This window comes from Clarias gariepinus, chromosome 25 (genome assembly GCF_024256425.1).
Source record: "Clarias gariepinus isolate MV-2021 ecotype Netherlands chromosome 25, CGAR_prim_01v2, whole genome shotgun sequence".
Taxonomy (NCBI): domain Eukaryota; kingdom Metazoa; phylum Chordata; class Actinopteri; order Siluriformes; family Clariidae; genus Clarias; species Clarias gariepinus.
The window spans coordinates 7,738,126-7,983,740 of NC_071124.1; the positions used below are offsets into that span (position 1 = coordinate 7,738,126).

General features: G+C 38.4%; 3 protein-coding genes across 4 annotated transcripts; 2 read left to right on the forward strand and 1 right to left on the reverse strand.

Annotated features, from left to right (window-relative positions):
• Positions 1-2,162: 2,162 nt before the first annotated feature.
• rsrc1 (arginine/serine-rich coiled-coil 1) lies at positions 2,163-146,291 on the reverse strand. The gene is made up of 10 exons (XM_053486607.1): positions 146,209-146,291; positions 144,017-144,211; positions 141,476-141,619; positions 123,327-123,518; positions 90,938-90,974; positions 70,990-71,041; positions 31,657-31,725; positions 7,392-7,498; positions 6,331-6,453; positions 2,163-3,075 (listed from the first exon to the last, which is right to left on the reverse strand). The coding sequence occupies exons 2-10, from the start codon at positions 144,196-144,198 to the stop codon at positions 2,983-2,985; spliced, it is 999 nt and encodes a 332-aa protein (XP_053342582.1). The 5' UTR covers positions 144,199-144,211; positions 146,209-146,291; the 3' UTR covers positions 2,163-2,982.
• LOC128513017 (gamma-crystallin M2-like) lies at positions 26,397-27,934 on the forward strand. The gene is made up of 3 exons (XM_053486608.1): positions 26,397-26,405; positions 26,506-26,751; positions 27,659-27,934. The coding sequence occupies exons 1-3, from the start codon at positions 26,397-26,399 to the stop codon at positions 27,932-27,934; spliced, it is 531 nt and encodes a 176-aa protein (XP_053342583.1).
• Positions 146,292-148,979: 2,688 nt separating the features above from the next.
• shox2 (short stature homeobox 2) lies at positions 148,980-155,574 on the forward strand. 2 transcript variants are annotated; one of them, XM_053486903.1, is made up of 5 exons: positions 148,980-149,310; positions 150,757-150,965; positions 153,019-153,076; positions 153,454-153,542; positions 154,172-155,574. In XM_053486903.1, the coding sequence occupies exons 1-5, from the start codon at positions 149,058-149,060 to the stop codon at positions 154,463-154,465; spliced, it is 903 nt and encodes a 300-aa protein (XP_053342878.1). In that variant the 5' UTR covers positions 148,980-149,057; the 3' UTR covers positions 154,466-155,574. The 2 variants fall into 2 exon arrangements, with proteins under 2 accessions (XP_053342878.1, XP_053342879.1); XM_053486904.1 differs by having other exon boundaries at positions 154,208-155,574.
• Positions 155,575-245,615: the final 90,041 nt, after the last annotated feature.

The window sequence follows — 245,615 nt, forward strand, 5'->3', positions numbered from 1 at the left end:
TTTAGTGCTGCGTTGGCTTTTCTGTGGAATCAGACCAGATGAGCTGGCTTTGTTTTCCAGGTGAGCTTTGGATGCCCATGTCCCTGTTACCAGTTTACTGGTGTATAATTGATAATGTCAATCTGTTAATGTTATGTGGCATTAAACAGCCCTGACAGAAATTGGACTACTATAATCTAATTACAAGTTCAAACATACCATAATAAATACTGACTGAACTTTGGTAGGCACGGTGATACATACAATAGAACTACCACAGTACCCACTTAAGTGCCACAGTACATACCATAAAGGTAGGTAAGGGTTGTAGCTAAAAGTAATGCAAAAGTGGGTATAACTTTTTATTAACTGGCACATATGGTTCAAAATGCACAAGTAGGTAGAGTAACTCTTACTCTATATAAAGGTACTGATTAATGCTGTACAATACCTTGCCAACAACTGAGACATGTTCAACCATGTGCTCCTAATGACAACTGCATACAGAGTACATATCTCATCGGCCAAGCTTGTCCAAGTGAACAGTGGATTAGGTTGTGTCATCGTGTCTACTTAAGGAAGTGTGAAGCATTCATGTAAGAAAATCCAGCAGGCAAGAGTGGCAAAAATGAAGGCAAGATACACCACCTGCTGGAGGAAAGACACACACGCGCATTACACTACCACGCACATGATGAAAATTATGTTGTCTGGTTTTGTTTGATTTGGAATTTTTTTAATCAGTTATGAAAATGAGAATATTGTAAGCGATTTAGTTTGAATGTTAAGCGACATTTGGAAGCAAGAGTGATCAGCCAGAACATTTACACCACCTGTCTAATATTATGTTGGTCCCCCGTGTGCCACCAAAACAGCTCTAAACTTTGGAGGCATGTACAACGGATGCTTCAAGTCCTGTAAGTTGTGAGGTGGGGCTCTCCATAAATTGCCCTTGTGTAACCAGTACTTTCCATAGATGCTCAATTGGATTGAGATCTGGGGAGTTTGAAGACTAAATCCAACCCTTTGGCAGTGTGACAGGGAGCTACTTGCTGAAGATGCCACTTCTATCAGAGAATACCATTTTCATGTTTTTGCAACACAGTTAAGGTACAGTATGTGGTACGTGTTAAAGTAACATCCACATGAATGACAGAACCCAAGGTTGCCCAAAACATTGCCCAGAGCATCATACTCTGGCAAATTCTAGGGCAATCTGCTGGTATGCCTCCTTCCCACAGTGCATCATGGTGCCATCTCTTCTCATGTAAATCACACTCACGCACACAGCCATCCACAAGATGGTCGATACTTAGACCAGGCCAGCTTCTATTGTTCCATGGTCCAGTTCTGAAGCTCAGATTTCCACTGTGGGCACTTTCAGCAGTGCACGGGATTCCACATTCATCATGACTCTGTCCCAAGGTAACTAATTGACCGTTTTTTTGCACCACTTTTGGTGGGTAAACGTAGTTTAGTCTTACAAACGAGTTCCGTTCCAGGAGCATGTTCGTAAGTCGGATTTGTTCTCAAGTCCGACAAAGTGAGTCTTATACGCTTTCAATTTAAATATACAATGAAAAGCATAATAATTCACTTGACTAAATCTCTATCCCCCTGGCATCATGTGGCAAAAAACTGTAATATCGCCTAAGGGAAATGAATCTCACTCGTCAAATGCAAGTGTTGTCTCTGTGCCTTTAAATCGTGAGCGGAATCATCGACGCCATTTTGTTTCAGATTTGTTTTTCACTGTATTGGACTGTGAACAGTTTTATATGTATTATTTAAAGAACAACATTAATTTTAAGCAAATTCTATCTATCCATCACTAGACTGGGTTTATCATAGCCAATCCATCTACTGTGACAGGTGAGAGGAAACAGGATAACCCAGGATAACAGGAAGACCAGTGTTGATATGTGGACAAGAAGAGAGTGTTTGTGTCACTGACACAAACACAAGATCAGGATCAAATATATGACCCTGATTTCCTGCACCACCATGACACTTTGTGCAGCTAATCAAAACTTTGTATTAAGAATTATCAGGGCATCAGACAGAAAAACACACATGTGCTATAAGCAAAGAATCTTTACAGACTGCAGTGGGACACAAAGATGTCCTGAAGACAGTGGCTTTTTACCAGACTGATTTGATTAACTACATGACAGAAGAGAAACCAAGAATTTGTGGCATTTTATTTCTAAAATCATCAATAAGAACAACAATCTACCATATGATGTAAAACACAATACAATACTAGAAACACAGTACAATTTTAGAAAAAGAAGAAAAACTGAATTTTATCTACTAAGTGGGTGTATTTTTTTTTCTTTAGACCCTCAGAATAAATAACAATGTGGTTTGCAGTGACATTATGTGGTGAAATGCAAAAAGTTTCTCATACCATTTAGAAAAACATGTTCACTTTGTGCTCGGCAATTTAAAAAAAGTAATTTGGACAGGTTCATAAATATTCTTCCTCTTTTTTTTTAAACTAACATTTAATCAGCCTTTTCGGTTGGTTGAGAGAGTTTATGAGATGACAACATATTGTGTTTCAGCAAAGTAACAACATTACTTCTAAACTTTGTTTAGCCATTTCAACTTCGTGGGAAAAGTAAAATGCATCATACTTCTGGCATTGCATGAAAATGGCAAATGGAGTTTGATGTTTGTTGTATGATAATGTGATTTTACTCCATATTTCTCAGACTCTTTACAGAAAACAAATATTCCTCAAGTATTCCTTAAACGGCTAACCGTGCTAATGCTGAACTCTGAGGATTTAACTCGATGAAAAAATCGTTAATAGTATTAACACAGGCTAAATATATGCATCTAACAAAATCCCTGATGACATAACAAATCACTTATCATGTTTATCAGCTTTCTAAAGGAAATCAATCAAGCTGCCTCTTTTAATAAACTGTAATGTTATTAAAAAGAAAAAATATATATTTGAGAAGTTGATCTTCAAATCTTTATGCAGAACTGAGTTCAGGCCACAGGACTTCCCATGAGCCTCTCCTGGCGCAGTGACAAGAGTCGATTCAGCCACAACTTCTCCGCCTCTTCTCTGTCTATGAATAACTGAAAAAGGAGGAGAGGGGGTAGAGGGAGTTAGCGTTATTAGAACACAGTTTGTGAGGAAATCCTAACCACTGGATTGTACCAAATCTCACCAGCAAGTGTCACTGTAACTTAAGGTACCTCATAGGTTTTGGCTTTAAATCTGGGTTTAAAACAGGCGACCTTAGTTCTTGTGCTGGGATGTGACACCTTGCACAGCTTAAAAATTTCCTAATGATCAACAGGGCAGGGTTTATCAACTAATGCAGAGAGTATATAAAACTGCAGAAGTCCTGATTAACTTCTGGAAGAAAACAGATATGGTTCACTGACTAGATTTTTTAAAACGTGAACTAGTTCAGCTTAAAAGATACTTTTCACGGCTTAGCTGATGTTTATTGGACCAGAGATCAGCTACATACAGATTTCTTTTGGTTTTCACTGACTGACGTGGATGAAACATTTTATTTGGACGGATGCTTTTAAATAGTCAATAATAAAAACAATATTAGAAGATGGAATTGGAAATATACACACACACTGAATAATTTTAAATACACACTTTAAAACCATTAGCTGCTTTATTGAAGCCTTTTGTTTCCCCCATGACACTATCAAGGGACTTTTGTCACCGGACTGTTAGCCCTACCAGTACAGGCATTAGGTGTGTGTGTATATATATTATAAATGATTCAAAAGTAAGCGATCAACAACAGTAAACACTAAGAGTATAGCGGTATGGGTTTGGTTAGGAGTGCTTCGCTATCTAGGTAAATACAACAGTGGAGGTTTAATTAGTGATGGATGATTTATCTCATTAAATTCAGTTACTCCAAATTAAAGGAATAGGCAGCACAGTGCTGAGCACTTGTACAATAGCTAAAAATTCAAACAACGCTTAAAAAATATGGAATTTTAGATGGATAATTTTATTCTAAATATAATTAAGCATTCCATACTAAGCAGTAACCTGCAAGTCGGAGTTACATAATTTCAGACTTTAATGGTTTCAACAGACAAAGTGGGGAAACTGGACTACAGTAAAGAAGGACTAAATCTGGTGTGATGTTTAACAAGAACATACGAGTATGATCGCCAGGTGTGCACAAACTTCTGGTAGTATAGTGTGGATTAATTTTAGATCATTGTGATTCATTTACATTTGTCCACAATTCAACTTTATCATAATTCCTAAAATCCTTAAGCAAAAAATCCAATCCATGATAAAACTTGGTTCATTCAATCATTCATGTTCAGAAAGTGTTTTAAGCGGAAGGCTTGGCTGTGATATGAGGCCACCAGAGGGCACCACTGACACACTAATCACACCGAGGCAAATTATACTCACCAAACCACCTATAGGTATGTACATCTGCAGAGATAAAAAAAAAAAAAAAACCCAATCCTAAGGATCAATCCTGAACCGTGAGGAGGCAAGGTTTCCTGTTTCGCCATCACGCTGCTTTATTGTTATTACACAATAAAAAAAATCACTTTGTAGAATTATTAGCTGATGTAATCCTATGAAAGTAAACAGTTCCAAAGTTACAGCCGATGAAGGGAAACATTCTGTACGTTCACATCCCGATGGAAGGTTAAATTGGAGGGTCGCTGTTGGAATCCTAAAACGGCCAGCGGGTCACTGTCGGGTCATTAAACGTGATCGTGACCCTTGTATTCTTGAAATTGTATCCGTTCTTAATTATAAGCCAATAACTTTGGAGCAAGACGGAAGGAAAGAAAGCAGTAGTAAAAATACAAAGAGAACATAACGGATGAGTTCTCAGGATGGAATTAGAACAAATGAGATAGATATCAGGATTTAACTGATAAACTTGGCTGGCTTATTATGTTTCACGAGCCTACAGTACTATCTGTAGCATTGCTGTTTAAATTGATATATATGCATACTCTGTTCATTAATCCTGTTCACCGAGCTTGGCTTGTGTTCAGATGTCTTTTCATATTCGAAGAACGGCAGTGGAATGTAATTTTAAATTCCCTACAAGTACTCTCCCTAACACTGGCGTCACTTCGTAATCTATTTACAGACTTAATCCACTTTACGCATTTGGCCGAGATCTACTAATGGCAGACATCACAGATCAGAAGTCTATGTAACCCATTATAACGACTCTTTTATATTGTTTACGCATGCCAGCCTCGCTCTTTAATTGCCTGAGTTTGCTTCGTATAAGACGCGCGCTGCCTTGATTCGATTTGGAAAGAGGGGAGGGAGAGCGACAGTAAACGCTATCGTATCCTAAGCGCATATGACAGCGTAATGCATAACAGTGATTTGGGTGTCAGCGTGAAAGCAGGATTTGAGTGATTCCCGCATTAGTTGGGCTTATGAGTTCCTTAAGTTTGGAAGTTGGAGACTCTTCCCCGGCGCTCATCAGTCTTTACTTTCATCCAAACAACACGAAAGGCGTGAAATCAAATCTGCGGATAGGAAAGAATGATCGCTTCCATCCCACACTCTGTGTGTGTGTGTGTGTGTGTGTGTGTGTGTTGTATCTGTGTGTGTGTGAGAGAGAGAGTGTTAGTGTGTAGTGGCTCCGGGAGTGGAGATAAGTGTATCATTTATGTCGAGTTAAGGTTTTGCCTGTAGCATTTGCTGTAGGGCCTGTACTTTGTCACAGGAGCCACACACACACAACCACACACCACTCACACAAACACACACACAAAAACACATACTTCTGCTGCTAATGCTCTCTAGATGCATGTTGCATGGTTACCCGTGTGTTATCTGTGTGTAGGACACACACACCGTCACGGCCTCTGCGCTCTGTTAAAATTACTTGAAATTACAGTAGATACAGTAAGCCGCAGCGGCTAAATGATTGAATCATTACTGCCGATGGGGGGCTCGCGCGCCTCAGGCATATTGCTAGCATAGATCAGGCTGCGTGAGGCTCATCTGCATCCGTCACGCGTAACCGAGTTTGCGGCGCCGCCGCAGAGAGCTTTCGCGGGACATTCCGTCTGCCGATATTACAGGCGGAATAAAACCTGTCAGAAAGTAGAGCCTTAAATAGGACAGACTATTGCATGAATAATAATAAAAAAAAAAGTTCAATGTGTCAATTTTGAATACATAAAATAAATCAACGTTTAAATTTTTTTTTTTAAAGAGACAAAAAAAAAAAAAAACACAAAGAGATCTGAATATCACTGACAAATACATAAAAGACAGGAGGATGATAATGAAAATAATAATAATAATAAAAAAAAAACAGATGAGCATTGGACCTAAAGCTCAACACTTACACTGGGGTGAGCGAGCGTGTCGCTGTTACTGTACTTGATGACAGTGGGCAGAGAGATGACGTCTTCTTTTACAGTGGGTGTGGCACCAGACCCCGCCTCCTGGGCTTCCACAGATTCAGTTACCTGTGTGAAAAGTTATTATTATTTCAGGAAAAGAGAAAAAATCCATATTTTGATCTTTAAAGAGAAATGTATGACTACACAATGACTATACACTGAATACTATTTTTGAAATAATACTAATAAAATATAGATAGATAAATGGTTTTTATATTTAATACTATTTAACTGAATGATTAGAAAAATTTAGAGAAAAAAAGGACTCATGTTGATTTATGTTTGTTAATTTCCTGGATAATTTAACAATTTAAAAGAAAAGTGTTTTGTTTTTGTTTGTGCTAGGGTGTGTTTTAATGTTTGGCCACATGATGGCACCGTCTGCACAGTAAGGACACGACTGGCGTCTTCATTTCACCTGTTCATGTTCGGTCACCTTGGGCACGTTTGGTACGAGACTACTAAACCCTGTCCACACACACACTTTAAAATCAGCTCATGTAACTGCTAAGATTAATATGATATGGTGCGCTGTATGCTCACTCCACAGCTACTACTATTACTACTGTACCTGTGTGTGTATTTCCCTGATGCAAACGTCTTCCCACATATCCTTCTGCTAAAAAATCCAGATCAGCTCTCTATCCCGCTGTAATCTATCACTCCGGCCCATTCGGTCTGTCCAGTTATTATTTATTTTTTTTTGTCTTGGACAGTGGAGATCGGCCAGCATTGGTCTTTAATCTAATTTGGAAATGTGACCGTGAGGGCTTTGGTTGGGCATGAGGTTCTACGGCTCGGACACTTCGAGGAGACGCTTTTCAGACCCTGGCTATTGTGCGCAGGACGGAGCTCAAACGGCACTGAATGGGAATGATTCCGTTTGTCTGCAGTCGCAATGTGGGCCGGCGGGCCGCAAATCGAATCACGGCGATGAGGAAGGAGATGTGAGGCAAATAAAAAGCGAGAGAGGGAGGAGATAGACGGTGGGAGAAAGAGCGCACCTTGGTGGCGTCCCGGGATGATTTGAAAGCCTGAGGAACAAAAGAGTCGCTCTCGATGGCCTCGATTTCCTTTATCCTCCTCACCTGCTCGGCGAGAGAGATCTCCTCTGCAAAAGGGAAGAGGGGAAAAAACAAAACAAAAGAGAAAGACAAGAGGTCAAAGGGGAGGTCAAACTAAAAAGGACAGAGGATAAAAGCCATAGGGACAATTTGATAAATGTCAACCAGTTGCACCTCCTCCTGCACCGGCAACATGTTAGACACAAGAATGCTGAGTGCAATCCAGAGCAAGTCATTTAACTTTAAATATATCTGTGGGACAACCGTGTCTCTGTTTACGTTTGCTGCATGCTTTTAATAAATTTACCTACTTCAATCCTATCGATGAGTGAAAGTGGCTCAGATGTAAAAAAAGCATAAATACACTCAGCGTGATCTGAATCACTATACACGCCTACTGTTTCTTTCACATACATACATACATACATACTTACTGGCGTGTTAATGAGATGAATTAATTCCACACATTAACCACCAATGTCACAACACATTTTCCTGCTCTGCTTGTTTAATGAATAAATGAATATTTGCTCCGGCTTTTATGCGGTTAGGAGCAGAAGCAGCAGCGATGATGGTGGTGGTGGAGAAACCTAGCAGCCATAAACATCCCACTTATACAACACACTTCTAATCTCACAAGCAAAATGCACTCATTTATTTCTTTTCCGACTGTCGAAGAAAAAAATATGCATACACACACATACACTGAACACTGATAGGATAGGTCATAGGATTAAAACCACGGATCTAATGTAGGTTTTTCCAAACACTGCATTTCTTTAGGATCGAACTGGATGGCTGGCGTTTGGTTCCCTCAGGCATGGGTGAGACTCAGGGCCCATGTCATCTTTTTGCTGGTAGATAGTTGGTGATCAGTTTTGTTCAGTTCATTGGCAAGAAAACTTGCAAATGTAAAGTCCTGATAGACTCTAAAGGGCCAAAATTGTAATGGACAGAAAACTACTTCTCAAAACGTCTCCAAAGACATCACGCCTTGTGGGATGTTCTCTGTATACAGTGCGTGGTATCTACCAAAAAGTGGTCCAACCAAAGAAGGACAAAATGGTGCTAAATGTACCACTAACTGCTGCACAACCTAATGCATCACAGCTTGCCCCTATCCATCACTAAAAGCACCCAAGAATGGGCATGTAGGCTTCAGAACTAGATCATCTGATGAATCTCATTTTCTTCTACTACATGTTAATGGCCGAGTGCGTGTGCATCTCTGGGAAGAAAGCAAGCTGACTAAGCAGAATAACAGAACACATTTACGAGAGTAAAAACTATTTATTTCTCTATACAATCCCCTGCTACACTAATGCACTTATCCCACGGTTTCACTACTGCTCGGATACCATTGAGCTAGAAAGTTTTGTGAGTACACTGGATCGGACTCTCAGTAGGTCATGATTATACTGCCTGCTTCGAGCCTGAACTCTGGCCTCCCAGGAACTCCTTTAACATCCCAAACATGTGGAGATGGCTTGGAGCGAGGTCAGAACTGTACGGGGGACGTGGCAATAACACCCAGCCGGATCGTCTGTAATGTGCAAGGTGTTGGTGAATGCTTGTGTGTACAGTTCCCACAGATAAATGCGTCCCCTCAGCAAGTTGGATAAGTTTCCTATTGAGGTGTTCCACTCGCTGAATGTTCCCAGGACGACTGCAGTGGGCTAAGAGCTTAAAGCCACCTCGGCCAAGATCAGCATTCAGGGACATCTGGGCTTCTTTAAAACGTTTGCATCTTTCAAATGTTTTACTGCTGCTAAAAGTCTTATCACCGTACTTTGTTTGAGTCTTTTAAAATCAATTGGTTTTGACGCTTTCATTCACTGACTTGAGTGTCGCTCGTACATTCGAATATCAATCAGGATAAGCTTTTATATTTTTAGACCTATATTTTAGATCAGTAGCTTTCTATGAAATGGGTCGTCATAAACCACACAAGGTGAAACTTGCATTTGTTAGAATAAAAATCCCACAAAGGCAATATTATTTATTTACGTATCAAACAGATTGAACCTGAAATGGCCTAAACCTAAATTAATTATACGTGCTCATTTTTATAGGCAATTATATAACAATGAAGAGGACAGCATAAGCATTTCACTGGATGTCATACAGTATGTAGTTCTGTTCTTGAAAAATAAAGAAAAACAAATATAATTAAATAATTAAAATAAAATAATTTAATTATTTAGATTTTTTGTCCTCACTCTGGGGTGAAAAGAGAAAATGCATGAAATTTGTTTTAGTATTTTTAATTAACAACTTTTTTTTTTCTGGGTAGGTTTTTGGGGTAGGTTTGTAGACCGCCTTGTTACAGCCTTAACAATCAGCCACTAATACAGGAGCAACAAGCGGCAAATACAGACTCTCCCTGCATACAGACCTAGACTTGAAACTAACACATCATTTATATGTTCTGTACGTGACTACACCAATGGTTTGTTAAAGTGAATTCTGCTCAAGTTATATTGTATATGTTTAATTTCTTTCTTTGTGTGCTTGGTTTATTTGATTTATCTTCCTTATCTTAATGATTATGATCATTTAAAGATCCCAGGGAAACAGAAGAAGCTTTGTTAGGTGTTTTCACATACAGTACAGTACATAGGGGTATAACTTCATCTTTAAATATATACATATTTTACATATTTTTCCCCAAAGATTTAGTACTTTAGTTTAAACTGGATACCTATTTAAAGATACAATGTGCATTTATTATTATTAAGTGACAGGGCCATTTGTGCAAAATGAGTGCATTTTAATCCATGTACTGTACATGAGGTCAGTAAGTAGAATAATAAAATACGCAAAAACAAACTCAAATAATATTCAAAGAGAGAAACTCTCTGAAAGAAAAAAAGAGAGAAAAGAAAGGTTTACATGTTAAAGCTACTAAATTCTAGTTGACTTCGGCACTGAAATATTCTGCTTCCAAAATCATTCATCTGCATTTATTTGCCTTGAACGATCCTCCTTGAAATTGTAAGCAGTTTATTTCAGGGTTCAGAGACAAAACAAGTCTATATTTAAATAGTTTTTTTTTTTTTTTTAAATTCACATCTTTTTCCATAAAATTTGTTCTGGCAGCCAAAAATCTATGCAAATTTACACACAGGAAAAAAGAAACACACAAACACACACAGACACACACACCTGTGCTGATGAAGTCCCACTCTAAGACTACTCTCATGTACTTGTGAAGTGACAGGCAATGTTTAGTCCTGAAGCTGTGAGAATGTTCGTGTTTGTGTTAAAGAGAGAGAGAGAGAGAGAGAATAGGGAAAGAAAACAGGTTCCCAAAATAGTGCTTATTACTTCAAGAGTATAGTAGGACAGGAAAAAAAAAAATGCCACAATATCCTCCAGCAGTCTGTCCTTCACCTGACAGCAGTCCGGTGCCCAATGCCCCTCAATCACCCCTGATATTAATCCCAACTGTATATGTGTGTCTGTGTCTGTGTGTGTGTGTGTGTGTGTGTGTGTGTGTGTGTGCACGTAGTGTCTTAATAACTGATCCACCAACACAAAGAAACGCACACCAAGCCTGCGCACATCTGTGACAACCTATCCTCGGCCCGGGATTCTATAAAAGCCTCATGCTTTTTGACAAACACATTATTGGTAGATAAAATGACTTCCATATGCTGTTTGTCAGATGTCAGTAGGGAAAGATATGTATTTCATAGGAAAATCAGAAATAATGGACTCTGAGAGAGGGGGGGACCCGGGCGAGACATAGACAGCTGGAAATCGATAGCGCTGCCGGAGAAAGGCCACCGCCGGCCGCGCAAAGCCGGGTCAAAGTTGATACTTAATATTGACACATTATCCAAGACGTTCATTTAGAGCGCCGAGTCCATCGTCACCGCATTACCCTTGTCACAAAAATATGAGCGGCGAAAGAGAACGAGACGACTGACGGGTCCAGGAAAAAGATTTAGAAAGAAAAGAACAAAAACAAAACAATTAAATTGAAAACTTTGAGGCGTTTGAGATGGACGAGTTGTGTACACAGTATTTTCCTATCCTTATGCAACCTTTCTTCTTTGCTTCACATCCTGATGTTCTGTGAATTCCATCTCCAGTGTGTAACACCACTCTGGGTTTTGGACATGCTTCTAGGCATGTATAAATGTTAAAACAAGCGTGAATAATTAAAGCGGCTAAAGGCAAACTGGCCCAAATAGTCCAACAAGACATCAAAATCAATGTATTATTGAAGGCTGTAAGAAGCTCTTTGTTTCTCCCATGGACAGAAAGAGAAAGATAAAGCTGTAGGCAAACTCGGCCGACCTTTCCAATAAGGAATCTGCAATTAGGAAATTATGGCGCGGTTCCTCTCTCTCTCTCTTGTACGAGCTTGACAACAGTTATCCAGCAGAGGGAGGTGTTGAACAGCCAAATGCCTCATCAACTATGCTCTGCACTCTCACAAGTTCCTACATTGATTTAGACATATATAAAAAATAAAAAAAAATAGTGTTGCACTGTTTTCGGGCCAGACTTTACTATGGAGTTAAGGATAATCAAGCACATAATACATGAAATTCCATCAATTCCATTTCACATAATTAGAGTGAGTCCACAATTAGGGGGTCATTTGCATTCCAGTAACATCATTTTAAATAAATATTCATCCTTCACAATAACATAGGGGTAAATGTCTCAGATAAATCATTAAATAAAACACTACTAAACTCGCAGTATTTTGCCTGTTTCCCCTCAGTAAAACTACAGGTAAAATATGAACACCCTGTTTCATTATATATATTACCAACATATTTTAGGACATTTTCAAAAGGAAGCTGCAACAACTCCAGATTTCCTGAAGATCACAGAAAGAAGAAAATCAATCTATCGTTTTCTTCATTTTACATTTCCAGTCATATTAAGTGATGAGGCATGACCTCATTACCCAAAGGATATTATTATAAAATTTTATAATATTATAAAAGCTAATTACTAGTAACAGAATATCTTTAGAGACAATGCTAATTATATATATATATATATATATATATATATATATATATATATATATGTTCTATAACTATAACCTTGCAAGCAAAATACTATATATACATACTGTATATACATACTGTAAATACAGTACTATGCAGAAGTCCTGAGGCACCCCTGATTTCTTCAAATCGAATTAAATTAAACGCTGTACATTAAGTTAAAGAAATGGGAATAAATGTTTTATAGTGACAGGCTGCAAAGTGCCTAAAGATACAATAATGTATTTTTTCTTTTGTACGTGACAACCTCAGCAGCGACCTCATTTCTCCTCTCGTCTGTTCCAACCACTCGGCATTCAGCATCACCAGTATACTAATGACCGGCCTGATCATCTGTCATCATCTGCACCTGTTTCTTACTGGTTCATGCTTTAAGTTAGACTGGATTTAGTAAGTTGGGTAAAAAAATTAATTAAAAAAAAGTAGCCGCATCATCGTTGATACTGTCATCTGACCGCGGTATTTTTGCGAATACATTTTTCATGGTAAAGTTTGTATACACTTCTATACAGTATATTATTTGTATTTTATTACATCATGTCTCGTACCCTTAACTCATGAAGCGCTGAATAGTATAACAAGCAGCATCAAGAGTGTTGGAATTTAAGAAAGCGGAAGTTCAATAAGCCTGGAGTCTGAAGTAGGAAAAAAATAAAATAAAATACTTTTTTTTTAGTGGAACTGAATCGATTACGGTCCAGATATCTGTGTTTGTTAACTTCTCTCGCTTTCATTTCTGAGACGCTGCTCTGTAAACCCACACGTTTAGGTTGCAACTCTAAATCCTTTGATTCCACTTACATCCTTGAGGGGTTTCATCCTCCAATATGATAAAATTCAATATGATAAAATATTAAAATTTAAATGGAGGTTGGGGGGGTATATACTGTATATTCCTACCATATGCTTAAAGCGTACATTCTTTTGACACACTTCCACACCTGTAGGTAGTAATGATTTATCATCCTGCACTCCGTCGTCACGCGGAAGAGGACGTGGTCCGATCTGGGTCTCGAGATTTCTTCCCAATGTCGCCGTATCGACAAATACGTGCACGATTCTGTAGCCGTGCGGCACGTGAGCGAGCGTCAAGAGGCTTAAAAGTGAGAAAGAAATAAGCCTATTTCTTTGCGCCTGATTAATTCTCGTAATTGAACGCATTATCTCCACAAATTGGATTATGGAGGAGCTCGTCGCGGCTGAGAAATAAATAAGAAAGTAAGTAAATAGACAAATAAATAAACTGACAAACAAGGGCCCATCATCAGGCAGTTGGTTGCAAATGGCTGTAAATTCAAAAGGGCTTTAGAATGTCATGAACTTCAATTAGGTGGCGAGAAAGGCTTAATGATGGCGTTGCTCCTGAGGATAAAAGCAACCAAAAAGCACTCTAAATAAACACACACACACAGAAATAAGACAGTGGATGTGGAAGGAGAAGCAGCACTCAACCTTAGGACCTGTGTGCTGCTTTTTCAACCTGGATTTTTAAACAGAGTCATATACCAACACACACAACCACAAACACACACACACACACACACACACACACACACACACACAGATAAGTGGCTGGTTTCCTGCCCTCTCTTCTACCTTCTCCTCACCAGGCCGAGATATGTAATTCAACGCTCAATTGAGCCCCTCCTGTCTCTGTGGAGAATCTTTTTGCCTGCTAATTGATAGAAATTAAGCCATTAATCAAGCCACCGGCCCATCATTCAAGCCGGAGAAGATGAATACAAACTTTCATAACAACCACCTTCCCCATTTTGGGCCTCATTAGCATTAATTTTTAATGCAATTATGCTATTCTTTTACGCTGAGCTCATAAATTACGGCTCTTTGTTGCCGGCTGGCCTTGTAAAAGCCCGAGCGAGGCTTTGTAGTCTGAGCTTTAAGGCAATTACTGGCTTCTTCGCTCTTTTATCCCGCTGCATTTCCAATAACCTTCCATCTAATGATTTATCCCGGCGAGCCCCCGACACCCACCCAGAGCTCGACTTCTCCCATTAGCACCCGTCTTATTTATCTGTTCCAATCTGGAGTCTAAATAAAAACTGTGTCCACTCCTGATGGAGAGTATGTGGTGGAGGCTTTGGGGAATTGGAGTAAAGAGAGGAAGAAAGCAGCAGCCTTGATTTTTTAGCTGCAGGCCTGCAGGCGTAACTCAGAAGTGAAATGAAGTTTGGATGTGATCTTTGCATTATGTACTGCGTGTAGCGATAGAGATAGAATAACACTAAACTTTAAAAAAAAATATATATATATTGTTATTAGATTACATCTTGTCAGCTTCAGCAAATTATGCTAGCTACTAAACTCTCAATATATTAAAATTAATATTCGAAAAACATTCACTAAAGCTTATATAACATACAGGTTAGAATTTAGTCTCCATGAATGTTTTATTTTGGGGGAAGCTTTTGGATTTGTCAGAGGATGAGGTGGCTTTAAACCTTGCACAGCGGATGAAAAAGGTGTCTGACTGGGAGCAAGGTAATAGTTTTTGACTGGATTGATTAGGCGAGCTGGCAGTTTCCGATGCTATCCCTGAAAATGCATCAAGTGCGTAATGAGCAGCTATTAGGCCCATCGATTTGCTGATTTCAATTGATAGCTACCAGGCCAAAGCGGCACGTCAATATTTGCATAACTAATACCCTGCTGCTGGCGGCCTTGACAAATGAGATCTCAATGGAGAGGGAGAGAGAGTCGTAGGAAGAGACAGGGGGAGAAAGGAAAGCGTGTGACATAGTGAGGCCGTGTCTGAACGAGGACCATGCGCGGTCCTGCACACGGCTGACATAACTCATCAGCCGTTCTGATTTGGTGTGTTCTGTGATGTAGAAACCGCACCCAACCACCCCCCGAACCTCACCTTACCCCGCTATGCTGTTTAGCGTAGGGTCACGCACGATGACGCGGTGGCAGCTCGTGCCAGATGTCACTCGTGTCCCCGGAGGGTTGAAGCTGAGCACAGTGATATGAGCGTGTCACGTTTGTTTACGCGTGCTGCTGTCCGTGGAGGTGAATGTCTGCGTGCAACACGTGCAAGCGTTCCATTGTAAGGTTGCTTTAATCTATTTCTTTATTGTTCAAAGCAAAAGCTGTGGTTCGGCAGGTTCATGACCCAAAGCAAGGCCTCAGAAATGAACACACTGACGTGTTCGTGCTTCACCCTCAATCAGAAATCCATAAAAAGCTTCTTCTTCTTGTTATTATTATAAGTTATAAGAGAGTTTTGAGGAAATGAAGAGATATGTTTCAAAATACACGTTTATGGAAGTCACAAATATCATGCTGGAAATTCTATAGAAGAAATACAGTATAAAAAAAATTTAAATAAATAAAAAATGGCCAGGTTCATACAAGATCTGATGATTATTAGGGAAATAAATTCCACAGATCAGAATTTCCTTCAAAACAATATTTAAATCTGTAACACATATTATTAGAGTAGTACAGCTTTCTATTCACACACACAAAACAAGATAAAATGATCGAATAAAATTATTATTTACAGCATAGAGAAATTTCTAAGCATAGAGAAATAATTTTTTGCACACACAGCTGGGGTTAGAACATAGGGTCAGCCAGGATACAGTGCCCCTGGAGCAGAGAGGGTTAAAAGCCTTGCTCAAGGGCTCAACAGTGGCACTTTGGCGGAGCTGGGGCTTGAACCCCCAACCTTCTGATCACTAACACAAAGCCTTAACCTTAACGTTTGAGCCACCACTGCCTCTAAAACATTATGTCCATTATTTATATACTATGAGCTATGGATTCGACTCGATAGCGAATACGATGCCTGTGAGTTGTTCACTCCACTTGTTTAACAGAGCTTAAGGATTTCTATTCTGGTTATCGAAAACAAAATAGAGCATTAAAAAGGTGGGTGAACTTCATAAAAGCACATAAAAGCCTTCAACTCGTTTTTTTTTTTTGCACTGGTTAACGGAATTTAGCAACTGTCCTTCATGTGACTCTGCAGTCTGTAACACAAGTGCATCAGTTCAACATCACCTAATACACAGGGAGGGTTTATAACAGACTCTCTGGAAGCGCTCTGGGTAACGTGTTCCTGAGTAGGTCGAATTTCATGGCGTGACACGATCTTTAGTCACATGGAAGTGGGGTATGAGTGGGGAAAGTTAACTGGAGATAAAACTGAAATTTTGAAATTAAAAGATGTGGCGCTGAGACAAACTGAGGACAGCTGAATAGAAATTGCATATTATTGTTTACATCCAAAAGTCTTTTCCCTGCAAAGTGTCTATTCTATTTAGATTTTTTTTTTGGTTTAAATGCTGCTTTATCTGAGAAAAGCAGAAAAGTGTTGTAAACGCAGCTAATGCATAAATGTTGGCACCTTTGTGTTTGACATGTCATTTGATATAAATGCACTTGATCCAAATTTCAAACATGCAGAACGTTAACAGACAAGTCATAAATGATCAAACATGTTGTGAGTCAAACGTACAGTAACGAGAAACTCTCTCTCTCAAAAAAATATTATTGAGTGTATTTAAAAAATGTGGCAAATATTCTGTGAGTGAGATCCCATTTGACCAGAGTGTGCCAGTTAAACTGAATGCTTCGTGACAGACGTGGCTAATAAGTTCCAGCTGTGTAAGTGCATGTTGAGTGTCCATAGATGGCCTCATGTACCTGCAGTGCATCACGGGAGCGCTTTCCTGATTCGGACTGTCGTTCCCGTGTGTGCGCGTGTGTGTGTGTAAATCCTCCTAAGATCCCCTAATAGCCCTGCAACTTGCTTCTTGTTGTTTAAGTGGGCGTACGTCCAGAAAAGGCCTTTTTACTTTTCTCGTGCTCTTGTAATGCAATACATTAACAATATTAACTGATATTCAGTAACAAACCAACTGCAATAACGCTGGATTGAGCGGACGTCCAGACTCGCGCATGTACATTCAGACCCATATATTTGTTAGTTAAACTAATATAGTGCTTCTGTTGAAGTGGACTGAATGCTACTGACCTGCCGTGGTGCTCGGCTCAGGCAGATGTCATATAAAAGATGCATTAAAGCTCCTTTCAAAATAACAAGGGGAAGACTGAGGGGAAAGAAACGCGAGATTAGATGAACGAGGAGGAAAAGTGCACAGCTCTCTGTTTTCTGCTAAGAAGCTGTTTCATAAATAACTCTGCAATTAGAGAAACACCGCAGCAACTAATTACTTAATTGGAAAGAGCCTTTAAAATAAAAATGAGGTCATCCGGCTTCGGGGAAATGCTAAGTTACACACCATCGGTTCTCCTCTTTGCTTTTTTTTTTTTGTACACAAATGTTGTACAAAGACAAAACCTACAGAAATACATTATTGGATTATAATAATATTGATATAATAATAACAATAATAATAAAAGACAATCTTCAATTTTCGCTTTTTTTATGTTCTTATGATTCAAGCCTTTAAACCTATATCTGAGTATATACAGTATGACTGACAGGTGGTGAATCACACAGCCTTGAAGGTTTAAATAATATAAAGAGGCTGCCCTGGGAACTACGGTCTGCCCACTTTTAAACACGTTAGAGTTGTGCAAAATTGAGTGATACGTTTGTATGATACAGTTCAGAGCAGTAAAGTTTCATGGCCAAAAGCACTACACTGCCAAAAATGTACTTTTATACAGAAATTTGTATTGATACGCAATAAGTTACTTAATAAACATGCATTTAGTGGATTTATGAAAAGACTATTGCTGCTGCGGAACTCCTATATTTTTATGCCACTGACAGAATTGCTTTGATATATATATATATGTTTGTGTGTGTGTGTGTGTGTGTGTGTATTAAATTTTGAAAAATTGTGAACTGTGAAGCAAACTTTTCAAACTCATTTCAAACTTTTTATATTGTAAAAAAAAAAAAAAAATCCAAACAGGAACCATCCTGTTTTTAGTAGGTTTATATTTGACTTAAAAATATAAAAATAAAACCTACGACATGTCCTGCAATATATATTTCTCTATATTTTTCTTTTTGTCAAAACAAGCCTTACAAAATTGGCATTAAAAAAAGTATCGCTGTAGGAGCTAGGTATGAAAATCACCAGGAATCATTAGATTCATTATTATGATGATATCTTGCTGCCAATTAGATCTGCATTGAGATTCTATAGGTATCATGATTTTTGTAAATTTCACCATTTTGTATTGCTAAGAATTTTTTTTTAATAAAATTCTTTATAAACTTCACTCCTCCTCCTTCACACACAACGCTGGACTGCTGACCTATGTGTGAATAGTTTAGAGCACACCACCTGTAGGATTTTAGAGGAATAGTAATATTTTAACCACCTCAAAAGCAAATAAATCTAAATCAGAATTATTATTTTTTAAGATCTATTTTGTCAGTGTGGCGATACATAATTTGCCACACAAAAGAATGACGGTACATCACTGAATGGGTTTTTCCCCCCGATCTCTAAAGGTATCAGTATTGCAAATTCTTCAACGGTACTCAGCCTTTTAAAAGACTACAGAAGATCAATTAAACACATTATAAACTATGGGTTAAATATTTGCTAAAAAAAAAAAAATCTGAAATGAAAGCATTGAGCTTAGTCCGACCTGACACTGTTGTTACTCCATAAAGGTGAAAAGTGCAATAAGGGCAGTCGCTATAGCCACTTGCTGAGTGACATTTAACATGTGCGCACCACGGTTACCCGCTGAGTGACCCTTCACCCCAGTGTGTCCTAAACGTGATACCCAATCATAGAGACTGCTCACCTTCCCAAGTGTGTGTGTGCTTGTGCTGCAGGACCACCGGCCGCTTTTTGATGAGGTGAGAATGAGCCCACCGCCCACACGCGGCTCATAACAGCGAGCCCTGTGGAACTCCTCTCGTTCCCAGACCATAAATACAAAAAAGTCCCTTTAGATGCCCTTACACACATTCTCATATAGCCGTTTATGCTATCGAGGCAGCCCCGCCCACCAGAGGCACAGTTGTACTGACTGTAGGTTTTTGTAAGTTTTAGGTAGTAACCCAAGACATGTGTGACAGAAGAGTGACGTTTGTCCTGCACTAGTGGGGGTTTGCACTAGTTCTTGTTTTGCACTAGTTCTTGTTTGTACTGTATACAGCTAAACCTTTTCACGTTACCCAACCAGCCTACGCTGCGACCCCAAATAATCGCTCCACCTTCTACAGTATCCATGTGGGTTACCAAGTCTCACTGAGAAAAGCAAAAGAAAAAAGCCTTAAAGGGTTAACCTTAAATTTGATTTGTGGCCCTACAGAAGTAGGTGGATGTACACCTCATACTGTATATGAGTCAAAAAAGCTTAAATGCACATTCGTTATTTTCCTATTTAGCAGAATAAATACAGTTTAAACAGGTTTTAAAAACAGGGAAGGACAAATTATGAGTTCATTAGTAGCTTGGGACAAGTGGGTTCATCAAGCTGAAACAAAAAAGAAACAAAAACCTACTCATTGTGTGCTTATATAAGGATAATATATTAATAATTACGTTATTAATGTGTATCGTCATAAGGTATTATATCACGTAGGCAACCCATGAAAAAATAAACAACAACTTGAAATCAACGACGACTCGTTGTCCATCACATGATCAGGTTGACTAAAACACGCTCTTCCCCTTCACAGATACCTTATCCACACAACCCTCTTTGGCCCCTCCCAATCAACTACGACATTCACACGGAGTCACGTGAGGTTAAAAGATTGTGCCACGTGTTGCTCTTTTTCACTGAAATCAAACAGCAGGAGAATGCGTGTGTGTGTGTGTGTGTGTGTGTGCGGTTTACTTAATCCTTAATCACCCACCATGTCTTTTTTAAAGAAGGTAGGCCAGAGGTTTAACTTTAAATGAACAGTGATGAAAAATCAATAAAAAGGTAATTGCTTGGCTTATCACTGTGCTGGGGAACAAATTGGGAGGAGAGGACGAGCGCAGTGTGAATTTGGTCGCAGCACAAGGTGCGTCCCCCTCACCCCCCTACCTCCCTCCCTCCCTTCTCTTTTCCTTCCTGGGTTCAGCAAGCCAAGAGCGGGAAAAGGTCCCCGCGTGATAATTAAATCTTCCCGCACTGATTTTCCGCCAAATTTATTTCCCCAGGGTCCCCAACTCTGATTCAGTGCTTACAGGCCAGGCATAAGTAATCGCCTCGGCGTGGGGGACTGCGGACAGGCACGGGGGGACGCAGTAATTCCGGCTGCAAGGACAAAACTAGCCTAGTAAATGATAAAATATGAATTTTAACACTAATTAGTTAAAAAGAACGGTTTAGGGAGAAAAGAATAAGCAGCTTTTTTTCATCGTCCTCCAAGTGAAGACGTTAATCAAGCCGTGTCAGAATGTTGCTTTAATAATAGAGACTTATGATCATACGAAAAACTAGCCACAGACGAAAAGCTTTAATGATATTTGTGAATTTTTTTAACTTCCAAACTGACCTGGGAATCTCACCTTCACTTGGCTGTGTAGATCACATGGTGATGATGATGATGCAACGTCTTTTTATTTCACATACAAAATTATTTTTGTTTATTGTACATAAAAAAATATTTGAGAAATATTTATTAAACATAAAAACTACAAAAAAAGATTGCCTACTTATGGGATGTCACATTTGGGTGAATAAGTCATTATAAGATATGACCTGCTGAAATGTTTAAACCGGAACGATACACGATAAAAAAATACGAGTCTGGGAATGAAGCCGCGGTTGGGCGCTGTCACTGAACGACAGGCTAATGGCTAAGGACGGCGTCTCTTGAGCAAAATGGAAAATCAATATAAGCACATTTCCTTTAAATAAAACATCACCAGGGATGCTTTCTTTTTCCATTTCAACATATCAGTGACGAAATAAGCCGACACAAATGACTGGTAGAGCGCGAGGGCATCGACTATTATTGACTTACAGATGTGCAGATGTCATTTAAACACACTCTACAATCATCAAGGCTGAACAGGTATCAGTGCAGAATCATCTCTAAACAAATCCAACCTCCTGTTTAATCAAGACAACTGTTTTTCGTTTTGCATCATGACTTCTGCTAAGTGACTGGGAAAAGTGACGTTTACCAGGTGCTGCATTTCGCCGCTTGTCCTTCACGTGGCGGCGGGAGTCGGGGTAATTAAAACGCCGAAAGCAAAGCGAGGCCCTTTGCACCCCAGGCTTTAGTGCCGGGGTCACCAGCCTGTAGATTCCAATTTGCGCCCCATTTGTATTCATGACAGGAGTGTGCTAAATATTAAACAGCACTCCACTCGGTGTTGGCTTTTGCGTCGTCAGGCTTGGGGGTCAAATAATTTGATTTTCGTGCAGATTAACGCGAGCATCGATGTCCGCTGCCTTTTGCTCGCCCACATACGAAGCCTGGCATTCATCTGCACAATTAAATTATGCTGACCCAAAACAAGCTGGATTTATTTACTTCTTTTTTTTTTTTTTTGCCATGAGGGCAATTTTATAGTTAGAAAAAGATAAAAACAGGATGCGAAGTTAAATTGAGTACAGCGGCATTAATTTAACAAAACACTCCGAATTAATCATTAGTTTCTACACTACAAAAGAATTTTTAAAAAAGCTGACAAAGCAAAACACTAAAGTCTCTAAATATACTGATTTGATTACATTTATGTCTTTGGTGCTCTGAATATCTCTTTCTCCGAGACCTTTTCCTCAGCAGGATAAGCCTCATGATGGACAACAGAGCTTGTTAGGGAAAGATGAGGTGTTAATAGGTACAGGGGGCGGGGAGAGGAAGCTGTGTGCCTCTGCTTGTGTGCGTGCGTGTGTGTGTGTGTGTGTTGAAGGTTGAGGGGCAAATCCCTTGTGAATATTTTAATGACCAGATAATTCTGGAACACAGGCACACGGAGACAGTTACACACCGGTGCCGGTGACCCGGCCGACACACAGCGTAATTAAGAAACAGTTTTCCCCTTTTGCAAGGCGAAAGAGCAGGCCACAGTGTAAAAAGCTATTATACGCCTCATTAAAATATATGATCTCGCGATTAGGCCGTGATGGGGGACAGGCCCGTGTCTTATTCCAACTCTTGACAACATTCAGCACTGGGGCGCAAACAAGGCTATGTGTAGTAGAAAGAAGGACGACTGAAACAACACAAAGGCAAGCATCTTCCAGCCACGCATGCACACACACACACACTACTATATATATTCACACAGAGTCAATATGTAAAACTTGTCTCATAACTTTTTGAGCATGAGAGTCAGGGCCGTTAAAGGTTTGACACTTATTTCCATACTGACTCCATGATAAAGAGACAGATTTAAATCCTTGTAACGTGAAATATGATATATTTAACAATCTAAAAAAGAATAAAGCGCATAACTAGAGCTTGTAAACAGAAACGCTAATGAAATTTTAATTATATACCCCCCCCCCCCCCCTCCAATCTACATCTGGATTTCTGTAAAGCTGCACCTCGACAATGTCTGTTATTCAAACTGTTATATACAAGTGAAGAAAAAAACAAGAAAAATAGTACATAGCATGGAGTTTACCTTCAAGAATACCTTCAAATTTACCCCCTACTCCTGCACAGGCTCCCTCACCACACCGAAACCATCAGCTTAAAAAGTAAATTTGCCAAAAAGTTATTGATGAAAACCTAGAGAGAAGAACAAACAAGCGCTCAGCACGGCTTTTATGTTTGTGGGTTTTTTTTGCTTCTTCTTCTTCTTTTTTTTAAGCACGGCACAGCCTTTGACACCGAGGCTAAAATCCCTTTCAAGCTCCAATAGAAAGTAGTTATGTTTAAACGACGAGCAGAAGGTGAAGTATTGATCTTCGCTGGGAGAAGTGGCCTCCTTGTTGAGGGAAGGTCAAAGCACGAAGCGCTGTTCTAATAGCGCAAACATTTCCACACTTGCACGAATCAAACGCGTCTTTTTTCGATCCGTGGCTGTCCGACAGAAACGTTCTCAGAGGAGTGGGAGGCGCGCTTTCCTCTCATTTTGTTCATTTCCACAGCTTGGCTGCAACTTTCTTGTTGTGTTGAACTCTCCCGGCCCCTGAGGGATGAGTGGGTAGACCCTGTTGGACCGGAAGAACGCGATGGCCGGACGGTTTTGCAACTTCCAGGTCGTTGGAAGTGGAGGCTGCGTGTCGCTTTGATGAGGCTCTATTTCTGTCCTTGATAAAGGTGAGAGAATGGGTGAGCCTCGAAGCACTGAGCAGGATGAATCTGTTGTTCTTAAAAAAGGAAACGAGAAAAAAAAATGAAAGAGCACTGAGCAGAGGAGTAGGGAGGAAGTCGATTCATTCCAAAAGACGATTACAGCGTGAACTTTGCTTAAGAAACCTGGGAACCTTGTGCTATAGCCTGCGGCTAAACACTTATTTAACAGTTCGGTAACGTTTCGACTAATAAAGGGGAGCGGAGATGTACAGAGCGCTGCACGTTCGTTTTATCAAATAGAAACATCATTCCATTATTCCGATTTGATAAACACTCATTACAAATAAAATTAACAAGCCATAATATCACAAACCACTCTGATTATGCTAATAAATTCTGATGTTATTCAGGGAGTGAGAACGACGTGCAGGGTGTCCTCTATTATCATATTCAGCAGGGATGCTGATGAACAGATTCATCACAGTAGACTGAGCTTTCAATACTACACTGAGACAGCTGGGATGGACATAGTGTCCAAGCGACGTTTTAGAAATTGGTTAGTTATATATTACGCTGTCAGACTTTCCTTAAGCCCTGGGAGCTCATCCCTGTACTAAACATGTACAGTAAGAGAACATGAACGCGGTATTTGGACTGAACGATTAATGTTGTTATAATCAGATTCAGCATTTGTCTTTTTTTTTTTTTTTTTTTTTTTACAGAATGAACACCACTGCCCACGCCTCAAAAGTCCCAAAAGCTAACAAAATATGCAACAAATAACGTTTCTCCTAAATCAAGATTGATGCTGTGTGTCAATCAAGGCAGGCAGGTGCAGTCACCAGGAGTTACTCAATCTTTTTCCCATTGAGGAGAAAGGATGGTACAGCAGTTGTTGACAGAGCAACACCGCTCACCTAGGGGAATATGGAAGGTCACGTAAGCGATATTGAACAATTCATCATTCCAACAGAGACATTCCTTTAATAATAATGATTTTAGGATTACATGAAACCTGATGTTATAAACTGCAGAAGTAGAAACGACCTTCGGATTCCATAACTATTGACTTAGATGGGTTACGTGCTTATGAATCTCCATGTAGACAAATACGGATTTACAGATCAACTTTGTGTCTATTAAAGCCAAATCATCAAAGCCTGTGAATCATGTGAATTCTTGATTACGATTCAATTTTTGCAGATTGTTTATTGTCTAATAAGATATATTTCTTACAGGTTTTAAAGTATTAGAAACAAATAATTTTTTTAAATAAAAAACGAAATGCTGCCTAACTTGTTTTTTTTTTTTTTCATTATTTGAATTAATGTAATTTTATTATATATTCCATCCATAGCGACAATCTCCACCCTCCCCGGCGCCAATCTTCTGCTATACGCTTCAGTCCAGTTAGTGCACTAACTGCCCATAAGCTCAAAAGAAGACAATAATGTTATACAGTACTCTTACAAGAGTATTATTTGCGGAAGATTAAAATGGGTTGCATTTGCTGTAGATTTTCAAACAGTAATTTTTTTTGCAATATGATTAACTAAAGAAATTAAAACATAAATCGATTTCAAGTCGAATCGAAATTTTGGACTGAAAACTGACCCATCGATTCAACGGATCGACTTGAATATTAAAAGAACTATAATCGATTTAATCACACACCTCCACAAATCAACGTTAGCGATGTCTATCGCTGTGCTTACTAAACATCAATACTAGCATACGTAATTAGAATATTTCCCTGCCATTCGCACCGAATTCATGATTTTGCATAATGCTCAGGATTGTTATGTGTATCATTGCATATCACATTAAGTCCACTCCTGAACGACAGGCTTGCAAGGTGACAGATTTGCACTCTTGACCTTTATCTGCTGTAATGTGTCCAAAAGGTTGACCTTTTTTTTTTTTGTAGTGTTTGTTTTACAGGAATGAAAAACACTGAACCTACATGTGTACATCTGTAATGGTTGTGGGTGTATAATGATGCAGGAAAGAATAGCATAAAATATAAAGATGCTCAAAACCCTGGGTGACCCACGCCTGCCCTCAACAACATTTACAGGTTTATTTTTTTATTTTTATCAGTCAGACGTCTGTGCATGCTGCATCACAGGGCAACGCAACACACTAACAGGAAACCAAAATATCTCTAGTCTTTCATATCTAGGAGCTCACAAACGAAGAAGAGTCAGGGAAGAGAGACTGGTTAAAAAGCATATCAGTCTCCTCTGCTGCAGAATTCTACTTGTCATTAGGAATCACATTTAGATTTGTGTAAAGCTGCTTGTTTGCTAATGTCTATTGTTAAGTCCCCTAAACAAATAAAAGAACAGAATAGAAAACTCCATAATTTCTGAAGGTCATTTATTATCAAACCATCCTGCAAGCTTGCATAAAATACAAAACATATTGAAGGGATCATTCACTGTAAAAAAAAAAATACATGTACAGTATATTATATAGATATACTGTATAAAAAACAGACACGCTGCAAACTGCATTGTCTTGCCTGCAGCAGCGATTCGAAATCCTTCTCTAGACCGGGTCACATGGAAATTTGATGAAAAGCTTTCAGCTGTTTTTGGGCCTCTGTGCGATGTTGCTTGATCAGGAGTTTTATCACAATAGGCACCACATGGTTACTTGGTTTTGGGTTGGATATAAAAGAGAGGGGTTACAGTATTAAATCATCAGTTGAATATCACATACACCAACAACGCTACCAAACTAATCACCACAATGGCCAGGGTAAGCAACGTGTCTTAATATTTAAAAATATATGCGTTTTTTATTTTAAAGCAGACATCTTTTCTTGCACATGACGAAATGAAGCCTTTTGCCCAAACAGGTCATCTTTTACGAGGACAAGAACTTCATGGGCCGCTCTTATGAATGCAGCAGTGACTGCTCCGACATGTCCTCCTACCTGAGCCGCTGTCACTCGTGCAGGGTGGAGAGTGGCTGCTGGATGGTGTACGATCGCCCCAACTTCATGGGAAACCAGTTTTTCATCAGGAGGGGCGAGTACCCCGACTACATGAGCACGTGGGACTGGGGCAACAACTGCATCAGGTCCTGCCGCATGATCCCCATGGTATGATAATAACATTATACTATGCATATAAAATAGTAGCTATATATCTGACCAGTCACATCTATTTTTGGATTCCTGGTGCAATAGGAGCCATTTTGATACCATGTTTATTACAGTATCATATACGGTTTCTGAGATATAGCTAGTGGGAGTTTGTTTACAAGGAATGCATAAAAAAATTGTCAAATGTGTCAAAATCCTGGGCCTCTAAGTGCCGCAGTGGTAAAGTGCTCGCCCTTTCATCCGGGGATTGCAAGTTTGATTCCTGGGTGATGCTGTAACCTCTCGCAGCCGGAGGTCTAGAGAGAGCTGATTGGCCGAGCTCTCTCAGAGGGGCGGTATGAGGGGTGCTTAGTGCTCCCAAATTAATTAACGCTCTACAGCCAATCAGGGGCGTCTGTTCTCCGAGTGTGTTACGCCACTCCCAACTGTGCGTGAGCATTTCGAAAAGATATGGTCGGCTGGCGTCATGTGAAGGAAACACATGATAGTCTTCGGTCCTCCCGACTGAGTGGTAGTAGTAGCTTAATGTGGGAGCCCCCTAGTGACGAGGAGGAAATGGACAACTAAAATAGGGAAAAAATCTGAAGAAAAAAAGTGTCAAAATATTTAGAATATTTAAATGAGGATTCCATGACATAATAAGAAAGCTCCCTATCGCTTTAATGAAGTGCTTTACAACAATGTTTAGAATTAAAACGTTCCCAATTCCATTAAATAATCAGGAAGATACAGTATTTACCAACTGATCTTTGCTGAAATGGAAAATTTGACACATTCCACCTGCAATCTATTGTCCATAGTGCAAAACTAACCTGTGCGATGTAATACCTGACTTTTGATGCACAAAAAACAGTCCCCCCCCCCCCACTCCAATGGCTCCCAACTCCAATCTTTCTTACAACAGTACAGGGGCTCCTACAGAATGAGGATCTATGAGAAGGAGAACTACATGGGCCAGATGTTGGACATAAGTGACGACTGCGACTCCATCAAGGATCGCTACCGCTGGTCCGGCGGATGCCACTCATGCCACGTGACGGACGGCCACTGGCTCATGTACGAGCAGCCCCACTACAGAGGCAGGATGTGGTACTTTAGACCCGGAGAGTACCGCAGCTTCAGGGACTTCGGCAACATGAACTTCAAGAGTGTGAGGCGCATCATTGACTGCTGGTATTAAATAAAAAAATATATAATAATATATACTTGCTGTATTGTTTCCACCATGTGAAATGAAAGCAATTTTGAATAAAAATGTCAGACAAATAATTAAACATTTTGTCCTTAGTTTTGTTTTTTGTATAATACTTGTACAACACAGTTTAAAGACCTGAAGTGCCCTTTTTTTTTTTAACAATAGTGTAAAAAAGAAATTGTTAAACTCTTTAATTCTGCTATTTAAACAACTATGGTTAGTTTTGGCAACTGTATTAATCCATCATGAGTTCGGTGGCGCTGCCTCTCAAAAATATGAAGCCAAACTTTTTAACTTGATGGTTACGATTGACTCTTGTCTCATGATTGAGAAAATAATATATCATGGCATATTTTCTCATGTGGCATCCCACAACAGATGGCTGTAGCCTCATCTGAATTCTGACTCATGATCTCCAAAAAGTAAGACACGTGCTTTTCTTTCGTGCCACTCGAGTGCTTTAAAGCAGGGTTGAGGTTGTCGTATTTGTGAAATGTTCATAATGTTCCCTCATATTTGTTAACACCCAGAAATAAACCCAATTTTTAGCTTAAAAAAAAAAAAAAGCATTTACAAAAACCATACCCTTGTAACACTAGCATTACGGAATGCAACGATTACATTGTTATAGAGAATTTAAGCGTTCCACTGTTGCGAATTATGTTTGCGAGTTATTAGTTTCTGAGCCTCCATAAACTCGTGTTTGTGTAGGCTGTGTTGTGCTATTTTACTCAATGTCCTACAGCAAATAAGCAGCCAGTAATATAATGGATGAAGAGAAAAGCCGGCGCTCAATACATCCCATGGTAATACACAACAACACACACACAAAAGCATGGTAAAGAAAAAATGATTAATTCATTTCTTGGCAAAAGGTCAAACTACAAGTCTTTTTCCCCCCCCTCCCATATACAGATAAACACTATATAGGGGGCTTACCAGACATGAATTTATTTAATCACAGAATAAACAAGGCTGTGAAGATCAATATCTGACAACTAAGCACACACTTAGACCCCTGTTAGATCCAATCAGAGATCTTATTACACCTTATAGATGTGAGTTAGATTTTTAATCCTAGACATACATAAGCCACGCACTTTGACTTCTAGATTATCATGAAGCCTTACACACACACACACACACACACACACACACACACACACACACACACACACACACACACACACACACACACACACACACAGGAGCATGCACAAATATACACACAAACATCTCCATACATATTCAGAAACATGCACGCACCAGAGGCGGATGATAATCAGGCCATCACAGATTTCATTTTCTCATTCAGCGATGCCCTGCACCACATCCGGACTTAATTTCATTATGGAATCTGAAGGCTTTTATTGCACCTATCACGTTTTGGTGCTCTCCTGCAAATTGCTCCTGACTTCATTTGAATGTGTGTGTTGAGATGATGAGGAGGGGAGACATGGAATATCTAGTATCTGCACAACCCAGCACTTTTCTTCTAATAAAATCTGTTTTTACGTGTGTATTTCGAATGCATCTGTGACAGATTGCTTCCATACTGCTTGGAAATATTTATCCTTACACTATAAACTACTACTATATCTTTACCCTCATTGGACCAACCCGTGTTCCCCTGGCAGGTCCTACATACCAAAAAATACAACATATTCCATAGTGCATATACAAATACAGTACATACACATTTTACTGCATGGTTCATTACTTACAGCAAATCCTTAATTTGGAGAAAATATCTGGTGCAGCATAAATGCACCATTTTAATCTGTTTGAACTGAACTGTGGAACCACTAAACCATTTTTTACTCAGTGTGGTCTGTTTAAGCTGAAAACACTGTGATTAACCTTGGGTGTAGAATAAAGCGACCGGTCCGAGAGTATCTTGTTTCTTCCCTAAATCATCCGAAACGCATGAACTAATTCAGAAGAAATTTTGCATCCTAAATTGGGCCACAAGATGCAAATAAGCTAAAGTGTTTAGTACAGTTGTAGAAATGCAAAAATTTCATGTGTGTATACTAGATATTTGGTCTGAGAAACAGAGAAAATAAATCCTGCATATGATGTACAAGGGTGTTATTTATAGTAGATTTAGTACTGAAGCATTTACTAAGTCTACTTATCCCATATTTACACGTTAACTACAAGTTAACTATTTCAATTATTACCATTTAACTGTTTCTATTCAACATACAAATTTAATTCGAGTCGAGTTCTTTGAGCGAAAAATTTGTATTGTAATACAAATTTTCCCATAAGAAATAATGAAAATGCAGATAATCTGTTCCAGCTTTAAAAATACTACCAATACTTCAAACAAACATTTGAAAAATCACATCACTTTTAAATGCATGCTGAAGGCAACGTTGGTATCGTGGGTTGACTCTTTCGGAGAAAAAAAAAGGGAGAATTCCTTGGCCAAGGTACTACCAAGCTACTTTACTTAAATACAGTACTTTACTTACTATATTAAATTTTTTACTTCTACTCTACATTTCTTTTTTATGAGAAACCTGTACTTTTACTTACTGCATTTTAAACAGAGATTCAGTACTTTTAAGACGACCATCACAATTTTTTACATGGTCACTGACACTATAGCATGACTGGAAAGGACAGGAACTAAACAATTCCACCAATCTTAGTTTACAGAAATAACTGACAGGTCATTTTGAAAGCGCAAGATATCCTATCCATAACGTCCATTACCTAAAAACTCCTCTCCGCCCAGCTACTGTATGTATAAACCAACCAGTTAAATCGTTTAAATTTAACTTCTTTTTTTTTTAAATGACATACATCTTTTATCTCTTGTAAAGCATACTGTACAAGGTGTCAGGAACTAATAAAGCATCTAATAAACTGTTTATTTATTTATCAAACTTATTCATTATGAATTTTTACTTTCACCCTTTTTAGATTTCTTCAGAAAAGTAATCTCTACTAAGCTTGCACATTTGTGTTATCAACAGCATCAACTTCAATTGTGTTTAAAATACTGTTTATCAGTGATTCAAGCAGTTAAATATCCAGAAAAATCTGTACCTATAGTACATTTTAGAGCACATATGTAGCTCAGTGGTTAAGGCATTGTACGACGGTTCCCAAATGCCTAAATGTAAACATATATTTTTTGAACACGAGAAATCATGGACATGGACACTTTATCAGACATAGGGACATAATCATAACTGCTGCTGCCACTCACCCATATGCATTATTATGGTTCATTATAACATCACTACACATCTCTACATATTTCCACTTCATATTTTCCCTTGCACATTGTTTGACTTTTTGTATATTTTATTCTTTCATTTTCATTTGTATTATTCAATTTTATTTTCATTCTTATTTTCTATCTACTGTATTTTATTCTTATTTTTATATTTGCAAACTTCCAATTCATTTTAGTGTGTATCAGATTTAACCACCTTATACTTCATTTTTATTTTTCAAATAAAATACGAATATGATTTTGAAGTGCTTGCTCACTGTTCATGTGGTTGGTTGATGTTTATGATTTCTACACATACCCTGCAAAGGTGTTACTACCTTTCTGACCTGTGAATGTAAGAATTTCTTAAGTGAGCTTCCAACCAAAATGCGAGTGAACCGGAAATATCGATTTGAATTTTAATTCCTGTTCGGCAAACAGGTGTGTGTGTGTGTGAAAGCACTGTTTGGCTCACCTTCCTCTTTGATCTTCTTCGCTTCCTCCTCTTTCTTTTCCTTTGCTTTCAGTGCCTCGTCTGTTTTAGCTAAAAATGGGAATAAGAAAAGAAGAAGAAGAAGAAGAAAAGTACGGTCAAGTTTGGACAAGCATTTACGACATTGACATTCACTACATAATTCATTTCTGTATTGAACCGACTGATTATTTTTTTAATGGCATAATAACCACAGATTTAGTGCGAATAGACACATTTACTGTGAGTTGTCAAATATTTGCCTACTAAAGTGCTCTTCAGTGTCATTTGAAGTGGTGTACATATTTCCTTCCAAGCACCTCTTCATTTTTTTTCTCCCCGCCGCTCACATCAAAAGCTTTTTTTGTCGGTGCCCTAATTAAAAGCTTAAGAGCAATCCCAACGCTGAGGAGCTGCTTTTGTGTACGAATCTTTTAGCAATTCATTTAGGCTGTTGACTCTGCTTTCCTCCGAATAATAAAGATGTTAGAGGAGATTAAGAAATATAGCGGGGAGTGTGGCAGGACTATCAATACAGCCTGTAAATTAATTACGCCTCTGTTCCTGCACATCATTTATTCCTCGACGCTCGTGTCTCCCAAGTGCAATTCGGTTTTATTGCTATTTTACTCGCTGATGAGTGCGGCTACGCAAAATCGAGTCCCTTATATCATTACCTTCAATGAGTTTCAACTTTTTAAATAAAGAGGGAGTGAAAGGAGGAAAACAAGCGCGCTGCACGGTTATTACGGAATCCTGATAGAAGTTAACCGCGCTTGTGTACGCTTAGTAGAAATTTAACTGGATAACAAGATCGAGGGTGATTGGATTAGGAAAAGGCGCATTTGTGGGTGTGTTAGAGTGTGTCAATGTCAAAGGGAGATTAAGCTCTAAGGTCGTCCTCGTGACGAGCTCGTACATACATGAAGCGAGAATAAGCGAGTTGATAAGTGAGGCTACGCTGTCAAAGAACAACGATGTGATGCTTTTAACCCTCTAACACGTGAACAAGCTCGCACACAAGTCAAAACTGATAAATACATATATAGACTGAGCTCGACTTTTTTTTTTTTTTTAAACAGCATTCTCTCTATTTTTTTTCCCTCTCTGCACTGTGCTTGGGGCAGTGGTGCAATATCAAACTGTTTGTCCGTCTCTCGTCTCTGCTGGGCCTCGCGGGACATCTGCCCCCACAAACAAAGAGGGAAAAAAAAAAAGCATCAGTGCCTATCTTCATTGTGCTGAATACACCAGTACAAATCTCTGTTTTACCCCTATGGATCATCTCATACTCACACACACACAGCATCCAAACAATCTGACATTAACACAATGAACAACAATGCAGTGTGTGGATGTGAACGTATGCTCACTCACTCACACACTTGTGCACACCAGGGGCCCGTGTGCACAGGATAAATTTAAGTCTATATTTATGCATTTTGATACTAATATTAATTAATAAAATCCAATTTAAAAAGTAAAACACAATAAATAATAATGTTATTATAGATGACTTCACAAACTATAACTATAAAACGTCTCATGTTGTATTTTATTAGTAAATCCTGAAGTTCAAAGGCTTTTAACATATTATTCATGCAAATGTCTCGGCTAGGTCTGAAATCTGATCCACTTTCTGACCCCGCTGCGTCTGCGTCCTGTGTACATCATGTTTGCTCTTATGCATTTTTATGCAAAACACAAATTTGGTCTCATTCCAGTATCAGTATCCTACATAACGTGATGGTATTAAACCTCATGCTACTGCGCACATATGACTCTGTATACACAAGAGATCGCCTTCTTCGCTGATTAGAAGTGTAAACTGAGGAGATCCTTTAGAGGAAGTCCTTTATCAGATTATCCGATTAGGTAGATTGTGTCGCACGGCTAAAGACTTTGACTTCATCCTGCACTTCATTCCATTTCGGCCATGGAGACGACTAAATGCGTTCTCCGTCGAAATCCAATTGTGAGCGTCTGAGCGTGTAATTGCAGCCTCGGTTCCCTGGAGCCATGTAGCCACGCAGAGCTGTGCTTCATTTAAACTGTCCTTGTTACTGCTTGATGCGTGCTCGTGCCAGAACCGGTATCGATGTACTTGGGCGAACGTGTACTGTTCAAACATGCCGGTCCAATTAGCCACATCGGCTCGTTACAACCCGACACAATAAGGCGAAAAAATCAGGTGGAATCAGGCCAGGCTCCATTATCAGGCGAGTGATTGATGGTTACTTGTTTGAGGGACCCGCAATTTAGATTCAATAAAATCTAAAATGCAATCTGATTTATCCGATGCAGGGGGGCTAACAGGCCACTCCCCGCTCTCCCCTCCCTTTTTTTTTTCACCCGCTTCTTATTACTCTTTTGAAAAGAAACAATTCATTGGGATAATCGGGGCGGACTGAAGGAGGTCGCCGGCCCCCCGGAGATGATATTAAGCAGACACGTGAGATAGGTTATTAAATTCGAGTGTGCGGCCGCCACACAAAAGCCCGCCCTGAAGCGCGTAAGGCATGCTATGCAAATCAACGCTTGTACTGTAGGGGTGGAGATGGAGACAGATCGGATTGCGCCTAAGTGCCTGTGAGGCAGCGTTCGCTGTTTATTGAAAGTTTATATTTACAGAGAATGGTAAATTAAAAAGTTACAGGCAGGGTAGAAAACAACGTGATACACTGTGTGCAAAAAAAAAATAAATCTTTTTTTTAAATTTTAAAATCGAGATGCAATACTGAGATCGTGATTTTTATTGGTATCAGTGTGTCTGCTGCATGTTAAATGATAACAGCAGTGTGATTCTTTATTCATCTAGTTAGAAGACACTGTTTAGTTTTCTCAATTTTTTTTTTTTTTTTTTTTAAGTTAATCAAAATATGGAACAGAAATATGATTATCAGGTAAAGTACGTTTCCTGCCAGCTAGACGGCACGAAGCGGCGTATCGGTGCTTCTTGGGTCCTTGCGTTGAAAAAGTGTGGAGATATTGGGCTAACTAGAAAAGTCTTGAGGCATTTATTCATCAAAATTGTGGCATTTTATTCATGCAAAGGATCACAGTGGTGGTGGTGGTGGTGGTGACCACCAAAACATGAAAAAACTTTCATTAAGGCAAAAAAGAACCAAATAATGCATTGAATAAAGTTGAGTTCACACATCAATCAAAACCTGTTAAACATTTTTGATTATGAAACTGAAGTGTGTTGACTGATCTTGACAAGCAAAATGTCCAATCCTTAATATTAATTTCCTGTATAAAATATGCAATTAAATTGTAATATGAAATTAAGTTTTGAGTGATGTTCAGTCCAAGTCCTAACGAGAATGAACTTAGCTCTCTGACACTCCTCACGATTACGGTTAAAAATATTCTGATGAGTACGATATCTCGTCCCCGGAATTGTTTATGTTTGCGAACCACTAAAGTCATGTTTTATTTCTAAACTATAGTGCACACGAGTGTAGATACCAGAAAGGGTTATACATACATTTACAAACATATATATTTTTATTTGTCATTGCTACAGTATGATACACAGAGTGTCGACAGTTACATTATACACCAACATGTTCATACACATTGAGCAGCTGATGGTAGAGTTAGAAGATGTTAATGTGTACACAACGTACTGTACAAGACGCACACACTATGATAAAGGGATGATGAGCCAAAGAGAAGCGTGTTTTTAAAATGGCTGGAGCAAATATTTACACATTTCCCCAGGATGCAATATTGACCAGGAAAACCTTTCTCCTAGCTTTAGGGCATTTCCACAGACTCCCACATGGAGAGAACGAAAGCAAGCAGGTTGTTTTTATTTTTTCCCTCAGCTACATGCAACAGCAGGATGATTAAACAAAAAGAAAGAAAGAAAACCAAGGTGACATTATGAAACCACAAAAAGAAGGCAAGAGAGAAGAGAGAGAGAGAGAGAGAGAGAGAGAGAGAGAGAGATCATGTGAAGTCCTGCTTCAGATTTCAGAAGCCCGAGAAAATAGTTTACAGTCAAGCAATTACTGCGTGTCTGAGAGACGGGAATCCTCTCAGGACGCCAAGATCTTAACTGCCTGTATCTTCATCTCGGGGTGTTCTCCCTCCCCAAAATAGAGCCCTAAACCATTATATACACACACACACATACACACACACTCTCTCTCCCTAGCCGGAGTTGTCCAGTCCAGCCTGGGGCCTCTCAATCAAACCAGACATCAGCCATCCTGGTCCTTTGTGATTAATTACTCTGGTCTGACTACCAAAAAGTGTGTTTGTGTGTGTGCATGTTTGTGTGCAGGACTAGCTCCTTGTAGCGGGGAAGCCCCTGCAGCAGGTGCACACCCCTAGTGAGGCGTAAAATATACTGTATACCGCTTGCTTACCTCCTCTAGTTTATCTTTACGCTTCTAGTTCTCTTAATCTTTGACATCTCACTACACTACTCACTATGGAGGTAGTGAGGAAAATGAGGAGGAGGAAGAACAGAAGGCCTAACTGGGACAGCATGGACTGCCTAAGATTTAGATTAGAAACAATGAAAGTATCACTTATTTGAAAGTTAACAAAACACTACTGATGGCACAGTAATGCATTGATCAGAAGGTGTTGAGTAATGCTCTACTTTATTGTTCCTACAGTAACTGACACATGGACTGTATACGTCGGAAGCGCCACATAAACCGATTAACAAATTAAAATGCAAATTAATCGATTCTGTTGACTTAGATTCAACATCACTTCAAGTTACTTGTGCGATTTATTTCAAGCCACCATATTCCTTACAGATTTTAAAGTATTAAAAGCAACTAAAAGATTTTCGAAAAGCAATTAATATGCTTCTGTATGCTTATTGGCTTCTGGTTAATTGTTTAAATGTCAGGTCTCGTACAAAGTGGTAATCTTTTGCACCAAGCTCCAATCCAGTAGGTGGCGGTAATGCACCAACCGTCCATAAACTCAAAAGAAGAAGCAGCAACAGTCTTAAAAAAAATGGAAGATGCAAGCGATTTAGGTTTATGTGGTATATTTTTAAGAACTATTCTAACGGTCAATTTTAGACCCTTTAATGTTTAGAAGTTTACCTAAGAAAATATTGAATTGAGAGATGAAAGATCAATTTAACTACATAATCGCAGGAAAAAAAAATGATAATGCTTAATGACAAAAAAAAAGTAATTCTTGGCGAATCGCAAGAAAAGTGTGAGGAATAAAACACATTCAGAAACTGGAAGATAATCAAGTTTGGTGATCATTTTAATGATTTGGTGACCATTACATTTAAAAGGAAATTTAAACCATACTATACATTTTTTAAGTTATCGAGCGATAAATATTCTACAGATGCATTGACTCTAGAAAAAAAGATACTCTGTAGGATCCGAGGTAAAGAATTATATTAAGTCGCAAAGAGGTAAAGAAATGAAGCACAAATGGGAAGGGCTTGCGAGTGTGTGAGTGTGTGTGGGAGGTGAAAGGAAAGCAGGAATATCTTGAGGGATGGAGAGACTGGTGGTGAGAACGAAACAGAGAGTGGTGGTTTACAGGCCATCTCTTATTCCCTCTGAAGTCCAAACAGCCTGATTAAAACTACACAACCGCAGGAAAGTGAGAGAGATGGAGGGCAGGATGGAGCGGACGAGCGAAGGAGGACGAGCGCCTAGAGGCCAGCAGATGTTTAGTGGCTACGGATTTTGTTTGCTCTACCGAAAAGACTGAAGGAAAGAAACAACAACAACAACAACAACAACAAAAAAAGACAATTACAACACTTTTAACACAACAGACAACAGAAAAAGATATGTATAATGAAAATTAAATAAAAACGCCTGCACTTTTTATGCTCATTAATCAGATTGAATTAATATGCAAATTAGAACCCACCCAATGTCTAAACAGACCACACCCTTTTCTGGGTTTTCCTAAATCATAATTTGTTTTATCTGTTTTTATTTACTGTGGAAGGTAATAGGAAAAGTGCAGACTTGCATATTCCTAAAAAGTTTCCAGCTAAAACTGGAGACTCCTTCCAGATCATGAACTAGCCACAATTCCGCACCTCCTTAAAAAACAAATCCTTTCATAGGACACAACCAACCTGTGTAAAGTACAGTACAGTATGAGCATAAGCTGTTACTATAGAAACGCTATTATCACATATAAGGCATGTATGAACTAGTGTGTTATTATTCTGCATGCTTGCATGCAAAAAAAAAACAAAAAAAAAAACAACTTACACACACAGAAAGAGTGCTTGTGTTTGGTGTGTTTTACTGTTTAATTGTGTACTGGAATTATCTATGAGTGTGTGTGTGTGTGTGTGTGTGTGTGTGTGTGTGTAGGGTTTTACATTCAAATGCCACTCAAATGGAATCCGAATGTCAGGCTTGGAGGAATCGTGATAAATCAGAGCCGCACCGGATGACAAACATAATATTCACTACCGCGTTACACGATTGGAAAAACGTCCCTTTGAATGAGGAACTCAACAACACATGTACACACACACACACACACAAGTAGCATAAGGCCAAGTTTACTTGCATAGAATCAGAAATAGAACGTTAAACACCTGTTTATTAACACATAAAGAACGAGACGATGCAGAGAACGAAGAACAATTCGATTAAAGGAAATTTAGCACTGGGGCTGATTGGAATAACGAGGGGAAAAGTTTAAAGGCATGCCAAGCAAAAACTCGGCATCAAATGTTGCCACTAGGTGGCACGGTGCGCTTCAGAGGCCTTTTATAAAGACAGGAAAGGGAAAACACACACACACACAAAACAGAAGGAGTGTTTGCTATTTCTGAGCGGCCTTGGTGCACGCAGCTCCATTAAACCCACTTCATGTACATCATGTACGGCATAATTTGCTTCAGGGAAATGAATGAATTTCATTTGCACAATGACAGAAATGAGCGGAAGTCAGACGCTGCGCTGAAAGCAATTAGCACGGCCTTAAATGTGGATTCGCAAATGAAAATAAACATTAAAAAGATGGGCCTTTTTGTGTGTGTTTGTGTGTGCGCGCGCATTTGTGTAACAGTTGACTTGATCTGTACTGAAAAAACTGGACAAAGTACCAAATAAAAAAAAAGAGAAATAATCTACAATATGTACTTAAAAACTACTTAAAACAATTAAGAAATCTCCCTCTCTCACACACACAAACACACACTTTCCTTAAATGTTAATTTACCAAACACTGTCACATTCGAGCCCAAAGTAAATGATCTTCGTCAAATATTAATGGACCAAACAATCGCAAAGAGATATCATATCAATATGATGAATAATTCATAAAAGCCTGTCTTGCTTGATTGCTCTCTCTCTCTCTCTCTCTCTCTCTCATATATGTGCTGCGCTGCGCTCTCATAAGAGGCTTCGCAGATGAGATCAGTGCTTCGGCGCGCACACTTTTTCATCATGCAGCTTAATACAGTCAATTACACGGTAATTAAGTCATCCTTGGCTGAACTGTTTACGACGAAAAAGGGGGGAAAAACCACACTTAAACTAATTACTCATATGACCAAAAATCTTCATTTTTTTTATTATTTCGTTTTTATAATTTATAACACAGACTAGCAAACCGGATACCAGACGCGTTTTTTTTTTTTTTACTCATTAAGTTTTTAAAATGTCTGGGTAAAAAGAAAAAAAAAATCCTTTAATAAGATATAAAATGTGTGAGCAATATGTTGTGGAGTAAGGAATTTTACACAACGCGGTGTACAGTTCGGCATGAGAAAATAATCAACACAATGATGTGATAGCATTACTGCCCGGAAATGTGATCAACAGGATGTCCCAGAAAGTTTTATTCATCTTATATTAGAGAAACTGTAAGCCTGAAGATGTACTTTTTATTCATTTATAGTTACATCCACAAAACAGTTTTTGAGAATTATTATTGACTTTTTTTTTATCAAAAGCAATAAACAAGCATTCTACTTATCAGCCTTTGTCTCCGTGCTTAAATTATTTACAGTTACGGAGAAAGAACACAAACTTTCTGAAATCCTCTAGCTTTTCCTTTACCTCTGAAAACACTTTCAAAATAAGCACAGCTAAATAAATGACTCCTTCCTATAAGCTCAACAATTATTTTTTCCTTTTTTCTCAAAAAGTTCTTACTATACAAGCGATAACATACTTCAACAAGCGGTGTTGATCTAAACCTGCGATTTGCCTCGTAGCTGGAACCAATGTCAGAGGCGCTGTTCACAGAAACCCTGAAACTGAATCGACCCTTTTTGGGCCAATCAGAATCGCGCAGTTGACGCCGTCGCGTTGTCGTAACGGTATCAAATTCTACCTGGCATATCCTTAACGCAGTCTAACAGCCTGCACGCATTCTTTATAATGATGAAATATTCACATGATGAAACTTTTGCCTCACTCTCCCTACACCCCCCACTTCTCTTCGCCCACATCACGGTAACGTCCTTATTTTATTTCGAGCTGCGGAGCTGACAGCGGCCTTGTGACGATAATCAGAGGCGATTTCTTTAATTATCTAAGTGAATATTGGTTATCCGGTTAGGAAAACGAGACACAACTGGGAATTTTTGTTTTCATCCCGTCAGACATAAAGCTTTGGCAGATCTATACTGTTTTATTAATGAGAGTTTGATATAAAGCTAGAAAACAAACGCACACACACACACACACACACAAAAAATAACACAAACGCATATATTTGCATTCATTCTCTCTCTCTACTGAAGATATACGGAGCCTCAGCTGGACAACAGAGCTGAAGACTCAACTCCACCTCTGATCTCCGCATCTCCCTGACCTGAACTTTGTTGTGTTGTTGTGGAGTGCCTCCTAAAAGCTCACGACGGAGCTGCATGTTTGCTCGGGTTTAGGTCCGGAGATCTGCTTGTATAGAGACACGACTAGGAACGTGTGGGTGATCAGGTTGTGTCGGAAAGGTCAGCGCTACAGAAGCTTTCTGGAAACTTCTCCGGCTCCTAGAACTTCACCCAGTTTCCAGGGCAGGCAGTTCGTAACGCACAGTCACTGGACCTCACCTCAGACGGGCACGTGAGGTCGTCAAAGGCTCCTGCGAGGCCAGAAGGAGTAGGCAACGGACTTAGGATGAAAGCTGGAGAGTGAAATGAGAGCAAAAGATCCTCGTGGCCATGGAGCCACATGGATCAAGCGAAGCTTTGATATGTAGAGTTTTGGTGACCTTCTTATGTAGAAATACGTCCAGGAAGAAATGGACCAGAGGCTCAAGGACTACATAACACATACAAAAAAAAAAAAGAAAAAAAAGAAACACTTCTCAGCTCAAACTGACCCTTCCCTCTTGATCTTTTCCTCTGGGCCCGTCCTTTCTCGCACCCTATTCTTTCCATTCAGAGTGCCCGATGCCCCCCCACATCACTGGACTCTCATCTTCTCGACTCTCATCTTCTGCTCTGTTGGTCTTATGCTCCCCTACTGCTCTCACACTGGACTAAAGGTCTGGGTGCCTTTTCAGATATCACAACATTTGAGGAAGCATGCATGTGGTGTTTGGACATCTGTCAAGTGTGTGTGTGGGCTCGGGGGTCAAAGTATAGCATGAATATATGATAATTTGGAATCTAGAGATGTAGCGAAAAGATGTCACTATCTACACATACATAGAGAAGAGCTTATTGTAAGGGGGTAGTTACTTAGGGTGGACAATAACTTGATACCCCTAGATACCCTGATCATTCATATGGCTATCAAGTCATCCAATCATGTATCAGCAGGACAACGCATGAAACTAGATAGAACAAATCAAAAAAAAAAAAAAAAAGCCTTTGAAGAGGAGAAATTTTACTCATGTTGATGAGAGAGGTCCAAGAAAAACGGTCAGGGTGGTTTGAATGGACAGAAATATAATAGCAAGACAAATAATCACTCACTACAACCATGGTGAGCCAAAAAGCACCGCGACATGATGCACAAAACAGACAAGCAGACAGCATCCAATCACAGAAGAGCATGTTAAGTTGCACTTTACTCCTGTCATTCAAAAGGTATAAGCTAAACAAACTGGACAACTCAAGAGGAGGGGGGATTGACTGGTTGTTGGATTTTTTTATCATACAACCCTCCCTTTTGTTTTTTTTTTGTTTTTTACATTAAAACTTTGTCTCGTTTCATTGTAGAAAATTATACCCTTGAATGTGACATTCAACTCAAATGTGTAAAGCTCCGGCTAAAATACAAATGTCTCCACCACTAAATTGGACAAGTTGATTAAATAAAAGAAATGTTTTTCAATCTTTAGTTATCCAGTTTAGGTTAGTGGCCACTGCAGCATCAGATTCCTGTTCTTGGCTGACAAGAGTGAAATTCAATTCTGCTGCTGGACGGATGGAGAGATGAAGACGTTTTCTAGATAGATAGAGGATAGATAATTATGTTTTTAGTTAAGATATATCCATCCATTTATCCATATATATATATATATATATGTGGGTGGCGCTTGAACGTGTGTATAAGTGAACAAAGGTGAATAGGCTCAGTTTCAGCCATAAAGGACGGCCAAGTTAGATCCCGTTGAGAGTGTATGAAGGGAAAAAGACTCCCCCTGGAGACCCCCGCACATGAAACGCAAACGTCGGCCGACACACACAAGATTTCCCACAAAGGTGGCCACTTAGAAAAGAATACAAGGCGGCCGGGAGCGGCTGCGTCTCAAGCAGAGCCCAGCAGGACCAAGACTAGCGCTTAAACATCTAGGACAAAGGGCCAGAGACACGGTGGTCTGGGATTGTGCTCAGTCAGGCGCTGCTGCTTAAGTCCAGAAAAGCATTTTGTATTACGGGTGGGGGATTTATAATTCCCTCCTCTTTTTTTTTTTAAAACAGAGGCAGAAAAAGCAAGAGAGGGGAAAAAAAAAAAATACGCCCTACTGAGGCGGCTCCTCACATGCATGGTTTCACTTCCCTCTCTTAATCACCTTGTTTAAAATATTGATAAACAATTAGCACCATGTCTGTTTTGCTACAGAACCTGTGTCACTGTCTATCACGCTGTCAGAGCCAATTCGACGATCGTTCGGAGTTTATTTCTTGGCCTCGGCCGCACTCCTCCTTCGGAGACGCGGGTGAACATAGCCCAGGGCGCAATCACCTATTCTCTTTCATTACGGGCAAAATAGGCAAGGTGAGGGAGATTATTAGAACTTTGGAATGATCACAAAGCTCGGTGCGCCCTGTCAGATCCCCCCTCCGTGTAATTCATCTGGCACTCTCCCTCTCCCTCCTCCTCCGACCCCACCTCCAGCGGTGAACGATGGACATTATTCATGAACATCTGCAGCGCACTGAATATTGCACAGCCAAAGAAACGGCGTGATAACCGTGAAGCTCTGCCGACCCTTTTGACTTTAAAATGAAGGTGCTGCTGCTGAAAATTAGGCCAAAAGAAGGACAAGGCCTTCCATTAGTTTGCATTAGAAGGTGTTCTGATGCAAGCTAAATGGGTCCGGTAATGCGCCACCTGTGGTTCGAGTTGGAAAAGTTCATAGTTTCAGCCAAATGCTACCGGAAGACAGAATATCCGAGGGAATTACGGTGCGATGACGACGTTATGATTTTGCTGTGTGCTAAATGTGATGTAGTGATGCGCACTGCGCAAAGGTATACAGGGATGAAGAGAGGAAGCAGTGCTTTCTCCTACAGTACTTCTCCTTTAGCAGGTAGAGCTCCCCCGAGTGCCCTTCTACATAAAAGCCAACTGCTCCTGCAGCGCATACACACACTTCCTGTTTTCACACACCACTGCAGGGGTTGTTCTTGTTCTTGAGAATGGACAGGAAAAGGCCACAGCTGACAAGACAAACATACCACCACATTACATCTGACACAAAGAAAAATGAAAAAAATTAAAAGAGAAGCATTAGAAGCTGGAGAAAAAATTTAATTCAGTTATGAATCGTGCTTCTCTTGTGTCCTGATACATGTATCTTCACTTGGACTTCAAAATTATTTTTTAATAATGATGCAGTGTCCGGAATTGGTTGTATTTCAGCTTGATCAGCCATGACCGACCATGTTGGACGGTACCAATTCTGTGCTGAGTGCATGAGCTTCTGAGTAGTCCAACAGAAACGCATATTTATCAGCCTTATTCTCCAAATCCCTTAAATTAATTAGGCTCAAACCCATTCATTACACACCAAGTCAGCTAATTAGTCACGTTAGAAGCCTTACATGCCTATGTTACAAGCTGCATGCGACCGCATGCTCACAACTACTCCATACCCACCCAAGATTTTTGAGGCACCTGCGGCGCCAAAACGATGCGGTTTCTTTACAATTCTACAGGTGGTGCACTCTATATTATTTACGCACTGACATACCAAGTGGTAAAAGTGAATTCTTTAAAAATAATAGATATTCTGTATGTGCTGCTCAGTAACACCTAGTTTTTTTGATAGCAAAATGTTAAACTCGTGTATTTGTCGTTATTTTGCATTGTTTAAACGCTGCTTGGTTTTAAAATTATAAAACTATTGTTATATGGAATGAGCTATATTTAATTACTCATGCTTAATTTGGTTGTGAAACTCTTTTTTTAAGTTAGGACAACTTTTTTTAAGGGCCATGGTCTTAAAATTGCAACAACAAGATTTTGTTAAGAGTCTTTAAAGTTAAACCTAAAATACAATTAGTACTAATTATTAGTCATAACACAATAACTGTGAAACAGTTACAGTATATCTAAAGTAATAGAAATATACTATATTTTCTATACACAAAAAACAACAAAAATACAAAACAAAACAAACCATACATGTCTTGAATCTGCTAAATTACTATTTAAATTCAAATTAATGAGCACGATTTATAAACAATCCTGCTACAGGTGGTGATAAGAAATAAACTAGTCATTAACTCCATTGCTAGGTTTTTAATCCCTGTTTTAAATCAGCCACATGTACACAGTGCTCCCCTAATCCAATTTGTTGCATGTGAAGCCTTTAAAGCAATCCATCTGGATTTCTGTCCACTTTCTGTATTTGGCAACAAACAGGCTGGAATACAGTGTGTATACACGGCTCAAAATAAGACAGAACGAGCGGCTCTGAACAGGGCTTCAGCTGCTATATCAGCCGGCCCTTTGACAAGGCCTGAAATACGCGTCTGGCTACTACCGCCGCTTATTGCGAATGGCAGATGAAGTTCGCCGTGGCGGTTGGAGGCAAAATGAGCTTTGACAGCTTTGTCAGAGCGTTCAAGGCATTCAGTGGCAGGCCAGAGATTCGGTGCTATCGCGCGCCTTTCATCTCCCAAATGTGGGGCTCAGGAAGTCTCCCAGAAAAAGAAAATATAAGACATAATATTTTTTTAAGCAGAGGGAAAAAAAAAAAGCTCGGACAGGAATGACAGATGATCGTCTGCCTCGTCAGAATTGGAAGAGTAAATCTGAGGAGAAAGGGGAAGAAGGAACGGAGTTGGCGATGGGCTGGATGCACAACTAACATGTCAGCAGACGTTAGAGTGGGCTGGAGGAAAACAAAGTGAGAGCAATAGCAGCTCTGGTCTTTCCTGCCATTCCACTTCGCATCGCCACATCGGCTCCAGCACTCTTTCAGGCCCACTGTGAATCTGCAGGAGAGCTATTTATGCCCCGATAGGAGCAATAACCAGAAGATAAAGGGAGATTAAGGAATTGTATGCAAAAAGCAAATATTAAGACAGTGTTAGAAAATTAAAGAAGAAGAAAGAAAAGAAAAGCAAGTGCCCTCTGGTGTTAGATACATGGATGTAATGGATGTACAATAAGAAGCCAAGAAAAAAACAAAAACAAATCTAAAACACTTGACCTGTCTTCTCTCTCTCTCTCTCTCTATATATATATATATATATATTATATATATATATATATATATTATTTTTTTTTTTTTTATGGGGTTGAGATCTGGAGACTGGCTAGTCCACTCCAGGACCTTCGTTGCCGGTGTCTTTGGGATCATTGTCATGCTGAAAGACCCAGCCACATTTCATCTTCAATGCCCTTGCTAATGGAAGGAGGTTTTCACTCAAAAACTCACGATACATGGCCCCATTCATTCTTTCCTTTACACAGTCATCCTGGTCCCTTTACAGAAAAACAGCCCCAAAGCATTATGTTTCCATCCAGCTTTAAAGTAGGTATGGTGTTCTTTGGATGCATTCTTTCTCCTTCAAACACGACAAGTTGAGTTTTTACCAAAAAGTTCTATTTTGGTTTCATCTGAATATATAACATTCTCTCAATCCTCTTCTGGATCATCCAAATGCTCTCTAGCAAACTTCAGACAGGCCTGGACATGGATGGGCATAAGCAGGGGGACACGTCTGGCACTGTAGGACTTGAGTCCCTGGCGGTGCAGTATGTTACTGATGGTAGCCTTTGTTACTTTGACTCTCTGCAGGTCATTCACTAGGTCCCCCTGTGTGGTTCTGGGATTTTTGCTCACAGTTCTTGTGATCATTTTGACCCCACGGGGTGAAATCTTGCATGGAGCCCCAAATTGAGGGAGATTATCAGTGGTCTTGTATGTATTCCATTTTCTAATAATTGCTCCCACGGTTGATTTCTTCACACCAAGCTGCTTACCTATTGTAGATTCAGTCTTCCCAGCCTGGTCCAGGTCTAAAATTTTGTTTCTGGTGTCCTTCGACAGCTCTTTGTTCTTGGCCATAGTGGAGTTTGGAGTGTGACTGTTTGAGGTTGTGGACAGGTGTCTTTCATACTAATAACGAGTTTAAACAGATGCCATCAATACAGGTAATAAGTGGAGGACAGAGGAGCCTCCTAAAGAAGTTGTTACAGGTCTGTGAGAGCCAGAAATCTTGCTTGTTTGTAGGTCATCAAATACTTATTTTATCAAGGAATTTACCAATTATCATAAAAAATCCTACAATGTTATTTTCTACATTTTTTATATATATACACATACACACACAAAAGCATCACCTTAGATGACGAACCTTGTGTCACACTACTTCAGTGTTTCTAATTACTCTAGTAAGCTTTAACAGCTTTCATTTAGATTACAGCTGAAAATACTGCTTCTGCTATTCTGCTATGGAAGATTTATTAACACCTTCAGACTGAATAATTTTGAACTTGTGTTGCAAAATTCTTTTTTTTTTTAAATTTTGTTTTAAAAATAAAGTAAAAAAAGGGAATAATTTATGTAAGAATACTATACTTTAGTACAGTGACTAATCACTGTACCTCATTTCTGTCTACCTTCAAAACCGTGTTTTGTGATATGTTCGCCGTTTTTCCAACATTTAATTTAAAATTATTTTAATTGTAAGTAAAAAAAAATTAAGAAGACATGCTGCGTTAGAAATAATAATTCTCATGAAAATGATGAAAATGTTCCTAAACTTTGCCTTCATCAAAAAAAAAAAAAAAAAAAACGTTTGCAGCAATTACAGCCTTGCAAACCATAGGCATCCTATCTATTTAAGATAATCTGATGAGATTTCACCCCATGCTTTCTGGAGCATCTCCCACAAGATGGACTGGCTTGATGGAGTCTACGGTCAAGCTGCACCCATAACAGCTCAATAAAGTTTAGATCCGGAGACTGTGATGGCCGCTCCATTACAGTCCGAATTCCAGCTAACTTAAAAAAAAATTGTGAATTGCATGAAAATTCGGCAGTAATCCCAAACTTTTGATCAGTAGTGTATATATGTAAAAATTTTACATTTTAGACACGCACAACACAGTAAAATTCTTTCTTTACATATCGCAGCTTGGGGGCTAGGGTCAGACATGACACAGAGCAAATAGGGTTAAGAGCCTTGCTTAAGGCCCAACAGTGACAGCGTGGTGGAGCCGAGTCTTGAAATCACTTTAGAAACAGTGTACAGGTCTGAATTCTGAACTCTTTTTTTTATATATTATTATTAGCGCACTTACTAACCGACATCTTTACATTCTTTACCACCCAAACTATAGATATCTGTAAATCAATGTAGATTTTTTTTTCTAAGAAAATCAAGATGCATTTTTAAATACATTTTGACTCCATGTATTAAAAATATGATGCAATTAAAACTTGGGGGGGGGGGAAATACATTTTAATAAAAAAAAAAAATATTTGGGAAAAAAAAAACATCTAAAACAGACTATAATTTTTTTGTGGATAAATCCCAATAAACTTCTCCCTGAATGAACTGGCAGTATGAAGGAAAATTTAGAATCATACAGCCATATCTCTGAAAAGCATTTCTTAGTTCAAATTCTACAAACATCTTTCTTTTTTTTTCTTTTTTCTTTTTTTTAAACCAAGCCATTTAGCAATCCTGGCTTTTTCAATTTGTAAGATCTTTAGCTGTGCCTCTCTGTTGGCCGAGGTATGAAATTAATCTTTATCCCTGTTTTGTCGCTTTGGCTCCTCATTCACAGTGCATGTTGGTAATTAGCTCTATGGTTTGATTCCAGGCTCCTTCGATGCTACCGTGTGCCAACTCTCTCTCGCCTATTTTGCGTCACTGGATTCGCGCTGCACGGTTCGGCTTAGCGCTCCTCCTCACACCCACACAGGGTGTTCCACTGTGCCAGCCTAAAAACACAGCACTTTAAAACACCATAACTTAGCCCTCATTGTTTTGTTTTGCACAATTAAAAAAGAAGCAAATCCGTCCTTTTGATTTACTGAAGCAAAGAAAGTCTCTGCTCCCCTCCTTCCCTCATGCTTTTTCAGTCTTGGGAAAAGGCAAGCGCAGGCTGGCTAATTTGGAGGGACTTTTTGTTTGCATATAGGCTTACTTTAGGCTTCAGTTCAAAGTGCTGAGCAACACCAGCTAATCCAGACGAGCTGCTAACTTTAAATAAAGATCAATCACGAGAGAAGGCAAAAGAGGATGGTCGGAGTCTGGCCAATTTATTACTCTGGGGTTAAAAAGCCATGAGGAGTAAACTTTGGAGAGTGACTCATCAAAACTTGAAGGAGATTCATGATAAGTAAGGGAGGATAATCTTATTATTTTTAACAGTTTTATAATGTAGGAGTGAATAGGGGGTAAGTAGCAGGTGAGCAAACAGATGTATTACATTACAAATTATAAACACAGTTATTAGAAATGGTGGGAAAAAATGTATACCGTCATTCCTTTACCTGTCGATTCATGTGTCCCACATTGACTCCAAACACTATTTATTTATTTATTTTCATTACTTATAGATGTTTGCATTTAATGTAGTAAAATGTTGCAGTCCCTCTCTAATCTTATAGGTGGTGCACTCTAAACTACTTACACTTTGGCAGGCAGCACAGCATCCTGTGTGGTTGGAGCAAACTGTTTGCGAAGTTTGTTTAGGATTGTAATAAAACCTAACAACAACAACAATAATAATAATAATAATAATAATAATAATAATAGCCAATCAAAACATTATAAGATTGTGATACTAAAAGAATCGTAATACTAATTGAATCTGCACCTACAGTAGGTATTGTGATAATATTGTATCAGGGGTTCCCCGGTGATTTCTATCACCAATAGTTAAATAAACGGTCAAAGTAGTAAAAAAAAAAATAAAAAAATAAAAAATAAAGTAGTATGTGATGGAATTTGTCAATGAAGTGTGCTTAATATCACAAAAGAGCATTTTACTTCATCTTCCAATTAAAACGCCACTATAATTGACCACACTTTAGGAAACAGTTATGATCTCACACTCCCATTAAGTTTGGTGTTAATACCCTAGAGCATTTATGAGATGCAGCCTCACTTCCTGCTCGGCATGTTTGTAATCCGCTTCATACTGTAAGCCCGATACTGACATGAAGATTCGAGAAAATAAGCTGAAGATGTTTTAAAAACCTGGTTATGATCATGCAAGTCGATGAGGAGGATGATGAAACCAAAATACAGTTGTTTTGGCTGCAAGGCAAATCACAGGTTCATATTAATAGACTCATCCTTTTACGTTCGTTTCTATTGTTTCTATAGTAACAACTGATTCACATGGACTTGCAAAGGTGGATGCGCCAAATAATCTAAAACTATTAATAAGCGATATACAAGTTGTTCAAGTCAATCCAGGCTGGTAAATGACACGTCTACTATTACCGAAAAGCGGCAGTAATGTGTCAGGCCACGTTAATCACATGTTAGTACAAATGTGAAACTGTGTGTTCTAACAAACTGACATTTACAAAAAACTTTAAGCACTGTACGATGATGAGTTTTAGCCACAATAAAACATTTGAAATATGCAAATGTAAAAAATAATAAAAAGTTGTTGAATACTGAGACCAGGGGATTATAGCAGGGGATTACTGTATATAGCGTGATAAAGGTAGTGTTCTGTCCTAGGAAAAAGTCCTAGTTCGCCGCAAACGCACTTCATATAATCAGCTTATAATCATTGATATGGAACGACACATTAAACATTTAATAAAAGGAGCCTCAAGTGTCAGTTTTCCTGTTTTTTACCATGGAAAAGTAGACATGCCACAGGGATTCACATAATAAACTTAAGAGAAAAAGAGCTGCTAAGGGAATTACTGTTTACAAAAAGCAACTATAAATTCAAGGCAGCATCTGTAACTCCGCCTCACTTTCAGTCAAATCTCAAATCTCAATCTCGCCACTTCCTATATTGTTAATTGTTTTCCCTCTAGCTGCAGACAAACTGTCTTGTTTAACTCCTTAATAAACATGCTTATGCACACATAAATGTCAGGTTTTCAGAGATTAACACTGCTTGTGACCAGATTAGGCGCAAACGAAATCTGCAAGTAGAAATCCATTAAACTGAAAGTTGTGCATTTTAACTTAAAAATCTATTTTGCTCGAGGAACAAAAGTCAGATCAGCAATGCAAGTCAATTTCTTGTCTGGTATTCCATACAGTGGTGCATTATTCTTTATCGTATTCTGTATATCTTGTATAATATGTACATGTAAAAGAATAACAATAAGCAAAAAAAAATAAATAAATAAACATACACACACACACACATGTGTATGTAATACACAAGTTTAAGATTTTGATGCTACAGTATGGGGAACAGCAAGTTTCTGTTTTTGTTATAAACAAATCCACTCTTTCTCAATAACTACACTTCATCCTTAAGGCATAACAACAAAGCCTCCTACTCATTATTAACCATCAATACCAAGTTTTTGCCACGCTGAATCAGTAAACAGTGTTACCACAGAGATCCCCAATGCCTTCCAGACATCTTTGTGTTCCCCCTGAACCCCCTAGGCCTCTCCACCCCAAAAGAACCCGATGTGGGCAAGTCTCTGTAGAGCAACTAGCCCCTATCGATCCCCTTTAAAGCTGCTGAATAATAAATCCCCGCACCCCCCAAAGAGCTCAACAGAGCCTGGGGATGGGCTTAAACCCCACTAATTACATCAGCGCTGAAAGGAAATCATTGATCAACAGCATTATGGGAAACTAAACTGCCCCACGAAACTGGATCAAAGTCAGTGAAGTGGCTTAGTGGGCTCTCTGAGGAGCTGACCCATAGGGGGATTAGAAAAAACCCTTGACAGATGCTGCTATAAACACAAATGCATGCATGCATCACAAATACATACACACACACACACACACACACACAGAGACAGAGGACTGTAAAGTTCATTGAAGTACCCTTTAGGTATGGAACTAACAGCAGGTCAGACAATATTATAGACATAAGACATAAAGACACACACTGACCACACATTTTTATTATCGTTTCATCAAAATGACCAACACTGCATATTACATGGTAGTAATGCAACCTGTAGAAAAAGGAACATGAAGATAAGCGGGGCAGCAATCATGCTGCTTAAAAATTTACATAAAAATTATAGTCGGCTTTAAAATCTACCCAATACAAACACACAAAAAAAGGAAATATACCAGATACACAAATCGCATTCCATTATCTGAGGGTTTGCAAATATCAGCAGTCCTTTCCTTGTCACGGATGTTAAGAAGAAATATATATGGCACAGAAATATAAATATCAGAACAATTGTTGGTCATGGTTTACTAAAGTTTTGGCATGATTTTACTACCATAGGGGAAAACAATAATCATTAAAGAACTGATTTACTCTCAGTATGCGACTAGTTGGTTTGTGAGCTGCCAGTAAACACAAAGAGAAGAAGCAGACCAATAAATTGACCTTCGTGCTGTGCCTAATGTTACTGATATTTCAAGAGTCACCCTGCCTTCCTTTCTTATCAGCTGTTGCCACACAGTTTATGAGATGATTGGGTGGCATCCTAAATAACAGTCCACTTCCGTGTTCAGATATGGATGGCTTCCATATTTAAGTTAAACTGTGCCGAGTACACTGTACCGTGTTTAAGACCTTTATCAAGTGGGATCAAGCACAGTCTGCTGATTCATGCCCAGCACAGCAGGGAGTGTCCACAATATGTAAAAATACTAATCACTGGATAGTGCATTATTGTCTCCGTGGTAGGTTTCAATGCCCAAACCCCAGCCAATAAAAGCAGTGCCCAGTACCCAAGCCTGGATAAATTGGGACGGTTGCATCAGGAAGGGCATCCGGCGTAAAAAACTTGGCCAAGCTGCAGTTGGGTCCGCTGTGGCGACCCCGCAACGGGAGCAGCCAGAAGACTAACAACAACTGGCCACTGGTTACTGACTTGGTAACATTACCAGACTCCATTTAAGTTTGCCTTAAGTTGCCATGCTTTCTAGAAGAGAGGAATGGCACAGTCTCTGTCGACCATTAATCACAGGAACACTAGTTAGTAAACTCGTCTCATGCAAAAAAAGGCAGATAGTGTTCCTCAGGGTGTGATGCTGGCGGCTTTCTGTTACTCGGGAGAAGCGTGTTTTATCCTTCTACCTCATTTAATGCCACATGTTAGAAAAAACCTGACCACATGAGGGAGGAAAAATTTTCAAAATTAAATAAAAAATTTCTTTCAGTGCTGTTATTACAGTATGAAAGCCGTAAGGACAGCATTACATAAAATTTCACAGGAAAGCTACAAACACAGGGCAGCGATGGGATTATCCTGAAGAATGTGCCAAGTCTTAAAAGCTTGAGGAAATACATTTAATTTGTGCTTCGTGTACGTGCAAACTCTTTTTTAAAAGCCAAAAGATCCGAACTTGAAGAGACTGAGATTCAAAAATCTGTTTAAGTATGAATAAATCTTAAAGCTAGAACGATTCACTTTTTAATGTAAACCGTTTTCAATTTGACCTAAACGGAACATACACATACTGTAATTTGGGTATAGGGGTAAGACAGAGCACCTACTGACTGAAAGTCGGCTATTGGTGTCGAGAGACCGGAGAATAGCGGGCCCCTAACACCCTTCATGCACATGTAATGATCTACACCTAAAGCTTGCTGGAGGGCTCTGCTCCAGAAAGCCACCTGAGATCCTTTCTCCAGCATACAAGAGTGCATGTGTGTATGTGTGCGCATGTGGAAGGAAGTATTTTCTACTGGTCTTAAGACCTTTTTTTTCTTTTTTATAGAAAGATTTCCTCATGCTTATATAGACCATATACCTTAGCTATATCATTACAGCGAAAAACATTTTAAAAAAGCACAAAGATCTGGTGAATTATACTGGCTTAAAACACTTCCAAAACATGCTAGTTCTTGCCTTGTGCCTGAAATCTACTTAACCGCAAATCCATGGCTTACATTTAAGTGACATAAGCTTGCAAATTTGTTGAACGGGGTTTTACATAGAGTCTTTCTTGATCGGGAGTAAGATCTCGTCTGTGTGTTTCAGAGCGCCCCCTCTTTTTCCCGATAGTAAAAGAGATGTTAATCTGCTATCGGCGCATCTTAAACACGAGCGATTACACCTATAATCGTCCCGCTCTTAAGCCGTCTGTGACTGCGAGATAAAGTGGGCTGCGGCAAATGTGATTGGAGAAAGAAGAGTAAAAAGATGGATGGATGGGTTACAGATTACTCGCACAATAAAAAAAATAGGATGATTTGTCCGAGATGGTGTTCCTCAGTGTGTTTTTTTTTTCTTTTTCAACAGATTCAGGTCATGCTGCCTTATCGAAGCCTGGTGCTGGCTGCCAAGGCCAAGTGGCTATGTTTACAAGGCGAGGACAAGGCAAACAAGGTTTGGGGGGGGGGGGGGGGGGGTTGGGGGGGATTTTAATCTAGTGGTAATTCCTGGGTGGGTGTAATCCAGGGGGGATTAGAAATGTGCGCATCAGGGGATTATATGTTTATCGTTAGATGCTCATCTACTGTTTGCGCAGCGAATGGAAGAGGAAGCAGTAAGGCATTACAACAGATAGACCAACACAACAGGAATTTAACACTTTTGTCCTCATTAATCTGTTCCTCTGGCTTCTCATTAAGATAATAATGTGAGAATGAAGGAAGAGTGCGCTCCAGCACTTAATTTCAGACCATAAAGGAGCACACTACACAGCTTGTCAATATACAGTATTGTACTATGTATCATAGACTTTCACAAAAAAAGGGTACTAGCCATCCATCCATCATCTATACCATTTATCCTGTATAGAGTAGTGTGCTATTTGGAGCCTGTCTCTAAGAACTTAGGGCACAAGTCAGGCTACACCATCAATTGGGTACCAACCGAAAACAAGGCCACGATCACACGCACACTATCACACACTACAGACAATTTGAAAATGCCAGGCAAGAAATGGGACAAATGCTTTACTGCGACAGGCTGCAAAGTGCCTAAAGATACAATATAAAAATTGATTGTTTTTATGTAACAACCTCAGCAGCAGCCTCATTTCCCCTCTCATCTATTTCAACCACTTAGGGTTCAGTATCACCAGTAAACCAATCACTGGCTTGATCATCTGTCATCATCTGCACCTGTTTCTCACTGGTTCATGCCTTAACTGGTTCAACTCAAGCTTGAATTATTTATAGGTCACTGTATAGCTTAAACAAACAACAACAAAACAATTCTTCTAAAAATTTCTTTTAAAGGGTATGGGCTGAAAATGTGAGCCCAAAATAAATCCTACAAGAAGCCTGGAGAACTATTCCTCAAGACTTCATCAAAAAAAAAAAAAAAAAAAAAAAAAATGAAAAGAAAGAAAATCTGGAACATTTGAGGGGCAGGGGGAGGCGGTCTCAAGGCGTTTGCACTGCACTGTGTATTTCTGACACTGGAGACTCCTTCTGTCACATAAACCATAAATAATGGATGTTAAATACTGTAGCTTCTCACGGAAAATGTCATCCACCATATGACTCTACTAGCCATTTCCCTATAAACTATGATGTTAGGATGAATATTTATAGAAACCTCTGATTTGAATTATAGGCAACACTCCTGTCAAAGCTGCTGAAAGGACACCATCTGACCAATCAGAAGCGAGAATACAGTAAGTGATGATAAAGGCGGTCTTTCTTTTCATCATCGGAAACTGGTTATTAAACAGACAGAAGGCATGACCAAAAAAAAAAAAAAAAGTGACTATTTTTTGTGCTTGTGGTGGAAATAGAAGATCCAACACATGCGTCACTACGTTATCTGCATGTACATCTCTGTCCTCGTCCACGCGCACGTGCCATACAGATGGAGAATAAATAGAGTCCCTGCTTGGAGACAGATGAGGAAGGGAGGGAAAAAAATCCCAAAAAGAATGCAAATATATGTGCTGGAGAAAAAATACGATGGAGGGGGAAAAAAACCTTAAACTAACATTAATTCATCCACGGCACTTTCTACAGCAGATGAAAGAACTGCGATGTTCTTTCTACTATTTATTTATCCTTAAATGAGGGAATGAGGCACATACTTCTCCAAGGCCCTGATTGCTGCTTGACTAATTAGACCGAAATGTGCAGGAAAAAAGAGAGGGATTAATTGTTTATTTCTCTTCACCAGCCCTGAGTGTTGGACAAGATTTTTTGGGAGAAAGTGGATGAGCGAAGAAGAGAGAGAGAAAAACGAAAAAAGAAAGAGAGATAGGATGTCAAATGTGTTTTCGGCGTGCCATCAATCTCACGGACAGGACGTTGACGTCTCTGTCATCAGCGGACCAAACCATGGCAGTGGCGGGGGTGGCGTTTGTTATGTCTAAATTTGCCGGACAGATCCAATGCCAAATGACGCAGGGCAGAACGACTGAAGCGTGTGTGAGCTTTTCAGGCGAAGTACAAGCAAGCTGGAAAAAAAATGGATGGGATCGCCTACAAACCCGAGAACAAGTAAGGCGTATAAAATGCCGCCAAACGACTCTGTCAAAGATGTTCGTTTCTCAAACGTTTCAAAAAGTGGTGACACACAGTTGCTTGAAATTTTAATTTAAACAAATCTGAAGTGCTAAATTAGCAGGTAACACGAACTCCTCCACTGTGAAGAGAAGCCATAATGGCACATGGTTAAGAGAACGATGTGGGTTAATGTGAAACATGTGTATGGAAACGTGTGAGGAGAGAAAAGAGGGAGAAGTCGATCTGAGAGCCAGACAAATCCATTACGGAGGAGAAAACAAATCCCATCCATGCCATCTGCTGTGGACCTGAAACTCCATATTAGAAAGGGCAGGTGTCTAAATATTTATAAATCGTGCTAAGTTTATTCCTGTAGTTTCTACATGGGGGGAAAAAATCCTCATTAATCGAATACAAACTAACAATTGCTTTGAAAGTGAAAAGGGATAGAAAACGATTAGAGGCACTTCAACATGCGCACTAACGCACTTCCCAAACTTTGTTATTCTGACAAGCTGGAATTCGCATGCGTTCACAGACATGCTGGCTCCCACACACGTACCTGTACACACACATACTGTACACACACACACAGCACTGAACTCAGTTTGCTGTGAACTACACTGTCCCTTGATAAAGCAGGTGCTACTTCATCAGCATCAATGAGACATGAAATTGTACCACAAGTGTTTTTATTTCTCTCTCTCCACAGATTCGAACCCTTTTCTCACTCTTGCCCCTGTCTGACATGTTCCCCTGGCCGGCCTGCATGATTATGAAAATGCACTTCACCCCATTAATCAGCATGTCTAATAAATCCTCATGCTTCCTCCCTGACAGAGCATCAGTCAGCGGCTCCCGGAGCACCCGTGGGACGGGGTCAATCACAAACTCATCAAATGCGTCATTTCGCCTCTCCATTTAGACAAACGGAGCTTGTTTATGGGAAAGATATCAGGTGTTCTGGAGCGAGGGAGCGGCGCTGAAACACCAGCGCCATTAATCAGGCCTTGATTGCAGGCGACGAGCAAGGCTGTTTATCCTAATTTCATTCATTTCGATCAACAAAGCGAACGCGAGCAAACGCAGCCATTAGCGCCGGCAGGATGGCACAATTATTTCCTTGTATTAAATAAAGTGATGATGAATGGGCTGGGGCAAACTAAAACAAAGAGAATTTTATTACTTCAAATTAGACCTCTAACTCCCCCTTTGCTCGCTTCTCCACCTGACAAAGAAACAGTGGCGTATGAAAGGAGGCCTTTTGGAAAAAAAGAAGGAGAAGAAGGAAAAAAAATAACTTTGGGTAAACGGGAGCCAAGACAAAAAGCAAAGAATTTAGTTTTTTTTTAAGCCTGCTTCCAATTATCAGCTAACTCTTAGTTGTATTTAGTGTTGAAAACAGTGGGAGAGCTAGTTAAGGCTGTCAACGTCAATATGAAGGCAGATGAAGAAAGCAGGACTAGTTGGTTTTGATCATGTCAGACTAGCCATCAAAAAGCCCTAGTGTGTACACACCATTTAATGAAAAACATATTCCGTTAATAGGTGGAGGGGGTGGACAGATAGCATGGCTAATAAGGCTCAAAACTAATGGGGTATGAAATCAGCAGTGTCATGTCAACAGGTCAGCTGATGCCTTTTGCCAGATTCAGGTAAATAAATGAAGAGATATACAGTATGCATGGACATATACATGTCTTGTTATTCTATAAATGTAGTTCTAAACTCTAAAGTATTTTTCTTAAATTAGAATCTTGGTATTAGTATATATATTTACATAAAGGCATCCGTTATTAAAATCAGTCGGGAAGATGGTTAAATCTGTCAAATGCGATCCAAAGTGTGCAGGGACATTGCATGTATAATTGTAACAAAATGAACAAAAAAGCATTAAAACTGTCATTCAAACCTAGGTTTTGTAATTTCATAATCTGGATAAACTATCCCTCAATAACCAAAGATGATATATTACTGTCTTACTCCTAATTAGATAAAATGGGGTTTAAATGGACCTCATATGAATGTGCCAGTGGAAGAAAGAAGAAACTCTCAACATTCCCACTCTCCGACAGCGCCAGACAGCGAGCCAAAGTAACTAAATTAAGCTAAGTTTACTTACCAGTAAATGCTTAGCGAAATTTAAGGTGATTGCAAAATTTGCTTTCATTCCACTTCAATGGCTCGCCTGTTTGAGGCTCATCTGCAAATAATTAGCGCATACATTTGCATCGAAATTATTTATGCCATATGTCGCGACAATTACGGCAGGTAGCGAATGAAAAACCTCCTATTGTCGTTTTTTCTTATGGTAATTTGTACGTATTCAGAAATCGCCATGTGTTTCTCTTCGAAGCACCATCAGCAACAAGTAAGGAAGAAAAATGAAAAGAGAACGTTAACGGTGAGGAGCAGGAGGAAAGCAAGAAGAAATTATTCGGTTTGGATCAGGACACACTCGAGAGCCCACCAGATGCTGTTTGGAATCTGCCAGTAGAAAAAGAGCCAAATTTGCACAAGTATTTTAACTTCTCTGCCATTACAGCCAATTCCCTTGCTGCACTCAATTTCACACACCTTTTTTTTCCCCCCTACTCTAGTTATAACGTACATCCAAACCTGTCTTTAACTTGCTGATTTAAAACAGATGGATGCAATAAACTAAGAGGTTTTTAGTTGGAAAAGAAAACTCTGTGTAACGATATCCACATACACACACACACATCTAATTTGCTGAATTCCTTTACATGTTTTCACCTTGCTGAAAACTTTCATTACACTACACATTTGGAAGCAGTCTCCACTCTTACAAAGAAAATTAGGACTTTCAGGCCTTGAGAGTGACATCAATATCAGTATGTCCCTGTTGGCGCCTTCAATCAGACAGTCCTTTTCCATGTTAGTTTAACTTTTAATTTGCCTGACCATTTTCAACTGGCTTGTTCAACATCATCTTTGGCACTGCAATTCTCTTTATTTGAAGGTTACTGTTCACATCTCTGTCATGGACCCATCTTTAAGGGAGCCATGAAAAGAGCTCTTCCACCAGTATTTATTGTAAATATTGAAGTGCAAAGACTTTAAACTTTCCATGCCACAGATCCAATGGTAAAAGGATGGTTCTTGCTCTTGCCAAATCCACCAGTTGTTGCTTGCCAAATACTGCTGTGCATTATCTGTTCCTTTATCAGTAAAGGTAAACTCTTGGGTCGCAAACCTGAGGTTCTAAACCTAACCAGACCATCAGTTGACTTTAAATGTGGCCTGTCAAGTCAAATTAGGGGTTCCTTATCAGTAGTCCTCATCAAACTCCTGGTTCAATAAGCTTTATTTTGATACCAGGTTTATTACTGTATCATGTCCAGTTGCTAAGATATGGCCAGTAAGAGCTTAATTATTAAAGAGGAAAAAAATCTTATTTTTAGAATATCTAAAAAAGAATTATGTGAAGTAGTAAGAAAAAGGGAATCCTTAGCCTCAAATCATTTTGGTTCTGTAGCTAAAAAAAAACATGCACTGTGTAGTAACCAGCTTGGACAGTGTTAATTGAAGTGCTTAAATTTTTTTTTTTTTGGATTTTAACATTTTTAACTGTTTTGAAGAATCAGTTTTAAGTTATTATTATTATTATTATTATATAATGTTTTGCAGAAATTGAGGATTTGATACATATCCCTTATTGCACTGTATAGTTCATAGCACAAAACTAACCTGTGTCACTTGATACCATAATTGATATGACGGGTCACAAATTACAAGTTTCTAATTGAGATCTTATCTTAGACTACCAGGTCCTGCCTTCCTAAACTACAGTAGATGTATTAGAAGATAAATTAAAAAAACAACAAATGAATATAAATTGAATGCGCAGAAGTGCACAAAAAGCATGCCCGTAGATACACCATCTAAGGCAGTTTATCTGATGTGAAATCCTGTCCTACACCACTATACACAGCTGACTCAACATACATCCTTCAAAATACAGACCCAGCATAAGACATCTGGGAAGCCACTAAAACAGTCTCTCTCTCTCTCTCTCACACACACACACACACACACTCACACACCTATACACACCATGTGAACAGACTGCCAGTGCGCTCTCTAGACTTTCAGCCTCATAAAACATCTGCCTCAGTCAATTGGACATGAACCGTCTGCGAAGCGCTCCGTAACCGGAATGGGACTCCGGGGCATCAGTCATGCTGCCAGTGTGTTTGCCTAATACAGCTAAGTGACTGAGGTGAGTGATAAGAGCTTATTCAGGTATTTCGAGTCTGGAGAGCTCTCTTTTTGAAGGGTATAATTACCCTTGATGGAACAGTTGACTGGAACAGTGAGGTAATAGCACATAAATCTCCTCTGATCAATAGGTGCTGGCTGCAGATTACAGAGCGCTACTCCGTGATTAGTCCATCTTTAAGGCAGCTACCAGGATTTCCACTTTTGTGAACTGTGGGGTTTGTGCTCACTGTAGTACAACAGTAATGCAAGAAAGACATCATTACCTGATCCAAACCAAGTATTGAAATACAGTATAAAACAAGACTAAGCACGTTCGCTGGATTGTGTGTCTTAAAAAACGAAGGATTGTTGACAAGGTGATCTTTGATCCGGGGGTGGGGGAGGCTAACTTATGTTAGGTTAGCAAAATACACATTTATTTTTTAAACCATTACTAACAGCTACATATCATTAGTTAAGACTGTATTAACTGAGGTAAATTTTTAAAGGTTAACTAAACACACCAGCATTAATTAACAAGTCATGTTCCAAAATGAACATTCATGCCTAAAAACTAACCTAATTTATTTCATTTAGAAAATTAAGTGCTGGAAAGTTTCAGCATAATTGTAAGAATTATGACACAAGACTGATGGTAGCGCTCACCTTCATACATTTCAAAAAGGGCAGCAAAGAAGCTGCTTCTCTCCAGGAAAAACATCAGGGACACACTGAAATTCTGCAGTGGTACAATGATTGGACTGCTTAGGACTGGGGTAAAGTCATTTTCTCTGATGAATCCCCTTTCCGATTGTTTGGGGCATCTGAAAAAAAAGCTTGTCCAGAGAAGAAAAGGTGAGCGCTACCATCAGTCCTGTGTCATGCCAACATTAAAGCATCCTAAGACCATTCATGTGTGGATTTGTTTCTTATCCAAGGGAGTGGGCTCACTCATGATTTTGCCTAAGAACACAACCATGAATAAAAAAACGGTACAAAAACATCCTGTGAGAGCAACTTCTCCCAACCATTCAATAACAGTTTGGTGACGAAAAATGCCTTTTCCAGCCTGATGGAGCACCTTGCCATAAGGCAAAAGTGATAACTAAGTAGCTAGGGGAACAAAACATAGAAATTTTCGGTTCATGCCCAGGAAACTCCCCAGACCATAATCCCTTTGAGAACTTGGTCAATCCTCAAGAGTGAGAGGGTGGACAAAAACTCCAAGCATTGATTATGCAAGTATGGGCTGCCTTTAGTCTGGATGTGGCCAGGGGGATGGCAGGGGGATTGTAGAGGTTTTAAAAACGAAGGGTCAACCCTGCAAATATTGACCCTTTGCATAAACCTAATGTAATTGTCAATAAAAGCCTTTGACACCAATAAAATGCTGGTAATTATACTTTAGCATACCACAGTTACATCTGACAAAAAGATCTGAAAACTGAAGCAGCAGACTTTGTGAAAATTAATATTTGTGTCATTTTAGCCACATCTGCATACTAAAAGACATGACAGATTGTATGTTATAAATTATAAAATAACACCTATTACCAAACTTACTGTTTATGCTTTAGTAATGCTTAGGTTTGTGGATTATTAATGTTAAGTGATGCTCTTAATGATGTTAAGAAAAAAGCTGCATGGAAAGCTTCACCCTAACACTATTAAATCTTTTTCTTTTTTTAATACAGCACTGTGCAAAGTCTTGAGCCATCCCTAATTTCTTCCAAAGAGCCAGACTTTCCTGTATTTTTAATGCAGTCTTGAGGAATAGTTCTCCAGGATTCCTGAAGGATGTCTCATTTTTGGCTCTCATTTCCAGTCCCTGTACCTGACCAGTTTTAGAGGAATGATTTTTGTTTGTTAAGCCACACAGTGACCTATGAATCATTCAAGCATTAAAAAAAACATCCAACTTAAGGCATGAAGCGGTGAGGAACAGGTTCAGATGATGACAGATGATCAGGCCGGTCATTAGTATACTGGTGATGCTGAATGCTAAGTGGTTGGAACAGATGAGAGGGGAAATGAGGTCGCTGCTGAGGTTGTTACATAAAGAAGCTATTTTTAAATTGTATCTTTGGTCACTTTGCAGCCTGTCGCAGTGAAAAAATTATTTTAATTTCTTTAATTTAATCTACATCATTTCATTTAGTTTAATATGAAAAAATGATGGGTGGCTCAAGACTTTCGTACAGTTTACAGCTTACACAGGAACATGGAAAAGATTAATGAAAGTGAATCGTTTAAGTAGGAAAATAGGATAAAAGTGTCTGGACAAGTCAGCTGCTGTACTGTATTCATGGTACACTTATACTGTATGTATTGGCATTATACAGATGTGATTTATGCTGCTGAGGAGCTGAGTACACACATGCATGTCTTATAAACATTTTCGTCCTAATGACGCATGATGAAGTGTGTGGAGTGCTGTGTGTTCACGAACAAACATTGTGTTTGATTTAAACCTGAAAGGCAGTCTAAAAGAGATTAATCATGCAAGGAGAAAATAGGAGGTGATCACCAAGGTAGCAAGAATATACTTGTGAAGGAATAAAACAGGGTGTAATAGCTAGTGTAGTTAACAACATGTGTGTGGTAGTGTACATGCATATAGTCTGATGTCGCATGCTATTGTAGTGAGTATGGCAACCTGATGCACCCAGGAGCCTTAAGAGTCCTGTTTAAAGTGTGACAATTTGTCTGACACACACACACACACACACACACACACACACACACACACACACACACACACACATATTATGCAAAGCTTGCAAGACCCACATAATCACCAGTAGTGTCATGTACAATAATGACTATACCAACCATGAAATAAGCATTAAGATGTCAAACACATCTTGTGATTTTTAGAGTAAAGTACACACACTTAAGGCTCCGTTTACTGAATGTCTACTCTTTTGTTACAGCGTTTTGATGCACTTTGACCTGCAGGACCTTCTGGGAGTGCTGCACAAACACACCCCAACACATACATTTCTCACGACAAGTTTACTTCAGCCAAAATAAAAACAAAAACGGCTCTTTAACAAACATAGAACGATGTGATGAAATAGTACAGATAGGACAATTTAAACAAACTTAAAAATACTACTCAACTAATATAAATTCATATAAATTTTATATAATTATAAATAGAAAGTGATGCAGCAGGCACATTATAATGTGCAGGTAGACCTTACAGAACATGTAACAATGTTTTATTACTGACAGTAAAACTAACTGTGTCTTATTAATTAAATATCCGACTGCAAGTTATACTGTAAGACCAAGTAAGAATTACGAATAAAGAAATTTAAATGTTTTACATTAACATAATGATATAACAAGGGAAATTAAAAAAACATTGGGCAGCTCTACACAAACAGATTAACTTTCTAAAATGTTTTAAACAGTTAAAGTTTTAAAAGATTTTAACTTAAAGGAAAGTAGTATGTTGTGATTCTGATATAAAGTAATAACATATAAATTTCTACATTGTAAAACTGTAAATCTTATTTGAACAGTTGATATTGTGATGTATCTGATACTTATGCTCTGTTAAGCCTTCACATATCTAACCTAGGGTGCTGTTTGTTAATCTGTGATTTCTCAGGCTCTGGTACTGTAACTCTGAATGAACTTCTCTGCAGCGTGTCTTTGTTTCCTGGGAAGGTCTCATGATGGTGCTTGATGGGTTTTGCAAATGCACTTGACAATACTGTTCTTGCAAGAATTGTTCCAGAACCGCTGACCCTCATGTCTGTGTTGCTGCTGTTGTTTCTTAAATAACTTATGCCATCTATGTTTCTGTTCTAGAATATAGATAAACTTGTGTTCAAACCTTTAATTGTGTGCGTGTGTGTGTGTTTGAGTATACAGTGAAACCTTGGCTTACGAACATAATTTGTTTCGGAAACGTGCTTGTTTATCAAAACGCTTGTATATCAAAGTGAATTTCCCCCATAAGAAATAATATAAACTCTGATGATTTGTTTTTAAAAACCCAGGAATAAATAAACAAATTAACCTTCACTTTATCTTTAAAAAGAATCATGGCTGATTATATATATATAAAAACAATATTAAGTGAATATATTTCCAATTATTTAAATAATAACTTGCATTTTAAACGATTCAAATTATTCAATTATTGTAATGCATTGACAGATTAAACCTTTAACTGCTGGTTTCATGCTATTTAAGTACTTAAAAAAAAAAAATCCAGAAAAACAACACTTGATTGAAGAAAACACTGACTGGTTTATATAAAGAAAAGAAATATAAAAATATAAATAGCTGTAAAAAACAAAATATAGTACAAGACAGTACAAGTCAGTTTTCAGATGGAAACAAAAACCCTAATGTACGCTCCTGGGATTTGCAAAAAAAAATAGAAAGGGGCGAGTGTGACAAAGTTGCATATGTTTTGCTGTAATTTTATTTATTTATTAACTTTTAAGTTATATATGGAAATACTGAATGACCTTGTACATAATTATGCAGTCATGATAAACATTTATAACAAAATTGGTACAGCATATAATACAGTGCCAAAGACTTTTGCACAGTACTGTATAAACATGCTCACACACTTACACAAACATTACCCCGACTTATACGAGTGTTAACTTGGGACTGCATGTTAGTGAAACAAACAAACACACACACCCACACCCACACACACAAAGCCAAATAGGATCTGACCCATAAACATATCCACACAATACTCTCACCTTTAACAGCGGGACACCACAGAGTGAAGGAAGGGGCTGTGTGTGTGGGTGTGTGTGTGTTTGGATGTGTGTGTGTCCGTGAGTGAGAGAGAAAAAGAGAGCAGCGAGCAAGTGGGAGAGCTCATTACAGATTTGCTGGGGCCCCTCCACAATAGGCCCTGAGCCACTTACGAGGGGATGATCTGCTGTGCACACTCTCCCAGAGTCCATCAACACACACACATACACCCGCACCTTTGCGGCTGGGAGAGGATTTAGGGATCTCAGGAGACTTGGGGAAAAAAAAAAAAAAGAGCGAGCAAGCGAACGAGGGAATAGAGAAGAAAAGAGGAGAGGAGCGAGGCGGCTGGCGGGCGCACAGACGAGCAGCAGGGCTTAAAGCATGGCACGGCTCTCCGTCAGGAGACCATTACCATTCCAAAACCATCCAACATCTGCTCGATCACGCACACACACACACACGCACACAGAGGGAGAGAGAGAGAGAGAGAGAAAGAGAGGAGAGAGAGAGAGGGTGTGGTGTCTGTACTAGTCAGTAAGGCACTCCCCCTAGATCTCAGAAGATGTTTATCTCCACACTGAAAATTAATACAAAGTGGTGTCTGTAATTTTAAAGATAAACAGAAGCATGAAACTACTGAAATGCACGAGTGAAGACAGGAAGTGCTTATTACCGTGCCATTACAATTACCAACCTTTGCTCCTGAAAGTCAATTAGGTGCTTTGGGACACCTCCTTTATACACATGCAGCCAGGCATGTGTATGCACGCACACACGCACGCACACACACGAACACGCACATTTCATCCTTGCAAACACAATGGGGTCCAAAAAACTCACGTTTTTTTGGAATTCATTGTCGACTTTATCACAAAGGCTCCACAGGTTTGTGTAAAACCTGATGATTAGCGTGGCATCTGAGCGCGTTTCTTCAAAAAAAAATTGAAAAAAAAAATGGCCGTCAACATGGTCAATATCAGACGTTTGCTTACATTTAACGACCCAGAAAATGTGTAACAAAAAAGAAATATATATATATATATATATATATATATATATATATATATATATATTCACTGTGGTCCCCCTGCTCTGTATACACGTTTTTTTTTCCATTCTAATTCAACATACTGTAAAAAGAGTAAGCTGCATGATCTAAACCATTAATATGCACAGAAAGACAAGAAAGTTACATTTTTTGAGAAATATTTAACCAAAACATGGTATTGGTGTTAAAAAGTAATGACCTATGACATGATGACCTATATACAGCATCAATTTTATAATATCAATACTATAAAAAAATATCTTTCCAAAACAGCTGCAGTTTAGCAAGCTGATATTTTTCGGGAAGCGAGTTTGGCCACTTCTATGTTGCATAAACTTCAGAAGTAGTTTCTTTGGTACACACATTTTCTGTATAATGTGTACAATAAAAAAAGTGTTTTATTCACCGATATCAAAATCATTACTAAGTCTAAAGTGCAAAGCAGCTCATTTATTTAACCGGGGGCCGAGACTGCGGGAATGATAAGAAAAGCAAACTGAGTGAGATGGAATCTTTACATCATAATGAAAGTCACGACAGTTAAAACGACGTACGTTTGCACTGAAGTGCATTAACAAAATCTGTCCGGGCATCTGCAGACTGACCTCCTTTTTCGGGCAATAAAAACTCTGCTTATAGGCCATTCTGAGAGAGAGGATATCCAGAGACAGCGCTGCTTTTAATACTCATACATCTGGCCATCTGAGACTGTTTTGTTTTTTTCACCACTCAATCCCCAGACTTTTTTATTTTTATGATGGGCCATTCTCGTTACGAGGATGTTAGTAGCATCGGGGGAGCTGGGGAGCTGAAATAATGATGCTGCGAGGGCCGAGCGCGGCATGCCCATTGGGTAACGAAGCGCAGAGCCCTTTTAATAAAACCGACACACACTACAGAGCACAGGATAACATGGTTAGTGTGGTGACTGCTAATCACAGGTTAGGGATACCATCAGATTTCCCTCGAATTGACCTCAGACAGCAACATGTCCGCAGAACCAGAGCTAAAAGGAAACTAAATGGCGAGGTCTGATGCTGGCTTATTCTGGCTCAGTGTTGTAAAAGTAGTAGAGTCTAGAGAAATTACACAGACATCCAATAGCAATATGTACTTTTACATTAAGCATAATTAACATAATTAAAAAAGAATTGTGCTTTGTAATAATTGTTTTTGTTTGTTTCCAATTAATAATGAGAGTCCTTAAATTTGGGCTACTAGATAGATCAGGATTAATATTTAAAGTTAGGGTTCAGATTGTTGGTCATACAGCTGATCCTTCAGGCTTAGGTATAAAAAGCTCATTTTGCCATGGTTGTAAAGATGTTTTTGTGTTGCTGTCGTTGTAACATTATGGCTTTAAAAGAAACTAGGTTCAAAGGATTTTATACTTTAAAGAAATAAATTAAATCCACAATTAACAACAACTGCTCAATTATATAATAAACTTTTTATTGGATAAATCAAGAGCAACAACCATTAAGTTCTATTATAATACATTACGTTAAAAGATATTATAATAATATGGGATATGTCAAAACAGAATCATAAACTTTATAATTTCAGATTATTTTTTTAGGTCACTTGCTTACAAAACTCTTTGGATCGTTTAGTTTAATTCATTTACGGTTCTGTAAATAATTTTTTTACGGCTTAAAAAGAACAGTTTAATAAAGACACGATTTGCAGTTAAAATCTGCCCAAAACGTTGCTAGTGAATCGAGCTGTCGGACACTTACTTCACTAGATTGCCGTCTGTCGATGTCCCTTTTTCGTGGTAAATTTAAAATGTAAGAACTTTCTCTAAGCTATTCCCTATTTTCTCAAGCTACCATATAGTATTCTTACTTCATAGTATGAATTCCATAACCCATGTACTGCTCTATACACTCTGCATCCTGAAAAGGGTGTAGAAATTGGCTAAAATTGTTTACTACTTAAAGTACTGCTTTAAAAATGTGTTTCAAATAAATTACCATTAAAAAAAAAGAAAGAAAAAAAAAAGAAGGAAGTTCATTCTTCCTTACTATTTTGCCAAACTCATTAGTCTTTCCAACCTACATGAAGGTAGAAGTGAAGTGTGTGTCTGTGTTTGGGATATGCTCGCTGGTGGGTGGCTCACAGATGATGTATGACTTGGGGTACCTTTAATATGTTTCCTGTACAAAACGTCAGCTGGGCTTCAGCATGCGTGCACACACACACACACACAGCACTTTAAAATGCAATAACAAGCCGTCACATCTGGTTCGTAATCAAAGTGCTCAAATAGTACAAGGCAGAATATATACAACTCAAATAATGAAAGATGACTTTTCCTCTCAGTTGCAAGATGAAATATGACTTGCTGTCTCTGTTCATGGCTGAAAGAACAGGACCAGATATACACACCGCAGACATGTTTAAAAAAAAAACCCTAGAGGACCACCGGCCCCAAACCTGTGAGTGTTTGACACATGCCTATGTATGACTCGCAGTGTGTCTGTGTGTGTGTGTGTGTGTGTGTGTGTGTGGTACGAGACAAATGGATGACTTTTGCCTGTTCTGGTTTTGGTGGGAACTTTTACAGTTCAAGCCATTAAAAAGTGTTAGGATTCTACCGAAAGGAAAGCTGTGAGCTGAGAGAGAGAGAGAGAGAGAGAGTGTGTGTGTGTGTGTGTGTGTGTATGTGTGTGTGCATGCGTGCGTGCGTGTAAATTTCACACACGTTAAAAAATCAATAATCAACTAATTATTTATAAATAATGATAATCAGACATAGATTTTTTTTGTGTGTTTTCTACAGGTTGCTTCAGTGACTTTTAGGTTAGTTAAACTATAGGCTGAATTATTTGTGCCAGCCACCAAAATATCATCAGTGACTGTTTGACTTTATTCACTGGTCAGCTGACCGGTTATTCTGCTCATGCTGACCTCTGACCACCTCTAAAACCTGGACCATGGAAATGATCAAGGATGGTTTGAGAAACATGATAAAGAATTGACGGATCTCGATCCAATCACACATCTGTGGAAAGTATTAATCTGGTATGTACTCCTTTTGCTTCAGTGGCTTTAATGGCATGGATGATCCATATAGCAACAAACCCAATGGGGTGTTGTTGAACACAATTTTCAAATAAAGGGATAATAATCAAGGAAAACCTGACCTTTTGTTTACAGGAGCTAACTTTTTGATTTTGAACTTTTAGATTTTGACAAATCAACCTAAATGTTAACAATGACCTTATCTATTTTTTGTGTACGTTGTCAAAGAATTTCGGACCCAACTGTACATATTTGACAATAATAAATGATTGAAAGGAAAAAAAAAAGGAAAAAAAAATCTGGTGTTTGATGTAAACATCTATCTGCATTACATTATGGTATTACGCTGCTGCTACATAATTGGTCATCTAGATAACTGCAAGAATGTGCTGTTGTACAGGTGCTTCTCCTAAATGCAAATAAGACACCCATGTAGTCTTTAAATGCATGTATAACCTGTTAAAATCTAAACAAGATATTTACAGAATTACACTCGCATGTTATCTGCTAAACATGTATGTTCCTGCCAGCACCATAAAGTGTCTCACACTCAGTCATATACACGTGAGTCACAATCTTCTGAATAAAAATGAGCTCATCAAACATAGATCCTAAATAAGAACCAGACAAGATGAATGATGAGCACTGATTCATGTTGATGTTTTTGTAATTATGATTTAATTTGTTAAATTACTTTAACTTGATTTGAAATTCAGTACGAGTTTTTCATATTGTTAAAGAGTTCTGTTTTAAATACATTTTGTTTTTAGATTACATTTCAGTTTTTTTTTTTTGTTGTTGTTTTTTTTATGTTATGATAATTTTGGTCTTATGGGTGCAGAACCTCCAAATAATCCTACAGTACATTGCACTCCCTTTGTACTAGGTGGGACCTTTCTGCACTAGTGACTAAAATCTCAGTCATGTATATTGGGGGGGGGAGCGACAGAGAGCAAATTTTTTTTTTTTTTTTTTTTTATTTATTTTTATTTATTGGTATTTATTTACAGTATTTAATTAATTAATTAATTAATTAATTATATTTGCTTTTTCAGTGTCATATAATCTTTAGTTTATGTGAATGTTAAAATAAATGTTAAATTAAGTCATTAACTATTAAAGGTATGGAAATTAATATTTACTTTTGTAGGTGTTTTGCTTTGTCTAGATGTCTCATTCTCCACCAAATAAAAAATTAGGTGCTGTGAACAGTATTTATTTTGTTAAAAAAAAAAAAAAACTAAACAAATTATACTAGAAGTACTACCATAAAAAAACTATTGTTGATGTTAAATCATTATGGTGTTTCCTAGTTTAGAAATTTGTTGTGTTTGTAATATATTATTCGAGCTTCCAAAACATAATAAAATTCATTGTTGTTGTAGTTTTGGTGGACTGCCAGCTGTCACTTTCTGCACCAAGCTAGAACCAGCCATGTTAAATTTAAGAAATAAATTGTAATAATTAATTTAAGTGAACAACTGCCAAAAATACAATTACAACAACAGAAATTAAAAAAAAGTATTAAAAATAAATGAAAAACTACCTTTTGTATGATTCGTCTTCTGATTTTAGCATTTTTGTTTAACGATTTGAGCTATGAACATTTTTTCTCAGTAAAATGATCTCACTTAGCCACATTACTGTCAAAACAAAGTGCTTGAATTACTCTTAATTTTTTAAATATGTCCCAGTAGAAGTGGGATTTGGTTTGTTAATTTGCTCTTATTTGGATGAGGTTGTCTGTAGACAAAAGTTGGTAAGTTGGTAACTCTATAACTCTATGAACTACTATCATGACTGAAATGGTTTGGTGTGAACATTGACCTTGTATAATAGAGCATTCTACATGAAATGCGTAGCTTGTAACATTTCAAAGAGTGAAAAAAATAATAATTACCAATGTTTTTTAGGTAAAATAGTAAAAACTAAAATATATGGTCACTGGACCCATAATGCACCAATTAGGGATTAAAACAAAACAAAGGGAGGACGGGCATCACTGAAACACTGGCCTTCATCAGATTGGGAAAATGTTAATGAAATCTAAGCCTTGGTTAAATACCAGAGAGCCGTTTTTACTTTGCCTACTTTGTGAAGGTGTGAGCAGTCACTGACCTGCAGCCTGGAGCACTAGATGGAGTCGAGCCTTTGCCTGTTCAGCTGGTGTCTGAAAACACAAAAAAGCAAACAAAAACATTAAATGAGACACAACTACATTAGAAATGAGAATTTATATACATAAACAATACTTGTGCATTCGGAATATTTCTTCAGGAAAGTAAAACTATGAAAATTATTAGAATAATGATGCAGCCTGAAAGCCATTAAAAGCATGAGAAAGATATTGTAATCATTTCAAAAGATGGTGCTGTAGTGCTGGTGTGTGTGTGTGTGTGTGTATGTGTGTATGTGTGTCTGTGTGGAAGATTTGACAGCTGCCTTGGAAGTCAGAACTCGTGTTTTTGACATGAGTCAAAAAAGCAGGGTGTAATTCCAATATCCCCGCGATTAGATTTGCCGCTCTTAATTGTCAAGAAAGACGGATTGTATGATAAAGAAGTTATAAAGGGGGTATAGATTGCATTTAGTCGTGTCTGTGCGTGCATAGAGGTGTGTGTGTGCTGGGTGTGTGGGATTACGGAGAAATTAAATGCTAATAGGATGAAATTTGAATGTGGAGCCTGCGCATCTTGTTGGAGCTCGCTGGGCCTCGATGACAGCTGTGACGCACATTATTCAGCATAAATTTGATTTATCAAACTGTAAAAGTTGTCACTTTGTAAAAATGTCAGCTCGGGTGGCGGCAGGGAAATATAATGACCCGCTTTAATGTAAAACTGTCACTCTGCACTGTCTTAGATGACAAACACATCTAGCTCTTTCTTTCAAATCTCGCCCGCTTTGGGGGAGAGGGGGGGGGGACGTTTAGCATCTCTCCAAGACTAAGCTTAAGCGCCTCCTTTTTTTTTTTTTTTTTTAAGTGTTGTATCCCAAGAAGGGTACATTGGGAGCATTTGATATGAATTTATCAATCACGAAAGCAAGGAATGCATTGGAGGGGTGGGGGGTGGGGGGTACCAGAGAAGCGGAGCTCAAGGTAAGACAGCCCACACTGTATCAATCTTCTATCTTATTCTCTGTTTTCATCCCCCTTTTTTATTCATGCAACTGTGATTACAGAACCACTCCGTCTTGGTGCAATAACAAGTCGAGGAGGAGAAAAAAAAAAAGTGGCTTAAGTGGATGGATAACAGCAGGCATGGCAATCATCTTAGTTACAGTTTATTATGAAATTTCCTCCATAATTATGTTTGCATTTGTTTACCATGCCCCCCAGGCCTCTGTCGGGCCATATAAGACAGTTCGTATTTACAAAAGAGATCTCCCTCCCTCCCTCCTTCTCTCTTTCTCTCTCCCGCTCACCCTTCCCTCCTCTGACTCACTGAAAAAAGGGAAAGAAAAAAAATCAGGAATGAATGAAAGCAAAGGAAGAAAAGAACATTAATACAGAACAACCGCTTGCCTTTTGCTTCATAAAATGACGAATGGGTAAAGGAATAATAGATCCATAAATTGTGGTGTATTATAAAAGAGGGCCTTTAATGCGTGATCAGAAGCCGTCTCAAACAGAAAGAAGAAAGAGAGAATTATATGTGTCCTGAAAAAAAAAAAACAAGGCCTTGGAGATATGCGCTATGTTTATAGTACATTTCTGTTTAATCAGAGAAACGGTTCTTAAACACGAGTCTTAGTCAAACCAACTTATCCATAAAATATACAATTTAAGTTGTACAAAAATTATAGGTAGAAAAAAGGAATAAAACACTTAAGAAAACAATCAGCAGTCGCTGTAGAGTTGATTTTCAAATAACAATTCCCACCCACCAGCCAAGTCATGTCTATTATATGACAACCACGAGAAGGTGTAAGACGTGCTGAAGAAAGTGCAATCTGCCTCCTTCCGCATACACAAGCTCACATATATAATTGGCTCTTCCAGCTATGACTGATGGAGAAGACACATCATCATCACCTTTTCCCAGAAATCATGGCCAAGCTACAGTACATATGACTTTGGCGCCCCTGACAGGGATTCAAACATGCACAGTCACACTAAAGTTCTCGACTTTACAGCATTAACCAGTCAGTCATTCCCTCACCAGCAGCTCCATCTTTTTCTGGTTTAAAGTTAATACCAGAAAAAAGCAACTTGTCAGAAAATACAGAAAAACAAAGCGCAAAGTCGATAATAGTGAAGACTTTCCCTTATTGTTTAAACTCAAACAGTAACTCTGTAGACTCCTTCTATAAATCTCCTCACACAAACCACTTAATTCTATCATCTGTCAAATGAGTCCTCGCATATGTCCCTATACCTTCTGAGCAATCAGAATTAATGAGTAAACAAAGCTGTGGTATAATAAATAACATAAAATAAAAAAAACACAAGTCACTGAACAGCGAGACAAATTTTACATTTATGAAACATCTACAGTAATATACATCAACTGAGACTGATAATAGTTTGCTTGTACGTATACAGACACCCGAGTGTATAATCTTTAAAGCTACTGCCCTCTCTATAGGAGCAAATGCAGTGGTCACTATGCAGGTCTTTATTTAATTTGCTAGTTTATGACTGTACAAAGCTAATGGCCGCCTGTAATTCATTAGCAAACACTAAAACCCTTTTAAGTGTGATCTCTGTGTTTTTCTCTCTCTCACTCTCACATTAACACATCCATATGAGAAATGGGTTTCATGGTACCATCACATTAAAATAAAATCTGTCCCTGAATCATACAAATGCCAATTAGGCACAAGATGAGGAAGATGAGGAAGTAAATAAGGATATCTTTACATGCGGATTAGGAAAAAGGCAAATATTTAATTTTTTGCAGTTTTATGACTTATTCCTGTCATTTTGTTTCAGTTGTGTACGTGTACAAAATACATTTACAAACCTAACCTCTCATTTTTTTACACACATTTTAAAACAAAAACAATAAAATTATCTTAATTAGTAAGTTATGAGTATGTATGTTACAGACATGGCTCTAAATATGTGGGATATTTTTAGCACCAAATTTGCCTTGATTATAAGTATTTACACCCCATGGACTGTGTAAATACCGGACAAACCCGTGTTTACGTCACCCTTAGGTTTTGAAGCTCAAATCTGGAGGCTCTGGTCGTCATCCTCAGTGGAGGAGCTCACACCGGCTAAATCCTGGGTTAATCCAAAAAATGGGTAAATAGGAGAAATGATTGGGGCTTTGCTGTTGTTTGGAACACCCCTACCTAACTCAGTCACTCCCACAAGCTAAGCTTTTCCTTCGCTAAAATGCTATGGGGGCTAATGCAAAATTTACTGTATATGCCCCATGTCAGCTCCTCGTGGTTAGTTAAACTATAGTACTACGATTCAAGTTAGCTGTTTACCTAAAGCTAACTTAAAATGGCCACGCCTCTACTTGTACACAATTTAATGGCTCAATATAATTTTAAGTGTACAGTTGTCATGAATGGGCAATCTAGCTATGAAGACCAAAACCATATTTTTTACCAGGCTGCAAATGTTTATTTTGGTTAAAAATGTTGGGATTTTAACATGGGGGTCCATGGAGATTGACTGACGATCCCCATTGCTAAATGACACTTGATTCAACTATTTTGCTTATAAATTTTTGCAAAGTTATTTTAATTAAAGGAAATGATGCACAGATTGTCTAGATTATTGCATGTAAAAAAAAAAGAAAGAAAAAAAGGCACAAATCTTCTCAATCCATGAACTCTGCTCTATTTCAGTCGAGTTTGTACTCAAACTGTTACGCAGACTCACTTATAAATACTAAATGCTAGCTTGAAGTTTATGTTTTGGTAAGAAATAACAGCACTCGAATGGATAATATAAGGAATACACCATGTTGTTAAAAGAAAAGCCCAGAGCATTTTTGGCTGTTTTCTTTTTTATTATTTCTTTTTTTATTATTTTAATAAATACAGGATTTAGGATTGTGCAATATAGAGTGTTCTATTTAAATTTTCACCAACTATAAAATTGATAAGACAGATACTGTGTATAATAAATAAATAATATGAGCATTTTATGAGTTCATTGTGAATCTGAGTTTGTTGTAAAGTTTATGCATTACAAATGTAATGATAACTTTGGTTCTACAAGACATACTGTATCTGAACACCCAGTTTGACGTCTGTCTGTCCCCCTGTCGTCACGCACTGGCTGGACTCCCGTAAAAAGAAATGTGTGTTTGTTTGTTTGTTTTTCCTTTAAATCTGTGATTGACCAATGTTGTATTTCCGACACCAATCCATGTTGTTTGATATTTAAGGACTACTTTAAGAATAGTAATAAATGAGCATAAATGGGTGTATTCATGCGGTAATCTACTGCCAATACACAAAACTCCATCATTGCCTTTTTCTCATTCATATGTCATCATATTAGTCTTTTTTATTTTCCCTTTGGAAAGTGTCTCTTGCTTTTATGTTACATCATATAACAATTGACAACAAAGAAAAAAAGCTATTTGTCATTTTCAGCTGACTTTTTTTTCAGGCTTGAAGCTAGTGGTCTAAAAGCTACTAAAAAAAAAAAAAAAAAAACTGACAACATCTAAGGTGTAATCTAAACATTATTGATTTGCATAATCTAAATACTGCATTAGAAAAATAGTCAAAAATGTGTTTAAACTGATGCTGAATCTGAGACTTACATCGGTTTTGTTTTGTTGATGCCAACAGATTCATTGGCCAACCTTTCATTGTATTTACATAATTTTTAGGGTTTCTAAAAATGCTTTTAATGATGAGATTTTAGGGAATAATAATAATAATAATAATAAAAAGAAGAACAACAACTAATCCAAGAGTGTTGACTGGTCAAGTTGGAAGTAAGTATACTGTATGTAAATAACTAAATAAGTGAGTATGTGAGAAAGCAAAAGTGTACTGTAAGTATTCAAGTACATGAGTAAGTATGAAAGGTGAGTATAAGGTGAGGAAAGGTGAAGAAAGTATTACATAAGTGAGTAAGTACACAAGTTATTATTCAAGTAAGTAAGTAAATAGGTGCTTAAGTAAGTGTGTACATACATCTTTTATTACATAAGTAATTAAATAAGCAAGCAAGTTATAACATAAGTAGTAAGTAAGTTAGTAAATAAGTATGCAAGTAAGTATGTATTAAGGTACCTAAGCAAGTCAGTAAGTAAATATGCAAGTTATTACATAAGTTAGTACTGTATGTACGTACATAAGTTATTACGTAAGTGAGTGAGTGAGTGAGTGAGTAAGTAAGTACGTACGTACATCAGTACAAAGGTAATTACATAAGTGAGTAAAGAAGTAAAACATTAGTTAAACAGGAGAGTGCCATGGCATGTTAAACATACTGTAAAAGCATCCCAGGTCCTGTCAGGTCAGGTTCTGTTAAACCTACTAATGTAGGTGGGTAAATCTAGGTTTAAGGCGGTTCATATTTACATATTTATATACAGTAACTATATAGTTTTAATTTTATTTTTTAATAAGTTGTAATTTTTTCTATTCAATAAAATTTGTTTGTTTCCTCTTGTTATCCTACATGATATAAGAATACACCACACACTGAGGAACATGCTCATGTGACTCTTGTTTAAATTTATTAAAGAAATCATTATCAATCATTAGTCTGATTTACTTGCTACCCAAAGTGCAATTATTTCTTACAAAGAGCAAATTGTAAGGAAAGTTATAACGAGTGTCAAGATAACATCATTAAATGAGATTATACCATTTCTTTTCTGCAAAAAGATCTAATTAGCACATTCTAGAATCAGATCAGATTCGTGTTCCTGATTAAAGTTTAAAGAGAACAGAAAATGAGCTTTGACTCAGATCCATGTTCTGATTAGAGAAAAAAGCAGGGCCTTCTAACCATGTGCTAAGAGACCCTGGGGATGAAATCCCAGATTTGGAAAGGTGTCGAGTGTGTCCGCTATCTCACTCCCACACACACACACATTTGTTCACTGGCATCCGAGCTTCTACAAACGGCCAAACCAATTAGCCCAATTACAGAAAACCAAGCCTGTTTTCGTCTCTCTATTTTCTCTAAAATATCCAAATATCTTATTGTTGGAAATGTATCCTCCACTCTACACTCTCCTGTTACTATCTATAAATGTCATCATTGCCATCTCCTCTCTTTCTCTTCCGCTCTATTTGATCGTGGATGTGATCGTCATGGTGATGAGAGTGATTTTCCTGCTAGATTTGTCTCCGGCTGACCTCATGCAAAAAAGGAGACAGGTTTGGTTCATGAGATGTCACCTTGACGCCAAAGATCAGAGTATTGCTTATCAAGATTGACGGGTAATATACGCCTCAGACTTGCATACACTACACATACATACATACACTTTGACTACACACAGTATAGTACGTTTATAGTAACCTAGCATAGAGTCATCTCAGTGCAATTATGTTACTTGTAAATGACATGCATCACCTGGGGTGAGGTTTGAAATTCTGAGACCATATTAAATTTGCAATGTTGAAATAATATTTAAAATGGGAAAGAAGCAAAGGTTTAGATGTAGGTCAGATTTTTCCTCATGAAATGTATTATAAAATTTTGCACAAAGTTGTGGACGGCGCGAGTTCAAGCCACCATACTACGAAAGTCTGAACTTCATTTAAAGGTCCCATATTTTAATATAACTTTAAAACGTTAGCACAGATCTCAGAGCTCTCCCAAAGTGTGTGTTAATGCTCCAACTGAAAAGCTCTTCAGATAATGCATTATTTCCATAACCTTACATAATCTTAGCTATCATTACTTTGCATTCGATTGTTATATCCTACACATTGTGGTAACTCCTGTATTTTTGTAGCTAGTTAAACTACAACTATTCCAGTTAGCTTGTCAGCTAAAGTGATACAGTTTGACAACCGCAAATTCACCACGCCAATCTAGCTAGTGAAATCTAGCTAGGAGACCAAATCCATTTTAGTACCAGGCTGTTGGGCCCTTGAGCAAGGCCCTTAACCCTCAACAGCTCAGATGTATATAATAGGATGAAAATGTAAGTCGGTATTTACATTTAGGCATTTGGTGCCTGCCAAATGCCTAAATGAAAATGTGGACCTATTGAGTATTGAGTCCCTTTAGAAACCAGCCCCCAGTGGACATTCGAGGAACTGTATTGTTTCGGCACATAGTTTTTCAAACCGTAGGCTGCCCCTTGATTCTCACAACAAAATCTCTTTATTTTCACTCCACCAGTTCGGTGTCTATATGAAAGAACTACAGCTGAATCACACCCATTCACCCATTTAGAGGATAGCAAAGCTGATCAACACACCAGGTGAAGGTATGTTCTTGTATGAGGTCACAGAGAGAGAAGACCAGCTTCTTAAAGCCCTGGCTAAGACAAAAAAAAGCTGAAAGGAAAACAAAAAGCAGTATGTCCCCCCCCCCACACACATTTTGTTTGTGTGTATGCTAGAAACCAGTCTTAAGGTCTAAAAATGACTAAACAGTAAATTTTGCATAATAGGTCCCCTTTAAATATTTTAAACATTCTACTTTATTGTCTGTAATATAATTTCTAATTCAATACAACAATTTGCATAACAAAAGAATGGAAATTGAAGAATTAATGCTTCAAGACTTTTGCACTGCAAAAAATAACAACCTAGAGAGTGAACCTATCTTGAATCTAGTCACATTTATCTAAAACTGTATTTCTTGCTATCTGAAATAATAAACAAACAGCAAACCTAACATAGAATCTATGAGCCTATATATAGGCTCACATATACAGTATATATTCTACCACATGTGTAAGTGTGCATTTCTTGTTCTTTTGGAAGATAATTTCTGGCTACAGTTTCAAGATTTTTACTTGCTGTATTTTTTTTTTTTTAAGTTTGGATGTCTAGCCATCCGTCCTTCCTTCTTCCTTTTTTTTTTTTTTTTAGCTAATTAAACAAATTCACATGACCGGAAGTGCTGTTGTACAGAATACCTGCATGGCTGTGATGCAGCTATACGATCCTGAATGTGATATTGCTTTTATACAGCAGTTCTACATTTTTATGTTTAGGACTTGTTTTTTTTTTTTTACCAGTCATTTTGCTCCACAGACACATATCCTTCCACTTCCACTGGTGGAGGTGGTGACCAACAGTTAGTATAATGAATAGGGGTTAAAGTAGTTTTAAAATCTTATCAGTAGTATGTAACTAAAAGCTGAGGAGAATAACTCATTGGAGGTGGTGAACAGTTCTGAGAAACTTTATTTTTTTATGAACTTTATTAAATTAACTTTTTTATTTCCATTTAATCCATTTTCTCAGCTAACTTCTTGGTTTCTGGGTTTGAATTCCAAATACTATTAAATGGAAAGCTAGTGCGCCATGTAGGGTGTGCATTTATATTTTGTTCCACACACCAAGTAGTGCCCTCAATCAGGTGTTGGAGAGGTATTTGGAATTCAGCTTTGCGTTAGAAGTTAGTTAGCTGTGTACCTTGCATGAGCCGTGAACAAAACAAAATGTATCTGGGTTTTGGCAGGCAGCTGCACTCCCCTATTTCCAGTACTGCTCTAGATAATAATGAGATTGTCCCTGATGAGCAAGCAGAGGGCTACAGTAGCGAGGAAAAAAATCCCCAAAATGGCACTAGGAAGAAACCTTAAGAGGAACCAGACTTAACAGGGAACCCATCCTCATCACTCCCCGTCACTCTGTCGGATCTAACTCTTGTATAAGATGCAGTACAGGACGATGTCATGTTATATACAATCTCCCAAGCTTCAAGCATGACCTGTTACAGATTTTATTTTTATTTTTTAATTTTAAATTAAATTACTAAAAGCAGTTAGTGGGCGTCTCCCATAATAATAATAATAATAATATTCGATTGTTTGTCACATGTGCCTTTCAGCACAGTAAAAACATTTTTTTTTTCATATATTCCAGATAGGAAGCTGGGGTCAGAGCGCAGGGTCAGTCAACATACAGTGCCCCTGGAGCAGATGGGATTAAGAGCATTGCTCGAGGGCTCAACAGTGGCAACTTGGCTGTGCTGGGGCTCGAACTGCTGACCCTCCGATCAGTAACCCACAGCCTTAACCGACTGAGCCACAATCCACCATTATCCACCACTTCTTTAAAGTGACATCATTGTTCTTAAATACAAAGAACAGCTATTTCATTCCTAATTATTTTACTACAAAGGTGCAAAAACTAGTTGAAGTTTGAATTATTTGTTGACTCGTACTGGGTTTCACACACTGATCTTCATCCAGTGGGGTGAAAACTGTGAAAAGACCAGTTTGTGTCGTGTACATAAAAGGAAAGAAGTGAGAAGAATTCCAAAAATAAAAATAAAATGAATAAGAGCCTGCACAAGGACACTTCTGTACTTTACATCATGACCGAGGTGACGTGACGTGACGTAAAGGCCCCCTCCTTCTTTCTATTAGACTTTTTGTCATTTAGTTCTCTTTTTCCATTGTTATCCCCTCCCCCCCCCCCCTTAAAGACACAACAAGAAGGTAGATCAGGATATCTAGACCCTGGAAAATGCAATATTCTGTTTTTAATATCCAGGTCTATAAGATCAGGGCAGGGATGGGCTCCAGTGCAATATGCTTATTTATATATTTATTTTGAAAGAAAAAAAAAAAAGCTACCTATTTGGGGGGTCGGGCATCTATAACATATAATGCTGTGTATGGATATACTTTTATATATAATCTCAATATGGAATCGGAGGCCTTTTTACAATGTGCCATACTTCAGGAAGGCACTAACAGCATTTTGGCAAGCCGAGGCTGTTCATCTTGGTGTCTCCAGCAGGCACAGCCACTGCATAATAATGCGCTTCTTTGCTCTGAAATGTTATTTCGCAGGCCGCGGCTCATCTCTCAAACTTCACCACTATTACAATTTCCCAAACTTTTATTTCCTTCATTATTGCCAACAAGATTTCATTACGTATTTAGAATGTAAACAAGCCTGAGTAATGACACCCTCCGTCTCGCCGGCGTTTTTTTTTTCCCTCCTCAACTCTCCTGCCGACATCTCTCTTTTTCCTTCAAATCTTCAGGGATGTGTGTGTACACGTTATACATTTAGCGCGTATGTGCCAATATGCATTCACCAATCATATACGGGGAAAACAGACATCCACATACAACCGAGGCTGAAGCATGATTCATTTTAGTTGTTGATCCTTAAGCAGAAAGATGGACTTCCACAAGTATGAATATATATATATATATATATATATATATATATATGTGAGTGTGTGTGTTCCGTTGTGTGTTGGTAGATTAAAAAAGATCTGTTAAAAAAAAAAAAAAAAAAAACATTAGAAATTTAACCAAAGTTTATGCTCAACTCACATAAATCATGACGAAGAAAAATGAGCAAACGGGGCAGCTAGCTCATCTCTCCGGCGTGCGCCGAAAATGAAATCCGCTGCAATACCTATCAAAACTGCAATCATCAAGAGATAATATCTTCTTTGGTCTATCCACACTTTCCGATTTAATTTCCTCCATGCCCTTGACATCCAGCGATACCATTAAGATTAAGCGCATACAGTAAGGGACTAGTTCTCGCCGCGTGATGTATGAGGGTCTCACACTAAATGTAATATCATCATTTGAAAATTAATGCAATATTTCCTTTTTTTTATGTTGCACACTCTGGCTGTGCAAAGTGGGATTAATGTAAAGAAAAGATGAGAACTAGTACATGAGAACTAAGAAAGAGGGATGGAGAGGAGAAGGGGGAAAAAGTGGAGAGAAAGACTATATAAATGCCTGTAACAGAGAGATAAAATATTTAAGAAGTAAGTGATTGAAGACAGAAAGAGAGAAGAGGAGACGCAGAAACCAAGAAAAAGAAAAATAGACAACTGCGGGATAAACAGAGAGCAAAAGAAAGATCGAGAGATAGTGAGAGAACACTAAGAGGGGAAAAAAGGGAAATATATATAGAAAAACAAAAAGGAGAGAGACAAAGACATAGATGGACACAGATAGACCAAGACAAGGGGAGAGGCCTTCCTCCTTCCCATTTTTCTTTTTCTTGGTTTCTGCGTCTTCTCTTCTCTCTTTCTGTATATATCTCGATTTGGTTTCTCTTTCTCTTTGTTTAATGTTAAACAGAGAAGGAAAGAGAGCAGGAGACTTGGACAAAGTGGACAAAAATTGGACAGAAGATGGACAGAAACAGACAAAGAAAAATGGACAGAGGATTAGAAACAGGGAGAAAGACAAGACAGATGGGACAAACTATGAGACTGAGAAAAACACAGGACTGAGAAAAACGCGAAAAATACTTGAGATAAAGATGGCAAGAAAGAAATATACATATATACTACATGTTGCAAGTGCGGACAGATAGACAGACATGCAGACATGGAGGGAGTAAGACGGACGGAGTCATTTCAGGTGTCAGTGAGACATGTAATTATAGCAGGTCATGCACCTGGACAGAGGTCAGAGTCATCACTCTATCATTTAGCCCAGCGGGGGAGCTCTGAAGATGAGATACGGAGGAGAATGAACTGTGCCCCACACACACACACCCACACACACACACAAACACACACACGTACTCTCTCACACTCACAACCTTCACCTGATGAAATCATCAGTGTAATACGCATGAAAATGTGTTTGTAGATTATCTCTTCTCTCCTCTCACACACCCTGACGCTTACAGAAGTGCCGTCAGAAAGACACGGCCTGCACAAACGTACTGCTCTGTGGGTTACGTTTGTGTGATGATGTGAAAACATTTCGAAGGCCGAGGCGTATCACTTACAGTACAGTGCATCCTCATCGAACCATTCAATTAGCCTTGATCAGAGGGAAAAGGGGCGGAGTCAGTCCCAAACAGACCACTCCCATCACTAAATGTGAGAAATGTTACATCATTTAATGAAGGTCACTTTCTCTGACACTTAGTAGATACACACCATGCTAGCAAAATACCTCTCTTTCACTTCCACTATATAAACACACACTGTTCTTTATTTTGTCACCTTTTGACCTTGAATGTAACACAACTGCGACACCATATCATGAGCAATCAGTACATAACTAGACCAGTGACGTCATAAACGTTAAGGTAATATTTTACGCTTGCGACTTACCTTGGAATAACTCTTTAATATCAATCGGCTGGATATCTCGTGACTGGATTTAACTAGACTCGATTTCTATCCCAAATATTTATCTCAAAACTGCAATTAAAAAAGCTGACAAACACAAATTGATAACTCAGAATTACACAATGGCAACAATCAAACGAATAGTAAGTGATACTAATAATAATCTTGGAATCAATAATTATCATCAAACAACTAGAGTAAGTATTGTATTAGCTCTAAATTGCAACCTGTTACTTTATACACTACCAGTCTGGGGAAAAAAGGAGCACACTCCATGATTTCACTGACGAATGAGTCAAAATAATTCCTTGTGCTCTTGGAATATACCTGTTTTATCAAAAGAAAAGAAAAAACCCTCTATGGATGTGATAATCTGGTCATTCAGTACATTCAGGTCATCAGCTGACTTCATTTTTTGCCACATAACATTGCTAAATCTAGACCTGACCAACTAAAGCAACCTTAGATCATAACACTGTCTCAAGAGGCTTGTACAGTCAGCACTATGCATGATGAATGCATCATTTCATGCGCTTCCCTTTTTACCCTGATGCACCCTGACTCTGGAATCTGAACTTATCAGACCACATGACCTTGTTCCACGGCCAATCTTCAAGATCCCCAGAAAAACTAAAGCTTTTGTTCTGATCACTCTTATTTTCAATGATTGGTTTTCTTAAGGACACTTATCTGTTTAGTCCAAATCCTGTGAGTTCTCATCACATTGTGTGTGTATGGAAATGCTCTTACCTTCACTATTAGACATAGCTGTGCTTTCTACTGTAAGTTATTTACGTCGCAACTTCACCAAGCATTTAAATGATCTCTGTTTTTTGTTTTTTTGTTTTTTCTGACCACATTTCTTCCACAAAGTGGAAGGTTCAAGGCAATCTTTACAGGTTTGTAATATTGTGTTGGACAGTCCTTAAGCCATTTTCAGTAATTTTACATCTCCTTAATTGTTATTTAGAAGTGGATGAAGACCCATAATCACTCCATCATATCAAACAACTTGATTTCTAGCAACTAGACTTAATATATTATAACTGCAAATTAATAACGCACAATTGTTGCAAATAGACTTTATTTCTTTATATTTTTTTATTTCTTTATACTTCATAACTGGGACTTGTTAAACAAACGATTGCATCCTTATATCTCATAACTGTGCTGTGCTATCACACAACTGCAACCACCTCACAAATAACTTTTTATTTCGCAACTGCAAATTACCACCTAACCTTATCTTACAATTCGAATTATTGACAATTGTAAAACTCTATCTTACAACTAGACTTAATTTCTGTGTACAGTATCTCACAACTGCAACTTATTAAACACACAATTACAACTTGATACCTTAAAAATTGCGCTTTAATATTGTACAACTGCACTTTTAAAGTCTCTCATGACTTAAAAAGCAGACAACTACAACTTGACATCTAACTTCTTTGTCACCACCTGAAATTAACTAAGCAAATAGTTAAGAGTCCTTCTATTGGACAATTACTGTAGTGATTAATATGATTTAGCGGGCAACAGGTTATTTAACCCTAACTGATATGTAAGTAACTTCTTATTTTTTTAAACAACCATGTGAGAAGACATCCTGTGGTCTTTCAGAAGGGACAAATTATTGTCCTGCATCAAGGAAAAAAACAGCAACTAAGGAGACTGCTAAAACTACTAAAATTGGGTTAAGAACTGTAAATCGCATTATTTATATATTAAAACCTGAAAGGATACTGGTGAACATTATTTTCGAGAAGGAAAACCATCTAAATGAACATGATAAGGGATCACTAAGTGAAATTTAATTGGCAAAAAAAACAAAAAAAAAACAAAACAAAAAAAAACAGTAGAGCTCACAGCTATGTGTAATAATAAAAAAAAGAGCATTTCCCCATGCATAATGAGAAGAGAACTAAAAGGATTGTGACTAAACTGCTGTGTAGCCTTGAGAAAACCACTTATCAATGAGGTTAATCAGGAAAAGAAAAAAAAGTTTCCTAGGGAATAGACTGTGGAGCATTGGAAACAGGTTCAAATGAACTGATGAGTCCAGATTTACCCTACTTCAGAGTGATGCGCACATCAGGGTAAGAAGAGAGGTGGATGAAGTTAAATACCCATCATGCCTAGTGCCTACTTTACAAGCCTGTTGGGTCAGTATCATGATCTGGGGTTGCTTGTGTTGGTCAGATCTAGAAAAAAATAGGTCAGCTGACTACATGACCTCACTATATGACCAGGATTTCCCATTAATAGTTTTTTTCTTCCCTGACGACACGGGCATATTTACAAGATGAGGATGCCAGGATAAATCGGGCTCAAATTGTGAATGTGTGGTTCAGGGAGTGTGAGACAATGTAATTTTTACACATGGATTGACCACCATAGAGTCCAGACCTTAACCCTACTGAGAATCATGTATGTGCTGGAGAAGGCTTTACACAGCGGTTTGACTCTTCTATTATCAATACAAGATCCTTTAAAAAAAATTAAAGCAAACGGCTTAAATATGGAAATATTAGCGTGTATGTCTTTTTTTTTTGTCTGGTTAGTCTATTTATATATGCATAGTAAAAGACAACTGAATTGCAAACATTAAACTGCGTACGATTTTTTTTCCTGCATGCTGCTAAGGAAACAAGAGTACTCGCAAGTCATTTTGTATACATGCATCCACTGCTCGAATTAACTTCAAACCCTTCCTCAGGCATGCAAATAAAACCAAATAAAGTGTATGAGTGGTGAAAATGTGAGGTCACGAGGAAACTGCTCCCGAAACTGGCGACGGCTGCTACAGCTACGCCACATTAATTGCAACAAATCAGCAAATGAATGCAAAAAGATCAATTAGCGTGGAGGCGATAATCCGCATGAATCTGATGCTTTATGTCTCTGCTGATGAGATGCTTTTGTAGTGCTTTCTTTTTAAGCAGCTGCGCATCTGGCCTGATTAGCGTTAGCAAAGAACATGCTACGCTAGCCACTGGGGATTCGGGCTTCTCTCCCTGTCAGAAAGTAAGAAGGGGAAAAAGTAGACTGATGGAGAGAACGAGCCATAAAGGGAGTAATTAACATCATCTTCCTTTCAAAAGAACTGAATAATCAAAAAAAAAATCTGCAAAAAAAAAAAAAAAAGAAGAAAAAAATATATATAACAAACCGCATCGGTCTGGCACACAAAGCTAATTACTAGCTGTGGCACTCTCTCCAAGATTAGACTGTACTGAAGACAATCAAGGCTAAAGTTAATGTGGCTAAAGATACAGATTTCCTTACTTGGGTTTCTCGAAAGTGAAATTAATGTTCTATTGTGTGGATTAAACCAAGTATGAGGAAGAAAGAAGACTTTTTAAAGCAGAGCAATGAAGAAAGTTGTCCTGATTCTGACTTTGTCAAGTTTGCTGTCCTTTTCTATCAGGGGTAGTCCTGAAGGACTTGTAAATTCACACTGTTTATGGTTTATATTTAAAGGGCGTGTGTGTGTGTGTTGAGGGAAAAGCATTTAAGGAGGATTGGGCGATCGAGGGCTACAAACACCTCAGCGGGAGACAGGTTTTTATTTACTATTCTTCATCTAGAATCGTAATAAGATACTTCGGCACCCCAGGCTCCTGTGAACTGGAACGTAATCTAGAGGCGGCGGCGATAAATTCACGCGGTCAGCGTGCTCGTATTCAAATTTCCTCAGAAATTTACAGTAATGCCTGAGCAAACATATAAACACACATTTGTGAGCCTATGTGTGCGTGTGTGTACACACCGCCCCAACTCGTCTGATAATCACACTGCGCTCTAATCCGCTCTGCGTGTAACTTCAGACAAACACAAACACACACACACACATGTGCATGCATCCACGGTGCCTACTGAAAGACCTGAGCTATACTCTTTCAACACCCATCCTCCACAATAAAGACAATCAACACACACACTAGCCAGTCTAGACAAACACTTTGTGTTCAAGAAAGACCTTAATTGTCCTCATAACAGCAAGGGTCAATAAGTTTGGTCACTCACTGAACAAACAGTGTGTGGACATGGGATATGATGCATCTTGATGACTCCAGTTGACCCAGATCTTATAACTCAGAGTTTGCCAAAGAATAGATTTCGTGAATAGATTTTGTAATTCAGTGGCCAGAGAGATTTTGAGCCATTCTTCTTGCAGAATAGTGGCCGGGTCACTATGTGATGCTGGTGGAGAAAAATGTTTCCTGAATTGCTCCTCAAAAACACTTTGAGTGGCTCAATAATAAGTGGCTCAATAATATTTAGATCTGGTGACAGTGCAGGCCATGGGAGATGTTCAACTTCACTTTCATGTTATCAAACCCCTTTGTCACCAGTCTTGCTGTGTGTATTGGTGCATTATCATCCTGATACACGGCACCGCCTTCAGGATACAACGTTTGAACTATTGGGTGCACATGATTCTCCAGAATGGTTCGGTAGTCCTTGGCAGTGACGCGCCCATCTAGCACAAGTATTGGGCATGGGGAATGCCATGATATTGCAGCCCAAACCATCACTGATCCACCCCCATGCTACGCTTCTTTGGGGCTTCTCCACACTGTAACTCTCCTGGATGTGGGAAAAGACAGTGAAGGTGGACTTTGCTGCTGGCACCATTAAAACCGACGTTTGGCATTGGAACAAGTGACCAAAGGCAGCTGTGGTTTTATGTTTTTGGAATACAATCCAGGTTAGCACCTGGACGTCCCTTTCAGACAGCTTCCTCTTGCGTCCACAGTTACTCCTGTTGGATGTGGCTTGTCCTTCTTGGTGGTAGGCTGACATTACCCTGGATGCCGTGGCTGCGATGCGCCAGTGAGACGCGCACCAACAATTTTTCCTCTTTTGAACTCTGATATGTTCGCCCATAATATTGTGTGCATTGCAATATTTTAAGCAAAACTACTCCGCTAATTAAACCTTCTCACACTGCTCTTACTGGTGGAATGTGCAATCAATAAAGTTTGGCCACTAGGCTGGTCAAATTTAGCCATGAAATCTCCAACTAAATTGGCCAGTGTTTCAGTTTCATTATCCAACCCCTGTACATTATGTTGCTTATAGACTCCGACCACATAATAGGTCGAGTCAAAATTACCGGAATGGTACAGCTTGGAGCTAATAATGTAGCATTTATTATCAACTATATGGCCATAAGTTTGTGCAAACTTGATAATCACTTCCAATTTTCTGAAAATTTTTTAATCCAGATTTAGCTCTCTTATAGGAATAAATATGGTCTTTCTCTATGGGGTAACATTTGGTCACGTGATAAGTTTCCAGGAAGGAAATTTGGCTTCCATTCCTGATCGGTAAACACTGTAAGAACAACTCTCTCGCACCTGTTTTCACTTCAGACTTTAATCCACTGGGTCTTTGACTGAGCTACAGTAGGAGCACTGATTGGATTACCGTTAGTGCCACGTATATGCCACGTAGTAAAGGATCTCATCAATCATAGATTAGACTAAATTCTTGTTAACTACTTATGACAAAGAATGCGGGATTCATTGTAAAAAATGATGAGACGTCTAACCCAACCTCAAATTTGGAGAAAACGACTTATTGTTCTTATTCATATTCTTTGTATTATTCCTATAAAATTCTTTTCTTCACAAAGTGAGCCAAAGTTACAGTACATTCTGATTAAACGCTTTCTAAAACACATTTTTTCTCAGACTCTTAAAATGGAACCCCTAAGTGGAATGATTTCAATCGGATTGAAGAAATATTGTCCTTGTAAACGTAGTTAGTGCTCCGGTTCATCCCAGCAGTGTTCAATGATGCTCAACCTTTTCTGTTTGGAGATCACTTTGTGGACAGGAGCGATGTCATGCTGAAACTGGTTTTCCAGTTTTACAGTTTTGGAAACTGTAAAGCTACAACATGCGAGATGTTTGTTTAGCATTTTTGGAAGGAGTCACCATTGTCAGCAGTTTTGTAACTATCAAAGATAAAGCTATAACTATCATGAAAGTCTTTTAAAACAAAAAGCTTTGTGCCATCATCGATTGTTTTCTTCAGACGGCTCTATTATTAGCCTCGCAGTCGTACCCTCAGAGTAAATAGGCGATTCTTGTAATCTCTAAACATTTCCATTTTACAATATTGGTAAGTGACATACCCTACACTTAACACTTTGTCTTCATACCCCATAACCCCCCCTCGGGTGTGTGTGTATGCATGAGAAACTTTTCAACATTGTACCTAACCGGCACAAGTTTCGAGTGTGTACATTAGCGCACAAACTTCCAAAGTGCAGTTACACATATTGATTCGTGCCGTTTATGCATGTAATCTTCTTTTCAATAATTCACTCTGCCTTTTATAGAGTTGTAAATCAATGCATCCTCTCATAACTATGCACTCCCTCTTGCTCTATATCTCATTCTACTTTCATCTTTCTTCCCTCCCCTTGTCTCCACTCGCTCGCTCCATTTGCAGCTCCAGCTCATCTCTCCGACTCTTCCTCCCTTCTTCCTTCTCTGCGGTTATATGCCTCTCACTTATTACAAAACACAACTTCATAATGGGAAACACAAGCACATTGTGTGTGTGAAGGTGCATGAGCTTTGGAATAGGAATAGATGAAAATCTATTGAGGGTGTGAAGAAGTATTAGGGAGGTGTTAAACGAGTGGCATTAAGGGTCATTTGCGTAGCGTGGATCTTCAAGGCTCCGGCCTCTGGTTAATATGCGACTAAAAGCTCGGTGAGGTTACTGTACATCCAGAGAGCCAGGACCCGCTGTGACCTCTCTTCATTATTCATCCTCTGGAAAAAAAAAAAAACAGTAGCTGGAAACTCGCTTCTGCTGCGGGAGAAGAAAAAAGGCAGCCCTTTAACTCCGGGTGCACGATCCTCTGACCCCATATTAGAAGGAGAGCAGGAAAGTCAGGAAACGACGAATGATACATTTTTAAATCTTCCCGTGGGTCTTTTTTTTTTTTTTTGGAGAACGGATGGTGTGCCCTGCCACGGGAGAGAATGATCTTCTACGAGAGTAGAAGAAAGAATACGGGTCCAAAAGAAATGCAACCCTGATGAGGAATCACATTTACTCAAACTCGCTAGTGAATAACTGTATGATTCTCAGATATTAGCTGAGTGTGGATATCAGTGTGGATAGTTCTGTGGATATTTGTGTGTTTTTGACCTCTGCTGCCTCTCCACATATTTCATCCCAACATCAAAAACAGACGCATCACCGAAAAAAAAAAAAAAAAAATCCCAGAGAACAGCAGCAAAGGGCTGGGTAAATGAAAGAGTAAATACCCGAGTGATATGAAAGTTCAGCATGGCTCTATGGGAGAGAGAGAGAGGGCGAGAGAGAGAGAGAGAGAGAGAGAGAGAGAGAGAGAGAGAGAGGATGGGAGGGAGAGAGAGAGAGAAAGACAAACAGAGATAGAGAGAAACAGAAAGACAAACAAAAATACAGAAACAGTCACAAAAGGACACAGATAGACAGCAAGGAAGACAGAAACAGACTAACTGCAATACAAATGCGGAGACAAAAGATAGTGTAAGAAAAGAGACACACACAGTGATAACAGAATAAGAAAGAGTGAAACAGACAGACAGCTAATGAAAGACAGTGATAAAGACTGGGTAAGAAAGACAGACCACAAGGCAGAGAGAGCATGTATGAGAGTGGCAGTGAGTGAGTGAGAGAGGAAGAATTTGTGTGTGTGTGTGTGTGTGTGTGTGTGTGTGTGTGTGTGTGAGACTGATTTCTTGCTATGTGTCAGCACAGGGTATTCAGAGCCCATTGCTGCGTGTTCATTTCGGATGCAGATATCAAAGATGCCACAGACATGAATGGGGGGAATTGAGGACTTACCAGATGTTCTAATCCGGCTTTGATGTTCGCCGCGTCCCTGCAACACAAGAACAAATTTCCTCCACTGTAAATAAAGCCGTGTCACTAATCGCTTTCCTCGGCGCTCCCCGCCCCGCCGGGATCGCCCATAATTGCTATTTATTAAGGGGCTATTTATTCATTTTCACTCACTCGCCTTTTCATGACAGCAGCGTTTTTTTTTTTTTTGTTGTTGTTTTTTTTTTTTTTTTTTTAAAAAGAGACCTTTTTTCCTCTGCCAAAGTAACGAGTAGAAGAGAGGAACAAACAATCGCTCAGGTTGTGCGTGCGCTGGAATAATGACTGCTCTCTCTCTCTCTCGCTTGGCGTGTGTGTGTGTTTAGTGTTTTAACGTATTCTTGTGCGCGTGGATGCATTAGCGTTTTGTCTGCCCGTCTCTGTGGGCTCTTTGATCCTTTTCAGCTGAGGGACTATACTGCGTGTTTACTCAAACATGGATCGGAAAGACTTTATTAAGATGGGCGGGTTGAGGAGTTTACTTCTGACTACAGGTACCCGTCTTAAACAGTCGGTTTCCTGTCTGCCTGTTTCACAGGAATACTGATGTGCTCCTGATGCTCCCTGGGAAAACAAAAGGGAGGGGGGGAAATTATTTATCATATCAATTAGTAATAGCCAAAAGTTTGACCAAAAGTTTAGAATTATTTTCAACATTCTAGAACGATACTGGAGATTTCAAAACTGTGAAATAACACGCATTGGGTTATTAAGTAACAACAAAAGCAACAGCTAGATGTTCTTTTATGATTAAGAAATGGAGGTCAGGTGTCCTCAAAACGTTCTTGCAAGAACCGTACTGTGTCAAGTGCATTTGTAAAAACCCATCAAGCACCATGATGAAACTGGCTCTCATGACTAAAATGCAGAGGAGAAGTTCATTTAGAGTCACCAGCCTCAGAAATCACCAATTAACAAACAGCACCACACAATATAAATCATGAAAGACCAAAGCGTGTTCAAACTTTGGACTGGAAGTGCACAGACATTTTAGAATCTGATGCGAACTTTATTATTACCACACTGATGCTGAAATCTCAATCCTGATTGGTCAGAAGGTAATTTATTTTTTAAAATGGCAGCTCTTATAGTCGTTTCAGACAAAAGCACACGTCATAATTTGCCAACTTCACATGTCATACAGTAACTTATTGAATTCTTCACATACACAGAGATTAATCGTTTACAAAAGGAGTCTTCGTTGTCAGTGCAACACGACGAGCTGCATTTTACATATAACATAAGTAATAACTTATTCCCGGCATGCTCAACGATGTCAACCGTGACAATAAACAGCTAAAATTATGTTGTTCTTAACTGCCTAAAACATCATCATGACTGGCAGGTCACTGTGAACGTTATTGGAAAATGACAAACTTCGTCGCTGGTTATTTTCCTTCGGCGGCATGCCTCGTCATCTTCGATTTCCCGAGGCGGAACCGGATATGTTATCATGATGACATTGTAGGGTTTGCACAACACGGTACGATTCTGTTTATTATTAATCATGCATGAATTAAGATAATCAACGATGGAGAGGAGGAGGAGGAGGAGAAGGAGGAGGAGGAAAGCATTCGGATTTATGGAGCAAATTGGCAGTAAATAATAGATGCGGTTTTGGCACATTTCAGAATTGCAGCAGAGGAAGCGCAAAGATCAAGAGAAAGCACAAACACACATGTGCGCATGCACACACACACACACACACACACACACACACACAATACCGGCAACAGCGTGTGTATGTGCACGGTGTAGAAAATAGAGATGAGAGAGAGAGAGAGGGGCTTATTGACAGAATAAAGCTTCTGATGTAGCCTGCAGCATCACGATGAAAATCTACACCATCTCTAAAATTACATTCAGTAATCAAGGCCACAAAAGCCAAAGTGAAACCCTGCTCCTCTCTCTCGTTCCACGATAGATCCAAATCAATCTCTCCTTCTGTCCCTCTCTCCTACAACAGACCTCTGGCTATTAAATATAGCTTCCTAATCACCGGGTTTGTAAAGGAGAGTAAAGAGAAAAGGCCTTGAAAATAAAATAAAGGGCATGAAAAAGTAGGAAGGGATGAGGAACTAAGAAATCGGCCATTGAATGGCATCAACTAGGTTTTTTTTTTTTTAAAGGAACTTAGAAATTAGGAAATTAGAGTTGGCATTTGCTCACACTGGCTCCCAAGTGAGCCATAAAGAAATAAATATATATATATATTTTTTTAAGTTGCATGAACCAACATGGATCATGATTTCATACAGTAAAATATAACATTGACTGAGTAGAGCACCAGCAGTTATGGAATGTTTTCCTGCCAGTCGAAATTAGTCAAAATTAAAATATAATAATAGTAATTAAGGGACAAATCGAGTGGATTTCCAGCAATAAGGTAGTGTGCACTCACTGATTTCCGTGCTTAAATAAATACTTTAATTATAGAAAATATCTCTGACACTGGAACTGGCCGTCTTACCTCAACAAACATCTACCTAAACCAGTAGAACCAGTACTCTTAGTCAGTGTAAATTCTCCCTGAGACCCTTTCTTTAAGGCTATGATGTGGCCGAGCGCATCCTGTCATCTCATGTCATTCCTTCTCCGTTCATTTATTCGTGCCAATTTATGTCCACACCTCTACCCTTCTGTCCGTTCTGTTCCACACATGGCTCGTTCACCCCTCCTTGCCTCCCTCCCGCCCCGTTTCACCCCGTAGGCCCACCTCTGTGCCGAAAGCAGCCCTAATTCAATTAGGCCCTTCAAACCAGATCAGGCGGCGACTAAGGAGAGAAAGAGGAAGAGATTATTGGCAAATGAATACAGATTTGTATCGAACCGGCACGTGGCAAGAGAGTACATCTTCAGCTTTTCATTTTTAACCTGCTCTTGTTTTTCCCTTCCCTTTTTTTTCCTCCCCAACCATCATTGCGTTCCCCGTAGGTCCGCAGGGAGCACAGATCTTACTTCTAGACTCTCTCTCTCTCTCTCTCTCTCTTTGTCTGTCCCTCGCTCACCCCTCTTCTCTTCCGTGCTCGTCGACGTGGCCGCATCGATTTCTGAATTAGACTGCGATATTAAATAATTAATATACTTGCCGTGATTGATGTCTTGCATTAGGCCAATATTAGGTTATCAATCAAGCTCCACTTGGTTTAATGTAACGATATTGAAAAAGTGTCAGGGGCCGTTCAGGCAATTTGTAGTTGAGGGAGAGCAGATAGTAATGTTGGTGTAACACAAGGCCAGCGAGCAGCAGGAGACCAGAGATACAGTTGGGATGTGTGTGTGTGTGTGTGTGTGTGTTGTCATGAACAAATGCATATTGCTTTAATGGGTAGCACCAGATGAACAGACAGTCGTAACCTTGGACTGAGGCCGCCATAAATCCAGATCACTATGACCTCACGTCGCGCTTAAGTTCCGTCTTTCGTTGCGAGTGTGTAAGTGCTCTCGTCTAGTCTAATGATTTGACGGTGCAGGAATATATTCAAAGACAAGATCAGATTACAAACCAAGTCATGTTGGTTTTTCTACTGTATATCACGATATTAGACCTGATCGAAGCCTGACTTTCGACATTGTATAACACTGTACGAGAAAATAATGCTGAGATGAACGTTCTAAAGTGAAAAAAGCTGTATAAATAAAATAAAAAAAAAACAGTCCCATGTTGTTATTGGTTAACATGTTGGTATTGGTATATCTATGCTTTTTCAAAGCACAGACATCAAAAGATATCATGGTCCAGTTTTGACTGCTTTGGCGAAATATAGCCATAATATCTTTAAAGTGATTTTCCCAGAAGACTACACATATAATCCAAATAAAAAAGTTTTCACGATTTCCGGAAGCCTCAATTTATCAGCAATTATGAAGTATCCTGAAATTTTTAATGATGCAAAACGATATGTTGGAGTGAATAAATGCAGCAGTGTAGCGAGAGGACATTTCTTAGTTTAAGAAAAAAGTCCAAAACTGAAATAAAAAAAGGGAGAGAAAAAAAAAAAGAGAAAAATGGCTTACATTTTGAGCGAATGCTGTTGAGAAAACATGGGCTAAGAGTCAAGACGTTGAAAAGGGGGGGTAAAAAAAACCTTCCTTGTTCTCTTGGTTCCCGTAAGGAGGTCATTATTTATCCTTACTTAATTAAGTAAAAGAGGACAAACAAGTCAAAGTGTTAACAGAGCTCAATGCAATGCCAGGCATTTGCTCGCTAGTCAATACGGGCAAATTGGAAATGTCTGGCTAATCTGTCAAGTGGAGGAGGCACAGACTGACAGACAGGATGGAGACTCGTGTCTCTCTCTCTCTGTGTGTGTGTGTGTTTGTGGATTGCTGGTCACTCTGTCTAACTGGTCAATCTGATCACTTCGGAATGCTCTTGCTCTCTCTCTCTCTCTACATTTTTCACTGTAGGTAGCACGTAATTAATTAAAGCATGTGCAGCACATGTTTCATCAAGTGGTCAAGTTTCAAATGTTTGTTTTTCTCCTCTCCCTCCATCATTTTGCTCTTGTCTCATGATCCCCCTACTTGACAAGGCAAAGATGAATATTTTCAGATGGAAGAAGGAGGAGCTCAAATGCAAAGGCAGTCATTTAATTTCCACCAGAACGAGAGAGAGAGAGAGAGAGAGAGAGAGAGAGAGACCCATTAGCACAGAGCTCATCAGTAATGCATTAGAGCTTTGGATTTGCTTAAGTGTTAACCCTTTCAGACGAGGACTAAGCTGGCAAACAATAACCCATGGATTTGGACATTTTATTAATTTTTAGATGTGTGTGTAAGTGTGTGTGTGTGTGTACACTTAATCAACACAGAACCAAACTGATTGTCAAAAACTGAAGAAAAAAATAGTGGAGGTTTTCTTTGGCTTTTCAGTAGCATAATAGAAAAAAAAAAATTAAAAACGTGCTCATGAGTTTAAATCGTGACGATTTCCATGAGCCAAGTGAACAAAATTGACCATAATCTCTGGGTTGGGCCTACTTCTCTCATTTGCCTGTCAATCACAGTGAAACTAGCCAATCATGACTGGTGGGAGGAATTGCCAGGTGACCTAATTTCTGAGGAAAATAAATGTCTCTTTATAATTTTTATTTAAAAAAACTTTTTCTTCAGGTTCCAGCGGTTAAACCTGGACCTAGGTGTAGACATGGTATTAATTAACTACACTAATCATTATGTCAAACAAAAGAGCAAAGCGAGCAGTGAGACGACACACAAGGCACAGCGGAAAGAAAAAAAAAAAATAATCAGATGCCGATTCTCGCGACCTGTTCCGCGCCGTCAACTCCACCGTGGAAAAGTCAGGTTGTCAGCACAGGAAAGAGCCGACTACTTTTAAATTGCTCGCATGGGTCGGAATCTAACTGCTCTGATTGATTTTTAGGGAAATTGCTTCCTTTATTCATTAAATATAAGGGGGCACCCAGACACACAGCATGTTTCCCTCAGTTACGCCGTGCTTACGGATCCAGCAATCCGTAATCCTTTCGCTTAATTTATAGTGCAGTTGCTTTAAACACGTTAAGCGTGCAGCCGTGCGAATTCTACAGACTTTTTCCGCCAACTCACGTCCAAACTGCTGGCTCTCCACTGTACTGGTGCAAATACCAACAAAACAAACTGTTTCACAACGCTGCTTTTCATACTGAATGAAGTTGCTTCCGTATTCATCAAGGAATTCTTGCACAGGTCCAAAATTCTCAGTAATGCTGACTTTGCATGTGGCTCTGTTTTAATGATTGTAACAGTCAGGTAATAGATGTTTACACCTGGAAGTATAAAAATAAAGTCTGTAAACATTAAGTTCACATTAACGCCCCCTTAAATCACATCTAACAAGTAACTAAATACGACCAAAATAATAATACTAATAATAAGTAAAAAATAAAATAAAAAAACTACTGCACAAAACACTGAGTAAAACGTACCCACTTTGCTCCAACCTCTTGCTACTATAAGACTTTCTAGACAAAATTCTTTGTAAACACATGAGGGGGAAAATTGTGGTTTGTATTGTCCGAGCCTTAAACAAGCACACCAGATTGTGGTCTCGTACACAACTCAACTCAGCTCTGCCTATTTCTGCCATTCTCTGCCATATTTAAGCCCTACAGTAAATAGGGTTGGGCTAGCGGGAAGCAACTAACTGCTAACAGAGAAATCTTTTGCACTTGAGAAGGAAAAGGTTAGCAGGTAGCAGCTTTTTTCAATTCTTGTTGTTTTTTTTTTCGAACTCCTGGATTTTGGCCGGCTAGGAAAATGCACTTCCTGAAAGTGGTGTTTGGAAGGCGGGGCGATTTAGAGTATTTTCACATTAGGCACAATTTATTTGTACCATCCTCAGGTTTTGTACCATGATAGGAAGTTTGAATCATTTTAGTAACTCTGTTCTTTGAATTTCGTTCATCAAAATCAACAAATCTTTTTATTAGTTTTTTAGTTCATTCCATTCTTTTGATCAGAAATAAAATAAAATGTTACATTTTCAATAAACAGACCCCCCAACACGTCTACATACACACATTTTGGCTATAGTTCCAGCAATGAAAATATTACAATGCAGCTAAGGAAATATTATAATAAACAGAATGAGTAGATCACCTCTTATATCTTCTAGTCTGAGTCGTTTGTTCTTTTGAATCTATTGCACTGCATAGCGTCTATGGGAGTCACGTAACAAAAAAACTAACAACTAGGACTTGGAGGACTCTCTGGTGAGAATCGTTCAATTCCGTTTCCTGTGTACTGCACTGCTTAGTGTCTATGGGAGTCACGTGACAAAAGAACGAATGACTAGGACCAAAGACTCAACAGTGACTACTCAATTCTGTGTCCTGGACTAAACCTACAGAGGTTTTGCGATGCTTTGCGCCCCGTGTAGAAAATAAATGAATCACTCTCTGAGACTACTCATTCTTCTAAGTCACGTTAAAAATATGTTTAAAAGAAACGAATCGTTCATGAACGACCCATCACTAATACCCAGGAACAGTTTCCCCTCCACCCCCACTCCAACGCTGGTCAGTACTCAGGTACACTTGTGTACAACCCTGTCTGAAACATGTGGCAGTATGAACCTAACTGGTTTGTGAGCTGTCATTAAGCACAAAGAAGAAAACAAGGAAGTCTATCTTCAAAAAGCTGTCAAAAACAATGCTCCCTCTCTGTTCTACTTGTTCTTGTAATGTCCTACTTTATCAGCTATGGTTGTGGAGGTCAGAGGATGAGATCTTATGCAGATATTTCGGAGGAGACAGACAGCACTGAAGACATCACATTCTAAACATCGGTCCACTTCTGTGTTCAGGTACTGTACGATTGGCCTCCATATCCAATCTGTTCCGACCTGAACCTGAAGCAACTGTGTTCTCACGGGTCAAAATTAACCAAACTTAGGGGTCAAGTGTACTCTAAAAAGTTCCTGGGTCCCTAATGGGATAAAACCCTAAATCTGCAAATATAAAAAAAACATGTTTGGAAAAGGATCTGTGCAACTAATTGAAAATCAAGCATGCCAGAGTGCATGATCTGAACTTTATTTCGTCTGGAATGTTTCACAAACACTTTCTGGACACTAAATCAATACATATAAATAAGTCAAAATGTGACCTTTAAAGAAACCTTTCCCTGAAACACTAAATTAAATATAGTTTATATTAAAAAACATTGTGATTCTAATACCAATTTGTTTGTTGGTGCTATCACAAGTGATCTCTCTTGCACAGTTACAACAACAAGAGAAATAAATTTGACAACCACAAACAGGAAATAATAAGAATAACAATCAGCAATGACTTGGTTAGAGATATACAAGATGAAGGGCATAAACAGACATATTAGTATGAAAGTTGAAGACTATTTGTTTAAGCAGGACGTACAGATGGACAGGCTGAAAGGGTAAAGCGCTTCTGCATCTTTGTTTTTAGTTTTCATTAGTGGGCCTGATTAATAATGACAAATTACTGGATATAGGTAACCAATTCAGTAAATCTGAGTCGTCATTGGCAGATTAGGGTGAAGCAAAATAATGCAATAATGAAGCTGACTGCACCTTCTTTTCCTGAATCTCACACTTACCCTGATGGAGAGAATGGGGATAAACGGAAAGCGACATGGGTGGTTTAAAGAATGACAAAAACTACCCGGGGCTGATGACGAGACAGAATGTCAATCCCTGTATCTTGTGCTTTACGGTGTCGTTGGATTGAAAGTGAAATGTAATCCTGGGTGGACGGCAGTGCTGTCTCTTTTGACTACTCTGTCAAGCTGTATATACAGCTTTAAAAAAAAAAAAAAAAAAAAAAAGAGCAACGGTAAGGCTGACGCTGTCCCGTTAGAGTACAATAGCAGGCTGATAATGCTGCTGTCTGGGTCAGTATGTTCTTAGTCAGATCCGCACACGCCCCCCTGTTTTCTTAAACCCAAGTTACAATAAACAGACTGGACTTTTTAGCATAATCCCACTACAGCCAAGAAAACGTTTATATTAATTTAAAAAAAAAAAAAAAAAAAGGCTGTGCAGGCTAAAATACAGTTGAGGATGGTCAATTAAAAAACGAGCAGAGAGACTGAGAAGAAAGATATGATGAGGACTTGATGGCTGGGACACTTAGCTTCTGCTTCCAAGTCTGTTCTAGGCCTCCTTTTTTTTTCTCCCTCGGCGGTTAGTAGGTGCAATGGACGCGTCCACGATTTTGACGACAGGGTCAAGATGAGACAGGAATGCTTTTAGAAGTTCTGTGCTGTCCATCCAACTGAACATAAACAGGCTTAAAGGACACATTTTGACAGCAGGAGTATGTGACAGAATCCATTACACATACTTTATTTAAGACAAATTAACTAACAGCACTTCAAACTGAAATGGATGCAAATGTCAATCTGAACTACCGATTGTGGTTTTCTTACTCAATATCAATAAATAAGCTGAAAAATATGACAGAGTTGCTGATTTTTTCCCTAAAAAACCTATATCTAGGGGAAAAAAACTTAAATGCTTAAAGTATTTTTTTAATTGTCACATGTAAAAAAAAAAAAAAGGTCTAAAAATTAACCAAAAAAAAAAAAAAAAAACTATTTAACACTAAACAATCAGGGTGTAACTATCTAAAGGTCAAGATTCAGTAAATTCTGGTTAAAAAAGACATGAAATTTTATGTTGACGTCTCCTTACAGAACAATTACACAACAGTTCGTTCCAAACGAGGTACCTGATTGAATGTGCAAGATTCAACAAGTGGTGACGATTCAACAAGTGGTGACGATAGAGCATAACAGCACTGGGGCATTCAAGTTTATGTCTCATGCCGCAACACACATGTTCTAAAAATCATTAATTACACTAACTGTCGATCGCCAGCATGGGAGAATGGAAGTCTGTGCGGTCTGCCGTACTGGAAAGAGCGGAGATCAGCCGCCTGATATAATCATATCATCATTTTAGGAATGTGAATAACCAAGGTGCAATTTTTTAGAATAATAAAGGAATGCGCCAAGAATGAGACTGTGAGACTCAACAAAAATGTTACATGGGTGCTTATGTTCCGTACAAACCTGGGAACTTAGTCTTGCATCATTTTAAGTTACAAAAGGGTGAAGAAAAAAACATGGACGCCTCTAAATTCATCAACAACATGTGAGCATGTTTTTTTTAAATCACATGCAAAACTCAGACTTGGTCGAAGTGACTCGAAGAATTCAAAGTTAGAAGGGAAGGCTTTTCTTTTTTTCCCCCTTTGATTTATTTATTTTTTATTCTAAAGGTTAGAAACTTGTCGAGTTACAGTCTAAAGTCGTGTTCATTAAAAAAGGAGTGTACTGGATGCAACACATGGTGCGGTTACATGGGCGTTACCACGTTTCTTCATTAATCTTCAGTAAATACTTTATTATGCTTACCGTCATGGTGGTTTAAATGACAAATTTGTTTATGCTTTGAGAAACAGAACCTCCTGCGTTCATTAGAAACATCCCGCACGCACCATACTAAATTGTCCATGTATATACAAACACCGGGCGAAGAACTATATAAACCGCAAAGCTCATTTCCACAAGCCAAAACACGTGGCTCTCTCAACTCAACTTGTTAGGATGGAATTCTTATCATTTGTTTAATCACTCGGAGTGTATGAAACATCTTGTCGTTTAAGGGATTAATTGGGATTTGCTCGTCTCTCCGGGAGGCCCGAGCTGCAAATTGCACTTTTACTGGAGCCTCTGAGAAAGGAGCAAGAGAGAAGCACACTATTAGTCTCCATGGCAGGGAGAAATTTAATTTAGGGGACACAATTTAAAGAAAATTGACTCCTATTTAAAAGGGTGGTGTGGGGGGCGGAGGGCGGCAGACAAATGGCTGCACAAGGGGACAAGAGAATAAAAAAAAAGGAAAAAAAAGAGTGAAAAATCTATTTCCCTCCGGTTTCCTCAATGGCCTGATGTCTTTTCATCTTCGCCCGATTAGAACTTAGGAATAAAAAAAAAAAAAAACCTTTCTATTATTGAGTAAGAGACAATGTGGATCTCCTGTATTGTGGGGATTTTTTTTCTAGAAGGAAACTCCACAAATTGAAACACTTGTACACAAAGAATAAGGCTGTGCTACGAGAGGGGATAATCTCACACCGAGAACTTTTGGCTGCCGACACAGTTGTGGGCCAGAGTGTGGTGAGACAATGGTGGTGAGTGTGGCAGCTGTCATGGTGGAGTTTAAAAAGATGATCTTGGCATAGATTTAAAAAAAAAAAAAAAAAAAAAGAGACGAGGGAGGAGGCTAAGGGGGCGAGGGCCAAAGAAAGCACTGATTCAATTGCAAATCGGGGCCCTGGCGCACAGGCTCTATTCTGAGCCAGGAGTTAACAAGGTAATCAGTTTCAGTCTGTAACCCTGCATTGTGCCATGCACCGCTCCACAGGGTCGAGTGTACACTAACACACAGGCGCACACACCTGAACACATGAGCATTTGTTTACAGTGTAGTCTCTCCTGCTCAAAGCATTACATAATAGAGTGTAGGGTAAGGAGAATGACAGTGTAAAAAAAAAAAAAAAAAAAAAAACAGATAAAAAGAGCGAGAACGAGAGAGAGAGCGAGAACAGCTGTGTCCATTCTTCTCTCAGTGTCCCTGACTGGCCCCGGGGCCCTTCAGGGAGGCCCCGGGAAAAATAAAATGGTGCACTTCACAGTCTGCTCTCAACCCTTGTTTCCACTGAGAAATCTAATCCAGTCATAAATACAAAGCAAAGACAAGCATCCACACTAGAAACACACAAAAAAAAATCAATATAATCAAAACGCAGCTTATGCATCCTGATACAAAAATATTAATTAAAGATTATCAGACTACCCAGATACAGCAAAACTGATTTAGAGTTCAAATCATATTTCAGTTGTAACAATCGAAAGGTTTTGCTTTTACTTTTAAGTTCCGTCGAACAAAATTTTATATCATTTGTTTTTTATGTCATAGTCTGCAACGTAAATATGCCTTGCTCTTACAATCAAATATTAATTAACAATCTGTGTTTGCTGTTTGTCTGGAGGGACATTAATATGAAGTTGTCCAAGAACTAGAGGTTAGATTTTTAATTAATTTACTTGTATTAATCCCATGTGAATAAATTTTATATATATATATATATATATATATATATATATATATATATATATATATATATATATATATATAAAATAAAAACTCATTCTCCAGCAAGCTCAGTAAAACCTACCAACTATTTTACTTATAGTACTGTGCAAAAGTCTTGGGCACTTACAAAAATATGGCATAAGCAAAAGATGCTTTTGAAAAGAATTTCTGCATAAAATTAACTTCTATAAAGAGTAATAAAATAAACAGTCAATGTTTGTAAAAAGCTATTGCTTAAAATCAGGAGTTTTAGACACAGATCTGTGCTTCTTTATAAGAAATCAGCTGTTAGGTTTTTTTTAAGCATGCTGGAGAATATGAGTTCTTCTGGTAACTTTGTCACACTCGCTCTTTTCTATTTTTATGCAAATCCCAGGAGCGTACATTAGGTTTCTATCTAAAAACTTGTCTGTCTTGTGCTATATTTCTTTTTTACAGCCATGCATATAGTCTCCTGTAATGTTATTTATTTATTCATTTTTAATTTATATATGGAAATACTGAATGATTTTGTACCTAATTAATGCAGACATGATAAACATTTATAACAAAATTGGTACAGCAAATAATATGGTGCCTAAGACTCTTGTTTACCACAAGATGTGAACCACTGGGACGCCTCAAAAGCAGAACAAATTCAAGTTCTATTTGTCACATACACAGTCATACACAGTACGATATACAGTCAAATGCTTAGACAACTGCTCGTGACCTAAGAATAAAAGAATAGGAATAGGAATAGGAAATAAATATGAAAATTAAAATAACGGGTAAGTTTAACTAGGGAAAAATAAAAATAAAAATATACAATAAAAGTGCAATCCACATATTAAAACTTGAATTTGAATTTAATGATTTCTATTGACCTGGTTTCCTTTTATTCATTGATCATGTGACTGCTGCCGAAAGCATCAAGATGGAACGCATTCAGAAGTATATAAGGCTGTATCATCTGCTTGGGTTCAGCCAAATGCATCTCAGTCACTTCACAATACAAATGGACAATGACACATGGCATACATCGAAAGCAGACCAAGACTGCTTTTTTTTTTTTTTTTTTAAGGCAAAGAGTGTAACGTTTTGCAATGGTGAAGTCAGTCACCTGACCTGAATCCAGATCACTTGCTAAAGGCAAGCCTAAAGGCAAAACTCCTCAAGAACAAGCAGGAACTGAAGACCACTGCAATGAAAAAGCTCAACAAAAAAAACAAAAACAACAACAACTGGAGAATAGAGATGCGGAAGAGAAAGAAAAATGTGGAGACAGAAAAGAGCTGCCAGCAAAAACATGACGTTTCAGTCTTGTTGTAAATGGGGTGGAAAAGCTTAACAAATCCAGATTTATCTCTACATACTCGTCAAGATCTGAATTATTTGTGTTTCTATCCTCATGTTGGTTCAGCTCTTAGAAATTTATCCACAAAGAGAGAGAGAGAGAGAGACTCAGACTGTTGGCCGTCTGAATAATCATTCTGACAGCCTTATTGTTGCCATTTTGATTCTGACTTGCTTCTGTACAGAGGTGTGTGTGTGTGTGTGTGTGTGTGTGTGTGTGTGTGTGTGTGTGTGTGTGTGTGTGTAGTCATGGCCCTGTTTAACCTTAACTAGATTAGGGTGATTATCCGGGCTTTCGGCCGCCACTGTACAGACGGGATAAGTGTTCACAAAGCCCCCTCTGTGCAGCGATCGGCCAATCTGTGATTCTTATTCATATCTAAGCCAGCCGGTGCGCTCCTTTCTCTCTCTAACCGCCATGCTAAGTGACAGAAAGTCCCTCTTTCTCTCGGCCCGAGGAGGAAGAAAGGAGGAAAATTAATCCAATAAGGCCTCGAGCGCTGTGTGCTGCTGTGTGGTTTCTTGTCCTGGGGCTTGCCCTGAGAGGGTGCACTTGTGTGCGTGTTACAAGAAAAGCAAACTCGGAGTAATTTCAAACAAAGACGGATAAACAAATGAAGCAAAACATGATTTTATTTAAATAAGCACTTCATCAGACACTTTTTACAAGTTGGGGTCTGCGTTCACTGCTGTTCGATTCTCAGGATGGAAGAAAAACGACGCAATTAAAACCGAGGTCTGAAAAGCATTTAACTATAAACAGCATGCTGAAACACTACCGCTTGTGAATAGTGCGGTTAAAAAAGTGTTCAGCAGCCACACTGAGGATTTTCCATGTGTCAGCAGCACGATGTAGAAAATCATGTAGCTACAGGTCAAGAGCTTCACAGCCAAAGTGAGAACGAAGTAACGTCTGATTTCAGTGCCTCAACGACATGCCTGATGGTTTGAGTGTTTCACAAACTAATAATTTCCAGTGATTTTCATATAAAACAATAAATGACTAGACCAGTTTGTGCTTAGGCTTTGGTAATTCGTATAACCACTCTTTACAACCGTGCTGAGCTAAAAAATCAGCTCAGAACGCAGTTCACATTAATCCTAGAGGCAGATGTGCTCCAATAGACACTCAAAGACATCATATTTCAAAACACATTGTGCTCCAAAGATAGAAGAACCTCAACTGTTTGCAAAATGAGATCTAATAGTTAAGCTAGTTAAGTCAAGGAACAGATAAGATGTGAGAATTTTGTTTGATTCCCGGGTGATGCTGTAACCTCTCGCAGCCGGAGGTCTAGATTACTGATTGGCCGAGCTCTCTCAGAGGGGAGGAATGAGAGGTACTTAACTTAGTGCTCCCGCATAAATCACAGCTCTACAGCCAATCAGGGGCGTCTGTAAGCTCACACAGCGAGCAGTTTGAAAAGATGCGGTCGGCTGGTGTCACGTGGTTCGAAGGAAACACGTGATAGTCTTCGGCCCCCCAGACTGAGTGGTGGTAGTAGCCTTAATGTGGGAGCCCCCTAGTGACGGGGAGGAATTGGACACGACTAAATTCGAGGGGGGGTTTGCTACATCATAATAAACAATAGTTTTACATAGTAATGATGCCATTGCTCTGTAATGGATTGGCACCTGAACCATGGTGTACCCTGCCTCATGCCCGAGTTCCCTGGGATAGGCTCCAGGCCTCCAGCGACCTTGTGCAGGACAAGTGGTATAGAGCATGAGTGAATATGTTGTAATGAAACAAATCAAAGAACAAATTGTCCTTCAAATCATAAGCATAAGGTGGAAACTGCACATACACACATTTTATAATTGGAATAACACATATATAATTAGAATAACCATACATGTTGAATTGTTTTTTTTTTACTTTGACAGCAAGTGGAGGTTCTGCATCAGCGTGTCTTTTAAGTACCTTGAAGAGATGGTGATGAGGGAAAGTAGGCGGGACTTAAAGTATCGGTTAATATGAGAAAACTGTCAATCTTTCTTCATTTACTTGTCGATTTGTGCAGAAAGAAAAAAAAGTATTTTGTAGAGATAATATGCAGTAGATCACATCTACATCAAAACAATGTCAAAATGTTCATTACTCCATCATTACACATCATCTTCTCATCACTTTAAAATAATTTACGTTCGATTTCTCTTTGGAGAAGAAAACCCCGGGGGGAAAAAAATGCTCCATGTTCGTGTACGCGCCGAGGCGATTAGTCTTGTCACTCTTAAAACTGAGATCCCAGTTCTAATAACTTAATACACCTCTGTGTAATATTTAATAGCTTTTCAGCACTCGTAACAAGCAGTGGCAGGTCTGCCCGAGTTGATTTGACGCGAACGCCGGCGCATCCTCTGGCACGTCGCCTCACTGGGGTTATAACTCATGTTCGTTGATACCACGCGGTCGTCGGTCCTGATTTCATCAGCTCAGCACTAATTACATCCCTATAACAAGCCAATTATCCTGAACGCAGTGTTCTGAAAAGACCACACACACACACACACACACACACACACACACACCCACACACACCCACACACACACACACACACACATACACACACATACACTGCCATGTTTGTTGATTTTTTACTAAATTTAGTAATAAAAAAAACCAGCTCTGAGAGATTTATTTTTGTCAAAATAGTAAAGCTGGCCTGAGCACTTCATCTGGTTGTGAATGGATCGTTGCTCGAGCTTTAGCTTTTTAAAGCTGCTATTTTTGTCAACATTCTGTCTGTCTATGTGGAAAGTATATACTGTCCAACCACAAGCAAAAGGGATCACAGTGCTGTGTGTTTGCCTTGTGTTTTTTTTTTTTTTTTTTTTAAGAGCAAGAGCTGATTAGAAACCCCAAAATAATAGCATGCAGAAAATAGACGAGCACTGCTTCAGCCCCTTTCATCTTCCACTCGACTCAGAGTGACGACGGCAGACGGATGAAGACTGATGAGGAGGGGGAAAAAAAAGTTTAAAAATTTGTATGCCGATGAAAAACCGGCATGAGGATGATGAACAAAACAATCCGTAGGTTTGTATGCTTACTACTGAGTGACAAACTGCATAATTAAATGGGCCATGAGGAAGGATTTTATTGCAGTAGTGGCCCTTGACTAATCGGTTATAAACAGGAAATGGGGGTCACGACACCAAGAAAATTTGCTGAATCAGGACAAATAAATCAAAGTTTTTAAAATTCCACACAAAAGATCATCTAATAAAAAAGGAAAAAAAGTCCAGACTGTTATATCAAAAACTAGTGTACTTCATGGGTTTTGATGCAGACAATATATCAAAAATTATATATGACATTTTATTAACCATGCAACAAGACATTATGTAAAAATATTATGATAATAAAGCTTGAAAGGAAGTAACAGAAATTGTTGGTTTTAATTTGCTTTCATTGCTAATCTGTTAACAGCTAATATGAAGCCTAATATAAACAAGCAATATACACACTGAATAATACATAACTGAATATAGTATGTATTTAATTTGCTCACTAATCGGTAGGTGCGTTTACATGAACGCCAATATTGTAGTAATAGTTGAAATTATAGCCAAATCATGTAAACTTGAGACTGAGAGGTGGGATGTCCACCTTTCATAACCTGTTTAATAGGTAATGAAATTTCATTAAGCCATGTAAACACTTAATCTGATAGTTTCTCTCTTGTCGGAATGAATTATGTACTTTCTGTGCATGTTTGACCCGCATGCGGTAACATTAGGTGACGTGACGAGTTTCCGGGAGTGGTCACATAGTAAAGCATCTAACCAATCACTGTAATCTTATAACCAATCATAATGAAGAAGGCAGGGATTTATTGAAAAAGATTGAGACCTTACATAAAAAGTTGGGGAAAACTACTACTAATTCTTCTTCTTCTGTTATATTTCCCTCACATCGACGAGAAGCACATTGCTCATTCTGATTAAACACTTTGTCCATGTGAACGCACACCTTATCGGATCAGCGTCCATGTAAACATGTTTACGTTTCCTAAAAACCTCTAATTAGAATTTGACTAAGAAATATTGTCCAGTCTAAACCTTCCCCGTGCCTCTAGTGAATGTACATATCTAATGCACTTGACTTGTCAAGCTCGTTTGTTAATATTAAAATATCAGCACTTTCAATCCATTTAAAATAAAACTAAAACTCTGTATTGTACTGTAGGATTCTGTGTGCTGAAGTCTCTAGATTTCAGCTACTCCCTTTTTGTCATGACTTTATGATGATAAACAACAAGAAGTGACCATAATAGTAGTGAAGGTGTAATGTAAGCAATAGAGATGGGGAAAAATTGAACAATTAATGTGTAGCAATTCATTTTAAGCATTTCACTGCGTACTGTGTATGTGACAAATAAAATTAGAATTTTGATTTTGATGCATCACCACACTGAATCCAAAATGTATCGTTTTTTTGTTTTTGATTTACATATATTTCTGCTTTTAAGGTGGAGCGTGCTAAAGTACTCACACAATGGCAGAGCAAATTATTAGTGAAATTTGGTTAGAATTGTAATGAGATAAAACCTAATATTGGACCAGAATATTTATAAAATCATGATAGATAGAGAATTGCAATACAAACTGAATCGGCACCCGAGTATTGTGATATCGTTCCCATGTTTAAAGGCTTTATGAAAGACACACATAACTAACGAATGAAAAAGAAAAAAAAAGAATGGGGATTGCCAGAAAATGAATCACCTCCTGACACCATAAGAAAAACATTTGTTTGAAAATTAGCCAGGAAAAATCTCAGTTACTCCAATACTTTCTCCTAATTGCTACAAATCACCACATGAGGATTTTAATGACCACTGAGGAGTAAGGGGGGGAAAAAAGAAGAAAAAAAAAAAAAAACACAAGTGTCACTGCTGGAAGGAAGACTAATTAAACAATCCCTCATTTTAAATGAAGTCAGGCAATCTTTAAACATCAAAAAGCAGTCATTTAAAAAAAAAAGAAAAAAAAAAAGTCAAACGCAAAACCGGATGAGTGAATATTTGTGGACAAGCACATTTCCATAAAGCTCTTAAATCCAGACAGGGGCCTGTCATGTTAGGATCTCATAAGCGGCTCCTCCGGATCATTTTCCGCCCCCAAATCACTTTCTCCTTACCCTTTTTCCCCCTCCACTATCTCTTTCCGCTATAAAGCAGCCTGAGAAATTACCATCGGTCGCAACTCTACCTCCACACGTAGCCTGATGAAAGAGTCATAAAGTGTGGTGTGTGTAAGGTGCATGTTGATTATGTGTTTCTGAGAGGAAGGTGAGGTAAAGAGAGGGGAGGGTTGTACGTGCAAAGCTAAGTAGTACTGGCTCGACCCAGTTCAAATCTAATTGGATTGAGGGGAGATTTTTATTTGGCTTTGCCTCAGTTCTGTCATCATGCTCCAAGCCGGTATGTACGAATAAGTGTGTGTGTGTGTGTGTGTCAGGTTTTCAAACTAATAAACCGCATTCGGAGCAGCAGAAAAAATACAAATTGTGAACATGATCGTAAAATGCTAAACATATTATTAAAATCAGTGATGGGGGAGTGTCCTGTCTTGCTGACATAGCCTTGTGCGTGTGTGTGTGTGTGTGTGTGTGTGTGCTCTGATTTAACTAGTCCTAATGGCTAAACAGATTACAGACCACGGTAAATGGATTGTTACAGCTCTCTATCGCCTACTCCGAGTGCCTCTTCTGCGATTAGCACTGGCCAGACTCAAGCCATAAAGAAAGACGGACAGACAGACGGACACACACACACGCACACACACACACAAAGAAAGAGGTCAGGCTTATAGAGACATGGCCATGACAACAAGACTGATGTCTTTTCCACCTCTGTCACAGACATGAAGGCTGAAGGAGAGGATCAGAGCTGACAAACACTGCTATAGAATGTACTTTTTCATCTACTGTATGTAAGCTATAAAACACAAAAAGGTGCAAAACAATCAGTGAGGTGATGTGAGTTTATAGTGCGACGTCTGTGAAACGGTTTCCTCTTCTCAATTACGTTACAGCATTTTAAAAAACTTCACTTCCTTATTTTCCATCTCTTAAGTAAAAAAAAAAACGCCACATTTCGCAACATCTTGTGTTCCTGTGGGGCAAAACCTATTAGGGCTGCAACTAATGATTATTTTGATAATCGATTAGTTGGGCAATTTTTTTTTTTCTTTTTTCGATTAATCTGATAAAACCTAACCGCTTCTTTAGTTTGATGTTTTGTTTATAACTATTTAAAAAAAAACATAAATCAGGGTATTATTTATGTATAAAAATAAACTTTTAAAAATGCAAAAGCCACATATAGAATTTAATGATCCTTAATTTTGACATTTTAAACCTTAAATGAAATGTAGTATATAATATATACAGTGTATGTATGTATGTATGTATATATATATAGTTTAAAAAATACACTGACATATTCAGTTGATAAGATATAAAAAGCTAAAATAATGTCATTTTGTATAATAAAATGATGTATGCATAAGTAAAACCACAATAAATTACGTTTGTTACAAGTTAACTTTGTAGTGGACTATAAAAAAAAAACTGTAGAAATGCAAAAAGCTAATAGTCACAAATATACTGTACTGTTATTTGCATTCGCTGAAAACCACAACAATTACTAAATGTAATATTCTACTGTTATTCGAACCGTGTAATTTAAGATAATCTAAAGTAGCGCCATTTAACTAATCACTGTTGCTCGTGAGGTGATTGCGCAATGTGATGCTAGCGAGTAGCACGTGAACAGATCTAGCGCGACTGTCCCGAAGTTAGCAAACAGTTTAAACAAAAGCACTTAAACTATACAGCTTTTACACGATGAAGAGATACAGTTTTTACTGACCCTGCTGACGTTTCGCCATCCGTAACACCAACATGTTTTCTTTTTAAGTGTTCGTGCATGACATGCCATGAAAGCTCGATCTTGCATAGCATGCAGGTTACCGTCTTCTTAGAGGCGTTCAGTGTAAATTGCTCCCATACCTTTGAGGACTTGGGGCGCACGCTTTTTCCTGCAGACGCAATTCATAGCGCAAGCGGCTGTGTATCTGTGTGTATCTTTGTGTATTTGTGCATCTTGTGGTTGCGCTCCTCAGTGACGTGAGCAGCCCAACTAATCGATAACGGCATTCGTTGACAACGAATTTCATTATCGTAATTATCGATTTCATCGATTAGTTGTTGCAGCCCTAAAACCTACTGACTGTTGCTGGACACTAGTGATGTAACGCTACCAAAATCTCGATGCCCATACCGTTTCTCTAAACCAGAAGCACTGGAATTCTGTGGTAAAAAAAAAAAAAGATAAAATGTGATAAATGTGATACAGAGTAGACCAAATTAGTTTGTAAGATACACCATACCTATAAAACCTAAAAGAATCTTTCGACAAAACTTTTTTGTCGTATTAAGGTGTTATAGTATCCTTCCTATAGTCCTGGTCTCGTTCTACGTGGACTTTCACCTGTTTGGCTTCCTGAACGCAGCCCTACGAGGACCAAAAATTCACTTCTGATGCAGCAGTGCATTTGTGACTCAAAGCTGGGCCTAAAACACTTTATAAAGAGGGGATACGATAGCTTTTTGACAGATGTACACAGTGCCTGGACACTGATGGACAAAAGCAAGAAGATTATGTTGAAAAATTATCTTCTTTAAAGTTAACAAAAATTTATTCTACAGCCAGAATTTGAAACTAACCCACATATAAATAGTCCCTAAAAAGTCTTAGGCACCATATATTATATGCTGTACCAATTTTGTTATATATGTTTATTATGTCTGCATAATTATATACAAAATCATTCAATATTTCCATAAATAACTTAAAAATTAATAAATAAATAAAATTACAGGAGAATATATGCACAGCTGTAAAGAAAGAAAATAGTACAAGACAGACCAGTTTTCAGATGGAAACAAAAAGCCTAATGTACGCTCCTGGGATTTGCGTAAAAATAGAAAGGAACGAGTGTGACAAAGTTACCAGAAGAACTCATATTCTCCAGCAAGCTCAGTAAAACCTAACAGCTGTTTTACTTATAGTACTGTGCAAAAGTCTTGGGCACATACAAAAATATGGCATAAGCAAAAAATGCTTTTAAAAACATTTATTCTGCATAAAAGAAACTTACATAAAAAACAATAAAGAGTAATAAAATAAACAGTCTATATTAGGAGTGAAAACTCATTGCTTATAGTTAGGAGTTTTAGATTTGTGCAGTTTTTATTAAAAAAAATAGTTGTTAGGTTTTACTGAGCTTGCTGAAGAATATGAGTTGTTTTGGTAACTTTGTCACAAAGTGCCACATGCCCTGTGTGCATGTTTGTGTGTGTATATGTATATGTGTATGTATATATATGTATATACACACACACATTAAGTTACACTTGAAAATGTCCTAGTACAGAAAGAAAAAAAAGAAAGCCTCTTCTGCTGAAACCAAATTGCATCCCATCAATAACAATTCTTTGTGGTAGTCAGTTAAACACTTTTGAAATTTAAGCTGTACAAGACACATTACAACCAATGTGCATGTGCTTGCTGCTGTCGCTAGTCTCTGTACAATACCATTAAATTGTTCTTGATTACAAAATGACTTAAAAGTCCACAACGAGATTCATACTAACATCACCGAGTTCACTTGCGCAGAATAAACCAATCACTTTGCCAAGTCTTTCTGTCTTTTTTTAAACCGATATATAGCTTAAACTCCTGTTGGCAAAATAGCAGAAGCATCCTAAATTCATCACACACATTTACACACACATGCACACACACACACACACACACACACATTTACACACACACCCTCACAGGCACCTTCCTTCCTGGTGCACTTTGCTGTTTAGGAGCGCTGCTAATGAGCAGACAGGAGCTGAACTGATGAGACCGACATGCACACGCACCACCGCTTCAGGACAAATCCATGTCTGCTTCCAGTGAGGCCCACTTCAGCTCAGACCTTTCACCTTTCCTGAATCTGCCTACCCACAATCCTTAGCTCACGCCTGCTGATGGCTGGGGATTAAGAAAAAAAATAAATAAATAAAAATCTCACATATAAAACATTGGTCCAAGCTCTGTGGACAAAACAGGAGAGAAGTGTGTCCACAGAACACATGGCATGAGGAAGATGAAGAGTAACAATCTGTCAGAGGGAATCTCGCCTTCACTCAGTCACGCCGAGGCACTGAACCCGTCCTCCGGATTTCAGCCGTCCACTCTATTCCTGAAGGGACTCGGAATTCGGTGTGTGGATACACTTGTGTATAGTGCAAAGACTGAAAGAAAGTGCAGGACACAACTTTCTTTAATAACCTGAAAGGAAAACCAAAGATTTTTTTCCCCCAAACCAGACCCTCTCATCAAATCTAAACCAATTTAAAAACAGATTACAAATACAGGTTACAAGTAAAAAAAAAACTAAAAACTAAAAAAAATATCACCTGATATGCACTCCCACCTTTTTCGTTTTTATGGTTACAAAATGAATAAAATGGCAATTAAAGGGCAAAATTCCCATCCAGAGACTTGGAAAGACGAGCAAGACACAACAAAATCCCATTCAAAATGTAATTCCTTATTGGAAACTCTACTAAACTCCAAGTTGATTCTAAATCAACATTGCTGCTCAAAAAGTCAGACAATTTCATACATGTTACACTTTAGCCTTAGATCAATCAGAATATACAGATAGCTGATTTCAGGAGGATACCCGTGGCTTTATAAACTCTCTCAAAAGATGGGCACTGAAACGGCGATCTCGGAGATGTCCAAGATGTTGTTGGGTTTTTTTTTTTTCATTTTAAAGATTTTTTGCTTTTCTGGTGAAACAAATAAAAAACTCGACCTTCAGCTAGGGGTGAAAGTTGTTTTCAATTCGTAAAGGTACAGTATACTGTAACTAAATGTAAGATTACCATAAATCGTTTTAGATTTACTTGATAGCTGTGCTTGTGACTATGCTCGCGTGAAATTTAATTGCGCACAAAGACACACAGTGAGGTCAACACAGAAAATGTGGATGCTTCGGAAAATGCATTGGAAGCTTGATAAATTATATATACAATACAGAGACAGTTGATAGTGTATAGATCTATACACACTTCAGGAAAAGAACAATAGTATGACATATCTTATATCACTATAATAGTAATGCTGTTATCATATTGTTATCGTTTATTTTTTATCGTATATATATATATATATATATATATATATATATATATATATATATATATATATATATACACACATAGTCGTGGCCAAAAGTTTTGAGAATAAGCAGTTCATACGTTTCAAATTCATGTGCTACACACATTTATACAAAGAGTCAGTATTTGCAGTGTTGGCCCTTCTTTTTCAGGACCTCTACAATTCGACTGGGCATGCTCTAAATCAACTTCATGCTCTCACTTCTTGGAGTTTGTCAGAATTGGTGGCCTCTTGAGGATTGACCACAAATTCTCAATAGGATTAAGATCTGGGGAGTTTCCAGGCCATGGACCCAAAATTTCAACGTTTTGGTCCCCGAGCCACTTAGTTATCACTTTTGCCTTATGGCACGGAGATGCCCCAAACAATCGGAAAGAGGCTTCATCTGAGAATATGACTTTGCCCCAGTCCTCAGCTGTCCATTCACCATACTTTTTGCAGCATTACCCGAGTTAACAAGACGATTACTGAAATTATCTCAGCAGGTCCTTTAATGACAGCAATGAAATGCAGTGAAAAGTGTTTTTTTGGGATTAAGTTAATTTTCATGGCAAAGAAGGACTTTGCAATTCATCTGATCACTCTTCATAACATTCTGGAGTATATGCAAATTGCTTTTAGAAAAACGTAAGCAGCAACTTTTCCAATTTCCAATATTTATGTAATTCTCAAAACTTTTAGCCATGACTGTATGTATATATACACTGAATATATATATATATTTAGATTTCCTCTTATTCTGAGGGTGAATAGTGTTGGCCCTTCTTTTTCAGGACCTCTACAATTCGACTGGGCATGCTCTAAATCAACTTCATGCTCTCACTTCTTGGAGTTTGTCAAAATTGGTGGCCTCTTATGGATTGACCACAAATTCTCAATGGGATTAAGATCTGGGGAGTTTCCAGGCCATGGACCCAAAATTTCAACGTTTTGGTCCCCGAGCCACTTAGTTATCACTTTTGCCTTATGGCAAGGTGCTTCATCATGCTGGAAAATGCATTGTTCTTCACCAAACTGTTGTTGAATTGTTGGAAGAAGTTGTTGTTGAAGGGTGTTTTGGTAAAATTCTTTATTCATGGCTGAGTTTTGGGGCAGAATTGTGAGTGAGCCCAGAATATAAAAATATTCTGGGGGTGAAGCTAGTGCACTCCGCAGGGTGTACATTCCCTTGTTCCACAAACCAAGTAGTGCAATTGATCAGGGTTTAAAGAGGGATTTGGGATTCAGCTCTGTACTAAAAACTACTGTTGGTTGTTTTGTGTCTCGCTTTGGTCGTGATTAAGTGATGGAGTATGTCGTGAATCTGTCAGTGGGGTGGCAGATTTTTCGCAATCATTTTAACTTAAAGTAATGAAAGATGGAAACACAAGTGGCAATTCAGAATGACTTAAAAGCTGTTACAAAGTGCTTTTTAAGATGGTCTAACATTATCAGATGTGTTTTCTTGCTGAAAGTCCTACTGTGAATGGTTTTGAATGTGGGTTTTGGCAGGCAGATGCTCTCCACTATTTTCAGTACTGCGGACCGCCATCAAACCTTTCATTGGTACACAGAATCAGCCTGGACCAGCCTACTTTCATCTATGATCCTGGAAAAGTGACATCCTTACCTGACATGATCTGTGCTGTTATTAGGTTGTGAAAATTTTTTTTTTACATCATCATGTCATGGATGTCATTTGTAATCTATGCTGCTGAAAACACCGTCGAAACAACAAGTGTAGTCAAGTGAAGGCAAGAAATCACAGCCAGACTCAGACCAATTATATATACAGTGTGACACTTAACCTGTATTACTCTCTTCATTACCTACATATGCCCACACACACACACGCATTTACCCTTTGTCAGTGGTGAAAGGCAACAAGATCGCTTTACAACGTCTCGTCTTTTTCGATAAATTTTGCATGAAAACACGTCGTGCAGGGCTCAGAGATGCCTGCTGTCATCCTAGAGGTGTGATAAATCTTTAATGAAAACAACACCACACGAGGCTGTGTCAAGCCCCCTGCTAAGCCTGCCACCTCCTTTGATCCTCTCACTCACACACACACACACACACACACACACACACACACACGCTTTCTCATATATTCATCCGTTATCCAGAATGCTGGCTGAAAGAAAATGGGGGAAAAACGATTGTTGCGACTTCACGTTGACAAAAATGGCATCTCGCAAGTCAAAACTGCTTTGAAAGAGAATCAAAGGTGAAAATCATTGAAGCACAATTTTAAAGTGTGTGTGTGTGTGTGTGTGTGTGTGTGTGTGTGTGTGTGTGTTCTTAAGTGCAACAGAACTGCATAAAATGGCATGTTGTAGGGGAGTGACAGCTGTGAGGGAACACCTGGAGCAGGTTAGAGGAACCTTTGATCCCCAGCCCCACACACACACACACACACACACAAACAGAGAGCTGGTGATGTGACATGAAATGTTTATAGAAAATAAATAAATAAATAAATAAATAAATAAAGACGACGACACTAACCGACTTCGTTACAAAATCTGATAGCTAGCTCATGCAACCAATTAAAATTAAATAAAAAAAGGTTTTGAGTGTTATTAAAATGAATTCCTAAACAGCTGACGAGGCATATCTGATACAATCCTGTTCGAGTCTACTACATGGAATTTCAGTCTACTACATGGCAATAAGGTGCTTCTGACCTGCATATTGCATCACGATAAAAAAAAAAAAAATAGTAATAATATAAATAAAGCCGTGATTGACACTTGAAAGTTAAACAATTCTAATTGCTTTACATGCTCACATGGAGGTGAAGCTCATACCCAACCCTGATGCCAGAGGGTGTGAGGATTTGAGCAACCGAGTTAGCAGGTGTTCAAGCAGGAACATGCGCACGGCCGCTTTTCATGGTTAAAAAAAAAAAGAAAGAAAGAAAAGACAAGCAGAAAATGCAAGCTGTCTGAATGTGTACATACGGTACAGCCTGCAATTAACTGGACAATGGTTCTGTCGATTACATCTGAACAGAAACGATGACTCGTCACAAATAAGAAAACAAGGTAAAGAGAAAAACATGACAGGGCGTGCTGTTCGATACATAAAAGCGCAAAAAAGGAAATGAACCGTTATGGTGCTTTGCGTGATCTGTTTAACGAAACACAAACTGAGTGTTTAAATGTATCAGAATTTAAAAACTTTTTAAAGTCTGAATGTTTTGGGTTGCCAGAATTCAACATCTTCGCGAAATATCAAGTAAGTCTTGTTTCCCCGCCCCCAATGTATTGTTCAGGACACAGGTTCACACATTACTAGTTAATCACTTTCTCTCTCACTATCACTCATTCTCTATACCACTTATCTTGTACTAGGTAGAGGAGAATGGAGCATGAAGCCCATCCCAGGGGACTCGGAACACGAGAACTACAGGGAATTTGTGAACGCCAATTAACCTAACCATGGTGAGAACATGCACACAAATATATAAACCATAATGTTTTTGTTGGAAAATATTGCTTCATACGCCACATATCTACTAACATGTGCATCACAATAGGTGGCACTTGTAGCACAAAGTTCAAAAGTAAAACAAAAAGTATTAGTTTTACTTTTTAGGTAGTGCAATGTTGAGTGAGCACTGTGGACTTTTTTACACAACTGGGCTACTTTTTACCATTGCTGTTTGAAAAATGTGTCTTGAAATGGTAATAAATGTTGGGCTAATTTTTGCGAAAATAAGTACAGTACTGTTTGAAAGTGTTGAGCCATCCGTAATCTTTTCACATTTCAGCCTCAGACTTTAATGTATATTTAATGCAGTCTTGAAGAATAGTTCCCCCTGGCTTCCGGAAAAGCTTCTAATTTTTGGCTCTCATTTTCGGCCCGGTCCCCGTACTCAAACAGGCTCAGATTAATGTTTTTTGTTTGTTAAGCCACACAGTGATCTACGAATCATTCACGCATTAAAAACCAAACAAACATCTAACTAAAATCATGGACCAGTAAGAAACAGGTGCAGATGATGTGATGATCAGGCCGGTGTTTAGTATACTCATAATGCTGAATGCTAAACGGTTGGAAAAGACGAGAGGGGAAAGGAGGTTGCTGCTGAGGTCGGAACAAATAACCATTTCCTTCAAATTGTTTCAATTTCACCTAAGATTTGTTCCCATTTCTTTAATCTAATCTACATCATTTAATTTAATTTAATAGATGATGGGAGGCCCAAGACCTTTGCTCAGAATTGCGTTTATTATTTGCCCTTTTAAAATTGGTATAAACTATTTATTATCGGTTAAAATATGTTTCAACTTTAGTAAAATTAGCAACGTTAGCAACCAAAAAAATGGAGGTAAATGCTCCGAACTTATTAAAACCAAACCAAAGTTTAAAGATTCTGTGGAATAATAAAAAGTGCATGGAATGAGTATTACAGGATCACAGTGTCGCAGCAGGGCTCTGAAGACGTGCGCAAACTGACATGCGTCTCTATGGTGCTCAAATATCGCCCAGGTAAATCGCTTCACTTATAAAAATTCAGAAATTACAACTCTATTAGAGAAGAACAATCATGACTAGATACAATCAAGACCAGATATAGACTGATACACAGGCTCAAACAGGACCACGCTGTTTCACATGTTCGATGTGTGTGTGTGCATGTGTACTGTATGTGTGTGTGTACGTGAATGTTAGAATGAGGTAGGCTGGGGAGGTAGGTGTGTGTTGCATACACTGTAATTACGACATGAAGCGGGAGCACCCGAGGCTTTCTCTGTCCAGTCGGTCTCCACTACAGACGAGAAGAGCAAACCGCAGCACTGGAACTAATTATCCGCTAAAGAACACAAAGGGATGAACTCTTTGTAAAAGGTGCGAGTGTGTATCGCTGCTGGTTTCTGTGGCTGCTTCCTCCACTGGGACATTTCATAGGGCATTCTACTTAAATACACACACAGGAACACACAGAAAAACACACACAGGCTTTGGGATACTGCTGAAAAAAGAAAAATGGTGCTTTTTGAGGATTCTTCCCCCCCTAACTTTTCCCTTAAGATAATGGAAATACGACCAAAACAACAACATATTAACACACGTACTCATAACCAAGGGCTATTAAACACCCAAAAAGATGCCCACCGAGTCCAGAAAGACATTTCTATACTTGAGAGACTAGACTTTCTCTTGAAATATTAAAAGAGATCATAGTTGTTTACAAGCCTTCCATTTCATAACACGTATGTAAATTATAGAGAACTACAATAGCCAGTTTCTCACCTGTTCATCTATTGCGTGGAAAATACTGCAGCCAAAAAACACAAGAAAGAAAAACGCTGGCTGTTCAGCAACTCAGACTGCAAAACAATTATATCTTAGCAAGTGAAAATATCTTGATTATTGCCAAATAATTTTAAATTCTCTTTATACTTATATACTTGTATAAGATTACAACAAACCAAATGTTAGATCATTAAGTTAATTTCTTCATTAAGATCAAATTCGACTAAAACTTTAAGCAAAAGAAAGCAGTTTTCTTGTTCTATTGGCAGATATTTTTTGCTAGTTTTAGAAATTTATCTTCAGGAAAGAAACAAAATTCCCTGCAAACAGAATAAAAAAATGTATTACATTAGACTAGAAATTAAATTAATAATCTTATATTTGGTTAGTTGTAAACTTATTTTAAGCAATTATGGACAAGTCTGGCTAAATTCAAGAAAACATCACTTGCTAAGATGTTGTTTTTTCTTGCCGTGTGGTGAAACATGAAAAATGAACCAGATTCTTTTGTTGTTTGTTGCAATCAATAACTCAACAGTACTTATGAAAATGGTTTAGCTGAAGGCAGCTCATTAAACTAGCTATAAGCTACATTTTCTTTTTTTATTAAAAATAAAACTACAACAAAAAAAAAAAAATTTAAACATCTCAAACAGAACCAGATCTAATACCACTTGACTTTTTCTTCTTCTTCTTTTTTGGGGGCTTGTCTGAAGTCAGTAGTCAGTAAGAATAACCACTACATGGAACAACAATGACCCTGATACACTAATTGCTATAATTTATTGTTTAAATATTTTTGGGGCAATTTTTTGGCTGCCCTTTAATATACAGTAATGCTGAAAAGAAATGGTCAAATGTACCAAATATAAAACAAGTGTTTTAGTTTAGTTGAAATATGGATTTTTCTTTGCCCTACAAATTTCCACTAATGTTTAGCCACTATGAGAGCAGCTTGTTTTACACTGTTGATTTTTGAATGTGTTGTAATCTGTTAAATAAAAGTAAGCCATTTGTAATAATCAGTATGGTGTTCATTTGTAGTCATTTTCACCCGAAATCTTTTTGTGTTTTGGATTTATGTTTTATCACTATAAAAGAGTTAGTAAAATTAACTTTAGGTAGGAGTTAAAGTATATTCTATATGGTGTTGGAACTTAACAGAAGTTGAGTTTTAACTTTTAAAACAAGTTAAAAACTTACTTTACTGACTTATTTCACCTCTTCCCTGAAATATATATTTAATGGTCATGCACGTACACTCAACTGTAGCTTGAAAAAAAAAAAGCTTGTAGCTTGATAAAGAGAGTTTATTCCAAAGGCCAGAATTTGCTATGTACAACACATAATTTAAAAAAAAATGTTTATCTACTGTTTTTATTCTTTTCTCTCAAACTGAATTTCATGATTTGTTCCATTTTAATGTAATTCTCTTTTTATTTTACAAGGATTATTTAAAGTATTTTTAGTTTGTATTACTTTTTATTCTATCTTATTTTGCTTTTATTTACTTGTTTTTGTTTTTAATTTACAAACTACTTTTATTCTTCCAATTTCTCCTTCTATCATTTATATATTTTTTTTATTGATTTCATTAACTTTCATTCTTTACAAACTATTTTCATAATTTTGTTGTTTTTATTTAAACTACTTTTAAGTTTTATTTCACACTTAATACAGGTTTTTCCTTTTTTATTTTGCTTATATTCACTCATTCGTATTGTCCAAACTCTAACTGTCAAACATTAAAGTTTGCTTTCATGGGAAAATCCGCTGTGGAAGCTTCTATAAAGAGAAATGTGAAATAAGCTTGCTTTTATCTAATGTCTTCGCCACACTATAGAATAAACCAGGCTGGTCCTGAGGGAGATTCTCTCAGCAAACTCGCATCTCACACGATTAGAGATTTAGGAACAGACGTAAGCAGAAGGAACACCACCACGGCATTACCTCAGAGAACTTACTAAATGAACCAAACCAGTGGTAACCCTCAAGATCTCAAGATTATAAAGGCCACATTAAAAAAAAAGGCAGTTTGGTAAAAACAGCAAGAGGAAAAAACAGGCTGTAGCGCAGTGGAATGACAGTCTTAAAGACAGATTAATCAGTACCAAAGTGATGAAATGAGGAAAGTAAAGGGAACAAAAAGGCTCTCAATCCCCAAACTAGCACCTCATCTGTTAAACATGTAGAACTGCCAGAGGATACAGTTTATACGGCTCATACGGCTCACTCTACTTATTAATGATGTGACTCCCAACAGCAGCAATGTGCTGAACCACGAGGTACAGATGTATCAGAACTTTAACTGAATGTCACAGAAGTACAAAATATTAACATACTGTACATGGTAGAAATGCAGCTCTTTTAAGTTGAACTAGGTGAGAAAATAAAAAAATAAAAAAAATGTTAATGTGATATTAATTTTCTGAGCAGGGTTGCCAGGTTCTACATATAATACCTGCATATGGTACATTTACAGTATATGGCAAACAAAGAATTAAATGAGCACTGCTGCTAATTTTTTTCCCACAAAAAAAAAAGAAAAAAAACGGAGAAATGAAAGATATCTACTTTTTGTTCTATTTGAGCATTCTGTAATAGTCTTAAGTGATTTTTTTTACTTTGTACTGTGGATAGGGTGCTTAATTAAAATAATAATAATAATAATAATAATAATAATAATAAAAAAATAAAACCATTATAACCCTAAACCCTAAAAATAATAGTAAAAAATAAATAAATACATCACTTAACAAAAACAAAGAAATCTGCAAGGGATCCCAAACTTTTGAGCAGTACTGTATATATTAGGGATAGGAATCAACAGAGACAAGGCAATACAGTACCTTGTTATCAGGATACCCTGGTACCGATTCTTTTAGTATCACGATTTTATTAAAAAATAAATAATATCCCGAACAAATTTTGCAAATTGTTCATACCTACCACATAGAATGCTATTCTGTCTTCAAAAGTGAATAGTTCAAAGCATAACATCTTTAGAATTATAAAGTAACTGCAACATTTTACCACCTTTAATGCAAACATACATGAATAAAAATAGATATTTTAATAAAATATATCAATTCCCTATCTCTAATGTGTAAAGAAAATCACTTTCTGACCAATCGCAACTGAGAATTATGTTTGTATATTTGTAATATATTTAATATTTCAAAAAACCTAAACTGCAATTGAATCCTTCTGACAGTCCTTACAGGCATACTGTACATGTACAAGCTTGTATTTAAGAAAAAAAAGTATTTATCCCCCACCACCCTGGCCACACGCACCTCATGAGGGAGTTTTAAGCATTGCTTCTTTTCTCCAAGTTCTTCCTGAAGTGAGTGAGAATGTGACAAGCTGTTCAAAATGACTGACAGCCTCAGCCTATATTTCAACACCATGCTGTCCTCCAATCGCATTAGGACGTGCCGCTTCAGGGCGGTACATGGTGCAAAAATGAGGCAGCGGCTTTAAAACAAGTTTAGCCTGTGCTCGTGTGGATTACACCAGGGACACAAGGAGATCGGACCTGAACGAGTAACCGTAGTTTAACATCATATGGCTGCGGTAGCGAGCTGGGAGAGATGGCGAAAATAGACCAGAGACATAGACATAGGGGGCCGGTGGGACGGAGAAGACAGAGAGCTCAGAGAGGAGACAGAGAGATAGATGGATGAGTGTGACTATGCCTGCTCTGTCTTCAACTCCCTGCTGGATTTTAACAGTGGCAGCAATTGAGTTGCTTCATGCAGGGGAATCAGGGAACGACCTGGAGCAGAAAGCTGCATAGTGTTTGCATGTGCGTACATAAAAAAAATATATATAAAAAAAGGGGAAAAAAACCAAGTAAAATCCTCTCACCCTTGTTTTTCTTTGGCTTTGGTGACCTCTTTATCTTTGTCACGGCCCCGGTCGCGTCCTCTGTCTTTCTCCCTGTCCCTGTCTTTGTCTCGAGCCTTGCGCTGGCTGCGATCGCGGTCTCTGCTTCGGCTGCGTCTCCTGCTGGATCTGCCACTGCTCCGGCTGCGGGATCTGCGGTGACGGGAACGAGACCTGTATGTACAAACGCAAAGGCCCAGAAGATAAGAACAAAACAATTAAACTTAAAACAAATCGCTCAAAACAATTAAACGTAATACAACGGGTGTTTAGGGCAAACCAGGACTTTTGATTGTGCAGGCTAACAGAACACAGTTATGAGAGTAAAACCTTCCTTTATTTCTGTATACAATCAGCCGCTACACTAATGCACTTTTCCCAGGTTTCACTAGTGCTTGGATACCATCAAGGTAGAAAGTTTTCCCTGTACGTTAATGCTTTACATCTGAAACAATGGCCTAACAGGAACTCCTTCAGTGGCCAAAACATGTGGGAATGGCTTGAAGCAAGGACAGGACTGTACAGGGAACGTGGCAAAACTAAATGTGGCAATGAAAATACAGTTCCCACAGACAGACGCGTCTCTTTCACACATTGGCAGCAGGTTATCCGTCGACTTTTAAGGATCAGGCAATCCACTCGCTTAATGTTAACAGGACTGACTGCAGTGGGCTCAGAGCCACCTCGGCGTTCAAATGTTTTACTGCAGCTAAGAGTCTCATCACCGCACTGTGCTGGAAGTCGCTTTTTCCATCTTCATTCATGAGAAACTTCCCCAAAGTCCCGATTTGACTTGAATACTTTTGTACAAAGTATTTTTAGACATTATTAAGTAAGGAATGAATCATGTTGTGTCATGTTATTATAGTTAAATAATCAACATTATCGTAGTATGATGGTGTTTTCCAATAACAGCACATCCTGAAATATTTTATTATTTTTACACCAACAGTCTCACTCTCTCTGGTTTAGCGAAAGAAAGACCTCATTCTGTACTTTTCATCACTTTGTAGATCATTGTAATGGTGTGGAACAAGCGCCAGCCTCTCTTATTTTTACAGACCTGCTACTCTTCTGGAAAATGAACCAACACCTTGTAACCAATTGCAATCAAGAAATCAACAGTGCTGTGGTATAAACCTGTGGTGCAATCTGAAATCCCTGATGATCTCTGATTAGGCTTTAATGGGAACAGCCGAGAGCTTTGTCAGGAGGCAAACAAGGCCAAGGTTTTAATAAATATGTGGATGACTGCGTGCGTGTGTGTGTGTGTGTATTTGTGTGTACAGTAATATACATCGTTCTGGTCATTAGGGAGGGGCTGAGATATCTCTACACACACAGTATTGATCTGTATAGGACAAGACAGAGACTGCTGGGAGATTTACTGGGCCACTTACTAGGCCTCTGACCTCCCACTCATTTCTTTTTCTGTCTGTCTCTCTCTCTCTCTCACTAGCCATATTCTTTATATATAAAGAATTAGCGTAAAATTTTACTTGTTCTTTGAAAAGATATCTTAAGGTATCTTATTTCTTTGTGTCCTTGCTCTAAATACAACTTAGCAACTTCCATATCTTTAAATGTGAGACACAATTGCACTTAATCATGTCCTGTACTGTAAATTTAAAAAATATATATATATAAGAAGCCACTCTGCTGCCACTCTGAGCATGTTGTTGATTAAAATTAAACAAAACCCCAAACTAGTTTTGGCTAAACAGGATTGCCACTACTGCTCTTCTCTTTTTCCCCCTCACTGAGCTAGATTTCCTCACGGTCAATTCTTCTTTCAACTCTAAATAAACACTTATATTTCATAGAAAAGTCTTTAAAGGAACTTTCTAAGAAGGAAAAGCAATACCTTGCTTTTCTATTGTTTTACATAACACACAAATGTTTCAGAATTGTTGTTCTCTTTTAAATCTTTTCACCAGTTTTAGACTATTTTAGACCAGGATATTAATACTCATACTACACAGACTGCCTTCCTTTGTATAAAAAAAAAAAAAAAAACTAAGTACAGTGAAACGATAGAAAACGGCAGTTATTTTTCCGCCTGTGCCGACACGAGGGCAGTCTTTTTTTTTACGGCTACTGTACTTGTGGCCAGCAGATGTAATAAACACCTAATCTGTTGGGAGCTGCGTTTCTCTTTCTATGCCCTGCTCCACTTGTGCGCCTGTTGCAAATTAAATTTATTGTAGTTAATAGACTGGAGCCAAGCTGCTAAATGTCAATTTCATTACCAAGGCCTTCCCCTTGGAGAATTATTAGCTAATTTACAGCTAAGGGTGAATGTGTTATAGGAGGAGTTACAGATAAACACCCCCCTCCCATCCCTCACACATACACACATACGCACGCACATGCACATACACACACCATACCAATGGGGAGCTATTTTACATTTATTTTTGTGATTATCTCTGGAGGGAAAGGTCTTCCCCATGGCACGAACGTACTTTAAAAGCAGGCCTCGACACTCCGCTCCCCTCCATCCTCCTCCCGCACCCAGCCGGTCCATTAAATCTAGCAGCGGTGATTGGCCAGGGCTATTTTCCCATGAATTATCAATAAAGTAATTACCAGTGTGAGTCGCTTATCGTGGAACCCCTGCATGGACACGGATATGATCCTGCCCTGCTCCCTATTTTAGTAATTACGTGGACTGGGTGTGAGCGCTGGATGGTGGCTGTATTACTTTCCTGCTATATAAGCCCTATAACTATGGGACTGAATTGAATAGAATAAACTTTATTTGGTATCCGAGGCGCACCGAATTTAAAGAGTTTCTATAACAAAGACAATATATGGCCAGGATAAGGACTGAGGCTACATACGGTCTTCTATTTTGTCAGTTTTAGCACTTCCTTAAATAGTTTTAGAAATATACAGGATAAAATTACACACCATGATCCATTCTAACAGATTTTTTTTCCCTCCTTGACTGTCACCTTACATATATTTCAATCCTGATCGCAATATCACTGAATTAAAAATGTGCCAAAGAGAATGGAAAAACTGATGAATCAGTCTTTCCAAAAAATGAAAAAATTATACACAACAGCTAAAGCTCTGGAGCAATATTATGCCATAGAATGGGTTACCTATGCTAAACAGTGCTGAATTGACAACACCTTAAACATATCATCCAACAAGACACTTTGCTTCCCAATTTATTAGGAATCTCTTCATTAATACTTGGCATTAAAGCCAGGTACAAGTCAAGAGCTTCAGTAGATGGATCATCAGAATGGAGAAAAATCATTGGCGATCTCAGCAAGCAATTCAATTCAATTTAATTTAATTCCGTTTTATTTGTACAGCACTTTTAACAATTGTCATTGTCGCTAATGCAGCTTTACACAATCAGAGTGTTATGCAAGTAGAGTTGTTGGTGCCACATGTGATGGTTTTAAACTTTTTAAAATATTCCTGCAATTGAAACACACTAGTTTCTTGAATTGAAAAGTAATTTTGTGAAAAATTTGCAATCATTTAGTTCTCTAGGTGGAATCGAAAATGACTAGACTGGTTCAATATGTAGAGCTGTCAATCCTGGGCAGACTTTCGATTTAATCAGATTTCTGGGAATTGTGACTCGCCATCTGATTTAATTACAATTTGCTGTGCATGGTGGCATAGTGGCACTATGGCACTGTGGCCTCACACCTCCACGATTCCCACCATGGGTCTGTGTGCATGTTTGCATTTTCTTTCTGTGCATGGTGGGTTTCCTCTGGTTGCTCTGGTTTCCTTCCACTATCCAATGACATGCAGGTTAGATTAATTGGCGTTCCCAAATTGCCCATAGAGTGTGTGTGTGTGTGTGTGTGTGTGTGTGTGTGTGTGTGTGTGTGTGTGTGTGTGTGTGTGTGTGTGCCCTACAATGGATTGCCACCCAGTCAAGGCTGTACCCCACCCGCCTTGTGCGTTCCCACTTTCCTGTTACCATGTACCTGAATAAATGGTAAAGAAAATGAGTGGCGTAGTGGTAAAGTGCTGTTCGATTGTGGGTGGAAATTGCTAGATCAATTCCCGGGTGATGCTGTAGCCCTCCCCAGCTGAGGGCCTCTAGAGAGCTGATTGGCCCAGTTCTCTCAGTGGGGTGGGCTGGGAGGCACTTAGCGCTCTCACATCAATCACGGCTCTACAGCCAGTCATGGGCGCCTGTGAGCTCACGCAAGCTGAAGGAGCAGATAGTGCTGTCCTCTGAGTGTGTTTCGCCACCCCTGCCGGTGTGAGTGAGCAGTTCAAGAAGATGCACTTGGCTAGCATCATGTGGTCCAGAGGAACATGTGATTATCTTTGGTGAAAGAGGTGAAGAAAAAAAAATAAGGAATGATTAATATTAGCTGTCTGATTTATCTCAAGCAGCTATACTACTTACTTGGGTATTAATTACTTAGGTTTTGAATTGCTGAAAGTTTTTAATAAGCACTAAATGATCTGTAACTTGTGTTGTTGATTGTTTAAATGCCACATTTCTCCAATACTTTTCTTTTTTTCCTGCCAATCCCTTGCTCCACACTCCAGTCCAGGAAGTGGAAGTATTGCACCAATGGCTTACAAACTCAAAAGAAGAGGACAAACATTACTCTTGCAAAACACATGAATTTGTAGATGATGGAAGCTGGTTGTATTTTGTGCAAAAGCTGTGGTATATTTTTACAGATTGTGTAAATTTTATCCAATTTAACATCTGTAAACATTTTACCTAAATATTTTGAAAAAGTGTGAATCGATAACAAAAACCCATCAATTTGATTTTTAGTTTTAAATAAAAAAAAAAAAATTAAAATTGATTCATCTAACAAAAGCTATATTAGACTTGAAACTCAAATGGGTACTTTTTACAACAGTGGTAAACAGAAAAGCATCTCAGCAACTGTAGGAAGTCAAACCTTGAAGAGCAAACGCACAAGTGGACACTGCATCTCTGAAACGGGACCAGAGAAGACTGGAGAAAGACCAGGTAAGGTTTTTTTTTCCATATACAAACCTGACTGGGAAACATTTTACACCAAGAACCCAAACCTTTCTGGAAAAAACCAACACGCAAACAAACATCCACAAGATCAAGCATCACAGTAGGGAAACCGCAAACCTACAGCAGTCGCTTGACAATTAAGTTCAAAGCATCGCTATCTATTTTTATTCCTGTTCTCGAGCACCTCGAGCGGGCCGTGCGGCTCTCCCGCTGCCAAAGGAGCGCAAGCGCCACCGCTCCAAACAGCTGTTCCCCCGCAATGCAAATATGTTCGCCGTGTCTCACTTTCGAGTGCTCTTCAAACACGGCGCCACACATAAGTTTCATTTATGAGATTCGTCTAATTACGGTGGCTGCTGAAAACATTTCCCAAGCTGTTTTGCCTTCCACGGCGTTCGCCGTTCTTGCGGGAGCGCCGGCACAAAAGCAGAAAACAGGAACGCTGCGACAAATTGAGCGTGTTGTTAAGTAAACGACAGCTAGTACAATTACCACAGCGATCCCTGCTGAGTTTCGTCTGGTAGGGGTTTGTTTATTTCAGCACTGTTTTAAAAAGACTAATTAAAATAAAATCTTTTCAAATTTCTTGCCTGTGTAGTTCTTTTAGATGAACACCGGTCAGGTCTGGGTGAGACAAACTCAACACTCAGCCCACACACATGCACACAGACACACATTCTCTCAAAGGTCATTTAATGGAGTTCAAAGCCCAATCTCAGATCTAAAAGAACCCATATGTTACTGCCCAAGATTTTTTTTTTTGTTTTGTCAAACAATCTAAAGAAGTCGGCGTTTAACTAGTCATTACTCTTTGCTGGTACATGTGAGTGCCGTCACTCGACAGACACAGTGCAATCCTAAACTCTGCTGTCTGGTTTTTGCATGGTGCTTTGGGCCACGTTACACTCCTATTAGTCGCACAGAGGGCATGAGTGAACCCCAAACACGAGGGCAAGCCGAGGTGAGAGGTCAGAGTGGCTATATGGTGTTAACTCACGAGTGTCGTCGCAGGTGATCGTTTAACCAACAGTCTCTAGTCCGTCAATTTGCTGGGGGTTTTTTTTCTTTACGACAGAGAAGGCTGACCTGTCGCTAGATGATGCCTAGCTCGCCAAGCCGTACTGAATTTTTTATTCCAGAGCTTCCACTAACAGGGAGGAGAAAAAAGAAAAATAAAAAGAAGAAGAAGAAGCAGAAGAAGAAGTGTTTCCAACTAGCCGGACAATCTGTTTCCAATTAGCAGGTGTGCTCTTAAGGGTAAAAGATGATGGGTTTGGGGTCCGTTTTATATACGACTATTTATGAAGTGACGGTAGATCTGAGGGTCTGTTCCTCGCAGCCTTTTATTGTTTAAATGTGGACGGTTATGCCGTCTGTGCCTAAGTGATTTAGGAACCTCACAACTCTGGTATAAGAAAAATCATAAACGGTGAGGCAGACCATGTGGGCCAAATGTAAAAGCGCAGAAAAGGACGCGTGACGCTGAGCAGACGTGCATTCCACTGCCAAGAGGGAAACTACACTTAATTAAACATGCAAGGGCATCTAAAATATCACCCTTATTAAAAAAGAAGAAAGGGGGGTCGGACGGACGGACGCTTACTACTTACCACAGAAATGAAGTCAGCGTTCTGGAAAAAGATGCCATAAGTGAATTGTATCGAGAGACTGAACCAATGGCTCAACATCTGCTGCGTTCAATCACCAGTGTGCCCATCCTGAATGATGACCTGGCTCAGAGATACTTGGATATCAAGTTTTAGCCAACACAGGATCAATCAGAGCTGGAAGGTTGATGGCTATTAATGGTGGAATTTTACTTTTTGTGCCTAGTCCCCCTCTCTCTCACTCTTTCTCTCTTGGCTCGTGCTGACAGCTAAATAAGTAGCAATTCAGTTTAGAACAGGCGTCCATTTTTCTTACATTTCACCATATCTGAACACATGGTCAGCGAAAACAGACACCGCTTAGATTAGGTGACGTCTCTCAAGTCTGTTACTATATTCACATATCACTACACGGTTCAACGTTACACAAAGTCTAAATTATCCATAATAATCGCTCTGCCTTCTTCGTAATAGAGAAGCATGCAGCGAATGGTGACAGTGGAGAAGTGGTAACTAGTACAAACTGGCGTTATGCGAGCAATCTATTCTTCATTACACACTTGCTGCGCTTCAGTGATCAAGTTTGAGAAATTTGCACTAGCACTCATAAAGCCAATTTCCATGACTAAATAAAATAAAAATCAACAAGGACTTGAGTTGTAAAGAAAAATGTACATTGCGATAGTTATATCAAATTTTCTCCGGATGCGTATTTAATGAAAAAAAAAAAAAGATTTTAACACCAACCTATTGAATTACAGATTCTAAATATACCCATGCAAAATATGACTGTTCTTTATTATATTTATATTTTAAAACAATGGCAATTATTGCTGTTGTAGCAAAAAATCTGATTACTTTCCAATAACCACATGTCATAAAGTGTTAAAGCGATGTCATCTCGTACAACAGGAATTTCTTTTTTTATTATTAATTAAAGAACACCATATCTGTTTAATCCATTTATGGTTATATTTAACACTGTGGAATGTTTGTAAAACAAGTTTTGGTTATCACTTGGGTTACAGTAGCTAAAAACACCACCTCCCTCTTTTTTTTTTTTTTATTCCTGTCATAACATTTCTAAGGTATTAGATTTTCCTGTGACTTTGTTCGCATGGAATTGAATTGCACACTCATAAGCATGTTTTTTTTTTTTAACGTACAACTCCATCTGTTGAATTTTGGAAATAACTAAGAGTTTTAAGTCTCACTGTAAAGTGCACGGAATGAAGATGTAAGATCGCGTTTATTAAGTAGATTTCAATTGCACAATCATAAGCGTGTATCAAAAAATGTACAGCGCCATCTGTTGAAAATCTTGAAATGATTTCATCAAGGTTATTTTTTTATAAGGGCGTTTTCCAGTTTAAATTCAAAGTAACACATCTTTTCTCGTGGGCTGATTGTGATGACACAAAGCATATATGTTACTTTAAGCTCGGCCAAATACACCTGTAAAACCCCAATCAAAGTAGTTTTTACGTGATGCGTGCATGAACAAACAGACAAAAATTCCAAAACAATCTTGATGTACTCTATTACACATCTTACATCCCCACAAATAATTTCTTCGCAAATATCTTCAATGTACAGATACGCCCACTTTACAGTTTTATTGGATGTACAGAGTTATTCACACAAAGTGTTGGACTGCGGATATGAGTCTCAAAACTGTACCATACTTGAAGACTTCTGTAAATGTCAATCTTTTTTTTTTTTTTTTGCTACGTCTGTATCCACGAGCCGTTTCATCACACGCACCGGTTTGACTGGAACAAGTAAATCTAATGAACTGATGTTAAGTATTTTTCTCGTCTTGTGGTTACACTGTTGAGCATACACAAAAATCTTTTATTTATATAATGAACTCGTGTGTTCTTTGTTTATCTTGCCAAACATGAGGCCACATCTTTCAAAATCGAGAGATCCATGTGAGCTGATGGAAGGGGCTTCGGGGCTTTCAGCAAGCTCAGCTCCCATGTTTGACTGTTTCTGCAACAAGTTAACACAAGTCTTAGAGCTCCCCCAAAGTGTGTGTGTGCTAATGCTCCAGCTGAAATAACCCTCAGTTAATATATTTTTATTGCATACTTCAAACACTCTTTATTTCACTTCTCTGCTACGGCCCTCCGGAGAGCAGCGGGGCTGAGCAATGTGCTGGGACAGGGGCTCTTCTTATATGAGGTCACATCAGTGTGAAAATCTATTTGGCATGTTTAAGCCCTGGCTAATACAAAAAAAATGGAAAAAAAAATTTAAATAAAAAGTCCCAAGAGACCGAACTGAAAGACTGCGAATGCCTAAAAGGTGATTTTTGTACCACAGATATTGAAGAGTTTTTGATTTTGTAGAATCATCCTACATTTACATGGTGAATGGTTCATCTGCCATGTTTATTGCCAAAAAAAAACCCCTTACTGATCAAAAAAAGCAAAACACATGCCATATCTGCAGTGTACTAAGTAACTCATAACTAAAACTGAAAAGGTTCTACAATAAATTTCAAGCACCTGTACAGCACCATATTCTAACAAGTCTCACGTTTGCAACTTTTCCAGGCGCATATTTATAGCAGACTCTTATTACTCTTCTCCTTGAATTACAGTTCGTTCACTCCCGCGATGATGAGGAAAGCTGTTGGACCTCATGGTTTACATGACAAAAGTCGGGCAGGTCCTCAGATGAAAGCATGAAATAGAACGCACGTTCATCACCGGGTCAAAAAAAAAAAAAACGGTGACGTGAGTAAAAATCCGCTGATTTGGCACGGTTTCTTCATCTCTTCCTCCACCCGATCACACACACGCTGCGTGCAGCTGGCAGCTCATATTTTTTCCCCGGCTTCGTCGGAAATCAGCCAGAAGTTTTCCCGCAAGCTTGACAAGACAGGAAATAAAAAAAGACTCCCCGATATCAATGGGGGCGAGGGGGGGGGGATGTTAAAAAAAAGTGTTTCATTATTTCCAGCGGGTGTCATGATTTCAGTCAAGAAGCACATAATCCAGATTTCTCTTTTATTAGTGTTTCCTCTCACTCTCTCTCGCTTTTATTTTTTTTGTGTTAAACTTAAATATTACACTGGTAACTGGAACCATATTGGTGCTGTCAGAACAGTGGAGGGAGAGACAAGTGCACCGTTGGATTTAATTACGATGCAATTTGCTCCAGTGCTGTTGGGGAAGATGACGGTGTCTCTCATAATGCTCTGACACATGGCTCTGTTTAAAGCCGAGCATCAGGAACTTCTACAGTGGAAAGAGATTTTTTTTTTTTCAATTCTTAAAAGCGCTCAACATAGATTGGGTTGAATTGGGTTGAAAAGGAACGAAAAAAAATGACCTGCTTTTGGGCACCCAAAAAATAAAAATTTTAGAATATGCTTCCAAGTTGTAGTTAAAACTACTCAGGTGGCTCACTGAAGGATAACTGTGATTGCTCAATCATGGGCATGGGAACAGTCTTGTCAAATCTGAAAGGATAATCTTCTCACTATGAGGCAATTAGCATTAATTAAACCAAAAAAAAAAAAAATAGCACCCAAAAAAAAAAAAAAAAACTTAAGGCAAGTGACCTTTACAAGGGTCAGCCGGGTGTTTCCATGCAACAGATACACAAGTCCAAACCAGACCTCGGGTCATTTTTGTCTCTGAGCACCGGCTTCTCTTTCCTCCTTTCACAGCAACCATGCTTGGGTCCGCCAATTAGAAATAATTAGGCAGTCATTGCGCTGGCAAGTCCTTTTAAGTGCATATATAACGATGCAAGGATGCTGATTAGCCGGCGTCGAGCGATCGCAAGCGGGAGGAGGAGGGGTGGGGGGAGCTCAAATGGCCGGCGGAATAATTACGCCAGTGATCACAAAGCCGCAACGCTCCTCTGTACTTCACCTTAATGCGTTTCAAACCTCCACTTCATTACCGGTCGTAATTAATCCGCCATTAATTGCAGGAAGGGCCCAGTTTACCTCGCTTCGTTTCTAATTATCATCTTATAAATAGTTATGGTTCTAATTAATGTGTTCATTAGGCAGGATATTTTTTCTCAAAGCGGCGCTCGGAGCCAAAAGGTTCGGCGTGCTTCTCTCTCAGAAGCCCGAGCAGCCAGAAGGTGAGGCCGTTCTGCGAGCGCTAGAGCTTTCATTTCGCTACATTCAACCTCCTAATTGGCGTTTAAAACCCAATTTCGAACAACTTCAAGAAGAGCTGAAATTAGGAGAGAAAGAAGACGGGGAGAGAAATCCGCTTCAGATTCCAAAAGCAAACGTTTAAAAAAAAAAAGGACGCCTGACCAAATTACTTTGAATGGGATGAAAAAACATACGAGGCACGGTTTATTCCCAGACCTTCCCGGACACTCACAGGACCCAAAAAAAAAAAAAAAAAGGATGGTTTATTTAATGGATTTAAAAAACGTTTCTAAAATCAATCAATCAGTCTCGTCACTAATGACAAAAATTTGAGGGAGACGCTGTAGAGTCACAACTACCGGGGAAATCCATTCCATCACAGCAAGGAGGGTCAAGGCAGAAACCACCAGCCGTAATATTTACTCTGAACCGCTGTCCAGTGACTAATAAGCGACTATAGGGGCAACTAGCATGCTTCCCGAATAAAGATCACTGCGCTGACCTTTGACCCATCGGCCGGCTGATCCGCACTGATGTTTTTCCAGTCTCCTTTTAGTTTGCTGCTCTTTTAATGTGGAAGACACGCAGTGTCAGACCACGCTCACCTGGCCTCGGGGTATCCGTGTTTACAAATTATAATATTTATTCATTCAGTATTTATGCGTTTGGTGAACAAAAGATCCTTCATCCCTCCGTGACTGACATGGGGTGCAAGCTACGAGGAAGGGTAATCGAAGCGCAAAATGTCTCTTTGAGCCTGGCAAGGAGAGGAGGAGAAAAAAAAAAGGAATCCGAGTAATGAATTAATCTGTGTTCGGCTCACACGGAGGCGGACGGACGTGCATCTGGTAAAGTGTGTGTGTGTGTGTGTCTGAATATTATAATCTTATGTTTGTGTAATATGGCCAATTTGTGTAATATAGTTCTGTTCACTAGCTGGGCGATCTGTTCTATTGTAAAATGTATTTTAAATTACCTAATGTATCTTATTTTCATCCCAATTATTATACCCCCCGGCTACTGTAAACAATATCAGGATATGAAAATAGAGAGACTCAAAACATCTTGGCATGCTTGCTTCAGGCAGATTGGAGCACAAATTACATTTACGTTTATTCATTACATTATTGATGTAATGATGATTTTATCCTTAAGCTACTTAAAGCGAGGTGAGCAGTTAAGGGTTGCTCGAGCGGTGGAAGAATCTTATCTAGTGATCCATCATGTTCTTAGATAAAATATGAAGTAAAGGGAACGTGTCAGCCACTAACACCGGTTTTTGTTGTTACATATTTACGAAGGCCACGCGAGCACACCTTCCCACTGAACATTATAATAAAAATTAGATTTTTTCGGATTCCTAACAGCCGAGCGCAAAGTTTCACGTTTCAGAAAAATCATTTCCAGCATTGCGAAAAATGGAAAGCGGGTCATTATGGGATGAATGCAACAAATATATTTATATATGTAGGGCTGCGTGTAGGGTTGGAGTCACAGTTTGCGTGAACCCGATGCGAGGCAGAGCCGCTATCTCTCCCTCACTCAGGGGAGCGGACTTGTAGCTGGATGTGTCGGGAGGAGAGAAAGCGTGGAGGAGAGTGGAGGAGGGTGCACGTGGGCCAGAGGGGCTTCTTTTGGCAGGCGGAGGGAGCTGCGCTGGCGGCTAGCCGGGGATAAAAGGCCTCTGTCGTGTCACTCACTTACTCTCCTCTTTGGTAAATAAAGGTTTCTGACAACAAAGGCCAGCAGCGTTTGTCTAGCCTCTAGTGAGGGGGGATATAAATAAAAAAAGACACCAGTGTGCACTCTGGATGTAAGGATGGAAGAAAGGAAGACTAAGAGAATGCGATGGAGGAAGAAAAATAAATAAATAAATAAATAAATAAATAAGAAAAAGGAAAGCATGGCCTCTCAGATCTGGGCTAGTGTAAGCATGTTGATTTTGATTAAATAAAGAACACACGCCCTGCCAAAAGCGAGTGAGGCTTCAGCTTGAATCAACAATTTACAAGTCAGTCTTGTTAGTGTGTGTGTGTGTGTGTGTGTGTGTGTGTGTGTGTGTGTGTGCACGCGGAGAGGGATACAGTCCTATCTGGAGAGGAGATTATAGGTTAGAAAAGGTCCTGACCTCCACTGCAATCCCCAAACGTGTTTCTGTGAAAAAATCTGTGTTACTAACAAGAGGGTTGTGCAATGCGGCCTGGCATGAAGCTTCCCTGCTGTGTTTTATTATTTTCTAATAACACGGCATCCTGAAAGGTTTTAGTCTTCCGGCAGAAAGGCATGTACTTCGAATCCATTTGTAGTTAATGTTGGGGGAACGACTGAATCAAACAGCAATCCCTTAGTGTTTTTCCTCTCTTTCCAAGTTAACATGATAAAAACTGACACTAGAGACTCCTTCTAGAAATCCTCACAGAATAATCCGCCACACATCAACACAAACTTACTTTTTCAAATCTCTACACTACCAAACAAATGTAAAGTATTGAAATGTGTATGAATAAAAACCTGGAAATATTCTGACCAATCAGCTGAACATATTTAGAATGGTACTTAAATATGGGGATTAATAAAAACCCATAAATAAATCGGGCTACTGTTTTTATGGGACATTTATTCTCCAGTTGGGCTACTACTAAGAAATTGATACCTAAACCAGCAGGTCAGGGTTCTGATGTCACCTCAGAGGCCGATAAACAAAATGAATGTTGTGTGTCTTCAGGCACAGAACAATGTTTAGGCACTATGTGCCGCGAAAGCGTTCGGTAAGTGTCTGGGATAACAATATCTGTCCAATTAAGCGTTAACATTTTATAATAATTTCCGCTGCTTTCTAAAAAATTAATCTTTAACATATTTATATACATTTTCTAATTTGACGATAGATAGATAGATAGATAGATAGATAGATAGATAGATAGATAGATAGACAGACTGAGCAGCAGGAAAACATCATTGTAACACAGAAGAATAAAAAATTTTCACTGATGTTCTTTAGCTTTTCCTGCTAAAAAACCACCAACATGCGTGATGCACCTGTAATCTGGAGAGTAAGCTGTGTCGTCATCTCCCGTTGCTCTGATCGTGATGAAATATTGATCATGTTCGGCATGCTGTCTTTTAAGCAGACTGTTGCTTGGTATTTGAGGTCAAGCACCATTGCGTCTAACCTCTTAACCCTGGAGTGCCTAATTGTTAAAGAGCGACGGCTAAACCACCAGTTAACCATTCAGCTTTTTTTTTGGATGGGGGGGAATAAATAATCCTCAAGACTGCTTCACAAGCTACTGAGAAGTTTTATTCCGAAGCCAACCTGAGTGCACCGACAGGCGAGAAATCTTTTCCTAATATCCGCCTTTTTTCCCTAAAACCATAAGCGTATAAAGTGTGATTGGATAAAATTTATCTGTATTTGCTATGATAAAGAGGTTGCAGACCCTCTGTACGCAGACATATTGAGCAATTGCTTCTTTGCTGCAGCATCCACGCCGCATGAACTGCCTGGTTTGATCAAAGGGAATAAACATTAATGTCTAATGGGTTATCAGCTACTCGAGCTACTCTCGTCTGTCATGCGTGTCGGCGAGGAAAAGACTGCGAGTCTCTACGGGCGTCCCTTCTGTTCATCTCATTTTCCGATATGAACAGGGGAAAGGGGAAAAAAAATAAAAAATACAGCCCATAATAAAGCATTATTCTAATTTCGGGTTTTTATTTATTTATTATTTACACATAAAGGGAAAGCAATATTTGCTCCCAAACTGCCCTAATCTTCTCACCAGCAATAGCTCCAGACTGCAGTTATTATTCTTATTCTCTGAATAATATGCACTCCATGGTTAGATTCCCCCCCCAATCTCTCTTTCTATAATATTTCAGATCTCACATGGCGCTTGCTCATATCCTGTCAGTATATCAATCATAGTGAGCTGTCCACTCAATCCGCCCCTGATTTATCAGTCGACTGTTTTAACGTGACAGTGACGGATAGCTGCCTGGCCCGGGGCAACCTGTTTCACTTAGGTGAGCTCGCAAACACCCAATCACACCTTCTGAACTTCTTAGTGCAGTCCACACTTACACTGAAATTTTAAAACAGTTCTGAATGATTCTTTTTTTTTTTGCTAGGTTGCTGTTAAGGACTGACTCTTTTTTTTTTTATCAAAGTATGACAGCTGCTGTCTTTCTGACCATCACATTTTATACTATACAACAATGTTATTTTTGAAGTTTATTATTATATATAGTGCCTGTTCAGATTGGAACTCTGTTTCTGCCTACTTCTCATGCTTCATCACTCAGGTTATTACAGTAATGCATCCTCTGTACTCATCACATAAGGCAAAGTTTTAATTAAAAAAATGCTATTTTCGAAATATATATTAGGTGTCTGATTTTTGTTTCTGTGCAAACACTGAGTAAAAAAATAATACCACAAACATTTGCATATACGCAGAAGTTACAGCATAGATAATGTAAAAAATTAACTTTTTTCATTGTAGTGTGTAGTATATGTAACTCTAAACTCACCTTATACTAATTATTATTATTATTATTGTTTTATCCAATACTGTGTACAGCATTTTACTACACTATATGGTCAATATATGAGCCTCCTAAACTTTAAAGACTGAAGAGTGCTGAAAAACTTAAAGTGATGGGCACAATAACGTAGTTCTACTTAGAGTGCCTAATGCTTAAACTGTTGTATAATGCTCATCACTGCTGTTCTATAAAATCTGGTATATGCACACACACAAAGTTGAGCTGCTTAATTATGAATGGATGGATAAAGATCCATAAGTTTGCCTTTCATTAGTTGTTGGTTACATTCGCATTATAAGCTGCAGTAAAAAACTAAGTGAGCGAAGATATTACATCTTGGCTGATCGGCTGCATCTGGTATAAACGGACAAATCTGTGAAATTGTTTTATCTTATTCAATTAATTCGATTAACACCAATTTAAATCGAAGAGCTTCACTATGCACCTGCTCGTGATTAAATCTTTTTCTTCTGTGTAAAAGAAATTTATCCGTCTCCTTCACACACAGAAAAGCTACACTATTATCTCCTAAACATTTTAACCACTGAATTCTAACCAACCTCTTTACCTACATTTGTTATGTTAATGAAATCATTTTGTTTCCGACTCTAGAACAGAGTCTCTGTTCCTGCACTTGTGTGCATGTGTGTGTGTGTGTGTATGTGTATGTACACACACACACAAAGTGGAATGCGACCATTTCGATAAACAGTGTGCAGTTAATTGTTTTAATTGCATACATTAATCAGGCTAAGTGCCCCCTTTGTCTTCTTCGCTCTGAAGGGCCACGAGGAAAGGCGAAAGTGCTTTGACCCGAGCAAGGGTTCTTGGGCCTGCGCTTAATTAATGAAATAATCATAACCTCCACTGATAACTGCTGTATTTATCGCGAGCATGTGCAGAGGACGGCAGCTGGCAGGGAAAGCAAGTGGCTCAGAAAACAGAAGGTCTTTAATGGCAGGCTGTCACAAGCTAATTAGTGGAGCCGTCATTCTGCACAAGTATAAGTGAGGGAGACTTGAGGGGGAAGTAAGCTTTTACATAGGGTGATTTTTTATTTATTTATTTTATTTCTTTACATCTCCAAACATTTTTTACATTTGAAGAACGGAGGGGGGCGTGGGGTGAGGGGGTTTAATAGTGTACATTACTGGACCACGATTGTGCTTTTATGACCACAGGTTAAAGCTTGTTAGAGCTTTTTCTTTATATTTAAAGATTTAGACATTTCGATTAATACTGTTTATATACTGCTGTTGAAATTCTTCATTCAGGTGTGTATTAGTGTCTAAAAACTTACTCTCAGGTGAAGAGGTTTCTGCAGCATTTTAAAATGTAATTAACATTTTTGGAAGGAGTCTCCAGTGTCAGGGCTTTAGAACAGTCACAGGTAACGTGTTTTGCCTCCCTCAGTGTTTAATTGTTTAAGGGGGTCAAATTATACAAAATTCACATTTTAACCATTTGTTATCTGATCTCATCTCTCCAGCATATAAAGCTATATTAGTGGTTACAACTTAGCCTTCTTTAGCTCTTAAGAAGTGTAGCCTAAAGTATTAAAACAACTTATGCCATGTATTAGTTCTTGCTGTGCACAAATCAGGGGATTTTACTAATTAGTTCAAACCTGTCTGCTAATTAACTAAAAAACTAGTGAAAACTGGCTATGTGACATTGTAACAATGGCCTGGGTCATTTCCAGATCTAAACCCTGTAGGAAACTGTTGGAGAGCGATGAAGAAGGCAGTAGCAGGCAAGAAACTGGCTTCTGTACATGATCTTCAGGAAGCAATCAAGCAGGCACGATTGTTGTATAGCAATTGTCATTATTTTTATTTAATTTCATTATTAGGAGTTTAGAATATCATTAAAAGATTGAATTTTACTTTTGGTCATCACTGTAGGGTAAGTCATAAGCACTTAGTGGCTAATGTTAACAGCTAATCTAGCCTTCTCCAGCTCTTAGGTGTGTTTTAACTTTTAGATTTACTAAAAACTTAGGCTGTCGTTATGAATTAACGCCCCTGTAATTCTTTCCCATTTATTTTCTTAATTAGAACTGCGAGTGGGGACTAGACTAAAAATGCTTTATAAGTTTTTTTAATATGGGCGTTTCCCCAATCTTGTGTTCTGATTGGCTAGAAAACAGCTCCTCTTTAAAGGCGAGTAGTTTATTTAAATCTACAGTTAATGTAACAGTGCAAACTCAGAGCAACGAATGCTGAAGAGCTGCAGGACCTTGCCTTGATGATTAAACTTCATTCTCCTCATAGCAGAGAAGAGATGATTAAAAACATTGAACATTATGAGCTTCATAACAACACAGAACTGACAAAGTGAAACTGAAATTTTACCCAATTCTCAGTGTCAGAAATCACCACGTTAATAGGAACACCTATACACCTGCTCATTCATGCTTGTATCTAATCAGCCATTTAGCAGATATAGGTCTATATGGGGGGGGGGGGGGGTGATGTTTGTGTTTGAGTATTTCTGAAACTGCTGATCAGATAAGATCGGGCAGAAATGGCTTATTGAATGGACAGACTGGGTTAAACTGACAAGAGACGACAGCTACGGCAACTGGAATAATCAATCTTTGCAACCATGGTGAGCAGAAAAGCATTTGAAAATGCACAACATGCCTAGACCTTAAGTTGATGGGTTTCAACATCATAAGAACAGGAACCTGAAGCTAAAATCTGAAACAGTTGGAAACTTAAAAAATTGAAATAAAAAAACTGGGCAAGACTCTTACGAGGTGCAGAATCTGTTCCTATTAAAGTGGCTAATGAGTGTATATTTCACCACGCATTTATGTTGCGACATCAAGAAAAGTAATATTTCTGCTTACCTTTTGCGGGTGCGAGAGCAAGAGCGACGGGATCTGTGGCCCCTCCCTCGATCTGCGCTTCGGCTCCGCCTCCTTTCGGTGCTGCGGCTTTTCTTCCTGCGGCTGGAGCCTCTCGAGGAGCTGCTGCTGGAGCGATGTCTGCGTCTGGAGTGGCACCAAAACACACACACACACAAATATTTTCATGGCTAAATCTAACTCTCCTTGATCTGTTTATAGTTCTTAATGTGCTGCTTTAGGAATTGTGCATAATAGTTGTTTCGTCACTAAGGCATATTTATTGACTAACTGTATGGGGTCATAATTTAGCATTACAGCGTATGTACAAATCGCGAAACAACTCTTAATGATGATGGCTAAGGCAGATAATCGGAGCCCATCAACTGGAATGACTCATTGTGCTGTGTTTAGAAAAGCTGACATCACTCCTACAGACGAGCTACTCCCCCTCCCACAAACACACACTCACACAACTCCATTATTCTCCATTATTTCTACTAATGAACTCACACACTTACGCTCTCCCTTTCCTCCAGCTTCCTCTATTCGCTGCCTGCTACTGATTCTCTCAGTCTAACCACAGCCCAAACAGAAACTCTCCTAAACCTGTATTCAATTATATTAAATTATAATCAAATCGCTATATTTGCCTAATTAAACCCTTTACCTCGTCCTGCAAGCTTCTGTACTCGTCGAGGGGAAAGCGTCTAGGACCGGAGCGGTGCGTTTTTTTTTTCTCCACTAACAAGGAAGTTCTTTTTGTTATTTTTACAGTAATCTGTGCTAGTGTGTTGTAGTGTATGTGTGAGTATGTGTGTGTAAGTGCGTGAGAGAGAGAGAGAGAGACAGAGAGAGAGATAGAGTGAGTGAGTGAAAGAGAGAGACTGTGTGTGTGTGAAAGTGGCACTTACCCAAAAAGTTTATGTAAAATGTACTACTTTGTATTTTTCCCTTTTATTTGTAACTGTTTAAAGCTAAAAATAACAAAGTCTGGGAGATAACAACGACTAAGGAAGAGGGAAAAAAACAATACAAATAATTCAAATGTTATTACATATATATATATATATATATATATATATATATATATATACATATACGATTAGAGCATGCCGTACAGGCTGATGTAGTAGTGTAGATTTTTTATATAAAATCTACACTACTACATCAGCCTGTACAGCATGCTCTAATCGTCCACTCATTCATTCTCTTTCTCACAGAAGGCAAAAAGTGAGAATCATCATTTCTAATACATTTACATATCTTCCTTTATTTCATAAATACTAAGCATGACATTCATCCCAGAGACCACGGGCACAATCCAATCCAATCCAACCCAGCTCGAGCTTGCACATTATCTAACCAAATCCCTTCTGTCCTCTCCAAACCAACTATTTGTTTCGGAGACAGCAACTGTTTCCCATCACGTATAATGCACGCTGACCAAATGGCATGAATAATTGAAGCGAGACAGACGGCACTAAGAGACTCCCTCGAAGAGTCAAAGTGTGTACGAATGCGTCTGTAGGGAGACATGGGGGTCATGTGACACGCTGCTGCTCTTTTCATTTTTCTATTAGAGCTGTTTCATTTGATACCAGGTCTTGTTGAAGATGAGGACGGTGAGATGAGACGGGAGACAGGACCGGCTCGGACACCTGGCAGTTATTCATGTAATGCAGGATTCAGATAATTTTGCAGGGACGGATGTGGGGATCCGAATGCCCGCATCCTACAGACAAACTATATAGGATTTTGTATTTCATTTCAGCTAGATTCTACTTCATGCACTGTGTAGCCAGCGTCAAGCGAAACAAAACAATTACTAAAACTCTCAGGAGGTGCATTTCGTCTAAAAGCGTGCACGTTATAAGCAAAAACCTTTGAAGGGGGCGTGACTAAACAGCACAAGGCTTTCATCTTATAATGCTTCTCAGTTGTTCTCTCAGGGTCACACAGCTCTCTGGAGCTTTAGGTGTGTTTTTAAATCACTACCATATATGGGCTTCCCAATCACCATGGTGATATGGTTAACCTGGATTGAACAAGCATGAAATATTTCAAATATTTCTGACATTTCTGTGTGTTGATTACGTTTTCCGCCTAGTTTAAAACATTGACACAAAAAAATTAAATATGTAAACACGTAAATGTAACACGTAAACACGTAAATGTAACACGTAAATGTAAACTCACTCCCTGTCAGCGTTCTATCCCTGTTCTTTCTTGCTCCTAAGTGAAGCCATAAGTTTAGTTTTTTATACGAAAACCAAAAACTACATGCTTAGGAGCAGTGATTTTTTTTAAGCCCCAAAGCATCTCCTATTTTCTAAATGAGGGAGTGTGGAGTGTAAACTGTTTATTACACATAATTATATTCTGGATTATATTCTTTATCCAGACAGACAACACCCCTACTGTTTGTGTGTTCTATAAGTCTACATGGGTGGAAAAACTGTACATATAGACTGACTAATTAAAATTTATTGAACATTTACTATTTAATGTACATAAAAATTCTTAAATTATTACTTAACCGACCTCCTGTCTCGTTCTCTGTCTCTGGAGTGTGAGCGGGTTCGTCTGCTTGAGTGTTTGCTGCGGCTGGTCACTCGGCTCCCCGATGAGCTAGAGGAGGAAGACGAAGATGAGGAGCGCCGTCTGTGCTTCTTCTTGCGTCGGCTACGGCTGTCGCCCTCGCTGTCTGATGAGTGGCGGCCCATGTCTGCTTACGGCCTGGGTTAATAAGGGAAAAAAAAGGAAAAAGTTTACGAAATTTACAAAGCAGCATCTTAGGTAAGCAGTAAACTTTCATTTTCTTTAGGAGGTTCTAGTGTGGCTTGAATACCAGCTGTAGAATATTAAAGTGTACAGTATATTGTAGTCTGGGTCATGATGGCTGCTCCGCATTGGTATTATTATTTACATACTTTATATATTTATATACTTTATCTTTTGTATATATAGGGTATGCAAACAAAGAACAAATACCATACTACAATAATTAAAATGAAGGATCTGTATTTTTACTCTGATTGTACGATTGCTTTGAAACGTTTGGAAATGGTGATCAAGTCAAACAGGCACTTATGATCGACATCTGCAAAAGACTAGTAGTAAAACAATTAAAATGTGCAATGTCGTAAAAGAAAGCCATATGTCCATGAAAGACATCCCGTCCGAGGTGGCTAGGAGCCCACTGCAATCATTCCTATGAACGTTCAGCGAGTGGTAATTAAATTGTAACTTGTCACCAACTTGCACATTACAGGCACTCGGCTGGGAGTTATTGCCACAATCCCACATACAGTTCTGACCAAGCCATATCTACATGTTTAGGCCATTAAAAACGTTCCTGGGAGACCAGCGTTTCAGACATGATCATGGTTCTGGTGTACTGAGAAAGCTTTCTATTGTAATAGCATCCATGCACTAGTGAAACGCTGGGATGAGTGTAGTAGGTCAATCGCATGAAACATGGCTACATAAAACAATTAATTGTTTTAACCATGTGTAAAGAAATAGATGGCATGGTGGTTTAGTGGTTAGCACTGTCGCCTTGCATCTCCAGGGTCCGGGTTCGATTACCAACTCGGGTCTGTGTGCATAGAGTTTGCATGTTCTCCCCGTGCTTGGTGGGTTTCCTCAGAGTACTTCGGGTCAGAACTGTCTCCAAAGACATGAAGATGAGGCTAACTGGCGTTCCCAAATTGCCCATAGTGTACGAATGAGCATGAGTGTGTATTTACCGGCAACGGATTGGTACCCCGCCTTGTGCCCTAAGTCTCCTGGGATACAGGTCAAAGCAGTGAAGACTATTAGTGAGAAAGTGAGAGAGAGTATAAAAGAGATGGGGTTTTTTTTTAAGACTTTCTAAGGCTTTGTTATCTCAAGCTTTCTTTCACCTTTTCTGACACAGGAACATTTTCAAAACGTTTCAAAGCAATCGTGCTTTGTAGCATTTCTGAGTTCTTTGTCTAATGTCAAAATAGAAGATAAAAAAAAAAGAAACAAGGCAGGTAGTGAACAAGTTGCTATATGATAGTACACAACAGGAATGAATTTGTTCCCCAACATTTAGTGTGACGAACTGATTGAGTATGAGATGTCATCCTGGAAAAAAAATAAGAAAGTGACTAAGAAACAGACCAGGATGTTGGAGAATATCGGGTCACATCACATCCCGCTGTTGTTGATTAATTTCCTAGAACTGCACACCCTCAAAACTGCTTAAGTTCTTTGAATCTTGAATATCTATTCTCCAATGTGTCAATATATTGTCATTGACAAAGGTGAATATGACTTCCATAAGAATGGAATAACCTGTAGTACAAAACCATAACCTGTAATACTATCTTATATGTTAATCCTTTACGAAGAGTATATCAATTCACTTTTTCTTAAGGCTTTAAAGCAGTACTAAATGTATAACCTTATAATATAAACACCCACAGGTTTATGTGCCAATTCCTAAATATTACGATAAGCTTGACAGCTTGTCATAATATGCCTTTATTTACCTTTTCTCAGTAAGTCAGTCTCTCCATGCACGACATTAAAGACATTCTCACCATATTAATGACGAAGCTAAACATGCTAACTCAACCAACCTCAACATTAGCTAACGAGCTCGCGCAAACATCAACACACCGACATTTATATACAAAAAAACATAAAAATTCATAACCCAATCTAGCTCTAAACATCAATGTTATTCATTAACAACCACGTACCGCTTGCCAAAGCCTTAAAAATGATCTTTCTTTAGGTCGTTGTCAGCTTCAAAACACTCAAACACAGGCGCCATGCAGTGACACAGCAGGCATTCATAATCGATACAGAGAGCGCGAGACAGAAACAACCCAGTCCGAGAAATCGAACTCAGAGCAATCGCTTCTGTCATTGCGCGCGCTTGACTTGGACCCTCGCGCATACTGCTGATCAGACGCATCATCAGACGAGTTTATATGGAAACATCTATATATTATATGTAATTTTAAAAAACGTATGTTCAAATTGTCTTATCTCTCTCTTTCTACCTCTTTTGTTCGGTGTGTTTGTGTGTGTGACGTTTAGACATATTTGTGTGTCTGTCTGTGTGTCTGTGTGCCTCTGCATATACAGTATATATAGATATATATATATAATATGTGGGTGTATTCAGTATATACAGTATACACAATAGTACAGTATATACACATTTTTTCAGATGATGTATATATTTTGTGTATATGTTCGCGTGTTTATGCATATACAATTTTACACCCATACATGTATATATACTCCTCAAACATATAAATAATGTGTTTGTGTGTATATATGCTTATATATATCGTCTGAAAAAAATGTGTGTATGTGTGTATATACTGTACTGTGTATACTGTAGGCTATGTACTGTACACACACACAAATGAGCAGCAACTGATAATAAACTGTAAACTGGGTATAAAATTAAAATGAATGTTGTTATGAAAATATTAAGCCATTATCCAAATCCAGTCTTCCAATAAACACAATAATTTTTAAAATAATAGATTTGCAAATCAACAAATGACGGGCGCAATAGAGGCTGGTGCTACACACATATAACTAACATTCATAATAGGTGTCATAAATCATTACCAATATAAATTGTATCCATTAATAGTTGCGAAACATGTTTGAACGGACATGCAACGCATTAAAATTAATAATAATAATAATAACAAAACAATACCTTTCATTTCATATTTTATTCAGAATATTTAAAGGTAATGTCTCGGGTTGTTTGGGGAAAATATTAATTTTATTATTTTAATAATTTTTTTTTTAAGTCGTTGCATCAGGAAAAAAGTTGGACGTTTATGTGCGTGTCTCTACTGATTGAAAAAAAGTGAAACAATTTCTTTCTTTTTACTAATCCAGACGATAGATAGATAGATAGATAGATATGAAGCAACAGTATTTGTTATAAAACACGAATACGGTATACTCGCGGTTGTTCGGTACATATGCACCCTAGAGAGAGAGAGAGAGAGAGAGAGAATTTATATGTCCTAGTGCTTTAGTTATGTCCTGTAAAACATAAACTTTTTTATTTTCATGGATGCAAGAAAACATCCATGACGCTAGAAACGAGCACTAATGAATGCCCATGGTTTTGAGGGCAGCATAAATATTTAATAAGGAGAATTGTTAGAAAGTATTTCATATGGATTATCAATAAACGCCTCCAGTTTGCCTCGTCCCGATATGATATTCTTGGTAGATCCTGTATCTTGTTGTATTTTGTCTTTTTTCATTTCCTCTAAATTGCTGCGTTCCCACAGGCATTTGGTTACCTTCGCCGCAAATGATGCATTATTTATTCTTTTTTTCCCTCCAAATATAGGCTATAATCATTTCAACTGTGTGCATAGTTTGCAGTAATTAAGCACCTCCAGCGCGGATTCACACCAAAGTACCTCGCAATTAAGCCTCTAATAAGGCATAGAGTTGCAGCTCTGGGAATTGCAATATTTATGGTTAAATAAATAGGCTAGTCTCAGAGATGGAGATGTAATGCCATCAAAATATGCCTTATTAAACTGTTTGCATTAAAAGCTTAGAGATATTCATAGTGCATTATAAATCATAATATATGTATGCATACATATTATCTGGAATAATTGGTCCAGCATTTCTCTCTTTTTTTTTCTTAAAGCTTTACATTTATTCCCCATGTCAATAAAAAGGCAATACATTCCATATCCTATATGCACTGTTAATTCTTCAAAGTATGAACCAAATAATTTAAAAATAAAAACATCTTATTTTGCTAGATTGAGTCAAGTCTTAAGTCTTAGAAATCTCAGGCATCCCAGACTGATTTGGCTACACCGTTTAATAAGGAGTCGTCAGTCCTCGTTCACGCGCTTGTCGTGTCTGAAGCCGCACCCCTGTGGAGGTGAGACGCACCGCAATAAAAGTAACCTAACTCGCGACAACGCGTAATGCCATTAATTTGTCCGCCTTGTCAATCTTGGATCAATGACCAATAGCATCCTCGCGAGAGGGAGGATGAGCTGAGGAGGATGAGGGGTTGATAGATAACCCCCCCCCCCCCAACAAACGTACACACACACACACACACACACCTTCTCCTCCTCCTGCTCTGTTAGTACACGGCTACAGAAGAAGAAGAAGAAGAGGGGAGGGGGGGGGGGCTCATCCCGGCTTCCTGAGGGGAGGTAATTTGCACGGATCAAGGGGCCAGGCGTTACAAAGTATAAATAGTGTGACTTCAATCGCGGCTCAGCGAGCAGCAGGTCTGTAACTCACCGCGACGAAACCAGGAACCGGCCCAGATATCCGAGCTCCGACAGTTCGAACCCGCTTCTGCTCGTGAGCAGGGACAAAACACACACACATTCAGACACTCACACACATAGAAAGAGAGACAGACAGACAGACAGACAGAGAAAATAAGCGTCACTGATGTGTTATCTTTCACTGTTGAGAAAGTGATTGAGACGAGACGAGACGAGACGAGAAGAGAAGAGAAGAGAAGACTGGCGGGGTTTAGTAGTTTTCCTCCTTCTCCTTCTTCTTGTTTTTGGGACCAATGATGGAAGAACTCACCGCGTTCGTGTCCAAATCCTTTGATCAGAAAGTGAAAGAGAAAAAAGAAGTGATCACGTACCGGGAAGTGCTGGAGACGGGCTCGGCGCGCGCCAGGGAAGCGCTCCCGGTTGAAGCGGGGCGCGAGGACACGAGCCTTCTGGCGCGGGCAGCCGTCGCGCGCTCACCGGTCAGAGAAGCGGACATGACAGGACCGGAGAGGACGCGGGACACGGGGAGTCCCAAACTTACAGACGGTGAGTTTTTTTGCTCAGTTCAGATGAGGATTTAGTGTGGTAAATGTGGAGAAGAAATCTAAATCAATCTAACATTGTTTTTGTTAAAATATTATTATTAATAATAATAGTAATAATACAAATAATAATAATAATAATAATAGATTCGAGCTTACCGATTATTTGTTAATAATGTGAGAGCAATGCATTTATTATTATTATTATTATTATTATTATTATTATTATTAGCTATGTAGAAGAAATCTTGTTTAGCAAATAATGGCCTAGCTTATATTTCTACATTCACGAAATTTTTAAACTTAGTTTTAAAATCACACAAATCATACAAAAATACACATACACACACACACACTGTTTTTGTTTAACTCTGAAGAGCGTGCACAGATCCGACTATTCTCGATCTTACAGAACTAAAAAATACAGTATCCCGCCAATTGTTTTTTTTAACTATTATTAATAAGCGAGATATGATCTGAAAATGTTTTCAAATAAAGCAAAAACAAAAACATGCAAAAAAAAAAAAGCCCATTGGATATTTCGGTTTGCAGTAATAAAAATTACCTGCATTTTAGTTTACATGGGCGCAATCCATCACGCTTAGTACTGTGGATGGTTGACTATGTAAGCTATATAATAATAATAATAATAATAATAATAATAATTAATAATAATAATGTCATCATCATAGAATAATGTACCGCAAAAATGTGTTTTCTTTTGAAATGTAATATTAGGGAAAAAAGGAAAATAAGATGAAGTTGTAAGATTTGAATATATAATATTACATGTCAGGAAATTCATCATCATCATCATCATCACCTTATTATTATTATTATTATTATTATTATTATTATTATTATTATCAAAGGACATGATAATATAAGGACTAATGTTATTATAATAATAATAATCATAAAAAAACTTTTTTATATTCATAATCATAGTAAACATTTATAAGTTCATAAATGTCATCCGTTTATTGGCCGGCCTATTTATATAAAATTAATATTTTTACTATTTTGTAAGCCAGGAGAAATATAATAATAATAATAATAATAATAATAATAATAATAATTCCCCTCAAATGCACTTTGTGTTGTTATAATTTTATTTAGTTTATGTTGCTATTACAGCAGAAAGCTTTGGCCAGCTGTTCACGCGGTGGTGATAACAGAGCAGTGAGCTAGTGCGCAGTGTGTATATGTAGGCTATATGGTGTAAATAATTAAAGAGCTCTCCTTAGGAGGGCAAAACACTCGTGACTGATACCAAGCAAGCCTTAAGCTGTCAGACATTTATTTAAACCTCCTCAGATGGCGAGGAGACCTCATTCTTAGTTCCAGAGCCTTGCTATAACAGATGGCTATCACTGCACAGTTTAGCCATACCAGTCTGAAGCACGGTGTTTGGATCGAAACCGAATTTTCTTCGTTTCATTCCTTAAAGGCATCCTGGACGTGAAAGACCGAAAAGAAGACACCAAACCGATAGAGGACGAGACGCAGACCAAAATCAAGCAGAGGAGAAGTCGGACTAACTTTACCCTGGAGCAGCTGAACGAGTTGGAGAGGCTATTTGACGAGACGCATTATCCGGACGCGTTCATGCGCGAGGAGCTGAGTCAGCGGCTCGGGCTCTCCGAAGCGCGCGTCCAGGTACGACTTCAGCGTGTCGTTTGTGTCTAAGGGAATCCATAATGTATGAATAGCTTTGTATTCTGTGGGGACCTGAACATTTTCAGGCACAGCTTTAGTTTTTCCCCCCCGCCCGCCCTCCTTTTTTGGACCTGAACTTTGATGTGAAATTTGTGGGGGAAACGAAATGTGGGTTGATTTCGTAAACGTTTTTTTTGTAGGGCCTTTTTCCCCTAGTGTAAATAGGACTGTGTGGAACTTGAATTGCATGCCTGCTGCAAACACCTCTCTGATGCAATAACCCTGAAATGTTTTAAAGTAGTAATATATTGATCTGTAAACACAGAGCGCTTACAACCCAAATTCAAGGCTCTGGACCATAGAGACAAGGTCAAAACTTTAAATTAAAATAAATAAATAAATGAACTAATTAATCAATTTTTGTTCGACGTATATACAACATATTAATATGACAATAAAATAAGACTAAGGCATACATGTGCTAGAAGAGATTAATTTTTTGTTATTGATTTACTGACTCATTTGTTTATTATAAACTAACACCATTCAGTATCTAAACCCCCTCCTATGTCCTGGTGTATCCTTAGGCTGTAAAATCTTTCTGCTCGTTTTTGCTAGAAGTTGACCCCACAGGCGACATCTGTAGCGTGTTTTTTTTTTCTTCTTCTTCTTCTTTTCCTCGAAAGGGAAAGGCCATCTGCACAGAAACATAATAAGCGCTCTTCGTTAAAGGCTTATAGTCTGTGTGTGTAACGGGAGACGAGCAACTGAGCCGAGAAGCAGTGATCATGAATATACACATCACATCATGGAGGATTGATAAAAAAAACACACACACACACACACACACAATTATCCTCTTTGGATCTCTTTATCTATTCATTTGGTGCAATGGAGATAATATTATTCGCGTTCTGAATATAGTCTTTATCAAAATTGTGCAAAAAAAGAGAGAGAGAGAGACCTCCCTCGAATTAAAAGTGAGCTGAGAGCCTTAGTGGTCTTTTTTTCTGGCCGTGAGTCCCAGTGCGCATTGGGGAAAAGTGCATTGTGTCCCTCACAAGGAGCGCGCGGATTAACATACATTATATATCATTTTTACGCAAAATAAAGATCTGGCTGCCCGCATGGACAGATTTACAAAAGAAAAAAAAACATTCCAGATTAGGATGATGCTTTTAATATAGAGAAAAATACAAACACTTATGAAAATGCATACACCTTTAGGAATAAATAAAAAAGGATCGCTAAATAGTGATTTTGGTTTGCGTTTTCCAGCGCCAAAGTTGAATCGTGTTGATAAACTGAGGCTCGGGTTCATCTGTGCAGCGCTCTGTGCTACAGAAGGGGATTCATACCAGATTAACATAATAATGAGACGCCTAATCTCCAAATCCCAGCTACTGATGACAAAAAACAACAGTTTCTTTTTTTTTCTTCATAAAAAAAGAGATCTGGACTAAAAATCTTCAAAAAGGGGCTTTGTGAGGAACTTGTTATAACAGTAATTAAGCTGAACTGTGTGCCATTAAACGAGTCAGTAACACGAATTCTGCTGCAGATAAAGGTAATTAATTTGGCCCGTCTTACTAATGGGAGAGGCAAGATAGCCTTGCTCGGATGTCCAAGGCTATAATCTCATGCTGGTGTTTGGTATCAGCAAGTCGATTAGATTCTTCTGGCACACCAAGGGAAAGATGAAACCATGTGCTGAGAAGGCCAGTGTATTAAAGAGCATCAAGGCTTTCTTTTTTCTTTTTTCCCCCTCTCGTTTATTTATACATTTGGAATCGTCTCATCTTGTGGTTAACTGGATGTTATCTATCTATCTATCTATCTATCTATCTATCTATCTATCTATCTATCTATCTGCCTAATATAAAGCATATTAATTAAAAGCTAGGGTTAAGCATCATTAATATTTCAGTCTTCAGAGATTATAGGCTACTTTTCCTGTAATTGTTGTCTTTTTTTTCCTTTTGGAAAAGAATTACGCATGCCCTTGAATGCAGCTGTCAATCACAACGGCGCTAATGAATTTATTTCCCCACAGGTCTGGTTTCAAAACAGGAGAGCCAAATGCAGAAAACAGGAAAATCAATTACACAAAGGTGGGTTGCATTTTTTTAAAATGGAAAAATAATAATAAAGGTCTTTATTCAGCCGTAAGACCTAGGAAGCATGCGCAGTTAATTATAAATCTGATATAATTTTTTCAGTAGCATTTGTATTTAACAATTTAAAAAAAAACAGGTTAAGAAATTTAAAAGAGTTTATTCGCCTTGTTTTTAATTTATACCCCTAGTTGTTTGTTATGTCTATATCATGCCATGCTATTCCAAAGTCTTGCACAATGGGACCGCAGTTTAAACCTCTTGCATGCTTTTGGGAGAAAATAGCCGCTGTCTGGCTGTTCCGTGCTGAGGCTGAGGCTGGAGTGTATACACGACAGCTCTAAACACAAGTGACACACTTCCTCTCTTTGCAGGGGTGCTCATCGGAGCTGCGAGTCAGTTTGAAGCGTGCCGCGTCGCGCCATATGTCAACGTGGGAGCTTTGCGCATGCCATTCCAACAGGCAAGTGTCCTCTGAAGCGCGAGCTCTTAGACAAATTGAGTGCATGGAGTGAATGCTGTTTTGGCACGAGCTTGGGCCAATCGGCATGCACTGAATCCTGGGTAATGGACGTTGAAGCGTTTTTATAGTTTATGAGAAGTGATATGAGTTGCGTCATAATAATGGTATAATGCGTAAATGTGCACAATGTAATATTGAGCATTTTGGTAGTAAAATCTATCTATCTATCTATCTATCTATCTATCTATTCTTATTGGAGGTATTTGTGCATTACGATTCAATGATTCAATCCTTTTTTATATAAATACATGTATGTATTCTACATTTTATGCTCAAACCATGTCCATTGCCCAGTTATATCTCTGAAAACCATTCTACACTCTAAAAAAAAAAATATATATATTCCCATGGTTCCACTAGGAACCTTTGGCATTTCTTTCCTTCAATGTCTGCAAAGTTTTATTTTTAAGGGTTCCACTGGTGTAATCCAGGACCCCCCTCCTAAAAAAAACAACAAAAAAACAACAATCTAAAATTACTACTTTTTTGTTTTTAGAGTGTAGTTATATTCCAGTAGTGGAGTTAATGTGTATTTCCTCCCCTCTCTCCCCCCACGTGTGCGTCCGTAGGATAGTCATTGCAACGTGCCACCCTTCTCCTTTCAGGTGCAGGCGCAGCTGCAGCTGGACAGCGCCGTGGCGCACGCGCACCATCACCTGCACTCTCACCTGGCGGCGCATGCGCCGTACATGATGTTCCCTGCACCGCCGTTCGGCTTGCCGTTGGCGACGCTGGCGGCGGAGTCAGCCTCGGCGGCGTCGGTGGTGGCCGCGGCTGCCGCCGCCAAGAACAGCAACAAGAACTCGAGCATCGCCGACCTGAGACTGAAGGCCAAAAAGCACGCGGCGGCGCTCGGACTGTGACGCGCCGGTGCGCACCCGTCCAGCTTCCGCTCAAAAGGGCAGGACATTTATTTATACTCTCTTATGAAGGACCCTTCAGAATAAAGGCTTATTTATGACATGAAACAACACAAACTGTGAAATCGAACTTGAAGTTTACGGACGCAGTTTGCAAACCAGGAAAAGGAAACGTTTGTCCAAGCTCGTTCCAGGAACGCTCGACTCTTTGTGTGACAAAGTGAACACTTTCTGCGTAGTTTTAATATCTACGTTGTTAGATATCTTTGAGGATAAAATAGTAAAAAAAAAAAAAAGAGGCTGGCCTCGTTTTATCTGAAACAGAGTTTCTCGTGAAAAAGGACACTTATGGATGTCTGTGCGCAAGGACTATAACAAAAAACAAAAAAACAAAAAATCACGTTAAAGCATCTTTCTTCTAACGTGCCATCATGTGAGCTCGGTGTCGTGACGTCAGCGCACTCGTTTGAAATCAGTACCCCGGGTCCGAGGGTGAACTTGGACACGATTTTTGGGGGGTTCTCGAGCCAGTGGATGTTTGAGGAAGAGTAAACAATAAAAGAAGAAGGAGAAAAACTATCACACATTTTAAACACACTTTACGTATTATTATTATTATTATTATTATTATTATTATTATTATTGATGAGTGTATGGTGAATTTAATCACATATCAGGTCTTTATCCAATACAGAGTGTCCACTTTTTTGCAGCTTACACTGAGGTCCAAGTATTAATGTATAGATGCGGTACGGGAAAATGTACAATAACGTCAAAGATATTTTGGTTATTTTGTGATTCATGAAGACATTGATTGTGGAAACATTTTCTGGCTGATTTGATTTGATTTTCTTTATTCGAATATTTTGATTTGCATTCACACCGTGTTTAAAGTCATGTGGAGCTCTATGTAATGTTGGTGTTTTTTTACAAAGTGAACGTACCTCGACTGCAGGCTCGGAATATCCTGAAATACATTTTAACATCCTTTTCAAACAAACAAACAAACAAACCACAAAAAATATATATAATTTCCTCATTACTGTGAAACGTGAACTCACCCTGACCACAGTGTTTTCATTTCATAATAAATCCACCAAACTTTTGTACAAGATTTGTGTTGCTATTATGTGAATCGCTGGAGATAATAATAGTAGTAGTAGTAATAATAATAATAATAATAATATTTTATTCAAACATTTATTATTATTATTATGCAAATATTATCATCAGTGCCTGCAAAGCATATAGATAGACTTACTGTTTACTGAATATACAGCGTATTGTTTTGACAGTCAATTGTAAATGACCGTATTATTAATTCCTGAGTACTTTTCCAGCTCAGATCTTTGTACAATTTTGGAGTTTTCTCTCCTCAAGAATGGGACAATTTTTACAACCTAAACCCCTTTTAGTAATAATTAATTCAAATAGTTTATGGCCTAATAATTTTACATATGCTAAACATTTTTGGGGGAGGAAATTTAAAATTGTGTTTAATGGGGAAAACGAGGACAATTAGTATGGTTAATTGATGTAACCCAAGTGTATAATTAATACAATAACAGTGGGAAGAAAAATAGGATGGCGTTGTGGTGAGACTTTTTGTTCTATATAAAGGGTGCATTTATTTATTTTTACAGCACTAATGCATGGCTGGCTAACCAAATTATTTGCATGTTTGAAGTCGAATTTTTGCTTTGTTTTCATGTAATGTAATTTTATTTTATTTTGCAAGGCAAACTTTGAGTATGTGAACACAACATTTATTAATCATTCACAGCAGATTAAAACGTGCTGGCGCAAAGGCGAACAAAAAACTTTAACTTAATTATAATAAGCTATATTATAATTATAATCTTAATCATTTTTTCATGTTATAGAATCTCCTATTATTATTATTATTATTATTGTTATTTTTATTATTATTATTGATGCCAGATTATATTTCACGCGTTTGCATACTCAAAGGAGCATGGAAAAATCACTCAATTTTCTGTTTCTATTTTGAACCGGCCCCATTAGCAGGCCTGCGCTTTAATACACCCCGATGTTTTAAGCTATTAATTAATAGCGCTCAGAGGGATAAAGGGCGCTCGTGTATCGGGTTCAGACGCCAGTGATATTGAGTTATTGATCCGCGCCGGTTCTGTTAGAAGAGACGGACCTGAGAATGCGAACAACGGAGGCCAGTGCTTTTTTCTCAAACCTAACCAGCTCACACTGCATTTTCTACTCATCCTCCTTTCTTACACCGCCTGTTTTTATCCCACGACAGTAAAAAGTCACGTGGACAACTAATTTTATTCGGAGTGGTTTTATTCAGAGACCACACGGCCATAAAAACATGTTAAAATATAACAAATAATTAAAAAAAAAATTCCAAATCTATGTAAGAAAAAAAAAAAACGTACTGGGAAAAAAAATAACAAAAACCACACAGTGTAATCTTAAATTGAATCTGCACGACTCAATTCGTAAATCTGAAGATTTGTAGATATTTTAAATATGGGATTGCCATTTTTTAAATTAAAAATATTTGAACATGTTGTTTTTATGGCCGTGTAGTCTCATATAGACATTTAGTTCTAGTAGCCAATTTGCAGGTGGTGTAATAAAAAAAAAATTTTAAGTAAAAAAATCATGTTTTGTTACAGAGACTCTGAAAAAGCTTGCTTTTCTATTTAAAATATTTGGACATGTCGTTTTTATGGTCTTGGTGATCCCATACAGACTTAGATAGTAGACGGTTTGCAATTTGTGCAATTTAAAAAAAGAATTTATTTTTTCATTTTGTTTTGTAGCAGAGACTCTGAAAAAGCATGCTTTTCTATTTAATATATTTGAACATGTCGTTTTGTGGTCTTGTGGTCTCATTTATACTTTTTAGTAGCCAATTTAAATTTTTTGATTTGCAGGTTGTGCATTCAAATATTTTTTTTTTTGGTACAGAGACACACTAAAAAAAAAATGTTTTTAATATTTAAAATATTTGAGCATTTTTTAAATGTTGTTGCTCTTCATAGTTTGGTAGCCAAATTAAATGTATTTGTTTGTGGGTTTTACGGTTTAAAGAAATCTGCAAAGCAAAAATGAAAACAAAAGAAACAGGGCCAGAAAGACTGACCATGTATAGCCTGCAAACCAAAGCATTTAATTTGGCTCCTGAACTAAACAGCCCATGAGACCACCAAGACCATAAAAACACCATGTTCTCCTTTTCATTTCCTGCCCACTAAAGGATAATTACTGCCTCAAAGTACTGGTTTGTAGACACTCTAATGGACTTAAACTTGACTTCTGGATAGCTGTTAACATGAGGCCTCTGACAGTGGACAGAGAAGTGCTAATCTCTCTCTCTCTCTCTCTCGCTCTCTCTTTCTCTCTCGTTCTCTCTTTGTCAGCAGAAAGTGCATTTTATCTGCGATGTAGAATATAGAGCACTTGAAATCCTCCAATGCATTACCTAGAGTTGTAGCTTAGTAAAGAGCGTACAGAATGGTCATCATACAAAAAGAAAAGCTGTGAATTATCTGGGCCGACTTATGATCAAGTTAAAATGAACATTTCATGACCTGAAACACTGTCATGTCAATGCAATCTCTTGTTCTCACACAGTGCGAAATAATAGCAAAGAATTTAGGACAAATATTAATCATAGTGTATACAATAGGGCTAATTTGTATCTGGTTAACATACAGAATCTATTTTCTTCATATAGGCTACATGTGGGAAAATCAATGCATAATAGCATACAATTTTGCACTGAGGTACTGTATATTAAAAACTAGAATAGAAAAAAAAGTAAAACATTGAACAAAATAAATAAAAACATAGTAGTTTGTCATCTAATCAGCAATGGTACATGTGCAGTGTAATTCTATAGGCTCTCTTTGACTGATATTAATTAAGAATGCAAACCTTCATTTTCATTTATTGATGTCTTTTTAATAGTAAATGTAGGATTCAGTACTAGACATGATGGCTGTGATGTGATAAACCACACTATGATATAACCTCTCAGAAGTATGATAAGCTGTCATATCAGCCCCTCGTTTTTACCAGACGCCAGAAGCCACACACTCCCCCCTTCCTTTCCTCCATCTGCCCTCTGTCTGTTGTTTCCCCACTTCCACACCCTCCCTCTTTCTCTTCCAGTCAGACTTTTCTGCAACTCAGCAATGTGCGCTGCCAGAGTGACGAGGCTCATGAAGCTTTACACTGCCCTTAGCCAGAAGCGATACTGCAGGACTATTTGAACCTCTTAAGACTCTGAGGACTTGCCCTTAGGGCTGTGATAACAAAATGACCATGGTGCCGTAATTCACTTCCGAGCCATTCATCTCATCTCGTGAACTGGTTGTGGTCCATATTGGGTCTTCATGATCTGTTGCTAAATTTACCACCATAATATTTGGCCGGGAGTTAGCGCTGATTTATTTGCCATGAAAAACGGAGAAAGCACTTGGACGCTCAAGTGGGCACTTGGCTTGGAAACTTGCTTGAGGAGGCCATTTCCACCCAAAACTTGTAGCAACTTAAATCAGTGTACTTTAAAAAAAAAAAAAAAAATGCAGACTGCAAGATCACAGTCTTTTTATTATTTCACACAATAGAAGAGATTATACCAATAAAATTTGGTCCGAATTCTTTGACAGACGATTCTCCATGTCATATTATAAGATGAAGATCCTCTAATGATTCCTGAAAATTGTACCTTCTGCTTATCATTCAGCACAATCTGGATCACATAAACAGAAACATTTTTTCAAAGTGAGACATTATGCTCTCTTAGCCTGCCAATCTCAACTCATAGCCATACAACTTTTTACAATTTGCAGTTTCTATTTGTGTGCATGTGTGTGTGTGTGTGTGTGTGTGTGTGTGTGTGTGTGTGTGTGTGTGTGTGTGTGTGTAAAAGAGAGAGAGAGAGAGAGAGAGAGAGAGCAAATCAAGCCAGAAATCATATAAACCAGCTTAAGACACATAATGAAAGTAATGTTTCCTCTTAAGATATTATGATAGTAAATGTTTCTTCAAGCTCTCCATAGACAGATAAAGGGAGTATGTCAAATGACTTTTGAATGGAACCCTGGATCCATACTGACAGATTAGGAGACAGACTGGGACTGAGAGAGAAAGAGAGAGCAAAAGGAAGCATGAACTCTCTAAAGGCTTGCCTTTGTTTTATATTAAGTGCTCTGAAAAAGAAAAGTGCACACACCATCGGACAGAAGACAACAGACATCATGGGGCTGGAGAGATGAAAGGCCAACTTCAAAAGGCATGAAATGCAGTCTGAGTAAGAAAGATACAGACCAAAAACTTGCTCAAATAGCACTCCCTCAGCCAATTAGGGAGCCATTACACTTGAGCCTATTGCCCATGTAGTTAGAGAGCCTTTCCGAAACCACTGGGACCACTTTGGCTTGCAACGGTAATAAACCTATTGCCATTCTCTCCATAGTGCTTCGTCGAAATCCAGGCACCATTAGAACTGGATGAGAACAACATTAACTTAATCCAGTTTTTAGCACTACTGGGAAATAAGGCCAGTCATATCATTCAGTTCACCAGCAAATTAAGAGTAAAACGCAGTGAATTGAAATGAAAAAGAGTTGTTCAACATCTTGTTTAAATGATCTGGGCTGATCAGCACTAGCTTTATGGACTTGCTGGGTTATTACTGCAATTCTGCTGCAGATGACAATGTGATGTGAAAATAAAAAAATACCATGGCTTTAAAGTAAAACAATGTAAAATTTCTAAATTAGATTTTGAAGCTTATTTACTTATTATTTTTATTGACTTAATTTTTTTTTATTTATTCTTAGATCATTTGTCAATTTTTATTTCGGTCAATTCCAATACAAATTGGGAAAGGTAATGACTAGCACATGAACACAGATAACTCTGAGGAAGGCCCTAACAGCCATCCTTCATATACATGAGCACACAGATTGGATAGTGTTATTTTAATTGACAACAAAGCCCATGGCCAATTTTTTCATCTCTTTAATTAGTGGTCCAAGTAAGATATATTCTGTTTATATGCACTGAAATAGATTTGACTTGGAATGAATTAAAAGTTGCTAAAACCCTCTAACCCTGTTGTTGTTTTTGTTGTTGTTGTTGTTATTGTTTCTTTATTCCCTAATGCCATGTCAATTAATAGTTTTAAAATCTCCAATATTGTAGAAATTAATGTAGAAAAGGAATTAATTAGGTGTGTGCAAACTTTTGACTTGTACTGTATAACTTTAAATGTATAACAAAAAGGGAGGATGTTCTATATTCTATAACTAGTTTGCTTCCAATCTGTGTTTGTTTGTTTTTTTGTTTTTTTTTTATTTAAGGTGAAATATAAGTTAATCTTATTTCATAAAAAAAAGGCCAAACATTAAAGGCATATTTCTCTAAATTCACCTAAATTCAATTAATTAATGCTCTCATGATAGGATACTTTCTCCACTTTAGATCACTATTGGCATCTGTGATCTCATTCAGGTAGAAGTGGGTGAATAGCGGTAACCACCAAATGTACGAAGCTGTTCCTGACGTGAGAAGCAGTTTAAAAACATATGGTTGGCTGGCTTCACGTAGCTCCCCATAAGCACCTGATAGCCTTCTCCCTCACTGGTTGGTAGATGTTGTGTGATAGATGTGATAGAGCTTGTAGAGAGGAGAAAATGGGCTGTGACTAATTTATGAGGAAAATCAAAGGAAAAATGTCAAAAATGTGCTTTTTAAATTTAGCTACTTTAGCTTACCTGTCTATACCAAATACACAGCTTCTACTGGTGACTTTGTAGGTAACTGACTATAAAGCATTAACATTGATTCCTGACACAGGGAAGGATTTCATCCCTTGATCAGTGTGATAAGCATTTTTGGAATGCGAGAGAATGTGGCTCATTGATGCTTTGGAGCGTTATGGCTGGTGTATAAGCAGAGGTGACAAGTAACAGAATAAAGATTTGTGGGCTTACATTCCTAGAGCACACCTGAATTGTGAAAAAACACAAATTTTGAAGGTGGTAAAAAAAAAAAAAAATTTAAACCCTAAATATGTCCCCCAAATCTGCTCCCAAAACACTTTAATTTCCACAAGAATGAAAAGGTAAACTCGTATACTGAACAGTGTTGTCTTTCCCGCTGTGCTAGAATATAAAATACTGGTGTTACCTGGCTGTCATTCATGCAAGTGCATTTTCTTTAATACATGCTGTCATTTTCTTATGTATCTTATGTATAGTTCTCCAAGTAGTGTAGGATAAATACAAGAATAATTCACCATCCCAAGCCATGTTTTCCTCTATGGTTGCTTTGTGTTCTCTCTACAGTACAAAAAATGTGTGCAGTATTATTTTTTATAAAAAATTATATATTGCCACGAGAAAAGCCATAAAAAATTGCATAGGATATTAGCTGGTTTCTGCGAAATTGCGAAGGTTTCCGCGAACAATTATTAGTTAGGTTGTAAGGAAAAATCTGCAAAAAACTCTAAACTCTTTTTTGTGAGAATTGTTACTTTATTTAAGTATTTTCCACATGTGATGCTTTTTACTCCTACTCAATACATTTTTTGAAGAAAAACCTGTACTTTTACTCCCTACATTTTAAACATAGACCTGTTACTTCTCCGATGATGATCACACAAACATGCATTGATTTTCTAAGTTAAATATAAGCATTAACACTGTCACTCACACCATATCACAACCCTACACCTTACACTTGGGTAGGACAGGAATGAAACAATTCCACTAATCTAATAATTTACAGTAATGACTAGCAGATCTTTACGAAAGTGCGGATTGGTTAACGCACCAAACTGATTGACTGTTACCTGGGCAACGGATCCCACCCAATATTTAATTGTAAGTACCTCCAACAGAAAATACTTAAATACTCATCTTCTATACCGCTTTATCCTGTATTCAGGGTCGCTGGAGCCTATCCTAGGAGACTTAGGGCACAAGGCAGGGTACACCCTGGACAGTCCATTGCATGGCACATTATGGGCAATTTGGGAACGCCAATTAACCTAACCTACATGTCTTTGGACTTTGGGAGAAAACCCACCGAGCACAGGGAGAACATGCAAACTCCACACACACAGAGCGGGGAATCAAGTCTGGCTAGGAATTGAACCCGGACCCTGGAGGTGCAAGGCGACAGGGCTAACCACTACACCACTATACCACCAGTGCTTAAATAGTGTAGTCTATAACCTAGTTGACTCTGCCAGAGGTTCAAATTTGTCCACAGATTGAATTCTTTATTAAATGAAGGTGAGTATACATAGGCAACACAGAAAAAAGTCTAATTATAGCCCTAAAGCATAGATGTGACACATTGATTATATTATATTGTACAAAATGCATAGTGCACTAAGACATGGCTTTACATTCCAGTGATTGTTCAGATGTATTTATTGATTTCAGTGCTTCTAGTCCTAAGAGTATTGACAGGTGCATTACTATGGAAATCCTGGCCACAGCGTAGCCCTGGACGGCTTGATTAAAGCCTAAATGACACACTCTCTCTTAGGTTATAAGATTATAGGATCCGCATACTCTAAAATGTATAATAGCAGGAGACAGTGTCAGAATTTATAGGCGGTGTGGGTTCAATTGGGTCTGTATGTGAGTCAGAGTATGAATCTAATGCAATGCATGTAAATTTATATCACAAGGCCTAAAGAGGATTGACAAAGAAGATTGGAAAATGCAGTTCCGACCAGTTTTGGGGCAAGCAGGCGTTTAAAGAGAGGATTTAACAATAGTTTTACCATGCTATTGGATTACTGGCTTGGCTCAAAGATCTGGCAACATTTAATTAAATAGCTGTGCATTAGCGTCAAATGTGGCCATAAAGCTTCAGCAAGGAATCGGTGTGTGTGTGTGTGTGTGTGTGTGTATGTGTGGAAATAGAGGCAGACAGAGGGAAATATTAATTTTATTATTATTAAATAGATAAAAAAAAGTCTGGTATGTTAGCCAACTCTATCTTTAGTGGTATCTTTCTTATTGACTGCACATCATAGAGGCTGTGGTCCTTCAGTGGCCTTTTTGAAGCAGGTCCCTGATCTACCAGAAGCAATGTTTCTTTCACTACTGTAACCTTTGACTGATGATCAGAGTGATTGAATATAGCTACAGAGAAGCTGTCTTAAAAGAAGATGGTCTTAGCATGGTGATGTTTTGATAGGCAGGGCCATACGAAGTGCAATGCAAACTTACATGTTTGAGAAAGGAAAAAAGGACTGATCATACGGAAAGGACTAAATCTGGTAATAAGACTGTGCTTGCCCCTTTAGAAGACAGATGATTGCCATGATGATGCTAGGTGGTAATAACCTGCAAAAGCCAAGGACTGAGTGATGTGTGACCATTGCAGTAACCCTGATAAACCACTCCAGCCACAAGCCACCTCTGACCCAAAGGACAACCTAATTGGCAGAGAACTGGACCTTTTACCTGCAACTGCTTGAAATCAGAAATGACAGAATGGTCTAGGATGCCATTAGTGAACTCCAACAGCCAAGACTACTCCTCAGGCATGTACCACTTGGAGCATACTTAGTGCATCTTTAAGAGTTTAAGGATACATTTTCTCCAAAGGATTGTGCATACAAGTAGTATTTACCTGTTGGTAGAGGTAGACCAGAAATGATCACTGCATAGAGATTAAGAAAACTTGACAGCACAAAAAGTCAAGTTAGGTAGAACATCTAGGAGGGTGTAAGGAAATCTTCAGTAAAGGCAAAAGAAGTAGGTTCATGAACTGTAGTAGTCGGAGTTTGCTAATGCAAGACTTTCCAGTGAGCAACTTGACAGCCAGGGATTATATACATGCAATCTGATGAGTATTATTAGTATTGATAGAATTGTAAATCTAAAAAAATAATAATGCATGCACGAGAAGAAGAGTACACTGCCAGGGAAAAACCACAGCTAGCTGAATCAACTGAGAAAATGTTAAACCTGTTATTTGCTATAAAACCTTTACAGATCTGGGACACTACTTTTCGATGCAGTTGTTACAGCCCTATGCGATTAATAAGGCTTTGGGTAGGCCCGAGCTGAGAACCTTATCATGCAAAGTACAGAACTCCATCTGACCGTGGGCTCCCTTGGTGATTGATGTTTCTGACAAGATGGTGAGTGATAGCTAACAAAGCTAGCATGCTGATGAGGGAACCCAACTCAAGTTACCAGAAATTGGGTTCCAAATGGACTCGAAATGTTTAAGAAATCAAATAGAAGATATGAGATGATAAGGAGATAGGAATCTATCACCAGCTTTGGAGGACAGGTCACCTGTAGCTTCAAGCGTTCTCACTTGTTGTTAGGCAGATAGTGCCATAGGGTGTACAAGACATGAATTTAGAAAAGCTCTAGGTGATATTTAATATGACAGATAGTTAGGAGAGGTGAAGATACTAATCTGTTGCCAATATGATGCAAATACACTCATGCATGCTGGTGATAAAGGGGTGATTTAGTATGTGGTTTTGGGCCATCCCAGGAGCATTTTAAAAACTTTGATGCATTTTGGCCAAGATTGTGCAAGTCTCAGGAAAGACACAATCCAATGCCAGTAATGCAAAATGTACTGTATTCAGGAGCACTCTCAAGTACATCATTCAAAAATCTCTCAAAGGTGTTTAAATGAGTTGAGACTGGGTGGCTGAAAAGGTCATAGAGTGTGGGTTCCCTTATTTTCATTCTTATTATCCATTTTCGAGGGGACATATCTGTTCCAGCCCAAAACGCACATAACATAGCATCATCTAACCAAGACCAAGGACTGGTTCTGATCCCTACCAATGAGACTGGTTTGGGTAGCTGTGTTCTACCCACAAACAAAAAAAAGTCATCCGTAGCAAAGCACAAATAACCTGCTGCTGATTACAAACCATGTTCACACCCAACACTGCTATCGCTGGAGTGATCAAATCGGTCTTTAATTACCCCATTAACTTTATGCTTTGTTAAAGATCTGATTTGGAACACATTCCACATGGTGGTTGTGCTCACCAATGCTCTTCCAAAGAGGGGTGAAAACAATACAGCACAACAAAACCCAAGTGCTAAGGGAAATACCATGATCAATAGCGTGAAATGACCTTTAGTTTGTTATATACTAGAGACTTCACCATGGGCATTGGACTGGTAGGTAGGAAATATATTGCATGTCAATCTTTTCAGATTAATACAATGATGCTATAGAAAAAAAAAAACTGTAGAAAGTCAGAGATGCTGTTTAGGTAGCACATTGGTGGCTTCATTCATATTAATGCAAAAACAGGACAAACGGGACATTAAAATGCTCTACCTTTCATTACACTCCATGGAAATATTGTAAAATATACATTGGCCTATACTGACCCACTAATGTCATAATCAATAATGTAATAAAACCTAGCTCAAATGTCACTTTGTGTCTGCTCTATTTATGTCACTTCTAAAAGTACGGTAAAAACATAAAATCTAACCTAGTTTATACATGTAATATAACACAGCACATGTTACAAATTATAGTCATCCAATAGAGCAATCTAGGCAGAAAACCAGTAACATTTGATCTTGATTTTATTGTTTATTGCTATGCGTCATTCAGACTTGGCACATGGTCAGAAAAAAAAAACCCTACAAAAGGCATGCTTTCATTTTATAAGGAGCCCTTTTATCTTTCTTTATTTATCAGCACTGTTAGCATTTTTGAGTCAAGCCTATCTTACTGGCAGTATGCCCCCTCCACCCCCAAACTGCAGCACTTTACTCTCGACGATAACTCCTCATGTGTGAAAGATCTAGGATCAGATTTCTCAACATTTACCCTCCAGCAAAACAATGTCTCCGCTGATCTTGGAACAGTACTTTAGAGCAACCTCTCCAACACCATCCAGGGCTTCGAGCTCCTCGCGTCAATGACAGCGGAATGTGAGTGTCGAGAAAGCTGAAGCAAGACAAGCATGATAAGGTGAGAGGAGATAGAGCGGGACATAGGAGTCGTGCTGTCGTGGGATGCGTGTAGGGGTGAGGTATTGAGGACATGAACGACAGAGAGAGAGAACGAGAGAGAGAGAGAGAGAACACTTTGTCATTTTCGAGAAGTTTTGAGTGGTGCTGACTCTTATCTTAATGAGTACATGGGGTCTTTTTAAAAAGGCCACCCTGAGGGATCATCATCCCACGTGTTTGACTGACAGGTGAGCACTCACAAAAAAGAAACTCACTGGGCTGCAAGGGTAGGATTCAGTGAAATCCGCTCATTGAAATAGTTCATTGCTGACTGTAACGGTCACAGGCAGGACAGTAAAGATGGACATAAAAACACCATGTTTAATGTACAATGGGCGTTCAAGTCAAACCGGGACTGAAACAGGAATAACGAGGCAAATGTTTTAAAGATGGTGGTGTTTCCATGAAAGGCGATCCCGACTGAGAAAGTTTGGAGTTTTTCCTTTTAGAACATTCGTTATATGGAATGCCTGATCCTTTAAAATCAATGTATACCATGTCACCAACTTGCGGAAGAGACGCATCTGTCTGTGGGAACTGTCCACACAATCATTCATGAAAACAACTTGTACATTACAGGAACTCGGGTTGGAAAGCTCTGGCACAGTCCTGACCTCGCTCCAAGCCATTTCCACATGTTTGGAATTCCTGGGAGGCCGGCATTTAAGACATGATGCTAGCAGTTTAATCATGGCTCTGGTGCACTGAGAAAACTTTCTGATGGTATCCAGGCACTTAGTGAAATATTAAGGAAGGGTGCATTAGTGTAGCAGGGGGGTTATATAGAGAAATAAAGAAACTCTCATTAGAGTGTTGTATTTTTCCGCATAATCCTAAAAAGTTCCAGTTTGATTTGAATGCCCCTCGTACTACTTCTACCACTAATGCTAATACTACTAATAATAATGTAATACAATTCCAGACTGCATCTCTGTAAAATGTTATTTTTGCTTTGCTGTATTATGTATCTGTTTAAATATTAATCTTAAATATTAAATTGGATGAACAGAAAAAGCACAGTTTCAGTTTCACAGCTTCAATAACTCAGGTATGTTGTGAACTGGAAAGCTTCAGGGCCTTCTTTATAGACTAACACAGAAATCTAATAAAACCGATCATGCTAATTTAACATATATCATTTAGCAAGTCCATGGTCCATGCTGTGTCCCTAAACATAATTCATATTCTTATATTTACCCCGATATACTCCTGATTTTCTTTAATGGAAATGAGATGACGGTACCAGACATTCACGCTGTAATGCGTATTTCATTTGAATACGATGGTGTATTCAACAGCTGTTTCTACGCCACCATTTAATTTATGATAATTTGTTAAATATTAATGTGTACCACCATCTTAATATGAAGAATCTATTTGCCTGAGTTATTTAAATTTTCGCTGAGAAATTGATTCTGCGCCTGCAGACCTGAAATCTCTATAATTTTTTGGCGGAGGGAAGAGACAGCGAGATGAGACAGAGAAATGGAGGTGGAGAGAGAGAGGGAGAGAGAGAGAGAGAGAGAGAGGGGGGGAACAAAAGAGGTAGCATGCAGGGGGTGGGGGTTGGGGGGCGGAAGTGCGGTTCCCCCTGTAAAAGTTTATCCCTCTGGCACCATTATATAAGCATACATATGGGACAGTCGGAATGGAAGACGACACTTTAAATGACATTATTATAAAATGCAATACTCCTGGAATGATCCCTTATTGAATTAGGCCCCATGATCCAAGATGAATTTCCCACTTACCTAATCCATCAAGGGGGGAATATTAAAAGATAGGCCTCAACTAGCATTAGAATCTCTCTCAGTCTTTACTTTCATTATTTTGAATTAGGGTGCTGCTAGGGGAGAGCCTCTTAATGAGAATTACTATGATTCAGTGGCCCCGGCCTGGCTTCTGACAAGTAAAATATTAACTCCTCCGTCACAGCTGTCTGAATTAAAATACTTGGGAGCAGCGGACGCGTTAAATTAAATTGGCCTTTTATGTTCCTTACACGGCTGACCCCCTGTGGGGCTGGAGTGCCAAGGACTGTCACCGTCAACGCACGTGGAACATCGAGAAGGAAGTCAGATAGAACGAGTGGGCACTGCCACTGGGAGACGCAGAGCTATCAGGTTTTTACCTGTTCACTGGGAATTCTCGCTTTCTCCGTAGGAGTAGACAGCATCCCTCACTCCATCTAGTTATAGTACTACATACTGTACCGGTTACATTCGGCAGGAAACACAGCCATGCTGTGTCACGACTACCGCTGCTAATGATTGATGAATTTAATAGCAATCTATTAGTATAATGCAAAGACTTAATGGTCCGGAGTAGCTTTCAGTCATCCATGATAGCAGAAACATTCTTTTCAAAGGAAAGTACAACTGGAACAAAAGAAGCTGTCCCGAGTTATTAAAAACTCCTTGCTCAACCAGCACTCACTCTTAACTTCCTATTAAACTCTATTTCTTTGCTGTCTTTTTTTGCATTATGTATTGGCGTGCCCCGGTACAACAGAATATTCAGTTAGGTTATTGAGAGACAGGCCTTTACCCTGTTCCTTGCCCTCATGTTTTAAACAAGCGCTGCATGGTCAACATTTAAAAGCGCTAGTTAGAGCACAGATGATCCTGTAATCAGGCCTTAATAAATGGAGAGTGAACCAAATTTACATCCACCCCTGACAAAACCTGAAAAAAGACCCTTTTTGTACAGGATCTTGGCAAAGGCAGAAGAAGAGGCCAAGCTGCATTGTGCCAGCCCAGGCGGCTGACTTCCGAGCCCGACTCTCCTGTACTCGCGCCAATCCGCCCGCTCGCCCTGAACTCTGAGGTCAGGCTGCCAGGCTTTCGGAAAAGTGGGAGAGCGCTCTCTCCCTACGCCTGTGTCCCTAGCAGCGCTTTCCCTTCCGACCGCATTGCCGGAGGACCCTAGAGTCCTTGCGCTTCGTTTGAGCTCTTTAGAAACAATCGATTTGCAGAGAGGGCGAGAAAGAGAAAAGGGAGAGTAAGAAGAGGGAGAAAGAGAAAAAAAAACATGCACACAGCTGTGACCTTGGAGTCTGGAAATGTTACACTTTAAATCGTTGAATTTTTCAAAAATAATAACATGCCCCAGGACATGTCATCTCTCCTCCACAAAAAAAAAAAAAATAATAATAATAATATGACAGGAATACATGAATGAAAAGAACAGCTAAAGATATAACAAGTGCAATGAAGCTGTATGTAAAAGCGGTTATGTAGGCTTGGAGGTCTTGTTTTCAATTTGAGATATTCTGATCGGCAATAATACACTTCACAGAGGTCGTTGCTCTCGGCTGCTCTGTGCACTCGACCAAGCCAAACTCTGAGACATCCTCAACCTTGCGCTGGAAAAGAACGCCCTGAGCATCTGTTCTCTACCTCACTCTCCATTTTCACACTGGCCCTAGTAAATCACTTAAACAAAATCCCACACGGCCATGTTGGAAGGAATATTCACACCAGCAGTTTCCTACAAGAAAGATGTGGGATGATTACATGATTAGCGTAGCATCAGCGTAGCCCTGGGCATTCATCTATACACCACCAACACTTTCCAAGAGAGGGGGAAGAAATCAATGTTTGTCCTGAGGCAAATTATTCATACGTTTAATTGGATATTTATGCAATTTCCATTTGCCTTCTGACCTGATGATGTTTTATAAATTATGTCTTAGAAGCCATTACGCTAATTGGTAGCGCACCTCTAATTGCGACGACTGAGGTGATGACTCTGAGCATAAGCTCGCTTGCTAGTTTGCTCTCATACAGCTAGTGCACTTGATACAGCATTAATTAATTGGCCATATTCCTCAAACAGTTAATGGCTTGATTAGAACAATACCATTTGAAAAAAAGTTGGAAAAAAGCATGGATTACAGTAAGCCCCAGGTCCATCTGAGCTACAATGGACCAACCCTCTTAGTGGCACGAAAGGCTGGAAACTCAGCAAGCTGAATTTAGCTTGCTGAAACAAGAGGATTGCAACCTGCAGTAGCACCAAGCCCATCCATTCTAATACTTATGTTAACGCCATTAGTGTTTGTATTGTAATACTGGCATTATATATAGATAAGCACTTGGCTACACTTCATCTACCAGCGCATCATTCATGACCTAACGATTCGCTAAATGCATGATCATTGGTTCATTATCTAAGCAAATGGCAAACAAAGCCCAATTACCACTCAATATCCAAAAGCCAACAAGGCTCCTTGTTGATTATGGGTGAATATCAAAATCAATAGCTCTTACTCATGCATTCAATCTGCTGATTTCAGGGAGTCAGCGCCTCGAAAAAGCTTTGTATATTATCCCGACTCGCTTAAACCAACATTAATCAGCCCACTGCGTCTGCCAATAAACCCAGTGGCTGTGATCACCCGGCCATTAGTCTAAGAAAAGCCTCAATAATCCGGATCTATCCACTATATCTTGTGTGAGAAACCTGTGGTTACTTTTGCTTGAATTTTGCCAATGGAAAATCAATAGGTTTTGTCCACTTGTTCGATGTTCAATTTGTACCAATAAAAAAAAAAAAGTTATTTTCGTGGCCTCCCTTTTGTGATAGTATGAGCTTCTTTCAACCTGGAACTTCGGCTCTAATTTCGGACCAACTGTCTCAGGCTCTCGAGAGACCACCAAGTTCAGCTTGAGTACCCTGAAGCAGTGTTTTTTTTTCCCCTCTGACAGCAGATTTTCAAAATGACAAAATCCATCCTCATGTATTGATCAGTTATTCCTCCATCTCTAGGCTGGTCACCCCCTGGTCTCCTCCCCTCTGCCTTGACTCTCTATTGATCCTGCCTGGTGATTGGTCGAGTGGTAATTTGAGACGGACATTGACGGATGGCCACCAACTGTTTTTCTTTCGTCTTGTCCTCCTCTCCCGGGGTGATGAAGTCATACTGCAAGTGACACTGCCAGACTGGGACCAATTGGAGGAGCAGTAACCTTTAAAGCCAATAGAAGATGTCTGTTCAGAGAGGGCTTGCCTTGTCCTTTACAGATGCCCCTTAGGCATTGGCTGAATGGCTCTCATAAATACACTTCCACAGTAGGTCTAGTTGAAGCAGTGCTGCTCATCCAGTGACTCTAAGGTCCTTCTAACAAAACTGCATCAAGGTGACTAACTAAAGCACACATCTAATAATGCACAACTTTTTCCTTTTGTGATTTTTGCGTAATGTTGACTGGCGATTTCTACAGGTAATTAATGACTGCTGAGTAGAACAAAGTTTGAAAGACTAATTTGGATTAAAAGGCTTATTTTTGAGCTTCCCCTTTAAGAGAAATGTTCCTTTTGTGCCGAGGTGACATGCAACAGAGGATTCCCCTTTAAGAGCATCGCAGGCTCTGTAATCACGCATGATTTAATAACAGTGTAGAATATAATCAGACATATAACAGCCTGATAATGTGCGCTGAGCTTCGACTGCTTGACAACTCAATCGTTCAGAACTGTTTTCGTCACGTCACTGGGAGAGAGGAACAAAAGAAAATGAGAAAATTAGACGTTCTTTGAATCATCAAAGATCTAAAGACTAGGCCTGTTTGCCTGACATTGAAGTAGCCTAGAGGTGGCATGAAATATCTCTCACAGGGATCATTCTCAACACAAAGTGATACTTCACAATTTGAACAGATTACATATGCTTGGTGCATATTTAGAATCCTATTTAATAGCTGATTTAAAGGCTTAAAAATCCAGGACGTAGGTCTTTCAGGAAATAGAGGCCGTGCGGTGGCAGTAATGGATGAGGTTGGTGTAAACTGAAATGTACCTGGGGTTTGGTCTGGGCAGCCAGACTTCAAGAAGCAGAACTTAAAATATCTGTTCTTGAATTAAGTGCACATGGATAGAGGCCACAGGCCAAGCCACAGGGCACTTCCAGTTCTCATTTACAGGACATTAATGACACTCGATCAAGGATAAAGTAATTTAATACACACTTCTACACAGCTCAGCCTTCAGCCTTTGCCGGGCTGCTAAATGCTCACAACTAAATGTCTCATTTTTCACTCTCTTTGCTTATCTACCTCATTTTTCTCCTATGTTGGCTTCCTTATTAATCATTTTACCCCCCTGTATTTAAGTGACCGTGACCTTTATTTAAAAGGCATGAGTTTCATAGATGCTAAGCTCTCAACATGTCTATTTGGTTAGCATAGCAAAAGCAAAATGTTGACTTTTTTTTTTTTTTTGGTCAAAGAAAGAATGTAGGGCTTTCATGCCATTCACCTTTTTTTTCCCGTTCCTTTTTTTTTCAGGGGAGGGCTCGCGCTGGGAGTAATTTCAGCGGATTGTGAGCGGACAGTACCTCCGCTGGGATCGCTGGCAATCATGGGGGGAAACAATGTTTACATCGATCACCTGTCAGGAAGATTTATGGCTTCATTTTGCTGTAATGGAGAATTAGTGGGAAGATTATCAGGGACTCAACACTCGCCGCTTGTTACCCCGCTGTCCAGGCCGGCAATTTGTCTCCCTTGAAGCAGCCGAACACTTGTGACGGCACGGCCGCTCGCCCACTAATTCAATCGTGTGAAAATGCTGGAATTAATTTGTTACAGGAAAATTTAAATAAGGTGCTGTGAACAGTAGCCGGGTGCGGCTGAGCCTAACATGCTGGAAAGAGAAAGAGAGATCCGCTGGATTTATTGTCCGAGGCAAGATATCGATATTTTCGATCCTGGAGCCCTTGTCGAGGGCTTAATGCGTAATAATTTCCAATTTAAAGCTGCTCTCCAAGATCATGGCTTTGGAACCAGGGCAAGTCGTGGGCTCATTACAGCGGCCCGTTGCTAAGGCTTCGTCTAAAAGCCCTGTTTGAATGCAAATGTAAAAGGGGTTATCTATGCTTATCGGTCCTAGCATCTTTAATGTGCCTGACATGGCTCTTATTGCTCCCACTGCCTGCTGGAAGCCAAGTGGGTCTAATGAAACACATTTACGCAAATCCAACCATAACCCGTGCCCACGCTTTAATTACTCCATGGCTAAGAAAAACAAGATAGAGGAGAAAAAAAGAACAAAAGAGACACTTAGGCAAATAAATCTAATTTCACCTTTTGTAATTAACTTGTTGTTGGGTTACGCATTTATTTACTACATTTACAGAAAGGCGGAATAGCCATAAGTAGATTTTAAAGGACAATCATTCTAATACTATGCGTCCACTTGCAACCTTGACTTTATGCATGCTGCTTATTCAAATGAAGAGTCCTGCTGAATTTGCATGGTGCGTAATGGTTGCGGCCGTAACCAAAAATCGAGATTTCCAAAGAACACAAAATGCGCATGAAATCTTAGACCACTTTTGCTCCTTATTTATCAAGAAAACTAATAGTAAACACTATAACTAGAACTAATTATTTATTCTTAGAATGCATGCTCGAAACCTTGCTCAAATGCATGCACCATTCTGCGTTTTTACAGCAATGATGCAATTGCTGTAATTGTTGTAATGAAAGTGAAACAATCACAATAAAATAAGCTGCTAATGTTTCCACATACAAAATGATTGACAGCTCTGTATCTATATTTGGAGAGATAATCATGGCTGCAGGCGTTTAGTTAACGAGTGCAGTAAATCATTGTCATCCGTATGGCAAAAATGCGCATTATATTCATGCAAAAAGTAATTTGCGCCTGCATACTGTACTAAGCGTGTCATTTTATAGTAGCTTGCTTGTAAAATGGTTTATTTTTTAGACTTGCAATGCCTTAATGGTTAAGAAGAAAATGCAATTGTTTTGTATTACACAAAGGTGTGGAAGTGGGCTATTGGTATGTTGACGGACATAGTAACACTAACCATAAGTCAAAATTTAGTAGTATAGCAGAAAACATTCCTAAAACAGGGATTTCGATTGGATTTAAAAGCACCAAAGAATGCCACACCTGTTTTATTTCCTGACACGGCATGAAGTTTACCTTATACAGTACAGTAGGATCCTATATGACATATAGATCACATGATCTCTGATAAGTGCCTGATAACTTTGACAAATTTTCTCCGGTCCCCTGGCAGTTCGTGTCACCCTTTATAAAACAATGGCTTGTCCATCGGTCCCTTGGCTTTAGAAAAAAAAGGAATTATGGTTTAAGTACTACTGGCTAATGCAATTTTGAAGATATTGTGGCTGCCTCGAGTTGTACATACAGTACATTTATTTTCAAATATAGTAGTTTATTGCAAAATCAATAAGCAGAATGTTCTTTCACAGAGGTTGCACTGGTCAAAAGCTTGAATAATGTACATTGAGATTGACTGCGATAACATGAACATTGACCCGAGTGCTGGAAAGTCAAATGAGTGGTGGAAAGTGCAACGGATATTAATAAAATAGGCAATTAAAGCTTTACTTCAGGCATGCAGGAGCAGTTCATCAATAGTTAATGTGTATTTAAAACATTAAAATAATAGAATATTTTCAAAGACATTTCACATTGTACAAAATTGTTAATGCAAAATGTTATTTTTTTAATAGTAGTTCAATAATTATTTAATTGGGTAAAACACAGTGTCACTGTTTGAAAAAGTAGCTGTACATTTTCCATTTGTGTATGTATTTCAGTTTTAAACTATATTTGGCCTATAAGAATGGCCTATCATTAATTAATAAATAAATTAATTAATTATTATATATGTATATATATATATATTTTTTTAGTTAAGATGTACCCTGTGCCTGGCTGCCACATTTATTAACGACTTTAATTGGTTCTTCATCTCGAAAGTATAAACAAGCAAGTAACGTAATTTAAACTGTTGCAGCCATGACCAGGCAGTTACTAAAGATGAATGAATTAACACTGTAAATAAACGGTGTTTTTTCTTTGGCCTGCAAGATTCATATCTTATTGCTTCTTATTAAACTGCTCGCTCACATAAAAGTAAAAATCCTTCTAGGAATCCTTTTTTTTTTCTTTTGTCAGGTACCAATACCAGTGCACATCTCTACTCTCAACAAGTAATGAAAAAAAAAAAAAAAATTAGTGGACTCTGTTTTTTTGTGTCTGTATTTGCATCCATATAGAAGCCATTATCTGTTCATTCTGAATAATGTATTCATGTTTAATTGCATTTGTATCCTGGAATAGCTTTCTATGATGCATAAGTATTTTTTTGTGGTTACAATAAAAGTGCATTTTTTTTTTTTTACATCACAGATAAGGACAAAACCAAACAGCCACATGAATCTTTGACATACAGTCCCATGCAAACTTGTGTTCAGATTGAATTACCTGTTTATAATAATAATAATAATAATAATAATTATTATTATTATTATTATTATTATTATTTTTTTTTTATTATTATTATTATTATTATTATTTTTAATTATTATTATAATTTGCCAGTCCAATTGACTGCACAGTTTTACATGCAGTATTTAGATTCTAATGAAAATGCAGAAAATTTAATCTTTAAAAGTCACAGTAGTACAGTTGGAATATAAAGCTGATTTCCCCCACAATATGGAGAATAATTACAGAGATGGCCAAAGAGCCCAGATCTGAGTACGGCTTAAGTGGTTAAAAATGCACTGAGCTACATCTTCCTTATTTGCTTTTTATCCAGCTGACCAGCAAATCATGAAAGAAATCCTCTTATAGCTGTAATAATGCTGCTACATTGTGTGTAGGCCTATATGACAATCTCTTTTACTGCGCATTTATTCAATTTGGCCTCTCATAATGCTTTTTAGCCTGGTGTAGTCTATTGACATTGCCTGAAGAACACTCAAATAGGCCTTCGTCATCTTTCAGGTAGACACTAATGACGCTGGCACTTGAAAGCAGCAGCAAATATCTGACAATATTAAACAACGTCATATCAGCTTTTTTTTTATGACAGTATAACTTGAACTCAAAGACATGCCCTTGGTGTTTCTGTCAGCTCTCAAAAGAAGTTTTATTTGAGCTCTAACAGAGATTTCCTCAAATGTCGTGTCAGGTTAGCTCATGTTAGCATGAAAGATTCTGAAAACTATTTTGAACATTTGAAGTATTAGCTAGCTGACTAATACTAATACATCAGCAGCAATGTTTTATGAACATTTATTATATACAGTAGTCGTGGGTTCGGAAAGTCCACATAGAGAAGTAGTAGTAGTGCACTGACGTTTTCTTTTTTGGCGCCACCAATATGTTGCACGTATCTAGTGGAGCACGTTTTCAAAGCTGCTGACAAATACACAGATTTAGTTTAGGAAAAAAGATAGAAAAACTTTAAGCAGCTTTTCAGATGCCAGGAATACCACAGCGCGATACAATGTGAGATTTAATGTAATAAGTTTCATTACACAAATATTTTTTCCCATAACCTACTCTATAAAGCCATTGTGGAGGGAATGTTTTTTGAACAAGCTGCGAGCAACCTGACTGGATGAGATGCATTCCACTAGTGGCGATATAGAGCATAACAGCACTGGGACATTTAACTATACATATCACTCTGTGTCACTCTAACAATCGATGATTACAATAACTGTCGGTTACATGCATGGGTGAAAGTAGGTCAGTACGGTCCACAGTATTGGAAAGAGTAGGAAACCCAGTTCCAGAAGCACTTTCAGCAAGAAAACACATCTGATAATGTTGTCATCTCAAACAACACCTTGTCTCCTTATTATTTTTAAAATTGCCTCTGAACCATCTGTGTTTTGTTCATGGGTAATGTGATCTGCAGAGCTAACTAGCATCTATCACAAGGCTGAATCGCAAATCACTATTTATCCCCTGATCAAGGGTACTACTTGGAGTGTGAAGCAAGTGTACACCCTAGCACACTAGCTTTCCATTTAACGCTTTTGGGATTTAACCTGAAATCCCAAGCAGAAATCTCATGACTGTCCACCACCTTTATCTTTTGGCTGCATAGTACTGGTAACAATAATAATAATAATAATAATAATAATAATAATAATAATAATAAAACTTTACCCCTGTTAATTTCACTAATCTTTGGTCGTAAGCTCTGCCAGTTGTGGTTACTTAGCTCCTCCAGCTGTGGAAGGATGTGTGTTGGCAGAGCAAAAGAACTGGTTTATAACAATTTATAATCTGTTACTAATAAATGATGTTTATTATATGTTTATTATATATTTATAATAAGTTATAATATAGTGTGGAAATGTTGTATAAAAGCAATATCACCGCATCACAGCTGCGCTTATTATCTTGACTGTGTTATCGCTTACATTTGGCAGACGCCCTTACCCAGAGCAACTTCTTATATCTAAACAAATGAGAGTTAAAGGCCTTGTTCAAGGGCCCAGCAGTGGCAGTTTTGTTGGTGCTGGGGTTTGAAACTGAGACTTTCCAATCAGTAGTCCAACACCTTAACAACCGAGCTACCTCTGATCCCTAATACTAAATTACAGGATAATTATTTGGATAATTCTGTGTACAGAGAAACATCATTGTGTATAGCCGTCATTATCGTTTCTTTAAACTTGGGCTAATCTTAACACATTGCTTGACCATGATTGTGGCCCTCACTTTCTTCCAAACTTTAAATACTTTTTTCTGTTATGGACATTTAGTGTGCTTGATTTAGACAAACAATTAATTGTGTAATTACTTAGCCATTATGGAAACAAAAAGCAATAATGCCTTGTGTTGCTTAGCAGTTTTTCATTAAATAGGTGGACATGTGATAGCTTTATACCTGCTATGACACGTTTCGGATCTAAGGCATGATAATTGAATCCAAAATAACGGTGAGCTACGGTGATACGTGATAGATTTTTTTTAGCCTGCTTGTTGAATATGTTAACAAACTGCCACAGATGGTAACTTGCAAAAGTTATTAATTATATCATGACTATATATAAAAATATCACTTGTTTAATTTTGTTGTAAAACCGTAAAATTTCAAAGTAAATTCGTCTTTTTTTTACCACAACCAAATGGCATAACGTTTGCTTTTACAATCCAAATTCAAATCAAATTCAAATTTTATTTGTCACATACACGGTCATACACAGTACGAAATGTAGTGAAATGCTTATTCGACCGCCAGTGACCTTAAAAGAGAATTAAAGCTTATAATAAAAAATAAATATGAATAAAAGAAATATGATAGAAAAATTAAATTGAACTAGGATAAAAATAGAAATATGCTGTACATAAAAATAGAAATATACTGTACAAAAACATTTAAGAAATTGAGAAATTTTGATATTTTTGGAAGAAAAATGGTGTACAAATATGCATAGAAAAAAAGTGTCTTTGGTTATTAAAGTGTCTTTTTGCAATGGTCCAGAATGTAAACGTAAACATGTAGTGTAGATGTGAAGGTAGAGGTGCGTGGATTTGTCCAAAGTGTCCATGGATGTAAAAAGATTGATTGATTGATTGATTGAAAAAAGATTGTGTTAGTTCTGCATAGTATTGTGTTAGTTCTGCATCTTTCAGACATCATGTTGCTCACTCACTCATCGCTTATACCGCGTTATCCTGTATACAGGGGTATATTGGGGAGCCAATCCATCACAGGGCACACACACATACACCCTCGTTCACACTACGGGCAATTTGGGAACACCAATTAATCTAAACTGCATGTCTTTGGGCTGTGGGAGGAAACCAGAGAACCAGGATGAAACCCACCAATATGCAAAAGAAGAACATGCAAACAGGCCCAAGGCAGAAACCAACCCCAATTCCTTGAGGTGCAAGGCAACGGTGAGCGCTTGAGATAATATCTTAGTGACACACAAAATCATAAACACAGAGGACACTTTTTTTTGGAATAGCCACTGGGTTTTTTTCCTTGCTGAGGCACCCATCAGCTCCCATGCAACGGAAAACTCATCATCGCTCTCTCATTCCCTGATCTATCCCTCGTTCTCTCAATCTCCTGGTCTCATGTAGACCCCCGGGCGTCTTGTGAACTGAGCTGCACTAAACGAACATTCTCTCACCAGTCTGACCCACAACCATGATTCCCCAATGGTATGCTTGCTAAGATTGTTTACTTCACAAGGACTCTTTCCCTCCTGATTTGTCTGGTTTTATTGGGTTTTCTTTCGTCTTTTTGATAGAGAGAGCAGAATACCAGCGGAGATCCTCATCGCTTTTTCTGCAACAGTGTTACAAATTACTTAACACCAATAAACCAATGCCTGCTGATTAGCATGTGTTAATTGACGCCTAATTAATTTCTGCTGCCATGCATAAATTTAGGCCTGCACAGGAGACCTGGGCAAGGGCGCCACTTTGCAAGCCGAACACAAACATATGAATAAACATGGAAGTGGGCTAGTAAAGCGCATTATGCTTTAGATGGAAGAACTGCCAGGTGTGGAAGATTTAATAATCAACCAGACAGATAGAAGCGAGTCAGACACGCACATACGTGTACATGGAATTTCAACCGGCAAATTCATATAATCAGCTCAGTCATATAATCAGCTCAGTCTACTTTCAATTCATATTGTATCCATATGGTGTCCATCTTACCTTCCTGTCCTGTGAGCTTTTTATGCCAGAAGGAGTGTGAGGGGAATGACATGGCTGGGTTTCTACCCTAATTAGTTTTAATTGGTGGCTGATAAAGTTAAACGGTTCAGAGTCATAGAGATCAGGCATTCAGGACAGAGGTTAATAATGAGTAGATGATGATGGAAGTAAAAAAAAAAAAAGCCTCTCATGACTCCACAAAAGGGCATCGCTGAGGAAGAGGTACCTGCACGAGGCAGAAATTGGAAATGGAGACCTCCCCGACTCCCCATAGATCCACCATTACTGCTCAATATCATTCAGCGTCTTCCTTTCTGTTGGTTTCTTGGTAGCAGCGTATGTTTATCGAGTGTGTGTGGCACCATACCCAAGTGCATTAGAACCCGGTGACAACCACAAAGTGCATTAGAAGGGAGATATATCTGTTATGGAAGCTCACTCTGGAGTCGGACCACCAGACTGATGGATGTTCGGCTGCGGCTATTTATGATATGGCGGCTTTTAATTCCTAAAAAGAGCTTCTTATCAATCCACAAGATTTGAGCTCACATTTAACCAAGTAAACTAGATCATAATGCTGACGGGAAAAAGAGCGAATGTAACATTAGATTGGCCATTAAATGCATAAAGGCCAACGCGCGATAGCTTTTATGGTTTATTAAATCTAAATAAGAATCTAACCTGATATACCTTCTTTTCTCATTTTATCAGTAAATGGATAGTATTTTACTTTGTTTACTATGTTGTTTTTTCTTTTTTTCCAAATACATTTTACCTCAAGTAACACATGATGCCCTATAAAGGAAGAGGAGACATTTGGTAATTGTTTTTTTTTTTTTTCCAATTATTTCCCTCCCATCTGTGTTATGCTTGACAGATGAGCTATTAGATTGCCTCTTTCTCAGATAAACATATTAATTTATGCCATGAACGACTGCGCTGTTTGAATATGAGCACAAAGATCGGAGTCGTTTTATTAATTGCTTCAAATTGCTTCTTTGAAACAAAAGCCGTTTTAAGCAGAGGATAGTGAAGCCATGTTATTGCAGATTTGTTGGTACATCTGGGACAATTAGTGACATCTACACTACATAATCCCACATCTGTGATGTTCCTGTCCATGGTGTTTTAATGAGATGGAGAAGATTTATATGAGTGTATGTGTGCACTATATTAGACTGGTCTGTAATGACTTTTATAAAAAAAATTAAAAAAAAATAACTTACTAAAAAAATGTTACATGGAACCCAAAAAACATTAACTTCCTGCCAGAGTCAAGCCATAGAGTGATAGTTCCTATTAAAAGTCTGGTGCGCAAAAGAACGATGATTGGTTTAGATGATGGAAGATCTGGGAGAATGTGAGGATGCACCAAGTCTCCGAGAGTCCCAAGGGAAATTCCAACAGGACCCCATGGTAATACAGTCCTCTTTTCGGCTTGATGTAGAGGCTCAACTGTGAGTGTTCAGATAAATGTGTGGACATACAGTACATGTGTGCCAATACACAAAATCAAATGTATTGTAATAATTTACAAGAGTTGTGACATACTGATATTATATACAAATATGCATGAGAAGATACATAAAATTTATAAAAAAAAATATGCACAATGGACATTTTAGTTGATTTGTTCAACAGAGAACTAATACAGCATTTGGAAGAGTACACAAGTCAAATGTACTACAGGAAGTTGCATCATCCTGAAGACACTGGGATAGGGAAAAATGTCATCTATTTTACTCCTCTCTTAATTTCCAATGATATTTTGATGTTAATCTTAAAAGTACACCGATGTACATCGTTAAAAAGTCAGTTATTAATTTAAAATATATATATTTTAATGAAATTATTAGAATGCTTAATGTGTGTTTTATATTAAACAACAATGTGATTTATTTAAAAGGAAAAAATGCTGAAATTTTCAGCAAAAGAAAAACAAGATAAAAATATTATTTTTGGTGCACACTTTAACAACTAAAGCTTGATTCTCATGTGAACAGTTTGACAGCAAAATGAGATAACTCCATTATTGCAAGTTTAAAAAAAAATGTTGTTTTTTTTCTCAAATGAAGCAAGAAGTATTGCAATATGATAGAGAATATTTCGTGCATGTTTTTTTTTTTTTTTTTTTTTGAGTCACAAGCATGATTAAAAAGCACAAATGCCAAAATACTTTGTCAACATTGTTTGGATTATGTATGTTAGAATTTTTTATTTATTTATTTTTTTTTTTGTTAAAAGCTATAACTCCACAGCCCACAGTTTTGGCACAATGAATAAATCAGCCTACAGTTGGGTTTGTGGTTATTTAAATATGCAATTTAGCATCAATAATGTGTTGGTTAAGTTTTAATGAAAAATAGAGCAAACTCATGGTTTGATTGTGGTTTTTGTAGTGAGTCAAACAGCAAGTAGGGGCAGCAAATTGAGTTTTGTTGCACACAAAACCCTTTGAATTATGACAATTGTTAAAGATTGTGAGAAACATTGTAAACAATACAAAGACTTCAGTTTACATCATCATCATCCTCCTTCGCCTCTACCAGTTTTATTTTCATTTCGGCACATGACAGCTGCTTGCTATTACAGTACAGGTATACACCTTATAGCTGCTGGATTCCTAAAATAGCACATGCATCTCATGTCTCTTTTACACAAATCACTTATGCATATTTACGTTTTGTAAAGTTGTAAAGTTATTTATCTGATGGCACAATGTCCTCTTTCGTTAAGTGTTAAGTGATGTATACATGTCATTAAGTGCTGCTTGAGTGATTGCAGTCACTCAACATTCTCCAAAAACATCTTAAACACATTTAAACCACTCACACGCTGTGTTGCACAGGAAATATTTTCTCTTCATTGATCACGTGACAGAATCAGATGTCATGCTTTGATCAAAATGCACAAGTTTAAGCTTCTAAAATAAGGATATGGAATGGTTTGCCAAAATTAGTCAATGTCTGAAAATGGCATTTATCTCATTTTGTTGTCAGACTGCTTATGTGATAAATGACATGCCAAGTCCTACAGTCTTAGTGCATGTATCGCTTTTTTAAAAACTTTCCTCAGTCATCATCTCATTGTCTCAGGCTTCCTGATATAATGACTCTACAAAATTGTGTTGGAACCTTGTCAAAGCTGTCAGCTGTGTTTATGTCAGCTATGGGTTAACTATCTTATCATGCCGACACACACACATTCCCTCTCACACACTTAGTGGCAGGTGTTCCAGTAAAATGCACTGTATCTCCCAACAGATAGCACCTCGTCACTAAGCGAAAAAAAAAAAAAAAAAAAAAACATTCAATCACAGCATTGGACATGCTTTTGTAACCCAATCCCATTCAAGCACAGTTTCCCTGTAATTCCCAATAACACTTTGTCTTGAAGTCTCACTGTAGTTTATCGGTGAGAGTGGTTATCATTTGTGTCAACTTTTGCATTTAGGTAGCTGACATTTTTTGATGTATAACCTCGGCTTTGACCACCCGCTGCACCATGCATACAAACAGAGAGCTTGTCCGTCCGACACACACTGTCAGTCAAAGAGTAATTCTTTTGTGCCTCCGGACTGATTGACGGCTCTGCATTGTTTCAATTGCAGCAGCTCCAAACTGAGGTGACATTAAGAGTTGGGACTTCCCAAGGGACCTTTCACCTCTGACAGTCCACAAAATGGTGGCCTGTTCGGGGATGGATTTAGAGTTCAAATGAGTACAGGACGACAGATCACTAACGGAATTGAAGGAACTCACAAAGACCTGTATTGTTAATTGATGGACATTTATGACATTTTAGAAATTGGTAATATTTAAAACATAGTAATATAATGGTAATACATTTATGTTTACATTTAGGCGTTTGGCAGACGTTCTTATTCACAGCGACTTATAAAATTGCTTAAAAGTTTCTACCATCGGATAGATCCTTACCCTCTTACTAACTTAGTACCATCAGTCAAACACTGTTGGTGTTTTTTAGGAGGGTGGATGGGCGAGAGAATAATAATAATTGGGTTAAACAGAAATTATGCTTTAAATAGAAGCAAATATGAATATGAAAACAGTTCCACATCAGAACATCTGGTTAGACTAATGAAATGCACTTGAACTTGGATCCAACAGGATGCAATGAAAAACTTTGTATAAGGTCCCTGTTACATGGTGCCACACTGACACTATGTCCGGAAAAAAATAGGTGAATGCAGTAAGAACTTGCAGGAACCAGGAAGGACTTACATTAGTGTTGTCTTCCTTAATAAGGAGCTGCCATGAGGAATGTGATAAAGGCAAGATGCAGGAATAACTAAATAAGGACGTAGTAATGACCTCGGAGTGGCGCAGTGGTAAACTGTCCGCCCTATCATCCGAAGACCACTGGTTCGATTCCCGGATGATGCTGTAACTTCTCGCAGCCGGAGGTCCAACTCCGCCGTTGCCGGTTCCCGAGTGCCGGATAAGAAAGGAGAAGGGCTGGGCTAGCAACCCCGCCCCGTAAAAACCAACCGCTACAGAAACAACGAGAAACACTCATTGCCCTATGGAGAAATGATGAAATGATGATGAATGACCAGTTAATGATGTAACTAACACCGCTTAGCAACTAGTACTACAAGTCTACATGGCGCAAGTGGGAAAGATTGAATGATGCTCTGACTGAGTTGTCACTGCGTTGTTGCTACATCAGTTCAGTTCTCACAACAACCTCCTCAGGCTTGTGCTATGACCATGGCAGGTCCATGCTACATTATAGACATTTATATTTATCTTACTTTCTTGTAGTGCTTACCACGCTTACGGTGTGCATGCAGCAAGTTATCATCAAGTCTACAAGAATTTATCATAAATACTGAATATATTTCCTCCTACCATCACTTTGTGATGAAAAGCACTGGGTGAGTCACGGTATTATACCAACCCACCGGACACAATGCCAATGAAGTAAGCGCGTGGTAAGCGACTGGTATGAGCGTGGTGCTGATCCCACATAGTAATAACTTGGTGAGCCTGTGCATGATGGGAAATTAGTGACAACAAACATAACATAACTGCACATTTTTCCATTTTGACCCAGTTCCCGCTGAGTTCTTCTGTACTTCGGTAGGATGCAGTGGGAACGTCATGTCTTTTTCTGCAGTGTGTCGGGGGGCCAAAAGCCTGTGGAATAAAGAAAGACTACATTGTGCAATGCATTTATGACATGTGGACGGTCTCGACCTGTCTGTTGCTCTTACATAGTTGTTCTTATTAAATATATTTTGAAAAGTTCAGGAAATTTGCCCACTTGAAATCTGAATGCAAAGACAGATATGAATATTTAGATCACTAAGTAGATTAGGGCTGTTGCAGGACATCGCAATATACACATATTTATTTAATTATTAAATGTTTATAGAAAGTTTATAAGTTTACTCCAATTTTTCAAGAGGGAACAATTCCACAATTAGTAATTTACACATTTATTGGAATAATACTGTTGTCATGTCATAAGCTAAGATTGGTTATTTATATGCAGATGTGCATCAGCGCGTAATATCCCTGCCTGATTTGCTTGGTGAGTAGACTAGTAGTCTCCAGTTGGATTGAACCAAATGCCATGAACGAAAAGAGGGTATCTAAGTTTAGACTTTAAATGAGAATATAAGCATACAGCACCTTTGGCCTCCCAATTGCTCTACCGTAATTCAAATACCTACTGCAAAAATCGAATTTAACACTTTCTCCAGGAGTCTAATCTGAAAAATTTTGATTGGGCACGATGCCTGTGGTTTGCTGTAAAACCATAAACACAGTAGATTTTCATTTCCGAACTTTATATTTATTAAACTACTTGTTTTTGAGTTATTTTGGTTTGAATTAAATCAAGTTTAATTCAAGTGACCAGTCAAATAAAAGTAGAATATTTACTATATAATATCTTAAAACTAAATATAATCTTATAGTTTTGGGTATGGTGGGTTGTTCAGTCATTTCTACTCAAGTAAAAAAAAAATAATAATAAAAAAGGATACACTTCAGGTGCTCCAGAGCGTCCCTGAACCCACTTTGAGAAACACTTTTGCAAGGCACAAGACTATTACCCTGTGTAGGCATGTGGGGGCATGGAGCCTATCCCAGGGAGCTTAGGGCAGAAGGCATGGGACACACTGGATAGGGTGCCAACCCGTTTTACTGCACAAAGAAACCACCCACTCAGACACTGCAGACAAGGTGGAAACATCAACATGTCTTTTCGGATTGGGTTTCAGGATGGGTGGGTGGTGGTGGTGGTGGTGGTTAGAGATGCGAACCAGAATACCTGAAGGAAACTGACAAAGCATAGGGAGCACCACCAACCCTGGAACCACCTGAGACTGTTACAATATTATCAGACAAAATATTATTATGAAAATCCTACCTAGTCATTTTGGATAACATTAGCGCCATGCTGATTCCAAGAAGAAGCAGATAAACGGAAATGATAAAACGTAAGATTGTTTTTGATCATCTTATCATTCGCCTGGGCTCTTAGCAGAGTTAATATGCAGGTAATGAAACATTCTGAACTCATTTCCTTTGAAGCACAGGGCTCGACATAAGCTTTGTGGTGATCATTATGTATTTATTAATTATTCTATTATCGGGACGGTCAGCCGCTGGATTGAATGGGTGCCGTTTGAAACGCTCTGATGTACATCTGAGGATGGAACATCAGTTAAAAAAAAATGCACAGGGAAATTAATGAAGGCAGATGAATTCAGCATTGAAAAAAAGCAAATAATTAACAAATGTGTCTTGGGGGAGTGCTTCAAAAAAGGCCTTAAAGTAGTTACGTACTTTAAAGCTTCCCGAAATCTTTCCAAAAGCTTAAGGATGTAACGTAAACACCGGCGTTTATACGAGATCAGAGCTTGCGAAATCTGCCCTAGCGTCTCCAATTAAAAAACGTGAAGGGAAAAAAAAAAGAGAAAAAAGTTCATCCATCCTTTTGAAGCCCCTCAACGTCTGCGTCTCGCCAGTGTCTTTTGATTGCCGTCGAACCCGTCCACCTGGACCGAGTTCTTTGCTTTCTTTTGTGCGGAAACAGCAAGTTGGTTGATTTTTGATGATAAATTGGGGAACGTGTACTGTAGTCCTGCGCGGTAGACGTTCTTCGGGATCCAGTCTATTGTGAGCGCTTCCAATGAGATTAGAGTGACACAAACAAAGTGAGCGCAATTAGCAGCAGCTCATCAATGCTGGAGCTTTGCTAAATGATTTCGCTTAGTGGAAACAAATGAGGCCACTTGTGCAGGAGCTGCAGTTGTGAAGTGGCCGGGATGGCAGATGTAGCATAATGTAGTATATAATTACTAGGTTCCAGAGTTGGCATATACATAGATCTCTCTCGTGTTTTCTTTCACACATGCACACACACACACACACACACACTAAATACAGACCCCAGGCCACCAGTGTTCTGTGAACGTCCGGACCCCACAGATCCCTGCGGCTGGCTGAGGTAAAAGAATCCAGTGGCTGATGGGGAGTTTGGGAGTCAGGGGACACATTTACAGCACATTAAGAGGTTAAAAGCAGGGAAGCCCTTCATTGTTCTTCCGCTGCTTCCTCCACAGACGCTGCTGTGCAGGGTTACAGATAAACGCTTGCACTCTCGGGTTGGAAAATACATAATCCGACAGTTGGATCGCTCTCCGCGGGCCGGGGATGTTGGGAATGATCCGGGTCGGAAGTCTGGGGCTTGGAAGGTCAGCTGGGGTGTGAAACTTTCCTCGCATGCAGGACAATCAGTTCCCACAGTGACACAGCCAGGCCACACATGATGATGATATGGGTATTGAGTAATACAGTAATGACGAATGCTACTATAAGTGCTTCGCGCTATAACTGCCTCATCCATTCTCTCCCCGCATGGGCGATTCTCGCCTGCATAAACTTTATTTAATCTTTGTCCTTTGACTGAGGCATGGGAAAGGTGTCCAGCTGCGGGGACACGCTTGGATCCCTGAGACAAATTAATTGTCTTGTTTGGGTGATAGTAATTTGACAGCCATTAGAGAACGGACATGGGGCCAGTGGAGGGTGAACAGGGCTCTGTGTGTGTGTGTGTGTGTGTGTGTGTGTGTGAGAGAGAGAGAGAGAGCGCAAGAAGTATGTCTCTCTTTGACTGTCAGAGAAGGGGGGGGGGCATGATTGTGGAGCACTTAGTAAAGGTGTGAGAGAGGAGATGAAAGGAGATGAGATGAGGCGCCTGCTGGTGTGGGTTAGTGTGTGCTTGCGTGCATGTGTGTGTGTAGGTGTGTATTGTGTGCGTGCACGCATGCCTGTGTTCAGACACCATCATCTCTACCCTTTCGTCCACCCCCCCCATCATTACTATCTCTCTATCTCTCTCTCCCTCCCTTGTCTTTCTCTCCTCCGGTAATGTCGCTGTACATCTTCGTGTCTGGCCGCGTTACATGGTCCGACCTTAATTTGACAGTGTCACAGGGATCTATCTTCATTCTCTCACTCCTTTTCATAATCCAATCCTTCTCTCCAGGATGCAATTAGTGCCCCTAACCCTTCTCCCCTCCCCCCTCCCCGTTGTCCCTTAGCTCCCTCCGAGAGGGGCCGAGGCAGCCGCCGGTTCTGCCACCAGATTGCTACAGCCTTCGCTGTGCAATCCATTTAGAGCGCTGGCCCTGTAATGAATATGTACATTTTAAGGACCTCGGCTGGGGGAGGGTCACGAGCAATCAACCTTGAATTCAATTATGGCAGTCAAGGTTAATGACTGTGCACGGTGGTCAGAGGCACGCGGCGAACTGCCGATTATATTTGCCCCCCCCCCCCTTCCTACCTTCGACCAAGCTGAATCCACAATGCACCACCAGAGAGAGAGAGAGAGAGAGAGAGAGAAGGCCCTAGAGGGACTGGTGACTTGTGCTTTCAGAGGGAGGGCCAAAAGAGAGAGAGAGAGAGAGAGAGAGAGAGAGGGAAAGGCTGTGTGTAGATAGATGGGTGGATGGATAAAGCAATGGCAGGCGTAGGTGCTCGATTACACTGAGTTCTCCCGGGCAAATCAGATTGCAAGGCAGGTTAAGCAGAGCCCCCCCCCCCTCCTCTAATGCCATCTCTCTCTCTCTCTGACTCTCTCTGACTCTCTCTCTCTCTCTCTCTCCCTCCCCTGGTTGCTGTAATATGATTAGTCTACATAAAGACGTGTCTGGAGTGTAATTCAGTGCTTGCTAATGAGCCGCCTGTGTGAACCCATCTCTTCCATATCCCCCAGGCTGCACCCACTCACCTGCTGCTGGATTGAGTGAGCGAGAGAGAGAGAGAGAGAGAGATAAGGTGAGGTTGCACACACACATGCACTCATTGCAATGGCATGGCTGAGGACCCCAGTCTGGCTATTTGTTTGGAACAGGTTGGGGGGCCATCTGGCCACTGGCTGTTTTGAGAGGGAGAAATGACATTCTGCAGGACCGGGCCGGTTTGATGTTAAAAACACTGGCTTCATTGTTCTCTCTCTCTCTCTCTCTCTCTCTCGTGCCCCCACCTTCCCTATCTGTTTATTCTAAATGCTGCATCAGAAAATCACCACATCATAACCTCCTACATTCTAACTCGAATACATGCAGTAATGTCTCTACAACCAGACTAATGAAATACATTCATCAATAAAGCTACATCACTTATACAGCACTCCACTTTCCACTCAACACACCCATCCCAATCTAGCCAGACCTGTCCGGTGTTACAGATGACATTCGACGCCACGGCACGTCTGATCGCTGTAGTTCAATCACACTGGAGTGTAAATGTCACCATAAGGTGGTTCATAGACAGTGGAGGATGCAGCAATGCACTTGAACTTTCTCTGCCCTCTCCAGAGGTCACTGTCTTACTACGGCCAGCCACAGCTAGCCTCAGCAACTTACACACCTCTATCGATTAATACTGTATGATGTTCATGAATTTTCATGACGTGCATGCATGTAGAAAAACAGGTGTAAATTAAAATAGCTCCGGAAATTAATAGAGCGTCTGGCGTAAATGTAAATGAAAATAACATATGGGTGTGCTGTTAACAATATGTCAAAATACTTGTGATGGTGATGGTGGGTTGACAAGGTTGACTTTTATAAGACAACAGCTTGTTGACTTCGCAAGACTGGAAAACGTAAAACGACAGTAAAACGACGTAACACTGGAGACTCCTTCCTAAAATTTTAAATAAACATCATTTCACCTTTTAAAATCTTTACCATATCAACGATAGAAATCATAGCAACAGTATTAATTCAAATCTTCAAATCAGCTGGAACTACTCCGACACTTGCTGTTACAGATTCAAGGATTCAGCACTGCTGTGGTATGCACAGGTTTTCAGCATGAACTGGTTTCAAGTTCAAGCTCAAAAAAAAAAAAAAAAGTCTAGATGTGTGAATAAGATGGTGTAACAGTTGGCTGGGTCAATAGGGAAGCATCCGTGGTGTTTGTGTGTGTGTGTGTGTGTGTGGGTGTGGGTGTGTATGTGGATGATAAATCTCCCAGGGCTCTTTGCTACGCTCTGTAAATCACACACTCCACCATGAAGACAGGCCGCCTGGCTAATGGCGGCTTAAGCACTTAGTGATGAAACGATTACTCCTAAAACACAGCTCAGCCTGGCCACCATTGAAACTGTGTGTGTGTGTGTGTGTGTGTGTGTGTATGTGTGTGTGTTTTTGTGTCTAAAAAAAAAAGGCATCAATAATTTGTAAAGTGTTTCTCTTGACATGATTTCCTTCCTGAAGGAAGGTAAGCAGGGTTAATTCTGTGTGTTCCAATAATATTGACCCAGTTAACTGCCTTCCTTCAGAAAAAAAAAAGGAAACAGAGTACTGGCCAGTGCATTATTGACAAACTCTGGGAGATGTTTCTCATCTGAGACTAACTGATACTGCTTGACAGACTACTTTTCAAGCTTTTTATGGCATTAGCATTTGTGTGTGTGTATATATAAAGTGTGTGTGTGTATATATATATATATATATATATATATATATATATATATATATATATATGTGTGTGTGTGTGTGTGTGTGTTTTTAAAGGACGTGGGTGTGAGTATTTGTCCTAGTGTGTGTGTGTGTGTGTGTGTGTGTGTGTGTGTGTGTGTGTGTGTGTGTGTGTGTGTGTGTGGGTGTGTGCGTGCGTGTGCTTCTCTACGAGTCCCATCCATCATAGCTCAAAATGGGCTCCTTCATTTCAGGTTTGAGGCAAAAGTTTGCCTCTCCAATCCCACCCTCATATATAGTTTCCATTGTTCTCCAATGAGACAAATATCAAATTCCAGATGAAAATTTATGGAAATCATATCAACGCCATTACGCTCGCGACTTTTTGGGGCAATATATTCTTAGTGGCGCGACAGTCCTCTTCCGGATGATAAATTCAGCTCAGTCTTAAAGCATATGGGAAGTGCTTTTTCCACGACACCGAGCAGGGCAACATATTTGTTATTAGAGTGCGTTTAAATAGATAAGGGGTGCATACTAACAGTTCAGCCTTCTCTCCATTCTCAATTCGCTTCTTCGCTAGCCTTTTATGGATCCCCATTATTATTTTTTATTTTTTTTTTCTCCTTTATTTATTTGTCATCAGGAGCCTAATGTCATTCTTTCTTTCTTTTCTTTTTTTTTCTCCTTTTCTTTTCGGTAGGGTGCAGAGTTACCGTAAATGAGATTTACCGACGTACTGCAGGGGTCCAAGCTGAGGAGGCCTCAATGAGCCACGAGCTTTTATCATCTATATTTATCACCATGTCAGACTCTCTTTCTCGTCCTCTAATCTCGCTGCATTTCTGGCCGATCAGAGGCGCTACCGCTGCGGCCCCGTCCTGCCACGATTGGTTCTGTTACATCAAAACAACATTAATTCCTATCATTTATAGCCAGGCTACATCAAAGCGGCATTAATTCAGATGATGCGCCAGCGCTGAGCGGTATTGGCTTCCCAATCAATGCGCTGATTCTCATGGAAAGAGCTATTATTCAAAGGGCTGCATCTTGCCTGCCTGCACACTGCCTGGTTTGATGCTCAGAAATATTGATTTTGCACTCCTCACAAATAGCTATTAAGTTGCTCAGTGAACAAACAATCTAAGGTGTAAATAAAGATGACAACAGGAATGTAGAAAAACTCTCTCTCTCTCTCGCTCTCTCTCTCTCTCTCTCTCTAGCTCCACACTCTGCAATGTTTTTCATTTCATTTTTAAGCTCTCATTTTTAATTCTGACATTCATTTAGGCAATTTACGCAATGCGCTCCTAAAATGAGGAACAAACTAATTAATGGAGAGACAAATGAGCGAGTCAGCGAAAGAGCGAGGGAGAAACAGAGAAAGACAAGACATGTGATTTGAGAGTCTCAGTGCATAGCAGATGGGTCTCAGTGATATAATTAAAGGAATGCAATCTCACAATCTTTTTTTTTTTTTCCTGCTCAGCCATTTTTATGTTGTGTATTAACCATTACAAAGGCCCCATATGTGCTTATAAGCGTATTATAAATCGTACACAGGCTCCACTGATCTGTGAACGGCACTGAAGGACTGTTTCTCTTTGCTGTGATTAACGGGAGAAAGAAAAAAAAAAGACAGAAGAAGAGAAGCAAAAAGGAAGAAAGGAGACAGTGAGAGCAGCCTGTCAGCGACTGGCATCTCTGACTTGGTTGGATCAATACCCTCGAGCCCTTCCTGACAGTGAGCGCGTGTGTAAAGGCCTGTGGACAGCTGCCTGGCCTGTCAGTGGAATAAAGGAAGTAGATCACTTTCAGCAGGAACGCCGATTGGCCGAGCTGTTACCTGTTAACAAGACGACGTTAACCAACCACAAACACTCACTGGCCTGTTATGACCTTTCTCCTAGTGGGTGAGTTTCATGTTGAGATAATTCCTCATACTGAGAATATGCTTGTGCTTAGTCAAGCCTTCTGTCTCCGACTTTCGCTTGCGTCCTGCTACTTAAAGAAATCAATCTTTCCGGATCAAAGTCAGTCCTAATGCATGCTCTTCCAGAACAATAAGCAGCACCACATAATACAGGGAAGTGTGATAATTACTGCTATTCTGAGAAAACCCAAACCCACAGGCCAGAGAATAAAAGGAATTATTGTTCTATGCTAACAGTGACAGGAAATACACATTTCCCTGCCTGGGGGTAAATATTTGCTGCAGCTGACTAAATGAAGGAACTGGTATGTGGAAACTGGCCCGGAAAGTCTCCAAATGGACGAGCAGCCTGGCCAAACCCGACCCCGGCACACCACATCCAAATCTCTACATCTGATTAGCCGGCCGCTGCGCCCTATCATGGTGATGACAGCTCACTTCCTATCATGCTGCCATGCCGGGGTAGCGGCATCCGTGGCAGGAAACAGAAGGGTGACGGCAGGGGTGTAGGTCCACGCTTAGGGCTCCTAATTGAACCGTGCTTCTCGGACATGCATGTGCGTGGGGCGGTGTGGGGTGTGTATGGGCAAATGTGGGTGAAACCAATGTGTCGCGAGTAACTTATCTGCAGGATGCATGGATGAAAGACACCAGGCATGGAATCAAAACAAAGCACACGGATTAAAAAGTGACTTTTTTTACTGAAAAAAATAAAATAAAATTCTTGAATACAGTCAAATATATCTATAATTTTTTTTAATTAGTTTATAAAAAGAATCAAATATACTGTAAAATTATTAAGCTTATTTCTGGGCAGATGGTACTAAAAGTGTAAGCGAACATTTCTTTTTCTATTGGCAGAGAAATGTAGCTTCTTTCAAGAAGTAAAATTATCTGCCAATAGAACGAGCAACTTTTGATTACAATTTGATTGGAAGTAAGCTTAACAATCTTTGATTTGGTTTGTTGTAATCATATTTTAAGAAGGCGTAGATGAAGGAAACTATATACGGTACTTGATAAGATATCATTTTTTGCAGTGTTAATATATCAGCTTATATTAAAGAGCACGGAGAGGTGATTGCTTTAAAATTGCAATTGTTCTTCATACATTAGTGATAAACCTTTTTCTGCACACATTTTAGTTCAGTCATTTCTGATTGGCTGTCCGGTGTGAATAAATATAGTGATGTTTTTTTTTTAAAAAAAAGGTATAAGTGTATCATCATATTTAAATTAAGGGCAGAATTTCACTTCAAGCAAAATATATTAATTAATTAATTCATTCATACATTCATTTATTCTCTATAGCGCTTATCCTGTACAGGGTTGCGGTAAGCTTGGAACATATATCAGAAGACTTCAGGCAGGAGATAGGGTCCACCCTGAACAGGGTGCCAAGGCGTCTCAAGGTCCACAAGTACAAACACACTCACACAGTCCTACAGGCAATTGGGGAACACTAATTAGCCTAATCTGCATGTCTTTGCACTGTGGGAGGAAACTGGAGTACCTGGAGGAAACCCACCAAGTGTGGGGAGAACATGCAAACTCCATACACACAGACCCAAGGTAGGAGATTCAAGAGCACAGTGCTAACCACTACACCATGCTGCAGTAAAATATGTAAGTTAAATGAAATAAATAATAGTATGTTAATGTTAAACTTAAATAAATTAAATTGAATTACATACGTTTACAAACTTTTTATTGCGGTAACATAGACATACATATATATACACATGGAAAAGCAGTGTTTCAAAACCAAATCTTGGGAAAAAAAAAAAAAAAAAAAAAAAAAAATATATATATATATATATATATATATATATATATATATATATATATACTTTTTTAAACTAATTGTCTTATTTTAATTACATATACTGTTTGATTGACGTTCAAGTCAAACTGAGACTTTTGATGCAGAATAACAGACGCAGTTATGAGAGTAAAGACTCCCTTCATTATCTCTATATAATCCTCTTCTACACTAATGCACTTATACCAGTGCTTGGACCATCAAGGTAACAAATTTTCTCAGTACACCAGAGCCATGATTAGTCTGCAAGCTTCACCTTTGAAACGCTGGCCTCCCAGGAACTCCTTTAATTTGTACAGGGGATATGCGCAAGTGGTGTTTGTAAATGATTGTAGTTCCCACAGACAGATGAGTCTCTTCCACAAGATGGGGACCGGTTATCCCTCATTTTTCAAGCATCAGGCATTCCACGATGAATGTTCATGGGATCAACTGCAGTGGGCTTGGCATTCACAGACATATGTCCTTCTTTAAAATGTTTGGTGTTCTTGGTTTACGCCTTCATTCACAAGAAATTTGTAAAAGCCCTGGTTTGCCTTGAACATCCCTCACTTTTATAGATAATACATTAAGACTTGGAGAGAATAATATCATCAAAATCAGAATCACTGAGTAATCATCAGAATAAAGCTCATACAAACTGGTATGGATATGATCATATAATTGAAAACAGAGGTACTAAATAAAGACAAAATTATCAGACTAACTAAAAAGGTATCCATGACCTTCGTGGTTAGCAGCAAGATCGTGATAGAGGAAATATTAAAAAATGAAATAATAAACACATGCTGAACAATCTGCTAGGGAAAGTATTAATTAACAACACCTAAAAATAATATACAGTATACATTTTTAGAGTAACTAAAAAGAGCGTATATTTAAGGCGATCCAAGCCAAAGTCGCTGAATGATGGTTGAATGACCCTTAGCTTCATGCCAGCTGTTACTGCAGTAAGGGGAAGTTACATTGTCAAGGAACCTAACCAAACCTTTGGCAAACTATGGAACCGCAACAACTAACACGGCAAACTACCCAATAAGGTCAATGTGGAAATGGCAATTAGTTTACCGCACAAGCCTCTGGCCTGTAGGAGGAAGTCAGAGCACCTGGAGGAAACCCAGCAAGCCTGCGGAGATCATGCAAACTCCATGGGGACCCCAAACACTGAAGGTGACATTACTCACCTACTTAAGATATTTTCGCTTGCAAAAAAAAAAAACACCAACACTTTTGACTTCCAGTACATATGCATCTATATTTCAGTCATATTTCCTATACTTTACTTGAATATTATACCACGATTGACTTTTGCCTTTTTATAAACAATGCAATTGTTTGGGTAAGGAATATGAAACCATATGACACTAAACTGAACAACAATACATGTGGTGCAAGGAAGTTTGTGTGAGGCAACTTGCAAATCTATAGTATTAGCACACAATAGAATGGAACGGTTTGACCTCTAGCATATGAAGCCTTCACACTCCCCCTGAAAACCTGGTCTAGCAGACGGTGGAGATGAGGGAAGGTTGATCCTTCTATTTTGGAGTCTCTCTCTCTTTCTCTCTCTCTTTCTCTCTCTCTCGCTCACACACACACACACATGCATATATGTTCTGCACATTATAAAAGGCAAACAAGTAAGCTAAGCCTACGTATGTATGTATAAAAGAACAATATAAAATCTCCAATGAATTGCCTACACAAGCATGAAGTATATGACATACAATACATGACATCAAAATCGAATTGTACGCAGTATAAAGATAATCTTAGCATATCTAATCACGTAGAGGCCCGGTGGAAAGGGGGCATGGGCAGGCTAAGCCTGCCAAAGATGACCCCAAGTGACACCATGCAGGCATGCCAGAAGGGAAAGAAAAGACAATTAATTGCTTAAAATACAAACAAAACCTGCTTGAATTGTGCATTCAACCATTTGATTCACATAAATTCTGATTTAACTCACTTAGCAATCAAAACAAAACAGACAGAACGCTAGCAGCTAGTGTTGCATTATACAGAGATTTGCTCGACTTTCAATTTCACGTCCAATTGTGTAAGAGTTTAATGCCTAGTTAGCTTGACTCTTGGCTTCCTATAGCTGTACAATATAATCTAGACCAATGATGCAGTCTTATGTTTAAAAAAAACTTAAATAAATGGTTGTTATTGTTGGAGCCATGTGCAAGTGCAAGTGTATAGCATGATTTAGAAAATCGGTAAGCGTCCAGCATAGACAGATAAATCAAACTAAAACCAGAATCAACAAAGATGGTGGGATCATAGAGGAAAAAATCCTTACTCATTTTAATTGCTACAGACCTAATCTTGCCCAATTTGGACAAATCTTACCCTTTTTGCATAATCTAATTAGACAGATAACTGCTAATTAAAGCGTTAAAGTTTAATTAAGTTTAACACTTTAAAGTGTTCAGTCTAGACTAATCTACTCACTCACTCACTCATCGTCTATATTGCTTTATCCTGTATATAGGGTTACGTGGGGCCTGGAGCCTATCCCAGGAGCATTTGGGAACGCCAGTTAGTCTAATCTGCATGTCTTTGGACTGTGGGAGAAAACCGGAGTACCCGGAGGAAACCCACCAAGCACAGGAAGAACATGCAAACTTCACACACTCAGGTCAAAGTCAAGATTTGAACCCCAACCCTGCAGGTACGAGGCGACAGTGTTATCCACTAAGCCACCATGCCACTCTCATCTATACAGTAGATCAAAATGTAATTAATAAGTGCTGGATTTGTTCTTTACAGTATTTTGATTCATAAATTGTATTTCCAATAAAATGGAACATGTGTAAAGCACTAACAACACTGTAGCTGTAATGTGTGTCAAGGTGCAGAGCATTCACTTCTGTTCTGAGCATCTGTTTCTTTTACAGGTTTAGTTATAATTTTGTGCAAATATTTGTAAAAATTAAAAACATACATTACCAATGTACACTATAAAGCTTGTTAAACCGGCACTGTGGCAAATTTTTACTTATATTAACCTTGTATTTTAAAATACAACAGGTGTTCAAGTCAAACTGGGATTTTTTTTGTGCAGAATGAAAAAAAAAACAGTAAAAACTCCTCTACACTAATGCATTCATCCCAGCAAACAAAAGTTATAACACAGAAAATAAAAACCTACCATGCATTATCCCCAAAAGAAAGTTTTCTTAAAATAAAGCCATGATCAACATCTGGAAATGGCTTGGAGCGAGGTCAGCACAGTACAAGACATGTAGTCTTTTTTTAAAGAAATTTCATCACAAGTCCTGGTTTGACTTATGATTTATGCCTCACTTATGACTTATGATTTGACCTCATGATTTATGCTTATTTGAATTGTAACTAGCCCCACTGATTACATGCTGGTGTAAAGCCTAATTTGGTTGACATGGCTGCATACTGGAAGCAGTTTGGCGTATATAGTAAAAATAAGATAAATAGGATTTTCTATTAAAATGACAGCTTAACAATACATCTAATAGTTATATATTCCATGAATAAAATTGATATAGAAATCTGATATAGGTTGATAGAAATCTACTTGGAGCCCATCCACATCTCAAGCGACCCCATGAGAACCTGTGCTTCAGCTCCACAAACTAAAAGGCCTTATATCTAATTCTGTAATACTCCTGAATAAATGATGGTTCTCTTGTGCTCTGTATGTGCCTACCATGAAAAGAAGCAGGGCCCGGATTTCTCCCCGAATAGTTTTTCTTTAGGGAAACTAATTAATAACATAACTACCTCGATTATGCTCAGAGGGGTGGCATTAATTGGATTTTACTTTAGAATCGTTATGTAGTTAGAATTCATTAATTAATCAAAATAGTTTTTTAGGGCTCTCTAGTCGGGAAAGAGGCAGCGTTTAATGAGCTTCTAGGGAATTCAAACTCATCTGAAAGGTCATGGAGGTAAGAAAGACGCTCTAAAAAATGCTATTTATTTGCGATGTTCAGACAAATTTCGAAAAAAAAAAAAGTTTGTAAAGTCTGAACATGACGAGTAGTAAAACGATCTTTCTGTAGCCTGGTTGATTTATGGCTGATGGCTACAACTCAAAAATGAAGGCTGTGATTATATTAAAGAGGTAAAACTGGTCGTTTATAAAGCGGTGCGAGGAGAAGGTCAGTGTTGATTAGGAAGTTTGTGAAAGTGACAGTCGAGCATTATTTCATTTACCACTCTTTTCCCTCATCTCTCTCTCTCTCTCTGTCCATCTCTCACACACATACACACAATAATCTTAATAACACGATGTATTCGGTCAGAGAGGCTGCTGAGGCTCTAATCCCAATTAGTCTGACCAATCCAGCTCACGGTTCACCAAAACTCCAACCCAGTGCCGACAAGCAAAAACAAGTAAACAGAGATTGAGGAAGAGACAGACTCTGTAAGGATAGGTCACCATGAGGAGGTTTTGTTGTTGTTGTAACATTGTTGTTCATATTCTAACAACTCATTCATTGTCACTTGTATGACAGACATGTCACATGCGGTCAGATTGATAATAACCCGCTTTTAAAACTATTATTTTGCCAAAGAATCACTATAATCATTGATATGGTGACATTCTTTATAAGTAAGTTTATAAGTTTTATGTAAGCAAAGAGTCTCCAGGGTAAGTAAAAGTTTGTGCAAACATTCAAATTATGCTTTAAACAAATATGCTGGATAATTTAATTGCTCTGGTATTAAAAAATGGTATAGAATGTATGGTATAAACAACAATAGGCTTTTAAATCAAATCGGGACTCGTGATTCAATTTCTTGTGAATGAAGGCATACAATGATTGACATTTACATAAGACTTTTAGCTGAAAGTGAATGATGTAAACGTTCCCGTGAACATTTAGCTGTGTAACACCTGATTCTTGAAAATCGACAGTTAACTACTGCAAAAGAAAAAGAAGCATTTTTTTGTGAGATCTGTATACACAATTGTTCCCCAACAAAACTTGCACATTACAGGAACTCGGCTCATAGTCGCCGTAACTTCACCTGTACAGTCCTGACCTCACTCCAAGTCATTTCCACATGTTTGGGCCATTAAAAGGAGTTCCTGGGAGGCCGGTGTTTTAGACATGAAGCAGCCCGTTCGATCATGGCTTCAGTTTACTGAGAAAACTTTCTTAGTAGTAATTAGTGCGGCAGGGGATTATGTAGAAAAATTGAGTGCGTTATGGTTTTCTGTCATAATGGTTATTTTGTTATTCAGCACAATCACAAGTCCTGGTTTGACTCAAACAGTCCTTGTAAGTCAAAGGGAAGTGTTATGACCTGGTCTAGGATGTGTGCCTTACTCCTGCCTCCTGTGTCTCTATTGGGCAGAAGTTATACAAGAAAGATTAAGATGATCTATATTAATAATAATAATAATAATAATAATAATAATAATAATAATATTAATAATAATTTTGTTATGGTGCTTACAAGTGAAAACATAGTTTGCCATACCTGACACTGATTATTGACCTAAATAAGAAATTGCATGTTGATGTAAGTACAAACAACATTTTATAAAAATAAATTAACGTTACGATAGTTACAAAACTTTCAAAGCTAAAAAGAAGATCACTCGTGTCCAGTGCATTATCTTAAGCGTAGCAGCATTAATTAAAAACATAAGCTCCACCCACCTGGCACCTGACGAGACATTATGTATACATAAGTATATATGTCAAGTTATGGGTCATAAGTCATAAGTTTATACATAAGTGTCAATTTAGAAACCTAATAAATGACATGTACTAGGGTGGAAACAAGCGAAGCAATCCATGGCAGGTTGTCCAGGAGAGCGAAACTGGCTATGAGCTCTGAGTGGGTGGAATAGCATTACTCTTTCTCCTGTCAATCACGCAGACAATAACCAATCCACAGTAAATAGCTGCTGTGTGACAGAGGAGAGCTTGCTAGTGGATGGGAGTTGGCAAATGACCAAATTGGAAGAAAATGGGACAAAACCACACTTGGACAAATATCACGGTGACCAAGCTGACAATCATGCACTGGGTAGGCTAATGTCAGAGTTATTGATTGCCTATTATTTTAAATTTGAAAAACGGTTTGCAGAACACATCCCAAAAACAGTGCTAAACATTATAAGCAATATCCACAATAATAATAATAATAATAATAATAATAATAATAATGCTAGTAAAATGAAAGATATCATTAATGGGAGATAACCAGACATGAACAAGTGTATATGGACATGCATCATACAGTATTTTGCAAGTAGTCCATATTGGTGTTCTCCAAATAAAAAAGGAAAAAAAAAAAAGCTCATCCTTTTGTGCATTTCACTTAAAACTTCGCTCCATTTAGCTATCCATCCATTTGTGTCCATCACTTTCTCCTGTCCTGGAGACATCCATATATTTATGCGTGTGTGACACGTGTGGTGGGGGCGTGTGGCACGGCTTGATGGACGTGTAATTCTGCACAAAGTAAATCAATTAAGGAGCCCTGTCACCCCCAGGGGACTGTGTGTCTAAAAAGGAGAGAGAAAGAGACAGAACAGCAGTCAGGGAGAAAAGGAGGAAGAAAGAGATCTTAGGAATAGTGTGATATTTCAGTATTTTATTGCCTGATTTGGTTATGCTTTTACTTCATTTGCCCCCTCTGGCTTTTTTTCTTCTTCCTTTTTTGGCTTTCATGCCAGACGTTCTTCTGGCCTGCCTTTCCTTTCCCGTGTTGTGTTTCCCTATGAATGGAGCAATCAGAGCCGAGGTGAGCTCGGCATCAGATTAGTCAAGTTGAAAAACGATGAGCTTGAAGAGATTAAACCTAATCCAATCTCCTGCTCACAGGTGTTTTTGTTAATCACTACCAGACTCAAATAGGTTCAGGTTTTGTAGCCTGCATGTGATTGTGTTGCAACATGATCTTTTTGTTCCCATTTGCTGATTTGACACTGAAAAATAAACAAGGTCACTTAAGCGGGATGACGATATAAATGGGCTGTCATGTGGAAATGTTTTCTATTACAAGACACCTACACTACATGGCATTGATTAACCAAAAACCTTAGATAAAGCATATTAGTGCCACTAAATATTCTTCTGCCATGACAAAATGAAATGTAGGGCAGAGGCAGAGATGCCTCGTGCCGCTCAGTGGAGCAGTCATCTCAATTGTTGGCAGGAAATTAAATGTCCTGAGATCCTTTCCTCATCCTTATCAACCCCATCTCGGTGTACTTACGCTGTGTACACGCCCATCTGACCACACACACATGCCGGTTTAACCACCCGCCTCAGACATCTATACACTTGTCATGACCTTTCACCTTCACACCCAGGTGCTGTCGGCCAATCAGGGTGGAGATTAAAATGGGTGATGGGAGTATTATAATAATAATAATAATAATAATAATAATAATAATAATAAGCATAGCCACGTTTTAGTGTAGACACCGAAATGATTAACTACAACGAATCTGGCAACGTATATTGTAGTTAATAGTAAACATTGATTGGATTATTCCTTATTTTTCACATAATCACTGCATATATATTAATAATGTACTGGATTGAAAGTAATATGATTTCATTTTGATGCCCCTGTGCTCTTCGTCTTCGAGACAGTAGCTTCCTTACAGCTTCAGCAAGCCAGCGTAATGAGGATCAAGCATATGCAAAAGTGCTTCCTTCAGGGTAATCATTCAATATTTCATTATATGTAGAAAAAAATCACCCCGATCCCCCTATTATCCAGGCACAAGGGATACAGATTTATGCGTCCTGAACTCTAATAATCTAATTGAGCATCCCGCAGCCAAACCTGCATATATCCCAAATATTGGATGCAAACCATCATCAACTTACATTAACGGCTGAAGTCAATACAAACACACAAAGATCTACATTCTCAAGCTTTTCATTATGGAAGAACAGTGATATATAATACGTCGTAGTAATCTGGCAGTGCAGATGCAATATTATGGCCTATTGGCAGGCTTGTTCACGTTTCACAGCACATGTTGTGTCCAAGGAAAAAAAAAAAGGAAAAAGGAATCCACCCCCCTTGGGATAAGCACGTGCATAGGCCCCAGCAGCAGGTGGCCCATTGCAGCCTAATGAACGCGGCAATCTGTTACGATCGTGGCGGTGCTTTTCACCAGACAATTAGGCGACTAAGCGTGTAATTATTCCGGGCCAACAAGAAGAAGCTCTCTTCTAATTTCATCTTTTCATTTCTGTTTACTCACCCTCACTCCTCTCATTAATGGGAGATTTTCCAGTCTATGCTAATTGGTTTCAATAACATTCATTTCAGTTGAAAGGGAACGATTCTGATAATTGAGGAGCCGAAGGGAGGGTGGTGGTGGGGGGTGACGGCGGCGGCGGCGGGGTTGCTCGTAAGCCTGTGCCTTTTCATTTTCGAGTGCGGCCACGAGACGACGCTTTTGAAGGCGTTCAACAGGTTCAGAGCTAATAAAATGAAGGGCGCCAGCAGAAAGGGAAGCCCAAATTAAAAGCAGTTGCCTTCCCGTTCAAAAACGTGCGGCCACGTCCGGGAGCAATTGATGCATCGAATACGAGGACTATAAAGGACTATAAAACTATATAATTTTGAGGTGAGTTGGCACCTTGAAGGAAACACTGGACATCTCTTATATCTCTAGACACTCTGAAATGAAGGGGATCGAGTAAAGCCTCTAAAATATCACCTTCAATACCTACCAACTATAAGTCTAATATCAGCTCTTTTAGAAATATCTTCTTGTTTTATTTGTAAATATGATCGGTTGGTTTTTTTTCTGATCTAATATGTCTTTAATGGTTAGCACTGTGGCCTCGCACTTCCAGGATCAAGGGTTTGATTACTGCATCAGATTGTCTTCATACTTGGTTGGTTTCCTCCAGATACTCTGTCTTTCTCACACAGTCCAAAGACATGCAGAGTAGGCTCATTGGCATTTTCAATTTGCCGTAATGTTTAGTATGTGTATGTGCTCGAGCCCTGAGACTGATTGGCATCCCATCCAGGGTGTCCCCCACCACCTAGTGCCCCAAGTCCCCTGGGATAGGCTCCATGCTCCTTGTGACCCTGTTCAGGATAAGCAGTATATAGAATGAATGAGTTAGAGTGAGTAATATCCCTTATTGTGTGGCACAAGATACAATAGGTCTGCTGATGTCCTAATAATTAAAAAAAATATCTACTTTCATATTGTCCTTTGTATACACTCGAATTCATCATGCAATTCAATTTTCACTAAATCAATACCTAAACAGTCAAACTTATAACAAGTATATACTCTTGTTATATATATACAGACAAAAGAAGGACAATCGGTGCACCAGCAACAATGTCATGGGCATCTTAAGAGCGCATGGAAAAAGAAAGACTAGTCTGTCTGGTTGTTCCCACAGGAGAGCTTCTGTAGCACAAAAGTGTTTATTAAGTTAATGCTGGCGATGATAGAAAGTTTTCAGAAAACATCACAGCTTGCTGCTTATGGAACTATGTAGCTGCAGATTGGTCTAAGTCCCCTTGCAGACACCTGTCCACTGCCAAAAGCTCAAATATTGAGCGTCAAAGCTGGACCAAGAAGCAACACAAGATGTGTATATCATATGGACCGTTGAAGTTGAACAGGGTGTTATAACGGGTGTAAGTAAGGATAAGTCCATGGTCCCCAGAGTGGCAGGGTTATGGCAACTAAAAAGGCTTGGTTTTATGGCTGGTTGGGGGCCCAGTATAGTAGGAGCCAGAATCCCTCATTGTGCTCCTGTAGCTAGTAGTGTGTGTGCGCGAGTGTCATTTACAGTCCCTTCAGGAACCCTGGGAAGAAGGCAAACCGGTGAAGGCAGAATGATGCTCTGGGAAATGTTCTGCTGGGAGGCCTTGGGTACCAGCATTGATGTAGATGTTACTTTGACATGCCATAAAACCTACCTAAACATTGTTGCAGACCAGGGACACCCCTTACCATGGCAACAATATTTTCCAAATTTAGCGGTACCTTTCAGCAAGATAACCTGCCTTCCCGGCCTGCAAAACTTGCACAAGTTTGGACTGAGGAGCATGACAAAGATATCAAAATGTTAAGTTAGCTTCCAAATAACTTAGATCTTATTCAGATCAAGCATGTCTGGAATGCATGGAACAAACAAATATGATCTCCGTTTGTAATACGTATCAGGACTTAAAGCATCTGCTGCTAACATCTTGGTCAATCAATCCACACTTAAGTGATGACACCGTTTCCCAGCTTCACATTGCAGTTCACATGGTACTTGTTGGTTTGGTTTCTGTTTAAGTCCATTGTCTTCCCAGGGCCTTTCATTGGCTTGTTGCCCTAATGGATTCACCTGTTCTGTGTTTAGCTCTGATTAGTTTGACTACAGTATACCTTGCTGGGTCAATGTTACATCGCAAATGTTTTTGGTGCATTATAATCTTAAACTTTATGCTGGCTTTCCATATGCTTACAGTACATTTCCACATTTTCCTGATATAGACCCTTACTCTGCTTTACTTTACTACAGTATGCTTGCATTTCGCCTGTAACTTCGCATTGTAGATGGCATTAAGGTGTAAGTAGTAAGAATAAAACAGGCACTCTGTAATAAATAATACGGTATATGAAACAGGAAAGACACATCCCTTGAATCACAAAAGAGAGCAGTAATAAATGGTCAGTACTTCCTCAAGTCAACTTTACAGAATCAAAAGCTGAATTTCTTGTATACTTAGTCTAACTAGACAAAAGAATACATCAACAGACATTCCTAGTTGAGACAGCCTCATTTAGAAAAGAGGAAATTGACAGCAAAGGTCCAGGCTTATGTAAGTCCTGGCTCAAACCTTCTCTCTCTGAAGACCTGCTCCAATACAGCTACCAGAAGATAATTTGAGGCAATTTACATCTCATTTGCATCCTATCAGAACACTAGCTACAAATAGGTATGAGTATGTCTTAATTGCAATGAGCTGCGCTTTTTAAGAACACACATTGGCATTCTAATTGAGTTAGTGGCAGCTCATAGACATGAAGCAAATGCAGTTGAGCGAAAAATGCCTGTTTAGAATGTATATAGTGATGTTAAGTAATTATGTTCTATTAAGTAGTCTGAGCTATCCCTGGTCCCCTTAAGTGACTGACTTGATGAGTTATGAATTTTCATGTTAGGATTTGAAATTGCATGATAATTGGTGTGGTCTTGGAACACTGGCAGGCTAACAGACAGACCAGCATATACAGTCGTTCCATGTGTCCATCTAGTTTCAGCTTTATATCATTGTTAAAAAGGAAATTGTTAGATGTCTTATTTAGGAGTGTAAAACGTTAACTGTTTGCTAAAAATGTTAAAATTGAATATTCATGCCACAGTGATGATACATTCTTAATTTTAATTGGTCATTTAGTTTATTGGTTATATATTAATGCGCTTGTACTAATGCTTTATTTTTTATAGCAACCAGCTACAGAAATTTGTATGGTAGGCACTGCATATAAATAAACATACAACAAACATGAGTTACGGTAAAACTTTAAAAATTTTACACTTTGGGAAGAGTCTCGAGTGTCAGCTCTTAATAACTTTCAAAGGTGAAGTTGTTCCTTGTTTTCCATTATGGGAAAGTCTTCAAAAGTTTGCAGTTTAATTGTAACATGATGACAAAGATAAAAAGAAATGACAGTTTAGCTGTTCTTGTCTTATTAACTTCACTTGAGAGAAAAAAAGAGAAGCTGGTGAGAGAACAACTTTTAAAGCCGCTATAACAAAAGTAATAGGAACTAATAACATTCAGTGGAGCTATAAATAGATACAAATGACATCATGTCATTCTCAAAACGCAATTATTGGATATCCCTTTCGAATTCCACTGTTGGAAAAGTGTTCTGGTATGAGAGGGAAAAAATACAAATTGGGTTGCTCATTGGGTCTGCTAAAGGTTTTCTATATTTCCTATATTGTATTATTTTATTATTATTTATTTTTTAATCATTATTATAAGTGTATTTGTAAATATATATATATATATATATATATATATATATATATATGTGTGTGTATCCCACCTCAGGACTGTGTGTCTGGAGTTTGTTTATTCTCCCCATGCTTGGTTTCCTCTGGGTACTCTGGTTTCCTCCCACAGTCCAAAGACATGCAGAATAAGCTGACTGGCATTTCCAATTTCCCCATAGTGTATGAACGCATGTGCTTGCGTGCCCTGCGATGGATTGGCACCCTGTCATCCAGGGTGTACCCTGCCTTGTTCTTTGAGTCCCCTGGGATATTCTCCAGGCCTCCTGCGACCCTGTACAGGATAAGTGTTATAAAGAATGAGTGTGTAAGTGATATCTCCTTATATACATAATAAAAGTACAGTATTAGTATACTGTATATTGTCAAAAAAGTGGATACTACAGTATAATGTGTTTTGAAGCAAAGTTATATATGGAGAATTTTCTGCGCTACTCTCTATTAATTTGTCATCACTCATAATTGTGCATATAAGCCCCACAAGCTTGCACAGCTATATCTTTTTCACCTTATTAGCAGTTCCATAGCAATTAGTTATGATTTCTCTACCCCATTCCCATCTTTAAGTGTTCTCCTCTCGTTCTCTATGTCTGAACACGTGTGATTAATTGATGTGGTGAGCCGTTTTCAGGGTGGGCATGCGAGTACCTGAGGTTGCCAAGGTTACCAAATGGAATCCTCCCTCAGACATTCCTGATCTGCATAATTTCATCATATCATTCAGTGCGTTTCAGACTGAGGTTGATGAATGGCATCTTCAGAAGATAATATTTCTGCTTGGATGTAATAAATCTTATGTAAAGTGCTCTGCATTTCATACACCGGAGAGGAGTGGGGATGTGGATGGGGGTGTGCTTGATGAGGTTATGACAACAGGAAGGTTCTCTCTCCCTTTTTCCTTCTCTCACTCTATCCTGCTTCACTCCACCCATCATGCGCATTAAAGTAATTTCCTGTCTGCCTCTTTTGGCCTAGCTGGGGTGGCATGGCCTGGACCCTGATGCTCATTTATTGCATTTAATCTGAAAGGTAAGATCAGGCTAGGTTTTATGGCCATTTCAAGTCCAATATCTTGTCTTAATTGGTTCTCGCCTTGTGGATCTGCCTATCCATTATGCCTCATTTGGGATTTTGAAGGAGAAAGTGAGTTTGTGGCTTTAACACATCCATTATTGTACACATCATGTATATATATTGTAGATACTTGCTAAAAACCTGTTCTTGTTATTAGATCTCTATTACCCCTGAAGCATTTCTCACCCCATACATCAACATGTATCTTCTTTTTATAGAACCGTTGCTCATCCTAAATAAATTCTCGTGTTTGTCAGCTTAATCCATATCCACTGGATCCGTAGTACGTTTGCAATTACGGCAGAAAAGAATTTCAGCACGGTTCCCTATCATGAGAAGAGAACAGACAGTTTACTTTAAATTCACTTACAATGGAAGCCTAAGGGCTGTTCTTCACCTTTGTTAACAAGAGCACAGATTTAATGATTTCTGCAATCAAATGTGTCTTTAAACCACTTTATCAGCATAATTTATCTTCTCAGAGAGTTGAGAGTAAAGAAATAGTGGTTGCTAAACGTTTTTTTTTTTTAATGTGATGATGAAAAGAAAGTTTAAGTAATTGGAATCATATGAAAATAGCATGTATAAAACATTCTCATCTCTCTCTCTCTCTCTCGCTCTCTCTCTCTCTCGCAGAATAATAATTGTTATTATTAGGGTCATCTTGAATGCATTACTAGTAAGGAATCAAACACAACAGGCCATGCAGTGATGATAAAATAATCAGTAGTCTAATGCACCTACTGTACAATGCAAATGAATATTTAAACACATGGCACAATAATAAACATCAAGACATCATGTATTTCAATCATTTTAGTTAGATTAGTATAGAAATGTCCATAAACAGCATTGAGGTTATCATTTACATTAACTTATATGCAGATATAAAGATTTTTCTGTTGTGAAGAGCCCTCCTGATGGTAGATGTAAGTATATGCAGGTACAAGTTTACTGCAGATAAAAATAAAGAAAGTGAAACAACTATGAACAAGAACAAGTACAAGAAGAACAAAACAACATATGCATGATACAAGCGATTTAAAAAAAAAATGTAAAAAGTTGACAATAAAACAGTTGGACATAACATAACAATGCAAATCATTCTGCTCTGTATTGTATAGATTTCCCCTGGTGCCACCGGGGCAACTCTGGCCCCTCGAGGCATGACTCCACCTTCTGGTGGTGTGCTGTGGCGTCTGATGCCAGGCAGTTGACAGCGGATCCTTTGGGTGCTGTGGGTTGTACAGTAGGTTGGGGCCACTGTAGCTTGGATTTGCTAGTCAGGCGCATCATTCAAATTGAGATCTGGAGAGTTTAAAGGTGGAGTCTGCAGCCTTGGGCTTATTACTTGCTGGGCCTTGAACATAGCAGGCTGTGGTGCACTGGGTGTTCTGGTGCCTTTCTATTAATACCAGAATGTACTTTTTTTTTCCTGTAAATTTGCACTGCTCTGGCTTTTCAGAATGGATGAGCTAGGCTTGGGTGCCAATGGTCCTGTCACTGATTTACTGATGTGTAATAGATAATCAATGTTAATGTGTTAATGTTATGTGCTGTTAATGCTACAGCCGATTGGTGTATTTTAAACATTTACTGTATTGACAAAATGTAACTTTTTGATATTATCTTTTCTTATTGGCAATAATTTAAAATCCATCTCTGTGGATATGCTACAGACACATTGTATAGAAGGCACACTTATGTATGTACTGTATGCTTGAGTGTTCCTTTATAGAATCACATTGGCAGCTTTCTCACTTGAAAAGCTCTTTGGTCTGATGGGACCTGACTCACCAAGACACAAGACAAGCCCCTGCGATATTGATCTCCGTTTCCAAACAGTCAGTGGCCAACAGCCCAAGTTGACATGTTCTTAGCAGACGCCCTATTAATTATACAACAAAGGGGGTCAAGCAGTCCTGATCCCAGCCGCTCTGTAGTGCTGCAAAGTCAGTTTGACCCCTGCAAAGTCGGGTTTAGTCACACACACACACACACAAACACAAACACACAACCACTTGATCCGCTGGTCTTCACTTATTTATGGCTTTGGTTATGTTTCTCTTCATGTCTCTTCCCCTGTCAGCCACTCCTGTTTGCCTTTAGCCTGTGCATGTATTTACCATGCATTAGGCCTCATTAGGCACTAATTGAATGTTGAGTAGCTGAAGGGCAAGTGGCAGTGGAGACAGTGTGATAACTAATAACAAGAGAGGGGAAATAAAGGGAGATTGTTTCATTTTGCCCTTCCTGTAGCGTCTTGTTGAGGTAAACAACCCTTACTTAATTTCCCACTTCTGCTCTTTTGATTTTCATTAAACTCAAGGAAGAAAAAAAAAACACGCTTTCATTTCCTGCTGCTTTGTGCATGTGTCTGTGTGTGTATATATATTTGTGTGTGTGTGTGTGTGTGTGTGTGTGTGACAGTAATGAATGACCTATTTGTGCTGATCGTTATTGCTAAGCGGCTCTGCTCCTTAATACAGCAGATATTTAGTCCATGTTTGCTCACAGACACATAAAGAACTGAGTATTGACTTTTTGACAGGCTGTGATGCCGTCACCGCTAATGGCTTTTTAAATTGTACTTTTATATTCATCAGGAGCTCGATAGGCCTGTCATGTTTTCAATTAAAGAAAGCCATAAAATCACACTAAGCTATGAGGTTCAAAAACAAAATCAATTGAACGTATACATTTATCTTCATATATACTGTAAATACGGTATATACAGTATTTGGATACACATATGCATAGATTCATATGCACATATTGGGACAAATGCATCACACAAACAGCTCTTCACACTTCAGATTATCAGTGAGTTGATATCTCTCCGTCAAGTTCTGATGATTTTAGCATAGCTGCCATTATTTATGTTTAAGATAATGAAAGACTTTTGATCATTGCTGCTGAGAGATATCAAGGCACTCTGATAAAGACAGGAAATTACAGACCAAGTGCCCTTCTGAGTGACAGCGGAATTATGGAAGAATGTTATTAGGATTCGCTTTAATTAAATGTGTGTCCCAATTTTTGTGTGCAATCATAAACAATATGATTGTAAAAAAAAAAAATTAAAACAACTGTAAAATGCGCTAGACATCAAACATCAAAATAGTGATCTCAGGGACATGGTAGCATTTTTGTTTTTTTATTATTATTATTTTGTACCAGACAGGCTGCCTTTTTTTTTTTTTTTTTTTTTTACATTTAAACAGAATGGTGCTAAAAACTACAAAAAAAAACATTGAATGTCAATTCTGCTAGTGGAAATGACTCATTGATAAAAGAGGTAAGAGGAGAATGGCCCAACTGGTTTAAACTGACAGGTGTCAAGCCCATGGTACCTCAAATAACCACTCGTTACAACAAAATAGCAATCTCAGAATAATAAACACCTGTCTATCATGGATTTCTAGAAAGAATATATAAGAAATGTCATGAGCAGTCACTAAAAAGTGATGCTACCTTGTATTTAATAACAACAATAATGTATTATTATTATTATTATTATTATTATTATTATCACTGTAGAACTTATTTTTTTAATTTCTAACCTTTATTAGGAGATTAAAGTGGAAATAGTTAACACTTGTAAAACATTAACATTTTTGTTGTAACACTTCATTATACATATGCATAATGACATGTTATAAAGCTTTCATAAGCTATTATGCATATATGCACAGTAGTTTTGATTAGTCCTGGAAGGTCATTAGAGTATATTGCAGCTATTATAATGCACTACTAAACTGTTACAGAATACATTCTGCATAATGCACATCTCTAATACGATAAACAAAAATGGCTAAAATTAGGTTTGGTTGTAAACCCCACTGATATGAATGGGAATGAATAGGAAGTAAACACTACATTATTGACGAGTGGGATATTATTACCTAGAATTATAACAGAATTTAGAGACTCCTAATGAACTAGAATATTTTTTAATAAAATGGCACAAAATGTATAAATCAAAACTACATTGAAGAAGATTTGTGATTTATCTCTTTGGTGAATATAATTTATTTAAAAAAAACATTAATTTGAATTTGTTTTCATCCATATTGGTAATTCAACCTGTTACATTAACAACACTAATAATGTGTCATATAAAATCAATTTTATATGACACATTAAAAAAGTTATATATTTGAATAGAATAGAATAGAATAGAATAGAATAGAATAGAATGCAAGCATAAGCAGTATATATATAATCACATAATTTACATTATGTAAGGTGATTGGTTATGTAATAAATTATGGATTTTAAATGTCATGGTTCCCTTTTAACTAAATAAATAAACAAACAGTACACACCAACAAACTATGCAAACATTTTAAAAAAAAGTGAACAATGTTTAGCTTTCAGTGTAAAAAGTGTGCCAGACAACAATCCATTTAGTGCTAATTACCACCACTTCCTGACTAGAGAGAGAGAGAAAGAGAGGAAGGAAGAAATGAAAGGACCAGAGTGAGACAGTCCCTGTTTTAATCACGCCATCCCGCTGTGCTAATTCCTTGTTGTTTTGTCACAGTCGTTCGCGGCAGCCGTCATCTCTAATGACGCCGTGTGTCTGCAATCTCCCTATCAAATCATCAGCCACATTATGGATTTAATTTCAAATGACTGACAGTCTTTTATGTGCATGTCACTAATCTTCTCTAATTTCTTTTACGAACAGGAGGAAAATGGAGGGAGACAGAAAAAGAGGAGACAGAGATGTAAAAAGCTGATTTATTTATTTATTTATTACTTTTTTCAGTTTATTTAAATAAAAAAATATGCCTTCAGATTTTAAAAGGTTTGTCAAACTCATTTCGATGTGATTTTATTAAGTGCTGAACACATTAAAGATTGTTAAGTTCACCATTACAGAAATCTCATATGTGAATAATCACATTTTATGCAAATTGTTTATTTATGCTCCATTTTTTTTATTTTATGATAATTTTTTCCTAGATTATAATCAATTTAATCAAATATTAAACTGAAAGCAAAATTTCCACTCAAGTAAAATATGCAAATTTAGCAAAAACAAATAATGGTAAATAATGTTACGTTCATATTAAATAGAATTATGTACATTTACAAACTTAATCAATGGTAGGAAAGTAGCCAATATATCAATTTGTAAATGGTACATGAGGCATATTAACTTTTTAGTGTATTAAAAAATCACATATATGATTATTTATAGTTACATTCTAGTATTGTTTTATAAAAAAGCAGAACCCGCCAGAAGAATAAGATTTTATTCAAAGCTTCAAATGACCAAACCATCTAAAATCACGCTTACATTCTTTACTAGCATAGGTAATGTAATCAGTCATATTATTTCAGATTGAAACCCCTGTACTGTCTGCCTGTCTTTGTATATGGCAGAACTCTCTCACAAAGAAATAAAATTCTTTAGCCTTGTTTAGGCTAAGTTGTACTTCTTAGGAATGTTCTACACTCCCTTAGATCTGGCACATAACTGTTCATAGCATTGCTTTTACTTACCATTTTGAATTCATTTATGGTGCAGGTTATTGTGCAAAAAACCTAAGGACTGCTAAAGTTTTATTGAATTTTGTCCAGCGGTCAATTTAAGACGCGCCCACAGTTTGTCACATGCACTGTTCGCTGTTTGTGGTTTAAAATCTGGCACATAACTTTTCATAACTTCCCTTCTACTTAACATTTTGATTTCATTTATGGTGCAGGTCTAACTTCAGGCAGATTACTTAGGACTGGCAAAATTTCATTACATTCTGTCATGCCAGTTTTGTCTGATGCTGTGACAAAACCTGGCCTGACAGACATACAGACAAAATACAGACAGATATAGAAAAATACAGAAAGAAAAATTATATATATATATATTATATTATGTTAGATTAAAAATACTTATAATATGGAGTGTTTTAGAAAATACAAAGTCTTAAGGTCTTTCTTTCTTTCTGTCTGTCTGTCTGTCTTTCTTTCTCAAATCATGGTCAAATTTATCAAAATTTTATTCAAAAAACCGAGAGCAATGATCAAATGTTCTTATATGAATATAAATTAAAGTTTATTTTATAACCAAGATCAGAAATACATACAATTTCCAGTTTTGTAAGATGCTAATTTTAGATTTTTTTTGTCAAAGTGTACCAAACAAACCATACAGTATATGGATGGTAGGTTTTCGTATTTGTAATGCAGTATTATTACTACTGTATATTTAATACTGGCACATGATTTTCTTTTTAAATGTCTGACCTGGTAACTTGACTTTTGAACAATTGTACAGTAAATTAGGATTATGGCGACTGTCTATAGTGTTTGACTTTGTCTGGCGTTTATGTATGTGGTGGTAGTGGTAGTGGTGGTGGTGGTGGTGGTAGTGGTGGTGGTGGTGGTGGTGGTGGGGAGGTTGTGTCAGAAGGCTGAAATGAGAGCAGCCCCCAGCTGTCTTCCTCCTGTTATCTATTAGGGATCAGGGCTGATCTATCAATTAGTGAACATGTGATTTCCCCTGACGGTGTGTGTTTGGAGCATCTGCAGGGACACTGGACAATGGGATTGTACATGACACAATGTATTTGCACACATGTTTGTGTGTGTGTGTGTGTGTGTGTGTGTGTGTGAACAGTAAATTTCTCCTGTAGATTAGATAACATTTATAGTTATACTCATGAACTGAAGATGGAACATTAAACTTCTTTGCTTATATGTGTGTGTTTATATATATATATATATATATATATATATATATATATATATATATATATATATATATATATAAACACACACACACACACACACACATATATATATATATATACATATACAGTATACACACACATTGTATATGTTGTACATTGTGTGTGTATATATATATACAATATACACACACACACACACACACACACACACACACACATATATATATATATATATATATATGTGTGTGTGTGTGTGCGTGAGTATGCTGACTACGACAGTTCAGATTTATCCCCTGGTCTGTTTAATTTGATGCTCTAAATCACAGGTAATGTCAGGTGAAAGTCACGTTAAAAAGAACCAGTCACAGTAAAAAGTCTGATGTCATAGTTCCCATAATGGAGACCATTCGGTAATGATCACATGATCATACTTCACCACCACTCACATCCCTCTGTTTATTTTATGACTACCAATAAATGATTTAATTGCAAGACCCTACATGAAGCAGAATTAATCTAGCGAAAAGGTCTCTTGAGGTTTCGGGCAACGTGCTGACCCTTGCCACCCCCAGCGCCCCCCACACGCTCGCTAAACGTTTCCAGCGTAGATCAAATCTCCTTCCAAACTTAATTTCATGTTTAAAAACATCCAACCATATTTGTTTGTCTCGGTATCAATCTTGTCAAGTCTGGAGAGCTCTAAAATGGAAAATACACATTTCAGTACACTGTTTGAAGTAGGCATAATTATGCTGACAGTTTGCGAATTTGGAGGAACGTGTGATGAAGACCAGCACGAGCTCACTCAGATGCGTGTCAGACGTCGCCGAGGCCACAGAAAGCAAGCCTCAGATCAGCTTATTTTCCTAAACATTACTCTATCTATTATTATCCAAAATGAATAACTGACCCCATGTCAGTGCTGCTCAGTGGTGTAGCTTTGCCTGGTTTTGAGGAATGCCAGTCCACACTGTTATAAGTCACTCTCAAACGCAGAATGGTTTCTTGTGTTTATGAACGTTTCTTCAGTTTGGGCGCTTTTTTTTGTTTTTTTTTCATTCCAGCTGATCATAAGTTCCTCGATTTCACTTGCAGATGTTTTATAGACTCATGCGAAAAGATGAAGGGTGTCACCGGAGTAGACATTTTTCATCGTAATAGATTCTTTGTCACCTCTGCCTTTTGCCAACGGGTTCATGTTCAGGTTCTTCATCGCAGTTCCAGGCAGAAGCTGGTTTGCCAGTTGGGTTGAAGCCAAGATCCAACTCATTTAAACATTACATGAAATTAAATCTCCCAGAAAAAAAGAACAGCTCTTAAGTCTGAGCACAATAAAAAGGCAAAATGATTCCCTAATGTTCCAGTGCGGCAGTAAACACTTCTGACAGGCCTGTGTTGTTCTACTTGCGTTGTCTTGATTTCTTACATTCTTCTCACCGGCTGGCCGAAAAAGGATTTTCAATTAGCAGAGCATTTTATTGCTTGTCCTCCTGCTTGCTCTAATCATTATCATTTATTCTATTACTCTGCAATCTAATTCTCATGCTTTATAGTTACCTTAGGACAGTTTTGTTCACAAGCACAATCCTGAAGTATACACACATAGCGTTTGACTTTAAATAAATAGTCTGCACATTCTCCACCTAATGTCTATCCATCACATCTGTTATATACTGTACAGTGGTGGCCAAAAATATTAAGACAACAAATGCCATGTATTATAGTTCCTGCTGGTTGTAAAAGTGCTAAAGACCAAAAGAACACTAATTAAAAACTGGCTATACTGTATACCTCTAGTGTTCAGCTTCTGGAGCCATGGCCTGGGTCATCTCCAGATCTAATGCAAACCTGTTGGTCAATGGTGAAGAATGGAGTAGCAGTCAAGCCCTTATCTTCAGGAAACAATCAAGCAGGCATGGATTGAGTGACCACTTTATACCTTTATACAGGGTCACGGGGGCCTATGGCCTACCCCAGGAGACTTAGGGCACAAGGCAGTACCCGGAGAAAACCCATCAAGCACAGGGAGAACATGCAAACTCCATGCATACAGATTCTGGGCAGGACCCTAAAGGTGCAAGCATGTGTTTTATTGACGTTGGTCGTTCCTGTGATCTCAAAACCGTATTAGATTACTGTATAATAATTTAATTGCATGAAATAACAATTATTATTGTCTTAAAAGTCATTATTTAAAAAAAATTGAGAAAGTCATTTGTGTCTCAATACTTTTGGCCAACATCAATGTCAATGCATGTCTCTACACTAGGAAATGAACAGAAAACCAATATCCTCAAAATTTTTACTGTGTCAGTATATATGAAGGCACAGTGGCTCCATAATCTGGGTTCAATTCCTGCCTTGGATTGAATTTGCATGTTCGCCTTGTGCTTTGTGGGTTTCCTCTGAGTTCTCCAGTTTCCTTTCACAGTCCAAAAGACATGCAGATTAGGATTAGGGGCGTTCCCAACCACCTATAATGTATGATGTTGACCGGATGTCCTACCACAGTCGTAAAATGGGGATAAGTACAATTGTCACCATTGGCGTCCACAGTCCCTAGTTGGACTAAAGAGAAAGATACTGTAGGTGGATGGATGGGTGGATGGAGAGTATATATGGCAAACAAATTATTTTAGACTGTGAGAGATGTAGGCGGCACGGTGGTGTTTGTATGTTTGCATGGTCTCCCCGTTCCTGATGGGCTCCCTCCAGGTACTCTGGTTTTCTCCCACAGTCCAAAGACATGCAGATTAAGCTAATTGCCATTCGCAAAAGGTCCGTAGTGTGCAAATGAGTGTGTGAGTAAGTGTATGTGTGTGTGATTGTGGATTGGCACCCTGTCCAGGGTGTACCGCGCCTCGTGCCCTAAGCCTCCTTGGATAGGCTACAGGGCATCCGCGACCCTAAATATAGGATAAAGCGGTATAGACAATGAGTGAGTAAGTGAGTGTGAGGGATGTTATAGAAGCTTTCCATGTGGCAATACATCCTAAAAATAAGAACTTGCACTTATTTGACAATTTTGTTGCATCAGTGTCATTATAACCACAATGTTTCAGGTGTGAAAAGTTGTCCTGTCTCTAAAAGGCCAAGTTGTACAGATTTAAAGCTTAATTGACAAATACAATTGACTAAAATGTTCAAAAACAACATGCTTCACATTGACATTATAACTGTACCAACAACTGCCCTTAGCATTTCATTATAAGTGAGTGGCCTTTCCGTTGATTTTTCAGTATAGTAAAAGTTACTGGGTTGAGATTCTCATTGGTGTTAAGCAGCTATGCACTATTGCTGCAGGATATAGAGCTTAGAGGAGTATTTCTTTCATATAATGCTAATTTGCCCGCAATAATCCCCAAACTATATAAAAAGTAGGCTGTATAAGGCATTCACTAGGTGTACCACCTTTTGCGTCCGCTTCCAATTAACACTACAAGGTGCTGAATTGCATTTTTCATTTCTGCTATGCAGGAGAATTGTGTGTCATAGGTGATTTATGCTTTTCACAATTAAAAAAAAAAATAGCATTGCCGATATTAGATGGCTAGTCATTTTGGGCACGCGGTATCCTCCTCTCTGCCGTTAATGCTGTATATTAAATGTGGAGAAGCGCTTAATTAAAAGTGCGACTAGGGTAAATGCATCAGAAAGCGATGGCACTGAAGCAACGTGGAGGAGATTTTAATTTGCTTCCCGCCCTCAGGTGAGTGGCAGCCGCTGGCCTTGACTCTGCACTGACTGTACGGAGGAATGCGGCACGCTGACTGCTGAACCTATTATTGTGGCAGGCATCATTAATTATCCTTATTGATTGTCTGTTTCTGAGATAAAGCGTTCTGCTGACTGGGAAACACTCGTAGCTATCACAAGGTCAAGGCTAAAAAAGGGAACACGGATAATGGAAGGACCGGGACGGGCCATGCCTACAGAGCTGAGACATGCATATGGCCTAAATGGGGCTCTTTCATTTTGGTATTCTGTATCTTGTAGTGTCTCAGATTTCAGCCCGGTGCAAAGTAGTTTAAAATTTTGCCTCGCTAATTTTGAATGTTTTGTTCGACTCAGCTCCATTTAGCCAAACTGCAAAAATGGATACAGGCTTGTGACCGCACTGACAAAACCGTGGTCACATATGGCTATCATGTAAGGGCTTTATGAAAGGATATTAACCTTTTCTCCATTTCTGACTGAGCGAGAAAGAGATATGTTGATGGAGAGTGAGTGATGACAGGGTTGTGGCATGCTCTCGGAGTGCGATTAGGTTTCCCACCCCCACCCGCCATAATGAAACCAACCAGCACCAGGCAGGAAGTAGGGGTTTTATATTTACACACCAGTACATCACCCTCAGTACTCTGCTCTGGCTTGCTTTGTGTGTCTGAGTGTTTGTGTATGTGTGTGCTAGTGAAGGACCTGTGGTTTCGGGAGAAAGAGGAGAGAACAAGAGAGAGCAGGCACAACAAGGGCGAGAGCAGGAACGGGAGGAGGAGGAGGAGGAGGAGGAACAGGAGCATGTAGCATACAGTTGTCCCAGTGTGTGCATTTAGTAAGTTAAGAATAACATGAAAGCTCGTTGTGAACTCTTGTCCATCAGCACAGCACTGGGATGCTAAGAGTGCTATGGTGTTAGTTTCCTGCCAAAAGTAATTGTATGTGTACGCAAGAACAAAAATAGAATCAACAGTCAATGGTGTAGATCTCATACGCGTGTGTCATGTGACATTTGCAAAAAAAATAATACTTTTACCACCATAATACCTTTTGTTTATGGAACAGAATATGTGCATTAGTGACATTAGGGTTGAGGAAGGATTACCTCTCATACTTCCACTGCGAAACTTTTTGTATGACATCCACTAAATCCTACTTTCTTGTTCAGAAATTTTGTGGTGCAGAAAAGAATAAGAATATTCTATCATCAATTCTCAAAACTCCAAAATTGTTTAAACAAGAAATAAAATATCCTGTAGTCTGATTTTAGAGAAAACAATTAATAATAGTGTCTTACAGAGTAACTATTTCAACTCCAAGGTATAAGTACAAGTAAACATAAATGTGAGAAAGATTATGAGGATTTAATAAATTAAACAAACAGGAAAATGTTAAAAGTCACCATTCTGAAGACTTCACCATGATGGTAAACTTACGGACTGTTCCAAAACACTGGTTCCTATAGAAATTAATTGCATTAATATAATCGAGCTGGCAAACAGTTTTATGATATAAAATAATTAAAGCTGTTGAGTGTTAACTTGAATGCTATTGATAAATGTATAATAATAATAATAATAATTATTATTATTATTATTATTATAATATCCAACTACCTTACTCCAGAATAGGCTCTTTATATTCTTCATGGTTTAAAATAGTATTCAGACCTTAAACTGAACATCAGGCATAAATATATACAATGGGCGTTCAAGTCAAACTGGGGGTTGCATTAAAATTTCTCATGAATGAAAACATAAAACTGTTTGACATTGACACAGAAGACTCCAAGCATAGTGCTGTGATGAAACTCTTAGCCGCAGCTAAATATTTCAATGGTGCAAACATTTTAAGGAAAGGCCTTGGCCGAGGCAGATCGGAGCCCAATACATCTGGCATTGGAAAATGATTGTTATCTATTTGCGATAGAGATGCATCTGTCTATAAGAACTGCACACACAATCATTCACAAACACTACTTGTACATTACAGAAAGTTGTTTGGGACTTATTGCCACATCCCTATACAGTTCTGACCTTACACCAAGCTATTTCCACATTTGTGGACAAACGTCATGGCCAGCGTTTGAGTCGTGGAGCAAGCGGTCGGATCATGGCTCCGGCGTACTGAGAAATTTTCCTACCTTGATGGTATTCAAGCACTAGTGAAAAAATGGGATAAGTGCATTAGTGTAATGTTGGATTATATGGAAAAATGAAGGTTTTCACTCTCATGACTTTATTTGGCTATTCTAACCAATCAAAAGTCCTGGTTTGATTTGAACATTGTATATGAATTCTTGCTAAATTTGAATATTGTGTAGTATGTGGGAATGGGATATTTTTTGGCCTGTAAACTGTAAACAGCTCGGTGTCCAGCATTATGACTCAACTGTGTTGCACTAGGATCCCTGGTTGCCTCGCTGATTCACTATCGACACTCGGCTTGTGTTTATCAGGACAGCGAAGGAGGAAAAAAATGAAAAGAGGCTTAGTGCTAGCTGGCGTTTTAGCAGTGCAAGACAGACAAAAAGTGAGTCTGACACAAATGCATTCCCTTTTCAAATGGTTGTTTGAGGGAGCCAGCCACGATTCAGTCGCTCTTCTCGTCTTCTCTCATCCCTCCGCCCATGATTGGCATGTCTTCATATGAGGATTGTGTTCCTCCTCAGCCTGGCTCTCTTTGTACAACCACCTCCTGTCAAACACTGGATATATATAAATAAATATAAACATACAGAAGAATGAAAGAGAGAAAGAGAGAGAGAAACCTAAAAGTGGACGCAAATGCAATAAAACACACAAATATAAGGACACGGCTCATAAGGACAATTGTATGAGCGTACCGAAGAAGTAGAATATAGGGAACAGGCACTCACATACACAGACACTAGAATGTACACATGGCCTATGTTAGATGATGTATATACTGAGCGAATGGCATGAGAAAGAAGCACAGAGCCGATATCTTTGTCTGAAGTCTATCAGACAGAGCATCCCAAGGTCTTTAAATTCATTATGCCACTTTGGTTCTTAAAACAGACGCGGAATAAAAGGGTAGAGTCTGCCGCCGCCACGCTATTGTATTCAGAGCGGAATTGCTAAGCAGAAGCCCGAGGGCACGCAGAAGCACTAAGGCCCAGGTAGCGGCCAGTCATTACCACAGGGCACCAGACTCTCTGGAGGATACACCCCTGCACGCCAACACAGGTGTGGGTGGTAAGTGTGTGTGTGTGTGTGCGGTTGAGAAAGGCAATATTATATCACCACATAAGAAAAAAAATATACTGTATAACAAGCAAATAGAAAGTCACATCACAAATTAAAGCACTGTTTGACTAGCATTAATTGATTTTATTTTTATATTTATGTATATGTAATTTATATTTATTGTAAGCTACTTAAAAAAAAGCAAAATCAATCAAATAACTCATACCTACTAGGCTTTACAACAACTTGGCGTTTTTAGTGAGCTAGCAAAGCCCCAAAACTGAAAGAATTACTAGACAATTATTAGCAAATACTTAGCACAACAAATAACTAGCATAACAAATTAGCCTCACTTGAAAACAAGTTACTTAGAGAGAAGAGGGGAAAAAAACTGAGTATTTAAAAGAAGATTTAATAAAAAAAAATATTTCCAACACACACTTAAATTGTAAAAATAGAGGAATAGTTATGCTAGTAATGTTATGCTAAGTGTAAGTGATGTATGCTAGGTGTTTAGATATGCTAGAATAAGCTAGAGGAAAGTTTATACTCTGAGTGAAAAGATGGCACCAAAATTTATCTTTGGTACCTTTTTTTAACTTGAAAATGAGGATACACATGGAGTGTACATGTGAAAATGATTTAAACAGTTTTTAATAAGCTTTCAGAGATTATGTAGGGATGTCTGAGGATAGTAGCACAGTGATAATGTTACTGTTTAGTACCATGTTTTCCTTTTATTTCTGTATATTTCTCTGTAATATAACATGGTTTGTTTTTGGTGTCTTATCACTTTCTATATTTAATATTTATTTAATACTATATTTAATATTTGCCCTTAGACTATTAGCAAACGGCCATGCAAATGATTTAGCACAAACTGTTAAGGAAATATACGTCCCATTTATATTTGCAAACTTTTTGGTTTACTGTAAATCTTAAATGTTTTGTGAGAAATGATGATCCACATTATAGCACAGGCAAAAAAGAGGGTTAAATCTGCATTTCCCATGACTCCTTGCTGCTTCAGGGTGCAGACAAGCAAAATTCCCAAGGTACCTATGTCTTCAGGTGCTTTAAAATCATTGTTATTTAATGAAGCTCAGTATGCTTATTCTGTCTTAATGAACGGCCACACATTTCAAATGTCAGCTCTATTAATAGAGAAATAGAGTTAAATGACACAAGTGCATTGAGTATATAATAAAATTCTTTCAATGTTTTAAATTATGCTGTATAATTAGATTTTTTGTTTGCCTGTTTGTTCGTTTTGCAATTTCTAATCCCAGTCATTTGAGTCAACTGATCATTGTAAGGATCTCATTCGAGGTCCTCATTGTTTTATTTTTCATAAAACTTCATTGTTACTTGCAGTACATCATAAAATAATAAAATTGCTCCACTGTTTCATTCTCGAATAAAATTATTTCATTTGATCACATGCTGTTTACTGATTTACTCTCAAAACGCATGTCAAGTAAAGGATTATACATTTCAGAGTACGACACTTAGATGCTTAGATTTCCATTTTCATGTTTATCTAATGCTTCTAGAGGAATGAGGACACATAAATTGCATGTTTGTCTATACTGGTATATGGTTACACTTACACACATGCACACACACACACACACACACATACACACGCACATGCAAAATGATTTCGGGGCGTTGGTATTCCAGCATGATGCCCATCTATCTTTTTGACATCTCCTAACCCAATCCCCTGGAGGGGTAACTGAATTTAATCCTGAACATTAGATAAGCACCTTCGCTTTGTGTGTGTGTGTGTGTGTGTGTGTGTGTGTGTGTGTGTGTGTGTGTGTGTGCGCGCGTTTGAGAGAGAGACAGAGAAAGAGTGAGACAGACAGATATTGTTTGGAGACGTGGCGTTTGTACGTGGGTTGGATGAAGGCTAAAAAGAGGATAAAAAGAAAGAAGGAACTAAAAGAGACGTATGACGTAGTGGTCCTACCTTATGTTGGCACTGTTGCTCAGTCTGGCTATCTCTCGATCTGTCCCTCCCTCCCTCCCGCTTTCTCCTTCTTACACACACACACACACACACACACACACCGAAAAGGATATTTACCCTCCATATCGATGACCTCTGACTTTCTGCACTGGTTTTATCACATCACAGTTTCACCAAACACTATAGTTATCCTATAATTATAATTACTGTTGCTTATTATGTAATTACTTATACTTAGTTAATCTGGGGTGGAGGACGTATTTGTGCCTCAGCAGGCAGGGAACAGCAGGCAGAGTAAAGTATGCTATTCAGTGACATGAAATAGCTCTGGACAGTAAGACAATGAGTACAGTATGCATATGCCTCACTGTTCCCAGATCAGCCTGCCAGTCTCAATATCTCTATTATCATTTCTTAAATAGCTGCTGTTTTGCAACTGTTTATGTGCTTAAATACCAGCACCAGTGGGGTTCTCAGTAGGCCCACTGTAGCTCGTGATGCAAAACAGAAGATGGCATTCAAAGCCAGAAGGCCGTGGTCCAACTCGACCACTATGATTTACTGCATGTCTCAGATTGGAACGATTCTGCTCACTTGCACCAGCGTATAAATGGCCTTCACTTATTAAAATGCAATGGGAAAGGTTTTGAGGTTTATTAGAGAATGTGCGTGGTTATGTGTCTGCTCTTGTACTTCAGGGGTTTCTAGAAACTACCTCAAAGATGGGATAGCATGTGTAGTAGCTTGTTTTTAAAAGGCTTTGTTCCCCTTTATGAAAATATTAGTTTTAATATTTTTTTCTTAAAAAAAAAATCTGGGTATAAATGAAGTACAATTTAAGTGAGCATAGAAATGTTTTAAACTTTATTACCAAAACATAATAATAATAATAATAATAATAATAATACAACTATAATAATAAGATAAACTCTGTAATTTATTGAAATTTCAGTGTAGAAAAAAACAGCAATTTAAGAATTTATTAATTTCTTTGGTGAATCAATTTCTAATATTTGTTGTAAACAATCCTCCACATTAAGTAAATAGTAAAGTTTAAGCTTATGCATTCTTCAGATTTTCTATTAACAATTATGTTTTCTTTAATTGTGTACCAAAATAAGTATTAAGAACTAAATAACAAAATAAAAACTTAATTCAGTTTGCTAATGAAGATAATCTTTTGATGTGCTTTTGTTGTTATATTTTAATTTTTAAAAAACTTTTTAGTGTTAGAGTCTAAATGATTTATTCTAAAACTCTAGGAAATGCTAAGTACACTTATACATGAAAAGGTTGTAAGGTATAGGGAATAAGATGCCGCTATAGCCTCAGGGTTGGTTTTAATTGTTATATGCAGCATAATAACCTTATTTAACCCATGTTCAACTGTCATGTAAAATCCAGACATGATCCAGGATTAACCATCAACACACACTTTTGTATTGACAGCTACTGTCCTGGGCTGCAGGAGTCAAGCACCTATAAACAGGATGTGACTATAATGGCTACTGTTTGTCTGTTTTTATCATGCTACGTGTGAGCATGTTTTTGCATGCCACAAGTGTGTTTGTTTTGTGTGATTTTATGGGTTTGCCAGGGACCAGTTAATGAGAGGGAGAGAGAAATAACCCACACCGGCGATGACCTGTTATTACTGAGACAGTGAATGAAAAGAGCACCAAGCCCAAAGCCATGAGAAGACCAAATAGAGGAGATAAATATGTGTGTATGTACACACATAAAAAAAAATGCATGTTAAAAAAAGTTCACAGACAAGACTGTTAAACAACAGTTTGGTTTTATTCATGAAGTTGAATACTGATAAATATTTGCTGAAGTTATGCCTGGTCTCTTATTTGATTTATTTGTTCTTTAACTCACATATACTTCAAGAAAAAACAAACAAACAAAGGAATTAATGAATTATTGAATTATTGAATTAATGAATTAATGAACACAAATACACATACATTTTAGAACAATACTGTTATTTTAAGACATGAAGATCACTTGTTCTGGAACAGTTCTTGTAAGAACAGTATTGTCAAGTGCATTTGCAAAACCTATCAAGCACCATGATGGAACTTTCCTGAAAGATTATCCCAGGAAAGCAAGACTATACTGAAATTTACCTTTTGAATGCCTTCAGCATCTTAAAAGAAATAAAAATGAGGAAACCCATGAATTGGAAGGTGTTTTTCCAATTTTTTTGTTAGTATATTATCAGTATGTACTTAATGTACTTAACAATTATCATAATGTATTTAATGTGTATAACGTATATAATGTGTCTGTATATTATGAACACTATAAATTAAAGATTCAACACGTAAGATTTAGCAGTGTACAGATTGTGTAAATAGAAATAATGTGTTAATAAGAAAATGTTAAGCAAATGAGCAAAAAAATAATAAAACATGTAAAGACCGTAACAATTAGCTCATATTTAGCAAATAATTATAAACCTGAGTATACTGCATGTACTTTTAATTTCACTTGACCTTCTGCCCTAAAATCCAAAATATTTTTAACTTTCAATTATTTAAAATAGAGTGTTCCTCTACGTTTTCAACAGTATTTAGAGACTTGCGCGTGATGTACAGTAAAGGTGAATATTTCAGCACTAAAAACATTCTATTGCAAAATATAATGTTTCATATTTGCTTTGCATGCTTAGTATTTAAAAAGATGGATTAAACACACTACACATATATAAACAACTAATAAACACAGATTAGCCATAACAATAAAACTCAATGAGATCTAAAATGATTGACATTGATTATCTCCTTACAATAGCACATTTAATGGATGGGATATACTTGACAGAATTTAAACGTGAACAGTCTGTTCTCAAAGTTGATGTGTTGGACATTGTGGCTAGTCAACTGGGTCAGAGTATCTCCAAAATACCAGGTGCCCTTGGTATACAGTGGTTAGTACCTATACCAAACATGAGCCAAGGAATGACAGCATTTACATGGTGCTTTCCTGGATCTGCCTGTCTTGTCTGATCCTGCAGAAGAGCTACTGAAGCACATATTACTAAACAAGTAAATGATAGAAATCTGTCAAAACATAAAGTGCATCAGATCTTGAGCCTGTATAGCTGCAGACCGGTCACGGGGCCCATGGTGACTCTAGTCTACGACCAAAAGCACCTACAATAGAGAGGTGAGCATCAAAACTGGACCATGAAGCAATGGAAAAAAGTGCCCTGGTCTAATGAATAACCTTTCCTTTTACTGTACATCATGTGAATGGCTAAGTGTGTGTCCCTTATTTGGAGAAGAGATGGCTTGAGGATGCACTATGGGAAGAAAGCAGGGTGGTGGAGGTGGTGTGATGCTAAATAAATAAATAAATAAATAAGACAACCTGTGTAAAGCAAACTCTTAAAGTACATTCGGAATTTTCATTACCAGTCAATAGTTTGGACACACCTTTTATTTTCATGGTCTTTCCTGATTTTTATTCCTTTTTACATTGAAAAACAATTCAGACAACATTTAAAATATGCAATATTCCTTTTCAAACGGTTGATATTCAGATATATCTGCTGCTTATGCTTTGTAAAGCCTTCATAAATAGCCCTAATCTAAGGTGCTCTAACTGGCTGGTGACTCTAAATGAACTTCTCATCTGCAGCAGAGGTAACTTATGATCTTTCTTTCCTGGGATGGTCTTCATGAGAGCTAGTTTCATCATGATGCTTGATGGGTTTTGCAAAAGCACTTGACAATACTGTTCTTGCAAGAACTATTTATTTACATATACATTTAGGCATTTGGCAGACACTCTTACCCAGAGCGACTTACAAAAAAGTGCTTTGATTTATTCTGTACATGAAATACATTATATAATTCATGACATGAATTTTTAGCACTCACTCATCGTCTATACCACTTTATCCTGTGTGCAGGGGTGTGGGGGGCTTGCAGCCTATCTTAGGATACTTAGGGCACGAAGCGGCGTACACCCTGGACAGAGTTCCAATCCATCGCAAGGCACACACATCCACACTCACTTACACACTACAGGCAATATGGGACCACCAATTAGCCTAATCTGCATGTCTTTGGACTGTGGGAGGAAACCGGAGTACCTGGAGAAAATTCACCAAGCATTGGGAGAACATGTAAACTCCATGCACACAAAATCTTTTTGAAAATGATAATTTCATATAATTTCCCCTGGTTCAAATGTCAAGAATTAAATTCTTTAATCGGTCCAATATATAAATCATATTTAAAATGTTTATTTATTACTTTTTTATTTTACCACACACAGTCAGTACAAAATCATTTTCTTATCCATCTAGAGCTTGTTCTTCAGAGTGTCAAAGAGTCAGTGCATTAGTTTTGACCTTCTGAGCTTCTATCTCTCTTCTGTGGTGGACAGGGCACATGGAGGCATCCTGCTCTAAAAACAGACAGTGTGCTTGAGTGTGTCTAAGTGGACCACTTGCTATTTTTTTTTTTTTTTGAGAACTCTGTGAACAGCCGGGACTGTTTTTTTTTTTGTGGTCAGGTTTTCCAAACAGACATGTGGCTGTTGGTGTAGACGTTTCGGGTTTACATACAGTTTCACCACTTTGAATGCAAAAGCATAATGCAGTCCAGAAGGATAAATTACAGCACTTAGTACTGTATGTTTGCAGATACAGTACAGTATATTGGAGTTTGTCCGCTGAATATTTTACCTTTTCTGTCTATTTCTCTGTCTTTCTCTCTGCTGACCAGCTGACATTTCGCATCCCGCCCTCGTGTCGGAATCGTCGTTCCTCTCAATAAGGAAGACGCCTAAAATTGCATTTCAGCGCCATCGATTTTTATATCATAGCAAATGGCAGAGTAACAAACCGCCGGGCCGCCGACTTGCGTGTAAACGCTTATCGGATAAGCGCACTTAAACAAGTCCAGGGACTCGATAGTCTCCTGGCCCAATGGCAGCAAAATCAATTCTAATTCAATCAGAGGCAGCAAAACAAATTCCACCCATATTGTTCTCGCTGTAATCCTCAGGGAGGGAGACTCAGGCAGGCCTGGACTGAAGAACACGAGCCACAAACAACTTCGTTGAGTGTCATATTTCAAATGAAATGCCATCGATGTCAAAGGAAATCCCTTGTTGCTGAAGACGCATATGTGTATCGCTCATTATCAGCATGGATAATACTAAGATGTATGACTTAACATCGTTTAGGAGATGGAGTGTGACATTGTATAGAGAGAAAAAAAAAAACAATATAATATATTCTGTCATTAGGTTTGGACATGGATGTACACACCTGTGTATGTTCACCTCAATGTGATTTTATCTTTATCTCATCTGGAAAATAGCCCATGGATGCGTGTTTTCCGTGTGAGTACCTTGCCGAAAGGCTGGTATTGGCCCTGGACTACCGATGTATTATTAATTGTTTTGTGTGTGTGTGCGTGTTTGTGTGCAAGAGAGGAAGAGAGAACGTCAGTGAGTAGGTTTGGGCTGCTAAAGGGAGAATGGAGTCCTCAGGGTTGTCTGGCACCATGAGAGAGAGAGAGACAGAGAGAAAGAGAGAGAGAGAGAGATGGAAAGGGGGAAGGGTGGAGGAGAGAGGAAAGAAGGATGGGGTGAACCAAGGAGGGGAAGAGGAGCCAGGTTTGGCCGCAGGCAGGTGCCTCTGATATGACAGCTGTTATAGCCTGCTCATGGATCCTGGCTGCTCGGCCCATGGGACAACCAGACAGGCAAGGTGTGTATGTGTGCATGAACTTGTGCGGGTTTGTGTTGTGCATGTGTGTGTTTACCGTAATATGATACGAGAATTTTCATGTAATTGTTGTAACTAAGACGCAAAACATGTGTGTTCACTACCAAGATCAGATTTTATTCCATTTACTATAATAAAACAAAACATTGTTGTGTACATTAACTCATCATGAAACTAAAACGTAAATCTAAATAATTCATCTGTTAAAAAAATACCAGAGTAATTACTTCACGAATGGAAGGCCCACCGTAGATCTACAGCACATTTCCGTAACCCTGCCCTCTGTGGCCTAAAGTACCAGATTGTTTCCATACCTTTATTCAACATTGCACATTTTGCCACATTAGCTACGCTATAACTAATCACATTGTAGCATGTCAGAGCCAAGGTATGCTAAGATTTTGAAACCGTAACAATCGGTAAGAAAAAAGAGGGAACTGGGCTGAAAAGTCGAGCTAGTTAATAGCTTACCTGTATAGTTTAATTAAACAGTGATGCCCCGATGGTTTTGTCTCGCACAATTTGCAGATTATTATTGTGCCTTATCATTTTAAGCATTTGAAACCAAAGCTAGCTGTTTGGACAAAATGAAGAAGATGGACAAATTGCTCATGTCGCTACTGTTTTGCACATTGCTGCTGCTGAGTAAGCGTTTAAAGTGCTGAATATTGGCAGGAAAGTGTTTTGTTTTTGATTGGATCATGAAATTGAATTATTGTCCATATACTCTCTCATTAACATAGGGTCTTCTGGTGTTACGTTCATAATTAGACGGATGGTCAAAAATAAATGTAGTGATTTTTTTTATATACTGTATATATACAGTATACCTTTTTTGTTGTTGTTGTTTAAGAGTAAAAATAAAAAAAAATTTTTTTTTTTAAAGTACAAAAAAAAAAGTACAAAAAATTACTCTATACCCGGTAAGAGGTAAGGGTAACCCAGTGTTTAAGTGACGGACTGTTTCCTGGTTCGAGCCCCAGCGCCACAGCTCGGCCCTTGAGGAGGGTACTTCAGCAGGGTACTTCACGCTAAACTGCTCAAATACAATGAGACATAGAGCTGGCAATAGAAATGACAGGGGAGTGTTCAATGTGCCCGATGGCATGTGGACCAACTCTGACCCGTTACAATAAACTACTGTATATATTTAAAGTACTGTATGTACTTGTAAAGTGAGTACAAGTAGGTCTTACTTTCCTGCCTTGATATTGAAATATTGTGTGAGAATGAAAAGCACATTTTTAGGTTTTATATTTTTGTTCTGTTCATGTGGGTTTCTTCTGGGGTCACTGTTATTTCCCCCCACCTCCCTTAATATAAGTGTAGGCTTGGTTATGCTAGATTCCCAAGGCTCTGGATTTACCCTGACCAGGATAATGCAGTTAATTATAATGAATGAATAAATGAATGAATGAATGAATAAAATAATGAATGAGAGAATGAATGAATGCTTCCTTTAAATTGCCTTCTCATCATGAGCCAGCATTTCTCTCCCTCTCTCAATCTGTCCTCTCTCCAAATATGCCAAGTAGACAGAAATGTCACTCTCAGGTTATTAGGTGTAACACGCTAACAATAATTGAACAGCCTCTCGACCTCAGCTCACTAATCCTCCTTTGATGTTAAACTCTTTTTAAGGGGAAATCAGCTTTCTTTTTATATAAGCACTAAGGACAGGTGAATTTTTATCTGACTCGAGATGAAGAGGTGGCGTAAGACCCAATTACAACTCACTGTTAGGCTTTTTTATATGAGTGTGCTTGCATACTGAATACATAATGTTTAATATTAGATGTTTCTATTATTATTATTATTTATGACAGTTTAAAAATTAACATAACTTGCTAGTAAATAAGGCTGACAGACAGCAGTACGGCCAATTCACCATCCTGGCTAACACTAACTAACGGCTGAATTCCTTTATAATACAATAAAGCCTTCTCCCATGAAACATGACACTGATAATGCGGCCCAGCATCATTATAAAGGATTTAAAGCCCAAAGCAAGATACTGTAACCTTTTAACTGTATCTATTCAACGACAGTGTTTAAATCCGCCCTTTATATCTTTCTTATCCTCATTTCCTCCTTTCTTTATTCTCTGCTCGAACATTTTCTTTGACTGATGAGATAATAGGTCCCCAGGTTCAATTCATGTTGCGGCCCGAATGTGGAATGAATCATCTTCTCCCACATTTTCCAAAACCTGCTCTCTCACACTCCCTCTATCTATCTCTTTCTCTCTTGTTTTCTCTCCTCTCTCTCTCTCTCTCTCTCTCTCTCTCACACACACACACACACACACATGCACACAGTCCCACTCTTCCATCATGAAGACCAGATTTTCCAAAGAGGAAATGAAAATCTGGAGCAGAAAGAGATATAAACTTCAAGCCTTGTGGTACAGCTGACAGCACTCTGTTACCGGCCAACAAGTGGTTTGGTTTGGAGGGGGTCAGTACAATTTAGACCAAGCTCAGATTACATACACATTTCTATAAATGTTTAAAGCGATGTTCAAATTGCAGCAACACTAGTTAGAACATGAGAAGCTTAAATGGCTACATGTTTATCTCTCTCTACTTCTCTCTTTCTCTCTTGGTTTCACAAACTGAAGAGAGTTTAGATATTTGCCTATTTGCCCCAAATAGGACAACCTTACCACATATATTATGTGAAGGACCGTGACAATATGAAAAACTCCAGCACTGGGGGAAAACCCTATCCTGAAGTAACCCAGTCTCGTGCATCTTGTATGTAAATACTTTCATGATGTGTTACAGTTCTCACTTTCTTTGAATTTTCTTTGAAAGTTAGCTTTAAACCAAATCAACTTTAAAATCAGCCTGGAATCTGGAATCATGGAAATACTCCCAATTCAATGAACCCTTCCTTCCATCTTGAGTAACTGCTTCATCCTGATCATAGGATCCTGAGAAACCCATTGGGAATTCCCACAAGTAGTCCGAGACACACGCAAATTTTACACCTAAGTACACTTTCAATATCCATCCACCCATCTAGGGATCTCTGTAGTCCAACTATTTATTCCAGTTTTACAGTATGTCAACATTCACATGTGCATCCACAAACTATTGTAAGTTTGGAAACGGCAGTTAGCCAAATCCATATGTCTTTGGACTGTGGGAGGAAACCGGAGAACCTGGAGGAAACCCACCAAGCACGAAGAGAACACACACACTCAATTCACACAGACCCGACGTATGAATTGAACCCAGGACCTGGAGGTGCAAGGTGACAGTGCTAAGCACTAGGAGAAACTCTTCTTTAAGAATAACCTAAGATTACTACCATGCCCTGGATACCAACACTACCATTTACAGTAATTAAAATGGATGCTTGCACTGGTTAGAATTCCTACCCAGTTTGGATAAGGTTTTGATTAAATAGATAAAAATAGTGTGAACTTTCTTAACACACACACACACACACACACACACACACACACATGCCAATCAGAATAACATTCCAAGATGATTCCGAGATATTCAGGACATTAAGAGATAAGCCAATGGTACTTAACACCCTTCACTGAACCCTGTGCAAGAATCTCAGCCGTATATGTCCTCGGGGATTACTATCACAACTTGTATATACACACCAGCAAATCTTGCGTAAACAACACACTTCCAACAGGCATGTGATTCCAGGAATGTGCCACCTGTTGTGTCATACCCTGTACGACAAAGTCCGTTTCAATTACAGGAGCCCTTGTTGTTGCTGCTGACATAACAGCAAATGAATGTACAGTACACACACACACACACACACACTCACAGAAACAAGAGAATAGCTATGTTTAACTAAACACTCCGTGATCATGTTAGCGCTACAAACCTCACATGTTTTCCTGTCATTAAAGTCTAATGACATGTTATTAAAATCACACTGGGTTCCTGCACCAGCATTTGTGCAGGAACTTGTTGAAATGTCATCACTTGTTTCTGCCTGGAGAGCTTCTTTTTCTCTCTCTCTCTTACTTGGTCCTCTCTATTTTTACTTGGTGTGTAATAAATATGATTCGTCACAGTTTTTATATTCCTTGCTAACGAACTCTGTAAATACATGAAGGACATCTCAATAAAAATGCCCATCTAAACAATGCAATGAAGTGTACACAGTGAGGAAACATGGCCAGTCTGTTCCTATTATTCTGATGTATCAAACCCACCCCGCTAGCACAACAGCAATGCTTTGAAAAGCCTCGCCGCAAGTCGATTGTGATTTATTTCATGTTTGAGTGTGAGTCAGAGGACTTGCTTTCCTCTGCCAGTCCAAAGCTGTGGTTCTGACGGTGTTTACAGCTCATTTTTGGACAGCTCGATGTAAAGCTGTTCAAGATCTTCAGGAGCCCATGTCATGGAGAACACTCGGGATAGAAACCAAGCATGCTGTGGACTTAAAGGCAAAAATCTACTCATCTAATACAGTATGTTAATGTGGGAAAGATGATTACGTTACGCTGAATATTGCAGGAGGAAGAATATCAGTTCTAGTTTCTAGGATCTATTCTACAGTAAATTGATGATTTCCTACCATGTGTTTCTGATAAAAGTTGCAATGTCACGGCTTATAATGTCTCAGACGAGTTTGTCCTGCGGAATTGTAACGCTCAGATGTTACCCAGAGCCTGAACCTTAACCACGAGGAATGCCATGAACCGATTTTGGAGGCTTTCCTTTTACGTTACAGATGAAGTGCTTGAGAGAAAGGGATGCCGCAAAGAAAGATGAACTAAATAAGAAAAAGGCAGGAAGCTGAAAATGTGCTAAGAGAATAAAAAGGAAAACGGCTGAGGCGGAGAAGGACACAAGGGAAAATAGACAAAACATGTCTGGGGTTCTGGGCCTTAACTTGGCACAAGGGGTTTGTGGGCAAAGTCAAGTAATTAAAAACATACAAAGACACTGCACAGCGAAACATAAACAGAGCTGGAGCATTGTTAGACCTGCAAGGTAGCCAAAGTAACCCTTTTAGTCGAGGTTGTTTGAATATGAGTGCGCAGTTTTTGTTAAAGTTTTTTTTTTTTTTTTAAACGCTGGTTCTAAACCTTTTTTGAAGGCTTTCTTTGAACCGAAGACCAAAAATACATCATTTAAACTATAGAGATTAATGAATTACAAAATAAATAAATAAATAAATAAAAATAAAAAAACGTGTAGTTTCAAGTAAGCGCTTTGAAAAGTAGCTGGCAAGAGTCAGAAAAATAACTGATTAGCGAGAAATTCCGCTCCAGTGCCTCACCTTGGGTTACAGCTATGTTTGAGTCAGCCCCGTTTCAAAACAGCTACATTATGCTGTTAGATATTTTATTTTCAGAATGCTAAATGTCAAATCTTGGCCTTGTGACTGCAAGGAACTCTTATGCTAATATCAAAATGTGTTAGCATTCATATTTAAGGCACTCTTTAAAATTTCCCCTACTTCTGAACTCTACGGGGAAATGCATATGTACATATCATGCTTAGTTGTTTTTTTTTTTTTCTTTCTTTCTCTTTTTTCTTTTCGCTGTTAAACAGAAAGTAACCTTTTAGTGTGTCAGGCCCCGGGGTATCCATTCAATCTACCACTAGGTTCCATATCTACCTCTCCCGCACTCTTTTGCATCGTCTCTCTTTCTCACCTGCGGGAAAAAAAAGAACAAAACAAGCAGGAGGAATGTTTATTAACACCTCTGCTGGCTCACTTGGCCCCGCTGGGCTGACCTGATTATCGCCTGTCTGTAATTACACTGAAACCAGAGGTGTGCTGTTCATGGGGGGCCCGATGATTAGGGAAAGACGAGGCGCTCTTGCTGTCTACCCAGGAGCCTCTGCGAGTATTAATACGATGTGATAGAGGCCTGTTGTTTTTCCGGCCTTTGTTCTGAGGTACATATGGTTGTAAGGTGGAAGATACCATAGGCTATGAATTTGTTGTGATTTGGAAAGAGGAAGAGAGAGGGGTACGGTTAGGCAAAGGGAGCAATTGTGGTAGACTTTGTTTGGGGGGGATTCTGTGCGTTCAATTGTTGTGAGTTGCTTTCTCTTTGTTTATGCCTTGTGTGGGAAAAAAAAGAAGATGCAGGAAGATGTATTTTGACACTGCGGAATGTTCTTCATAGTAGGAACAAAAGTTTGTTCTAGGACTAAATTAGTTGTGAAGAGTGTACAGTTTAAGTATGAGCAGCTGTTAACCTCACAGTGAGATTATGGAATTGAAGTACATCCTATAACTTTTGTTTGTATACTGTATAGATTTATGCAAAGATATAACTGTCAAAAAAAAAAAAAAAAGAATTTCAGTACATTCAGTTCAGTAAACACAGAACAGGAATGTTCATTTTTTTACTCTGATCCGATTACAGTATATTGTTAATTATGTCATTAAGACCAATGTGTGTGCACTGTGCTCTTGTCCCGTCCCGTCCCGTACCGTCCCATCCCATCCCATCCCGGACCTATGTGTAACTGCTTTTGTGAGAGCACTCGCCACTCTGACCACAAGTACAGATAGGTGCTGCCATCTACTGACCACTGGACAGAGATCTTACACTGATATTACACCTCAAATTCCCACTGATTAGTCCTGCATCATCGATTCTTCACTGACCTTCAGGAACCGGTGTTGGAGAGGATCTGAAGCCTATCCTATCCTATCCTATCCTATTCTATTCTATCCTGGGAATGCAATCTTTTAAACAGGGCGATATTTCAGCTGATTTCAGTACATCTTGCAAGTTACATAGAGTGTAATACAAGTACATAAATGACTCTGTTATTCATGTATTTGACAACTTTGATGAACAAGCTGGTGTACAGTCTTGAATTTTCCTACAAAAAGCCTCAACCACCATGGGCCAATGAATTATTATTATTATTATTATTATTATTATTATTATTATTGGCGTCAACAGTGGAAAGGCCTTTTTAAAAACTATATGGTACTTATTATGTTCAGGTACACAATCTGGTTGCTGACCAAAGCCATGTGACCAAAGGGAAGTGTTGTTCACAGTAACTGTGTTTCTCTGCCTATTCTGGTATTGACTCAAATTAGACTGTTGAATTCTTCATTCTGTTTCAGAATAAGAATTTGATTTTATTTTATTAATTTTCTATAAAATCGTTTAAAAAATTTTTTAATTCCTTTACATAATCTAGACCTAAGCATTTGTTTTATTATAAGGAGGCCCTGTAAGGAGATGTTAAGTTAACATTTATGGAAAGTGTCTCCAGTGACAATGCATTGTAACAATCAGTATGTTTTCCACTTCAGACCATCCGTTATCTATACTGTATGTATACCACTTATATCAAGAATGGTCTAGGAGGGGCCTGGAGCCTACATACAGTATATCCCAGAAAACGTTTACACCTTTGATATGGTGCCCACCCATTGTGGGACAGAAGCACCCACACATTCAATCACACACCAAATTTGGAAATGCCAGTTAACCAAGATTGCATGTCACTAGACTGTAGGAGAAGACCAAAGTACTTGGAGGAAACCCACAATGCATTGGTAGAACGTGCAAACTTCAAGCACACACAGCTAACCATTAAGCCACAATGCCACTTAGCCACCTACAGTTCACATTTACACATTATTACATATTGTATTAAATGCAACTGTATTAATGCAACTGTGGCACACACAATTCTTGGCTAGTTGCTGTAGTATAACAAGAATAAAACACTTTCTTGTTGTTGATTATTTTCCTATGAGAGGACACACCTTCATGTTTTATTCATTACTTTTTGTCTCTCTAGACTTATTAGAAAAGATGTGTGGGATGAGCTAAAACTATTATTTTTCCATTAGCTTTGTACTGGTTGCACTTCTGATCTAATACATCAGAATGTAACCAGGCTAGTCCTTTGATGGCTGCATTAAACTGAATTTCCTCAGCCATGCATTACATGCCTGTAAAGCTGTTTGGAAAAGAGTGAAGGGAGAAGATGTGACAATCAGAGCAGTCCTCCTCCTGCTCCGTTAATGCTTCTTATAAAGTGAGCTTAAGTGTAAAATGCTCATTTATAACAAACACATAAACATTGGGCTTCCAACTACAAATCTGTGAATCTTCCAGTGTTTCAAAAGAAGTATTCTTTTGCTGGTAATTCAACTTATTTCAAAGCATTGCTCGAAATAAATAAACCAGTAGTGCTTGTACAAGTGATGGATGACAGTTTCCATTCGCTACCTTCACATCATCTTTTTTCATTGTTGTGTGTTTACATAATTCATACACTTGCTAAGAGAAACTGACTTGTTTGTGCATTTACATAAGCGTGTGACTCATTAGCCTGTATTAGCTCAGCTCAGTGGAAATAAATTCATTTCTTTATGAAAAAATGACTCCATCAGGAAAAATAAACAGCTCCATCAGGAAGCCATATGTAGATCCAGTTTGATACATATGTGAGTCATTGATGGGGCGTCAGACACAAACACAGCAAATCTCACGTTATTTCAATTGTGTCACCGTGTCATTTTGGTCATTTTTGGTGGACTGTAACGTACAGCAATATCAACCTACGTATACTCGGTGGCAAATTAAAGGAAAAACAATGGGGGCAATGGTGGCCCAGGCAGTTGAGGCTCTGGGTTGCTAATCGGTTGGTAGGGGGTTCAATCCCAACAGATTGCCACTGTTGGCTCCTTGGGCAAGACCCTTAACCCTATGCCGCATACAACTAAGCTACTGCATGCCCTGCTGGTCCCAAGTCTGATTAGAAAATGGGAGGGTTGTGACAGAAAGGGCATCTGGAGTGAAACCTGTGCCAGAGCTTGTGGATCAAATTATACAATGTCCAATGACCCCTAGGAAAAGGGGACAAAGGGAATAAAAAGTAAATCCTCTTGGTACGACTTTGGAGGAGTGTAAAGAAAACAACCTTTAACTGTACTAAACACCATTTTTTTTAAAAATATTCTCACAATTGGTGTTTTGATGAAGGTTATGATGATGACAATGATAACTGATGTCTAACACATTCCTCCAGAAACTTCCATCGGTCCTCAACTGGGCTGAGATCTGGTAACTATGAATGTCATTGCACACAGCAATATATATATATATATATATATATATATATATATATATATATATATATATATACACAGTATATCAAATCTTCTTATGAAACTATTTAGTGACACTAAATAGTCATCCTGGAAGAAACCATGGCCATCATCAGGAGGGAAAATTTTCATTATAGGATCAAGGTGATTGGTCAAAGGGAGTGCAGTATTGATTCGCAGTGAAGCTTCCCTCTAAGTGAGTCAAACCTTGCCAGGAAAAAGGCAGACCCTACAGTCAAACTTATACAACAGATAAGCAGTTATGATATAAACATGGACCTGCTGTCAGGTTCCTTTAAGTTAAGTGTAACAAAAAACTAGTACTAGTATTGTCTTACAGTTATTTCTACGGGATAATGTTGATATAAATGATTGGTTGATCATTGATCTAATGAATGGTTGATTCATGAAAATGAAAATGATTTTTTTTTTTTCATTTGTACCAGCTTATTTGCGGTTAAACATCTTTAAAGAAACAATTTATTGCCTTTAAAAGGCTAAATTGATTCAGTGTGCATGTAAAAAAAAAAAACATGAGTAAATGTTTTTTTTTTTGGTCTTTTTTTTCTATTTTTCCACTTGTCTGGGTTTAATCAAGACAATTAACTTTTTCCTTCTAATGTGGCCTCATAGAAGAAAACACCTTCCTCGACTTGTTGCTAAGCTCTGTTATGATCTGGGGGGAGGGGCTCTGGAGTATCTTATTTGCATAAACACTGAAACAGTATGATTGAAAGAGGAGTAAAACAGAATTAGTCTAAAGTGTAAAAAAAAAACCATTTCAGGTAGAGCATTAATTTTCACGCATTAAAGGAGCCTGTTTCAACTCATTTAAGATATAAAAAAAATATGGGACCTTTAAAACTGAACTGTAAATAATAAAATAATAAAAAGATAATATTAAGATAATAAAGAGTCTGACTAAAGTACAGTATACATTGCATCACAGTGGATGGATTTGAGATGTAGAGGCCAGAGGTATTTTGGATTATTGTGAGACCAAGTGAAACAGCACCACCAATGGTTGTAAGAAGAATCAATGTAATTGTATGAAGAAGGCAGGCTGGGGCTGATTCATTTCTAGCCCAGACTGTAGATTCTTACAGGCCATGAGTGTGTCAAGGCTTCACACAGACACAATTTACTTTATTTACAACATTAAAAACTAATAATTTCATGATCTGCAGTATTAGCCTGGTAGCCTTATGTTCCCACTCAGCTCTGCACTCAACTTAGTTACAAATACAGAATAAACATTTCACTTTTCCTGTCTCACTCTCCATATTTCTTCTCCTGGTGATAGGCTATTTCCTCTCATTGTATTTCTCCACCCTGTGTCCTTCTCTGTTCTACACTCGTTTCGTCTCCGCTCCCACCTGCTAATCATTTTTATCTTCACAGACCCTTGCCAGCGCTGGGTGCAACGCTAACTCTCGAAACAAGGCTTAATGAAAGCAAAATAAACAACACTTTCTTGAAAGCAGCATTATTAAGAATTTCAAAAAGCCAGCCACAAGATTCATTAGGAGGAGGAAGTCTGCTCTGCCTGGACAGATGTGGAAGAACAGACAGGGTAGACAGAGTGATGGGGGAATGAAGGGATGGAAGAGGAAAGATACAAAGAGTGAGTAAAGAAAATAAAAACAAGCTTAGATTCACTAAACGTAGAGTTCACTGACATTCAATATAGTCTTCTGTTAGTTTGTTTTAAATGTACTGTACATATGTGCTCTCTGGAAGAAATTCTAATTTAAAGTACTACAGTACTACATTTAAGTCTTTTTTTTTAAACTTGAAGTTAATCCTTTATAGTAAACTTGAAATAACTGAAAAACATTTTTGTTTTAATTTGGAAAAATTCTAATTTGATTTATATTTTTTACAAAAATTGTATTGCTTAATTATTATTTTTTTAATTTTCATTTTTATGTTGCAAATTAAGGTCAGTGAATTTACCATATATTCTTTATTTGGGAAAAAAATGAATTTAGCACATTTTTATCTTTAAATAAATATGCATTTAATGTCATTTGTGTGTTTTTTATGATACACACTTCACTTCAAATTCAAACTTTACTGACCTTGATTTGTAAAAATAAAAAAGTTTTGAATTTTTTTTTTAAGTTAAAAAAATAAATAATTAATTAGAGAACAAAAGTGAAATAAAGGGAGTTTTAGGTATAAAAAACTGCATTATCTGAGGAGTATTTCAGCTGGATCATTAACACACAGAGAGGAGGAGAGGAGCTCAGAAGAAATAGTAAAATATGGAACCAGTTAACAGAAACGTAAATAAGAAATAAGTGTGTGAGGCTTTTGACTAAAGTAGAGCCTACAGTACATTCTATCTCAGTGAATAGATAAAAGATTAAGACCTTGGAGATTTGTAATGAGTGGTTTAAAGGTTTTAAGTAAAAGTATTTCAATAAAACAGAAATACACTAAAAGTATAGTAATGTGTAGTAATGAAGAATCATTCATATAATTTTACCTCATCTGGTAAAATAAATACACAGGATTAATAATAACTGGAAGCAATTTAGGATATAAATTACCATTAACTTAAATTATAAAATAAAAAATATATATATAATGTAATCCTATATATTCCCAAAGACCTTATGCAGTAGGGAAGATGCTGTGGTGGTATGTGGAAAAGAGAGCATTTTGTGTGTGTGTGTGTGTGTGTGTGTGTGTGTGTGTGTGTGTGTGTGTGTGTGTGTGTGTGTGTGTGTGTGTGTGTATGTCAGTCAGTGTTTTCTTTTCCATCCATTACCACATTTTGCTTGGTGTGATATTTTGATTTAGCCCTAATGAGTTGTAAGTGGCCAATACTTTCTTCTACAGGAAGCTCGTGTCAAACTAATTAACTTTTAATGAGAAGGAAGCCACTGATTAGTGTGTTTTTGTTGGCACATGCCAGGATGGAGCAGAAAGTGCACGGCAGTATGAACAAGCACCTCTCTCTCTCTCTCTCTCTCTCTCTCTCTCTCTCTCGCTCTTTCAAATCACACACACATAGAGGAGGGAGGAAAAGCTTCTGTGTTTGGCCAGCTGTTGACCGTCTGTCTAAGTTTGACATGTGAAAGTTAATGAGAGAGAGAGAGAGAGAGAGAGAGAGAGAGAGAGAATAAAGTAAAGTGACACACTTTTTAAAACAAGATCATCTTCATATTTCATCCCCATATTCGATTACTAGATACACTAATCTTAAGAGCTCCAAATAAAAAGTCATGCTTTATTATTTAGTTCTTTATCTCAACGCGTATTATTCAGTAAATAACATGATTATAAAGAAACTACTAGCAAACAAAGTGAGAAATCACTCGTCTAAGACCAGACTAAATGACGGGACTTTAATGTTTTAGGTGGGGGGTTAAAAAGTGGACTCAGCAGTTATTCCAGTGGACATAAACTATTCTAAGCCAATGAAAGACAATGAAAGTTCAGGAGAGAAAACTTTCTGTCTCTTGATGGGTTTCTCTTTCTTTCTCCCCTGTCAATCTCAATGACAATTGCCAATCGTGTTTGTCTGTGAGGTCATATAAGGACAAGAGTGCAGATATTGCTTTCTTCCAAGCGTGTTTCACTGCCCTGTGACACAATATGAGCAGCAAGTTTAAAACTGTCTGGCATCCTGCCTCTTACAGGAAGCCTGTGTACGACCTCACCATCCCTGGTTTGTACACGGCAAAATCCTCAGAATTAAATAAACACCCAGGATGTTTAATTACCACCCTATTTGATAAGTAATGTGAAGCACCACTGGGTAACCATAACCATTTCAAACTCATATGTAATATTTATAACTTTTAAGTAATCAGCCATGGTTAAGCATTGTTTGGATTCAAGCATGCTATTTTTTTAGGCAAGTATTTCTATTAACCTAGGCTGATCATTAAATGGAAAAGCATGCATCACAACATCACAGTATTGTCTCTATCAGGGAAGAAAATTCTAACTTTTTATCACTTTCAGCTTTCAGAAAACTGAGCTCTGGTCAGTGCTGGGATGTGAAATAAAGAGAAGCGAGAGGAGTCCCAGTAGGCCTAGTGATGGGGTCAGCTATAAATGAATTAGTGTGTAGGCTGGTTTTGCTGAGCGCTGGCCACATTTGTTCTCATTGCTTCTCACACACACACACATAGAGTATAGATACTCTCCTACATGCTGCCAGGGATGAGAGTGGTCCACACTTTGCTATTTGACTCCTGGGTCAATGTCAGTGTGATGATCTAATGGGTTGAGAGAATTACTTGCCAATAAAGTTTTGTATCAGATAACAGTCTGTCAACACAGTGTCTTCAATGTCCTCCACACAGTACGTACAAATAAATAAGCACTGAAAAAATATAAGAAATATCTATCTAACTGCATGCAAGAGAAATACAGACAGGACAAGAGTGTTAAAATTACAAATTTACAAATAAATGGTTAATGAAAAAAAATTAGGGGACATCAATACCCATAACCATCCATACTTATAATAATTTAATTCACTAAATGAGTCAATATCGTGGTCTAATCTATTATGTTTAAATAAATTAGCAGTAGAGATCCTTGTCCTTTTTCTCACACTACCAATACATTACCTTTAAAATCAACAAGCTAAATAATGAGCATTTTGTTTGTTCAGATTTGGCCGTTGTTACTCTATCCTCCCTCGTCAAGCTGGACAGACCTGTGCCAGGCTGCGTTCATGCCAGCACCGCTTTGCTGTCCTTCATGCCATCTGTATGCTCTCAGGTGAACATTCTCCCCATGTGTGTAAATCTTATTATTTGCACAAAGCTGTTTTTTTTTTTACATCACAAACAACGCAGCACTAGTCAGAACGTTTGTATGAGCATATTTTTTTTCATTGTACGACATAACATTTAAAATTCTAAATAACATATTTATTACCATCTTTAAAAAAAAATTGCCACGATTAAAGTACATTTGTGCGGTAACCTGAGAAAACCCTCTACATGGTCAAATTTGGATAAACACTAAATGCCAGTATATAAAATCTATTAACAATCCTTAACTAAAATTAAAGTTTTAACTTAGTTATCATAGAAATATAATTTATATTGTAAATTATATTATATTATATTATAAAGCTGTAACAGTCAAAGCTAAAAAACCAGTAAGTACAGTAGTGTAAAATAAGGCTGCACAATGATATAAGGAACATGAGGGTCACAGTAAAGGTGAACACAATCAGGTAACAAATGAAAGACCAGACAGAAGCAGAGACATACAGCATCTAAAGCAGAAACAAAGGTATACAGTCAGAGAGGCAAAAAGTCAACAGTCTAAATAAAACATTTTGTCAATTATATTTTTGGTGGGCTTCCCCAGAATTGAAAAAGAAAAAAAAAATACTAAACAAATATTATTGTGTCAACTTATTATATAAAATTACTGTATGTACATTTACAAATGTAACTGATTATAGTCATGAGAAAGTCCTTATATTAACCTCTTTAAACCTGAATGTCTTCATATGAGGACAAAAAATGTTCTTTCAAACTCATTGTCTACATAAGGTTGTACAATCCTTATAAAGTATAATTATTTACCAAAGAACCATTGATTGAGTTATCAGAATCATAGTTATAGTTAACAGTGAGCAGAAATTGCAATCTACACAACAATAGAGGCCAGGCATCATAAGGCTCATTTTTGCAAAATCTACCGAAGACCATAAACATTTTGTTAAGTGTAGATGGTCCTACAAAACCTTAATAAAGTTTTTATTTTTACACTACTTTATTGCAATATATAGTACTGTACATGTTTTTTAAAGACACTCATTAGAGCATTGTAAACACTTGTGAACCATGATTAGGTATCACGGTTGAGCACTATGATAATTTAAATCACTAAGAAGACCGTAGTAATTTTATAGCATTGATGTAGCCTATCACTTCTAATTTTCAGAACATAGCTGATGTTCATTAGTGTAATTTCCTTCTATTTTCCATACAGAATAGTAACTACATAGTAACTACTCCATGCACACAGAATCGGAAATTAAGCCTGGCCGGGAATCGAACCCGGACCTTGGAGGTGCAAGGCGACAGTGCTAGCCACTATGCCACAATGCCACCCATGTTTACTCGCAAATAGTGTTAAACGGAAAGCTACCGTAGTGTGTTATAGTATGTAGAGTGTAAAATCCATTGTTCCACACATGAAGTAGTGCCCTTGTTCAAAACACTCATTTGAACACGTAAGAAGCAGAGTGATAAATATATTTAAATATCTCAGTGCTGTTATACTCTATATCTTGGAACAGATTCCTAACTGTTGTATAAGTAACTATAAAGTGACACTTTGGTTTGAATTTTATGAAGCACCTACAAATCATGGATGATAAAAAAAAAAAAAGTAATATAATGATATTAAATTTTTAATCACTGTTCATTGTGGTGAAACACCTCTGGAGGTTCATGCCTAAATATGTCTGCAAATTACTTTATCATTATTTTTAGACTTTATTTCTTGTCTCCTAATCTCAGAAAAGTATTTCAATTAGATTCTTGAAAGTGCATCATGAGGTAATTGCTACATTGTGTATACTTTAATGGTTTTTTAGAAAACTGGATCAGTGCCAGCTGTGACTCCATTCATTCATGCCCAGCATGACAAAAAAAAAAAATCCACATGTAATTATTGATTGTTCACATTAATAATGCAGTCCAATTGGCAATTATAAAAAAACAACTGAAGCCTTTTAGCAATCTCTAAAGTTCTCATTGAGAGTGATCCATGCCATAGTGTGGCTTGTTTGATGTTCTGAATCCAATGAGAGCTCCCAGAGTCTGGACTTTGCACTGTTTCATCTCTCAATTACTAAATTAGTTTGTGGATGTTCTGCCTTCATCTGTCACAATATGGCTTGAGTTTGATGAAGTGAGAAAAAAGTCTGAAAAGAGAGGCAGAGGCAGCTGGTGGTGTTTCAAAGGCACTCAGGCCCTTAAAGATGATCTGTGTTTCGTTTCATGTGCCGTAGCCCAGGCTTATGAACCGGGCTCTGGGGTTTATGCTAGGTTTTTTTTTTCTTTTTCACACAAGAGAAAGAGAATCTGTTTGATTTGTCTGAAGTTCTGTAGATTAATATACAGCTGTCACGGGCCCAAGGATCCACACCTCATCAGAAGGCTTTCATCTGTGCAATAGCACCTCGGGCATCAGACGGGACACGCATACACACACACACACACACACACACACACACGTGCAGATATGTAGTCTACCTCATTCTTTCACTGTCTGGGTTTCACTTTCACACACATTCATGTATTAGGTTCAATCGAAATTTAATGTATGCATGTGAATTTTGCGTATCGTATCTGTCAGGATTTAAACAGAGGG

Excerpts from the sequence above, each read along its gene's own strand:
- LOC128513017 (XM_053486608.1), top strand. Across the intron at positions 26,752-27,658 it reads CCTGCCGCATGATCCCCATG|TACAGGGGCTCCTACAGAAT; the intron begins GTATGATAATAA and ends TTCTTACAACAG.
- rsrc1 (XM_053486607.1), bottom strand. The coding sequence starts at position 144,198 with ATGGGCCGCCACTCATCAGACAGCGAGGGCGACAGCCGTAGCCGACGC. Across the intron at positions 71,042-90,937 it reads AAGCCGGATTAGAACATCTG|ACACCAGCTGAACAGGCAAA; the intron begins GTAAGTCCTCAA and ends TTGTGTTTTCAG. Across the intron at positions 7,499-31,656 it reads GAAGAAGATCAAAGAGGAAG|AGGAGATCTCTCTCGCCGAG; the intron begins GTGAGCCAAACA and ends TCCCTTTTGCAG.
- shox2 (XM_053486903.1), top strand. The coding sequence starts at position 149,058 with ATGATGGAAGAACTCACCGCGTTCGTGTCCAAATCCTTTGATCAGAAA. Across the intron at positions 149,311-150,756 it reads GAGTCCCAAACTTACAGACG|GCATCCTGGACGTGAAAGAC; the intron begins GTGAGTTTTTTT and ends CATTCCTTAAAG. Across the intron at positions 153,077-153,453 it reads GGAAAATCAATTACACAAAG|GGGTGCTCATCGGAGCTGCG; the intron begins GTGGGTTGCATT and ends CTCTCTTTGCAG.